The sequence below is a fragment of the Lissotriton helveticus genome, chromosome 3_1, assembly GCF_964261635.1.
Source record: "Lissotriton helveticus chromosome 3_1, aLisHel1.1, whole genome shotgun sequence".
In the NCBI taxonomy this organism is placed as follows: Eukaryota; Metazoa; Chordata; class Amphibia; order Caudata; family Salamandridae; genus Lissotriton; species Lissotriton helveticus.
In genome coordinates, this window is record NC_136061.1 from 400,747,176 (window position 1) to 401,035,533 (window position 288,358).

General features: G+C 45.6%; 1 protein-coding gene across 1 annotated transcript; it reads left to right on the plus strand.

Moving 5' to 3' along the window:
• The first annotated feature begins 13,222 nt into the window (after positions 1–13,222).
• On the plus strand, positions 13,223–201,529 carry PITPNA (phosphatidylinositol transfer protein alpha). The gene is made up of 12 exons (XM_078680168.1): positions 13,223–13,898; positions 36,914–36,944; positions 76,305–76,450; positions 77,619–77,710; positions 98,446–98,453; positions 99,777–99,851; positions 102,104–102,187; positions 124,948–125,025; positions 166,613–166,723; positions 167,329–167,451; positions 168,090–168,156; positions 198,033–201,529. The coding sequence occupies exons 1-11, from the start codon at positions 13,879–13,881 to the stop codon at positions 168,135–168,137; spliced, it is 816 nt and encodes a 271-aa protein (XP_078536294.1). The 5' UTR covers positions 13,223–13,878; the 3' UTR covers positions 168,138–168,156; positions 198,033–201,529.
• The last annotated feature ends 86,829 nt before the right edge of the window (positions 201,530–288,358 follow it).

Genomic DNA, 288,358 nt, shown 5'->3' on the forward strand with positions numbered 1-288,358 from the left:
CTGGGGTCACCAGGTGACAACGGACGGCCGTCACACTGGCCCCGGTGTCACGCAGGGCTTCGGCCTTACGCCCATTTATGTTCACCCACTGACTGTATTTCCTGGTGTTGGCTGGTAGGGGAGCCCGCGGGATCAGGTCTCTTCCCCCTAGGCAGGCCAGGGTCATGGCGGCGGGTTCCCACTCGGGCTGCTCCTGCTCGTACTCGTCAGGCTCTTCGGAGACTTGCTCTTCCCCTAGGGCGGCGGCAGCCATCTGGCGGGGCCCGGGGGTCTGGTTCTTTGGGCAGGTCGGGTCACTGGCATAGTGGCCGACTCGTTGGCATCGGTGACACGTAACGTTGGCTCGGAACCCCGGGCGCATCGGGGGGTTGCCCCGGCCGGCCGGGGGCGGGGCGTTGTTTGCGGGAGCGGCCGGGACGGCGTCTCTGCCCCGGCCCTGTCCTCCTCCTCCTTCTCGGGGACGATGATGACCTTGGTTGGTTCTGTTCTGCTCGTTTGGCCCACTCCGGGTCACTCGGGTGCTCTCCCATCGGTCAGCCTCGGCGGCGAGCTGCCGTGGGTCAGTCAATTTGCTGTAGAGGAGGTGCTGCCTGAGCTCGACGAAGCAGTTGTTGGAGAGGTGCTCCCACACAATGAGGTTGAAGAGCTGCTCGTAGGTTGTTACATTGCTACCCTTGATCCATCCCTCGAAGGCTCGGCTGAAATAGTTCACATATTCTATCCAGGTTGTACCCGGGATCCGGGTGCAGTTGCGGAACCTCTGGCGGTACATCTCGGGCGTTAGCCCATATCGACTGAGGAGGGCGGCCTTCATGTGGTCATAGGACGTCATTTGATGGTCCGGAAGCTGCAGCAGGGCATCCCGGCCTTCATTGACGAATCTCCCCCATAGACCGGCTCCCCAGTCACTTCGAGCGATCCGGTGGGCAGTCATGGCGATCTCGTAGGCCTTGAACCACTGCTGTATGTCGTCGTTCCGATAATATTCACGGACCACATCTTTGGGGATGTGGACCTTCTGTTCGGTAGTCCCTGGGGGGCGCGGTTGCTCGGGCACCCCTAGGTCTTTGTTCTGTTTGCGCATTTCTATTTCCGCCAGCTTGCACTCGTGTTCGTATGCCAGTCTTTTTTCTTCGAGTTCTCTCTGTCTCTGCTTTTCCTCTCGCTCTTCTTGGAGCCGTAAGTGTTCTAAGTTCATCTTTTGTTCTGCCAGTTTCAATTCTCCGTCTAATTTGAGCCGTGCCAACTCTAACTCGTGTAGTCTATTTTTCTCTCGTTCTCGGATCTCTTCCCGGGAGAGATCCGTTCTCCTTTCTTCCGTCAGAGTGGTGTTTGTCTCCGGGGCTTCGGGGTCCCGGGGTCCGGCGATATTTGTCTCTGCCCAGGATTCTAGGGCGTGTTTGAAGTCCTCTTTCGTGCTCAGACCGGTGGTGGCAATGCCTAGTTCTATGCAAAATTGTTTTAGCTCTCGGTGGTTGTACTCTTCCAGTTTTTCCATCTGGAATTTCTCTGCAGATCCGCTCTCTCTGGTCGTCATTGTGGATTAGTCGTAGGGTGAGTTACTCTCTGTACGGTTACGCGTTGGTTCGGATCGCGCCACTGGCCACCAATGTTAGACGGGGACCTGGAGGGTCGGCCGAGCACAAGGGGAGAGGCCTCCGGTGAGGGCCGTCTCCAGCGATCGTACAGACAAGTAACTTCCCCCCCACAGATGGACACCACACGAAGATCAGATTAACACCTTTTATAGGCAGTTCTGGAAGTAAGGTAGTACGATACAAGGAGGTCAGGACACGATGATCCTCTCAATTCTAGTCTCTAGTAGGGAAAGGGGGTAGCGGGACAGTCTTGGTACCGACTGGTACTGAGGTGAAACGGCGGTAGCTCACAATCCTCGAGCTCGGTGTTCGGACGGGTCGGACCGCGGCAGCGCCAGCAGGTCCCGAAGAGGTCGTAGATGGCAACGGGCCGCGGCAGCGCCAGCAGGTCCCAACGAGGATGACGGTTACAACGGGCCGCGGCAGCGCCAGCAGGTCCCACGAGGATGAAGGTTGCAGAAGGCCGCGGCAGCGCCAGCAGGCAGGGCGATAGTTCACAAGGCAGGGCTGCGGCAGCGCCAGCAGTCCGTCAAGGATGAGTTCTTCTCGGTGTCTCTCGACTCCAGGATACAACTGCCCTCCTGCTCTGGGGCTGCCTCAGTTATAGGTCTGGCGCCCTTTGATGTCCGGACCCTCGCACTGGGAGGTCGGGAGGTCCGGAATGAGGGAGTCCAGACACCCAGCAGGGGGGTGGAGCCAGCACCCGGGGAGGCTGGGGGCGATCGGCACCTGGCGGGGGGAGAGCCATCGACACTTCTTTCTCCCATTAGCCTGCCAAGTGGTCCGTTCACCTCCTGGGTGGATGGTGGTGCCGGGATGGCGGGGCCTGGCCAGGTCCAGGGTTGGGGTCGAGCTGAGGCCACGCGGCCGCGTGGTGCAGTGTCCAAGATGGCGGCTGGGCCGGGCAATGGGGCTGACGGGGGCCCGGGCCCGTGACACAGAGACATCCGGGAGCAGGCGTCCCGGAGGGGACGGGTTGCGGGTTGCTTCTGCGGGTAGCCCCCGGAGAGCCGGTGTCTGGGCCCTGTCATGCGGGGAGGGAGCGAGCCCTTCGTGGGGCCTGTCCAACATGCGTCCCCCCCAGCTGAAGGCGGGGAGAGTCACCCATCCTCTTGGGGACTCTCCTCGTCGAGGCGGAAAAAGCGGGACAGGCCATCCGCGTTGGCGTGGTCTTGGCCAGGGCGATGCTCCACAGTGAAGTCCATCCCCTGCAGGGAGATGGACCATCGCAATAGTTTGGGGTTCTCCCCCCGCATTTGCATTAGCCATTGCAGGGGCCGATGATCTGTTTGTACCCGGAAGTGGGTTCCGAAGAGGTAAGGCCGGAGCTTCTTGAGGGCCCATACTACCGCGAAGGCCTCTCGCTCAATGGTGCTCCAGCGCTGTTCTCGGGGCAGTAGGCGTCTGCTGATGAAGGCCACTGGTTGGTCGACTCCCTCGGGGTTCAGTTGGGAGAGGACGGCCCCGATGCCATGGTCTGATGCATCAGTCTGGACGATGAACTCACGGCTGTAGTCGGGGGCCTGGAGCACAGGAGCGGTGCACATGGCGGCCTTCAGCCTCTCGAAGGCCGCTTGACAGGCGGGAGTCCAGTTGACGGTTCTTGGGTTGGTCTTGGATGTGAGTTCCGTGAGGGGCCTCACAATGCTGCCATAGTCCTTTACGAACCGCCGATAGTACCCGGTGAGCCCCAGGAAGGCTCGGACCTCGGTTTGGGTTACGGGGGGGCGCCAGGATTGGATGGCAGCGATCTTGAGCTGGAGGGGGGCCACCAGACCGCTCCCCACTTGGTGTCCGAGGTAGGTCACGGACCCCTGGCCGATTTGGCACTTGCTGGCCTTGATGGTGAGGCCGGCCCGTTGGAGGGCCTGCAGGACCCCTCGGAGGTGGCGGAGGTGGTCTGACCAGTGGCGGCTATACACCGCGATGTCCTCCAGGTATGCGGCGCTGAACTCTTCGAGGCCCGCCAATACCTGGTTCACAAGTCGGTGAAACGTGGCTGGAGCGTTTTTCATGCCGAATGGCATCACTCTGAAATGGTAGTGTCCATCCGGGGTGGAGAAAGCGGATCGTTCTTGTGCCCTGGGGGTGAGGCCGATCTGCCAGTAGCCCGCCGTCAGGTCGAAGATGCTTAGGTAGCGGGCCGCCCCCATGCGGTCAACTAGTTCGTCGGCTCGGGGGATGGGGTGAGCGTCGGTGCGGGTGACAGCGTTCAGACCCCGATAGTCGACGCAGAACCGGAGCTCGGGTGTGGTGCCCGGGGCCGCACCTTTGGGGACCAGTACAACCGGGCTGGCCCAGGGGCTGTCCGAGGGTTCGATGACTCCGAGTGCGAGCATCCTGGAGACTTCTTCTTGGATGCAGGTGCGTACCCGATCTGGTACTCGGTACGGCCGGTGTCGGATAGGAGGACTGTCGCCAGTGTCCACGTCGTGCAGGCACCAGGGGGTGACCCCGGGTGTGAGGGAGAATAGGTTTGCAAATGGCAGCAGGAGGGCCCGACAGTCTTGGCGCTGCTCCGGGGTCAGAGCCTCGGAGAGTTGGACCCCGTCCACCGAACCATCTTTTTCCCCGGTCCCCATTAGGTCAGGGAGGGGCTCGGAGTCCTCTTCCGCCCCACTGTCTGTAGCCATCAGCAGGCTGAGCTCCGAGCGCACAAAGTGGGGTTTGAGTCTGTTGGCGTGGAGGACCCGGAGGGGGTTCCGGGGGGATTCCATGTCGATGAGGTAGGTGACGGGGCTCTTACGCTCGATCACCTTGAAGGGCCCCGTCCACTTGTCCTTTAAGGCACAAGGTTCGATGGGGGACATCACCCATACCTGCTGGCCAGGCTCGAATTCGATGGAGGAGGCATGTTGATCGTACCACGTCTTCATGTCCTCCTGACTGGCTTCAAGATTGGCTTTGGCGATCTCTCTGAATCGCCGGGTCTGATTACGGAGGGTCAGGAGGTACTTGTAGACGTCTGGAGGGGTCTTCAGGGGGGCCATTTCCCACTCCTCTTTAACTAGGCTGAGAGGCCCGCGAACAGGGTGTCCGTACAGGAGTTCGAACGGGCTGAAGCCGAGGGACTTCTGGGGGACTTCTCGGTAGGCGAAGAGGAGGCACGGTAGTAGCACGTCCCACTGGCGGCGTAGGGGTTCTTCCAGCCCCATGATCATCCCCTTGAGAGTGCGGTTGAATCGCTCGACCAGTCCGTTTCCTTGCGGGTGATAGGGGGTTGTGAATCGGTAGGTGACTCCGCACTGTTGCCATAAGGATTTCATATATTTTGAAATAAAGTTCGTGCCCCTGTCGCTGACGACTTCCCTGGGGAAGCCCACCCGAGAGAAGATTCCCATTAAGGCTCGACCCACCACTGGTGCGCTTACAGTTCGAAGGGGAACCGCCTCCGGATAGCGGGTGGCGTGGTCCACCAGGACCAGGATGAATCGATGCCCTTGTGCTGTTCGGGGGTCCAGGGGCCCCACAATGTCTATTCCCACCCTTTCGAACGGGGTGGTCACAACGGGGAATGGTTGCAGGGGTGCCTTGAGTTTGCGGCCGCTCTTCCCGCTGGCCTGGCAGGTCGGGCAGGACCGGCAGTGGTTGGAGACGTCATTTCTCATTTTCGGCCAGTAAAAGTGAGTCACCGGGCGGTTGTATGTTTTGTCTTGCCCCAAGTGTCCAGCCAGGGGGACATCATGGGCCAAGTTCAAAAGGAAGTCTCTGAAGCAGAGGGGCACCACCAGCACTCGACTGGCCCCCAGCTCCGCTATTCTTTGTTCGCTGTACAGTAAGTCATTGTCCCAATAGATCCAGTGGGCTCCTGCGGTGTCTCCTGCGCTCTGGGCGAGCGCTTGCTGTCGCAGTCCCTCGAGGGAGGAACATGTCTTTTGCTCTTGCCGGAATTGTTCTTGGGTGGGCCCCCCTTCCTGACGCCACTGAGCCAGGTCGGGAAGGTCTTGGGGCTGAGCGGCTTCTCCTTGGGTTTGTTCCGGGGGGTCGGTAGGGATGGAGCTTCCCTCTGGAGCGTTCGGGGGAGGCGGTGCTGGCCATTCGGGTTCTTCAGATCCAGGGATGGTGTCGACGGCCATGGACCGGGTTGTTACACACGCCCAGCCCGGGAGGCCCAACATCCCCAGGTGCTCTCTTCTTTCAACGGCTGCCCACGGGGAACTCTCGAGATCGTTCCCCAGGAGGCAGTCCACGGGGGCATCGTCGCGGACAGTCACTCTTAGCATACCTGACACTCCTCCCCATTCGAAGGGGACGCAGGCCATCCGACACAGGCTCTCCGAATTGTCGGCCGATCGGACGGGGCAAAGAACGTTTGGCAGGATTTGTTCTGGGGTCACCAGGTGACAACGGACGGCCGTCACACTGGCCCCGGTGTCACGCAGGGCTTCGGCCTTACGCCCATTTATGTTCACCCACTGACTGTATTTCCTGGTGTTGGCTGGTAGGGGAGCCCGCGGGATCAGGTCTCTTCTCCCTAGGCAGGCCAGGGTCATGGCGGCGGGTTCCCACTCGGGCTGCTCCTGCTCGTACTCGTCAGGCTCTTCGGAGACTTGCTCTTCCCCTAGGGCGGCGGCAGCCATCTGGCGGGGCCCGGGGGTCTGGTTCTTTGGGCAGGTCGGGTCACTGGCATAGTGGCCGACTCGTTGGCATCGGTGACACGTAACGTTGGCTCGGAACCCCGGGCGCATCGGGGGGTTGCCCCGGCCGGCCGGGGGCGGGGCGTTGTTTGCGGGAGCGGCCGGGACGGCGTCTCTGCCCCGGCCCTGTCCTCCTCCTCCTCCTCGGGGACGATGATGACCTTGGTTGGTTCTGTTCTGCTCGTTTGGCCCACTCCGGGTCACTCGGGTGCTCTCCCATCGGTCAGCCTCGGCGGCGAGCTGCCGTGGGTCAGTCAATTTGCTGTAGAGGAGGTGCTGCCTGAGCTCGACGAAGCAGTTGTTGGAGAGGTGCTCCCACACAATGAGGTTGAAGAGCTGCTCGTAGGTTGTTACATTGCTACCCTTGATCCATCCCTCGAAGGCTCGGCTGAAATAGTTCACATATTCTATCCAGGTTGTACCCGGGATCCGGGTGCAGTTGCGGAACCTCTGGCGGTACATCTCGGGCGTTAGCCCATATCGACTGAGGAGGGCGGCCTTCATGTGGTCATAGGACGTCATTTGATGGTCCGGAAGCTGCAGCAGGGCATCCCGGCCTTCATTGACGAATCTCCCCCATAGACCGGCTCCCCAGTCACTTCGAGCGATCCGGTGGGCAGTCATGGCGATCTCGTAGGCCTTGAACCACTGCTGTATGTCGTCGTTCCGATAATATTCACGGACCACATCTTTGGGGATGTGGACCTTCTGTTCGGTAGTCCCTGGGGGGCGCGGTTGCTCGGGCACCCCTAGGTCTTTGTTCTGTTTGCGCATTTCTATTTCCGCCAGCTTGCACTCGTGTTCGTATGCCAGTCTTTTTTCTTCGAGTTCTCTCTGTCTCTGCTTTTCCTCTCGCTCTTCTTGGAGCCGTAAGTGTTCTAAGTTCATCTTTTGTTCTGCCAGTTTCAATTCTCCGTCTAATTTGAGCCGTGCCAACTCTAACTCGTGTAGTCTATTTTTCTCTCGTTCTCGGATCTCTTCCCGGGAGAGATCCGTTCTCCTTTCTTCCGTCAGAGTGGTGTTTGTCTCCGGGGCTTCGGGGTCCCGGGGTCCGGCGATATTTGTCTCTGCCCAGGATTCTAGGGCGTGTTTGAAGTCCTCTTTCGTGCTCAGACCGGTGGTGGCAATGCCTAGTTCTATGCAAAATTGTTTTAGCTCTCGGTGGTTGTACTCTTCCAGTTTTTCCATCTGGAATTTCTCTGCAGATCCGCTCTCTCTGGTCGTCATTGTGGATTAGTCGTAGGGTGAGTTACTCTCTGTACGGTTACGCGTTGGTTCGGATCGCGCTGCTGGCCACCAATGTTAGACGGGGACCTGGAGGGTCGGCCGAGCACAAGGGGAGAGGCCTCCGGTGAGGGCCGTCTCCAGCGATCGTACAGACAAGTAACTTCCCCCCCCACAGATGGACACCACACGAAGATCAGATTAACACCTTTTATAGGCAGTTCTGGAAGTAAGGTAGTACGATACAAGGAGGTCAGGACACGATGATCCTCTCAATTCTAGTCTCTAGTAGGGAAAGGGGGTAGCGGGACAGTCTTGGTACCGACTGGTACTGAGGTGAAACGGCGGTAGCTCACAATCCTCGAGCTCGGTGTTCGGACGGGTCGGACCGCGGCAGCGCCAGCAGGTCCCAAAGAGGTCGTAGATGGCAACGGGCCGCGGCAGCGCCAGCAGGTCCCAACGAGGATGACGGTTACAACGGGCCGCGGCAGCGCCAGCAGGTCCCACGAGGATGAAGGTTGCAGAAGGCCGCGGCAGCGCCAGCAGGCAGGGCGATAGTTCACAAGGCAGGGCTGCGGCAGCGCCAGCAGTCCGTCAAGGATGAGTTCTTCTCGGTGTCTCTCGACTCCAGGATACAACTGCCCTCCTGCTCTGGGGCTGCCTCAGTTATAGGTCTGGCGCCCTTTGATGTCCGGACCCTCGCACTGGGAGGTCGGGAGGTCCGGGATGAGGGAGTCCAGACACCCAGCAGGGGGGTGGAGCCAGCACCCGGGGAGGCTGGGGGCGATCGGCACCTGGCGGGGGGAGAGCCATCGACACATCTTTCTCCCATTAGCCTGCCAAGTGGTCCGTTCACCTCCTGGGTGGATGGTGGTGCCGGGATGGCGGGGCCTGGCCAGGTCCAGGGTTGGGGTCGAGCTGAGGCCACGCGGCCGCGTGGTGCAGTGTCCAAGATGGCGGCTGGGCCGGGCAATGGGGCTGACGGGGGCCCGGGCCCGTGACACAGAGACATCCGGGAGCAGGCGTCCCGGAGGGGACGGGTTGCGGGTTGCTTCTGCGGGTAGCCCCCGGAGAGCCGGTGTCTGGGCCCTATCATGCGGGGAGGGAGCGAGCCCTTCGTGGGGCCTGTCCAACAGATTAGGAGTGTGGAAGAACATCGGGGGCTAAATCTGCCCAAATCCAACTGTACCCTTATGTGGAAAATATAAGGAAAAGGGGCAAGGAAATTGAGTGAGGAATGGCTCATGGGAGGCTGTAGGAAAGCTAAGAGGGGTAAGCGAAGCACAGGTCTGGGGAGCCAAAGTGCTGGAGTAGCTTCCGTAGAAGTTTTGTAGTAAATTCACGTTCCAAGTAAGGGCAGAAGTAAATCCCTGGTAAGTGAACAAGGTATCTGATGCCAGAGGCACCATAATCCAACCCATACATGTGCAGATGCGTCAGGTGCTATTAATCCAGCCGATATCTAGCGCCAAGAGTCTGGAGAGGATCTTCATGTGGAATGGAATTTAAAGATAAAGTGTGGCAGCAATCATGATGATCATAATAAAGAATTACAAGGGCAACATCCGTGAAGCGGGCGCTTTGCCATGGTGCTGGGCGTGGCCTAATGCACCTGATAGAAACAGGAGACCCTTGGCAGTCTGGCGTTTCAAACAGAGCTTCCGACTTTGGGCCCGGGGAACCCGGTTAGAATCTCGGCAAGGACTGCACTAAAAATATGCCAATGGTAAAAAATAAATGTAGTCATAATAAATATAATTAAACAATGTATGAATATTTACAATTACACGATCATTGAACAAACCATGAAGTCGCTAAAGAGAAAAAGCGGGAGAGGGAAGTGCAAGGAACAGGTGCCCTCGGAAAGCATCTGAGACGCAAATGCTCTGTGTGTTTGTTAGCTGGAGAGCCAATGCACGAGGGGGAAGTGCACGGAAGAGGCGCCTTCAGAAGCCTCTGATAAGTCCGGGTCAAGGAAGTGCTAGCTGTCATTGCTGCGACAAAAAAAGTCATTAACAAAAAGATGATTTGAAATTGTAAATAAAATGTACAGAGTAAGGTCACAAGTAACTCCTCATAGGAGGTTACAACAGTAGAAAAGAAGGGACTAAAGAGGGACTACTAAAGACGTTAACCAAAGAAAAAGAAGCATTTCCAAAAGACAATCAAAGGAGCCAATTAAAAACATGGGTGGAACTTAAAGCCCATGTTCTGAATAGTGCATGTCTCGGAGAGACGGCTCAAGTGTTGCTTGGGCGAGACCTATAAAAGAGATCTACTACTAGGTAAGAGGCTCCCTTAGTGCACCATGAAAGTACTTGAATATTTCATGAATGCTGGATAAGGATCTGCGGCGTTTTAGCAAATCTGACCCCAAAATTTCCCCAGGGAGAAGTCTACTCTCCTTAAATCATCTACAAGAAATCTGTTAACTTGTTTTGCTTGTTGGAATTTAGGGGTAGTATCACACCCCACCACTTCCATAGATCTTTCTCATCATACAATGGCTATGAGGTTAGCTCTGACCCCATTTCTGGAAATGGCTGTCCTTCCCCGTTGCTGGAAGCAGGACTGGCTTTAGGGCAGTGCGACTGGTGTCTCTGTACACGATGTTTGTTTATTTATTTATTTAATGCATTTTTATAAAGCGCAGACTTTATCCGAAGGTGTCAGAGCGCTGTACAATAGAACCAGTTACGTTACATGAGAGAAATGGTACAAAATAGAACGTCACAAAAATCAACAGGAGAGGTAGAGTAAAACCATATAGGCAATCACAAAATATCAGACACAGCAATCAAGGGTGGGGAATAAATAAGATGATGTTACAAATTTACAATAGTGAACAAACTTTCTGGAGAGGTCTGAAAATGAGGGTATTAGTTCTGAAAGTGTCTTCGAAAGAGAAGAGATTTGAGGTAAGCTTTGAAAATCTGGATGGAGGTGGTGGCACGGAGCAATGGAAGAAGCGAGTTCCAGATTCTCACTGCACTACCTGAGAACGATTGAGCCATCGATCTTTCTTTTTTGAAGGAGGGGGCTCAAACAGATATTTTTCAGCATTCCGAGAGGGTCTCGAACCTCCTGACATTTTCAGTTTATTTGCCAGGTAACGAGGGGAGGAAGTGTGCAAGGCTTTATGGGGGTATACACCTGTTACAACGCATTTTTTACTCCGCACTACCATTACAACGTGACTTTTACTCCGCATACCATTACAACGCATTGCGCTGGGGGGCGCTGTAGGATAGGGAATAAGTTTAATTTTCTATCCAACACCTTCCCTAGTGTCCACGGGGACTGGTGTTGGAATAGAAAATTAAACTTACCACTATCCAGCGCCCCAAGGCGCTATGCGTTGTAACAGTATGCGGAGTAAAAGTCGCGTTGTAATGGTATGCGGAGTAATAGTATGCGTTATAACGTCATACATCCCTTTATGGGTGATGCAGGCAGTTTTATAAATGGATCGTGCCTCGATGGGAAGCCATCGAAGAGAAGACAGGATAGGAGTAATGTGGTCACTTCATTTGGATCCTGAAATAAAGCGAGCTGCTGAGTGGGGGGGAGGTGAGATTTGGGTAAGCCAGTCAAAAGAGAATTACAGTAATCCAGTCTAGAGAGAATAGCGATTGGACCAATGTTTTTAGGTCTTTCTCCGGGAAGAACGGACGGATCCCCCACAGAAGGTGCAGCTGGTAACGTGCGTTCTTAGCAATGGAGTTGATGTGGGAGATTAGGTTGAGCTTTTTGTCAAGTATGACACCTAGGGATTTAGCGCCGTCGACAATTATGAGTTTATTGTTCAGTAAATTCAGCTGATCCATCCAGGATTGAACCGGAGTAGGGGAGAGAGAGGTAGATAGGAGGAGGAATTCAGCTTTGGTGGGATTGAGAATGAGTTGGTGAACTAACATCCAGTTGAGAGTAGAGTTGAGTAGTGAAAGATCGAGTGCAGCAGACACCTTAAGGTAGATTTGGGTGTCATCCGCATAGAAATGGTAGTGGATCCCGAATTTACATAGGAGGTTCTCCAATGGTTCCAGATGGAGATTAAACAAAGTGGGTGCAAGGATAGAACCTTGAGGGATGCCTTGACCTACCGCCAATGGAGATGAAAGACTGTTCGCTATCTTGATCATTTGGGATCTGTCAGAGAGGAATGAGGCAAACCATTTAAGCACTGTGCCTTCCACGCCCATTCTCTGTTGAAGACTGTTAAGGAGGGTGTTGTGATTAACAGTGTCAAAAGCTGCAGAAAGGTCAAGAAGAATCAGAAGGCACGATTCCCCAGAATCGAGTATATGCAGCCCATCATCAATCATTTGCAGCAGAGCTGTTTCAGTACAGCAATTTTGGATGAAGCCAGACTGGAACACGTCAAGGAGATTATGGTCCATAATATGTAGGGAAAGTTGTTTCGCAACACATTTTTCTGTGATTTTAGAAAGAAAAGGAAGGTTGGTGATGGGCCAGAAGTTGTTGAGGTCAGACACACACACACAGACACATACAAAACACCTATCTGTACCATGGCACAAAGTTTGTGCATGGCGTGAGGAAGCCTCTCCAGCCCCTTTACTACTCTCTCACCCTTGTGAACTACAGCACAGCACCCTTGGTTACTGCGCTGCTCTAGAAACATATCAATGCGCCCCCTAGGGTGCATGCCGGGCCTGCACTGCCTTGGCATGCGCACTCTCAGGGAGCTGGGAGCAATTACACAGAAAAATAATCTTTCTGTGTCCTTTCACTCCCCACACCTGACCTCTTCTACCTCAACCCCTTTCCTTAACCTCTCCATCTCTACGTCTCTATGTAACGTCATCCTCTCTCTTCATCTCAGCTCTCGCTACCTCCCCTCTCAAGTATACCCATAATTGTAAAGCGCTCAGATATCCTTCGGGATCTAGTCCGCGCTATATAAAACTTTATAAATTAAATTAAATTCACATCTGCTGAGGTTTTTAGAAGAGGGGCAACTCCTGTTTTGAGGGCAGCAGGGCGGGAGCCTTGACTGAGGAAGAGGTTAACTAGCCTGGACCAGTAAGAGAGAGTATTGGTGTAGAAATCAATGGCGATGCCATTGACATTGGTGGGGGGAGGGGAGTCGTTTTTGCCTTGTGACAGTTTTGACTCATCCTAACGTAGTGTGCTGGATTAATGTTCCTGCTGCATAGAATCTCGTAGATCACAGAACTGTGTGCGAGTGATCTATGAGTAGCAGTAAAACCAAAAATTACATGTGCATCAGAAAAAAGGCTATGGAAAGATGAGGTGCACCTAAAAATTGTTGTAAAAGTCGCCACCAGTGCTCGAGCCAGCCCTAGCTGGGAGTCGTACCTTCCCCACCGATCCTAAGTTCGGGCCCCTGATCCAGGACTTACTGCGAATATTTTGGGTTCCGATAAAAAAGATGTAGGGGGAGGCTTTAACCTCTCCATCAACTTGCAATGACGTGCCGGAAGTTTTAAGCATCAAGGAAGCTAAAATAAAATTTTATTTTAGCTTACAATTCGTAAACCTAACGCACAAATCTAGAGTACGGCGCGCATAGCAACGTTTACTAACAATTTGCATCAAACTATCTGGTTACAGAAACAAGAAACACTGCGCTTATTTCCGGGTAGGGGTTCTTATGCGAGAAACAGCAGAAGTAGGCGGGGCTGACGTGTTCCGAGCGTGTGACATCAGATCGCAAGATGACCGGACGTGGCGACGCTAGAGGTGCGCGTGACGTTCCTGTTGCTGCAGTAACGCTCCGCCCCCGCGCCGAGTGGACCAGGAAGCGCCAGTAACCTTCATTGCCGAGTTGGGGGGGGAGCAATAGTGGGCAGCGGGAAACAAGAGACCGGGGAAGGTAGAGCAGGTGCAGAACCGGGATTGGAGAATAAAAATAAGCCCCAGATCAGCAGAGAACGAAATTGGGGGCTGGCAGTTGGGACGTAGCATAGAAAGACCGAGAGGCTCCGGGAAGCCTAGGACCTTCATTAAGAAGGCAGAGGAGAGCAGCTCATGTCCAAGGGAACAGAGGACCTGGAGCCGGGAAAGAGCTAGACGGACTGGGAGGCGAAGTAAGGGACCAAAGAGACTGGGGCATAGGGCCCTGGGGCGGAGAGGTGCTAATGAAAGAGCGGCACTTGGGACTAGATGGAGAAGCACTGAGCAGGGCAGTCGTGGGACCCAGGTGACAGAGACAGGAAAGGGCAGGGAACTTGTAGACCAGTCGTAGAGTCAAACGCTGGTGGGGCTGAAAGACTTAAGGTCACTTTGGGTAAAATAGAAAACAACGATATTGAGCGACTAGTGGAGGAGAACGTAAGGGAGGTCCCGGGCAACGGATACCCAGGCTTGGAGTGACACGGGGTCCAGAGGAGTGGAATCGCCTCTGCCCTCCAGGAAGAGCCGGCGGAGGCACCATGGTTCTCATCAAGGAGTTGTGAGTACTCAGGCGGGGCGGGTGTGGGCGATCTGAGCTGCATGGCACACCACGCGTGGGGGCAGCACACACAGGATCTGGTGACGTTCCGCTGCTATAGTCTGAGCAGAGTTGTGGCTCTTGTACTGCGGACTGTTTATATCTTGGAGGTTAGTGGTGTCGTCAGTGTATTTGTAAATTACTTGGTCCTATGGCCAGTTTATAATTGGGGATCTAGCTCTGATATTTATTTTATAATTTAGTGCTCTGAAGTTTCCATTAGTGTATAGTAGGAGGTCTAATATCATTGAGTGTTTAATTGAATGGTTTGGTGCTGGCCTCTTTTATTATATATAGCTGAGACGTATGATCATGTGGGGGTACAGTTAGGTGTAGCTGATGGAAAGATATTGTGATCTGAAGACAACTGGGGCTCCTGATGCACTGGCCGGTATGTAGATGCTGATATGCTGTTGTGGGAAGTTTATGGCTGTCAGGTCCGATGTTCTGCAGTTAATTGTCAGTTGTCATCGCCGTTTTCTCACTGATATCTGGTGTCTGTGCTCAGTGAAGAATTACTGATGGCTGTTGGGCTATGGATAGGCTATAGCTGAGGGACCGGCTTCTGTGTTCACTTTGGTCAATATAGCTGATGTTTTCGAGCTGTGATCAGTGTATAGATAATGAGTATGGTGATTCCATTTCGATTATGGTGGAGGTACTATTCCTATCGCTTATTTGGTGGCCAGATTATAGCAGAGGGCCTAGTGCTGCGTTGCCGGTGTATGAGATTCGTCTGGTACAGAGAAATGTTTTCTGCCGAGAGTATAGGGTTGCCTGTTTCAAATATGAGTGGCTTAGTCTTATGGCACATTCATTTATTAATTGAGTTTATAACACACAGTGCAAACTAAATTATCTATAGGCGCTGTGCAACAGCAGATAAGACAACACATGAGAAGGGCATTACCTAGGGGATGTTTTTCACGGTTTCACGAAATGCTGTAGAATGAGGAGTGCTCTCGTGTCAAGAGATAACTATTTCCCTCTCTCGGAGCCTGGGTGACAATGCTTTTATCTTCCGAGTTAGCACGTTCTTAAGTAAGGGGTAGAGCTGAGGCTTGGCAAGTAAAAAGCGGATCCATTCCATAGACGTTTACAAATGAGGCAAAGTTGTTTAAAAGTGGTTAAGCTTTGCCAAGAGAACCACCGGACATTTATCAGAAAAGGGGTAATGTGGGTAGGTTTCTTTATGCCATCGGTCAGTCAAGTTGACTCATTCTGGACTACCTTCAGGCAGACGCTCTGACAATCGCACATCAAACAGAGTTTATAGGGTGTTTGATTACCTACCATGCACTTTCTACTGCTCATCCAAAATCTGTCAGCAGGTTTTCCCTTACTCCTTGTGTTGGTTGTCCACTGATAACTTTTGAGCCTCTTTTACTGTTGCTGTGGTTCCCCCCCAATAGTTATTGCTATCTCTTCTCTTGCATCTCTCCATCCATTAATGTTCAGACTTCTAGGCTCGAGTTAGGACAAGAGTGAGGACATTTAAAGTTATTCCTGTTGTGTTTCTTTTTTCCAGCATTATACGTTGTTGGTCACTTTGCCTTTTTTGTATCTGTTTCTTTCAGGGTCCCTTTTAGGGTACTCTGTTTCAAGGTTTTATGTGCAAATTGATGGCAGGTGAGAACTGCAACGATGTGCCTTAGGATATACAACTTGAGTGTTAAAAGTAAGCAATAGCTTAGTTTATTATAGTGCTTTATACTCCTAGTAGAGTTACTCTTAAACAGTCAGTGTTTTTTTTGTTACAGGTAGGAGAATTTAGGCACATCATGTACCCCGTAGAGCACTGGAGATAGCTTCACCCCAGCCTGCCTGTAAGGGCCCGGTCCCACACATTACTGAACCATACGCTGTACAGCTCAGCTTCCCACCCCTTCAGCCTGGAAATAATAAACGGGCTGTGGAGAGACTGTAGCTGTTACAGGTTTGTTAAGGCTGTAACAGCGAGAGTCTGTGTACTGTGTGAACAACACGAACAAACTCTCAACAGGACATACTGGAGAAAATACCGCACACAAATCCAGCGCTGGGCAGATATGCTACATTGTTGGGTATGTGGCTATCACAGTGCTAACAGCAGCACACATCTGTCACAACACACCATTCAACAATACACTTTAAAAAGTACATTATATTGTAGTTCCATTTATGTAGCGCTTTATACATTGTGGCGTTGCACAACTATACAAAAGTAGACATGCCCTATATTTGTCTCACTGTGCTTGCATCTGCACTCCCTACCAAGATATACCATACTCTATAGTACTGTCGTACAATAGAAAACAGTAAGAGAACTCTTAACATGCATTTGATACAGCCCTAATATGCCATTAATTGACTAGTATGTTACCCATTATAAGTCGCTGCCAACCATTAACCACACAAATACTTCTCTTGGGCAGTGGTCACACCTACCATCTTAAAAGATACAAAAAAATTATGGTTGAAATGCTTTAATAATCTCAGCCACTGGTAATTACCATTTACTTGAGGCCGCATTCCAATCAATTGTTATTTGCACACCATGCCATTTCGGTTTAGACACAGCCATATGTAAATCAACTTTCTGTAAATAACTGGATGTGGTCAAGGTTATGTGGTGTTGGCACCTGTGGAACTTGGAGCGACCCACTGGATCCACAGTGCCAATTGGAGCTAGAGTTTATTCTACACCTTTAAATCATTCTATACCCAAGGCATGTGGCATTGAGAAGGGATTCTGACAGTTCCGGAATAATGGCACCACTAAGATAATACTTGGGTAGGGTGACCAGAATTTTAAAACAAAAAACCGGGACAGTTCACAAAAATAGAAAAGGACTACAATTTTACTTCACGCGATGAGAGCGCTCCTCAGCAGAGAATTACAGAACAGGCAGTAAGAACATACATACAATGTAATTTTTAAACGCAGTAGTTATCCTGTTAATTAAATTGCTTTCTTGAAACAACTGCTAACTTTCCCTGCTTTGTAATACATAAAAAACACTTCCCACCGTTTTCAGTCGACCCTCTCGAAAAAACCGGGACATGAGCTAAATTTCTTGAAATTTGCTGGGACAGCTGGTTAAAAACGGGGACCGTCCTGTGAAAACGGGGACGCCTGGTCACCCTAGACTTGGGGGAAATGGAAACACATTTGCTACCCTCTTGGGTGAGAACAGGGTGAAGTGATGATGCATGCTCCCACAAATTCAGGGAAGGGTTCAGGACAAATGCAGTCTCACCAACTGGTACAGTCCTCTGACAGTTCAAACATGTCTTTCAAACTTAGATGCTAAAGGTTAGTTTCATTTGCTTGAGTTGTTCTCCACGCACATCATATATCACAGCCTTCCTCTTGCTTGTAGGCCAATCACTCCTCTGTAGGGTAGTGCAACTCTAATCCTCCAAATCAGATACATCAGCTGGACTCATTTGTTGACTATGACTATGATTGGAATTTTCTAGGAAGCATTAAAGTAAGAGCAAAAATTACCCTTGCTGGTCAAATGTGTCTCCAAGCTGCTGGTGTATAGCTTCTTTCGAAGTTCGAAGAATGACAAGAATATGGTCCTTGTGGGTCCATTCTTATTGAGTACAGAGGTTACTGGTAGGAAGCTATGGCCAGTCGAAAAGCATACTATGTTCAAAATCAATAAATCAGACAGAGATTTGCCTTGTGCAAAGTTTGGCCACAGATTCCTCCAAGGATGTGTCTAAGAAGACTAAGTAGACAACCATGCCTAGCAGAAATGGCCTTACTTCTGGGCAGCAGTCCATCCCAAGGTACATTAAAGCACTGTGTAGATTAATGTAATTATTGTGCTGTGATTACTGTGTCTTTGAGAAGGAGACCATCCAGACTGCATACTTAGGCCCTGTTATTTAAGATGAAAAAACATCAAGCAGAAAACGCATCCCATGGGTTCCAGCTCGTCATATGCTCGTGGGGGGAATGTGGTATGAAGTGCCCCCGTTATTAGTAGACTAAAATAATTTTACACAAAGTTGGTTGGTAGATTCTGTTCCTTGGTATCCCCGTAAAAATGCCTTTGCTCATCATCAGAACCTCAGTTATGACCAACTGCCCACCACCATGCAGCCTGGTGGGGAGGCAATGCACACCGTCTACTGTAGGTGGGATAATCTTTGCATGTAACCACAGCCAAGAGAACTTTGAATTCTGCTGAAGGGGCAACATAAAAACACATGCAGTAACTCCAGTTGTCAAATTCACAGGAAAGAAACACTGTTTCTGCCCGAAAGTCGAATGAATAGCAGGATGGTACAGCTATTTGGACGGTGAAAGGACCTTTGTTCATTTAGATGTTGGGCGTTTGGATTGGCGGCTTCAAGTGGATTACATATATCATTAAAGTTTAGAAGTTGGTAATAACATTGATATAGATTCACGTGATAAGCAGCATTTCAGTGCTGCACATTTAAATCTTTTAATATCTTTCCTAACTCACTTGGCTACCTAACCTTTTGAAATAGTGCGATATTTAGAGTAGCACTCAAGCAGTGCTAGATGGAAAGTATTGTATTGGTATAGAATCGTGCCTAGCCCCATTTCTTCATTCTACAAGAATGCTTCCACCGGAGTGTGAAGCAGGTCGCAGTCCACATCTTTGCATGGTTCACAGCTGCTTCTTTATCTAAAACATGCATTCTGCAGAGGCACACCTTTGTTGGGTAGCAGGTGGGCACAAGGTGATGTATGATTGATCCGAAAGTTGCCTGCAGTCAAGAACTAGTAGATCATACATGTCTGGTTTTTTCCCCCTTACATTATGCTACTCGTTGTATTTCCGGATCCTAAATGCAGGACTACAAGTGAGGGAATTTAAAGAAAAATATCAGAACTGCGTAACCTTTTAGCACGTGATGTTTTTGAAGGTAAAAAGGGAATTTCAGCTTCTCTTTACATTTAAGTGGTATGTTGAGAGGGTGGGGCTAATACCTTGCTTAAAATAGTCAGTTTTGTACAGCCACCCATCTACATATTTAACACAAGGGGATACATTGTTTAATGCACACTTCTAACGTGCATAGCTGAAATAATCCTTGTTCAGTGGTGACACGTTAAGCCAGTCCTTTTTTCTTAATGGAGAAGCGTTTTAATTCTCTCTCTCTGTTTTAATGCAAAAGCTAAACTTCAATTCCAAGAATGCAATATTCTGTGGCAGAAAAGCTAGAACTAGATGAAGGTGTCACATGACGTGGGCAACTTAACTGTTAAACACTTAAACGATGGCTGGAAAGGGAGCATTTCCCTTTTTATGGTGTTTAAAATGTTCTCTGCTTTTTTGGGTTCCTAGTTTTGAATAAAAAGTGTCTTAAGTAATATTTTATTTTCATTTCTTTCTATTTGCCCTCTTCTTCTGAATCCTTTCATTTTTTTCCTAAAACGTTTAATGTGTGTTTATGCTCGTCATACTGCTTTAAAGTATTGCAGAGGTATGTGCAAAAGGCACGAGAGACTCGTTGGACCTTTGTCAAGCCCCTGCACTACGTGATTTGAATGATTCAAGCAGATTATGAATTTCTGTCTTATAGTGCACAAAGCAAGACATTGGACGCTGTAGAATTGATATCTTGCAGAAGCAATTCTCTATTCCTGAAGTATGACTGATATCTCAGATAACTGCAAAGTCAGCAATTCACTTCATGCGTCACTGGCTCTCTTGGCATGAGTACAGCTTTGCTGTAATCTTACAGCTTAGCCTAAGGAGCAGTGACAAAACCAATAGTTTTGTTGTGCCTGGGGCATGCACACAGGGCATGCAGACAGTTTCACTCCTACAGACATTAGTGCTAAAGTCCAATAAGTATAAAGGTACGCAAACATACAGACCAACAAGAATGCGTTCATCGATTCACACAGACCAACAGTCACATATATGAAACACACAAAAGGTGTTGGGAGGAATGCTTGCATTTTGTCTAGCCACTGGCGATCACTTGGGGTAGCATCCTAACCCATTATTATTTTGCTCATAACTTGGGCAAAACCAGCCCTGGGTTGCTTGTGTTCGGGTTCAGGGAGTACCTGGCCTAGCAATTCGGACTGGACTGTTCCCATGAGGAGCACGGTTAAGACTGATTCGTATATGGCTGGGTTCAGGCTGAGATGGCATGGTGACCAAAAGAACAGTGGGTTGGGAAGCTACTCCAAGCGACTGGCAGTGGTTTGACAAATTGTAGCATACCTTCCATCACCTTTTGTGTAGTTTATGGTACTGCCCTAAGTTGCATGGGTATGCCCAAGTGTGGGTCCCATGCTCAATGTGTCACTAGAACCAAGCTGTACCTGGCTGATGATCCCATAACTAGGGCAAAACCAGTCCTGGGTTATTTGTGTTCTGGTAGGACCTGGCCTGTCAGTTAGGGCTCGATTGGTGCCATGAGGAGCAGGGTCAAGACTGGTTCATGTAAAATGACTTGTACGTCAACGTGCCTCGTGTCAAATCTGACCCTTTCAACCAGTCTTGCAATTTTTATCCAGCAGCATTTTGCACCCTAGATTTTTTAAAACGGTGCCTCTATAGGTAACAGTAAAACTACAACCATTGATTGGGTATGAGCATATGGATTGCAAATTAAGAGAAAGGTTTCTTGAGTTTGACTTATTTTTTTGCTGCTCTAAAGTTTGTCATGATTTATCATTCTCCATATTCCAAACGGAAATGAACTATGTAAATAGCATTTTTGGGGCTTTTCATTTACTGTACTCCTTTAAAAATGAATTCAGACCTTTTTGTTTTTCTAATTGAGACACCAGAAGTGCAAAAGATAAGACATGGGTCCCATTCTCACTGTGACATGCGACTCAAGCTGCACCTAGCCGATGAGGCCCAACAGGTTGGACTGTTATATTGGCGTTGGACTAGCCCATGTCTGGTAAGCATATGACTGGACTTTGTATGAATTTGCATTAGGGGCAAAAACAATGGACTGGAATGCAGCACAGAGTATCGCAAAGCCGTATTTGTACTAATCCTTAATAATGCCATTAAACTTTGGAATACAAATGTTGAAAGCACCACTTATGAAGACTGTTCTGAAAATGAAAGCAGGAAAGCACAAGATCCATAACTTAAAGTAAGCAGAGAGTTTCATACTATGCTTCTGCTCACTATCGGAGGAAACGGAAGGGCGATTCAGTATCTACGCCAGTATGATATTATAAAACTTTTTTTCCATTTTAATTTCAAATCTCTTTTATTGAAAATATATTTAAGGATTGAGGGTGATTACCTAAAACTAGCATGTTAAAACAACCATGAACTCCTTTTCTGGCTATGCAGTTTAATTTCTCGCATCTCTTCTTGGGAGGTAGGATTCCTCCTTTTAAAAAAAAAAGAGAACATTCCTATTTCTGAACTTATCTCTGCCTTCCCTTCCTTAAGCATCTCCTGACCCAATTCAGGTGAATGGCCAAGCAACATGATCCCCTTTCTTCTTCAAAATCTCTCCTGTATTTACAGTGCAGCTGCACAGCTCTGAGCTCCAGGTGTATGCATATCTCTGTTGTGGATTCATGTCTGGATAGTTAAGTACTCAAGATATGTGTCCTTACAGCTCAAGGTGTACAGAATGCCAGCACCGCTCTTAACCCTGGCTGTGTCTCAGGTTTTAGCTCTTGATTGTCCATTCAGCTTAGGGTGTACAGTTTGACTGCTCAGCTCGAAGAGTATGTTAGCAGAGTTCACGCATTGGGTGTATTTCAACACAGTTCCGGTTGTATAATTCGCTTGCAACGCTCTCCACTCTGGGTGTTCACCTTCAGGGTTTGGATTACACAATGTCTGTAACCTCCACCCTCTGAAGGTAGGTCTGAAAGAGTCTGCACTCTCCTGGCTTTATCTCAGCATTTTATTGTAAGACAAATTGGTGTTCCCTGTAGGATAGCCCTTGTTTTGTTGCTATAGAAATAAACACCAGACATTAACTTATTTATTGAGACAGTATCGAAGAAGTAGTAGAATTTGAACGCCCCTTGCTCCTATAATGATTTTTGCCTGCTGCTAGTTATGGTAAGGTGGTACCAGTAAGGAATAACGTAGAGCCCAGTTCCTTTTTAAAGTGACAGATTTTGAGCCAAATGATGAAATGCTCTTTGTTTTTCGACTGATGTTTGGGTGGTGTAGAATACCGTATTGGAATGAGATAGTGCTCATATTTCATAACTAGGAGAGGAGCCCCATTCTATCCGAACAGAAGTGTTGTCTTCAAGGAGACCCTCCCTTCCTAATCTATAGATCTGAAAATTGTGTTGCGTACCCTCACAATATTGGTGCTATGCTTTTTGAGCTGGCAAGAAGCTTCTCCTTTTAGATTGCCGTAGAAATCACAATTTGATTTATTAACGTGACCAGAAGTAGCCACTCTGCAAATGTTGTGTACTGAGTAGATCAGCTTGAGGGTTGACATGACTGGGTGCTGGTCTGGGGTGCCTGTGGCAAGAGTCGAGGTCACATATATCTTACATGGATAGACCAATTCATGAACTTGTGTTGCAGTAGCTGAACTGAAAAGTTACATTTCTAAATTCTTAGTAATTTGCATGCTTACCAACATGCCCATTGTTATGAGAGTCCCCTTGAACCAGTCCAGGCTAACTACATTTTCATGCTTGTATTGCATTTTTCTTATGTCCTTTTAGTGCTATTGGGCTACAAGTTGCAACATACAGACCAATGTTAGCTAAAAGAGCCAGGTGTCTGCTTGTGAAGCATTTCTTTTCACGTCGTGGGGCAGTTCTTGGCTGCTGGACAATATCCTTGGTGGGTAATGTGTTTCCCAGTGTTGTCCCAAATCTGCCACTAACATTGGATAAATACGTTTTTCCCTTTCGGCATGTAACTGTGGTGTAGGTAACCACTCAAGGCTGACACTAGCAGTGATTAGAGTTTAGTAATTTGGATAAAACGTGACATTAAAAAGAAGCCAATAAATTGAATGATAAGTCAATGCTGTCATTTCTGAGATGAACATGAATTTGAAGGTCTGTATTTAAAGTTTGTCAAAACAGGTCAAGTAAAACTATGACACAAGGGACAAGTTACAGCGAGACACAACATCGTACAATAAGCTAACCTACCAGCAAATCCATGAGCGATGATGTATAATCCTACCTGGCGGAACGGAACCCAAATGTTGAAGATGAACTATGTTTGTAGATATTATGTAACCTTTCTTCGTGTGTAATAACTGACATATGATCGATATGATGCCCCACATGGGAATCTGAAATGTAAAACCTTAATAAAAAGATTTAAACGAAAAAAGTAAAACTATGACACAACAAAAATATGCTAGCTCCTTCTAGGGCCTGGATAGGACTTCTCCCTTCTCCAATGCATTTCTGATAGATGCTTCTACCTTCAGATTCCTCACCTGTAAAATTATCCCAGGTATCCGACTGCATCTGGAAACTTCAAAACGCTCACATAGTCTATGAGGGGTGCCAACTTTGTCTATACGCCAAGAGTGGCGTAACATGACTCAATCAAAGCCATATAACACCCACCCCGGTGCAGCAGCATCAGTTTCCTTTTTCTTGCGCCTACAACGCTGGTCCAGAGTTTGCTCTCTTCTGAGGGATGTGAGTTTCTTTCTCACAAAAATCTAAGCGCTGGTCTATGTCTCAGCCCAAGCGATCTGATTGTATGCATTGTATGCACTGTAGGGACTGCGAGGGGCATCATCACTGCCCCGTTCCATCTGTCTGTGGTGCCTGGATTCTGATCATAATACCTGTTGTGCTGCTTCAGCATTAATAGAAAGACCATTAGGGAGAGCAAGGCCAAGCTTTTTGTGGCCTGGACCCACAATGATCAGAAGGGTCTTCACTATCATTCAAGATCCTGGCCAAGATCGTCGTCGGCTTCTTATTCTTCTTTGAAAACTAAGAAGAAGCACACAAGCTGTTCTGGGAGCTGTGAGTCTCCTAATCACACCTGGTCTCCCAAAGAAATTTCCTTTCCTCCTCTGAGCCGAAGTTGGTCAACACAGGGCCTACTGACCCTGCTAAGCTCTGTGCCTTCATTTCTGCCAGACCTGACCTTCACTGTTGCACTGACAGGGATGCCTCTCTTCCCAACTCCACCGACACCCTTCTGGCTGGATCCTTCGAGCAGCATCTACCAGAGTTCCCTGGGCTGGGTACGGAACTAGCAGTGTTTTTAAATGTGAAGATTGACATTTTCAGGCTCTGTCTCAATATGGCCTCCCCATGTTTATGCCTATAACGCAGGCCCAGGAGCCCCAGTGCCATCTACATCCTTAAAGCCAGCAGCCAACTACACTGTTCTGGCATCATATGTCACTGCCTCCAGTGGATCCGCACCTGGTGCCATTGGTGCCTCCTCCACCTCCTACTGAGCCCCCATCTCATTAGGGATCTTGAAGGGTAGCTCAGCAGCTGATTGATGAAGAGAACTACAGGCAAAGAATCCACAATATCTTGGTCCGGATTATGAACCTCTGTCCCGATGTTGATGAGGAGCCTAAAAAACGGTATGAAATTATTGTCCTGTCTTCTGCCAGTTGCCTAGATACTTCACCAGAGATGGACATGAAGTTTCCTGCTGCGCCACAAACTCCAGATGTCATCTTCCTTTATTTGTTGGTTAAAAAGGTTGCATACTTGCAGCTGCCAACAGCTGATATTAAAATGAACGTCCTCACTGAGGGTCTTCTCGTCATGTAGCCAACCTCCGAACTGTTATTGCTTTTCAATGAGGCCTTTCTGGACCCTGTACTTGCATCATTGGAGAAACTATAATCTGTAATATGTTCTGGTGGTCAACCGGCTAGTGACCGTATACCACTGTCCCAGTCCTTGGAACCCTTCCTTTCTTTCTACTCGCCTTTCACCTTAGAGCCTAGTGATCCAGGCTTTATGTCCCTCAGTCACAAAGCACATTTAGTACGGCCTCATCGGACAGGGAATCTAAGCAGCTAGAAGCATGGGCTGGCAAGGGTTTATCAGCAGCAGCATGGCCCTGAAGTTATTGAATGCAAGTTGCCTTCTGGCACATTATAACAACGTCCTATGGGGTCTGGGCCAAATGATTGTAGTGCATGTTCCAGAAGAATTGCCAGACTATTTCCAGGAGGTTATTAGTGATGGGCTAATTGCTTCTAGGCCAATCATAAAGTTGTGGCATGACACGGCTAACTCAGTGTCCAGGGCCAGTCTTCACTGGACACCTTACCTGACTCAGGAATTCTGAAATCAGCTGCAGGTGCAACAGCCCCAAAACTACCTGGTCCGTCAATACAAGGACCATGGTAACGGCTGTGAATCTACCTAGCAACCTGTCTCCTCCTTCTTCCCTTGCTCTCCCACCCACACTTCCAGGAAAGCTGTTTTAGTTCTCTATACCTAACAAACTCAGAGCCTGTGGTATGGCAAGTGCCCTTTCTCCCGGCCTGGAAGGCCATTACTTCTAACCAATGGGTCCTTCAAATTGTAGAAAGAGGTTACATTCATCCCTTCCTTCAGGCTCCCTGTGTTCCCCTGCCCTCTCCTTCATCCCCTGTTATGTTCTAAAATGTATAGACCGAGTTGCTGCTCCAGCAATGGGGTCTCCCAGTGCTAGTCCAAAATAGAAATTAACTGCGACAGACGGCCTAAGGAAGAAAATGCTTCAAACAAAATCTTAAGAAGAAAAAATCCAGGCCTTCAGAATTTTCCTGTAGGACAAGTGGTTCTGGACATTCCTGATAGAAGGAGGAAGTGCTTTCAAGAGAGCTGGAGCCTTTGCACCAAAAGAGCGGCCTCCAACTCTTACAATACCAGGTACTGTAGCCTGATTAAGATCAGCAGAACGCAGGGGACATGAGGGGCAATAAGGGGATAACAGATTAGACAAATGAGGCCCCCTGGGAGAATAAGATCGTATGGGCAGTACACTGGGTCTTGAAGTGTGCACGCTTATCTACAGGGAGGCAGTGCAATTTATGACGAAGGTCGGAAGCAGGGCAACATTTTGACAAAATCCCCTACTCTGAAACACCTGTCCATTCTTCAGAAGGAAGTGGCAAAAAAGAGGGGTGGAACTAGCACAGTAACAAGGCGAGGTTGCTACTTCCTCGGTTTCCTTGTGACAAAAAAATGACGTAATCTGCACTCAATCATGGTCTTCAGGGAGTTGCACTTCTTTCTCAAGAAGGAAAAGTTCAAAATGCTGACCTTAGCGTAGGCTTTGGAAGTTGGAGACTGGATGGTGTCACTGGACCTGCAGGACGTGTACTTTCACATCCCAATCCTGAGGTCTCACCAGAAGTATTTGTGGTTTGTAGTGGGTTCTATACACTACCAGTTTGCAGTGCTCCCTTTTGAATTGACATTGGCACCTTGAGTCTTCAAGAAGGTGATGTCAGTAGTTGTGGCCCACCTCAGTAGGTTGGGTATCCCATTCTTTTGTACCTGGATGACTGGCTAACCCAAGTCAGCTCGCCAGATGTGGTGTTACGCCATCTGAAGTAGAACAGCATCACTGCTGTTAAACCTGGGCTTTTCCATCAGCGAGTTCAAATCACACCTGAGACCCTCCTAACGACTCCCATCAGTCCTTGGGGTCAGTCCTGGACACCACCTTTTTCCTCGCCTTTCCTCCTCCTCAGTGGCTTATGGAGGTGCAAGAAATTGTCCCATTCTTCCAGCAAGGCATGCAAGCTTCAGTCCTAAATACCCTAAGAATTTTTTAGGTCTGCTTGTTTCTTGCATTCTCCAAGTCATACCTGCATGTTGGTACTTGAGGGCCCTATAGTGGTGCCTCTATAGCCAGAGGCTCCAGTACGAGGGAGACCTGTTGGACTTCATCTTGATTTTTCCAGGGCTGCAGCGGAAGTGGTATGTTTGGTGTAATGAGGCGAACCTTACCTGCAGGAAGGACTTCACTCCACCTGCAACCATGACTGTGTAGGTGATGGATGCCTCCATCTATTGGTGGAGAGCTCACCAGGAGGATCTAGAGATGAGGGGCCTCTGGTTTTCAGGAGAGCATGTCCTTCATTTCAACCCAGTGGAACTCCTGGCAGTTCGGCTGGCGCTCAAGGCCGCCCTCCCCTCCATCTAGCGTTAGTTTGTCTATATCTTAATGAACAATACAACAATGATGTGGTGTGCCAACAAGCATCTGGGGGGGGGGGGAGTAGAGTCTCATCCTCTTTACTTAGAAGTGTTCAGACTGTGGCCTTGGGCACATTGCCAGAGGAGCAGGCTCATTGAACGGAGCCAGCCGTCTGAGCCTGTGTTATCTTGCCAGTCACAAGTGGCATCTTCTAACGGAGGTAGTCCAGAATATCTTCACTCAATGGAGCACACCTCAGATGGACTTGTTTGCCTCGTCTGAGAGTGCTCAGTACCAGCAATTTTGTGTCCTCCATTTCTTTTGAGTGGAGCATTGGGGGACTTGTTTCAGGAACTTTCAGCTGCTCTACACATTCTTCTCCCCCCCACCCCTTCCCGTCCTTCATTACTTGGTTCTGATGAGGATTTACCAAACCAGCCCTAAGACATTCTCATGTCCCAGAAGGGTGTGGTACTCAGACCTTTGCCGCTTTTGTCTTTGTCCCCGCTCAAGCTGGCATTCAGCCTGGATCTCCCCTCTCAATTGGAAAGGATTGTGCTACATCCCTAGCTCCAGAGTGTCCACCTACATGCCTGAGGTTGAGCAGGGACATTTAACCTCTTTTGAGCTGCTACTCGAAGTGATGCATGTAAATGTAAATGTAGACGTACTTGTAAAGCGCACTGATACTCCTGAGTGTCCTGGCGCTGTACTCATACCGCTAGGGAACCCGTCCTGGTTTTTCCCCGTGAAATGTCCACTCCTGGGCATCCCCAGGGTGGAACCAGGCATCCCTCGCACTGTAGGGGTCCGTTGTGGAGACTAAGCAAGCTATTGCCCAGAGTTGCAGCGTGGGCCCATGCTTGGAGTAGGCACCGAGGCGAGAAATCAGGTCCGAGGAATTATGAGCCTAAGATCCGCCGAGACCAGCCAAGGCAGGAATTGAACCCTGGTCCCGGGCCAGACCTCTGCATCAGGGTCTGCCGATCTAACCATTGAGCCACACTTCTCCATGTCATCCTTACAGCATGTCATCTCTTCACCCAGTCGGTCTACTCTGGTAGATGGGGCATGATGAGCAGACAATGGAATTGACCCCCTTGCAGCTAAAGTTGTCTCAGGTTCTTCAATTTGCACTATCCCTTTCTCAGTGGGGTTGGTATTGCCACTGTCAAAGAATATTTAGCGGCGTCTCCGTTCCTCTGTTTTCCAGACTAGCCATTCCTTTTTACGTCTCCAGTCGTGTGGTTTTTAAAGAGGTTGACAAAGCTGCATCCACTTTGTGGTTCCCCAGTGGACCCTAATCTAGTGTTAAACTTTGTTGCGGGGACTCCATTTGAACCCCTTTGTTGGTGTCCTTTATGGATGTTGATGTTGAATGTGGCCTTTTTATTAGCAATTACTTCAGCCAGAAGGGTAGGTGAGCTGTAAGCTCTGCCTTTTTTGTTCTCTCTTCACTACATTTTCCTGTATGAGTTAGTGATCTGAACCATGGCTGATTTCCGTACCAAAGGTGGTCACTCTCTTCTACCTGGACCTATCACCCTCCCAACCTATTACCGCCCGCCGCATCCCATGAACGAAGAGGAGTGTTTGATAAGTTGGATCCTGGATGGGCTGTCAACTACTACCGAGACCTTGCAAAGAACATATGATGGCCAGCTCTTCGTGGTATATTTTGGTGCCAAGAAGGGCAAAGTCATACATAAGCAGGCCGATCCTTTCTGGGTAGATCTTTCTCTGCATCAAACCTGCTATGGTTTGGAAAAGAAGGAACCTCCAGAAAGGATCAGAGCCCATTCCACTAAGGCTAAATTCATCACATCTGCACTTTCAAGAAAGGTTCCAATTGCAGACATATGCAAAGCAGTTACATGGTCATTGCTGCACACCTTTGCCAAACATTGCTACCAGGATTCTGAGACGCATAGAGACGACAACTTTCCCAGATCGGTCTTGCAGGATTTTATAATATAACTATCCATCAACCCCCGTTGATGGAACTGCTGTGCCACCTATTCTAAAGGTGAGGAACCTGCAGATAGGAGTATCCATCAGGAGTAAAAATTACCTGCTTGCGATAATGGATCTTTCTGATGAATTCTCTGTCTACCTGGAGATTCCTCTTTGACCTGTTTGCCTCCCCTTAATGCATTGTTATAGTGCAGGTTAATAGATTCCCGGTTTGTCCTTCTGTCTTGAAAGCTTGGAAACAAGCATTTACAATGCAATAGATCTCGCAGCATTAAAGTTTGAGTTATTGGCATTGTGTATGACAATGCGTTGCATAACATTTTTAGCAAACTTTGAATTGATGAGCAGTGAGAGTGTGTGCAAGAGTATGTTGTTCTTGAAAGCAGTGTGGTAGAGAGTGCAGGAATTTGGGTGACCTGAGCAATGTGGATGATGCACCTCACGCACGGAGCTGACGCAGTTACTATTCACACAGCTCTGATGATGCACCTTAGGCACGGGCTCACAGTTGCTATTCATACAGCTCTGATGATGCACCTCAGGCACGGGCTCACAGCTGTTATTATTCACACCGCTCTGATGATGCACCTTAGGGACGGGCTCACAGCTGTTATTATTCACACAGATCTGATGATGCACCTTAGGCACGGGCTCACAGCTGTTATTATTCACACAGCTCTGATGATGCACCTCACGCACGGGGCTGACGCAGTTATTATTTACACAGCTCTGATGCACCTTAGGCACAGGCTCACAGCTGTTATCATTCACACAGCTCTGATGATGCACCTCCGGCACGGGCTCACAGCTGTTATTATTCACACAGCTGCGATGATGCACCTCACGCATGGGGCTGACGCAGTTATTATTCACACAGCTCTGATGATGCACCTTAGGCACGGGCTGATGCAGTTATTATTCACACAGCTCTGATGATGCACTTCACGTACGGGGCTGACGCAGTTATTATTTACACAGCTCTGATGATGCACCTCACGCACGGTCCTGACGCAGTTATTATTCACACAGCTCTGATGATGCACCTTAGGCACGGGCTCACAGCTGTTATTATTCACACAGCTCTGATGATGCACCTCACGCACGGGCTCACAGTTGTTATTCATACAGCTCTGATGATGCACCTCACGCACGGGGCTGACGCAGTTATTATTTACACAGCTCTGATGATGCACCTCATGCACGGGCTCACAGCTGTTATTATTCACACAGCTCTGATGATGCACCTTAGGCACGGGCTCACAGCTGTTATTATTCACACAGATCTGATGATGCACCTTAGGCATGGGCTCACAGCTGTTATTATTCACACAGCTCTAATGATGCACCTCACGCATGGGGCTGACGCAGTTATTATTCACACAGCTCTGATGATGCACCTTAGGCACGGGCTGATGCAGTTATTATTCACACAGCTCTGATGATGCACCTCACGCACGGGGCTGACGCAGTTATTATTTACACAGCTCTGATGCACCTTAGGCACGGGCTCACAGCTGTTATCATTCACACAGCTCTGATGATGCACCTCCGGCACGGCCTCATAGCTGTTATTATTCACACAGCTCTGATGATGCACCTCACGCATGGGGCTGACACAGTTATTATTCACACAGCTCTGATGATGCACCTTAGGCGCGGGCTGATGCAGTTATTATTCACACAGCTCTGATGATGCACCTCACGTACGGGGCTGACGCAGTTATTATTTACACAGCTCTGATGATGCACCTTAGGCACGGGCTCACAGCTGTTATTATTCACACAGCTCTGATGATGCACCTCACGCACGGGCTCACAGCTGTTATTATTCACACAGCTCTGATGATGCACCTCACGCACGGGCTCACAGCTGTTACAGTGCTTCCTTCTTTTTACTGGGGGCAACCTGGCTGGATAAATGCAGCGAAGTTTCTCAATGTAAAGACTTTGCTGCCTCAGCTGCACGTTTACTTCGTTTCACTGTCTCAGAAATGTCCCTTTAAGTGGTTAAAAGGCTACCTAAACAAGAGCAAAGAAAATACACCCCCCAAAAAAACTGAAGCCCCTGGTGCTGTGGTGCGCGTGACGAAAACTACCGTGGGGCGGGACTTCCGTTTCCTGCTGGAAGCTCGCGCCCACGGAGTGGCTGGCCAGGACAGGAGAGGAGCAGTCAGGAGAGGAGCAGTGGTGACGGGGGGTTCCCATGCCCGAGGGAGAGCCCCGCCGTGGCGGCTGAAGTCCGGAGTTTCGCCGATGAGGTGAGTGGGGCTTAGTTGTAGTGGGGGGTGGGGGGTGGGGTGTCTGTGTGCGCTCGTGTGTGTGTGCGCGCGCTATTGTGTGTGTGTGCGCGGCGGGGTGTTGGTGTGTGTCTCTGTATGTGTGCGCTCGTGTGTATGCGTGTGTGTATGTGCGTGTCTCTGTGTGGGTGTGTGTGTGACTAGCCTGCCGGAATCGGAGCGCGTGGTTGTGCGCGCCACCCGCTCCGATCCCTCTCGACGATGCGTGCAGCCAGGTCTTGTCTCCTGGAAAGCGAAGTTAACGTCACAAGACCTAAAAACGCTAGGCCGTAAATATTAAAGCACGTGAATGTGGAGCATTTTACATAAAATAATCGCCTGACACGCTGTACGAAAAAAAAAAAAAACGCTACGTTGTAAATATTAAAGCACGTAAATGTGGAGCATTTACAACAATCATGCCCTTGCCCGCCTGGCACGTAGTACGAAATAAAATAATCGCCTGACACGCTGTACACACAAAAAAAAACGTTATTACTTGACTGACGTATTAAAGCATTGTAAAAAGCCGTAAAATTTTAGCATTCACTTTAAGACATAAATATCAAAGCACGTCAATATGGAGCATTTACAACAATCATGCCCATGGCCGCCTGGCACGCAGTACGAAATAAAATTATCGCCTGACACGCTGTACAAAAAAAACGCTATTACAATGCTGCTGCTCAAACCTTACAAAGCCACAGAGGCAGCTGTCCCGCCATGTACACAAAAGCATACCCTCACACGGTGTTAAACTGCCACATCACAGCACCCTGAAAAGTCATGAATATTGACATTTACTACCGCCAGCAAGGCGCCACTTGATTTTAAGCAGACGCTGCTTTTACAACCCAGCGATACAAAAGTAAGCAAAACCTAATTGTAGCCTGCTTAATGGAGCGCATGTTCATGTGCATGTGCACGAGGGAGTCACAAAGCCAGCTCGACATAAGTAAGAACAAAACTGAAAGTAAAGGAAACTGATAGTTGGAAAGGGGAAAAAACCGATGATGTTCAAAGTTCACTGTGTCTGTAAGCGCGCATTGCAAGGGAATTGTGGCCTGCTCAATGGAGCGCGCGTTCTCGTGCGCGTGGCCCGTTCAAATCGCTTTCTTGGAGAGGAGATGCGCGCGGCCAGGTCCTGTCTCCTGGAAAGCTGAGTCGCTGACAATAGGTCTCTGGCGAGACAGCACTTCGCGCTGTAAACGCCACGAGACCTAAAAATGGATGAAAACTGACATCGCTGAACCAGAGTGGTTGCCATATGGTTTTGGTAACATCATGTGATGCCAATTCCAATGTTTACAGCCGGGGTCTCCAACCGGTCGATCGCGAGCTACCGGTAGCTTGCGGAGACCCCGGGAGTAGCTTGTGTAGCCCTTCATGGGCTATTAGCTTTTCCGGCTCCATTTGCCCGCCCTCACCCAAACCAGCCGCTCGGATTGGAGCTAAGCTGGGGGTGGGGGCGGGCGAAGAGGATGACGCTACTCTCCTGGAGCTGCAGACTCTTCTCTTGAGAGTCTGACTCCTGTGACTCCTGTGGCGTCATCGTTACCTGAAAACGCGCTGGCATCGCACTGTCTGCCATTGTGCGACGGGTGCCAGCGCGGAGCAGTACGGAGCAGAGACGTGACTTCGACTGCAGGTAAGCTCAATGGACGAGCAGATAGATAGTTTAGTGACGTTGGATTCTGTTTTTTTAATGAATGTGATGTTGAATAATGTTGAATTATTCCCGGTGCTACACTGACACGCCAGGCACAGGCACAAAAAACAAGTGGAAAACGAGTGAAACAGAGGGCAGCAAGGCACAAAAAACAAGGGGAAAACAAGTGGAACAGAGGGCAGAAAGGCACAAAAAACGAGTGGCACAGAGGGCAGAAGGGCACAAAAAACAAAGCAAAAACGAGTGGAACAGAGGGCAGAAAGGCACAAAAACGAGGGGAAAACGAGTGAAACAGAGGGCAGAAGGGCACAAAAAACAAGAGGAAAACGAGTGAAAAAGAGGGCAGAAAGGCACAAAAAACGAGGGGAAAACGAGTGACATGGCAGAAAGGCACAAAAAACAAGTGGAACAGAGGACAGAAAGGCACAAAAAACAAGGGGAAAACGAGTGAAACAGAGGGCAGAAAGGCACAAAAAACGAGTGGCACAGAGGGCAGAAGGGCACAAAAAACGAAGCAAAAACGAGTGGAACAGAGGGCAGAAAGGCACAAAAATGAGGGGAAAAAGAGTGGCACAGAGGGCAGAAGGGCACAAAAAACAAGGGGAAAACGAGTGAAACATAGGGCAGAAAGGCACAAAAAACGAGGGGAAAACGAGTGAAACTGAGGGCAGAAAGGCACAAAAAACGAGTGGAACAGAGGGCAGAAAGGCACAAAAACGAGTGGAACAGAGGGTAGAAAGGCACAAAAACGAGGGGAAAACGAGTCTAACAGAGGACAGAAGGGCACAAAAAACAAGGGGAAAACGAGTGAAACAGAGGGCAGAAAGGCACAAAAAACGAGTGGCACAAAAGGCAGAAGGGCACAAAAAACGAAGCAAAAACGAGTGGAACTGAGGGCAGAAAGGCACAAAAAACGAGGGGAAAATGAGTGAAACAGAGGGCAGAAAGGCACAGTATGGGCTCTGATGAAATTAGGCTTAAAGTCAATGAAACTGGGCGTGGGGGGTCTCTCGGAAAAATGCGCGAGTTGCTTCGGGTTCAGTAGCTCGACGATTTTCACTGGCTAGAAGTAGTTCTGACTATACAAAAGGTTGGAGACCCCTGTTTTAGAGGTAGTCGACGCCCCCTACTGGCGATGTGAAAGCTTTAAACTTTCTGATCTATTCTGATGCCTGGGGTAATGCTGCAGGAGATAAATCGACAGCTAGGTAGAGTATCAACCAGAAAGATGTTTACCACAGGTAAGTAACTTTTTCTCATCGTGTTTTCTTGCTAGGTGCCAGATTTCCTTAATATTGAGCCATACATCCTGTAAGCGTTCCCAGAACCCTTCATGTCTTGTGACGTCATACTAATGTTTTCTTTTTTTGCGTGATTTTTTTAACAATTAGTATAGCAGAGTTGCCCGGCCTAGAAACACAATGTATCTTGTTAGAAATTACATGTCTAACCTTGTTGCGAGGCTCCGCCCCTAGTGGGTTGAGGACTTTATGGCTGAGTTCACAGCAAGAGCGTTCTAGGAAATCAAGCAGGCCCCATTCCCAAACTAAAATATATGCTCCACCCAAGTTATTGTTCATGTGATTCTGCCAAAATAGCATGTCTCATGTTTTAGGTTAACTCTGCATACTAGATATTCAGTGGGGCACTGTTCTTATGTGAAAACAGTTAAGATCCATTGTGCCTCTTCTCATTTTTGAAGTTGAAATGTGATGGAGTGTAGCTAGAACTCACAACAGGGTCTCTTACAGAAGTATCCAACTTCAGAACTCCTTATCTTGAAAAGGGGCTTTTCTGTTATGAGGGTTACCCATGCATGGCACATCAGGCATCTACTGGACTTATTGGTGTGACCAGTTTTCCCTGGAAGCTGGTGTTTAGGATCCAGGTCCAAATGCACCTTCAAACTGTCAATGTAAGACCTAGAGAGATGGTTCAATCATTTTCAGAATTCACTCGACCGCTGCAGGCAGTAGGACTGAATCACCAGACCTTAGGTAAACCTTTGTGCCCTTAGATGATGGGGCTGTGTAGCTGTAATCAGTTAACACCACGTATGCACTCCACACTGACAGCATTTCTTTTCCAAGCCGTCCGGGATTTCAGTCCCTACACGACTGTAAACTGCCCAAGGATAAGAGTTAATCCTTTGCAACCAGACTCCTAATATCTTTTGTGTCGGCATTGTACTAGTATAAACAAAACTCCTTGTCCGAGTTCATGCAAGCTTGCACATATACATATATAAATATATACATATATATATATATATATATATATATATATATATATATATATATATATATATATATATATATATTGTGTTACTGTATCCTTTTGTAGTTTGTTGTTATGCTGTTTCAGCAGCTGCCACCCCTTGACTTGTTCTTTCAAAGTAGTGCCATTGGAGTCTCTGGAAAATACTGTTCAAGTATGTGAGGCCTAGTATGTCTCCAAATAAGACTGTCTCTGTTAAATGGGTCCTAGGAGAAAGAGGGGAAGGTATTGTGTAGGACTGTCTCGAAGAGTGGAATGAGTGTTGGGGGAAGATTGGTCTCAGTGGATGATGTTGAAATAGAGTGGAAGCAAGAGAGGTATTAGATCGGGAATTATTGGTAGAGTTATTGGACTGCCTTTCTCCCAGGGTAAGAGCAATGCAGCTTGGACCTTGGTCCTCTGTCACAGATTTCCCCCCAGATATCTCGAACTGCACGGTTCCATGGCTTAGCACAGGAGCCCAGCCTTGGCAGACACCTATTCAGATTCATCATCCCCTCACTCATATTCCCAGCCCATTCACACATTGTTTCATGTAGAGTTCTAGATCGCCCCAGCTCAGTTGCATTAGTTGTTCTGATGACTTCCCTTGTCAGTGTTGGAGACTGAGGCACAAGAGACTTTAGTTGTTTTTGTGGCATTGACATATTCTACACTGAACTCCTTTCATCAGTTTAGCCCCTGGAAGTGCTTGGTATTTGGTGGCTCTCTCTTTCCTTTAGCAGGATCACACACAGAAATGGATGGAGAAGAAATTATTCATAGTAGTTAACCTGAAGCACTCCCTTCTTCTATATTCTTTTTAATCCTTTTGTTGTTTTCTCAAATTTGGCGTGCATTCTCTAAAAAAAAAAACGCTCCGTCCCGAGTGCGCTTATTAATACACCAAGAAAATATGACGCGCGATTTACGAGTCATGAAAGAGTTTTACAGCCTTTTGCACATTTGTGATCCAAGTATTACACGTAATCAATGCTGTATTTAAAGTTCATCCAATTTATTCCAGTAATTTAAACAGTCTTTTCCATCACGTCAAAGGCCAAGGGGGGTGTACATCAAGCTCCCTAGCTTGCCTTCACGGTTGTGCAAGGAAGAAGCTGGAGGCAGTACCTAGAGCTCCTCCATCACACAAGGGAATTGCATTGAAGCATAAGCTGAAACCTCTTCGTCCAGTAATTTACCATACGTCCTTGCCCCAGTAACTGCCACAAGACTTTCTCCTTGTAGGCCACCGTACTCTAGTCCCAAAGAGGGCGGTGTATCTCACAGCGTCCCAGTTCTGTTTGGACCCACTGAGCATTAAGGGCGCTAGTTTGAAATAAATACTAGGTTTTATGACCTGTATGAGCAGGCTCTTCACTAGATGCACTGGAAGGCTGCTTCCCGTGGCCTTTCAGTGACTAGAGTACATAGCTATTGTAGTGGACGTTTCAGTGATACTCCCGGAGCACTGCTTGCCCCCCTGTCCTATTCGTGATGTTTGTGTTGGGAAGTTTACGAGTTTCAGTGTTGGCAGCACTAACCTTTTAGAGCAGCCCTCGGTGTAGCGAGTGCTAAAGTGGGAAAGTCCTGACGTTTGAATTCTTCTTTAGTGATGTGCTGATGTGGAATCCTAGGGTTTTCTATTTGTGGGAATGGTTGTGTTGTGTTGTGTGATTCCTGGACTGTTCTCACCCATGTTAATTTCTTTTTTTTCAGCCGAGTTCTCCTGCCGCTGAGTGTCGAAGAGGTAAGAATATTAGTCTTTTTTTTCTCACAGTTAATAAGTTTTGCTGACGTACTTCGTTTGCGCAGGGAGTTCCCGCTCAAGCCGCCTCAGCCCCAGACTTGGGTGGGGCCTGCTGATCCTCGAGCCTGGAGTTACTCACAGTGCTCCGTGACTCACCGATTTTTTCTGGCCTTCCAGGGGGCCCAGCTGAATAATTCTCCTTTCGTTGGTAAACTCCGGCGATATAATCCTCTTTCTTCCAACCGCCAGCGCAAATGGGATGAATCTCTCGGTTGCTTTTTTTGGTATTTTCGTATATATGTGACGTGTTTGTGTGAGTGTTCTCCGTAAACTGGGGAAAGGAAGTGTCAGCACAGAGCGAGGTCCTCTTGCTAGGATTGCGGTTGAAGTAGGATGGGTGTTTTAAATCTGTTTAGGGTATTGTGGTCGTGGGGTGGGGCAGTTATGGCGATGAGGTAGTTCTTGAAACCCTTCAATCATGACTTGGTAAATGAATCTTCCAAGGCACGAGCCATGGAGAAGTGAAACCGTGAGAGGGGAAATGAAATCACGGTTGGAGGGGGAGGAAGTAACTCTGTTTCGTTTAGAGGGGTGAAGATGTTATGGGGAGATAGGGCTGAATCTAAAGTGAGGGGGGTGAGTGGGGAAGACTCCGGTACAGGCTGCAAGATTAAAGAGTGGGGTACAAAAGGTGGGAGCTGGCATTTTACTTAATGCAGGCGTTCAGCTGTTTCAAAGCACTTTGAAGCACTTGACCCTACAAGGGTGCAAATAAAACAATAAGTGGATTCACAAAACGAGGAGCAGTTGCAGAAAGATCCATGCAATAAGAATACATAATATTTTCTCAGAAGTGGGTATATTCTGTGGGTACCCCGCTTATTGTTTTACTTAACTTGGCATTCAAGATGGAGAATACGAATCTTGGGTACAAAGAGGGAAAATAATTTCAAACTGTTAGACAAGGAGTGTGAAGAGTCCCTTGTTGTGCTGGTAAATATTACCTACCGTTACGGTAACCATGCATTTTCACAATACTTTCTAGGACTTAGTCAGACGCACCCAAAAGGAAGCGAAGTGTTAGCGTTGCACCCACGCTGAACCAGAAATACCTGTCAAGCGTTGTTGTTCTAACACTGTATTTAACAACTGACTGGAATGCATGTACCTCCCTCCCTCAGTCTTGGATGATTGACGGAAGAGGTCACAAGAACACCAGCAGTCCTGAGCACAGTCCTACTTGGAGACAGACTTTGAGATACAAACTTGCATGGCCTGATGTGCTCAGTCCTTGCTGTAGACTTCTTTCACCTTTTAAGTGCATATGTGGGGCTTGGCCACTTTCCTCAGCGGCTGCTTTTTGCAGTGGGTGCCTCTGGATTAAATGGTCTGGCTGTCACCTTTTTTCACAACAAGTAATGTTGAGTTTGTGAGGTCGACAAGATATTATTTTCTTTCATAATTGGTCTGTGTGGTATGGTCTTTTTTGCACTACGGAAGGGGCTTGTACTAGGGGTTTGGGGATATAGTTTAGCTAGCATGTTACATGGCTGAACTCGCTATTGTGTTAGGGCTGGGGAGTGAACTGCACACCCTTTGAGGTTTACCTGCTTCCCTGTAGAGCGGATCGGATTGCTCCCTTCGATGTTTACCCGCTTCCCTGTGGAGGGACGGACTACCTAACTTCAATGCATCCGTCCTCTTTACCGGTCTCTGATTTTCCTCTGTTGGGCAGCAGAGTACAGGGACTGTCCCACAGACGAGTGTGGCTGAAAGCTTTCCTGCTGGTTGACTCAGTCCCCTCTTATGTAGCTACCCAGATCATTGCCTTCCCTTGTTAAAGGCGCCCCTGTATGGACAGACACTCCAACCATCACCCTGTAAACAAATGGGAAACCGAATTGAGGCTGTGGTGTGAGTGTCCTTCTGAATGGGAAAAACGGTCTCCGATATTCATATTGCAGTTTGGGTGGCAATGAATGCGTCAGAAGTGAGTATGCACATTTTTTTTAGAGTACACTTCACGAAGTTACTCCACCGTAGAACTGACATTCGGTGTGTCATTTAGTATCGGAAAGTGGTGTTTAGTGGAAAATAGAGTAAAGAGGTGTCTGGCCCTTTCTTGTGAGGCCAGCAGCGGAGATTAGGAGTTTACTCCAAATCGTACCTTGATCCATCCGATGCAGGGAACAGTAGATCCATTTAAATAAGCAGTAGAATGCTTCCCTTGTTTGTGAAAGAAATGTTCTTATCGCTAAGCATGCTTAATCTGTAGGATGAGGCAGCCTCCTGTAACCTTTGGACACGTTTTCTCCCAATCCCCGTTTAAAGTACCTGCTTGTTTGTGGCACTGCTTAGTTTGAGTGCTTATCTATCTAATATGGTAATTGGGAGACCACAATGTCGGGGTCTGTGAGGCATATTGTCTTCTAGAAGTGCAATAGCAGATAATTGGTGCACAAGCTCTGTCACTGTTGAAAGTTTTGAATCAAGTGGAATCTATGTGTTAACTTGTTATGCAGCGCTTAATTACTCGGCTTTACCATTTCAAAGCACAGTAATCAAAATATGTAACTATTGCCTAGATTAAAGGTGCCCTGTTTATTCACCCTGACAGGATAAAAGGCTGAGTTGGCCTTGTCAGGAGTCATACTCATGACCCCCTAATCTGATTTCAGCGAAGAGGATATCTTGCCTATTTTATATAGGGCATAGTGCGTTCATTCTAGCTTATTGTGATGGCCTGGTTTGGTTTGTGATAACTATGATTTTTGTTAAGGCCTAGTGTGTTTTGTGATATCTGTCTCGTCTGAGGATTCCTATAGGGAAGTTCTTGCATATCTATATTAAAGATTCCCATAATGAAGGCTTAAATGTTTATTTGAAGCGCTCTTTTCTGGAGAATTCCAAATACTAGGCCTTTATGTATACGGTTTGCGTACAGGAAAAAAGTTGGTTTCTGCTTATCACGCTGCCTGCCATAAACCTTTATTACTCTGCCAAGCAATTCCTCTTTCCACCATAGAGCATTTCCAGCCGTTCATGCTGTCTACTTATCTTGACTTTTTGCATTGTCCATCAGTGCTGACTCTTCATGCTGCGCTCGTATGTAAATCAAACCTGCTCCGGAGGATGATGCAGTTTAGTTTAAATTCCTTGATTAGCCACTTCTTCACTTCCACTAAGACGACAGCTACTGGGAGGATTCCGAAAATATTTTTATGGAACAAGTTACCTTTCTGCTTTTTTGCTTTCTTGTTCTCCCTTCTTTAAATAACATCCTGCTCCCCCTGTGTATAACTATCCCACCCTTTCTGTATATAACATTTTCTCCACTCCACTTATATGCTCATCCTTTTGCTCCTTTTTCCATGTTTTTCTCTCCTTGATCTTCCCTCTACTCCTGTCCACCGTCCAGCCACACTCTTGTACTCACTCTTGTTTTTCTCCAATCAAATAATCAATCAATAAAGATTTATAAAGCATGGCTAATCATCTGATAGAGTATCCAGGCGCTGCCAGGACAGGAGGCTCATTCGAACAGCCATGTCTTGAGGGCCCTTCGGAGTTCCAGAAGTGAGGTGATGGTCTAGAGTTGCATGGGGAGGCTGTTCTAGGTCTTTGCTGTTATTGGAAGATGGAACGACCTCCACTTCTACTTCAGTAGATGGTGGAGTATGGACAAGTTATAGGGAGGCAGAGCAAAGTGTTCGCATCGGTTGGTGGAACTTCAGATGGTGGTTGATAGAGGCAGGTCCTTGGTTGCATAGAGCTTTGTGTGCGTAGGTCAGCAGCTTGAATTGTCATCTCTTCTGTATGGTGAGCCAGTGGAGTTGTCTGAGGTGGAGTGTGATGCGGGTTCGTCAGCGAAGATTGAGGATGAGCCAGGCTGTGGCGTTCTGTATGGTCTGGAGTCTCTGAAGGAGGTGTACCGCGATTCTTTCCTGTTTTTCGTCTTTTCTTTCATTTTTGTTTGTCTTTTCTCTCCATCTTCTCTTCCCCTGCAACAGAAACTTTCCTGAGCAAAGCTTCCAAGTCAGTGGGCAGTCTGGGCCGCTGGTTACAAATCAGAATGACGGCGCTAGAATTAAATGGTCTGTGGGCTTTAAGAAAGGCATTGTTAACTAAACAACAACTTACTATGCAAGACCGAGATATTGGCTTTGTAAATTCTTGTTTGTTATTTATGTAGTTGCTCATTGATTACAGATTATTTTATATTAGCCCCGTTATGTTTTGTGAGGGTTTTATTTGACCAACGCCTCTAAATTTAGCTCTGCTTGTTAACTGTTTTTGGGAGAGTGGGTTTGTAATGGTTTCACCTTCACGTAAATTGCTTTGTGAGGTCAAAATAAGGAATGGTGACTTATGGAAAGGGCTTCAGAATAGTAAGGTGGCACAGTGCACAACAGTTTAGTGTCACTAATAGAAAGGACACACTTTAGGTGCACTTTTTAGGTCGAGCCTTCGTGAGCAGGCACTCTTGCTTGCAAGTCTCGCGTTCAGTAATGGGCTTGGAACCCACTCATTGCTTGCCATTCTTTGACATCATTGTCGCTCTTCTTTGCCACCTTGTAATTTTGGCAGCTCTTGCCATGCGTCTCTTCCTTTTCTTTCTGGGGCGCACAGAGCAAACACAGATTAATTGTTGTGTTTTGTTAGTGTCCTTCCTCTGGCCATCCGCTCCTCACACCGCCTATCACATGCACTTTGTCACATATATAATTGCTTTCAAACATTGGCGAAACCTCCCGAGCGCAGGATGGTGATGGCCAAATGAGCTATATCCCTCCTCCCTTCTTATTGCTTGTCTACATCCTCTTACTAGTTTTGAGCGGTGCCTGCACGGGGTTTAAAACAGTTAGATGTTTTACATTTTGTTTCCTATTCTTTTTCCCTCTCTTTTCTGTAGGACATGGTATCCTAGACCATTTGACTCCCCCATGACAAGTCGTACATTGTATACTGGTACACCTTAAAATAAACTGTTGTCAATCTTGGGCTGTAATGTCAGTTGAGAATTTTGTGAAATTAATGTGTACGTAATTGTTGCTTGGGTGTTGGTCTTTAGCTTATAGTCTTCATGTTCGTTGAGCCCATGCAAGGCCTCAACTGCGGCTGCCTTATTACATGCTCACTCGCCACCCTCGGGTGATGTCTTATTTAAATGGCAATAGAAATGTTAAAAAAAATATTGCTTTCAAACGCATTTAAATGGCATACATCATCATACAAACTCTTTTTCACACAGACATTCACACGCATACCACCACTTACTTTCTTGGACTCCTTAATTTTCTCAATCACTCACACACCCCATCCGTGATTGATCTCCCCCACCCACATCCCATTGCTGTTTCTTCTCCTCCTTCCTCACCAGCCCCCCATCCTGTTTCTTCTCCCCTACCACCCGCCCTCCCAGTTTCTTCTCCCTACAACTCCCTGTTTCTTCTCCCTACAACTCCCTATTTCTTCTCCGTCACTGTTAGACCTGGCATCATTGGCATGAGTCTCTCCTCCATTTTTTCTGTTGCCTCCTCTGTTTACGATGTTTTTGCTGGTAAATGCTTTGGGCACTGTGCCACTGCTGATCAGTGCCACAGTGCAAGTGCTCCCTATGTGAAATTGCTGTATTGATTGAATTCCATGTTTGGCTTATTTGGTTTACTGTCAGTCCCTAGTAGAGTGCACCAGGAGTGCCAGGGCTTGTAAATACAAATGCTGCTAGTGGGCCTGCAGCACGTGTTGTGCCACCCACAAAAGCGGCCTAGTAAAAGTATGTCTGAAGGTCTACCATTGCTAGACCACGTGCAGTCTGGTACTGTCACGCAGACTGCGCAAGTACACCTACTTGCCAGTCCCTAAAACCTTCCCTTAACTTCATGTTAGTCACCCCTATGGTAGGCCCAAGGGCAGGGTGCATTGTAAGCATAAGGTAGGACAAGCCTGACAAGGTTGGCATGTCCTAATAGTGAATTACAGCCATATTCGTTTTTCACTATTGTAAGGTAACCTGCTCTCTCTCAGTTAGAATGGGCTGCCAGGATTATTAATGCTATAATCCTAGCGGGCTCGGGGAACATGGTGCAATGTCGAGTTTGGTATCCCTGAACTCAGGGTTTGATAACGCATCCGTTTGTGTGGTTGGTTTTTGGACTCTGTGTTTGAAAATAGCACTTTTAGAAAGTAGCTATTTTCTTGTCTAACTGTCTACCGGTCTCTGCTGGTTCTGGTGTGCGTGTGACAGGAGCTGGGTGGCTCCAGAGGTCTGAATGAGTCAGTGTGGGATGAGTGGGACATTTGCATTGAGAGTAGGGGAAGAGTAGCTCCTGATAGCCTGCCCTGCCTGATACAATGCTGGCTCCGCCCCCCTGCCGGGCGGCTGATGCCTCTGTGCCTGCCTGGGACTTTCCTGGCCCACCTCCTGCCGGGCAACTGATGGCCCTGCCCCTGCCAGTTACAATGCTGGCTCCGCTCCTGCTGGGCGGCTGAAGACTCTGCCCTGCACAGTGAATAGGCCAGGTGCTTCGGCCTGGCAACACCCACAACAAACCCAAGATGGGGGGAAATTCCCCTGCATGGACAAAGGGATCAAAGCCAAAAAGGGGTATAAGAGAAGGAACCCTGAACCAAGAATTTAGATCACTTTTGACAAGGAAACCTGAACCAAGGACAAGAAGCCTGCTGATCTAAGGACTGCCTACCCCCCTTCTGCCAGAGTGCTGTTTGTTGGGGGAATCCTGCATTGCTTCTTTATTTTTGCCAAGGAACCAGGAGAGAGGAACTGTGTGTGTACTCTCAATCTTTGCTAAGAAAATCTCCAAGGGCTGGAAGAGTGCCAGTCTCCTGTTGAAGTCACAGGGCTAAAGGACTTCATCTGCTTAAAGTGCTGTTTGCTGGAACTTGTGAATCCAGCACCTCTGAAAGAATCCAGCAATCTCGACGCCGACGGACGCCGCCGAATCCAGCTCGACATCGTGAGTAACGGCTCCAGTGTCCCGCTTCCTCGACGCCGGACGCCGGGCCCGATCGACGCCAGCAACAACGCCCGTGAGTAGTGAGTTCGGCTCCAGCTCCAAGAGACCTCGTGTCTGCACCGCTGCTGATCGCATCGACTTCGAGCCCTCTCGACGCCGTGAGCGCTGCTCACTCTTGTAACATCGACATCGACGACACCGTATCCTGCTTCACCTCGTGAGCGCTGCTCCTGCCTGACTTCGGTCGACGCCGCTGCAGATCGCCCCGACTCCGAGGCCCGATCGACGCCGAAGACGCGACGCCGCTGATCATCGAGTGCTTCACTTTTCCAAGGTACTGTGTTGTGGGGGTCTGTGCGACTCCGGGCTCGACGTAGCGCTCCTCGCGGTCGTCGCCGAACCTTTGGACTAACTTTGCCTCGACGTCGTGTGACTCCCGTGTGGGTTACATTGTTGCCAAGAACTGTGTTTTAGAGAAGAAGAGTTGCTTTTGATACTAAAGACTTTGTGCTAAGAAGAAACTACGCTTGAACTATTATTTTTCCTTCCAAGAGTATTTATTAAGACTGTGGTATATTTTGTCGTTATTTGGTCTTGTGCTAAGCCTTATATAAAAATCCTTATTTTTATAATACTACTGTGTCGTGTCCATTTGTAGTGTATTCACTTTATTACTGTATGTGGTTATAAATGCTTAACACACTGCCTCTGAGATAAGCCTGTCTGCTTTGCCAAGCTACCAAGGGGGTGAGCAGGGGTTATCTAAGTGTGTGATCCCCTTGCCCTGACTAGAAAAGGTGTGTCCCTATTTGTCAGAAGTGTATACCTCTGCCAACTAGAGACAGCCGCTTCTAACAGTCACCCACCCGGTCTCTGCTCATTCCACCCCTCCCCCACCCGGCAGAAGGAAAGAAAAGCACTATGAAGCGGCCAGCGCTGGCTGCTTCATAGCCTTTTTAGGTCTCGGCTGGCGAAAGTAGCACGCATGCGCTGCTCTGGGCATTCAAGAGCTTCTTGAAATCGATACAGATTCCGAAGCCAACTCTCCGCTCCGCCTGCAAATTTGATTGGCATGCGTCATTTGTTGTCACTTATTATTCCGATCCGACTTTGCTGATTGTCCCAGATGGGTTGTATCACCTCCTGGTTGCCACCCTGTCCTTTTTAGGCCACCCCCGCGGGATTGGGTCTTTTACTGGCGGCGTGACACTTTGGGCATAATAATAACTTGCTGCACTTTTTTTTAATTTAAACTATTGCATGCGTTTCTGTGTGGAATGCTTTGCATGCTTTTACGCTACTATGGAGCGAAAGTGAGGTCCCGGGTAAGTAGTCTACAGAGAGACCGCATCTTTGTGTTCCTTTGGTCTCAAACACCCGTTTTAAATGCAAAGTGTACCCCGCACTCTTTAGCGGCCGCTTTTCCATGCGAGCTGTTTTAGTTGGGTAGTCTCCATTTTTTTTTTATTCTGGATATTATACACTGTTATTGTTGTGAATTGATCCTGCTCCCCCACTCTCAATTCTGTCCCCAACATATACGCAATTCTGGTATCGATAATGTATAGCGCTTACTACTCTGGACGAGGAGGTGAAGCGCTTTTGCGACATGCTGCAGAAGCATGCCATCAGGCTTTTTGGGGCGCCCAGCACACCTCACCCCACCAGAGGGTTTCGCTCATTTCCAAACAATGTATCGGGTTGTGTTTGATAATATATAGCGCTTACTACCCTGGACGAGGAGGTGAAGCTCTTTTCCAAACACTATCGGGTTGTGTCTGGGTGATACTGAGTGTGCTGAGGTGGCGCAGGTGTGTGTGGAGGTTGGCAGGTTGCAGGGCAGGGTTAAAGCGACCAAGAAGGGATCTAATCATACAACCTATTTAGGAGAACCCGCCAGTCAGCTCTGTGGGGATGAGAGTGTGTGTGTCGTGGGCGGGGGTGGGGGGGTTGTTTGGACAAGGGTCCCTGTCCTTGTCACTAATCCATAGAAAGGGGGGGGGGTATGTACACCTAGAAAGACACATAACTTGGTTGGGCACGCTCGTTCTGTGGAGGATTCTTCGCACAAAGAGGAAGAGGTCCTCCCAGGACCCCTCTGCATGACACTGACTGTGGACAGTTCCTATTATAGAAAGTAAGAGGTCGCACCAGGAACCTCTCGTAAGGGTCTCCCAGTGGATGGTTCCTGGTGCAGAGAGCAGTAGTCACCTCAGGGCCACCCTGTATGGAGCGAACAGTGGGATGTCCCTGCTTCAGGTCGCAAGGCTATCTCAGTTGGCCGTTCGTAGAAAAGAGATTATGGTGGTCACACTAGGGCCTCCCCCGTCTGGTGCTGACAGTGGGTGGTCCCTGCTAGCATACTATGGACCGCTTATCTAGTGTGCTAGGGGCCGTCCACTGTCAGCTGAAAACGGGGGGAGGGCCTAGTGTGACCCGCATAATCTCTTATCCAGTAAGGCTCCCGCAGGGAATAATTCTTAGAATAGAGTAAGATTCACCCCAGGGCCACCCTGTATGGAGTTGAGGGTGAATGGTCCCTACTATAAGTTGCTCCGGCAACATCACGGAACTCTGTCTCAGTGGACTGTTCCTAGATAAGAGACTATGGGGGTCACACTAGAACCTCCCCTCGTTTGGAGAGGACAGTGGACGTTTTCTCACACACTAGGTAAGATGTCACACCAGGGACATCTCCTAAAACTCTCTCTTTGGCGGTTCCTAGAACAGAGAGTAAGGGGTCACCCCGTGATCCCCCAATAGGCAACCGGCAGTTTAATGAGAGTAGTTTCCTATTGTCTAGAAATGGCACTCTTACAGACCTCCTTGGGCAGCAGAAGCAGTGCTTCCCTTGGCACAGTTTACAGACAGACGTAGCTGAATCCAGCTTCAGGGCGCTGCTGCTGCCGCAACCATTTACTTCAGATAACGCAACGTTTGTAGTCCCAGTCAAGTGGAATTCCTCCAGGGAGCAGTGTAGGGGGTCCACAGCCTGCAGGCAAAAGAAATGTGCAGCTTTGTACTACCTATCGGGGGTTAACCATTTTTTACACATAATATTTTTAATATTAATGTCATTGTCAATATGTAGCGCTTACTACTCCTGACGAGGTGTTGCATCACACTCAGTCACTACTCCAGAACCTAAAGTTACACGTGTGTAGATAGTAGGTTAGTAATATGGGATTCCCTTTCCTTGTATGTTTAGTTTGTAAAGTTTAAGTTCATGCTCGTGCGATCTCATACATGTACGCTTGAGTCTTTAATAGGGACAGATTAATTGAGGTGCCTTAATAAAGGGAAGATGTGAGATGTTATTAGGAGTAGTGAACATGTGTGCCTGTTATTGGGTTGAACTTATTGACATGTTAGGCGTACAAACTCCCTCTTTAACTTCCGTAGCCGCTATACACTTTTTATTTCCCCCTGTATTTCAGATCCCTTTTATTACTCGGTGAATACTGCTTTCACTATACTGTGGATGCTGTTCTGCATTTAAAGTGCTTACTTTTTTTACTTTCTTTTTCCTCCCAAATTGCCTTAGTTTCAACTAAACTTGAACTCACTGATTTTCCGCAAGCTACCCCTTCGTTCGCACGCACTGTATGATACGTGTCACATGGCAATACACCTGCATTATAGGCGCAGCATCCTGCACACTAGGAGCTGCTTGGAGGGGCATTACATCTACTAGTATTCCATACATTTCGATACACTCCTTTATATGCTAACCTTGTTAATCATTTGGAAGAAACCAAGGCCTACATATATATGTGTAACTATAAAGAAATTGCCCACATTAAGAACTGATGCATTCTTCTCATGACTGAAGCAAACCAGCATTAAAAATGCAATAGGTCTCGCCTTTCATTAAGTTAACGCCATTTGCTCTGCTATACAATACCATTAGTAAAGCGAATGGCTTTAACTTAATCAAAGGCGAGACCTATTGCATTTTCAATGCCTGTTTAGGTTTTGCCTGCACAGCGCATGCGCTGTGCTTGAGAATTCTATTGTTTTTAATAAAAACTTAATAGGGACTTGCATCCTGTCTCCTCTCTTTCCTGGCTTCTCATTGGTTCCTGTGTGTGCCACTTACCTTTCCTCCATTTCTATTGGCTGTTGCATATTTTCCTGCATTTACCAATGCTTGTTCAGCCTCTGCTTCTCTTATCAGTTTCCCGCCGCTGAAATACTGTTAACATCCGCTTTGGTGGAACCATATTTTCATAGTTTTGCCTTTTACTATTGCAGCATATTTTTTTTTTTTTGTAAAACAATTTTTATTGCAGAGATAATGTCAATCATACAGTTTGCACACCACATGATCTCCGGTACAAATGCAGTCATTGTCCAATTATCGTTTGTGTACACAGCCTCATGACCCACATCCCGGAGGCTGGGTGGCGGTCGATCACGTAGCATGGTGCAGTCGGTACAGGTAGAAATATCTCACTTATACAGTAATCTCCGCTTTTATTTGGTCTACGCCTATTGAGCCCGCTCACTCTACAGTTGTGCATAAACTCACGTCATCAAAGTGAACAGTGCAACTTTTCTCCCTCCCCATCCTCCCCATCCCCCTGGTGTCTGAGCCTACGTGTCCTGTGTATAATCTCGGGCAAAGCAGTGTGTTTAGGATTGTGGAAGCAATACTTAGGTGCGTGTGTCAGGTGTCAGTGTAGGGTCTAGTACCTCCTCCCTCGGGGCCCCCTGTAGCGCTACACCCTCCTCCTCATCACTCAACGCTGCACCATCCCTGAGCGCCTGGACTAGGGTTTCCCATGCTAGCGCCGCTTCCTGAGCCTGCTCATTTGCTGTCCGCCGGGCCAGTTGGTATCTGAGTGTGCTTTCTGCCGCCGCCCATTTCAGAAATTCGTTCAACCATTTTTGGTGCGTTGGAGCTGTCTTTGATTTCCAACCCCTGGTGAGCTCCCTCTTTGCAATTATAAGGCCCATGTCAATAAATTTACTCGACAGCTTCGTTTTGCGCGTGTGTGGGAACCAGTGTAGGAGGACAACCGCGCTATCATAGTGCAGCACTCTATCCGTGACCTCATTTAGGGCGTCTCCAACTCCCTCCCAGTACTCCTGGATGCGCGGGCAGTCCCTAAGCATGTGTTGCAAGTCAGCGCCAACTAGCGCGCATCTGGGGCATGCTGCATCAACTACGCCAAAATACCTTGCTATCTTTTTCGGAGTGAGGTAGGCCCTGTGTAGGATGTAGAGGTGTATTAATTGGAAACGGGCATTCCTGGTGCTTTTCTTTGCTCGCTGAAGCAGTTGGGACCATGTTGGGTCTGGGATGTCCCTCTGCAAGTCCTCCTCCCATTGTGTTTTGAGACGTGTTAGGGGTGGTATGTTTTCTGTATGCATTCTGGAGTAAAGACAGGTAACCGCTTTCCTCGTACCTGCTGACATCATCGTATATTGGCATGCCAATGACGTCGTAGGTTCCATCAGTCCCTCTCCCCAATGTGCCTGAAGCGCCCGCACCACCGCTGCATGCACCAAGTAGTCACCCCGTGGGAGATCATAGCGGTCCTGCAGAGTACGGAAGTCCATCAGCACCCCGTCCGAGTATAAGTCCCCTAGCATCTGAAGTCCCGCCTCTTCCCACAGTTGGAGGTTCGACCAGTCCCCCCCATGCGGCAATGCCGTCAGCATCCCCAACGGTATCTCTGGGGCATATGGGTGACCAGGGCCTGCCCGCTTTTGCATACGATTCCAACACAGCCTCAGTGTTTTTTCCTCCTGGGTCAGCCCACTCAGTAATAATTTCTGCTGGAGGGCTACGTAAGCCAGCACATGGCGGGGGGTGCCCGCGTCCCTCTCATGGTCCGGTCCCCGGTACACTCTTGCTACTTCCTGCGTAAAGAATTGTAGCTGCGCCGCCAGATAATAGAGCTCAAAGTCCGGGACCGCTAACCCTCCCTGGTCCTTGGGGCGCATGAGAGTAGTCAGTGCTATGCGCCGCCTGCCGCCTCCCCATAGAAACGCTATTATGCTGGACTTCAGGCGCCTGAACACCTCTCCCGGTATCCATACCGGCAAGGTCCTGAAAAAGTACAACAGTCGCGGTAGGGCGACCATTTTGAGGAGGGACACCCGCCCCGTCATAGACAGGGGGAGGGTAGCCCAGAAAGCCATGTTGCCCCTCAATCCTCGGATACATCGCCCGATGTTCCCGTCCAACAAGGTGGTGGGATCGTGGTATGTGTAGGTCCCAAGATAGTGCAGGCAATCAGGTTCCCAGCGTATGCTGATGCTGGTCGACGGGCATTGCCCCCCTTTCCGGAGCGGGAATAAGCATGTCTTCTCCCAATTCACTCTTAAGCCTGAGAGCGCCCCGAATCTCTGTAGAAGATTCTCCGCCCCCCTAACCGCCTCATCCGCGTTATCTAAGAACAGCAAAAGGTCGTCCGCATACAACGATATATGGTGGTAGGTCCCTCGCACTTCCAGTCCGAGGAACGCATCCCCCTTTCTAGCCAGCATTGCAAACGGTTCCATGGCCAGTGCAAATAACAGTGGAGAGAGCGCGCAACCCTGCCTCGTCCCCCGGTTCACATCGTAGCGGTCCGATATCAAAGCTCCCACTCTCACCCTCGCTCCCGCCCGTGCATATAGCACTGTGGTCCATTTTATATAACCTTCCCCGAGACCGAATCTCCGCATCACCGCATATAGATAGTTCCACTCCAGTCTATCGAAAGCTTTTTCAATGTCAACTGACAATACCATGGGGGCCGATGCCGTTTGTGGGGGGTCCGCCAGTAGCCTGAGCAACCGCCGAATGTTGTGGGCCGTGTTCCTGGTTGGGATAAAGCCCGACTGGTCCCTATGAATCAAACCCGTCATATGAGCAATCAATCTCCCGGCCAGTATCGTGCTCAAAATTTTGTAGTCCGTCGTCAGCATCGACAATGGTCGGTATGACGCCGGGTTCGCGCTATCCCTGCGCGGTTTAAGCAATGGGATCATGATCGCCTCGCGCATCGATTGGGGCAACTCACCCTTCTCCCTGGCTTCATTATACACCGTTCTGAGTCTCGGGGCCAGTAGTTCCATATATTTCACATAAAACTCAATGGGGAGACCATCCATCCCCGGCGTTTTGTTTCGCGCCATCTTCTTGATGGCCCCTCTAATTTCTTCTAGGCCAATCGGGTCCCCGAGAGCCTTAGCGTCTTCCGGGTCTAATTGGGGCAATTGGGTCTCTGCCAATAGGGCTTCCGTCGCCTCGGGTCGGGCCTCTACCCCCTTCCTGTATAAAGTGCCGTAATAATCTTGGAAGCACCGCACTATGTCCGGTTGCGTGTAATAGGTTACCCCGTCCGCCCCCGTCAGGGATAGTATTGGGGTGGATCCTCTGTGAGGGTTGGCCAGCCAGGCTAGGAGTGTCCCCGTCTTATCTCCCTCAGCGAGCGTCTTGGTCACATAAGCCTTATAATCGAAGCAGCGTAGGCGCTCTACTTCAAGCGCCACCGCCTCCCTCGCCGTGCAGACCCTATCCTGCAACTCGGGGTGGCCGGGTCGCAATCGCTCAGCTTCTCGCAGCGTCCGTTCCGCCTTGTCCAAGTCCTCTACTAGCGTCCGCCTGGTCCCCGCAAATTTCCCTATACTGTGCCCCCTGACTACCACCTTGAATGCGTTCCATTCAGCGGCCCTGGAGGAGGTGGTCCCCTCGTTCTCTGCAAAATATTGGGTGATTCTGAGTTCCAAGTCCGTCCTAAACGGCGGGTCATCCAACGTGTCCGGCCGGAGCCGCCACGTCGGAATCGGTGTAGACCCGTTCATCCAGGCCAGGGTGAGCAGCAGGGGATTGTGATCCGAGATCGTACGCGTGAGGTATTCTGTGCGGGCCACTGCCGGGAGAACCTGGTGTGAGCATAAGAATGCGTCAATGCGGACATGTAGGTCGTGCATGCTGGAATAGAAGGAATAGTCCCGCTCAGCCGGGTGTTGTGCGCGCCATATGTCAGTGAGACCCCACTGCCCTTGCCAATGCATCCTATGTTTCGCTAGTCTGTGCACCGGGGAAGCCTGGAGCGGTGGGTGTGACCTATCCAATGTAGTGTCCGCTATAGAGTTAAAGTCTCCCCCCAGCAATATTGGACCTGCGAGGTAGGTTGCTAAGCGCATGGAGAGTTTAGTGAAGTAAGGCGCTTGTTCAGTGTTGGGCGCATAAACGCTGCATAGCGCTATAGTACGGCCCCTGAGTAAACCCTCAACTACTACGAAACGACCCTCCGGGTCCACAGTATCCCTAGTGACTTGGAAGGGGATCCCAGCCCGAATCCATAGCAGCACCCCCCTGGCAAACGCTGAATATGTGGTGTAAAACAGGTGACCCCGCCACCTCCTTTGGAGCGCTACCCCCTCTTGTCTGGTCAGATGTGTTTCTTGTAGGAAGGCGATGTGAACCCCTCTGCGGACTAGGTAAGAGTGAACTTTGTGCCTTTTAGTCATTGAGTTCAGACCCCGCACGTTCCACGACACACATTTTAACGATCCCACACTATCCATAATCTCGACATTGAAGGCTAAGAGCCCTGTTCCACAGTGGCCAGACACCAGTAAAGGCCCCCCCCCCGTCCCCCTTCCCCAACCCATTGGTTCCCCACCCCCTTCGCTCTGCAACCCTCCCCAACTCCGCTAACTTCCCACTACCCCCCTCCCCGTCCTGAGTGACCCCAACATCTCCAGACATCCACCCCCCCTAGAACAGGACCTAACTGCAGAAGAGTTACCCCCGTCCAAACAAATGAGCAAAGTGCTCTCAAAACTTTCTAGCCCGCAGTCTGTACTGCGGCGGCCTTAGGGGCCTCTGGGCGCGTGTACTAGCTGCCTCAGCAACAATAACGTCCCTCATCCCACTCACCCCTCAATGTACACCCAAACTCACGATTGACCAGTCTCACGTCAGCCTGCTCCAGCGGCCAGGTTCGCCGTTCTCTCCAGGTCGACGCTGCTAGCCCCCTCATCCCCCAGTTCAACACTCAGCTGCCGAAGATCTCCTCCGCTGTTTGTGGCGTTACCGTCGGGCCCTTCGCGCTATCCACCTCCGACAGTTCAGTTTCCGACCCCGTTTGCTTGCCCTCCGAGATCGATCTCGTGTCCCCCTCCTGCTGTGACACCCCCGCTCCCGATACCTCTTTCACCGCTTGAAGTGCCGCTTTCCTTTCCACTGTCGTCTGCGACTCCGTCAGTCTCTTCTGATGTTGGCCCCTCTTCCGGAGCCGTCTCGAGCGCCTGACCGAGCCCCGCCGGAACTCCTCCGCGGCCGCCCTTTGGCGAGCCCCGTCCGTTCCAGCCTTGTAGGAGTCCCACCAGTCCCAGGCATCCGCTGATGAGTTGAAGAACAGAGCCTTCCCATCCACCGAAACTCGGAGTCTCGCCGGGAACAGCAGTGAATATTGCAGCCCTTCCGTTCGCAGTTCCTTTTTAATGGAGAGGAATGAAGCTCGTTGCTTTTGGGTTTCAAAGGTGTAGTCCGGAAACAACGTGACTGCGCTATTGTCAACCTGGAACGGGCCCGCTTCCCTTGCTCGTTGCAGAAGCCAATCCCTGTCCCTGTAGTGGAGGACTTTGATCACCACCGGTCTCGGGGGGGAGCCCCGGCTTGGGGGGGCGGGCAGGTACTCGATGAGCCCTCTCCAGCGTGAAGAAGGGGGAGAGGCCTTCCGGTGCCACCACTGTCCGTAGCCAGTTGTCCACATAGCCCAGCATGTCCGTCCCCTCACTTTTCTCCGGAAGGCCCACCAGGCGTACATTGTTCCGCCGGCTTCGGTTTTCCGCATCTTCCGCTCTCCTTTCCAGCGTCTGGATACGCTCCAGGGCGTCCGTAAGTGTCCCTTCCAAGGCTTTCTGTCCCGGCACCACTTCCTTCAGGATTATTTCTGTGTCTTTGACCCTGTCGGCCAGTTTCCCGTGGTCTGCCCGCAGGAGCCCCAGGCCCGTCGACACTTGAGCGATGTCTTGTTGCAAGGCGGTCCTTGTGGCCGCTATAGCTTCCAGGATTCTGTCCTGCATCGTCAGCAAGTCCGACTGGGTATGTGGCATGGTGTCCGGAGCCTCTGTGGCCGTTCCTGCGTCCCCTTTAGGTCCTTTCGGCTTCCCCATGCCTCCTCTGGGCTAACCGCCTGGCAAACGCGGAGGTGGTCAAGACTGACAGGTCACTTAGCCGGTTGGCCGATCGCTTCGTCGACGTAGAGCCGCCACCGACCAGACAGGTGCAGTCCGCGGTCCGTGAGGCCAGGGGCACTCACCCGGAGTAGGTCCGCCGTTAACCGCTCCCCGCCACGGGCCAGGTCAAACCCCTGTGCCGCACACAGGCGCTTTCTTCTCGCACCCCCGAGGCCTCCACTGTCGTGCAGGGTGACCGCGTTCAAGGGATCTTCACTGCTGTCCGTGCAAGTTTCCTAGTGGCGGTCCCGGTCGTCGTCCCAGAAGTGGGGTCGCCAGTCACCAGGCAGTCGCCTCACCTCAGTCGTCTGTGAGTGTCACAGCACCCCGCCGGGCCCCAAGCCATCCACCACTCCGATATCCTCACTCACTAGCTCACCTCGCTGAGGTTGGGTAGTCCCGCTGGTCAGCGCCACGCTGAATGCCCCCTCAGGCCGTCGCAGGGTGCTGTTTACTTCGGCCGGCTCCTCCCTGGTGGGAGACAACAAGTGGGGCAGCTGTGCGAGGGGGGGGGGGTCACGACCCTCGGGACAGGGCGCCCTGCCCGGTGTCTCAGTGCCGTGCTGGAGCCCGCTGGGCCCCCACCCCGGTACTGCAAAATGGGGCTGCTGGGTCTTCAGTCCAGGCCCGGTCTCCGCCCCACCGGTGTTGAGCCTCTTCTCACGCAGCCTCCCGCTTCCCTGGTCCGAGTCTGCCAGGCGCCTCTGAATGCCCGTGGAGGTGCTCCGCTTGTGCTCTGGGCTCGGCGGTATCCTCGCTGCGTGTCTCTGGGTCCCTCACGTTAGGGCAGGATCGGGCGCCGCTGCACCTCCGCCAGAGCCGTCCAGGCCCAGAAGCCAGGACCTCAATTTTAGAGTCCCCCAGGGGTACGGAGCTCACCCTCCTCCACAGCACCTCCGCTGGGTCCGCCAAGACCGCCGCTGGTTCCGCCCAGACCTCCGCGCTCACACAGCCATTCCGGGACCGCTCTCTCCCTGCACTGTCGGCAGCATCCGATCACCGGGCTCCAGGTCACCCAGGGTGCAGTCCGGCGGTTCCCGGAGTCTCACGCCGCCATTTTAGGTCCTCGTCCCGTCCGGGACCGACGGGGGGCCGCAGCACCGGATTCGGGCAGCGCACACGCTCGGCGCGCTCCCCGGGCAGGCTCCGATGTCTGGAGCGGACTCGACCCAGTTTTCACGGGGAGTCCGCGCTGTTTAAGGGATAATATTAGGATTTATTGGGGCTTGGGACGAGAGCCTCGTTAGGCTGCGTCTGCTAGCATCGGCCGCTAGCCACGCCCCCTACTATTGCAGCATATTTGTATAACAATTTATCACCCAGAGAGATTAAGTGATTTGCATAGAATCGCAGGAGGTTGCGCAGCGCCTCCGAGACTCGAACCGGGATCCTCAGCTCTCGAGCCATCCGCTCTGGTCGCGGTGCCACGTCCTATCCACTCCTGTGTTATCTGTCAGGGAGCTCTTTCCTTCTCTCAGACATTGATTGAAAACAGTTTTTTCATTACATTGGCGAAACCGATGCATTACCAGTTGTTTGCTTGAACCGTCCAGTTATCTATTCCCCCTGCCCTCTTACCCACCCCCACCCGATTGTCAAAGCCAATAGATCTCCCATATGCGAGACCAATTGGCTTTGCAGGTGCTTGATTATCATTTAAGCATAGTCTGAATGGTTATTGGCCTGCCCATAGTTTGCACAGATTTCTTAATCTGCATACCATGCTTAGATTATTTTCAGGAGCACTTTGAATCCGTTTTATAGTGCTAAATCGTGAACATTTTGTATGCGAGTGTATACCTTGCTTAAACGATTGGAGTATTCTGAAATCCTTCTGTGTCAGTATTTCAGTATTTTGTATTTGAATTCATGCCTCTCTTAAATTTTCCATGGAGTACTCTGATACAATATTGCGATAATAACTCTCTAGCATTTTGAAAGCCAGTGTATACTTTGTGTGCCTTTCCCTCGTGAGTTTGGCAACATATATTGTACTTGTATAAAGAATGCTTGTGGAAATCCTGCTTTTCATGCTAAACCTTGTTCACTTAGAACTTCACAACTCTCTCCTCTTTTTGGTAGTTGGTGAGGGAAATATAGAAAGAAAACCAGAAAAAAAAATACTTCCAGCATCCCTATTTAAGAACTTATTTCCTAAACTATTTTTCCACTTTCAACTTTTCAAAAAGGTACTCCCTTGGAGTAAACTGCTTATAGACACTAATTTCAATTGCTGGTCAATAAATAGATCTAGTGGTTCGCAAGTGTGGTCTATGGAAGTTGTGAAAGGAAAATTTCCTTTAAAAAAACATGGCCATCCCAGTACTATTTAACATTTTGTCCTGTGATTTTTTTCCCCCTTATTCCCCCAACCCAAGTTTGTGAACTTCACATGGGATCAGTAATTCCAATCGTGGAATGTCATCACTAATGGATGACTAAATAACGCAGGAGAGTGGGACCAAATTATTGGTGCAGGATGGGAGGCTCTTGCGTGAAAAGACACGTAGTTGCAGCCTCCTCCTTTCTTCCATGGGAAGTGATGAACACAGATATAATGTAGCGCTCGCGTCCTACTGACATAATGGCAGTAAACCTTCAGGCAACTTTTCCAAGTCTCCCATTTACCAGGAAAGAGTGGATAGTGCTTTAAATGGCACTCTCCCAGTTGTCAGTGTTACTTGCTCATGTTGGTCATTGAAATTTGGACCTTACTCTAATCCCAGCTATGAGGAACTGCTATTAATCTTTTTGGGAAGACTGACTCCCAGCGTTGTTGTTATCAGGTTTGGTGTGGTTGTGAGCAGGACCACATGTTTATTGTAACTAAACCAGTGTGCAGCCTCGGCAGAGGATTGATCGGTACTCTTTTCAGTAACTGTACACCCTTCACAGGTGAATTAAAGTGATCCTTTGTGATCTCCTGGCTGTCGAGGACCAGTTATTAGAGCTCCTTCTCTTGGATTTGGATTAGAGGTGTTAAGAAATACCTGCGAGGATTAAAAAGGGAGACGGTAATACGGGTGCCCTGGCTAATCCTCTTTATTGCTGACCTCTGACCTTTCAATCCATGGCTAACCCACAGGCCACCACTGACATTGCTCCACAGGAGAAGGGTGTTTAGTACTGTCTGCAGGCTGGGCAGCTTTTGCATACAAGCATTACAAGGAAGCACTTTACTTTCTAATGTAGAACCGGTATACTAACAAGACTTCAGCGAGTTAAGCTGTCACTGTTGAGATGCGTGTGTGATATGCATACTGACCATTTGAATTTCCATCAGGGATGACTCAGACTTTCATTCTTCTGAACTCCGGCATAAAACAATACTAGATTTCAAATGGGTCATACTAATTACATGTACAAGTATTCTCTATAAAGTGCTTGGTAAAAAGGTACTGTATCACTAACTTTACTATGAACCAGAGTCCAAGAACTCTCTGTCAGCCAAATGATGCCCATTGTGCTACCCTGCTCATAGAAACAGCCACACCTTATGCCAGGCTCCTTGGTGTTAAGCCCACAGGTAGGCCTCGCCTCAGCAGGCAACTATGAAAACCTAGGTTGAGTTCTAGAGCATTGAAAGCCTGATTCCAGCCAGTTATAGCTAAGCAAGGTTTGGGGCCTTGTGTAGACAGAGGCCTCATTAAAGGTCTGACTGAATACACTGCTGGGAGAATGAAACCAGTTACGGTCTTTCATGCGTTCTCTAGCTCTTTCATCTCTCGGCCCCATGTTGAAGCTAGAGGGCAGAGTCTTCATACAAGCCTGGATCAATGCTTGTAATAGGCAAGTTCTTTATTTCATGCTGGGTCCTTTGGATACAGCAACAGCAGGTAGGCCATGTCAGAGCTGAATCCTCCCTCAAACTGCCTGACTTCTAGCTTCCTATTATTTTAGACACCAGTGGTCCCTAGATTACAATTGAATGAAGCAACGGATAAATATAGACTCCGTCGGTACTATATTAGTTGGACTTGTCCAGCCGGACAGAGGTCTAATATTTACTTTTCAAACAATTTAAAAAGAATGTTTGAACACAAAATACATAAAGTGGGACAGAAGCCTGTATCCTACTAGACCAACGAAAATACAAAACACAGAAAGGGGCTCAGGCAAAGGTCATAGTTTGTTGCAGAAGTATCACAGTTTTTAAACATATCACAACGTACACCTTTAAATTTTTCAAAATAAGGGATTAGGACGTATAAGGTGTTTCAAAGTGTCGACGGTGTTTCGATCCATGTGGTAAATGCGTGGATCATCATCAGGACAATGAATGAAATGCCTTAATTTACCGGTTCGCCTCCTTTAAAGTTGAAGAGCCACAGGTGTGTGCTTTTAACAGCTCGATGGCCGTCTCGATTTAGCAACTGAGCTGTAAATTAGGGCTTCTAGTTCCGGCGATACATCATTCACTCTTCGCATTCCAGACACCAGCTCAGGGAGGATGCTACCCCCCTCTTCACCCCAACTCCTACCTCCCTGGACATACAAGTGCTTTGGGGAAGCCTTCTCCATCCACAAGATTCCTCCCTCATCCCATGTGTCCTGCCCTCACTGTTCGTCTCTCATTGATCATCTTTTCCATCTGGCTGTCCTCCAGGCTTTGAGAGTGGCGGGTCAGTGCAGAGTCCGGTGGCCTCTTCTCTCGGAGCAGCCATATGTCGTATGAGCTGCGCCATGGTTCAATGCTCCTTGCCACCTCGTTTTGGGGTTTGCTTTTCTGACTGTGCCACCAATCAAGTGATGGCCAGTGCTTTAAATTGTAATATAAGACTCAATATCCCAGAGTGCCAGTTTGCTACTCATAAGTTCTGATACTCCCAACAGAAGTAATGCACCTCCGCTGTCAAGTGCAGGTTCTCCCTTTCAAATGTAGTAAGTGCAGGCACTCGCCTGCTGACAGTTGCCCATTTAAAGCACTTCTATGCAAGCACGCTGGCCGTAGGCCAGTAATGTCCACGTGTGCAGTCCTCCGTTTTACAGACGGTAGACGGATAACGATCCGCGTTGCTAACTTTTTACTTTACAATGTGCTATTGTTGTACGAGGGAGATAATGATTACCGTGGCTGACACTCTTATTTGCGTTGTCATGCCACTGAGCACCTGTGATGATTGGTGCCTCGAGCAGTCTCGGCGCCTCATCCCGTTTCCTCGGGAAGTACTGTCAAGCGCCGCGCTAGGGCCTACACGCTTTGGGAGTGTTTGAAATAGAGAGAAAAAGGCATTGGTGTGGTCGAAGTGAGGGGGAAGAGAAGTGGGCTGTGGAGCAACTCTTAAAACTTGTACAAACACTATTCTTTTACGAGATGTGTGTTTTTTGCAATATTGGCTTCTCTGTGGCGCATGCTCATTAATAAAAACCCGACTGTCCCCTCCAGGGCTCTGGTAGTTCAAAGTGCGTTTAACCGCAGACCAATGCAAATTGCTGACTAGGAAGCTGCAAAACGTGTTTATAATTTATATACAACTAGTTTTGGCAGGCGAAGAGAGCCGTCTTTAGAGATGACCTTTACTTAGGAGCATAATCTCTCCACCTGTCCGTTTCTCTAGGCAACAATAGCCGTTTGTGAAAACATGAAATTCAGAAACGTTTCTCCGAAGTCCTCCTCTCCAAATTACTACTCTGTAAAGTAAAGTTAATCCTATTTTATCTCAACAGTTTATACAATTTTCACACGGAGAAGCTTTTTTCTTGGTGTGACCTGAGAATGGACTGTACTACTTGAAGGCACTGAAAATAAAAAATAAAGTTGAGCTAGGGGGCTTAAAAAATTGCAAAGTGTGCAGTGCAGTCTCAGCCTTCCAACTCCCCTGTCCCGATACAACACACATTAGTCTAACTTCTGTCATAATTTCAGATTTTCTCATTATATAGAGTATGTAAAACTGCCCCAGCTTGCTTTGGTTCGGCTGCATCTTTGGTTCCTTCCGACGAAGAACTTGAAAGATTTGCAAATCCACAGATCTGAGGTCTTTTCTTTGGGACAAGGGGCAGTCAGACATTATTACAAGGCACCACTATATGTGACAAATATTGTTGGTCGCCACTGTCACATGGCCAACATACTGTCAAGTCACCTCTTATGCAGGAGTAGGAGGGCCTTAGAAACACAAAATATAGCATTATGTAGCATATCACACTTCATAACTTCAATGTCCAGCAAGTGCTTTATTAACTGGTAAGTACCATAGTATAATTGAAAATATTATGCACCCAGTGGGCAAACATTTTTATAGTGCCCTCTCACTAAGTGCTGCTGTTCTATTTAAGATTGAGCTGTATGGCCAATGTTACCATGTAGATTTCTGCTGGTGGACTGTGCAATGTTCAGGAAGACTTTGGTCTCTTAAAATAGTCCAGAATTGTCTTAACAAATGCCTGCAACCCACTATTTATATAGAATAACCCATTCGGAATCCAGGACAACTTAATTGTCAAGATGGGTAGGCAGCTGGCCAATAGTGACCTGTGATCGTGGGACGATGGCGGGCCGGAATATCAGGCACGGAGGGCGTATGTAGTGTGCAATAGCGTATCTTTTATTGTGCAAGAGATCAGTGATAGTACAAAGCTGGAAAGACGCAGTACAAAAGCGAAGGTCGTGGAGAGGACGCCTCGATCGTCTTCTGCGGGGTCTTCGGATTCGGATGGTCCCTCGGGGAGGTCGGATGCTGGGGAGTTCCTCGGAGGTAAAGGGACAAAACAAAGGAGCGGTTAGTCCAGCTGTTCTTTCTATGGTTTGACCCGTAACCAGCGCCCGGGGGTTAGTGAAGGGGTCGACGGAAACGACGGTGAGGGAAGGGGGGAAGGGATGGACTCGGGAGGAAAGGGAAAAGAGAAAAGAGTGCTTGGTGGGGGGCGTGAGGGGTGTCCTATACACTACGTGCTGTACAAGTGGTGACGTGCTATACAAGTATTCAACAGTGATGGCCAGGCCTGGTGTGACTAAGAGAGGTCAATATTTACAAGGCACCTAGTGTGCTTACAGAGGTGGATTGTTGGTACTCACACGCTCCGCCGCAACTCCCTGGTGAGTTGCGGCAACTCTTCAGCCTCCTCCTCTGGACTCCACCAGTCCTCGCTCCACTCTTCGTCCTCTTCCTTCGTCTGGTCTGCGCCTTCTCCGGTCCGAGCCTCCTGCCACGAGTTTGCTGCTCCGACGGCGTCTCTGTCCCGGCTTCTCCTTTTTCCGTGTTCCGGCTCGGTCGTTGAGGAGGGACTTCCGGGGTCATGGGGGTGTGGTTCCGGTCCGTGCCCGCTCCTGATAGGTTCCTGCAAGGAAAAGAGGGGAGGGGTGCGGGTTGTCATGGTGATGTCCACGGACGCCTCAGGCTCGCTGTCCGAGAAGGGGGTGTGTCCGAGAACAGGCGGTCCGGGAGGGGTCCGGGACCGCCCCGCATCACATCCCCTTTCCCTAGCTGTCCTTCTTGTACTGGTTGGGGTGATGGGATATCTGGAGAGGAAGTCGGCATTCCCTTGTTCCGATCCCTTCCGATGGAAGGTTTTGAAGCGGTATGGTTGTAATGACAAGAACCAGCGAAGGATTCGGTCATTGTGCCCCTTGTTCCGGGCCATCCATTCTAACGGGGCATGGTCGGTGTATATGAGGAATTCCCGACCTTCCAGATAATAACGGAGACTCTCGACAGCCCATTTTATTGCGAGAGCCTCCTTTTCAACGACCGTGTAGTTCATTTCACGTGGAAACAGTTTTCTGCTCAAAAATAGGATGGGTCTCTCGTTCCCTTTCTCATCCGTCTGGGAGAGAACGGCTCCTAGACCCTGGTCAGAGGTGTCGGTTTGCAATATGAAAGGGCGGTTGTAGTCTGGACTGACCAATACAGGCTTAGTGGTCAAAGACCGCTTCAGTTCATGAAAGGCCTGTAGGAGTGTGGGTGTAGGGTTTCTTAGGGTGACATCGGTCTTGGCTGTTTTTTTGAGCAGATCCGTGAGGGGGGCTGCCCTTTGTGAAAAGTTGGGAACAAATCTCCGGTAATAACCCAGGAGGCCCAGGAAGGCTCGGAGATCTTTTCGTGTCGTGGGAAACGGTAGGGCTTGGATGGCGTCTACTTTGTTCTGTTGGGGCCTGATAACCCCTTCACCTAAAAGGAACCCCAGGTATTTGACCGTTTGGGCCGCTAGAGTGGTTTTGGCAGGGTTGATGGTAAACCCATTGGTTCCCAGGGCGGTGACAACGCGACATAGATGAATCAGATGTTGTTCCCAGCTATCGCTTAAGATGACGATATCGTCAAGATACGCACCCGCGTATAGGGAATGGGGTCTCAAGAGTAGGTTCATGGCTCTTTGGAAGGTGGCAGGCGCGCCATGAAGGCCAAAGGGCAAAACCGTGAATTGGTATAGTCCTGCCGGGGTGGAGAAGGCAGTCTTTTTCTTGTCCTGTTCCCTAAGGGGGATCTACCAATACCCCTTGCAGAGGTCGAGTGTGGAGATGTATTTAGCTTTCCCTATCCGTTCGACCATTTCGTCAACCCGAGGTAAGGGATATGTGTCAAAGGCGGACACCTTGTTCATCTCGCGGAAGTCTATACAAAAACGTATCGACCCATCGGGCTTGGATACCAATACGATAGGGGAATTCCAGTCGCTTATGGAGGGTTCAATGATCCCCATTCGTAACATCTGATCAACTTCCTATTGTATAGTGTTCCTACGGGCCTCGGGGACCCGGTAGGGTCTCAACCGGACTACCTTCCCTGGTTCTGTATGTATGGCATGTTCTGTAAGTGTGGTGTGCCCTGGGGAGGAAGAAAACACCCGGTGGGAGGGCAGGAGCGCCTCTCTGAGGGACTGTTTTTGTTTCTCGGTCAGCTCGGGGTCAAAACAAGGATCAAAAGGAAGAGCCATGTGGGGGATATCAGAGGACAAGACGGGCCATGGTCCCTCTCATTTCTTAAGGAGGTTGATATGGTATATCTGTGTCGTGCCCCGAGCGGAGTCAAGCTCCAGCTCAAACGTCACAGGGGTCACTTGTCGGAGAACCGCATAGGGGCCTTGCCACTGACCTAACAATTTCTGATCCGAGGATGGCATCATCAAGAGGACCAGATCTCCGACAGAAAAGGTACGGTCTTTGGTGCCTCGGTCGTATTGTCTTTTCTGGGCATTCTGGGCATGTTCCATGTTTTGACGTACTATGTCCCGGACAACAGCTAGGTGAGTTTTTAGGTTTTCGACATACTCAGGGAGGGGTCGTGTACGGTCAGGTTCGGCTTCCCATGCCTCTTGGGCCATATCCAAAAGGGTACGGGGAGGCCGACCATACAGGAGCTCAAAGGGCGAATACCCAGTACTACTCTGGGGTTTACATCGGATGGCAAACAGGGCCAAGGGCAACATCTCTTCCCATCTTTTGGCTTCCAGGGCCAACAGTTTCTTGAGGGTTTGTTTTAGTGTTGCGTTATAACGCTCGACCAACCCATCCGTTTGGGGATGGTATGCTGAGGTTCGGATCTGTTTTATCCCAAGGTGAGAACATACTTGTCGCATGAGGCTGGAAACAAAAGGGGTGCCTTGATCGGTCAGTATCTCCCGGGGAAACCCTACCCTGGAAAAGACAGCTATTAGGGCTTTCGCTATGCTTTGAGTGGTGGGATGACGCAAGGGAACAGCTTCGGGGAAGCGGGTGGCGTAATCAACGAGAACCAGGGCGTAGCGACACCCGCTTCGGGAGGGTATGAGTGGCCCTATGATATCCATTCCGACTCGACTGAATGGTACGTCAATGAGGGGGAGCGGGAGTAAGGGCACTTTGGGTGGCCGGTATCTGCTATTTTTCTGGCAAACTGGGCATTCTCGACAGTAGGTTTTCACCTGTTGATGGACACCTGGCCAATAGAACTTCTCGAGAATGGACAGGCTTGTTTTTTCGTCGCCAAAGTGGCCCCCCAGGAGATGGCTGTGGGCGAGGAACAACACCTTGTCACGAAAGGGACCGGGGATTAACAATTGGGGAGGTTGTTGTGGTCCACCCTTTCTGTATAATAGTCCTGCTTTCTTAAAGAAATAGGGACCTACTTGTAAGGGGTGTTCGTTGTCTACAGCCCTTGCCCACGCTTCTTGTAGGAGGGGGTCCTCCCTCTGTGCAGCTCTGAAGTCCCTGTCTGTCTGCCAGTGGTGTTCAACTGGGATCACGGGGAATGCACTGGAGTAGCTTTTCTTCTCTTGTCGTCTCTGCGTCCGTGTCTTCTTGGGTCGGGACGTCGTGTCCCTTATCGGCTGTTCCTGAGAAAAGGGGTCTTCTTTCCACCATCGAGCAAAGGAGTCAGTGGTATCCTGTAGGACAGTGATTCCCAAACTGTGGTCCGTGGACCCCCAGGGGTCCGTGACACATTCCCAGGGGGTCCGTAGGCAACAGTTTTAAAAGCACAGAAATGTTCCTTGTATAATTAGCAGCCTTCCAGCAACAATAAAAGTGTCAAGAGAATGCCAGTGATTAATGTACCTGCTGGAGCTGAGGAGAGTTTTGTTCAGTGGCAGCTTTGATTGAACTAATGTAGCACAGAGGGTTAATGTGCCTACTGCAAAGAACGTGTATCATGCATCTTAAAAAGCAGTATTTTATGTGCATAGGTTCGTAGTTACTGCTTTTGTCACAGAAATTCTTTTGTTACTGTGCACTTCATAAATGACAATCGTAATCTAGCAGAGGGACCTATACACTGTCAAAGAGCTGCTTGCAAACTGCATGGTACCAGTTATTAACTTATATTTTTTTCCCAGTTATTCATTATGCTGATGCTGCTAAAACGATTTATTTGGGTGGAAAAGCATTTTTAATGATAAAGTCAGTGCTAGCCACTGTATTATGTTCTGAATCCTGAGTTTGTGCTTTTCCAGACCAAGCACTCTTTAAACATTTTATATACACACTGATTTACATGTATGATTCAATGTCTCTATATGTTATGTAAAGTGCTCTGACATCCTACAATGGTATGAGAGATTCTATAAAACAGATAAAATACATGTGACAGAGGGGCTATTACTTCAATATTAAATACTATGGGGCATATTTATGAGTTCTGGCGCATCTCTGCAAATCAGCAGGGATGCGCCAGAACAAATGCGTCACGCAAAACTACCCTTGCGTCACGGCGGATGCGCCGCATTTACAATGCGGCGCGCAGTGGCGCAAGGGTAGGCAGATGCGTGATGCATCTCGTTGCGTAAGGGCGGCGCATCGCTGTAGTCGCGTCGCAAGCGCGACGCGACTCCAGCAATGCTCGGGTGTGCCCTATACTTAACGTGCTGTGTCAGTCCTTACGCCTGCTTCAAGCAGGCATAAGGAATTGACGTAGCAGCGTCGCACAAGTGCCTGCGTGAAATCTTGTAGATTTAACGCAGGCACTTTTGCGAGGCGCACCTGCCCCGGAACGCCCACCCTGCGCCGGAACGCCCACATTAGGCGCAGGGCTTTACAACGTGATGCATCTGCCTAGATGCGTCACGTTGTAAATGGGTCATAGGGATGCACCACGTTTACGCCGCCGTTGCGTGACGCAACTGCGACGTAAACGTGGCGTAAGTGCCTTGTAAATCTGCCTCTAAGTGCCAGGTGTACGGTCTGTTTTTATATGCGCGAACGGGTTTCGCAACCCCGTTTATGAATGCAAAAACCTATTGAGCCATGTACATAGCCTATTTCGCGAGTCGCAATTTGTTTGCGACTCGCTAAATAGGTTTTGCAACTTGCTATTTGGAAGGGGCATTCCCTTCCAAATAGGGAGTCTCAAAACCATGTACAAATGTTTTGCGGTCACAAAACAGTCGCAATTACCACCTACTTCAAGTAGATGGTAATGCATTCGCAAATGGTAAGGGGTCCCCAGGGGACCCCTACCCCTTTGCAAATGCATGCAAGATTATTTTCTAAGGGCAGGCAGTGGTCCCAGGGACCTCTGCCTGCCCTTAGAAAATGAAAAAGAAAACGTTTCATTTTCTTTTTTATTTTAAATGCATGGTAAATAGGCTGCATTTTTTTTAAACTGCTTTATTTAAAAGCAGTCCGAGACATGGTGGCCTGCAGAGCCCAGCAGGCCACCATCCCTGGGAGGGCTGGCATTCCCAATGGGCTCGCAAATTACGAGAGGTTCATTAATATTAATGAACCTCGCAATTTGCGACCCCATTGGGAATCCCAAACAGTGTTAAACACACTGTTGTACATTTCATTTAGCGACTCGCAATTTGCCACTCGCAATGTGTCGCCAATTGCGAGGCGCTAAATGAAATGGTCGTACATCTGGCCCCAAAATCCTTAGTACTTTGAGTATTTGTTTTGTGTGCACACGTGTGTATTTTTTTCGAATTACTGTTTTAATTTTGAAATTTAACTCATACAATTTGCTTGGGGGTCCCCGGCTTCCAGTGGTGACTCAATGGGGGTCCTCAGGAGTCAAAAGTTTGGGAACCACTGCTGTAGGAGACTCGGAAGGCCTGAATAATCACTCCCCAGAATAGCTTGTTCTGGGAGGTTCGGTACCAGTCCGACGGTGAGGTCGGTTCCAGGATCTGCGGGGTGTTGCACTCGAATCCGGGCCGTAGGGTACCTTTTGGTGTCACCATGGACGCATTGTATGTCGACCATCCCGGTAGGAGGTCCAACAGGAGTCAACATGTCTTGTGGTCTGAGGACGCTTTGCCGACACCCCGTATCAGCAAGGGCAAGAACAGGGTGACCATCGATGTGCACGGGACAGTGAAAAGGGGGAGGAGCGGTTACCGGGGCGACACACACATAGTTCCTGACAAGACCAACGTCCATGGGTTCGTCCTTTTGGGGACACATGCGGGCGATATGGCCATACCCTCCGCAGTTGTAACATTGTGGTCCCGGGTTAGGAGGTCGGTACAGGACGGTGGGTGGCATGAAGGGTGGCGGGTCGGGTCTTCGTGGAAGCAAGGGTCGGTGTGGACGACCACTTGTAGAAGGGTGTTGTCTGTTAGGGTGCTCATCTCTGCCCCGTTGTAGTTCTTGTGCTCTGCTATAAGCCACCGCTATTTCTACAGCTGTCTCGAAGGTGAGACGGGCATGTTGTCTGACCCATCGCTGGGTGGCTGGGTGAAGGGAAGCCAAGAATTGCTCTAAGAAGATTGTCCCTAGAATATCTTCCTTTGTGGCCGTGTCAGGTCTCAGCCACCGGTTAGCCAGGTCTTTAACGCGAAAGGAGAGGGCTCTGGGGTTCTCTTGAGGCCCTTCCTTGGCCTGCCGCAGTTTCACCCTGTATGTCTCATCGATACCCAAACGCCCAAGGATACATTTCTTTATGTCCTCGTAGGGTGTGTTCCCCTGGATGTTGGCTTGCTGGTAGGCGGCCTGTAGGTCGCCGGTCAAAAGGGGGCCCACGTATTGGCCCCAGCGGTCGGCGGGCCATGGGGCGGCCTGGGCAAGTCTCTCGAAATTTGTGAAAAAATAGTCCGGGTCGTCTCCTGGTACATATTTTTGCAGGACAATCGAAGTGAGGGAGGCAACCGGTCTTTGCTGTCCCAGGGCGTCGCTGAGCTTTCCCATGGCCTGATCGTGTGCTGCTCCCTGGCCTTTGAGGACGTCATGTAACTGGCCTCTGTCGTCCTCTGCGGTCTTCAGGAACCGCTCCATGAGGGCTCCCCACTGCTCCTGGGTTTCCGCCATTTTCTGTACGACGGCCTCCATGCTTCCAGCTGATCCCACTTCTGACACCACCTGTGATCGTGGGACGATGGCGGGCTGGAATATCAGGCATGGAGGGCGTATGTAGTGTGCAATAGCGTATCTTTTATTGTGCAAGAGATCAGTGATAGTACAAAGCTGGAAAGACGCAGTACAAAAGCGAAGGTCGTGGAGAGGACGCCTCGATCGTCTTCTGCGGGGTCTTCGGATTCGGATGGTCCCTCGGGGAGGTCGGATGCTGGGGAGTTCCTCGGAGGTAAAGGGACAAAACAAAGGAGCGGTTAGTCCAGCTGTTCTTTCTATGGTTTGACCCGTAACCAGCACCCGGGGGTTAGTGAAGGGGTCGACGGAAACGACGGTGAGGGAAGGGGGGAAGGGATGGACTCGGGAGGAAAGGGAAAAGAGAAAAGAGTGCTTGGTGGGGGGCGTGAGGGGTGTCCTATACACTACGTGCTGTACAAGTGGTGACGTGCTATACAAGTATTCAACAGTGATGGCCAGGCCTGGTGTGACTAAGAGAGGTCAATATTTACAAGGCACCTAGTGTGCTTACAGAGGTGGATTGTTGGTACTCACACGCTCAGCCGCAACTCCCTGGTGAGTTGCGGCCGCTCTTCAGCCTCCTCCTCTGGACTCCACCAGTCCTCGCTCCACTCTTCGTCCTCTTCCTTCGTCTGGTCTGCCCCTTCTCCGGTCTGAGCCTCCTGCCACGAGTTTGCTGCTCCGACGGCGTCTGTCCCGGCTTCTCCTTTTTCCGTGTTCCGGCTCAGTCGTTGAGGAGAGACTTCCGGGGTCATGGGGGTGTGGTTCTGGTCCGTGCCCGCTCCTGATAGGTTCCTGCAAGGAAAAGAGGGGAGGGGTGCGGGTTGTCATGGTGATGTCCACGGACGCCTCAGGCTCGCTGTCCGAGAAGGGGGTGTGTCCGAGAACAGGCGGTCCGGGAGGGGTCCGGGACCGCCCCGCATCACATCCCCTTTCCCTAGCTGTCCTTCTTGTACTGGTTGGGGTGATGGGATATCTGGAGAGGAAGTCGGCATTCCCTTGTTCCGATCCCTTCCGATGGAAGGTTTTGAAGCGGTATGGTTGTAATGACAAGAACCAGCGAAGGATTCGGTCATTGTGCCCCTTGTTCCAGGCCATCCATTCTAACGGGGCATGGTCGGTGTATATGAGGAATTCCCGACCTTCCAGATAATAACGGAGACTCTCGACAGCCCATTTTATGGCGAGAGCCTCCTTTTCAACGACCGTGTAGTTCATTTCACATGGAAACAGTTTTCTGCTCAAAAATAGGATGGGTCTCTCGTTCCCTTTCTCATCCGTCTGGGAGAGAACGGCTCCTAGACCCTGGTCAGAGGTGTCGGTTTGCAATATGAAAGGGCGGTTGTAGTCTGGACTGACCAATACAGGCTTAGTGGTCAAAGACCGCTTCAGTTCATGAAAGGCCTGTAGGAGTGTGGGTGTAGGGTTTCTTAGGGTGACATCGGTCTTGGCTGTTTTCTTGAGCAGATCCGTGAGGCGCGCCATGAAGGCCAAAGGGCAAAACCGTGAATTGGTATAGTCCTGCCGGGGTGGAGAAGGCAGTCTTTTTCTTGTCCTGTTCCCTAAGGGGGATCTGCCAATACCCCTTGCAGAGGTCGAGTGTGGAGATGTATTTAGCTTTCCCTATCCGTTCGACCATTTCGTCAACCCGAGGTAAGGGATATGTGTCAAAGGCGGACACCTTGTTCACCTCGCGGAAGTCTATACAAAAACGTATCGACCCATCGGGCTTGGATACCAATACGATAGGGGAATTCCAGTCGCTTATGGAGGGTTCAATGATCCCCATTCGTAACATCTGATCAACTTCCTGTTGTATAGTGTTCCTACGGGCCTCGGGGACCCGGTAGGGTCTCAACCGGACTACCTTCCCTGGTTCTGTATGTATGGCATGTTCTGTAAGTGTGGTGTGCCCTGGGGAGGAAGAAAACACCCGGTGGGAGGGCAGGAGCGCCTCTCTGAGGGACTGTTTTTGTTTCTCCGGTCAGCTCGGGGTCAAAACAAGGATCAAAAGGAAGAGCCATGTGGGGGATATCAGAGGACAAGACGGGCCGTGGTCCCTCTCATTTCTTAAGGAGGTTGATATGGTATATCTGTGTCGTGCCCCGAGCGGAGTCAAGCTCCAGCTCAAACGTCACAGGGGTCACTTGTCGGAGAACCGCGTAAGGGCCTTGCCACTGACCTAACAATTTCTGATCCGAGGATGGCATCATCAAGAGGACCAGATCTCCGACAGAAAAGGTACGGTCTTTGGTGCCTCGGTCGTATTGTCTTTTCTGGGCATGTTCCATGTTTTGACGGACTATGTTCCGTACAACAGCTAGGTGAGTTTTTAGGTTTTCGACATACTCAGGGAGGGGTCGTGTACGGTCAGGTTCGGCTTCCCATGCCTCTTGGGCCATATCCAAAAGGGTACGGGGAGGCCGACCATACAGGAGCTCAAAGGGCGAATACCCAGTACTACTCTGGGGTTTACATCGGATGGCAAACAGGGCCAAGGGCAACATCTCTTCCCATCTTTTGGCTTCCAGGGCCAACAGTTTCTTGAGGGTTTGTTTTAGTGTTGCGTTATAACGCTCGACCAACCCATCCGTTTGGGGATGGTATGCTGAGGTTCGGATCTGTTTTATCCCAAGGTGAGAACATACTTGTCGCATGAGGCTGGAAACAAAAGGGGTGCCTTGATCGGTCAGTATCTCCCGGGGAAACCCTACCCTGGAAAAGACAGCTATTAGGGCTTTAGCTATGCTTTGAGTGGTGGGATGACGCAAGGGAACAGCTTCGGGGAAGCGGGTGGCGTAATCAACGAGAACCAGGGCGTAGCGACACCCGCTTCGGGAGGGTATGAGTGGCCCTATGATATCCATTCCGACTCGACTGAATGGTACGTCAATGAGGGGGAGCGGGAGTAAGGGCACTTTGGGTGGCCGGTATCTGCTATTTTTCTGGCAAACTGGGCATTCTCGACAGTAGGTTTTCACCTGTTGATGGACACCTGGCCAATAGAACTTCTCGAGAATGGACAGGCTTGTTTTTTCGTCGCCAAAGTGGCCCCCCAGGAGATGGCTGTGGGCGAGGAACAACACCTTGTCACGAAAGGGGCCGGGGATTAACAATTGGGGAGGTTGTTGTGGTCCACCCTTTCTGTATAATAGTCCTGCTTTCTTAAAGAAATAGGGACCTACTTGTAAGGGGTCTTCGTTGTCTACAGCCCTTGCCCACGCTTCTTGTAGGAGGGGGTCCTCCCTCTGTGCAGCTCTGAAGTCCCTGTCTGTCTGCCAGTGGTGTTCAACTGGGATCACGGGGAATGCACTGGAGTAGCTTTTCTTCTCTTGTCGTCTCTGCGTCCGTGTCTTCTTGGGTCGGGACGTCGTGTCCCTGTATCGGCTGTTCCTGAGAAAAGGGGTCTTCTTTCCACCATCGAGCAAAGGAGTCAGTGGTATCCTGTAGGAGACTCGGAAGGCCTGAATAATCACTCCCCAGAATAGCTTGTTCTGGGAGGTTCGGTACCAGTCCGACGGTGAGGTCGGTTCCAGGATCTGCGGGGTGTTGCACTCGAATCCGGGCCGTAGGGTACCTTTTGGTGTCACCATGGACGCATTGTATGTCGACCATCCCGGTAGGAGGTCCAACAGGAGTCAACATGTCTTGTGGTCTGAGGACGCTTTGCCGACACCCCGTATCAGCAAGGGCAAGAACAGGGTGACCATCGATGTGCACGGGACAGTGAAAAGGGGGAGGAGCGGTTACCGGGGCACACACACATAGTTCCTGACAAGACCAACGTCCATGGGTTCGTCCTTTTGGGGACACATGCGGGCGATATGGCCATACCCTCCGCAGTTGTAACATTGTGGTCCCGGGTTAGGAGGTCGGTACAGGACGGTGGGTGGCATTAAGGGTGGCGGGTCGGGTCTTCGTGGAAGCAAGGGTCGGTGTGGACGACCACTTGTAGAAGGGTGTTGTCTGTTAGGGTGCTCATCTCTGCCCCGTTGTAGTTCTTGTGCTCTGTTATAAGCCACCGCTATTTCTACAGCTGTCTCGAAGGTGAGACGGGCATGTTGTCTGACCCATCGCTGGGTGGCTGGGTGAAGGGAAGCCAAGAATTGCTCTAAGAAGATTTTCCCTAGAATGTCTTCCTTTGTGGCCGTGTCAGGTCTCAGCCACTGGTTAGCCAGGTCTTTAACGCAAAAGGAGAGGGCTCTGGGGTTCTCTTGAGGCCCTTCCTTGGCCTGCCGCAGTTTCACCCTGTATGTCTCATCGATACCCAAACGCTCAAGGATACATTTCTTTATGTCCTCGTAGGGTGTGTTCCCCTGGATGTTGGCTTGCTGGTAGGCAGCCTGTAGGTCGCCGGTCAAAAGGGGGCCCAGGTATTGGCCCCAGCGGTCGGCGGGCCATGAGGCGGCCTGGGCAAGTCTCTCGAAATTTGTGAAAAAATAGTCCGGGTCGTCTCCTGGTACATATTTTTGCAGGACAATCGAAGTGAGGGAGGCAACCGGTCTTTGCTGTCCCAGGGCGTCGCTGAGCTTTCCCATGGCCTGATCGTGTGCTGCTCCCTGGCCTTTGAGGACGTCATGTAACTGGCCTCTGTCGTCCTCTGCGGTCTTCAGGAACCGCTCCATGAGGGCTCCCCACTGCTCCTGGGTTTCCGCCATTTTCTGTACGACGGCCTCCATGCTTCCAGCTGATCCCACTTCTGACACCACCTGTTATCGTGGGACGATGGCGGGCTGGAATATCAGGCAATGAGGGCGTATGTAGTGTGCAATAGCGTATCTTTTATTGTGCAAGAGATCAGTGATAGTACAAAGCTGGAAAGACGCAGTACAAAAGCGAAGGTCGTGGAGAGGACGCCTCGATCGTCTTCTGCGGGGTCTTCGGATTCGGATGGTCCCTCGGGGAGGTCGGATGCTGGGGAGGTCCTTGGAGGTAAAGGGACAAAACAAAGGAGCGGTTAGTCCAACTGTTCTTTCTATGGTTTGACCCGTAACCAGCACCCGGGGGTTAGTGAAGGGGTCGACAGAAACGACGGTGAGGGAAGGGGGGAAGGGATGGACTCGGGAGGAAAGGGAAAAGAGAAAAGAGTGCTTGGTAGGGGGCGTGAGGGGTGTCCTATACACTACGTGCTGTACAAGTGGTGACGTGCTATACAAGTATTCAACAGTGATGGCCAGGCCTGGTGTGAATAAGAGAGGTCAATATTTACAAGGCACCTAGTGTGCTTACAGAGGTGGATTGTTCGTACTCACACGCTCCGCCGCAACTCCCTGGTGAGTTGCGGCCGCTCTTCAGCCTCCTCCTCTGGACTCCACCAGTCCTCGCTCCACTCTTCGTCCTCTTCCTTCGTCTGGTCTGCGCCTTCTCCGGTCCGAGCCTCCTGCCACGAGTTCGCTGCTCCGACGGCGTCTCTGTCCCGGCTTCTCCTTTTTCCGTGTTCCGGCTCGGTCGTTGAGGAGGGACTTCCGGGGTCATGGGGGTGTGGTTCCGGTCCGTGCCCGCTCCTGATAGGTTCCTGCAAGGAAAAGAGGGGAGGGGTGCGGGTTGTCATAATGATGTCCACGGACGCCTCAGGCTCGCTGTCCGAGAAGGGGGTGTGAATACCTGTAACCGATCCTGTGTAACGCTTCGTTGGTCCAGCTGGATTGAAAGTGGCGTGGAGGAGGAGAATATATATATATATATATATATATATATATATATATATATATATATTCTCCACGCCACTTTCAATCCAGCTGGACCAACGAAGCGTTACACAGGATCGGTTACAGGTATTCTTTATTCTGCAAATACAGCTGGGAAAAGGTGCATAACGCGTTTCGGGCTGTGCAAGCCCTTGCTCACATGCAACAATTGTTTGTAATTTTTATAGTGCTTGGTGACTGCGCAAACCCAGCCCTCTGATCCAGTCATGTGACCATAGACATAGACAACATATCAATTATTATGGGTCATTACTGTGCAAAATACGCGAAAAAGAAATTAAAATTAACATTTCTTTATAAGCTTATTCCTTGGAATCTTCAGTTATTACAGTATAAATCCTAGAAGATGTTTGGAAAACACTGTGTAAACCAAGAATTCTTATATATATAACCTTGCGTACATCACATATTGTCAAGGAGGACTTGTGTAGGAAAGTGCATTTTAAAGTGAATAATGTAGTGCAAAACAATGCATGTCTAAAGTGCAGAACAGGAAAAAGTGCCATGTGTCAACATTGGAGTATAAAGTGCTACAGTCAAAGATAAAACTACCTGTATAAATATATCTAAATAAATTAGATGCAATTAATACTATTTTTAGAATATAAACATATTTTAATATGTATTAAAGCATAACCTAAAACATTTCATAATAAATACAGAGTTTATCATAAATAACTGTTTAAAACACCCAGTGGATAAGAACAGTATTAAAAAGTAAATAGAGGATTGTAGGGAAAACAGGATATTTAATATATTTACACATGTTGAAAATGCAGAAGGACTAAGAGTATATCCTTTTTGGCTAACAGGGAACCTGACTAGCCAGCAGAAAAAATCAAGAACGTATCTATCCACATTGAAGCAAAATTGGGGATATAGCAATCCATTCATGTATCCCCAGGAAACAGGAAACCTGACTACCTGGGGTAGATATACTGTGCTTCAAAGAATTATATACAGAATTTCACAAATTATGTAAGAGTTACCATCATTTTATAAGAACGTGTGTAGATCCTCAGTGTTATTTAGCCCATTGGGCCATTTGCTATCGTACTCAAGGATCATACTGGATTCCAATTGCCGTAATTTTAGTTCTCTATGGCCTCCCCTTCGGGATTTAGGGACAGCTGCCACTACATAATATTTCAAGCAATTAATATCTTTATTATGCTTAAGTTCGAAGTGGCGGGCCACAGGGTAGGTGGTGTCGCTGTGTAAAATAGCTCTTAAATGTTGTAAGATCCTGACGTGCACCTGTTGTTTGGTACTTCCGATGTAATTGAGGCCACAGGTGCACGTCAGGACATATACAGCGAATTCTGATTTGCAGGTATGGTTACCTACTATTGGAATTTCCTCAGAACTAAAGGGAGTACAATAATGGGTTTTGTTAACTCCGAACTTACAGGCACGACAGCTCGAGCATTTGCGAAATCCTGTTGCCGGAGCCAGCCAATTGGGTTTCTGCTTTAATTCAGGACTAGGTTGGTCAAGAATTGTTCCCATATTGCGAGCTCTACGGAAAGTGACAGTAGGTTTAGATGGCAAAATAGCTCCTAATATATTGTCTGTAAGGACAATTGGCCAATTTTTATTAATGATCTTTCTGATGGTCTTTTCTTGATCACTAAAAGCTGTGATGAACCTTGGACATGTATTTATATTGGCTGACTGTTCTGAGTCTTTAAAGTTAGTGTTGTCTAATGGGTCAGGAAAGAGACTCTGCCGGGATCTCATATTAGCTTTAGCCAAAGCCTGATCAAATATAGTGTATGAGTATCCTCGGTCTTTTAATCGATCTCGCAGTTCCATGACACACTTATCAAATTCGTCAGCGGAACTACAAATTCTTTTAAGGCGCAGAATTTCACCAAAAGGAATACTATTTATGGTGTGTCTGGGGTGAAGGCTGGAGGCGTGAAGAGTGGTGTTACCTGCGGTGGGTTTTCTAAACAATGTGGTTTGAAGTTTATTGAAATCATCAATATAAATTTTGACATCTAGGAACTCAACCTGTGATGCACTAATGTGCGATGTAAACCTTAAATTCAGGGAGTTGTTGTTGATTTCTCTAATAAAAGCGTCCGCTTCTGCTTCGTCTCCTTGCCACACAATGAAAATATCATCAATATACCTCAGATATTTGATAACTTTCTCATTCATCCACGTTTTATGTGCAATGTTAAGGACCTGCTCCTCCCACCAGCCCACGTGCAAGCACGCGTAGCTGGGGGAGAAGCAGGCCCCCATTGCTACACCCCTCAACTGTCTCCAAACATCTTTACCAAATGTAAAATAGTTGTTGTTCAGGCACCATTCCATTAGACTTAGAATCACCTTGTTATGCTCATAATATTCAATCGATCTCTGACTCAAGAAGTGACTTACAGCATAACCCATTGGTATGCGCTATACTGGTGTTAAGAGATTCGACATCCAAGGTTATTAAAAGCATGTCCTCTTGCCACTCAATTACGTCTATTTTCTGTAAGAAGTCACTTGTATCACGAATATAACTTGGCAAATTATATATATGTATGTGATTTTGTCAATATCTTTTAAGGCACTATTGATGTATGCCAAAATATATATTTATTGGGCCTATTTATGTATATTTTCCCATATTGTACTTTCAAATAAATATAATTGTTTACCTTGCAAAAGTATTTGAGACAGTGGTCAACACTTTGTGCCCCATGATTTAATGCCTTTCTATAACCTATTTCGAAATTAAAATGTTCTTCCTAATGAAACATTTCAGTATCAAGTGGGTCAGTTGTACTCCGTAGCCGAAGCCAGCAAAAATGAGACCGGTGGTGGTGAAGGAGTCGAAGTGCTCAAGAATGAACCGTACGAAAAGGATGGAGAACGAGGACAGTATACTCATAAGATCTACCATCTGCACAGGTAAAGAACCCTGGGCATCATTCACACTGGATCATCTTAGTTCTCGTGTTCTTTGACTTGAAAGACAAGTTTCTCTATATGTGGTTCTCAGTATAGCATGCTTCCGTTTGTCTGTGCCTTTCCATGCCATGGTATGTCTGTGGCCCTGTGCCCCTTTGTGGCGTTATCTGTGACTCAATGCTATGCCGACTACAGTGGGGACCATGTTTGCAATGTTACCCTCTGCTAGGCCTCATGTGCAATGCGTCCTAGCTTTTACTTAATCTGTAGTCCCATATGCCTTGCTTCACTAAGTCGGTGGCCTTGTATACCATGTTTCCTTGAGTCTTTGACATTATATTAAATGCTTCTCTGCACCTCTTTGTATGCTGTGGTCCCATATCTATGGCACTGTATTTCATGGCCCTGTATCAGTGACTCTCTGCAATGCACCCTGTATGCCAATGTGCTGCCCACTACTTGGTCTCATAGGTAGTGCTTATTGTATCTATTACCCTATGTATTGTTCCTATGTCTGTGGTTCTGTATGCAATGCTCTCCTGTATATGTGGCTTCATTTGCTTTGCTCCTTTGTAGCTGTGATTTTGTGCGCTGTACTGTCCTGTATCTGTGCACCTTGCTGGCCTTTATCTTTGGCTCCATCCTTTGCTGCATTTTACTTGTAGACCAGACACCTGCGATTCACGATGTCATGCTCCCCTGTATACCTTTCTCTGTATATCCTGCTGCCATGTAGCTATGGTCCGGGAAGCTTTATTCCAGATTGCGCTGGTTCACTATGCCATGCTGTCACTCATGTCACTACACACTTACGGGGTTTGTTCACTAGGAGCACCTATTACTAATCTTGTGTGTAAATTCATCTTTACTGTGTCCATATTGTATGCTAGTCCAATCACTAAGTTTTTTGTTTTTGTTTTATTGCTAGAAGGGTTTCATATTAGCTCTCACTGAGGCTCCCCAAGATAGTATTGCTCCTGAAGTGAATCCGTAGGAGTATGTTTCCTGTTGACTTTGAGGCTAAAGTACATCATACCATGTTACATTATAAATATGGCTCTCTATACCATGCAGTCATGTAGTTGTAATTCAGATTGTATTTATTTATTTATCTAGATGACTAACTGTTTAATGTGCTAACATTTGCTTTATTCTCACATTTTTGAAGCAAAGTCCCACCATATGTGAGGATGTTGGCTCCTGAAGGAGCTCTGACCGTGCATGAAAAAGCCTGGAATGCTTACCCATACTGCAGGACCAGTGAGTATCAGTGTTTCATGTGAGAGGGGCGTGGAATGTGGAACAAGGGAGTGATCGTCCATCATTTGGGGGATAGAGATCAACAGTGCACGCTGTTCTACTATGATTTTGTCAATATAACAAATGGGGGTAGTCTTGTTCACAGCCTCTGTTTAAGTTCCCTTAGACAACATGACTTCCCATCCACAACGTTTAAGGATGGTGTTGTGCAGGTCATCTTTTTGTGGTTGTGGACACCTATTTGACTAGTCCCTGAGTTTCTTTTCCCTGGTGGCGTCAGTGGACGGTTCCTACCAATCTTTGTGGACGACTGTGTATTTCCTGGTTGCATTGGGGATAGCTCTCACTAAACCAAGCAGTGCTAAATAAGGCTCCATTCGAATGCTAAAGTTAATCTTCGTGGTTATTTTCTCAATCACCTTGTCAGTATATGTAAGTCCCATGGCAAGACCAAGCTAAGTGCAGAAAAAACTGTATTTGATTTCCTACAATATCTACATGTCTAGTCTTCCTTAATGCTTTGTTTCCACGTTCCCAGAGGGTATAAGTTCTGTGGATACATTTTGCAACATTTGAAGTTTCCAATTTGGGAACGCGATCCTATTTGCGCACAGCAGAACTCCCACTCTGCTTTTGTTAATTTGTTTTCATTTATCTCTGGAGGATGGAATTATAACTGTAGCCTCTTCCTGCATGGAAGAGTACAGTGTTGTAATCAAATCCCTAGTGGCCTTGGCAATTAGTAACACTTTAAAATACTGAAGCGTTTTAATGGAAGGAGGTTCCATGGGAAAAGTGGGAAACCCACCTTTGTACATCAACCTTAACCAGTAGAAAAGTAATATATCTAGGGTTGTGTGATTTGGTTTTTCCTTATATATACAGGTATGAATGAAGTGCCCCTCCTGAAACGGCACGCACTTGTATGGGCATGGGATAGACTGCTTATCAGAGGCAGGTAAAATCTGACAAGTAGTCCATCCCATGCCCATACAGTGCACACTGTTGTATCTATGAATGATCTGTTGCGTGGGATTTGTTACCAGATAGTTTGAAGAGGAATAGGGGATGCAGATCTGTTCTGTAGGTGGCTGTGCTGTAATTCTCCTGTGCGATCTTGTTTATTTTGTGAAAATATATACCCCCCCAAGGTACCGAACTGACTCTTGTGAGAGGAAATTCAAGCAGAAATATTTTTGTGTTTGGAGTGAGTGAAAATATTAGCAACTTGTACTTTTTTATTGTAAGACCTGAAAGACTCAATGCTATATATTCACATATAATTGGACATAGACCCCGGGACTCTTTTAATGAAGACTGTCATGTCTGCATAAATTGATATAATAAGGTGGCACAAGGTAAATTAAAGTACATTCTCCAGTTAGAGCTGTCTAATCTTAGTGGCCAGTACTTCTTTCACCAAGGTAAATAGAATCGGGGACAAGAGACAGCCTTGTGAGAAGCGATTAGCGGGATAATAGGCCATTAACACACAGCCGCACCAAACATTGTGAGTGAAGCAACAAGATCCAGTCCAAACAGAGTCGAAATCTACCCATTCACAAAAGTAACTAACAAGGGTATGAGGGCAAATATGGTGTGAAGGTGAGCGATTACTCTATTGGCAATCAGTTTAGCAAATATCTTAGGGTCTGTTCTATATGTTGATGCAGAGAGAACTTTGTCACAGTGGTGAAAGATGTGCCTCCCCACCAACACAGTGGTTCACCTGCCTGATTTAAATGTGGGCGGACATTAGTTTAGCCACGGTGGTGATTATTCTGTGTCTGCCATGTGCAGACTTCTCTGACTACCGACTCAGAAGAACAGACAATAAAAAAAGGCTACATGTTCATCCGCCCAATTAGGTTGGTTGGACATATAGCCTTTTTTGTACTGTCTAACACCACCCGGCAAACCCTGGCAGTAAAGGACAATATAAAAAATAAATAACGTCCACTTTGCCATTTGAAAGGACTCCTATGGCGAGGAGGCTATTGCCTTTTTAATTTTCAAAAGAAATATCTTGCTTCTGGATTTTGAAAATGAAAAATTCTTTGGTGAAGGACTCATCATGTTGGCAGAGCCTTGCACGAATCTGCAAAAATCATTGACTCGAACCACCTGCATGACTGTTTCTGTCAATGTTTTATAAACTACTATCAACTTTGCTGTCATTCATAAATCTGGCGGGCGGTATCTCCAGGGCGACAGAGTAATTTACTTCATAGCCTTAGTGGTACAACGGGCTATCCAGCAGGATGAGAATGGAGCCCTTAGTGTCTAGGTTTATGAATGGGAGTGGTCTGTAGGATTTGCTCTTATCTGAAGGCTTCTTAGGATTTAGTAAGGTGATAAGGAGAGCCTCACATTGATGTGGAGAGCACTTGTTTTATGTATACTCCCTTGAACAGAATAAGCAGATGTGGAGCTAATATGTCTGCAAGTTCTTTATTAAATTTGGACCGGAGGTCATCGATGCTTGGCACTTTCCTTCCAGAAAAGCATGATGGGAATTCTCCCAGAGAACCTCAAAAGGGAAGTGGGATCTTCTGCCACGCCTCATTTTCGCTTCCAGAGAATTTTCTTATCAAGAAGTTGGGTTCAGTCCCTTCGAACTTCTGTTTTGGGACCCACTCACCTTAGTCAGAGAAGGTTATTTCAAGTCACTCCAGAATCATGTGGCTGAGCCACTGGTTGGCCTCAGGAAACCACAGAGTCTGCCACATCACTCTTGGGTCGAGCGAAGAAAAATCATCAGGATATTCAAGAGCTGATGAAGGATTGTTATGACCAGAAAATGATGCTGACTGGGGTCAGGAGGTATCAGTGCTGAAGCCCATTTGTCCCAGCGTTTAGGAGGATAAGTTGTGTGGGCCATGCAAGGAAGTGCAGAACGTATCTGACATGAACTACTTGCTAGATATAGATACCATACTGGAACCAAAAAAGGTGTGCTATATGTCATACCGTCGTAGAGATTTTACTGTGAACATCTTAGCAATGACAGAAGAGGTTGAAAAGCACAGTGAATCACTCCCCGTCTTATTGCACAGTGACGAGGATGGGTTTGACTGGGTACAGCTTGCCCCTGAACTGACTCCTAAGCAGCAAGAAGAATTTAGAGAGGTGCCTAGTCAATTTGGGAAGATTTACTTATCTCTTCTTGCTGACACCAGGGTTAACATCCATCTTTAGGCTTGATATAGACCCAGGTGCTTGTTTTTCACTGACAAGCAAGTTCTGTAGTATTTCAGCTAGGGTCCAAGAGAGCATCATCACAGAGGATGCCTAGATGTTGGACCTGGGAATTAGGTGTTCTCGTAGTCCTTGGACCAGTTTAGTATTGTTGGTGCCCAAGTAAGGATTCCCAGACCTGTACTTTTGTGTAAAATACCCGACCCTCAATGAGTTGAACATGATTGATGCATACCCCATTCCCCAAGCTGATGAGCTAGTGGGCCGCTGGGTGCTCCTGCGTCTTGAGCACATTTGATCTAAACAGTGATTATTGGCGTATCACCTTGGTGCCAACTGCCAGAGATAAGACTATATTGTTCACACCAGAAGGCTTATACCAGTTTAGGGCCATGCCTCTTTGGCTTAAAAATGCACCTGCATCTTCTCAGTGCCAAGTAAACCATTGTCTGTCAGGGCTGGAGGAGTTCTGTATGGCCTACCTTAACGACACCGCTATCTTTAGCAATTGGTAGGAGGACCACTTGAGGCACCTAAAACTGGAGTTGGTCAAGAAACGAGGAGAGAAACTAATCATCAAGGAAACCAAATTCCAGATGTGGCAGTCCTCTGTAGTTTCCTTTGGCCATCAGGTGGGCAGCGAGAAGTTCCACCTGCTAGATGATAAGATCCAGTTTTTGTTAACCGTAGGAGGTAGCTACTCCCCAGACCTTTCTAGAAATCGCTGAATATTACAGGCCAACTATGGGTACATAGTTGCAACCTTGACACACAAGAAACAATCTAAGAAAGTGAGTATGTAAGGAAACAGGCTTTTTGCACCCTCACCCCACATTTTCTCTCAAATGCTGATGGTTTTAACTATGAAAGTGCACTTTAGCCACCTAACCAGGCCGCAGTGCCAGTGCTCTCTCCCTAAAATATAATGCATGTTAGTTGGTAACCCCAATTGGCAAGGGGTATAACCCCCGTATAAGTCCCTGGTAAGTGGTATTAGTGGTACCCTGGGCTTTGAAGTTTAAGGAGTCACCAGGGCCTGACACACTGATTGTGCCACCTTGAGGATACTCTATATGCCCATATAGTAGCCCCCTTCCATTAGGGGCTTCTATAAGTGTTCAGGGGCCATAGGATAACATGAGCTAGCACCTAAGCAACCCTAGGTTGCAAGCTCCATTATGATCCCACTGAAAAATGGCATGTATGGTATCAAACAGCTTGTCTCATCAAACCCAATGTTTTCCCAAAGTCGAATTTAATGTGAAATGCATCCAGATGGCTACCTTAGAGGTTGCCCCCCCCCCCCTGGTTGCCCCAGCCTTACCTGTTGCCCGGCTGTCAGCCTACAGCTGCTGCCACTGAGACACAAATCTAACCCCCAGCCAGGAGGTGTGAATGCTCCCAGGAGATGGAAACAAAGGCCTACCTAAGCTGGAGACGTTGCCTCCCTCCCGGACAGGATGGCTAGTGAAATGGCATATCAGAGTGATGAGCTTCAAAGCTCCCACCGCCTCAGATATGTAAGTAGGCTTCCTCCCAAAGGAAAAAAAAAACCCTGCCCCAGGCACATTTGTAATCCAGGCAGATGTGAAAAGTAGGTAGTCAGGAGGCATACACCCCCAGAAGGCTAACCACACCCCTGATATTTTTAAAAGTGGCAGGACAGAGGCTTCTGTGAAGGAAAAGGTGACCCCCCCCCCCGATGTGGGGCCCATTGACTATCTGTCACACCCCTAAAACCTCTAATTTGTAGGATTTAAGGGTCTCCCCTGGCACTAGAACCTCAGATCTGATCGACTTGCCACTAAAGGACAAAGAAGAGTCCAGAGTCTGAGACCTCCGGACCGGCATGAAGAAAATACGCCAAAGACTGCACCTGTAGCCAGCACACTGCAACTGCACGGCTATGACACGTCCTGGGCCAGGGACTGGTTCCAAAGGAAAAAGGGACCCCCTTGCAACCCAAAGGCAACTTGCGAACTTCCTTGGACTAGGAGTACAAGTCGCCTGTAGGCAAGAAATCGCATTCTGATCCAAAGAATCACTGGCCATCTGGCCCGCCCAGAGAATAGCCCAAAAGTAAATGGTCTTAGTGCATTGTGGTAAACGTAGCCCTGACCTCCAAGATTCAGGCAGCTACTGTTTTCCCTCAGACTCCAGGATATCGAAGTGACCAAAGGCTGAGCTTGTCGCTGCCAAAGCTTGTTGGTGGCCAGTCCGGCTACCGGCACCTTTGTACGACGCTGTGCGTCAAGGCAATCCTGCAGCACCTTCAACCCGATACCTCTGGGGCCCAGCTGTCGAGAGTTTGCATCCCCATCCCACCCAGCTCTATCTAAGCGGCAAAGTCCGCAATCGTGGTTCCTGTTCTTCAGCACCAGAGACAGCCAGGACTACTCTGCACCCGGGCTCTAAGAGCCAGGTAAAATTCAACTGACTGTCCAACCTCAGTCCTGGGACCCGCCTCTCCTTACCACCCAGTGGTTTCCACTGAACCGATTGACACTAGTCCATTTTCCCATTGACCGTAACGGTAAAGTTTTGGAGGAGTGAAATGCACGGATTTGTTTTTTATTTTGGTGTCTAAATTTATATGCAAATCTGCTTTATTTTGATAAATTGGTGTCATATTACTTTCAAGTCGTTTCAATTCAAGTCAAGTCAAAAAGACTTTATTTCGATAAAAGTTATCATAAAAGCTTCACAGTAAAAATGCATAAATTCATTTGATTTAAAAAAGAAAAGAAAAATACAAGAATTTAGTCGGTTTTAAAAAATATTGATTTTCATATAAAAGAAGCATTTCATAGGTGATTAATTAAAAGGGAATTAAACAATTGCTTTAAGCCTTTTACTTCTAATACACCAGGCCCATGATAAAAATTTAGAGAGAGTACAAACATACAGCGGGCGAGAGTCTGACATTAATATGCGTAGAGCCTCCACATGGTGCCTGGTCCCCAACAGGCGGCACAGATGTTTAAGCCATTATTTTCTTGGTAGGGCATACTCCCGGCACTCAAACATAAAGTGCGCCACTGACTCTTGTCTAGATATGCACATTGGGCAGAACTCTGTGGTTTGTGCTGGCGGTTTCCACCGAGATGTGAAAGCATACAGAGGAAGAGTTCCAGTTCTAAATTTAAAATAAAGGGCCCTATCAAATGGTTTCTCAATAATGTCTAAATAGAGTTCCCGAATATGTAGGTCCTTGAATTTCAAAAAATCCTCAGTGAGTCTACCCAATGTGCAGTTGGTACTCCGTTGGGTCAGAATCCAATTCCAATAGAGACTCTTGAGCGTTGCCTTTGGGGGAGAAGATCTATTTGCCCAGGCTTCACTTAGGCCCAAATTGCGCAAGAGGGATTTCATATCTCTTAGCCATTTGATTCTGTGCCACCCTAGTGATGACATAATTTCTGAGAACCCTTGCGTGTATTTAGCAAGCTCCGGGACTCGCCACAGCCTGGCCCATAACAGTAGGGGCCGGAACTTAGCTAGATCTCCAATAGGTCGACATCCTAGATCAAGCATTAGTGGGGCCATAGGAGTGCCTTGGGGAAGTGACATGATGGCCCTACAGAACTTCCTCTCAGATCTTGGCAGTTCGTTGGTAATACATGAGCCCCATAGTTCTGCCCCGTAAAGAGCAGAGCTAACCCCCTTTGCTGTGTAGATTTCAATGACAGGGGCTATAGGTCTAGTAGCACAACAGCGCTGTTCCTTCAGGAGGGCCCCTGTCACCCTCTTGTGGGCTAGCAGCATTTTGTCTAAGTGAGGGGCCCACTGCATATTATGCGACAAGCGAATGTCTAGGTAATCAAATACTTCTACCCTCCCCAAAGGTACAGCATTCAACTTCGGGGGACATACAGGTTTTTTGGGGGGATTCATCACAAAATATTTCGTTTTATCGGTATTGATTACCAGGCCCCGTTCTGTACAAAAGGACTGAAAGTAGTTCAGAAGTTTTTGAAGACCCATTGGGGATTTAGATAGCAAGAGCGTATCATTGGCAAAGAGAAGAGTAGGTATACGCTCCCCTGCCAGGGATGGTTCATCTGAAGGATCTTTCAGCAGGTGTTTCAAGTCGTTTCAATTACTTAAAGTCCGTGTTGGTACTTTGAAATGATTAAAACATGTCCTCTAGTAAAACCTGGCTGCTCTGTGCCACACTACCAGGACTGAGCTAGGGATTTATTAGTGGGAATCCGAAGGACCTATTCAGGGTAACATGAGAGTATTGTAATGTAAAGCCTAACCAGCCTTACTGCATAATACTTTCTTTCCTACTGATTTGGACTGCAAAGTTTCGGAAGGCATTTGAGAACCTGAAAGTAGCATTTTGCAATGTTCCTGTGTTGAAAGCACCTGACTACGGTCAGTCCATCATTTGTACAGATTAACAATTTAGGCAGAGTTGAATCTGGGGCTTGGTCAACTTGATGACCAAGTTAGAGGGCATTCATGAGGCACGGACTGCTTCCTATGGAAGAGAACTGGGCTGCCATTGAAATAAAATGCTTTTCTATAGCGTAGGCCCTGAAGAGGCTCTGGTCTTACTCATTTAGTACCAACATGGGTGTACGGATATCACAGATCATTCAAGTTGTTGATGACAACAAAAGTGTGAGAATCCCAAGTTGTTATGATAGTTATTACCTTACAAGTCCTAGATTTCACTGTAGAACACAATGTCTGAATGTAAATTGATATTCGCAGCAGTTTTGTCAATCTGACGACTGGGATTCTCAAACTGTGGAGTATGGTCCTGGGTAGCCTGATCGAGAGAGAGAGCGGTCGAGAGCGTGAGAGGTCAGGAGCGAGAGAGGTCGAAAGCGAGAGAGGTCGAGGTAGAGAGAGAGGTCGAGGTAGAGAGAGAGGTCGAGGTAGAGAGAGAGAGGTCGAGGTAGAGAGAGAGAGGTCGAGGTAGGGAGAGAGGTCGAGGTAGGGAGAGAGGTCGAGGTAGGGAGAGAGGTCGAGGTAGGGAGAGAGGTCGAGGTAGAGCGAGAGGTCGAGGTAGAGCGAGAGGTCGAGGTAGAGCGAGAGGTCGAGGTAGAGCGAGAGGTCGAGGTAGAGCGAGAGGTCGAGGTAGAGCGAGAGGTCGAGGTAGAGCGAGAGGTCGAGGTAGAGCGAGAGGTCGAGGTAGAGCGAGAGAGGTCGAGGTAGAGCGAGAGAGGTCGAGGTAGAGCGAGAGAGGTCGAGGTAGAGCGAGAGAGGTCGAGGTAGAGCGAGAGAGGTCGAGGTAGAGCGAGAGAGGTCGAGGTAGAGCGAGAGAGGTCGAGGTAGAGCGAGAGAGGTCGAGGTAGAGCGAGAGAGGTCGAGGTAGAGCGAGAGAGAGAGAGGTCGAGGTAGAGAGAGAGGTCGAGGTAGAGCGAGAGAGAGAGAGGTCGAGGTAGAGAGAGAGAGAGGTCGAGGTAGAGAGAGAGAGAGGTCGAGGTAGAGAGAGAGAGAGAGGTCGAGGTAGAGAGAGAGAGAGAGGTCGAGGTAGAGAGAGAGAGAGAGGTCGAGGTAGAGAGAGAGAGAGAGGTCGAGGTAGAGAGAGAGAGAGGTCGAGGTAGAGAGAGAGAGAGGTCGAGGTAGAGAGAGAGAGAGGTCGAGGTAGAGAGAGAGAGAGAGGTCGAGAGAAGTCGAGGTAGAGAGAGAGAGAGGTCGAGGTCGAGAGAGAAAGGTCGAGGTCGAGAGAGAGAGGTCGAGAGAGAGAGAGAGGTCGAGAGAGAGAGAGAGAGGTCGAGAGAGAGAGAGGTCGAGAGAGAGAGAGAGAGAGAGAGAGAGGTCGAGGTAGAGAGAGAGAGAGAGAGGTCGAGGTAGAGAGAGAGAGAGAGGTCGAGGTAGAGAGAGAGAGAGAGAGAGGTCGAGGTAGAGAGAGAGAGAGAGAGAGGTCGAGGTAGAGAGAGAGAGAGGTCGAGGTAGAGAGAGAGAGAGGTCGAGAGAGAGAGGTCGAGAGAGAGAGGTCGAGAGAGAGAGGTCGAGAGAGAGAGAGAGAGAGGTCGAGAGAGAGAGAGAGAGAGGTCGAGGTAGAGAGAGAGAGAGGTCGTGGTAGAGAGAGAGAGAGAGCGAGAGGTCGAGGTAGAGAGAGAGCGAGAGGTCGAGGTAGAGAGAGAGAGAGCGAGAGGTCGAGGTAGAGAGAGGTCGAGGTAGAGAGAGGTCGAGAGCAGTCGAGAGGGAGAACGGTCGAGAGGGAGAACGGTCGAGAGGGAGAACGGTCGAGTGAGAAAGAGTTAAAAAAAAAAAAAAGAGAGAGAAAATAAAGCTATGGTCCAGAACGTGTTCTGGAGACACATGTGTACCATCTGTAACAACATGGGACTAGTATTCATGTCCTAAGTTGTTGACATAGCCCACGTCCCAATTTCCAGTGCCAAAGGACCAGGCTATGTGACTCAGAAGGGTGCAGTTGGACCACAGTAACACAGAGCTGCACTCCACCCAGAGAGGTAACACAAGGCTGTGTTTGAAAGACAGAGACTGTGTCTTGCCCCAAAACAGCATACTGAAGTCGGGCATGAGTGCCTCCACAAACTCTTTAGGAAGGTATAATTTGAGCTGACTAATGGGTCCCCTGCATTAAGCGATCATTTGCATAACCAAATAAAATACTTATACTTTAGCCTATTCTTATTCTAGTGTCTCCGCGGTAGCAAATACCCTTATATGTGTAGATGCTAGAGAGTTGGAGCTTTAGGACTGGAGGCATAGTCCTGGAAACACCCTGTAACTGAACCCAATTTCTGTGTGTAGTATTACATGTTGTCTTGGTATTAAAGTACTTTTCTGTGTGTACAAGAAAGGCTGTAGTCTGGGCATCACATTATCGTGTCTGTTGCTTTACTGTTTTGTTCAGAGATCTTGCCTTCCACACTACCTTCCTAAGAAGCCTTTCTCTGCTCGACCTAACTACCCTGAGAGACCAGTGTGGTCCGGTGTAGTTGGCCCAGTTTGCAGAGTTAGTGGGACGGACACTAGAAGCAAACAACCACAACAACGTTAGTTATGCTTCAGCAGCCTGTATGTGCCATGTGGCCCCCTTGTATGTGAGATGAGTGGTTTTACTTTTGGCACTGCCCCTCGACCGTTCTGCCCATGTATGCATGTGGCTTCATCATACGTCTGGCAGAATTTGACAGAGCCAGACTCTGCATATGAGTAGTTGTGCTAGTGCTGGCATCGGTAGAAGTTATGGACTCTGCAAGTGGCTTAGCTGTGCTGTTCTCAGTGAACCATGTTTAGCCATGTACGTAAGTTGCGTTACGTGGGTGGTGGCAATGGACAGTCCTCTTGTAAGATGATCACAGATTGCATCCCACGACCCATGCATTCTGTACAGCAGCCCAACGCTCTCTAAGTAGGTTTACACTTTGCAAATACCATTGCATACATGTGCATAAATGGTATTGAATGTGAAATGACTGGGTTTGCTGCTTTGCTGTTTACAGAATACAGGTATGTTCCAAAATGAGTGTTGCTTTTATCTTCCAGAGGATCTATGCCTGTGACAGTGTACAGTTCTTGACTTGTATGTGGGTGGTTTTGATATGCTGGTGCTAGTGAACAATTTCTACCCTTTTGAGTGGCTCTGATCTGCTGCTTTCGTGCCTTTTATGCAAGTGTCCACACTCTGCTGTTGGCAGTGTGCAGGTCCTGGCTCTATATGTTAGTTCCTTTGACTTTGTTCTGCTGTTAGCAGTGATCGAGATAGATGCGGTTGTTGACCACAGATGTATGTAGCTTTGCTCTCCTGGTGGTAGTTGTCAGTCCCCTACCTTTGTATGTGTGGTTTGTTAATTTAGGGTGTTAGACCAAATTTAGTCTTGTTTTTGATGCGGGTACCTTTGCTATCTATGCTGGTGACATGGGAGCCTGTTTCACGTTTTTCTCTCCATGGTAAATAATTTAGTATGCTTCTTCAGGCTTCATGTTTCTCGTGCCTGGAATGATACAATGTGAGAGGTGAATGGCGGCACACTTGGCAACTTCGGGTCTTTATTCCCTGCTACTAAATAGAGTGCTTGTTCCTTCCCAGATGATCTTTAAGTGCAGTTTCATCTCCGATTGGTGGAAAACAGCTGGTGGCTGACAGTCTGATCTCCCTGTGAAGCCTGGTTTGGGCTAAAGAGCAACAATAGCAGGCAGTTTCACAAGAAAAGTGTATTTCTATTAGGACCGCTACATAAAGTGAGCAAGAGTGAAATAAACATGATGGAATATGGATATAGGAGTTTTTAGAAAGAGGAAGGAACAGAGTATGGTAGTTTGCTATTCACTTGTCTTTGAGTGGTCTGAGATTAGAGGGTTGTCATCCATTGCCTGATGATGTCATGGGGGCAGGTTTTGCCAGGTTGCAGGCAAAGTCTGATAATGCCAATTGACATGCAGCTGGTCAAACATTTCCAGTTAGCAGGAAGATAGCGATTGATAGTGCCAAATTCTGAATGGGTTGGGTATTGCTAGTAGAAGGTGTGTGGGAGGATGCTGCATATTGTTGGGTTATCGTCGAGGGACAAACATTTCCAGATGGTGTGTGAGTTTGAATGTGGCTCGGATGTGGATTTTACGTTTTTGGGGCAGTATGGGCATACTTGTGGTGATAGCTGTTTTCAGGCTGTTATAGAGTTGGCAATCGCTAAGTAGCAGGACTGAGGCTTAAGGGAATGTATCTCAAACCTTTTAAGTTGCTCAAATTGCTGGGCGAAAAGAATTCCCTCCTTGGTCGTCACCTACCCAGTCGGTCTTTAGACAGACTTCCTTTCGTCTCTCCTGTTGTCTCTTCCCTTATCCTCCCTTTCTCACCTCCCCTTCCCCCCTCCACTAATTTTCTCTCTCCTTTCTCTCCTCTCCTAATGTAGTGCCTATTTTTTGATGTAATGTGTAACTGTTAATCTTTTTCTGTTACATTGTTGAATCTCATATAAAGCGCTCCGATACCTTCGGGTCTAGCCAGCGCTATATAAAACTCTTTAAATAAAAAAATTTTAAAAATACATTTGGGCAGGGGTCTTTTAAGACGTACTTGTGTTAATTTTGTCCGGAATGGAGAGTTGCAGGTGGTATCACCATTTCACTGGGTTGTCATGGTTTGGAGAGCACAGAATTGGACATGGTCAGATGTTGTGTGGTTGTCTCGATCACATAACAAAGTCTTATGGATTCATTAAAGAATATATCTTTGTGGTGAGCTGTCCTTGAGTCATTTTGTCTGTTTCCGATGAGCTGCTGAAATCAGATGACAGGGATTTATCAGAGACACATTGTGGGATAGGATCGAAGAGTACAGTCTTGCACTTCTTGAAAAGTGCGGGGTGGGAGAATGCGTGGATGGTGGAGGTTTAAGAGTGCAGGATGGTCCTTCGTGGTGAGAACTGAGTAATAGGGTGGAAGATCGCAGCGTGAAGGGAGTGTCAGAATGTGAGGAGCCGCGGGATAGGGGACGGAAAGTCTGAAAGAGAAGGGTAACCCTGTGTGGAGAGTATTTGGCGACTAGGTCAGAGTGCAGGGTAACACAGGAGTCATAACATGCAGGTTTGTGGTGATCTAGTCTATATAGCAATGGCCAGGTAGTGCAGATTGCTGGGAGCCTAAAATATCACCGGTTTATGTGTATTAGAAATAATGGTAACTTTAGTAACCTTTCATGGCAAACTTGTTGCAACAAATACAGGGCCTCACTACAGTCAAGCTCCTTTTCGTTAGCGTCACTGTTGTGCTATGTTTCACTCTTCCTTAGGGCTTGCTCCAGTTGTTTCTTCTTTGCTGCCAAAAAACATTTTCTACCTGCCACCTCTGAGGTTTCTGATAGCTACCCTGTGCAGTGTTGTGCCATGAAGAGAAGGCCATAGTAAGACACGGTTTCCTCCACTAACTCCTCTTCCCCTGCCTGCAGCTTGGTCCTGTCCAGCACCCACTGTAGCATTCTGAAGCAGTAGACTAGAAGACATGTTTGGCTGCTGCAGTAATAGCAAAGCAGGGTTTCAGACACTGGCAATCAGAGGAAACTGGGCCATACTGTAGCTATACCTCACCCTCCTCCCTATTCCCAAGAACCAGACAATGTAGGGTTGCGCAGTTTACTTTTTACAAAGCAAAATACTAGGCATTAGTTCAGATATTGCACTGCGGAGAGATGGTGGAGTTGCAGGTCCAGCTTAGGACAGACTTTCTCTGATACTACATTTGATTGACCTTTCCCAAAAACATTTCCTTCCATTTCATAACTAATTACGATTGATGAAAATGAGAACTGTTCGTTTTGGGCACTTGCTTTCAAGAAACAATCAAGTAAAGGCTTACTCTAAGAGAACAGGACTTTATAAATCACCTTAAATGTTTTTATAGCAAATAGGCACTAGCGTTTTCAATACTGTTTAGCTATTTGGGCAGTGTTATCTTATGAGAGAGTGTTCTGTTGATTCGTGAAGCAATTATTGGATTTTACGACAGTATTTATACCTAAAGGTAGTCAATGGTATAGCGAAAATCTAAACAAGGTATAAGTGATCATATATACCAAAGATCACTGTAAATTTCCTTTACAATACCATCTCTTTCAGTGTAGTTCTCATTCATTTCCCCTCAGTCTTGCTCATTTGTGAACCTCTTTCGGCCTACAACTTTCACCTCCCTACTGAGGTCACAGATGTGATTATCTTTTGGATTCCCGCATAACCAATTAACTTCATTACTTCAACAGGTTTTGAGAATTTTGAAGGAGACTTACCACCCATAGGCACATTCACACACCAAATCTCCCACACACACACCTTGGTTATCTTTTTTTTTTCTTCAAACTTTATTCACAGCTGTATCATCAGAGGCATGACATTACATTTACCATCTATATTACATCAGCCGGTGTTTTTGATTCCCCCCCCCCCCACCATAACTTCCCACATTTGCAGTTGTATTCTCACACATGTAACCAGCGGTAGTTCAGTTATTTCTTCATAGTCTACGTCGCATCTCATTTACATGCCTGTTTGTATAATCAGTAACTGCGTGGGATTAAACAATAAGGCTGTCTCTTCTCCCCTCCCCCCCCCCCCCACTGCCTCCCTCCCTCGTACTAACTCTACCCTCCCTGTCTCCTGGTGGTTCAGGAAGTTCGCATTTCTAACCTCGGTCTTCTCTGGCTCTCATGTGCTAACAGGTGTATCGTAGTGCAGTGTACGACCTTCGGGAACTCTCAAATTCAATCAAGTTAGTCTCTGCCCCCTCAGTCCTAGCCCTGCGACCCGTGTCCCAGTGTCTGAGTTAGGTCTATATCTTCAAGCGTTAAGAGCATACCCTCCCAATCTTGGGAAATAGAGTACTTTCTATGGCCCCGTGCTTCCTCCCTCCCAAGTGCTGCACCTTCTGCCCGTCCCCATTTCAGCACCTCTGCCTGCCAAAGGTGTGTTCCCGGAGACCTAGGGGATTTCCACCTCATCGTTATCGCCCTAATGGCTAATAGGATAGCCAGATCTAACCATTTCAATTGGGCTTTTAGTGTCTTAGGTCGTCTACGCAGCCCCAATGAACAGGATGCAGCTTCTAGCGGGACCGGCAGGTTCGTGACTGACCGTAACGTCTGACACACCTCGACCAATACCCACGAAGTCGTATGCAAGTCCAGGTCATATGAAGGAAACCAGCCTCATCCTCTCACAACGTGGACAGCTATGGGGGTAATCCGGAAACATTTTATGTAGCCGTTTGGTGGTCAGATATGCTCTGTGCAATATTATCAAATGTATAAATCTGAACCTGACGTTGCGTGATACCCGTCGGGGGTGTTCCAGAATCGTATGCCATTCCTTCTCCGTCAGTATCCTATCTGTGTCCTGGTCCCAAGTGTGTTTAAGTGTTGTGATCGGAATTGCAGCGTGCGCCCTGATGCCCGTATATAGCCAACGTACTAGGTGTCCTCCTGCTCCCATGTAGTATAGCTAGTGGACCAATTCGTGTTGTGGGGGCTGGAGTCGTTGCGGTGCCCATCTGAGTTGTGTGTAATGTGTGACAGTGGCATGAAGCAAGTACAGCCGTGGGGGAGCTCCGGTGGCCTGCAAGAAGGCGTCATGGTCAAGTAGGTTGCCGTCGCCGAAGAAGGCGCCTACTCCCATTATTCCGGCCGTTTGCAAGGGGTGCAACGCTCTATCTGTAAGTCTACCATGTGGCGTTGGGATTCCCAGCAGAGGGATATTCGCTGCGTACGCCACCGCCGAAGCTGTATATGTTAGGGCTTTCCGCCAGCAAATCAGAGCTGTGCGGAGGAGCGGGTGGCAGTCTGTGGGGACGCGGCTCTGCGGGAGTAGTAAGGTGTGTAGTTCTCCCCGACTCAGTCTCTCTGGCGTGTAATCTATTTCATAAAGGTTCCGTCCTGCCGTCCAGTAGCAGAGCCACTGGAGCTGACTAGCAAAGTAATAGCCTTTGAAGTCTGGGGCCCACAGCCCTCCCTCTCTAGTCCTCAGCTGCAACTTACGGAGGCCTATCCGGCGTCTCCCGACCCCCCATATCAAAGTAACTAAGAGTGTATTAAGCGTATCAAAAATGGACTGAGGCAGAATTACAGGGAGGTTAACAAAAAGTATAATATGCGGGGAAGCATCACCATTTTGGAAATCGCAATCCTGCCCATGACAGATAAAGGCAGCGTCGTCCAGAATCTCACAGAATTGCGGAGACGCGTGATAGCTCGTTTGATGTTCCCATCTATCTGGTCTTCCTGTTTTCTATATACCTGGAACCCCAGGTATTTAAACGTAGTCGGATAAGTTGGGCTCCAAAGGGAATAAAACCTGGGCATGGGACGTCCCGGAAGTAGAAGCCGTTTGACTTGTCCGGGTTTATGGCCAGGCCTGAGACGCCAGCAAAGCGGTAAAAAATCTCGTAGATGGCAGTGTGATCTGCCTCCAGATCTTGGAGGTATAATAAAATATCGTACGCATAGATCGATATCAAGTTGTGTGTGCCTCTGCTTGGTATGCCTCTCTGTTCTTCCTTAGTTCGTAGGGCTATGGCCAAGGGTTCCAGGGCGAGGACGAATAACAACGGGGACAGGGGGCAGCCCTGTCTGGTGCCGCGGTACACTGTGTATTTATCTGACACATGCCGCCCCGTGCGTGCCCTTGCTGAAGGTGCAGTGTATAGCAGTCTGATCCATGCTAGTAGGGAGGCTGGAAGCCCAAACCTCTCCAAGGTTCGAAACATGAATGCCCAAGACAGTGAATCGAAGGCTTGTCTAAGATCTAACGCTATACAGCCTGCTCTGGGGAGATCCCGTGGGGTGGTTGCCATGAGGGCGTGTAATCGTCGTGTGTTCATGGAGGTGCTCCTTCCCGGGAGGAATCCACATTGGTCCCTGTGGATCAGGGTAGGGAGGTACGGCTGAAGTCTTTGAGCTATCGCTTTACTAAGTATTTTATATTTTGTAGAAAGCATCGATAGAGGCCTATAGTTCGACATATCTAAGTGATCCCTACCAGGCTTTGGTAGCGAGACAACCAGTGCCTGCATAGTGGATTCAGGTAAGTGGCCCTCCTCTAGAGCCGTCCGGTAAATCTTTTCTAGTACAGGTACCAGGATATCCGAGTAGGTCGCGTAAAACTCCACCGGGAGCCCATCCATGCCCGGAGTTTTGTTGCGGTTAAGGGACTTGATGGCAACACGTATTTCATGTTGTGTGATGGGTCCCTCAAGGTCTTTCTGGGCATCTACGGTCAGCGTTGGAAATGGAAGGTCGCCCAAAAAGTCGGATATACGATCTGGGTCTTCCTGCACTGGTCGGGCATACAATGTAGTTAGGTGGTCACAGAACGCCTGATTGATCTCAGTTTGTGTGCTAACCAAATCTCCTTCATTTGTTCGGATCTGGGTTATCACCGGGAGATCCGGGTGGTCTCGTACTAAACGGGCTAATAGTGCACCCGACCTATCCGCCTCCGTATGTTGTCGGCGGCGATATTCTTTGTGGTCTATGACACGCAGTGTTTCTAGGGTATCTGCATGTACAATATTCTCCTTCTGCAGATCTTTTTTCTTTTCAGGGTCAGTCCCTGCTTCCTGTTCTAGTATTTTTAATCTATCCTCTAAACCGCAAAGCTTCTTGTGTATTTCCTGTAGGGCCCCTACCAGCTGTCCTATCGCTGCGCCGCGCACCACCACCTTCATAGCGTCCCAAACCACCAAATTGGTGGAGGCTGAGCCCCAGTTTTCTGTGAAGTATTTGTCCAGGGTCTCGGACAAGGATGTCCTGAAGGGACCGTCTTCCAGCAGGAGAGGGTTTAGGCGCCAAGTAGGGACTGGAGTCGGAACCCTGCCCCATAGGAGACGAAACGTCAGGGGCCTATGGTCAGAAAAGGTTTTTGACAGATATTCTGGGTTCTCTACCTTCGCAACTATTGATTCTGAGCATAGGAACCTGTCTATCCTAGTGTGGAGCATATGTGAATAGTGAGAGTATTCCTTAAAGTGCACGCCATATGTCCCTCAGGCCCATCCTGTCGCCCATGTCTGGAATAGTCTTGTCAGTCTGGACACCCCGGCCATCTGTAAGGGAGGATGTGACCTGTCTCGATCCACATCCAGGATCATGTTCCAGTGCCCTCCCAAGACCCAGGGGATGCCTGCCCAGCCGGCCAACGCCAGACTTACCCTCCCCAGAAATTTGTCCTGGTCAAAGTTCGGTGCATAAATACAGCCGAGCACTATCAGTGTACCATCCAATGTACCCTTCACCAATATGTATCTACCCTGCTCATCTACTCTTCTCTCCAACTCTGAAAAAGGCGTACCGTGTCTGACCCAGATTGTCGCCCCCCCTGGAGAAGGCGGAGTAAGTTGTAGAAAATATCGTGCCTCTCCACTTTTTCCTCTCTTTAGTGGCCTCTGAAGCAGTAAGGTGGGATTCCTGAATGAAGGCAATCTGCGTGTGGTGTCTGAGCAGGAAGGAGTGTATTCTATGTCTCTTCTGCACCGCTCCCAGGCCCCGTACATTCCAGGTTGTAATTCTATACGATCCAGTCACATCAGCCATAGTCTTTCGTGTGCTTGTACTGTAGCTGCCAGAGCCCTCTGACCTGATCCCTATGTACTAACCACCAGGAGACATCCCACCCCCAACCCCACCCACAAAACTGAACAGTAACGGCGCAGCATAAACACAAAGCTGGACCCAACAATAGAACAAGTCTCAAAAAGTTTGGAAGTCCGGTGCATTTGCCTTCGGGGGGTGGCCTAGCACCATGTCAGTCTTCGCTTTCACCTGTCGGGCTCCGCTGGCTCAACGGCAAGCTGTCTCTAGGGGCAATATTACCAATGTACCTTGGTTATCTTCACAACTTTTGTACTGTTGTGCTATTCTTTCCTCGCTTTAACCAACCTCTTTTCCTGTGCTCTTCACTCACCAGTAGAAGCTGTATTCTCCTCTGTAAATTTCCTTTGTTGTACGAAGGGACGTGTGTGATAGCTGGCTATCATTCATTCATATACCGACTGCTTAAGTAATGAGTAGTCTTGTTAAACCAGCCAGCTAACTTCACTTTTGGGTAAGAAAGCCCTACGTAGAGGGAGAAGCAGGCTCTTGCTCCCTTTCTGCCCTAGTTGTAGCAGACTTGTTGGAATTCTACTGTTTAGTTAGGTAGGGAAACATTCACTCAAAGTTCCCTCCTTATTTGGTGCAATTGCCAAGGCTTCTATCACTGAACTATAATGCACTACTGCCACCCTCAATCCCTCAAATTCTGATTAAAAAAATGGCAGTAACCACTCTCGCTTTGGTTGGGTTATTGTCCTTGGGAATCTCTCCTTTCAGCGGAATTAGGATGTGCTATTGAGGCCCTCCAACACTGTGGTTTGTGATGATGACAAATTGTGGTTTACAACTTTGGCATGAGTTAGACCACTATGCCTACTTGCTGCCTAAGCGTATCTTGGAAGAGCATAGGTTTGCAAAGAGGTAGCAGAGCATAAAATGCTAATGCAAGAGACCACATCAACACCACTGTATGGTCCATGAACACCAGCTCCATGCTGTGCGGCACCTGGTTGAAGGAGGCTTAGGACAAACTTGCTTTTCGATGTGATAAACGTGTTTGATCCTTTCACAAAAAAGAGGGATCAAATAGAAACATAACTTTTGCAGTTAATGTCTGATTTTCATGAATCACTTTGTCTACAGACCAGACTAGTGACTCCCTCTTCTGCCCCAACTTAACAAAGGTCAGGCAATGTGAGAAACATCTCGCCTGCCCCTACAGACCACAAAAGAGGTTTAAAACTCTACTGACTTGACCCAGCAACCCGGTCACTCTATCTATGGGGATGCATGCTCCTCCGTTATGGAGACAATGTTCCCTACCATCAACGATTGCTTCTTGTGTCACCGGTGGGGGGGAAAAATGAAGGTCTCTGGGAAGTACGATATTTGTATGTTCTAAACTAGACTCTTCATTCCAAAAGAATGTGATGCTGACACTGGTGTATGTATTAATAACAGTTCCGTTTAACAGTTGCTTATGTTCTTTGGATTTTCAGGATGCACATTTCTTGGTGAGGTCTGTAAAGAAAACCAGCAATTCCTCAGGTTGGGGAGGGTGAAAAATTAGCCATTGGCTTGAATGCTGCTCTGCAATGACTACACAAAACTAGTGTCTTTGATGGCAGCCTTTTAGCAATTGGCACATGTTCTTTGCTATGCTTCCCAGGAAAATTAGCGATGCAAGAATGCTTTGAAAGCTGTTTTATTCAAATTGGCCCTGGTTCTCCATATCCTTTTCTAGCTCTTGTTCGCAGTGAAAGCACTGACATTACTGGTGTGATTAATAGTAATAATAATGATAATAATAAAGATTCAGTTCAGAGGAGGCACTCTTAGCAAGGGACAATTGAGTGCTCTCGGCTTCCGCTAAATTGAATTTCATTCTTTGAAAAGGCAGTGTATAGATGGTCTGTATCTTCTTCTTATTGCCCAGCCGAGTATTCCAGTCAAGAGATACTGAAGAGGAGAAATGGAGGATAACAATGTGACAAACTACTTTGACAGTTCACCCATCGGATAATATTGGCTATATTTGTTTTTTTGTACCTAGTGCTTAAACTCTTTCAATACATTTTAGATCCATATCTCGGCCACAGGAACTGCCAGCACAATCTAGTTTACTGCCTTTTTTTTAATACTATTAATAGTTGTGTTACTCTTATTTGTAATGTATAGCAGCAGCTGGACATTCAGTTTCTTCAGTGTTACTTACATTGTATTTTTAAATGGTAATGTACTAAGCACTTGGGAGTATGTGGAAATGTACCTGGGTCCAGGACCACCGACATTCAAGAAATGATGAATGTGAAACTCTGTCACCTGTTCCCATAAAGAATAGTTTCTAATATGATTGGGTGTATACCCCAGTTGTGAGTCGGCTGTCATATGATTGTTTAGGTTTAGCTTTTAGTTGATTGTGGGTATTTCAGATTCTGAAAAGATGTTGTGTATGTTGGAATTGTGCACTGATATTTCTGCTTTTAATGTGTTTTTTTTCTTTTTTTCCATGTTTCCCTGTTTCTCTCAGTTATTACGGTGAGTGTGTTACCTTTTTTCCGTTATCAACTGGATATTCTCTACTCATTCCACCTTATGTACGTACATGGTCTCAAAGAACTCTTCAGCTGTGATACTAATGGGAGCAAACCTTCTGCATAGTCCCATTGACAGCGTTGTCACATTTTGGCTTTCTTGATACAATTTATCTCTCTCCTTTTAGTTATCAGTGGTTCAAAGTTGAAACGTGCATACAGTATGTATTGCCTTCTCTCCTGCCTCTGATATATTGTGGAACAAACACATTGGTAGAATGAATGAACACGTTTTATTGCATAATACTAATTGAAATCCACAGAAGAACGCCTGGATGCTGCTAGATGGCTCCCTTACCAGGAAAATCAGACTGCATAGACTGGGTTGGTGTTAATTAGAACTCTACTGTCAACATCCTTCCTGTGTTTCATGCGCATTGACTTTTTTCTCCTTTGCCCTAGAAGATGATGGGAAGGGAAAACAGTAAAAAGAGATTTGAAAAAGTTCAGGACTTGTACTTCTGAGCACCCATTTGGAAAAGGGGGCTTCCTGCGGCTTTGAAGGCTCAACTGAGAACCTCTTAATTTTTATAGGTAACCCTGAACCCATGATTAACCCCACTCTTAATGTGTGGCTTTGAAGGCCATAATCAGCCGACTCCCTTCTATTTGTGTCTCAGGGGTTCTAATACGCCTCTCCGCCCTCTTTTGCATGTGGTTTATTAGAGGCTACAATTGGCCCTTAGCCTCCTCATAGGTGACTAAAGTTAAGAGGTAGTCCCCCTGCCACACCACCCCCAGATGGTCTGATGACGTTGGCCAACCAATCTGTGAACTAATTATGATCCCCTACCTTCTTGTGTGACTCCGAACCATCCAAAGGAATGGTCCCCACAACCTTTTTTTTTTTTTTGTCACCTACAAAGTATACAAGGCCCTTCTTCACTTGAGCTCTGCCCCTATTCATGACGAGATCTTTCCTTATGTATGACTCTGAAGGTCCGGTGGAACGACTTCCAACTTCGATGAATTTGTCTCAGTCATGATTATCACAGCCACATCATATGTGACCCTAGCGGTGTAATAACTAGAACTTCCTGCCTTTCTCCTACTTCATAAGTGGTTCTGTGATTCCAACATTGCTATGTCTGTAGGAAAGATAATCCATCTCCTCACTCCACATCAAATATGAATTGGGGCCAATCTATACTTCCATGCCACAGACAAATTGTGCAGGAAGTCTCCGCTTTGCCGGAATAAAAGTGAACGTCTTTGAGTAAGTAACAGCTGAGGGGTAAACACGCTACCATTTCTCTTCCAATTACAGAACGAATACATGAAAGATGATTTCCTCATTAAAATTGAAACTTGGCACAAACCGGATCTGGGAACACAGGAGAATGTAAGTACAGAATATAAAAGCAAATCTAATCTCTGTTTACCCCCATACCTACATAATGGTGAGGCACTCCTCTTTCATAGTGTGTGTTCTGACATGTCTGCCTTTTATTGTGCTGGGCAGCGGTTATGTTCTGTAGATGTGTAATGTGTGGCACGAGTCCACCCTCATCAAGCACCAGACGTAATGGAATTCCCCCCCACCCCCCACCCGAGTGCTTAGGGGAGGATGGTATGGCTTAAAGCTTGGAGCTGTAATCTTAGGTAATTTTATGCTTTCAGACTATTAGAATATAATCTCGGACCTTCTTTATTTTTTCCATGTTTGAGACCTATCAAATAGCTCTCTTCCAGTGGTACTGCTCAAAGTAATGTTTTATTCCCTTGAGATGTCCTAATTAAAGCCTGTCGTGGTCACTAAAGAATTCTTTATCAGTGCCTTCACTTTGGATAGCTGCATGTTACTCCTTGGTCAATGCGATGTTTATTGTGGTCCTGGAAATAGAACAGCCTTTTCTAGTACACTCCAGAGTAGTCCATTCCTATCCAGGGTAAACTGCTTTTGGTGATTAGCACAGTCACAAGTAGATGTACATTATCCACCCTTGTAACCTGAAAATCTCCACAATTAGTGAATTTAAATAGTTAAGTATTTATTATAGAACAGAAAAGGATGTTGGATTTATGTGACAAAGCTAGAACAGAAAAGGATGTTGGATTTATGTGACAAAGCTTAAAAATATGGGGATATCCTTTAAGTGAGTGGTATAAATAGTCTATGGGTAAAGGTTTCATTACCCATTTAAAGTCTGGTCCTCACCCTGACTGTTCTGCTTGAGGGCTACTTCCAAACCGCTATCCCCTTCTTCCTGCTATACCTGGCATTATAGTCTTATGAAGCCATTGTGAAATTATACCATCCTGATGAAAAAAGTCACTATTCCTGTTTGTTGTAGAGGGTCGCACTTACCCCCGTTCCCTTGTTCGGAACAAAGGCAGCATGTGAATTAACTTTCTGTAGATGGCGTTCTGTGTTTGATATGTGCTATGTAAACTGTTAAAGGGCATTTCAAAATTACAAACAGGTAGTGACCATCTAATAATTAGCTTCCTTTTAGTGTACGAAAGCCCAAACTTTAAATGCTTTCTGGTGTTTTTTGTGTCTTTTGTTCCTATTCTTTTTTCACTTGCTCCCTTCCTATTCCCAGCATTGACAAGCAACCATGATTAAGTGTATAAAACATCTCATTACATGAAGTGAGGTGTTAATCTCTCCTTTTTTATGCTGCAAACCTTAAGAACTAGTTTTGACTCTCTGGAATTTGCAGTTGTGTTCTGGCAGTTGAGGTAGCTGAGCAAAGTTAAATTAAAGTGAAAATATAAAAATGTAATTCTTGCAAGGGCAAAGAGACTAACAGCCTGATTCATCAAGGGGCCGTTTTGCGAGCCCCTAATAGCGAATCATAGCGATTCGCTATTGAGGACTCGCAAAACGGTATTCATGTAGGAATTGCTAAATAAATAGCGATTCCTACATGTTCTCTATTTGCGAGTAGCAATTTGCTACTCGCAAAAAAAGGAATACCTCCCCATTCATTCCTATGGGCCAAAAGGCCCATAGGAATGAATGGGGAGTATCCCTTATTTGCGAGTAGCAATTTGCTACTCGCAAATCAGATAGCGATTTTAAGGGTGCCAGGGGTGTCCAAAGGACACCCTGTAGCACCCCTAAAATGCACATTTGAACAGGTGTTGCGCACACACATGTCCAAAGGACATGTGTGTGTGTAACATGCAAAAGAAAAAAATGCACTAAAGTGCTTTTTACACTATTTACGCAATTTACCACCAAGTCAGACCTGGTGGTAAATTGAGACCAAATATTGCGATTTCGCTATTTCTATTTGGTTGATGAATTGCATTTAAGGAATCTCTATTAGAGATTCCTCAAATCCAATTCCTCGCAAATATGCGATTTCGGTAATAGAGATTTTTGCATTTGGGATGATGAATCCCAAATGCAAAAATCGCACTCGCAAAGGGCCAGATTCTCAGAATCTGGCCCTTTGCGAGCGCAAATCAGCTTGATGAATCAGGCTGAAAGTATTTTTCTTTCTCCAGACATCCTTGTGTTAAAAAAATATTTTAACACAAACCTCCTTCAACAGTCTCCGTGTACCGTTTGTCTCTTTGCGGATCTCTCATTCACTGTTAATTGCTAGTTACTAACAATGTAGGATTTCTTGCCTTTTACAGGTGCACAAGCTGGAGCCTGAAGTATGGAAGAATGTGGAGGTAGTTCATATTGACATTGCTGACAGGCACCAGGTTTTAACGAAGGTGTGTTTTGCTCCTGTGTCGTTTTGTTATTGTACTACCATAGACCTGACTTCTGTGTATACTTTATATCTTTACCCCAGTCATCTTTCCTGTCATCCCACAAGATTTTTAATGCCCCACGTTTCACTGTCTGTTGTTGTACAGAACTGTTATTGATGCATTGTTCGGGACTGACATTATGATGTCTTATAGGCCTGTACAAGCGGCATGGTAGCGGGGTGCATTATTTGGCATGTGCTAGCAATATGCTTTGCCTTGCTTTTGTGTAAGAGATATGACTACCCATTGCAGGATGCTAGCAGCAAGCTTTACCTGGCTAGCAGTATGCCTCTCCGGGTTGGTGTACCAATGGTATGCCTCCATTAGGCAGTGTTCTAGAAGAAAAAGGTACTTACCTGCGGTAACGATCTTTCTCATGGAAACTCTACCTAAGGTGAAACTGGAAAAGTTGTGTGAACTCCATGATTCAATGAAAGCCCTGGAGGAGAAGGTAGAGGCACTGAAAAAGAAAGGAAGAGGTAGAGAAACCAGATCAGGAGTACAAGAGTGTTCACCAAAAGGCCTTGGAAGGTGAGTAGTCAGTGGGAAGACATGTTGGGGGTTGCAGGATTCAACATACCTTAGGTGCTGCCCATGCTTGACTTCTGAACTCCCCTGACCTTGAGACCCTTTACTTCTTTTCATGGCCCAAATTTGTACGTTAACGGATAAAGCGCCTGCTGCAAACAAATGTCTGCTTCAAGCTACTGTTCACTTATTAACATCCCAGATAGATAGGTTTTGCCCTTAATCCTTCTTGGATCCATCAACTGGGATCCATTGAGTTGGACAGTATTTGCACCTTTTGGTTTCTTGATTTTTAGTCTCTGATATCCTATTCAAAGGCAAGGCCTGCCATAGGAACAGAGCAATATGAGCAGAATAGGCTTAACCGTAGAAGCCTCTGTGACGGACTGCAGCTTTTGTTCTTAATTAACTCCTGCACTCCAGTTTTCATTTCTCAGCATATGCAATCGGTGGCGCTAGGTTTTCCTGTAGTGCTAAAGATGCTTATATTTTTTAAAACAGGACACAAATTTGCAGATTCTGCTGGACAGTTGTTGAGAGAGAGTCCTGATTTCTTTTTTGGGAGATAAAGGATGCAATTATTCTACAATAACTCTTGTTGCCTTTTATTTACACTGCACATTTATAGGACATCACAATTCCCCCAATCCCACTATTCTGGACAGGAAGTTGCAAAAGCAAAAGGACACCATCCACTGTAAATAGGAGCAGCCCACCTTGAATTCCCCTTTCTTGATGGTTTAGAGTCTGTTGTCCAGGGAATAAATGAAATGAAAAAATATAAAGAGCAGCAAAAAACATAAGGAACAGCCAAAGGACCTATTCTTTTCTGTTGAAACGTGTCTAAAGGCTTGCTCATGTTGGTTGTCTAATTGAAATTGGCACTAGAATAATGAAGACAAAATGTTACCACAGGGTTGGGGTGGGTTCCAGATAACGTGTTGGGTGATATTTGCCCTCTTTGTCTTTGAAAGGATCGGGATTACCCTTCGTCAACTTTCTAGGATATTCTGCAGTGTAGCATGGTGCATAGGTTTACAATAAAATGATTTAAATGTAGATACTCTTAACCTATGGACCTAAGAATGTTTTTCAACCTTGCTCCAGCCTAAAAAGCCTTAGATGCCATTACCCCTCTTGCAGATTGCACCCCAAAAAAACGTTATTTGCCACTGGCATGACCCCCGCCCTTTAACCCATCTGCAAAGGGTAGTAGAAGATACTGCAGTAAATGGTTTACTCAGAGCTATCAAAAACCTTAGAGGAGATGTTCAGGTTTCAGTTACTTGTATGTACTGCTTGAGTCATCTCACTACACATAATTGAGGGTGGAAAAGGAAAGTTGGAAAATATTTTTTACATATCGTTTGATATTTTTGAATAATATCTGATGATATTTAACTACACCAGATGCTATATAAAAAATAAATGTGACCTTGAAAAAGCCCCAGACCTGCATGCCAACTAGGGGGTGAAACCCTTGTTGGCTAGTTTGTTTGCAACACTGATCTTCTAAGAACGTATTGATTTTTAATACATGGTATTATCACTAACACGATTGACTGGAAGCTCTCCCAAAAAAGCATTCCCATATCTTCAGATTCTGTTTGAAACTGTCTACTTGAATCCATTATTTCGGTTACCAAAGTGACCATTGTGGATTGCCAGTGAATCAGAGATATTTATGTTGGTATCATGACAAAAGGAAAAGTGCTAAGATTTTCACCAGACTAGTCCTGAAGAAAAGCATCTGTTGTTGGTGTCTTAACATCTGGTCTCCGGCTGAATTATTTCCTTAACTGAGCTGTCTGTCCTGAAACAAAAAAATCTCTGTCGAAAGGACCTCAAACCTTGTTTAGGGTGGTGAATATTTGACGGTTCTGACAAACTCGCTATTCTCTTACAGAGCCATCCAATAAGTGTCCGCTACCATATTGCATGGAGCCAGAGGGTTTTCTGCTACAAGAGAAGTCAACTAACAAAGGCAAAACTCCCAGATCGATCCAGCCAGTCCTGCAAACAGCCTTGATCTCGTTCCCCCTGTCTGTTTATAACCCTGACTGCAGTGCGGTTGTCCATCTGAAGGAGGACCACATACTTTTCCCTGTGTGTGTTTTTGTTTTTTTCCAGGCTTCAAATTGCGAAGGAGCCTGCAAGAAGAGAAATCTACTGCTGAGCCAATGTCACCCTCTGTTGCCTCTTGATTAGACTTAGCTTTGATCCTAGTAACAACAATATCTCCTCCTCTGAACCCACCAGAAACTCCCAAAATTCCATCCTTCTTGAGGGAATCTATTCTGATTTCTCTTTGTTGATAATAAAACCAACAGATTAGATCAACTGTATTGCCATCTGAACTTACATGGCTAGTCTGTCCTAGGAATATCTTATCTTACCACCATCCTCACCCCTAAGGCTGTAAGGGTTGTTGTCAGAGGTTTTAATAGCTTTGCGAAGCACCAAGGAGTGCAGGATACCCTGAATGCTAGAGACTTGAATCTGAATGCCTGGTCTTGGCTCAAGAATTGCAGATATTTCCTGTGCTGCCAACATATTGCTACTGTTAAATAAGCATGGGTTATATCCAGTTGGATCATCCTATATCCTGACAATAGAATATCCCTGAGACATATGATCGTCTCCATCTTGAAATAGTGGTAAAATACGAAGTGGTTTAAATCTCTCAAGCTTACCACCAGACAATTATTATTATTTCTTTTTTGTTCTTTTTTTAAGCCAAAAATATATTGCTGACAAAGCTGTGGTGTGTAGGAAACACAGTTTAAGTGATCTCTTCTGCAACAATTCCTGTGTCTCTATGGTAACTAGTTCCCACCACTGTTTGGAAAACTGTATTAGTGCAGGCCATCTGGTTGAACTGGGAATGTATAAAAACCTATTGAAAACCCCGAAGTGTTTACAATACCCAAGGGTTATTTTGATATTAAACCCCACTGTTGAACAGTGAGGGCCTAATTGTCCCCAGGGGAGAAGACTCGCTGCTTATCTTAAGGTACTCCTTCCCATGCTAGGTCTCTCCTGATGAGAGAATGTCCTCCCCTTCTCTGTCGGAATAAAATTGGACTGAAATATGCATATTGCTGGCAGTAATAGGGGCCTCTTGTTTGTGCTTATTTAAATGTTTCCTTCAAGTAGGGGGCTGCATGTGCATCTATTGTGTTAAAGGAATTTGGTTGGTCAAGGTCCTCTGCAGGAATTGATCAAGCAAGTGAAAAGCAAGAAAAGGTGTTTCCATTCAATTACATTCCAATAATTTAGATAAAAACATATCCATAAAAGGACAAACCACATTTCAGCATACAAAATCGAATACATTAAAACATTATTCATAAAGTGCACATCGTATTGCGGGCTTGCACAGCAGTTTTCAAAAAAAGCACCTACTCGGAAGACCAATTCATCATCTTCCAGGAGGAGGATAGATCTATATGTAATTTCGTGGTGAAAAGGTGATTTATTAAAAAAAAAGGTATTAAAAGCTATTTAGCATATTTTGTAAAAAACCTACAAAAGAATAAAAAATGTAATGTAGTTTGCCCGCTCTGGCCATCACACGGGCAAGGCAAAAGATCAAGATTAGCATGAAAACCGAGGGGAAAACAAAGTAAAGATTTCACAGTGCCTGCTCTTAAGCAAAAAAGGAGTCCCCTCTCCTACCGACCTATAGGTTTTGTAAGGTAGCTAGCCAACTGTTAAGAAGTATTCTCGATTGACATAAAAGCAACTACAGTTGGTTTCTTGGACTCCCTGTCTAGTCTTGCCTTACTGTAAAACCTATAGACTGCCGTTCAAACTTCTTTTTTGCTAACAGTATCCGTCTCATTTGGGCTTGCAAAAATGTGTTCGTAGTTAACCCTGCCTAGACTTGAACACACCTCTGCTAGCCACGGAATGTCCATTCCCTTTTCACATTTAAGGCAATCTCCTATAATCTCTCGTGTGAGGTTAGCCGCATGGTTTTTCCAAATGGCTAGCCAGAATAGGGCGGGATGTGCCTGTATGTAGTCTTCCAAGTAGTCTAAATTCAATTAGCTGTGGCAAGCATATTGGGACGTGGAGTTGGGGTCACCTAAAAGTTTCTGGCAGAACCTATTTTCTTCTTGCTGGATACTGCAGCTCCTTGAGAAGTCCCAGACCTCCGCGCCATAGATTGCCGTGGGAGTGCACTGGAGTTTAAATTTTTTTAAAAGAGCTAAGACAGCCCCGTCATCCTAGATGGTGGTAGGCTAAGAACCGAGTTATTAGCTTTGGAGTACTTGTTCCTACAGTATGCCATGTGGTCAGACCAGGAACCATTAGCAGCAAAAACCAGCCCAGATAGGGGAAAGGGCTAGTGCATTGTAAACGTTGATTGCCCACGGAGATAGAGTTTAAAGGGCACTTCTTCGGTCCACAAACCATTATAAAAGATTTTTTAAAAGGTGAGTGTGGGTGAGCTCCACTAGCCCGTTTCGCAAAACGTCCCGCGCTGAGGGAGCACTCAGGAGCTTTTATGGCACCGGGAGGACTGGCCACGCCCCATGGGCTGGTGCCGCTAACAACCACCACCAGGAACACTGGGGGACCGAGTGCCACCCCAGCAGCCAGAAGAAAAGAGGAAGGTGAGTGCAGGCGGGCTCCACTAGCCAGTTTCGAAAAGCGTCCCGCGCTGCAGGAGCACCCAGTAGTCTTTATGGTGCCGGGAAGACTGGCCACGCCTCCTGTGCTGCCAACAGCCACCACCAGGAACACTGGGGGACTGAGTCCCACCCCAGCAGCCAGAAGCCAAGAGGAAGGTGAGTGTGGGCGAGCTTACAAGCCCGTTTCTTGATTTCGTTCAGGTGGCGTATACAAGATGATGCTTTGTAAAATAAAGTAAATACATAGTCTTAGTTTGCGCGCCAATACCCAGGCCCCTAATCCTCCATAGACCTATGTCTTCGCTTTAGGCTTTGCGCTGTATTTATAAATACTGCCTTGTTTTGGGCTGTCCTTCATACTTATTAGTGCATTTACAAACAGGAGATTGGGTAATATGTACATTAGTTAGTTCTCTTCACAGGGCCAGCCTGCTTCTTCACACACACGCTAGCCACAGGCAGTCGGAGCTCTTACAAGAGGTTTTTTTTCATGGGGACTCTCAGAGCCCTTCTTTATCCTAGGACTCTTAACTGTTTATTACTTGATTGTCAGTAGAAGAGCAGGGCAATAACTGCCCAAAATTTGAAATATGTAAAACTCAAGTGTCCAGGTCAGTTGACATTGCCTATGGGTACCTCTTTGCTGAGTTCCCATGAATTGGGCTGATACATAATTTTTCGTTAGAAACCTTAATATTTCAGTCCCTTCACTCACTGGACGGCGATCCTGCTACCTATTGGTTGCATTTTACTTTAGCGCAGTGCTAAAATAAATCTTTGTGCAAGCTCCACCCAAAGTCGAATTGCCTGCTGTTCCAGCAGGTTGATGTGAAGCATCTGCTCTTCTGGAGTCCAGAGGCACCTAATTTCTAGATGAGCTCCACATTCTATAGTGGAGGCATGCCTCACTACTGTAGTCCTGGCCGGCAGGGGGTAGGGGAGAGTGAAAGCCATCCTGTGAGTTAAGTTTGTCTCTTTCCCCCACCAAGCCACTTTAGCCACAGCGCTAGGGGAGATCAAAGTAGAATCTGACTGGTCTCCCTGTACTGGAGCCACTGCCTGTGGAGGCACCACTGCAGGGCCCTCATATGCCAACATGCATGCGTGACTTGCAGGAAGCCAGATCATCTAGAAAATGCAAGACTTTCAGGACTGGGACTCTTGTGTCGTGTTGGAGAGAAGGTACCATCTCCTGGATGTCTATGATTCTCTGGGACTGGGGAAAGGGGTGAAGAACGGTGGTGTCCAGTATCAATCATATGACCTTGAGTTGTTGAGAGGGACACAGGTGAGATTTGGGCTTGATTGAAACAGCCTAGTTGAACAGCAGAGATGCTGTTGTGTGCAAATGGCACAACACCATCTCTGGCGAGCTGGCTTTGAGGAGCCAGTCGTCCAGGTATGAAAAAATGGGGATGCCGGATCGTCTGAGGTGGGCCGCTACCACTGCCATCACCTTCGTGAAGACTCAAGGTGCTGATATCAAACCAATGATTAGCACCTCAAATTGGTAGTGCGTAGAACTCGCCACACATCGCAAGTCTTCAGATGAGACCGCAGGACACGAATGTGGAAGTACGCATCCTGCATGTCAGAGGACAACATCCAGTCACCAAGCTCCGATTGCCGTAGCATTTTAGCTAAGGTCAGTATCCTGAACTACTCCTTTTTGATAAAGAACTTCAGCCTCCTAGGAGCTAGAATTGGATGCATTCCCATCTCCTTCTTGGGCACCAGGCAGTAACAATTGTAACAACCCTGGCCCTTTTTCTTCTCTGCACTAACTCACCGCTCCTTTGAAGAGCAGAGCTGCCACCTCCTATTGCGGAGTGGCCAAATTATTGGGAGGTGGGGAGTAAGGGTGGGATGGGGGGGTCAGAACCTGAAGGAAGGGAAGGGTGTAGCCACATTCTATAATTTGGAGGACCCACTGGTCCGAAGTAATGGGTTTTCAGCCGGAAAAAAGTGCTACACTGTCCTTCCACAGGCCGTATTTGAGATTTGGGAAGCAAACTAGGCCTGCTTTCTTGATGTTGTGGGAAAAGGAAAAGGAAGTGGCGAATGGCTGCAGTGCGGATCTGCGGCTCTTTCCCTTACTTCTGCCCCTGTATTGACAAAGGATCGGGTTAAGCTGTTGCTGAAGCACCTGTTGATACTTCCAGGCCCGAAAGGAAGAACCTCTATCGAAGCCACGAAAGTCATGAAATACCAGTAGGCTTTGGGCAGCTGCAGCAGCAGAAGCTGAAGGTCTAGGGATCTGGCTGTGGCTTTTCAAGCTTTGAACTGCTCCAGCACTGAGTCGGGCTTGCTGCCAAAGTGGTGTACCCCGTCAAAAGGGAGGTCCAGAAGGTTGACTTGGACTTCTGATGAGAAGTTAGACATTCTGAGCCAAGCATGACGTTGCACTGTAATGGAGGAACACATGTCTCGAACAACAGAGTCTGCAGTATCCAGCCCAGACTTAATTATGTGTCGAGGGGCATTCTATCCATCTGGAATAAGCTCCTGCAAATGGCAGCAGGCACTTGTGGTAGAATCATTTGGGCATGATTGTAGCGGACGAGAAGGTGGTTGGCATTCAGGGACTTTAAGGGCCATACTCCCTGCAGAAAAGGCCCCCATCTTCGTGCCATTTGGATTCCTTGTCATAGGCATCTGCAGGAAAAGCACCACCAGATTGAGCCCCAGAAAAAGAAGCTTAAGGTGACTAGACTCTCCGGTAAAGGATGGGTGGAGAGGGAGGCTGGATCACCATGGGCCAATCAATAATAGCTGGCCACAAGTCTGTTGACTGCCGGCGTAGAGGAGGGCTTCTTACGTGCTGCCATGACTGGTTCTAGCAGCGCCTCATTGAAGGGGAGAATAAGTTCAGAGGAACACGACGAGTGTATGAGAACCTCAGTGAGGACATTAGTCTTTGTCTCAGCTGATGATTGCTGCAAGTCCAAAAAAAACTCCGCTTTTAACATGACCTTATGCAGTGTCAGGTGTTGGTGGTCCATTGAGGCATTCCATAGCCAGCTAAGGAGAAGTATCCAAACCACTTGCGAAGACAGGCTTGAAAAACAAGAGGATCCTAGGCCGGATCATCACAGGGAAGTTACTCCAAAGGGTCAGAATTTGTCCCAAATATTTCATGGAAGCATGCTCTATAAGCCTCCTCTTCTAGCAATCTCTAGGCATCTCTGCGGGAATGGAACTGGTGTTTGGCGTTGGTCTGCAGCGCTATATCTGAAGGCGGAGGCAGCGGTGGTGGTGATGGTAGTGGAGGCGTGGGGGTGGCCTACACTTGCCTCCCAGGATGCATGGCGTACTTCTGAAACCTATGAACATAGACCTTGTAGCAAGTTGCCTTTAAAAAGAACTTTGTAGATGATAGAGGTCATTGGTACTCCCTCAGTTTAAGGGCCTGGATAGAGCTAAAGATACCTAGTTTCACCTGTTGGGTCAGGTCCATCAGGAAAGACATCTGCCAGGCTTTTGTTTGTCCTCGCTCCCCTATCAAAGAGTCCTACTCTGCTGAAGTGGTTGAAGTTCAGATGAGATGAATTCAGCCAACAAAGTATAAAAAACCAGGACTGTATGCTATCCACCTGTAGGCCACAGCAACCATGGCTGTCACAATTTCATATGCAGGACAGAAAAATGAGCTGCGTCTGTTTTTGCGCTATTTCCTTAATTTGAATATCAATTACAGGCCAGTTCTGCAGATCAAGGCCTAATTTCTAAAGAAGGTCACAACTCCTTTTTCTAAAGGCTATCCTAAGCCTCGACTGAACTGTAACTTTTGCTAACATTACGTTGGAAAATCAAGTCACTTCTGTGAAGGTCGGTTCCATGGTTCAGGCACTCATCTTAGCGCACATCGATGGAGACCCCCATTACTTGCTAATCTCCCAGAGTCCTCATTTACACCCATAAGAGCAGTGTTTCATGCGGCTGCTCAGGTAATCAACCAAAGTTCGAGCACACTCCTCCCCTACCTTGAAAATAATAAATTGGCTTCCTCTCAGAATATACTTCAAAAATTGTGTGAACTGTACAACACTCTATTTGAGTAAACTGGACAATCTTTCCTCTAAACCTGGTGGCACGTGTGGTTATGAGCACGTTCTTGGCTACTACCAAATCCAAAAGACTTTGAAGCATGCGTTCGCCAACAGGTTTTTTTCTATATATGGACCAAGACTCTAGAACACCATCACTTTGCACATCAAACTCTCTCCTTGGTTGCGGCAATTTGGGAAAGGCCTCAAAACTGACCTCACCATTTTCCTTATGTCGTGGACTTTAGCCCTTCCCTGCTAATCGCACTTTAACACTGTTTTCTTCATTATTTGTATGTGTCCATCTGAATTCTTATTGTAAACCTTCTTAATGTGTCTATTTTCATAACTTGCTGTAGTCTGTTGCTCTGTACAGCATTTCGCTGCCCTCTGAGGCTGTCGGGATAGCATAAACCTCGATCCTGAGCCATAATTGCACACTTGTTTTGTTACTTAGTGTTTGAATAGCCTCCTATCTGCCATTCTTATAGTTCCACTGTGATTTTGGGTGGTCTTTGGCAACACATTTTGAATGCTTCTATCTCAGAATGCAATCTTATTCATTTGTGTGTATATCTGTGGTCTGCATGATGGATATTTCAGTTTTATTGAGTTGTAGAATTTTTTTGGGGGCGAGACTGAACAGTTGTGGCAAACTGCTTATGTATTTCGTCAGGTGGTATGGAGGGCCATTGACAGTATGTATTGCTGTTGTAAGTAGCTGATGGTAGTTAAAGCTGTTGGATGCCTTGATATGTAATTTATTGCAAATACAGGCTGAGTTAGGTATATGCTCGGAGTTCTGTTCTGATGTGTAAAATAATATGTACAGTGTTGTGCGTGGACAGTGCTTTTGTGAGTGCATTGACACCCACATACATGACATATCTGTGCTGGGTGTGTGTCAGATGTTCTGTTGAATATGTGCTGTTAAATTTTATTGTTGTGAGTATTCAGGTACTATTAGATGTGCATGCTATTGGCATATTGGTATTATATGACATAACTGAACAGATTTCAGCGTATGTGCAGAGTTTATTTATTATTTGTTGTCTTATAAAGCACAAACTGCACCCAACCGGGTTTTAGATCGCTGCACAGAGGAAAGGTGTGAGAATATTAGAAATAATAAACCAATTGTGACTGCTAGCATATTAAAACAGATTGTTTACAATACAACATTTGTCAGTTGTTGGAGTAGAAAAGAAAACATCGAATGTATAGATATTTAAGAATGAAGCCTTAGTAATGGTTTCAAACAAACTTACAAACAAGTTTGGCATCTTAAAGCATACATAGCAATACAATCAGCTGTGTACTCTATTATATATTTAGGTACAGGCAGCTGGGAGTTGAGGAACTTTCAGCAGAAGGAGCATGGCTCAATTGGTAGAATACCAGAATCAGTAGAATAGGGTACATCATTATACCTGAATTACAAAGGTGGAGGTTGTTGTAATGAACAGAAAGTATGCATGGCAATTATTTTCAATTATTTACCATTGATCACAAGTGCAGGCAACCCGGATGAGTATTAACGTACTATATATTAGAAGCAAGATGTATGCATGTTGTTTGGCAATAGAAGAATGACCTGCATTCGGTGATGTTAAATAATTAGTTGCCGAGGTTCCACAAGGAGCAGGTTTTGAGGGATTTGAAGCTTTGAAAGGAGGAAGAATTTCTGAGGGAAGGATCTGCAAAGCAGGTCCTATGAACATTTGGGAAGGCAGTTCTCCTAGTGCTGCAAACTTCGATGGAGAGCCATTTGAGGTAGGTAACTGCAAGGGTAATAAGTTTAGTTTTTTGCATTTATTAAGAACCTTACCTTGGCAGGTAGCACTGCCCTTAGTGGGGCTCGTCTATTTTTAGCAAGCCAGTGAGAAGGAACGAGCCATAGATAGGGGGTGTGATTACCAAGGCCCAAACTGCCTATTTCAGATCCGGGAAGTGGAACATTTTCTTGAGCTTCCCTTAGTTTGTGGGGGTGGAATCTGGCCAATGTAGCCATGACGTGGATGTGGCTGGTTTGGGTGTTAGAAGGTGAAAAATTAGTCTTTATCGCATTGCATTAGAGGTACTTTTGCTCTGTTCAACCGTGGATGCTCAGCAGTGAGTATTTTAGTTTGGAGATAGTTAGGGTAGTGCATTTTTAAATAGACCTGGTTTTATTTGTTTATTGGGAGAAGGAGATGCCAAGATTTTAAAGAGTTCATGCAGTGGTTCAGCTTGGATATTAAAAAGAATGGGCGGAATAGGGTGGAGATCCATGGGCGCTGCACAATATGGGGTAGTGGTCAGAGGAATTATTGCTAATTTTGACCATTTGAGAGCATGCTGAAAGATAAGAGTGCAACAACTAAAAGTTCCTCTAAGGCCTATCCTGTTTTTTTAGAGTGTCAAGCTGAATTTGATGGTGAACTATACCATGTCAAGCTGAATTTGATGGTGAACTATAACGAAAAGCCATGGTCCCCCCCCCCCCCCTCTCTTGTACCGCTTTGGCAGCCATAAGTGTGGCAGGGTATGCTCAGACGTGAGACCTTTGCTCACTTTGCCACTGGATTCAAGCAAGCCGGGCTGAAGACGGCTGTAATGCCAGAAACCGGTCCTCGGAAGCTTGTTTCCGGTCCAGGGAAGGCATGGCTTGGCAGTTCGGGCTGGACTGTTCCCATGAGGCACAGGGTCAGACTGATTTGCATATAGCCATGTCTGAACTGGGGTGGCAGAGTGGGCTAAAGAACGGAAACCCAGATCTTTTGACTGGGTGTGAGTGTTTGATTGGTTCAGATGCTCCGTCCATCACCACCCCCTTTTGTACCAATCTAAAAGGAGGCAAGTGTGACCTTTATTGAAAGTGCAGTGGATATCATTGATTGACAGAGGTGTTGCAGATTTGGTAGTGTACCCTGCCGTGTAACCAGATTGAAACACATCCAGCAAGTCATTTTCTTCAATATGTTTTCATCAGCTGCCAGTATCAATCAATCAATCAATCAGGGGTTTATAAAGTGAGCTACTCACCTGTGGGGGTCTCAAGGCGCTGGGGAGGGGGGGGGGGGCAGCGGCTCCGGGTCAGTCGAAGAGCCAGGTCTTGAGGTCTCTCCTGAACGTGTGCAGGGTCGGGGAGCATCTGATGTTCACAGGGAGCTCGTTCCAGGTTTTTGCTGCGATGTAGGAGAAAACTCTCCCGCCGGTTCTGTTTCTGCGGATGCGGGGGACCTCGGCCAGGGCGAGGTCGGCGGAGCGGAGGTTCCTCTTGGGTACCTGGAAGGATAATCTCTCGTTGAGGTATTTGGATCCGACGTTGTTGAGGGATTTGTAGGCGCGGGTGAGGAGTTTGAACGGGGAGCCAGTGGAGGCCTCGTAGGTGCAGGGTCATGAGCTCGTGGCGCGGTGTGCCGAGGACAAGTCTGGCTGCGGCATTCTGGATGGTTTGAAGTTTGTGTTGAAGAGTTTTGTTGATTCTGGCGTAGAGGCGTTTCCGTAGTCCAGTCTGCTGGTTATGAGTGCGTGGGTGATTGTCCTTCTGCAGTCGGGGGGGGTCCATTTGAAGGTCTTGCGGAGGATGCGAAAGCAGTTGAAGCTAGTGGAGGCGACGGCGTTGATCAGGCGGTTCATGTAGAGGGAGGAATCAAGGATGATGCTGTGGTTCAGAGTGTGGTCAGTAGGGGTGGGTGGGCTCCCGAGGGCGCATGGCCACCAGGTGTTGTCCCAGGCGGAGGTGCAGGGTCCTGAGGATGAGGACCACGGTTTTCTCGGAGTTTAGTTTCAGACAGCTGTCCTTCATCCAGGCTGCCACGTTCTTCATTCCTTCCCGAAAGCAGAAGCTGGAGTCTTCGAAATTTTTTGTGAGCGAGAGGATGAGCTGAGTGTCGTCCGCGTAGGATATAATGCTGAGGCCATGCTGTCTGACTATGGCGGCGAGGGGCCATGTAGATGTTGAAGAGCGTGGGGCTGAGTGATGATCCCTGGGGGACTCCACAATACAGGGGTAGAGGTCATCTCTTTCGCAGAGGGTCTTCACTTGTGCATTTATTAGACCCCTGGGTGCAGCATTTTAGAGAGCTAAACTCGTGGGGGCTAGCCATTAAAGGAACACGGTCTTTGGCAGCTGCTGGATATATTGGGTGACTAGAGTAAGAGGAGGATGTGGTATCACACACAAAGAATAGGGTTTCTTTTAAGCTGAGGGAGAACAGATTCTAGGCACAGATTGCTTTAGTGGTAGGATGGAATGTGGTTGGAAGGTTCTGTCCTGATTGAGGAAGTATTATTGCAAATATCAGATTTCTGCCTGATAGTATTTTCTTGGTTTTTTTTTTGCTGTAGAATGAAGATAATTTGTTGCATCAAGACATCAGGATGTGGAGGCATTGGTTTGAGGTTGAATCATTTTAAACAATTTCTTGTGTCTATTCTTGGAAGCAGGGTCGTAGCTATGGGGGTGGGGGTATTTGAGGGCTGGGCCAGCCCATGTGTTTCTTTTGCCTCCCCAAATGACAGAGGCAGTTGGTACAGCAATTAAAGATGCATCAGTTCTAAAAGTGAATGAGCAATAAACATTTTTTGTTTACTTTTCTTACTTAAACTGCAAAGTGAGAGGACATTGTAAAGTGAGCTATGTGACAATCTCACTAGGGTACAGAAAGGGCAACTGGAATAATGCAACAAGGGAGGCCTACATTTTGCAGCAATGTTGAGGAAATTATGCGGCAAGAAAACACAAAGTATGCCGCTTAATGTGGAGCATTATGTGATAGTATTGCTTAATTATTTTATCATTTTTACACGTTAGTGCGGTCACGGCACGGCCAAGGTTTCACTCCATTGGTACCAGCTCCGCATCCAAATACAGCTATAAATAAATGCGGTCACGGCACGGCCAAGGTTTCACTCCATTGGTACCAGCTACGCATCCAAATCCAGCAATAAACTGAAAGGTGACCAGTCAACTGCTGTGAAGGACATTTCAATGTGTGACAGCACGTGTTGCAGCGTTTCCAGTATATTTATCTATTTAAGCTAGGAACACATTTGTTATGGTTAAAATCTGTCTATTATGGAGCAGATGATAGATTATGTGGCATATGCAGCAAATTCATAACTATGCAGAAAACGCAGCTGCCGTGAAATCACTTGATTCCAGAGGCCTTGCGCAAACGGAGCACGAAAAGACATACAGTAGGATGTCAATTTGTTTCGAATTCTGAATTTTTTTTTAAAACTGTAAATGAACTATACAGATATTTCAGCATATATCAGCATTTGTAAAACCACAAATTAAGCACATTTTGTTTTATAATTCTGAAGTCTGATACATTTTTTTTTTTAATAAGATCAAAACAAATCTTGGTGATGCACAAATGATAAATATTGTATTGTAATGCGAGTATGGAGAGCACTTACAACCCCTATGTTTGGCACTGCAGCACTCACCTACATGGTCAGCAAGCTATGCCATACAGGGTGGTGTGTGGTTGGAATGGTGTTGTCTTTGTTTTGTGACCCTATTTGGGAAGTCTTTCCATATTGTGCATGATGACCACGGATGTGTGATTATCATGTTTCTAGGTGCATTGTGTAGCAGTATGGTGGAACGATGAGCTGAGGGAGACACAGATGCGAAGTTTGTGGTTTATTAGTACGCCAGCAGCTTTGAACAGCTCTTCAGGTGCCTTGATGGTGTTTTTGACGATGTAGTCTGCTTTGCTAGTTACTGCACTGGGTTGTCCAATCAGACATTTTTGGTAAAGGCCGGGGGCAGAAGCGGCATTGCTGGAGGGAGAGAGAAGTGGGGAGATCTGCTGGGATGCACAGTGTTACTATCTTTTCATATCCAAAAGCCATTGTGAAATGTAAAGTAGCTGCCGTAGTGCGTATATATTTGGGACCTGCAGTCATGGACCAGATTAATGTCCTCTGATTGAACAGTAGTGTGTACAGAGCTTTTCAGTTAGTCCGTACCTGTTCATTTGGTTATGGCTGGTTTATTGACTGCACAGTACTGGTGATGGACAACCCTCGTAACAGATATGTCCTTTGTGAATGTAAGATGTGTAAGTTACAGTTGGCTGCTAACCGCGGAGTATTATGGTATTGGTATTAGTGTGAGCCAGAAATGTTATCTTTGAACTTGCATAACGGCATAATACCACAGTGAAGCACAAGTCAGCCCTTCTTACCAGCTTATTGTAAGTAGTTTGCTGGTTGGGTTGTTTTCATTCTGTGAATTGTAAGCTAAAGGCTGTGCTTGAGGATGCAACTGTCCTTCCAGGATGTGTGGTGCTTTAGTTGTCTTGGAAATAGCCTGTTTCCAACTGTTTTATGAAGTTTATATGCTTCTGGATACTTTGAATGCTGGCTGGTAGGGAGTTCCATAGCTTAGCAGTTTGTGCTGAGAAAGCAGCGCCTGGTATGGATTTCTTTTGGTAAGGTAGTATGATGACTAGTGGTTCAAGCCTGGAACACAGTGTTCTCATTCGTTGGTATTGCTTGAATTTTGCTTGTAAGTATAGCAGCCCTTCTCTTTAGAGACTCTGTGAGCAATGCAGAGTGCCTTGAACATTACTCTTCTGGCTATAGGTAGCCGTGGAGTGATGGCAAGACTTGAGTCATGTGTTCTCTTTGGTGAAGGAAGAGAGAGTCATCCCCTCAGCATTTTGGATAATTTGTATTTTGTGTATGATTAATGCAGGTGAGTCAAAGTGTAGGCTGTTGGTATAGTCAAACTTGGAGATTATCCAAGGTATGGGAGGATGCAATGTAGTGTTGATGGCACTCCGTTTTACTTCGTGAACATTTGGTATAAAAAATAAATCTGAATTCATGGTTCCCCCTAGGTTTCTGACTTCTCTTGATATTGTTGGTGATAGGCTGGCTTTTTTGTCATTTTCCGCAGGCCATAAGCTCTGTCTTTGCAATATATAACTTTAGATAGTTATTCATCATCCATGTGTTTTTGACCTGAAGGCAGTAAAGTTTTAAATTGTAGAAGTCTTCCAGACAATCTATTTTCAAACATGATTTGGGTGTCAACTGAATAGTTGTAACAAGTGGGGTTGAATGATGTAATCCTGTTTTGTAAGGGGGTTAGGTAGATGTTGAATAATAGAAGTGATATGATGGACCCCTGTGGGAAACCGCAGTATTGTGTTTGAGATGCTATATGAAAGTTGGTAACAACACTAGGTTGCTGTCACAGCTTAAATTCCATGAATTCAGTGTGCATTAGCTGAACTCCCTTTACACCTTTTGTTTGAAATATCATAATTGTTTAGGAATTTAATCCACCTTGGATCATCTTTCTTAATACTAGCCAACAAAAAGGGTTCAGAAGACAGGAGGTTGAAGGCAAAAAATGTGGGAATGGCCCTACAGAAAGAGCCAGGTTTAATACATTTTGTATATGGTAGGCCTGGGCGGTAAATTCCGTTCCGCTCGCGGAATTTGGTTAATTTCTCGTTCTGCTGAGAATGCGGAATTACCTAAAATTCCGCGATCCGCCGTTTTTTTTGTTTTTTTTGTGCTTGTTCTCGCTTTCAAAAATGCCTGTTCGCGAGATATTTCTCCCTTAGCACGCAAACAGCGTTCGCGAACAGGAAAAAAGCATCGCGAACGGGCGGAACAAGCAATTCCACATGTTTGTTGAACGTTTGCGTGCTCGCTGATATTTTTAACCGTTTCGCAGAGCTTTGCATAGCACGACTACGCAAATTCCGCCCACCCTTAGTATATGGTATGTCAAGAAAAGAATTAGCTGTGTGAAAAGATTGTAGTACTGTACAGGGCACCGAGTCATGCTCTTCTTAAGCCAGCAACTTTCATGACTTTTCCTGTTCAGGATGCATACATGGTTGTCACTACCTATACTTAACAGTCATTCAGAAGCAATGTCCAATCATGAAACTCAAGATTCCAATATGGCACAGTGTTTTTATCAACATATTATGCTGGGGCAGAGTCATCGCAAGTCAGGTACATATTACATTTAATGGACATTGCTTCAGGCTAAACTGGCCAGCTGTAAAATATAGCCTGGTTAGATAACTGCTGCTCTACAGATCTATATTTTGTTTCCAGGAGCCAGATATTTTGTTAGATTGATCTGCTTGCTACAAATGGCTGCAAATATCCCAACCAGCAGCACTGTCAATCTGAAAGTATCCAATATAGTCTGCCATGTCACAGAGAGCTGCTATGACCAAATGTATCTTTCAAAAATGGCTTATTATCTACATAACCCTTTACAGGGTATACACGCTCAGGATCCATTCCCTTGGACCAATTATTGTGAAACCATAACCACGCTCTCTAGTTTTCACCATCACTGCAACCGTAAAATGTTTAAAACACTCAGTTTGCCACTAATTTCCCAAAATGTTCTTGACGGAGATGCTCTAAGTTTATTTTAAATTAGAGATGGGTTAAATTGAAACGTCTCTCTCCAAGTTGATTGGAATTAGGAAACTCCACACTTTTCAAAGGAGATGAAGGGACATCTTTACAATGAACTGGTGTTGGGTTGTGCCGCAAGTAATTTTGCTTTGCTGCTGTACACCAATTCGAAAGGACTTAAATGCACCATACTCACAAGATACAGTGTGTTTCTGTCCTTTCAGCTAGCGCTGGCATACAAATTGCAGCCATGCGCTAATACAGGCACCCTTTCACCATGGTGCAAGGGTGTCTGTGTTGTTGGCATCATTGTTTTTGTGCAGGAAGAGGCTCTGCCCCAAAACAATCGGGAGAGGCATTTTTCTCATTCTGTGTGTGCTGTACAATGCAGCACAAGTAGAAAGAGGAAAAACAAGGAGAAATGTAAACATTTGCCCTTGTTACGCCTACTCTGAGGAGGTGTACGTTTTTGGCGCTGACCCAGATTCACACTATGCTGTAAATCTGGGGCAGTGTCAAAATCTATGGCTGTTGTGGGGAAACACCCACAGCAACACCCATGGCACGCCTCCCTTCCGCAATGAAAAGCAACGCTGCAACTTGTGCTGTGTGGTCTTGCGTCTTATTTACTAGGCCATCAAAAACCGTTCAAGATGGCTTTGTTAGGCCTTGTAAATACGGGCCTGCACTGTGCGCATAGGAGCATCAAAAAAAGTGGCACAAGGGGCTTGTGAATATGCATTACGGTTTCCTAAATTTACTTGAGATAAGGTTTATCCTTTTGGGCCTTTAAGGTGTGATGATTTCCTGATGCTGAATGCCCGAGGTAGGACATTCTCCACCAAAGAAATTTGAGTGTGGTGGCACCACTTGCATCACTTGAGTCAAGAGATGTAGGAAGGATGGCTCTGAGCTGAAGCCAGCTGATTTTTAAAATTAAATAACTTAATAAATTTTGCTTAGGACAAAGCTTGAATAGTTTAAGAAAATACACAAAGTTGCAAGTCAGACATTACACCCTTCTACTTTAAATCCCATATAATTGATAGGATTTGAAGTTGGATTGTGGAAAGTTGATTGAGCTCGCTTTAATATGTACGTATTCCTTCACTTAGAATCGCATTGGTGTGGACCAGAATATCGATGACACGATATACTGAGGACAGAATATTGTATCCAAAATATCGAAAAGTAAATATGTATAGATTTTCTACACCTCACTTCACATATATGTACCTAAAGGATAATTTACTTACCTGTAATCCTAGTTCTCGTCCAGGGGTATCCTCATCATAAACATAAGCTTGAATATTCCCGCCAATGCGCTGGGACCCTGGAAAATATATAAGAATTATATATGAAAACATATATATATACAGCTCTATATATTCACTCCAGTTCCAATTCCCCCGATGAAGATCGAACGCCAACCCTGAGATACGACTCATATGAATTTTGTTTTTGCGCTTTATTAATCTGCTATAACGTGTTTCGTCATTACTGCCTTGGTCACTTTCAATAAGGTGCACTTGGCTGCCATTACAGCCTACAGAATGGCTCTAAATTAACCTTCTTTCTTCCAGCTCCAGGTGGTTAAGGATTTTCTTCCGGGTTTAAAAAATGTTTTCCCTCCTGTCAGGCCTCCTTTCCCCCTTGGGAGTTGAACCTGGTTCTTTCCAAGCAGTAGCCCCCCCCCCCCCTTTCAAACCTATTCATAAGACGACTCTTCAGCATCTCACACGGAAAAACTCTATTTTGGGGGCGATTACTTCAGCTCGCAGAGTAAGTGAAATTCAGGCGCTCTGTTCCAAAGAACCAAACACGGTTTCTCATCACAGCAGAGTGGTTTTAAGGACCCACCCCTCCTTCCTTCCGAAGGTGGTGTCAGATTTCCATGTCAATCAAACAATCTCACTACCTGCTTTTTCCCCACTCCATCTACAACAGCAGAAAAATCTCTTAATTCCCTTGATCTTAAGAGAGTTCTGAAATTCTACTTAGATAAATCCAAGACCATTAGAAAGTCTGATCAGTTATTTCTAAACTATGGTGCCATCAGAAGAGGTTTCCCAGCCTCCGCTAAAATTCTACATGATACATATTCAATACATCAATAATTAAGAGCCCCTCCCTTCAGCAGGTTACTTCATGAGGCCATAGAAAGAGTGACATCATGGGCAACCTATGTTCACCCAATACCCCATGTTGCTCAAAGTCTGACCACGGCCCTTAGAAGATTTACAGTACAAAACCGAGTCAAAGCATCGGAGGACAATTTTAAAAATAACAGGGCCACCCTTGCATGTTTAAATCTAGCTTTCTTTAAAATTCTCTTCAAAAAGAGGCTCCTAGGTTGTGAATAAAAGGGACATAGTAAAACAAAGTGAAGGGTATCCTGTGGAGACCGTTGGTCCCAGCCACACGGACTGTTCATCTCTATAGAGATGTATATCCTGCTGGGTCAGCTAGTATGTGATGCAGAAGATTTAGCCTGAACAGTGTCATTAAAAATCTATCATTGGCATTATGAAAGTAAGACAAATAAGGTTCAATGCCCTCAGATGTTTTGGTTAGAAGATGTTCTCTCACTGACGATTTAAACGGCTCCCTATCTTCCCTGAGTGTTGTAACATGCTTAAAAAACGGCCCTTAACCATGGCCTTATCCTGCACAGATATTTTCGAAGGGTTAGTTAAAAGATCTGCACATCCTATTCCCTCAAGGGTCTCCTTCATGTACTTTAGCCATGGGATATTAAGCCCCCGGTTGCGGACGAGGCAGTCTATGACCGGCCTCCTGAATGTTTCTATGCTATTGAAGTTACAATGCAGCCTATGGGCAAACAATGCCTGCTTTTCTCTTTGCAGGACTACTTTGCTGTTGTTCATTAAAAGCAGTTCAAGTGTCTTTTGGTCTTCCTAGTTTATTTGTGTATGTGCAAAGACAAGATTTCACAGCCTGTTGGTATCTTCTGTAAAGCTGCATTGTTTGTTTTTGGAAAAAATGATATATATCTATGAGAGGGAGAGCTGTATACATGTTTTCATATATAATTTGTATATACTTTCGGGGGTCCCCGCCCATGGAAGGGTATATTCCAGTTCTTATGACTATTGATGAGGATCCCCTCTAAGAGAACACTCTATATATCTTGAGGGTGTGGAGTTAGGAATATTAAATCTATATGCCCTATATATGCACTTACCTTTCAATATTCTGTCCTCTATAGTCTTTGACCGCGATCTTTTAAGGGTCAATATTTAGTAAGACGACCAGTATTTAAGAAATAATGCAACTATAGAGCACAGCTTTAATGTGTGATCATAGCTGAGGGCCATCGCCCCCTAAAAATATACTTCTGGCTACGGGCCTGCTTGAAAGTGCAGCTTTAGCTCAGTGAATGGAGAATTTGTAGCATTTCCTTTTGACTTTGAGCGTGTTAAATGACACTGGTGTTTTTGTGACTCTCCACAGTCCTTCAGCTCTGTAGACCAAGTATCTCTTGACTCTAAGGCTAGAAAAAAAGAAACATTTTGAGTCTTGTATTTGTACAGGTTTCTCCTGCAGAGTAGGAGTAATACAGTTGACTGTAAAGTATATCAACCTAAAATGTGAAGCAATACTTTGTAGACTGCAGTGGAATTCTGTCCAGTACTTCCTGATGAGAGGGAGGCGATCACCTGTTTAGCAAAGCTTGTTACTGGTCTGTTTAAGGGCTCAGTTATAACAGCAGCTCAAGGAGAGAGTAAAACAGGTTCACGTTTCTATTCCTTAGAAGTGCAAAACCTTCAGTGCTGGTGTATTTCCCAAGGCAATAACTATGGTTGTTATGTTACTTGATTTTCCGCCTCCGTTGTTAGTAGTTGTCAGTCGTCATTAATTAGAGTCTGAGTTTTCAGTGGTCATCTGCCTGCCTGATCCATATCTGTCATTATCTGGCATTAACGTTTTTCTCTACACATGGTTCACTGCCTACGCATCTTTTGGTCCCCTTATTTTCTCCTTCAAACGTTCAATTAGTAGTGTGGTTCTATATTAATGTGGATTAATGAGCCATACAATGGTCTGGGTAGGGGAGGATTGTTCTGTAGAATGTAAAATTCTATTTTGACAGCAGTGCTATTTAGAAGTGCTTCTAAAAAAGCACCCCTTCACTCTAACTTTTCTTGCCCTCCCCCACTTCATTTGTTTCCTGAATGCACCCGGTCACCCCTTTACAAAGTTGACTTCTTTCATGAAATGTTTAATTTGCTTTCATTTTGATAATCAGTCTAGAGGGATTGGTTAGGGGACCCCAGACACTTTTCTTTGTCATTGCTTATTAAACAATAGGAGGGTCTACCATCAGTTCTATAAAATGTAACTACCCTTCTCGGCAACATGTGGTTTTCTTTTTTTTCCTTTTCAAGAATGAGAATTTACCGCAAGGTTTTGTTGTACATGCAGCAGCCAAAGAAAAATGCCCCCCACGGCACCCCACCATATGTACAAAAACAATGTATGCTAAAAGCACTGTTTTTACGTTTGAAAGTTTCATGCTTTTGTTGGTTTCAAGTGTTTCATAATAATGCCAGTTGAAGTGGAGAAAACTCCATTTGGTTTTGATCATGTTGGTAACCATTTGGCAATTATGTCTCAAATTCAAGGCTTGCTTGTTGACAGCTTTGTACTCTACATTGATATAGGGTCTATGGTGTGGCATGCTCGCACTGTATTTTAGTGTGAAAAAATTAAGTAATATTGGCCTGTTCCCTCATTAGGCTACATGCTTCCATCTTTGATAGCTTAATGAGTTTTTATAATCTGCTTTGGTTGGTTTTGTGCTTGCACTGTTTGTTACTTAATTGTGTGCATGGGATGCACACTGGTAAATGACATTTACATTGGTCTTTGCTTAATAATTTTGCTGTACTGCACATGGGAAAGTGGTATGTTTGCAGAATACATTACTCAATGCATCGTATTCTGCTTTGCAGTGTGTGTTGATTAAAGACGTTCTAGCACTGTGCATTGCTTGAGGATCTATAAAGAATGTCCCTCATAAATACAAGTTGTGCTGATTCCAGGTCGACTCTTTCTTGTTGTAATTCTTTTGTTCATTATTCTGTAGGATTATAAACCAGATGAAGACCCATCAAAATTCAAATCTGTGAAGACTGGCCGTGGTCCTCTGGGCCCTGATTGGAAGGTACAGATAACATGATGTGTGACATTGATTTGCACTTGAAAAAGCATCCTGTCATGATTTACAGGATCCAGTTTGTTATTATTGAATCATGAGATTGTTCGATCCAGTCAAATGTTGGGAAGGCAGCAAGGTTTTGAAATAGGTTGAATATTGATGGAAGGGGCATGTGATAGCTCTAGAAGCCCGTGGTTAATTACTCCCCTAACAATATGATTAATGGCTTTGCTGCTAAATGTAAAATACTAGCTGAATGGTTTTATTTCACAGCGTACTTCTGTATTTTATACTTACAATGGCACCCCCTCAAAAGCAATGAACAATCTACCAACTTTGACTCAAAATAATAGTGCACAAATTAGCATGTACTTCAGTTCTCAGTAATGCTCAGGGCTGTTGGCTATCAGTCAAATTTCGCCGATATCGAAAAGGTGCCTTTAAAGTCAGTAAGTATTTGTAGCCAAATCTGAAACTACTCAAGAGGAGCAGCGGCCTGGACCACTGCCAGGGCATTGCCACAAGAATCAAGGAATGCATGTAAAATGAAGATAGAATGCCAGGCCTTTCATTTATGTAGTGAACATCCTAAATTCATGTCACATAATTCAGTGGGGTGATTCCCATAATAGCACTTTAGTATATAACATGGTGAGTCCAAAATCTCAGCAAAAGCACTCTGAAAAATAGGACAGGATACAAGTATGTTGTAAAGTGTTCCTGTAATGGTTAAGGGTTAAAGGAATGGTTTAATGTAGAACGAAGGTGGAATCGGTTAAGTTAAAAGAGGAGGGAATACAGAAGGGTCTCCCAGTGTTTTATCACCAAATAAAAGCAGCTCCACCTGGAGCCCAAGACCCGAGAGGGGTGGAGAGTGATGCCGGCGGAGCACACTAACGAAAAAACCAACAGCAAACGGAATAAATGATCACTCGGGACACATCCAATGAAATAATGTTTTTTACTGCTAAAAACTGAGTTTTTGAGCAGTAAAGAAAACTTCACTTGACCTAAAATGCTTATTACGCGTTCCTACAGTAAAGCCTGACTGCTCTTTGCCACTCTACCTGGACTGAGCTAAGGATTTATTATCATGAATCCAAGGACAATCTTTGGGGTATTGTGAGAGTATTGCATGGTGAAGCCTAACCACCACCACATAATACTCTACCTTCCTATATTGGTGTAACAGCGGTGGAATCCTCAACTTGTGGTTCGCAGTAGCACCAAGTCCTAACTGATTTTTGCATGAGAAATACACTATTGACTTATGGCTCAAATATTTTTTTAGATTTTACTTTAATTTTTAATTGGAATCTTCGGGCCCTGTGTAGACTCCCATTCCAACAGTACAACAAAAGACATAAAAAGTTAGGAACCAGTTTTTTAATATGTTTTTAAAAGGTCCAACTTTCAGGTAAAAGGTTAGGCACAATGGAGGCTGGTAAGAATCTCGACCTGTCCGTCATCCCAGCACTGAAGATCAGTGAAGCTAGGTTCATTAGCTATAGAGTTACAGCTAAAAAGGAGGGACTCCGCTCCAATGAGAAAGATGAACTAGAAAGAGAGGGCCATTCCTCAGTGGAGGACCTTGAAGAAGGTGAGGCTTATGCCCTAACCCAAATTGAAGATTCTGGGGAAGAAGGTGAACGCCAAAGCTCTCCACCCTTTACCAGACCCCCTTCATGAGGGAGAAGTGACAGGAATCACTCTAGGAGACCTCCTACTGGTAAGGTGGTAGGTAGCCTTGAGGAAAAGCTACATCTCCTATTAGAGGAGAAAATAATTGAACTAGAGGAAAGGAGACAGGCCGTTGAAGAATGAATGGCCAAGATTTGCTTAAGCCCGAAGATAATGGCGGCATGGCAGCAGCAACTTTAATAATAATAATAATAATAATAATCCACATTTGTAAAGCGCACAATCACCCGTAAGGGTCTCTAGGCGCTGGGGGCCGTCGGGAAGATTAAGCGAGCTATTGCCCAGAGTCACATGGTGCTGGGCTAACCTGCCGCCGGAGCCGGGAATCGAACCCTGATCCCCAGATTCCAGCGTCAGTCGCCCTGGCCGCGGCTCCACACCTCTCCCACTTAATATAGGAAGGGATTGTCCCCAAGTTTAGTGATGGTGATGACTAGAAAAAGGGTGGTCAGACTTCCCAGCAGGTGAACGCGGTGAGCAACAACAAGAATAAAAAGAAAGGGTTCTCTAAAGGCCCCAAAGTTCTTCTCAAGAGGATGGGTCCGAAACTTCTCCCAGACCACAGGCAAGGGTGATAAGGGCAAGAACTGGGACCTAGCAAAGGCTTCTGGGTTCTGTCATGACTGTCATCAGCCAGGACATATGAAAAGAGATGTAGCATTCTCCAAAATGTTCCCCAGTGGTGGAGAATCCAAATGATTGGCTAGCCTGAGAGTGGCGATGGAAGTGTACTCAGGAGAGGCCAGAGGATACACTGAGGCTACTTTAATTTCCCTTAGTGGGGTGGTTATTGAAGCCCTGGCTATCTTACCTCCAGGCCAGGAGAAGTATAGACAAAAGGCCTAAAATCAGTGGGACTGAGGAAGAGGCTCTGAGGGATACAGGTGCCAGTGACACAATGGAGACTGTTAGACTGGTTTCTCCAGACCAAATGATGCCTGGTGTTAGTCAACAGGTTACCAGTGAGGTCAACAATACTAAGATCCACCCAATGGCTTTGGTAAGCTTAGAATGGGGAGGGGTTACTATACCAAAGAAGGTGGTTGTGTACACTGCCATCCCCGTGGAGTGTCTGTAGGGAAATTATCTGGAGACTTCTGCTTGGGCAGAAGTTGAAAGGAAGGCTCATGCAAAAATGCTAGGTATCCCTGAGTAGGTGTGTGTGTTGCCACAACCAGCGATTCAGGGACGTCATGGGAGCCCGATTCCTGAAATAGTGGACCAAGACATCCAAAACAAGAGAAAGGACAAGAATTCTACTGACAGCTTCATAGCGGTCACAGTGGGAGTGAGGTGGGGGGGGGGGGAGTTCTCCTGAGAGTGAAGCCCTGGAGCCTGAGAAGGGAATTGCAGCTTAATAATAATAATAATAATAAATTTTATAGAGCGCATGGTTACACTGGGAGCAGTGTGTCCCCGCGCTTAAGGAGTCTGTCCTGACCTAGCAGATTTCCTAAGTGCAAGGAACCCCTTCAGAGAGGACCCATTCCAAGGGCAAAGGACATGCCCAACTCTTATAGGCCTTAGGCAGCAAGCTGCTTAAGGCTAGCAAGCTTCAAGGCAAAAAGAGGTAGAGGTCAACGGCAGAGCCTACTGGGAAGAAAGGCTTCTGTACACTAAGGCCAGGCACCCCAAACCAAGGGCAGGCACAAGAGTGGTGGTCCCCCAAGTGTACACAGCGCTTATTCTGATCTGAGCACATAACATCCCCCTGGCTGGACATCTGGGACAAACCAAAACCTGGGGCCCCAAATGTCTCAAAAAGTAAAGGAGTTTTGTTGCTCCTTTGTCACCTGTCAAGCCAGTGGCAAGACAAGGCCACAACCAAAAGCTCCTTAATTCCACTCCATTTGAGATGGTAGGTATTGACATTGTTGACCTCCTTGACTCTCAACCTGCATCTGGTAATATATTCATTGTAGTAGACCAATCCACTGGGTACCCAGAGATAGCAAAGGCCCTCCTTGGTAACTGCAACAGGGGAGGGTTTCCTAAAGAGGTCGTCTCTGATAGAGGGACACATTTCATACCTGCATACATAAGCGCTGTGTGGGATGAGTGTGGCGTGAGCTACAAATTCCCCACCCAGTATCACTCTCAGACAAATGCTTTAGTTGAAGGGTTCAACAAAACCATGAAAGGCATGATTTGGGCCTACCCTAAAAACTCGAAAGGAGGTAGGATGTCCAGTTACCTTGTCTTTTGTTTGCATACAAAGAGGTGCCACAAATGTGAGTTGGATTCAGCTCTTTTGAGCTTTTCTTTGGCCATCCCGTAAAGATCCTCTAAGTCTAGTGAGGAAAGGATGGGAGAAACCTCTCATAGAGCCCACAGAGGACATAGTGGACTATGTACTGGGCCTGCGTTCACGTATGGCTGAGTACATGAAGAGAGCAAACAAACATTTGTAGGCCAGCCCGTAGCTGATAAAGCACTGGTATGACCAGAGTCAGCACTGGCTGAGTACCAACCAGGTCAGTTTGTGTCAGTGTTGGAGCATTTGGCTCAAAGGCTCCCAGGGCCTTCCAAGATGAGTGGACTGGGCCCTATCCCATTTTGGAGAAGAAAGGGGAAGTCACCTACTTGGTAGACTTAAGCACCCCCAGGAGTCCTTATAGAGTTCTCCATGTAAATCACCTAAAGCCACACCAGGGACAGAGCTGACATGACCATGCTCATGGACACTAATGGAGGCTAGGAGGAGGAGGAGGAAAGTGAACCCCTCCCTGACATACTGTCAACCCACAAGATGGTTCCGTAGAGAGTATTGTTTTATCAGACAGTCTGACTGTGCAACAGCAGTCTGACTTCAGGCAAGTCATAGGCCAGTTTGATGAGCTCTTTTCTTTGACCCCTGGTCAGACAACATTGTGTACCCATGATGTGAACGCTGGTGACCGCCTCCCTGCCAAAAAATAAAAAATATACAGACTGTCTGACTACTTCAAAGTTGAAGTAAGCAAAATGCTAGAGCTAGGGGGATGAAGCAATCTGACAGTGCCTCGGCAAGCTCAGTCAGACCCTCCAGGATATCGCGATTTCGCGGTTTGCCGCGAAATCGGCACTTTCGTAAAAATGCCGCGATTTTTACAAAAGTGCCCGCAAAATCGGCACTTTTGTTGAAATCGCGGCATTTTTACCAAAGCCGCTATATCCTGGGGGGGTCTGACTGATTATCCTTCTTGCCCCTCTCGGTGCACCATGATTTGTTTTCTGCTCCTGCGCAGCCCTCATGGCTTGCTGTGTACACCTGGCTCGAGGAAGCCGGAAATGGAGATCCTTGCCCACCTTCAGCAGCCACTGACGCCTGTTATTGTCTCTGAAGATGGCTTCTCCTCCACAGTTCAAGGTGCTAGCCCCACGCCCCGGAATGTTTTTGTCTAGTTGCGTCCCTGACTAACCCTAAGGGTCCCCGCAGCTCAACAGTGGACACCGTGTACGCTCGAACCAGCAGGATAGATGCAACGTCACTGCACATCCACGTTGAACTCTCCCGATGTCAGCTGTGAAGCTCCAGTTGAAGCAGTTTCTTCGAGCATGCGTCCCTTCATTTAGTACCGTGCTTAAACCCAGCTGCTACTTAACGAACTAGCCCTTAACCGACCTGTCAACCGTTAGAAATCCCTTGCCTCGACTGCTAGCATCCAACTGTAACCTTTAAGGGAGGCGGACTTGCGGTCCATCAGGTTTGGCTGGATGGCATTTAAGGCTCTCCTTGGATGAAAGCATCATCAGTAGTGACACTGTGGGCGGGATTTAAACATTGTAGGTATTGTGTTTATCCTACCACTTTTCCTCGAGCTAAAGCAGTATTCTAACCAGAATGCAGCCAAAACTCCTAAGACTCTATGTAGGATCGACAGTTGACCGTGCCAAAATCGCAGTATTGATTTTATTAGTGACACATGATATCTGTCTTGCAGTTGCCTGGATATGCCAGACCCCAAGCTAAAACTGTGAATTAACGTTGTGTGCTATGAGTGAGATTTCTTTGTCTCGCTATCAGCACGAGGTCATTACTTAATAGTGAACTGCTTAGACTGACGACTTGCACAGCATCTCCCACACTGATCAGACACACTGTTGCTTTAAATGAAGCACGTTTCTCATAGTGCCTATCAGCGGGGCATACAGTTGTGAAGGCCACATTCACAACCAGTCCTTGACCTCTGCAGAGCAAGCACGGAGCAGTAGTTTCATATCTGTCAGTTGTAATTGTTGGTAAGTGTGTCAGCGAGTTCCACAGCTGTCAAAATATATACAGTGCCAACAAATGAAAGTGCAATGCTTGTAGATGAGTGGGTGAGTTTATGCTTGTGGGAATGATGGGAGTGGCGATAAAAGGAAGTAGAGAAAGCATGAGAAAGTGAAGATGGTGCTTTATGACATGAGATTTGCAGATGGAGGAATTCAGAAAAGTGTGGAAAGAAATAGGTGTCTAACAGTGAGATATTGCAGAGGAAAATGGGGGGAAGTGAGAATGGGAGTGTCTGAGACCCTCCAGAGGTGACTTTTTCTTCCACAGACCATAATAATTAATTCACTGTGTCTACATTGTAAATAAATCAAATATACATAGCTTCATGTTGTTAAATAACTAAAAAAACTAAGATATCTGTGTTTGTTGTAGGAAGAATGGGCAAATAAAATGCCTCAAAATTGCCGCTAAATTTCCATATTTGTGCCGCTAAATTTCCATTTTTGTGCCGCTAAATTTGCTAATCCATGCCGCTATATCCTGGGGGGTCTGCTCAGTGGTACTGGTCACCAAACCTCACTAAAAAGGTAAAAAATGAGAGATGAGGTTTTGTGTGGATTACATGGGTTTAAATGCAGTCACTAAAACTGATGCACACCCCATTCCAAGAGCAGATGAGCTCATTGAAAAGCTGGGTAGAGCCAAATTCCTGAGTACCTTTGATTTAATATCAGGGTGTACTGGCAGATTGGACTCACCCAGGGAGCAAAGTAGAGGTCTTCATTTTCAACCCCAGAAGGGCACTTTCAATTTAAGGTGATGACTTTTGGTCTAAAAAATGCACTTGCCAATTTTCAAAGGTTGTTGAATCGAGTTCTTTCAGACCTGGACAACTTCAGTGCAGCATAGCTATATGATCTAGCTGTATTAGTTCTACCTGGGAGGGTCACCTGGTCCAACTGAGGGACATTTTACAGCCCTGCAGCAGGCAGGCCTAATTATCAAGGCTAGTAAGTGCCAGATAGGACAGAGTTCTGTTGTGTACTTGGGCCACCTTGTAGGTGGACACCAACTCCAACCTCTGCAACCCAAGATCCATACCATTCTGAAGTGGGAGGTTCCCAAAAACCAGACCCAAATCTGAGCATTTCTTGGCTTGACTGTGTTCTACAGGAGGTTTGTGAAAGGGTATGGAACCCTTGTGACCCCACTCACTAAACCTACCTCCAATAGGCAGCCTAAGTAGGTCATCTGGATCAGGAAGCCAAAAGGCCTTTGACACCCTAAAGGATGCTATGTGCACAGCACCTGTCCTGAAGGCACCAGACTATGGAAAGGAGTTGATTGTCTAAACAGACACTTCTGAACATGAGATTTGGACAGTGTTGTCACAAACAATTGATGAGGGCCAGGATCGACCAGTTGCCTATATCAACAGGCAACTCCTCCCTAGAGATCTGCTTTGAAGTGCCATTCAGAGGGAAGCCTTTGCTGTGGTTTGGTACCTGAAAAAGCTGAGACCATACTTGTTTGGGACTCACTTAAAGGTTTAAACCAACCACAGGCCTCTCCGATGGCTGATGCAGATGAGAAGAGAACTCCAAATTGTTGAGGCGGTCCTTATCCATACAGGATATGGCATTTTCATTAGAACACAGACTAGGGACTGACCATGCCAATGCAGATGGCCTTTCCAGGTTTTCCCACTTAGACTATGATAACTACAAGGGGATAGGTTAGCTACTAATCACCTTTTGTCTGAGGGAAGGTGGGGAAATGTCATGTAGGTAAGTACCCTTTTTTGTATTCTGCCTCAACCCCAGCCCCCTCCCCACCCCCTCCACCCTTCACCTTTTGCTCTAATGCTGATGGTTATGACCAGGCCCTGGAGCCAGTGCTCTCTCCCGTTAACTGATATATATGAATTGGCAGCCCTAATTGGCAAGGGCTTTAACCCTCTTATAAGTACCTAGTATATGGTGCCAGTGGTACCCAGGGCATGGGTGTTAAAGGGGTCATCAGGGCCTGAAGCACTGTTTGTGCCACCGTGAGTAACCCAAGTAAACTACTGACAGCAGGCCTGCCGTTGCAGACTGCAGAAGCAGTGCAAACGTCTCAAACTCGACTTGGCCCTCACCATGTGTGGCAAAGTCAATGCAATATTTTTAATATATTCCCGTCACCCCATTGGAGGGCTTTCTGAGCCCAGGAGGCAGGGTGCATTATATTAAAGGTGTGGACATGTATGTGTAAGCTTATATGTTCCTATAGTGACCTTGAGCATTAAATGATAGGCGGTTAATAGGATTGAATGGGTTGACACCCTGCCCAACTTGAGGTCGCCAGCTCCATTATGGTACCACCCAAATATGTCATGATTGGCATCAAACAATGTACCTCATCACCCCTGACACAAATCTTGTGCCGAGGACAATGTGGCATGCACAGAGGTGGCTACCTTAGAGGTTGTCTTACTGGTTACCCCAGCCTTTCTTGTGCTCTGGCTACCAACCCGCAGCTGTTGCTGCCGCTGCTGCCAAGACAGTAATCTGACTCCATGCCAGGAGGTGTGACCTTCTCAAGGAGTCAGAAACAATTGCTTGGGCAGGAAGGAGGTCACTGCTCCCTCCCTGACAGGATGGCTAGTGAAGTGGCATATCAAGACAGTGAGCTTCAAATCCTACACAGCTTCTGCTAGGCAACCAGGCTGCCTCCCAAAGGCGGAACCAGCCATCCTCTGCCCCCAGGCACATTTAAACCCAGGCTGGCGGGAAAAATTTGATTTCCGGGAGCAGGTGTACACCCCCAAAAGGCTAGCTTAACCTTTTAGGGTTGGCAACGTGGTCTATACAGCTGAGGAAGATTTCTGCCATTTTTAAAAGTGGCAGAATAGAGGTTTCTGGGAAGAAAAGGTGACATGCCCCCGCATGATCAAGACTGCTGGTCGGCCGAAACAATCAGATTTGTGAAGAAATAAATCTGCTTGTGCATCTACCATTCTCGCTTGGGAATATGAATATATATATATATATATATATATATATATATATATATATATATATATATATATTAAGACACGAAATGCCCAAAGCATCGAGAAGGCACACAATTGCGCCCCCGCACTCTGGCGTGTAGATGCAGCTCGCTCCATTTTCCCATTTAGTTATCCATGCCGACGCGTTTCGAAGCATTGCGCTTCCTCATCATGGGCTGCCAAACAAGAATTGGGAATGCTCGCAAACTTGGTTTTTAAGACTTCATTTATTAACACAACCCCTCCCATGGGCGTATGCTCAATTCATTGTCCATAGTGCATTGTGGGGCTGGTAGTCATCGTTGCGATTGTCTTTAAGCCTTTAAGTAAGTTCCCAATTGTTGTTTGTGAATAATTGCATTTTTCTACCTTGAGTAGGCTGGGTTGCCTTGGTGTGAGCTCTTTTTGCATGTGGGTTGCAATGCCTCTCGGAAATGAAGTGTTCCGTTCCCGAAGCCTCTCCGTTTCGGATGGTGCTCTTCTCCTCGGCAGGGCGGCCGAGTAAGTAATTAAGACACGAAATGCCCAAAGCATCGAGAAGGCACACAATTGCGCCCCCGCACTCTGGCGTGTAGATGCAGCTCGCTCCATTTTCCCATTTAGTTATCCATGCCGACGCGTTTCGAAGCATTGCGCTTCCTCATCATGGGCTGCCAAACAAGAATTGGGAATGCTCGCAAACTTGGTTTTTAAGACTTCATTTATTAACACAACCCCTCCCATGGGCGTATGCTCAATTCATTGTCCATAGTGCATTGTGGGGCTGGTAGTCATCGTTGCGATTGTCTTTAAGCCTTTAAGTAAGTTCCCAATTGTTGTTTGTGAATAATTGCATTTTTCTACCTTGAGTAGGCTGGGTTGCCTTGGTGTGAGCTCTTTTTGCATGTGGGTTGCAATGCCTCTCGGAAATGAAGTGTTCCGTTCCCGAAGCCTCTCCGTTTCGGATGGTGCTCTTCTCCTCGGCAGGGCGGCCGAGTAAGTAATTAAGACACGAAATGCCCAAAGCATCGAGAAGGCACACAATTGCGCCCCCGCACTCTGGCGTGTAGATGCAGCACGCTCCATTTTCCCATTTAGTTATCCATGCCGACGCGTTTCGAAGCATTGCGCTTCCTCATCATGGGCTGCCAAACAAGAATTGGGAATGCTCGCAAACTTGGTTTTTAAGACTTCATTTATTAACACAACCCCTCCCATGGGCGTATGCTCAATTCATTGTCCATAGTGCATTGTGGGGCTGGTAGTCATCGTTGCGATTGTCTTTAAGCCTTTAAGTAAGTTCCCAATTGTTGTTTGTGAATAATTGCATTTTTCTACCTTGAGTAGGCTGGGTTGCCTTGGTGTGTGCTCTTTTTGCATGTGGGTTGCAATGCCTCTCGGAAATGAAGTGTTCCGTTCCCGAAGCCTCTCCGTTTCGGATGGTGCTCTTCTCCTCGGCAGGGCGGCCGAGTAAGTAATTAAGACACGAAATGCCCAAAGCATCGAGAAGGCACACAATTGCGCCCCCGCACTCTGGCGTGTAGATGCAGCTCGCTCCATTTTCCCATTTAGTTATCCATGCCGACGCGTTTCGAAGCATTGCGCTTCCTCATCATGGGCTGCCAAACAAGAATTGGGAATGCTCGCAAACTTGGTTTTTAAGACTTCATTTATTAACACAACCCCTCCCATGGGCGTATGCTCAATTCATTGTCCATAGTGCATTGTGGGGCTGGTAGTCATCGTTGCGATTGTCTTTAAGCCTTTAAGTAAGTTCCCAATTGTTGTTTGTGAATAATTGCATTTTTCTACCTTGAGTAGGCTGGGTTGCCTTGGTGTGAGCTCTTTTTGCATGTGGGTTGCAATGCCTCTCGGAAATGAAGTGTTCCGTTCCCGAAGCCTCTCCGTTTCGGATGGTGCTCTTCTCCTCGGCAGGGCGGCCGAGTAAGTAATTAAGACACGAAATGCCCAAAGCATCGAGAAGGCACACAATTGCGCCCCCGCACTCTGGCGTGTAGATGCAGCTCGCTCCATTTTCCCATTTAGTTATCCATGCCGACGCGTTTCGAAGCATTGCGCTTCCTCATCATGGGCTGCCAAACAAGAATTGGGAATGCTCGCAAACTTGGTTTTTAAGACTTCATTTATTAACACAACCCCTCCCATGGGCGTATGCTCAATTCATTGTCCATAGTGCATTGTGGGGCTGGTAGTCATCGTTGCGATTGTCTTTAAGCCTTTAAGTAAGTTCCCAATTGTTGTTTGTGAATAATTGCATTTTTCTACCTTGAGTAGGCTGGGTTGCCTTGGTGTGAGCTCTTTTTGCATGTGGGTTGCAATGCCTCTCGGAAATGAAGTGTTCCGTTCCCGAAGCCTCTCCGTTTCGGATGGTGCTCTTCTCCTCGGCAGGGCGGCCGAGTAAGTAATTAAGACACGAAATGCCCAAAGCATCGAGAAGGCACACAATTGCGCCCCCGCACTCTGGCGTGTAGATGCAGCTCGCTCCATTTTCCCATTTAGTTATCCATGCCGACGCGTTTCGAAGCATTGCGCTTCCTCATCATGGGCTGCCAAACAAGAATTGGGAATGCTCGCAAACTTGGTTTTTAAGACTTCATTTATTAACACAACCCCTCCCATGGGCGTATGCTCAATTCATTGTCCATAGTGCATTGTGGGGCTGGTAGTCATCGTTGCGATTGTCTTTAAGCCTTTAAGTAAGTTCCCAATTGTTGTTTGTGAATAATTGCATTTTTCTACCTTGAGTAGGCTGGGTTGCCTTGGTGTGAGCTCTTTTTGCATGTGGGTTGCAATGCCTCTCGGAAATGAAGTGTTCCGTTCCCGAAGCCTCTCCGTTTCGGATGGTGCTCTTCTCCTCGGCAGGGCGGCCGAGTAAGTAATTAAGACACGAAATGCCCAAAGCATCGAGAAGGCACACAATTGCGCCCCCGCACTCTGGCGTGTAGATGCAGCTCGCTCCATTTTCCCATTTAGTTATCCATGCCGACGCGTTTCGAAGCATTGCGCTTCCTCATCATGGGCTGCCAAACAAGAATTGGGAATGCTCGCAAACTTGGTTTTTAAGACTTCATTTATTAACACAACCCCTCCCATGGGCGTATGCTCAATTCATTGTCCATAGTGCATTGTGGGGCTGGTAGTCATCGTTATATATATATATATAGCATATGAGCTGCAGATTACACACTATGCATATTTGGCCACCTAATGTTGTGCCCGGATGTTTGCAGTTTGTTTTCTTGTAGAAAAGTCTTTGGAAGTCACGGGATAGATGACTCCTCCTTTGGATGATACTGCGCATGGGCATCGGCTCCATCCCCAGATATTTTTTTTCCGCCACAGGGCTCGGCTGTGTTTCCAGCGCTCCGTGTTGGAACCGATTTTCCTTCGGCGCGCAATCCTCACCAACTTACAGAACTTAAGTTTCGAACGCTTTTCCAGTCGACGCTACCCTTCAACACTGAAAACTTCGATTCCGGTCGTCGTCGACGGCCTTCGGGCCTAACTAGGCCCCGACTCCAGCTCATGGAAAGGATTCCATTTAAAAAAGTGTCCTCAATGTGGGTCGAAGTTTCCCCACACCAACCTTCATGCCGTGTGTAACCTGTGCCTCTCCCCGGAACACGAGGCCAAAGACTGTTCCGCTTGTGCCTCTTTCTGCTCCAAGAAGACTATCCGAGACCGAAGAGCGAGGCGAGCAATGGCTCGATCTTCTGCTTCGATTCCGGACGACATCTTCGATGAAGGTGTCAACGTTCCAGAACAATACTACGTCGACAGCAATTCCGAGGCAGAAGACTCTGAAGTCGGGGACATCACTCCGGCACAACGGGTCCGACCCTTCCTCGACACACCCAAAGAAGGTCACACACTAGCCCTCGGGCTCGGGTGCACACCGACACACTGCTTCTACTGCCCCACCTTGGGGTAGTAGAAGCTAATGAAGCCTTTAGGCGACTCGGGCACGAGTCGGCCTTCGCACACTGCCAGCGCACACTTACCGGCACCGAAAAAGACAACTTCACCGGCCACGCCGGCATCCAAACCATCGGTGCCGAAGCATACCACTACTCCTTCGGCACCGAAACCCAGGTCGGAACCAAGCAATCCTGCTTCGGATTCGAAAAAAACACCGGAACCAAAAAAAACATTGGATCCAAAAAACATACCGGAGCCGAAAAAATCCTCGGAGCCGAAAAAGACTCCTGCTTCTCCGGTTAAAGACGTTGCCAAAAAAACAAAACAAACCGCTTCGGTGCCAAAACCTTCTTCCGCACCAAAAGATCGGCCTCCTGCAGAGGACTTACTTTATCCAGACCCTGCTCAAAAGACTCTAGTTAAAGATCCAATCACTGGACAGCTGATTCTGGCTTCAAAAAAGCGACCACTGGACACACCAGCTCTGCATTCCAAGAAGAAGGACATGGCTACCTCCCCCTTAAGACTGCCTTCCCCTTTCTCTTTCACCTGTACCATCACCACATCCTCCCATACCACAACATTCCCCAGCATCCTCTATCATACCAGACAATGACAACAGGGATGATAGCTCTGATGACATGGGGGTGGGGGGGTAACATGCCTGATCCAGCTACTCCTACAGGATCACCTCGCCCATGGGATGATTATAACTCCCAAGATGTCCCAAATATCCCTCAGGATGACATATACCCCTCAAGGCCTTCCCCACCAGAAGACACAATGGGTTTCAATCAATTAATTCGCGGGGCTGCGCAATATCATGGGGTAGACATGCACACAGACCCTGTAGATGAAGACTTCTTAATGGATACCTTTGATAGCGCACAAAGGTCCTCATCCATTCTACCAATGCTTAAAGGAGTAATTAGAAGAAACCAAAAATTTGCCTATGCCTCCAAACAATGCAATAATGCAAACACTGAATGATTAGAGATAAACCATAAATTTATTAGTTTATCTCGACAAAACTTTTGTCATTGAATCAATACGTAAGTTACAAAATTCACTTATTTTAGGAGCAGACAAAGAGAGAACCATCGACTTCCTTTCTAGCCATATGGAGATCAATCGAACAATGTGTAAGTATCTACAGTGAACAATTATAAAGCAAAAACATTGCGCTAAATCGTACATACATGGACATTAATGAATCAAAAAGAAACTTTTCAAGAAACAGGTAAACGATCACAGTTTGAAAATCATAAATACAACAACATGTGAGAGCAAGGGTGAATCTTTCAAATACAACAACCCCTAACTCATGAAGTGAATTCGTTTGTGTAAAAAATCACAGTAAGCCCATTTTGAATATGTGACTATCAAAAGCCATTGGTGTGAAGACAAATGTATGAGTTCAAATGTCAAAAATGCCTAAAGTCAAATGCCGACGCGTTTCCAATCCTGCCAGTAGTTTACAGGATTTTCATCAGGGCGGGGAACGAGTCCATGGGAACTTGAAGGTAGTGGCCTGTGTGGCTTCAATTTTGGGAATAGCGCTTTGGCTCTTTTGGTCAGGCGGGTCTGGGCTTGAGTCTTTACAACATTAAGTCAAGGCAGCCGGTGGCAGGGTTATTTTTCAATTATTTGATTTTTAAAAGTTGAACACGGGCGGAGGGATCGGACCGGTGTTAACAATGGAACGCTGTCCGTTCAAACAACGCCACGGGGGGCTCTGCTAGACTGCATCCTTGCTTCTACCGCACTCTCCGTCGTTGCCTCGGGTTAGAATCTGAGCCGAGGCAACGACGGAGAGTGCGTGGCCTCCTTTACCCTGAGCAGTTGCCAGGTGAGGTGAGGTTCTTCCTCCCTTCAACTAGGGAGAAGATACACCAATTTTCTTTTGAAAATTGGAGAGTGGGTGTAGATTACCTATCACATCACATTGAGTAAGTGTTGCAGTAGTACATCATAGGTCCTGACGAAAGCCGGTAAAGGCTGAAACATGTTGACCAAAAAACACACATGGTGAATAGCAATTCCTTGCATGCTATTATCACACTGCTTTTAATTATACCACATTGATGGACAGACCTAATAAAGTTTTTCTTATGACATCATAGTAGGTATTTTTAAATCACTTGGATCATTTTTCCTCTTTCTTTTCTATTTTGAGCACTGCAACTTTTGCCCCTTCCGCTCACACACTGTCATCTGTTTTGGTTGAATGCTCAACCATTGGGTCCAAAATTAGGTAGCCTCAGATTCTTCCTGAGGAGGAGCCTACAGGACACCATTTTCCAACGCAAATAACCCAGATGACGAAATTCCACTTTTGAGTGGGCTGATGGGTACTTTTTCTAGTTTTCAGACTTTGTATCTTCTCTTTCTCACTGTTCCTGGTATAACAATGTTACCTCTCTGGACTAACTTCGTGGTTTCAGTTTAGTTGTGGGACACTATTAGGTTCCATTAGATCTATTTAATTTAGACTGTTGGTACCTTCCATGTGTTTAATTGTTTAGTTGGGGGACTAGGTACCATTTGGTCTATAAAAACATTTTCCCCTTGGACCCTCTACCACTCTTTTTGTCTTTTTAATACGTATATGAGGGTTCAAACCTCAAGTACAAAGTGCCATTCTTAATCAACTCTTTGATGAGCAACACATATTCGGACCTAATGTAGATGTATCACTTGAAAAAATGAAAAAGGATACAGATACCGCCAAATCTATGGGAGCCCTGCAGTCGCAGGCTCCCAGATGTTCATTTCGTCGCTCATCCTATCGAGGTGCCACTAGGGGATACTCTTTGGACACAGCTTCTACCTTGTACAAAGCCCCTACACAGTCCACTTACAGCAAGGGCTACCAAAGGGGCGGTTACAGGGGTAACAATAACAAAGGCAGAGGTAAAAATAACAACTCCCGCTCAGCTTCTACCCCTGCCCAATGACTCCCTTCCCCGTCCCCTTCCCCTGCCCCATTCCACTCCTGTCGGGGGAAGGCTTCAACAATACCTGCCAGCTTGGGAAAACATCACATCAGACAGGTGCGTGCTCCTAATAATTCAGTCATGTTTAGAACTAACATCCACCCCCCCAAACATACCACCCAAGCAACGTCCAATGTCACAAGAACATTTAACACTACTCAGACAGGAGGTAATATCCCTCCTGAAGAAAAATGCAATAGAAATAGTTCCAGAGCATCAGAAAAACAAAGGAGTATACTCACTATATTTCCTAATACCAAAGAAGGACGGCTCTTTAAGACCCATCCTAGACCTCAGGCCTCTAAACATTTACATACAGTCGGACCATTTTCACATGGTCACACTCCAACAAGTCCTTCCACTTCTGGTACTAAACAACTTCCTGGTCACCCTAGATCTCAAGTATGCCTACTTCCATATTCCCATCCACACAGCGCACAGAAAATATTTCAGATTTGTGCTAGACGGGCAGCACTACCAGTTCAAAGTGCTCCCATTCGGAGTCACAACAGCGCCAAGGGTGTTTACCAAATGCCTAGTAGTAGTAGCAGCACACTTAAGAAGACAACCTATTCATGTCTTCTCATATCTAGACGACTGGCTCATAAAAGCCAGCTCATACAGCCAGTGTGTACAACACACTCGCGCTACTATTCAACTGCTTCACGACTTGGGATTCACAGTAAATCACACCAAATCGCATTTGCAACCCTCGCACATACAACAGTATCTCGGCGCTACAATAAACACCCAACTAACACTAGCTTATCCCTTTCCAGCCAGGATAACAAGTTTACAAACTCTCCTAACAAAATTCAAACCGCAACACTCGCTACCAGCTCGAGTGTTCATGCAGCTCATAGGAATGATGGCATCTTGCATATTCATAGTACCTCACGCAAGACTGCAAATGCGTCCACTTCAAGAGTGCCTAGCACGCCAATGGAACCAGGCTCAAGGTCAACTAACAGACCTAGTGTTGGTAGACGGTCGGACTCATCGTTCTCTGCAATGGTGGAACACCAAAAACCTTTCCAAAGGACGACCGTTTCTAGAGCCAGTTCCTCAAATAGTCATGACAGCGGACGCATCGCTCTCCGGCTGGGGAGCTCACCTACTGCATCACACCATGCAAGGCAGGGGGACACCGCAACAGAAGTTACTCCACATCAATCATTAGGAGTTGCTAGCTGTGTTTCTAGCCCTAAAAGCATTTCAGGCAAAGCTGTCTTAGTCCGCACAGACAATATGACAGCGATGTACTACATAAACAACCAAGGGGAACACACTCTGCAGCTCTCTGTTAGCATAGCAGATATGGAGATGGGCTATACCACTAAAGATCTTCCTCTTAGCCCAACAAGTCCCAGGAGTACAAAACACTATGGCAGATCTGCTAAGTCGACAAACACAGCAGATCCACGAGTGGGAACTTCATCCGCAAGTTCATCATCCGTTCTTTCAATTGTGGGGACAACCTCAAAAAGACATCTCTGCCACCAATGAAAACGCAAAATGCCCAAGCTTTGCCGCCAGATACCCACACCCATTGTCCAAAGGCAATGCGATATGGATGAACTGGTCAAAACTATTTGCATACGCTTTTCCTCCTCTCCCACTACTTCTGTTAGTGGTACGCAAACTACAACAACATTCCCTGACGCTCATTCTAGTCGCTCCAACTTGGGCCAGACAACCGTGGTACACCAGTCTGTTGCAGATGTCTGTAGTACCCCACCAAAAACTAAACCTAGCTCCACGCCTATTAACAAAGAACCATGGAGAGATCAGACACCCGGACCCAGCTCAGCTCAACCTAGCGATCTGGCTCCTGAGGTCATAGAGTTTGGTTACCTCAACCTTCCTCCAGAATGTATGAACATTATTAAAGAAGCTAGACGAAAACGCTTTGTAATATACTGCCAAAACAACCAAATAAATCCCTTAGACGTGTCTATTCAACACATCATAGGATATCTATTACACCTGCAAAAGTGTAATTTAGCCTATACGTCTATCAGACTACACCTTGCTGCCATTGCAGCATACTTACAAAATGGACAACATATGTCTCTTTTTAGAGTACCAGCTATAAAAGCTTTCATGGAAGGACTCAAAAGAATAATTCCTCCCAGAACGCCAACAGCACCAGTGTGGAACTTAAACATTGTTCTTACAAGATTAATGGGTCCTCCCTTTGAACCATTACTTAAATGTGAATTGCAATTCCTAACCTGGAAAGTAGCTTTCCTAGTAGCAATTACTTCTCTCAGAAGGGTTAGTGAACTACAAGCATTTACCATTCAAGAACCTTTTTTGCAAATGCATCATAACAAAGTGGTTCTTCGTACTAATCCTAAATTCCTTCCTAAAGTCATTTCACCATTCCATCTAAATCAATCAGTTGAGCTGCCTGTATTTTTCTCGCAGCCTCAAACAGTCGCAGAAAGAGCTCTACACACCTAAGATGTCAAAAGAGCATGACTGTACTATATTAAAAGGACACAAACGTTTCGTAAAACAAAACAACTTTTTGTGTCTTTTTCACCACCACACAAAGGCAACCCCATATCAAAATCAGGGAGTGCCAGATGGATTGTTAAATGCATACAAATATGTTACCAGAAGGCCAAACATACGTTAACAACTCCTCCAAAAGCCCATTCAACAAGAAAGATAGGGGCTTCAATGGCATTCTTGGGGAACATTCCCCTAGATGATATATGCAGAGCAGCTACATGGCTTACACCACACATATTCACAAAGCATTACTGTGTAGATGTGCAAACTAAACAACAAGCCACTGTGGGCCAGGCTGTACTAAAAACACTGTTTCAAACAACTGCAACAGATACTGGTGGTCGTCGCTAGGTTTGGTACTGCTATACAATCTATGCTTGGTGTGTAATCTGCAGCTCATATGCCTCGAACGGAAAATGCTACTTACCAGTATGCATCTGTTCTTGGCATGTAGAGCTGCAGAGTTACACACGCCCACCCGCCTCCCCGGCTACCTTTATCTGTTCCAGTATTATCTTAATTAGATACAAATCAGATGGACATCACTACCTCTTGTACAGCTCCATCACTTCCCTAATGGCGAAAAACAATCTGGGGATGGAGCCGATGCCCATGCGCAGTATCATCCAAAGGAGGAGTCGCCTATCCCGTGACTTCCAAAGACTTTTCTACAACAAAACAAACTGCAGACATCCGGGCCCAACACTAGGTGGCCATCTATGCATAGTGTGTAACTCTGCAGCTCTACATGCCAAGAACAGATGCATACTGGTAAGTAGCATTTTCCATATATATATATATATATATATATATATATGTATATGTGCATGTATGTATGTGTGTATGTATGTATATGTATATATATGTATCTGTATATATATATATATATATATATATATATGTATGTATATATATATATATATATATATTTATATATATATATATATATATATATATATATATTACCTACTGGCGGTCGCCAGTAGGTAGATATAGTTAGGATCGTTTTCCATAGGAAATCCGCAACATTCTATTGGGAATAACTTTGGCGCCGAATGAGGGATCTGCCTGTAATTTTCCTTAACTTTGCCTCGCTGCGCTCCGCTTCTTCCCTGAAAGTTTCGGGGGGATCCGTCAAGCGGGGCCGAGATAAAAGGGGGGTCCCAATACGTGTTTTTCCCATGTTAATTTCCATAGGGCGGTTGGACTCACTTTTAGCCCGAACGGCTGAATGGATTTCCATCAAACTTGGCAAAATTGTAGGGACTGGTACCCTGATGTGCCTTTGCTATGTCTCAAGATATATGCTCCAGTGGTTTTTACGAAAATTAACTTCGAAAAAATATATATTGGGCTATATATATGTTAGAGCCCAAATGTAGCCCAATGTAGCCCAAAGATGGCCACCAGAGACAAAAAAAAACAAATGTAGCCCAAATATCAGCCAGATGTAGCCCAACTATAGCACAATGACAGAATGTCCCAGGGAGTTCCAAAGAACAGCTAGAGCGCTAACAGTCTTACTTATGACAAAAGTATGGCACACCTGAAGTCATCTTGATTGGAATAAAGTGTTAACACTTAAAACATTTAATTTGCAAAGGAACAAAATGAGGGGGTTCATTTTGCCATAGAAATTATGATTAGTGCTGAAGAAAGAAAAATTAGGGCACATTTTGAGTGACTTCTCAAATCCTCTTATATTTCATTAAAAAAATTCTGATATGCAGACTCCCAAGATGGCCACCAGAGACAAAAGAGCCCAAATGTAGCCCAAATATCAGCCAGATGTGGCCCAACTATAGCCCAATGACAGAATGTCCCAGAGTGTTCTAAAGAACAACTAGAACGCTAACAGTCTTACTTATGACAAAAGTATGGCACACCTGAAGTCATCTTGATTGGAATAAAGTGGTAACGCTTAATACATTTAATTTGAAAAGGAACAAAATGAGGGGTTTCATTTTGCCATAGAAATGTTATATATATTACCTACTGGCGGTCGCCAGTAGGTAGTTATAGTTAGGATCATTTTCCATAGGAAATCTGCAACATTCTATTGGGAATAACTTTGGCGCCGAATGAGGGATCTGCCTGTAATTTTCCTTAACTTTGCCTCGCTGCGCTCCGCTCCTTCCCTGAAAGTTTCGGGGGGATCCGTCAAGCGGGGGCCGAGATAAAAGGGGGGTCCCAAAACGTGTTTTCCCCATGTTAATTTCCATAGGGCGGTTGGACTCACTTTTAGCCCGAACGGCTGAATGGATTTCCACCAAACTTGGCAAAATTGTAGGGACTGGTACCCCAATGTGCCTTTGCTATGTCTCAAGATATATGCTCCAGTGGTTTTTACGAAAATTAACTTTGAAAAAATAAATATTGGGCTACATTGGGCTATATATATGTTAGAGCCCAAATGTAGCCCAATGTAGCCCAGAGATGGCCACCAGAGACAAAAAAAAAACAAATGTAGCCCAAATATCAGCCAGATGTAGCCCAACTATAGCCCAATGACAGAATGTCCCAGAGTGTTCTAAAGAACAACTAGAGCGCTAACAGTCTTACTTATGACAAAAGTATGGCACACCTGAAGTCATCTTGATTGGAATAAAGTGGTAACAATTGATACATTTAATTTGAAAAGGAACAAAATGAGGGGTTTCATTTTGCCATAGAAATTTTATATATATATATATATATATATATATATATATTTATTTATTTATTTTTCACTGAAAAAACCATAGGTTTCACACCAGTTATAGTTAGGAATTAGCATTTAAAAAACCTATTAAATTCACTGAAAAAACCATAGGTTTCACACCAGTTATAGTTAGGTGGAAATTTTACTCGCATAAAACCATTGAAATTCCCACGTTATAGTTAGTTAGCAATGCACTGCTGATGACGTCACATATTACATCACTCATGACATGGTCAGTGACATCACTCATGACATCACTGATGACATCTCAAATGACATCACTGATGACATCACTGATGACATCATCCAGTGAATGTGTATCTTTCTGAAAAATAAATATTTTTTATATATGTATATCTAAAGGTTGATGGAAGAATAAAAGGGTAAATAAATGTCTAAATGGATGTTTTTTTGTGTAAAATTGATTGGTTAACTGACTTATTAAATGTATCTTAGTGAATACATATATTAGCGAGTAATGTTTAAATATTTAAATATCTGTATCTGTGTCTCACTTTGTGTATAAGTGGCTGCATGGGTTGGTGAGTAGCTACATGAGTGTGTATATGGGTTATTAGTTGTTTTTTTTAGTATCAGTATCAGTGTCTGTATGGTTTGGTGGGGGATATTACTTAGAGCGCAGATGCATGAATGAGTGACTCACTATTTGTATGTATTTTGAAGACAGCATGTGTGCAAGACTGTATGGGTGGATGATTGTGTGTATGGGTGGGTTAGTGAGTATGTGTTTTTATAATTGATTGTTTAAGAGAGTAAATATGTTTCCGTTTCTGTAGAAGTATGTGTAGTGGTGTGTATATAGCAGTATAATCAAGTAAATGTTTTTTGGATAGTTTATTTGCATGTGTGAATTTGTGTGCGAGTAACTATATGCATGAGTATTAGTGTGTAACAGGATGTATAGGTGTATGAGTACATATGATGAGTAAGTACATGCATGAGTGACTATATAGAACTGTTGGTGAATGAGTGGATGTGTATGTAGATGTTGGAATTACCTAATAAGTTGTTGTAATTGGTATTGGTTTCTCCTTTTTTAAGAAAATGTTAGTTTCTATTTTTGAATGTGTGTGTCAAAGGTTATTTTATGCTGATAGGAGGTCTGCCACTTTGTCACAAGGATGTTGTCATCAGTGATGTCATTTGAGATGTCATCAGTGATGTCATGAGTGATGTCACTGACCATGTCATGAGTGATGTAATATGTGACGTCATCAGCAGTGCATTGCACGCGCAAGTTATAGTGAGTCCAACTAACTATAACGTGGGAATTTCAATGGTTTTATGCGAGTAAAATTTCCACCTAACTATAACTTGTGTGAAACCTATGGTTTTTTCAGTGAATATATATATATATATATATATATATATATATATATATATATATATATAATGTGTTTGTCGGGGGAGATCCCCACAACCCTGACCTCAACTTAAATGGGTGGAAAAAGCATGCATTGTAAAGGCATAAACGTAGTAAAAACGTGTGGTAAAAATGCGAAGTAAAGGCACAACATAGTAAAAACATCGGTGTAAAGGCAGTTTCCCTTATGGATCATATGATGCATGCCCCTCCATTGTGAAATTTGTCATGTTATTTCTGTCTTCAGATGCACACTGCCATGCTTTTGTAGTTGGCAGATTTATACTTTTATTACATTCGATCCCACTCCATCAACGGATGCTCAAAGTTATTACTAATTCTCCAAGGGATTCTCTCTGATATTCATAAAATTTCTCACAAATATGGAAGATCATGCAACACAGCTTTTGACAAATTTGATGATTTGTAAATTACCCAAAGGAGTAGAAATTATGCCTGACAGGGCAACATTTACTATCTTTTTTTTTGTAACAGTCTTTTTTTTTTTGTGTTGAAATTTTTTATTAAGAACATTTTAGATAAAGCACAAATGCAGATACATATGCAGAGGATAAAATGAAACAAAGTATAATTTGAGGAAATAGTCTTTTGATGTCATTCATTTTTTGCTGTGTTACCTGAAGAAGAAGGTTCTCCCTTTTTATTTGTATGACGTCTGAAGATGTCATCCTGGCTCTTTTTGACTGACAAATGTGGAGCCTGTGGGGAAAAGATGTCGGGGAGGGTGTGTGTGTCTCTCACTCCATCAAGGACTTTGATATTTGCAAAGAATGTAATTCTAGCGCGTATAACAGGTGAAATCAGAAGATAACCTCCTTTATCATCTATTTCTGCCTTGAGAAATGGGCCCACTATCCCCCTCTCTTCATATTATACTGCTTCTGCCACTGAAGGAGATTTGTTGTCTGCATCTCATAATCAACTGCACTCCTTTTCCAAAGAGAGTCCCAACCATGGTGAAGAGGAAGTTACTTACTTGTAATCCTAGTTCTTCACCATGTGTACTCTTTCAGAATTCATAAAAGTCACTTCTAATTCCCAGTGTTTGGTTCCACAGTTAGGGCACAAAGTCATTCAAGGTTTATTTTATTTTTGCTTCAGAAATCAAACGTTCCCCCTCGGTATGATGGGCTAGTGAGGCCATCAAAAATTCGTATAAGAGCAAGTGAATTTGCACTGGTTATAATACTATTAGTTACTGCACCATTCCTGCTTTTATGTTTCTGAAAGGTTGATTTTACAGTGGTGTTTCAAGACACATTTTTTTCTGTTATCTGTGCAGTTTAGTTGATTTGTTAAATGTTACTGTTTTGTATTGGGAATCATTACATTTGATAAAAGTTGTGTTCCAGGACTGGCAGATTTGCAGAAATGTTCTAAGCTTCATGAATTGAAAAACTGAGACTAGAAGAAAGTAACTTCTCCTTGTTTCGAATATACCCTCTCAATGCTTAGCATTTAATTGGTTCTGTAAACGTATCCCTTTAAAAAATAAGTGTGATGTCCCCCACTTTCTTCTTGAAAAAGTCAGAATAATTCCACATGTTATATTTTTACCTTGTTTGCATGAGTCTCCTTCTGCCACCTCCTTCAAGTACCTCTGCCTGTCATTTTATGTAGAACTCTGACGTACACTAGAACATGACACACTTCAATCGGTGATTTTTCACTGCCACAGTATGGCCAGAAAAAATGCATCCTCAACTGCCTTGCTTCACAAAGAAATTCTAAAATCTGATCCAAGAATACTCCCGGAAAGGTGCAACAGCGGGAGAATTCTGAGAGTATTCAAATTGTAAACAAATACAATGTTACTCATGATCATAAAGAGTTACAAATGGGTAAGTGTACAATTGCTCAATCGCACATGTGAAAATGCTTACCGAAAGTGCATTCACCTTCTACAGTCTATCCAATTTTGGGAGTTTTCCTTAAACTCCCCTCTCTAAAAATGCATTTAATCTTGCCCTTTGCAGATGTAAATCTGTAAACTTTTAAAGTATGCACAAACTTCACAGGGCATCCTTCCCCTGGAAATGTCAGTCCACGCCCAAGGGTGCAGATTTACTCCCACCTCATATTACACCGTACTGAGGTGTATCAGTTTTTAGGAACGAGATTTGCAAATGCAAATTCTCATTTTGTGTATCAAGTTCTTTGCCTGTGTAAGATGAACTCCCATGTGCATATAGCTTTCTGAATCTTTCATGTAGGGAGATCTATGATCTTAGTGGAGTGATGTTGTGATGTCAGTTTGCATCCTGTAATTTATTACAGGTCATTCTATGCAACTTATTTCTTAGAAGCATTTTCTGACTTCATTATTGGGTCAAAATAGCAACTGAGAATGAAGAGGACTGGATATAGATAATTACCAATGGAAATTAAGAGGGACTGGGTCTAGCCAATGACATTAAATGGATAATAGACAATAGTCACGGGGCGCAGGGCAGGATTCATAGACACCCAGTTAGTTGTAGAATGCTATATATTAATTGGTATGGGTAAAAAACGGCTGGTGTTGGCAGTTGTTGGGGAGGCTAAAGGGTTTGCATGCTGGCAGTAAAAATCAAATGGTCCAAATAGCAACCAGACATGTTTGAATACATGAACAAAAAAAAGAGGCAGACCTTAAAACAGGCTGGCTGTTAAGTCGATTACCTGTCTGCAATAATGTTGGTAATGCGCAGTGGACACACTAACTTCTGATGGTCAGGAGTGTGTGCGAGGGGAGTATTCACACAGTATGTATACTGGTATAGCATAGCAGTAGCTGGAGCATCACCATATAAAGGATTCAGAGGTTGACTACAGTGTCATGAAGCGAAGAGAAAGCCAGATTACTGCAAAATTTAGGGACTTGTTGCAAAGATAACCATGCTTTCCACAGTTCGTGTCCATGCTAATAGAGTTGACCACATGTGAAAGCATGCATGAAGACTCCTTCTATTGCAGTTCACACCATAGCTCTTACAGGCTGCACAATGACACTAAAAAATTGATGTTTGGGAGTGATGCTTTATGTGCCACTGCCACCAGGCATTAAGCAGCACATAAAGACCAAGGAATAATCTGCTAAAGTGTTGGAACTCATGTTTCTTACAAACTCCCTTTGCTCAGCCATGAGACTGAGTCTGCTGCATAGGCCTTTGTGCAAGGTACATTGTGCCTGATGTACTGCCCTCAGTGTTTGACTCGCAATTAGCATTTTTTTGTGACTCGCAAATTGCGATTTGCAAACACTGTGTACATCAGTGTCTGGAGCACTATTTGCAATTCCCAATTGGGTCACAAATGACCTACCTCATTCATATTCATGAGGCAGGTCGCATTTTGCGACCCATTGGGAATGGCTGGCACTCACAGGGGTGGTGGCCTGCTGGGGTCAGCAGACCGCCAAATCTGTGATTGCTTTTTCAATAAAGCAGTGTTTTTTTTTTTTTTTAAATGCCGCACGTTTTCCTTAAAGGAAAACGGGATGCATTTAAAAAATCAAAATCAAACGTTTCAGCTTCATTAGGTCGGGCCTAGAACAGCGCATGTGCTGTTGCTCGACTTTTAGTAAGGGGATTTTCAAAGTGCTGCCAGACGCTGGCCTCAAGCCTGTGTGCATGTCCGCGTGAACGCGCGCAGCCGCCATCTGTCTTTTCTCCGTCACGGGTAACCCAAATGCTGCATGCATTGCAATTTACCTCCTAATTTCCCGGCGCAAATTTTGGCAGGCTGCAATCAGTGCTGGTCTTACTCTGTTGTAGCGAGAAATTGCTGCTGCCTGCTCTGACTGAGACGTCCTTCAACCCACTTGAACCGATGTTATCTGATAAATTGCACTGACTCCAGGACACCCTGTGAGGTTCCGGCGAAATATGATTGATGCACGCTCTCTGGTTTGGGGAACAATGCCAGACACCTTTAAATTCAACATAACATTACATGAGCAGGGAGAAGCAAAAATAGGAAAAGATGACAAGAAGAAAAGAAGATGGACTAAAGAACGACTGGATTGGACAGCTGTGGGCACGTTCCTCTATGCTGTTCTTTTTATTTCTTAAATGTGTCCGTTTACACACTTTCTTTCCTAATGTGCTCTAAGTGGCGGCCACATCGAGTCACTCCCCACTGGGCCCAATTGAAACTGGATTGCTTCTTCAACCTATCCTGATGTTGTAACGAACCCACGTGGGCGCTTCGCTGTGGCGTTTTAGAGGAAGCTCTAGGAACTCCCCGGCCACCGTGAAAGCAGTGCAAGTAACCAATTAGGTTACCGGCTGCTAGAATAGGGTGACCAGCGTCCCGGATTTGCCCAGATGGTCCGGGAATTTCACCAGCTGTCCGGGCAGATTTCAGGAAATTTAGCTCCTGTCCCAGTTTTTAGAGAGAGTCCGCTAAAAACGGCGGGAGGTGTTTTTTATGTTGTACAAAGCAGGGTTAGTGAGCAGTTATTTTTAGAAAGCAAGTTAATTAACTGTGCAGCTTCTGGGTTTAAAAACTGCATTTTATGTATGGTCTAACTACCTGTTCTGTAAGTCCGTGCTGAGGAGCGCTGTCATTCTGTGCGATCGCTTGAAGTAAAACTGAAGTCCTTCTATTTCCATGAAATGTCCCGGTTTTTGGGTTCACAATTCTGGTCACCCTATGCTCGAAGGAACTTGGGTGCCTGGCCATGCAATCCTCCTCTGATGGGAACCGGACACTTTCACCTTTCTGAGGCCTATCAACTATAGGCGGGTGAGTGTTTACCTGTGTTTCTGTGCTACACGCCACCAGATACTTAACATGGAAGCAGGCGTGTGGTTCTACCCGTCAATCCGTTACAGTATTAAACCAGGCTGCAGGGACTGTAAACGAATTCCTCACTTGCATCAGAGAACCGCAAAGCGCGCCCACAATTCTGTTGTGCACTAGAGAATTTAATTTCCTTTATGATTAGACCCAGCGGATTTTATTATAATTACTTCGGTGCATACTTCATTATGGATTAATATCACAAAACTTAGTACAGGCAGGTTGAAGTTTGCTTCTTTGGGGGCTGTTGGAGATATAAATCCTGCATGCAGAAACCCTAACAGCAGTCTCCCCGAGGTTGTACTGAAGGAGTTTGTATAATACGATGCCACACCTGATCCACTCACAACAATAATAACAAGAGCATACAAAAGGACCCAGCACCAGATGATATCAGTACAAAGTGAACAAAGAAATTATTTATATTATAGTAACAAATACAATGTCACAGGAATGGCTTCTCAAAAGTAAGCAATTTCAAAGACTTGATTGTAGATTGGTACGTTCTTTATTTTTCAAAATTCATTCAAACAAGACATGATTGCTTGTCGCCAACGAGTTTCATCTCACCAGGGACTTCTTCAGGGCTGAGTTGTAATGTTGCAACAAAAATTAGTGAGCGTTGATCTTCTAATATTCTTGTGGTACTCATATAAATAAATATTGTAAGAAACAAAAACAGGAAATAATATTTCAAATAATCACAAGTTGGTTCTTTATCTCATAAATCGCTGAGTTTGTCTTCCTGTTTGTCGCAATATAGAGTATTTATCCAACCATGGTATGGTCCGTACGTAGAATTCTCGAAGTATGCTGCCCGTCGAATGCAAGGCTATCTTCCGGTCGCGCAACATTTTGTATGCTGTTGGTAAAAGTGATCTTTGATCGCTGAATTCGGGGATGTTTAAGTGTCAAATCCCAGACGCCATGCACAGATAAATAGCTAGGAATAATAAGGCTACATTTAGTAGTGATTTGTAGTGCCGGTCTAGTATAGCTCTGACCCTTGTTCCAATTTGTTGTAAACAATAATAACAAGCATTGGCATAGCCAATAGGTCTCGCATTTGAGACCTTATCAGTGTTTAGCCATGCAACAGTTGATGTTGTTGTACCAAGGATATTGTGCTGGATAACCAAATACTTATAAGGTCCCAAAGGCGAGACCTATTGGCTATGCCAATGCTTGTTTTTTAAGAGCAGGCAGTGGTCAAAAGGACCACTGCCTGCCCTTAAATCTTTTTTTTTTTTTTTTTTTTGCTGCCAATCACAAGGGGGAACGGGTCCCGTGGAGACCCTGTCCCATTTGTGACTGGCTTACCACCAATTTGAAATTGGTGGTAAATGTGGTTGCAAAACAATATTACCCTGTGACTCGCTATTAGGAGAGGTCACTCAATAGCGGTAGCTCTAAAATCTCTCAAACTTAAAACTGCTGGGCCAAGCTTCAACCCTCTACTACAGGTTCTACAAGCAAAATTAACTCCAGCTATCACTTACGGGAGCGAGTGCCTCAAGGGAAAAAATGAGGATACTTTGGAGCAAACAGTGTAGAGATCAGCAAGAATAATCTTCAGCCTGCCAAATTATGTATCTCCTGCACAAATCAGGCTGGAGTTTGGTCTACAATCGCAAAAAATAGCTCAAAACGCCGCCTATGTGAAATGGTGGTTTAGCATCAGAAGCTCCAATCAAAACTCTCTGAATTTCCACCTATGGGAAGAGATAAACTCAAGCAAAGCCCGCACAGCAAGAGACTACCTGACAGCATCCATAAATCGCCTAGGCCTGAAAGAGCTCTGGGCAACCTCGGGAGCACTGAACAGCTTCAAGTCTTATCTGTGTGCTGGCTTCAGCAGGAGATTAAAAGAGAAATATCTCCGGTTTCGAATGGAAATTCTTCCCGTCCTGCCACACCTTCCACCATGGAAGCGATTCACAGAAATAACTAAGTGCCTTCTTTGCTGGAAAGCAGAGGAGAGCATCACGCACCTACTATTCACCTGCCGCAGACTCGATCCTGAACGACGTTTGTTTTTTAAATGTTCAACATCAAGAGGATAAGAACCTGCAGACAAGCAGTGAAGGCTTGCTTAGGAGGAGGAGACCTACAGCTGGCATGCCGGTTCGTATAATTTATGGGGGCGGGAGAGGAGAAAATGAAGAGATCCGGCACACCATAAACCACTTCGAACACGGGCTCACCACCCTCGGAATTGGCACTCTTTTACTGGGAAAACGACTGACACAAAAAGCTTTCCTTTTAATACATCGAAAATAATCTTTTGTTAACTACTGGGCATTTGACACGCTACGGACCTGTAGCATCCACATTATAAAATCTGACTACAAGGCTGCTATACAATGCTACTAATCTTGTTTTTTTAGATATACATGTAACCCATAGGCTCTATTTTATTCATGTTTTATGTTACATGTTTGGGACTAAGGACTGCCCAAAGCTCATCAGATGAATAGATACTCCTGTCAGAGCACGGCTTAAGCCAGCTGAACAGGAAACGCTGGGTTAATCTAAACTGCCCCATAGCTCTTTTTATTGTTGGTCTGCATAAATTATGAAATTGTTTTATTTTGAAGAATTTTCCCCTTGAGCGATTCTTTTTGTAAAGGTTTTTATTAACTTATACAATAAATTTACTTTGTTACTTACTGCATTTCTATGATGTCCAATTTAATATCCTGTACCATGCTTATTTGACTCCAGTCAAACTACATCACATATACCCAACCTCCTCTCCGAATCTTCTCCAGTGTGGAAAGCCCAGCGCAGATTTATTCCACACGCTATGGGAGTGCTTCATAGTGCATCACTTCTGGGAGGAGATTTGTGTAACACTTCATAGAACCACAGGAAGTCCGGACATGTGTAGGCCAGAGTTCTGCCTCCTTGGTCTCCATGGCCGTTGACAGATGCGGGGATCTGTGTCGAGCTTCATTGACCTGTCGCTCCCATTGGCCAAATGCACACTCAAGATATAGTGGAAGAATCGCTTCCTGGGTCAACCCCACGGAAGGGGCAGTGCTGCAGTGGTCCACGGCAGAGTCAGCACCATTACACAGGGAGAAGTTACACGGCCTTAGTCGACGTCCCATGGCCGCTGATTGGGACAACCTAGTATAAACTTTTCAGAATTATACTGACTGATTCAGGTTAGTAGTAACCACCGCCGAGCATATTGGAACATTCCAACTATGGGTGTAGAACCGTGTCCATTCTGAGGTGGTCGTACACCTAACCATTCACACAACGAAGATACTACAACAGTTGTTTAGCAGTAAGCCTTATGTTATTTTTTGGTTTAATGTTTTCCATATTTGATATTCCATATTCCTGATGATGCTTTGCGATGGATCTAATGTTTTCTATTTTGTATGGAGGACATCTGCCCAACTGTACTGATGTTTGCACCGTCATTCTTGTTTGTTGCTCGGAGCGTCTGAAGCTGTATTGTCTACAAAACTCAATAAAGATATGCACATTTTTTTTTGAAGGTCTTTGATTTGTACCCACTCGCGATTTTGGCATGTTTGCCACTGGCATTAAGGGAATTAACTAGTTTATGGTCTTCCCAACAGAAACAAATAGACAGACAGACAGACAGACAGACAGACAGAATATCTTTATTCGACTTATTCAAAGTCATACAAAGAAAAACAATAAAAACATTTCATACAAAGTGTTTTTCTTAGGAACAATAATATAAATATACAGTTTTAAAAAAAGTATTATACACCATTAAAAAATGTTACGTTCATAAAATGATCATACATGATGAAACATTTACTTTAAGGCGAAATTTGGCAGATAGCTTTCACCCTTGAGGCGGCTACCAGAAAATTAGCTATGCAAAAAGTAATGTGGGGATTAGGCAGTAATTGTAGAAAAAGCAGGGCCGGTCTCACTTGGGTGAAGCCGGCCTCTTTCAAGATAGGGAACAAATATTTTTTCCTCTGCTCTATGTACAACCCACAAAACATAACAAAATGCATTGTATCCTGCACAGAAAACTGGTCACAGCTACAGGGAGGGGCTAAATCCGGCTTCTGCCAAGTTTTAAAAGAACCTAGATGAAAATGTAACAAATTAAATCTAAACTTGGTTAATAAAAACCTGTGAAAGGGGATTGTGACGAAACTAAGGTAAGATGCAAGTGAGGATGAGCTGACCAGGAGGCAATGTTCCCTTACTGCTGGTTTCACCAGATCACGTTCCTCACGGCGTGCTTCCTTCCTTTCCCTGAATGACTTTTTTATAAAGTCAATGTCTTGTACCTTAATTTTCTCTGGGGAGGAAAAAAGCTCCGAACGTCCCAAATCTGCGAATGTTTTAGCTAAATAGGCCAGCCATGGGATCTTGTTAAATTTGTCCAGAGACAAAACATTGTGCAAAATTTTATGGTTCAGGGGAAGTTCTTCGTTCATCCACATTTTCAGCCAAAAAATCAGAGGTGACATGCTCAATGTATCTGACAAATAAGGTAGGCCTACTTCTTTGTGGATTGAGTAAGTTGGGGTTGACTGTGGTACAGAAAGCAGGGTTCTGATAAATCTATTCTCTGCTCTCTGTATTAGATCTAAGTTTACATACCCCCACAAAGCGGAACCATATAACGCAATGGCCACAGATTTACACTTATAGATTTTTAAGAGGGCTTCCATAGGCCTAGCCCCTAACTTGCCAGCAAAGCCCAGGAGAGCTGATGACGATCTAATTACAGCTAGCCTCTTTGCTCTTATCTGTGGCCCCCAGGACCCTTTCTGGTCAAACAGTACACCTAAGTAGGGGAATGTAGATACCTTAGAGACAATGTCCCCCCTGCAAGAAAATGTTTTAGGACTTCTCTTGTTGCACTCACGCCCCATTACCATTGTATGTGACTTAGTTACGTTTACCTTAAGGTCCAGACGCTCCATAAATGAGCCGAAAGCATCCAAAAGGTACTGAAGGCCGACACCCGTGCGGGCGATTAGCACGGCGTCATCCGCATACAGAAGTGCCGGAATTTGGGCGTCTCCTGCATGCGGGACGTCGGCTTCCTGCCCCCGCAGATGTGCGCCCAGGCCATTGATGTAGATGGTGAAGAGCAAGGGGGCTAGTATACAACCTTGCCGTACCCCCTTTAAAGATTTAAAAAGGGGGGTACGTCTACCATCATTAGTTACACGTACAGCTGCAAAGAGCTCCTGGTGCAAAGTGGCCATGAACGCGACCAAGGCTTCATCAATGCCCATCTCCAACAGAATCAACCACAGCTTTGACCTATTGACCAAGTCAAAAGCCGAGTAGAGGTCCATGAATGCAAGATACACGGACCCCTCCTTGGCCACAGTATATTTGGAGATAAGCAAATACAAATTAACGCACTGTTCAATGGTCCCTTTTCTTTCTCTAAAGCCATATTGTAGCTCCGACAACCCGCCGCAGCTCTCGACATTCTCCCTCAATCTAGATAGAAGGACTCGGCCTAAGATTTTTACAGTAGAGTCCAAGAGGGATATAGGCCTATAACAGGCGGGATCATCCCGCTGGCCTTTATTTTTAAAGATAGGAACGATAGTAGATGAAGCCCATGAGGCTGGAACTGGGTTACCATTAACTGCATTAAACACATTTGTCAAAACCTCTGCCCACAGTTTTGGTGAATACATAAAAAAGTCGGCAGGGACACCATCAGGGCCGGGTGCCTTATGCTTTGTGGTAGCCAAGATAGCTTTTTCCACTTCTTGGGGGTTAAAAAGGATAGGGCGGACGGCTACAGTGACCAACGGGACATCTTTAGTTTCTTCGTCCTCATCTCCGTAAACATTTTTAAAATGAGACAGCCATATTCCATCGGGGATAAGGCAGTCCATGAGTTCATTGTTATCATCTGAAAATAAAGGCTGTTTAATAATCTCCCAAAATGTCCTGCTGTCCTTCAGCACTGCCGCTGAAAGGAGATTTTCCCATGCTTCGCTTTTGATGGTGTCCTTTCGTTTCTTTATAGCTAACTTGTAGATTTTCCTTAATCTGGTAATGTCATCTTTTACCCTAGGAGTATTTTTTAGGGCTACCAGCAGAGATCTGTGGGCAGTTGAACATGCTGAGTCAAACCAGCGCATAGTTCCCGGGGTTCCTTTTTTTGGCTTTGCTAAAAGGTCCTGTGACACCTGGCCACATATTAGCTCAAATGCCTCTACTATTTCTTTACCCTGCGCGCAATGTTTTTTACAGATCTCGACCTTGTCCTTGATTTTAGGAAAAAATTTTGCATAAAATTTTTCTGGGATCACCTTAGCCCATTTCACTCGCCTATCTTGATCAGTAGTCCTCAAGGGGTGGTCGAGTTTTGCTGTTATTGGGGATACTCCCATCTGGGCTCCCCATGCCACTTCGAGTACTACCGGGTTATGATCGCTAAAATGTATTTGTACTGTGCGATAATCCATAGTCCGGTTTAGAATGCCTTGTGGAACAAAGATGTAATCTATTATTGTGCCTTGCTGGGCGCCAATAAAAGTTGGCAGTCTCGAACCGCCATCAGGTTCATACAGGTCAAAGTTAGCAAGCAATTCTTCTAGCTCCTCCCCCTCTGTAGAGTGTTCAAAGTGGGGTCCCTGTGGTCCCTCATCCCCATCGTCACTGCTTCCCCTACAGGCTAGGTTACACAAATTAATATTAAAATCGCCTAATAAAATAAACTCTAAAACGTATTTGATATTCTGGTTTACTGTTTTTAAAATGCTATCTAAATTAGCAACATTGCAACCTCTGTAGTCACTATTCCCTGAGTTGTAAAAGTTTATGTATATAGTCCTGCTGGTATTGTTTTTTTTTATTTTTTTTTTTTTTTTTTTTTATATATTTTTTTGAAAACCTTTATTCGAAAAAACACAAAGAGATACATGCGCAGGCCCACAACCATCATGGCCGGCCGCAAAACAGTCGATCATAAACAGGAGGAAGGCATACAATCGGCAAACAGGATACGTGAAAAGACACCAAATCCGGTCGTGGGGCGGAAAACAAAGGATATTAGGTTTTCATTTTTAAATTACAAAGGAGAGTAGGGGCTGTCACAACAAGGATATTGCACCTCACGTAAAAAGGAGAAAAACCAAAAGACATGGGGGACATACCCGGATAACAAACTGAGGCAGGCAATGACTATAACTACCAAACAAGCTAAACAACCGAGATGGTAATATCAATTAGCAGGTCACCATACAATAAACAACATTCCCCGAGATCACCCCAGAAGTCCCACCCCAGTAAGAGAAAGACAGGGGCTTAAGAAGACGCCCGAGAAAGAAAGAAGGCACAAAACCAAGGGACAGCCAGCCCTACAAAGGGGAAAGAACCCTCCCAAGCTAGAAAAGAGCGAAAGGGACCATAGAACAAAAAAAACTAAAATAACAAACCCCCCCCCACACCCGCCACCCTGCACCCCTGTGATGGCTACGGCCCAGCCCATAAACAGCGTGCCTGTCGCCCCGGAACTGCCCCAAAGAAGGGAAAAAGTACAACAAGTACAAAGAATGGAGGAGGAGAGAATGAGACAACGAAGGTGGTAAGGATCAACAGAAGAAGAAGAAGACCACCAACAAATATGTACCCGGCCACGAGTTACAGGCTCTCACATAAGACAGGATACCAACGGCCGGTGTAATCAATGTCCCGCTCACGCAATACAGTCCCAGCAACGGAATGAATAGCGACCCAAAAAAAAAAACTGTCTTAACCTTGCCCCTTGCGATCATGTTGGTTGATGGAGTCCAGCCGTCCGGCCAGCGCCGCGGAGAAGAAACAATCCCGGAACAGCCAGCAGAGGATGGGAGGTCGCCCACAAAAGCCCACGCCAAACACAGTCACATGTCCGGGAGTGGTGCAAACAGAAACAGGGCAGTGAAACTGGAAGTCGGAAGCAGCCGGCCAGAGCGACAACAGCAGTCCCAGGAATGGATGTAGAGTCACGCCACCAGCACACAAAGGAGATGACAAAAATGGCGCCCAGGGAGGACATCCCAGCCAGCGTACGAAACCATAAATTCCAGATCTCCTCCGGAGCATCGTGGTCAGCACCTCAGCAGAGTCAGATCCATAATCCTCCAACCTCTCAATAGGCACCCCGGCATGGAGATCAATAGGAATCGGCTCAGGGTGTGGCGCAGTGTGCCGCACGGGGGGGCAACCACGGCCCACAGGAGAAATAGCATCGAGCCTGCACCCCAGATCTCGTGCAAGGACACGAAGAGCAGCCCCAACCGCCTCCAGAGCACACAGGACATCACCGGTCCCCAGCGGCTTCGCAGGCAGAGAGAGAAGAGCAGCTTCAACCACACCAGGCTCACTAATGAAAGGCAGCCCGGGAAGCCGAGCGCCATCGTAACTCGCCGCCCACTGTACACTGCGCCGACTTTTCGCCAGCGGCCACCGGGCCAGAGATATGGGCGCGACTGTGGGCATCGCGGTACAGGCTCAGTCGTGTTCAGGCAACCTCCGGACCCCCAAATGAGCTCCGAGCACTCCACTGTCAAAAGCCGAGGGGCTGAGCAGAAAATGGCGTCCACTACCAGCCGAGGAAACAAAGAAACTGTTCCGACAGCTCCCAAGCCAGGCAATTGCAGAGATACAATGTATCCAGGCGCACAGGACAACCCAGCGGGACGAGGCGCTGCAGCGACAAGAACAACTCGGCAGCCTCCCAACCGCTGACCGGCTCCTCCTCCTCCGTGCTGACCGCCACCGCTGCGGCCGAGGCCGGCCGGACCAACGAACAAAGCCCCGGTCCCCCAGCTGCGCCGGGCCGGGAAAGGAGCAAGGGCGGATCACCACCAATACGACTCGGGTTTCGCCGGGAGACACACCGGCGTAGGCAGGAGAGTATCACCGTTGCAGTCGCTGGGCAGAAGGACAGGATAAAGAACAGGATAATGAAGAAAAGCGCAAGGGTCGGCGGAGCCGATGTCCTAGGCGGCCATCTCCGTCGCAGGCTAGGCTCCTCCTCCCTGCTGGTATTGTTAATCACCCTTTCAACCACTAGGATATTGTGGGAATCGGTGCTTATCTGCCTATAACTTCCCTTCAAGTTTAAAGAGAACAAAATCACTAGGCCTCCCTTGGCTCTCCCCATACGACTGGGGACAGCTGGTTTAGTAAAACTAATGAACCCATCCCACCAGAGATTAGCGGATGTATCCCAGGTTTCCTGGAGTGCAATGATATGGTGGCTTAAGACGAAACTTGACCATGCCTTATCCTGTCTTTTGGCACTTAGCCCTGCTATGTTCCAGCTTATGATCTTGCAGGAGTCTGTGGGTTTCTTAGACTCTTGATACTCCGCCGGGGCCCCTTCAGCTATTCGTGGCGGTTTTGTCCCCTCATTAATTCCCACTTGCAAAAGACTCTGTAGGTTATCGCTGACAAGGCTCTGGTTTGCACAGTGCTCCAGCTGATTTAGTGTAAGAAGGTGATCACGATTTAATATGACTTGACCCTCTAACACTGGGGGGTGGGCTCGCTGGAGTCTTGGCCATTGGTGTGTTGACTTCTCTTGGGTGGTGGCATATTCAGAACATCAATTGCCAAATCAATTCCATCTATGAGTCAATCACAATCATTTAGGTTCGATAAAGGTCCATACCTGTTCCCCATACCAAATCCCCAATCAAAAGGGGTAGCTACCTGGCTCCATCCACTAGCTGTTGTATTCCACATGGGACGTGGGGTACTTGGGCGCATCAAAGACTGATCGTTTCCCATCCGTGATATAAACCCATTACCCTGAGCTCTATGGTCGTAACCCAGAAATCCAGGACCCCAACCATTTGTAGTGGGTCCATGTGACATTACTGATCTGGCGATTGGCTCGATTGGGTAGTTATATTTTCCTGTCTCATGATTGATCATGGGCTGAAAACGGTCATTGTTATATCGGGGTCTGGTATCCCCTCCCCACCTAGTGGTATTTATGTATCTCCTAGGTCTAGGGATATTGGGGAAGGTAGCAAACTGGATCTCACTATAAAAGAATTTCAGGGTGAGGGGAATTATAGAGCCACTTCGTCGTTGGGGTGGGAAAATGTTAGACAGGATATTTGGGAGTACCTCTGCGTTAGCAAAATTTAATATTACGCAGTCCCCCTTAAACTTTTTTGGCTTGTTCCCAATCCATTGTACCCTCCTTGTCATAACAATATCCCCTGCTAATTGATCAAACCCTTGATATGCCATATGCATATTGTTAGTGAGCCAGTGTAACGCATTATCTTTTAGACCCTGGTTAGATTCGGTTTTGTCTTGTGATAGAGCAGGGACATTTGCCAATACGAGTACTACTGGTGAGGCTTCCATAATGAATTGGGCTGAGTCATACTCTTGTTGCAGTCGTGCTGATACAACCGATGGTACTGTGGAGGCATCTCCTATTAGTTCCTGGCTAGGCACAGGTAATGATGGAGATGCTGGTGGCTGCCCTTGCGGGATAGTCTGTGTTTGGCTTTCCAACGGGATATCCTCCGTGTCCGTGGCCATCAGTTTTGTAACGAAAGTAGATAGATTCTCCACCTCTTCAATCAGCTTACTTTGTGACCCGCCCAACTTTTTAACCTCAGAAGATAATTTATCCAATTTCCCGATCATGGGCTTAATAATTGTCCTGATTTTCATGTCTATCATATCTTTAATCCTATTGAATAGATCATCGTCAATGGTGTGTCTTGATTCCTCGTCAACATCAAGCTCCACAGTTTTCCCTTCCCGTCTTGGTGGTGTGGCCAGCTTTTTCCTGCCTTGCTGTCTCCCCCCACGCTTTGCCTGGAATTTCCTGCAGGTTCTCACAGCCCGTACTACAGGCAGCTGGGGTGATAGAACTTCATCCACCGTGTCTATCTGGTGATTGGAATCAGAGACTACGTTTGTTGACAAATCTGCTAGTGGGTCTGAGTCACCGTCCTCCATACCAGTATCTTGAAGGTTAGAGTCTGGTATGTATATGGGAGGGTTTTCTACAGATATATCGGGCATTAATGCACTGGAGGGAGGGCTTTCTGGGAGCAGAGTTGGCGATTGGCTCAAACCTAGGGATTGCCTTCTTTCATTGTTGATCTTGCTGACAACTTGTACTAGGTAAGAGTCTAAGGTATTGAGTGGCTCAGTTGCAGCAGGTACCAATTTTTTTACCATATTTACGATAGGTTTGTAATAGCTATCAGGAAACTAAACGGTGCTCAAGGGATTAGCTCCAAATAATTTGCCCAATGTTAGCAGGGCAACAGGATGTGGATATCATGCAACAGTGTACACTTTCTTCATCAACTCAAGTCATGAACCAGATGCGTACTTAACTAGTGATCAAACGGGTACAGTACCTTTGCAGCTCAGTGCAGGAACAAATAGAAAAGGCTCCTCTAACAAAAAGGTGTAGTGGATGGTGTCACTGCAATGTATTTGTTTAACTGCTTCTTGAATAAGATGCACATGACTGAAGTGTTAGTGGGAGTGCCTCCAAAATGTTCAAAGTGATAGTAAGCTAAGATCATAACACCAAAGAACAAGGCATGCTGTTGAAATGTGACAGTTGTGGATTCTCTGCATGCATGTGAGTCGCATACGTACTGGGGGGGAGGCTAATTATTCTGTAAATGAGTTCACACGTAGAGGGGACAATGGGCCCAGGGGAAAGAGTACACGTCATAGACTCTACTAATCATCTTTGCATCCAGATACTATGAGGGATAAGGGTGCAGGTGATACCATAAGTGATAGAAAAGCTATAATGGACCTGAATAAGTGGTCATCAAATGATACAAACAAAAAACTGATCTGAAAATGTAACCTTTAACAACGAACATCTTTTTTAAAGTCCTTGCATGTCTGCAAAAGGTATGCCATCTCACATTGTTCAACATTTTTCTGATCTCCCTTTTGTTTTTCTGGGGGCCTGGAGAGACTCCATATTATAAATATCCTCGTAGACTAGGGGACATTTCCGTCTCTTCCTTATTAAATCTGACCGTCTCACATACTTGCCCCCCCCTTCGTTTATGGTGTGTTGTGTCTTTGGTGTGTGTGCAGAGATGTTGACCTCCGTGTTTCGGTGGCGCATAATTGACTTTTCAATCTGCATGTCGTTTATCCTCAGTCAGGCACCAAAACTCTAGTGTCTTGTGGTCTGCGGAAAATATACATCTTCGTGCCAGCTAGTTTCTTCCCACTCTGTACTTGCCTTCTTTTATTCCTTTTCTGGGTGGCACCTAGCAACCAGGGGACCCTAGTTCACTACAAATGTGTTAATCCACGTTTTTCAGTAACCAGCTGATCCAGTCCTCTACATTTGCAGATGCAATCAATCCGTTTTGGAGGATTGATTATATTTTCAAAAAAAGCTTGTGCTGCGACATTAGCATCCCTCAAGTACCCCAATAAGAATAAGTACTGCTTACACACACCAGCTCAGACCAGTAACTTGAAATGCATCAACCTCTAGAAGAACATGCAACAGTCCAGAGAAGATGATTGCTACTATTCCTGATACTTATACAAAATAATTATTTTTGCAAATTTGTTGCATCCATTTTCTAGCTTTCTGAATGGAAAAAATGCAAGGAGTGATATTATGTATACATCATTGTAATTTTTGGTACATATGAACAGCACTATACACTTGTCATGCAAATTTAATATGAAGTGGTGAGAATAAACATTCACAGGGACACAAGAGTTTACCAAAAATAGGAGTACACAGAAAATGTACTTTTATGAATACAAATTATTGCTGGCATCTTTGTTGTCCAAAAAAGGAGTAGTGAAGCCATTTTCCTGATGACAACTGAAACACAGCATTAAATCATTTTAAAGTGGAAGCTGTGCATGGGGCGTTGTATGCTTTAAAATTGCATTCTGTTAAAGCATACTGAAGATGGAGAGTAACTGCCCTGCCTTCTGCTTTGGCAGTGTGGAGTGCGGGGAAGTATTGTTTGAGGGTGTCTTTTTGATCACCTGATGTATTTGTTTCCTCCTCCATTAGAAATTGTGTTCTGCTCATATTGACTAAACACCAAAATTGATTCTTTTGGAACCAATCACATGTAACTTCTTACCTTAACAGCATTTTGCCATGCACAGTTGGCAAATTAGAATTTCCCAGTTTCGAACCTGTATATGATAGTCCACTAGCACACCCTATTATTTAGGACCAGACTTCAATGTACATTAGCACTCGTGAGAACCAGGATTTCTGCTGCAGTACCTCCGCCTTGGGCGCTGGCTTCCAGTTTAGAAGAGACCTAAACTCTGCAGTTTTTACCTATCAGGAGTCGAGGGGTACCCTGTACATGGAGACGTCTTGTGCATCCATTGTACACAGATAGACTTAATTATCTTGAAATGCTACCCCATCAGTGGGGGCTCCGTTCGTGAAGGTGTGCGTGATTGCTTCTTTCATGCCAGGGCATCCACCTTTGTAGTGATACTCCCTTAATGTAAGCATGTGGTTAGCCCAGGTGGCTTCTGTTAAGCACTAGTCACTAGACATTTACCTCAAGGCACACTCTGTCTTAGGCAAGCATCCCTGAAATGCATGCTTGCCTGATTCACACTCCTACTCAATGATGCCTTCACTCCATTACATTTGAACAAAAGGCTGCTTGGGAATGAATGAATGAATGGATGGGTGAGATGAATAATGTATTTACCCACTTCATGTATCAATTATGTGCACTTTGTTCTAAGGTGTGTATCATCACCTTGAGTAACCCTTCGTTCTCCACAGCCCTAGAAAATAATTTGAGGCGTGGTCCAATGGCCAGTACACCTCGTGGAAGAGAAGAGGGTATATACATGTGGCAAATAAAGATCAGAAGATACATTGGAGTAGATCACATTACTTTTACGCCTCATTAGGCTCTATTGCTTAAGAACATATTGCAGAACCAGCTCCTAACACATTGTGACTCGAAGAGGGCTAGGGCTAAAGGACAGCGGTTACTCAAAGGTAGTCCACCTATTTGCAGTAATGGATTTTTTGACTTTTCTTAAATGTCTGTGTTTCTTGGAAAAAATACTACTTCTACAGCAGCTGTATAATTGGATTTCCTGTTACATTGATTGCAAATTTTGGACACCAAGAAGCCCTCAAAGGTTTAAACACACTGACAATCTCCAGAGACATGACATGATGCTCATAGAGGTCAAGAATCCGCACATTTGGGGGATCACACAGTAGTTTCTAGCCTTCACAAAGCCCATCCACTGTTCATACTTTCATTGTGTGTTGCCGCCCACATCACTGTGATTTTGTTATATTTATTTTGATTATTTATTCGTTTTTTTGCAGAAGGTGCTGGGGCAGCAGATGGACTGTCCTCACATGTGTGCGTATAAACTAGTCACTGTAAAGTTCAAGTGGTGGGGCCTGCAGAACAAAGTGGAGAACTTCATTCATAAGGTGAATAGGGTTTGTGTCTACTCATCTGAGTGGGGTGATGGTGGTTGTGTGTAGAGCAATTCACAGGTTTGTAGATGCCAAGTGGCTGTGTCAGAGTGGAGGGGTTATTACATTGTATGAGGCAGGGCAAGTATAGGTGTGGTTGGGTGTAGGTTGTTATTATTAAAGGCTTAAGGATGATTGTATGTGCAGCCTAGGAGATGTAGACATGTGGGGGTTTCTGGAGTATGGGGATTTAAGTGACAATAGAGGAAACAGTTGGGTCTTTAGTATTTGGCATATGGATCAGAGTACCTGCATCACTATCCTACTGTTAATGAAAAGAGCCTAGGTGATAACCACATTCTGGTAGCGAAACAACATTTCGGTGAAGGTTCCTAAACCGATCTTGAGTATGAAGCCAGCTACAGGAGCTGAATGTAAAGTTGTTGTTTCCATTGCCCATTTGTATGTTTGAGGGCATTGGGCCTAAATCCCAGTTTTGTGAAAGTGTAGTAACAGTGGTCTTAAACACTGGAGTTAAATATAGTATCCTTGCACGCAATCTGTGTGCATGTCCTTTTTGCTACTGACATTCATTGTAAAGTATCTCTTCTTTTTTGTAGCAAGAACGCCGTCTTTTTACCAACTTCCACCGGCAGCTCTTCTGCTGGTTAGACCGATGGGTGGAGCTGACAATGGAGGACATCCGCAGGATGGAGGATGAGACCAAGAGGCAGCTGGATGAGGTGAGAGCAAAGATGGGCATCGAGACGAAGGAGCTTAGGCAACTTGTGGGAGGTTCCAGTGATGGTAGAAGAGTCCTGTGCCTAATTGGCCAAGGAAGGGTATAGGAGCAGGTGAGTGAGAGCTGCCAGAAGAGGCTGGGGGTCAAAATGGACAATGAGGCCCAAGGGTTCCAGAGTTGCTATGTCTGGTTATAGAGGTCTGCGAGAAATTATCCAGATTAGATGGGCAAATTAAGAACTGGTGAGTAAAATAGACCAATGTTGTGCAAGAGGCCTCCTGGAGGATGGTTGCTTGGAGGTGTCTAGGTGGGATAATTCTGGTGACGATAGGAGGAGCCAGTGCATGAATAGAGGAGATACAGTGGCAGGAAATTCTGCTACAAGTTTTAATTGTTTGAACAACTAAGGCCTCTGCTTTCAGGTAGGCAAAAAGGGATGGTCATGGTTTGGATCTGCAAAATTGGAGAGGCTTTGAGAAAAAAAGAGGTCCCTCTACTGTTCATTTGTGAAATTGGAGAGGTCTGTTCTTCGATCAGTGGAATGGGGAAGTTGCTGCTGTTCACCTTCCAGAAGATAGAAGATCTCTGCTGAATGTTTTTTGCACGGAGCTTATGAGAGATGTTTTCTTTCATTTTTAGATGCGAAAGAAGGACCCAGCGAAGGGAATGACGGCTTCAGACGATTAGCTTTGTGTCCTCCTGCACTGTAAGCATCAGACCATACAATTAATGTGTTTGTTTGTCTGTGTAGTCAAATTGGGCTTCTTTTCTGGAAGACAAGCTTGTCCTCAGTCAGGCTGGGCCTCTGAAGAAGGAATGTGTTCAGTAGTTCGATAACGCCTGAACCCTGTGTTTTGAAGGATCCTTTTAGACATTTCAGTAAAGGCTTTAACAGCATGAGGGAGGCTCCCACTTTTAATCTTAATTTAGGCTGTAATGTAGGAAGAATGTTATCAAAACCATTTGTATATAATTAAAGTAAAGTTTGTGGATTGTGGCATTGCAGATTTATGAACGTTTTCCATTGGCAGTTAGGGGGGGGGGGCAAATTGGGTGTTGCTTCAAAACAGAGGGATGACTTATAAGGAACTCCGGGCTAGAGATGTTGCCGAATACCCCAAAACAGACTCCCCAGACGATTCTATTCACTATTACACAAGAGGAACAAAGACCAATTTTCTATAATTTCACAGGATGATCCGTGGTACTCTTACGATGCGGATCCACCAGCAAATACAGACCCAGTTCTGTATCCAGCTAAACCCTCCTCCTCAGACGACACTACCACCTACCGTGACCACCTAGGCAGGGTTGCCACCTTCCACAAGGTTACATCACACACTGAGCTGAGGGTGATTTTGTGTTTAAAACCCTCTCCTCAGCATTCAGCACAATATCTGCCAATGCTGAAAGGCATGCTCAGACACATCTGATATTTTAAACGACCCTGTCAGGTCCTGAGTCATCACACCCAAGGTTAACAAAATATTCAAGGCACCACCCAACGACCCCACATACATTAAAGGAAAACTCCCACCTGACTAGTTAGTGGTGGCCACAAACCTAAGAGGGTTAGCTTTCAAGCACCTGGCGAGGCGCCTCCACCAGATCAAGATATTAAGAAGATAGATGCCGCGGGGAAAGGGTGGCTACACAATCTACCAACCATTGGAAAATTGCCAACTCCATTGGCCTCTTATCTCGCTGCGACAGGGCACATTGCGACAAAATGGAGGACAATCTCCAACATCTTCCTGAGGAAAACAAAGAAGCGTGTATTAAATGGCCTCTGAGGGATAGTTAATTTCATACACCACGATGTACTGTGCCCTCGATGTAGCTGACACCACAGCTAGAGACATAAAAGTGTTGTCCTTCAAAGACATGCTTGGCTCAGAGTCTCAGGTTTTAAACCTGAGGTTCATCAAAACATGTTGACCCTTCCCTTTTATTGAGGGCATTGTTTTGGGCTTCAAGTGAACTAGAAAAGATAAAGAAGGATAATGAGACGGCTGAAGCCATGGGGGCATTGCAAACACCATTTCAACGTGGCTCCTTTCACTGCTCCTCTTATCGTGGAGGATCCAAAACTACCTCCAATGAAACCCCCACCTCTTAGCATAAAACCCACACCCAAACATGCTCGTCAATGGGAAATTACAGGGGCAATAATTCTAGGGGTTAAGGTAAAGGCAGTTTACCATACCTGCTGCCACCACCACCAAACTTTGACTTACCAACCATCCCCCCAATCACACAACACCTGTTGGGGGTTGACTGCAACGGTTATTTTCCACCTGATGAAACATTACCTCTGACCAGTGGGTTTTGGATATTATCCAACATGGTTCTTTTTTGGAGCTCACTTCCACACCTTTAAACATTCCACCTCGCAAACGCAAACGTTCAACAGTTTGTCACAGAAGAAGTTCAAGAAGTGTAAAAAAAAATGAAGGAGCCATAGAACCTGTGCCATTACACCAGCAAGGCCCAGACTTTTAATCACTCTGCTTCTTTATTCCCCAAAAAAGATGGTTCCTTAAGGCCAAGTTTGGACCTCAAACCTCTAAACAGATACATTATCTCAGATCACTTCCACATGGTAACTCTTCAAGATGTCATACCGCTACTACCACAAGGTGACTTCATGGCTGGACTAAGACCTAAACGACGCCTACTTCTACATTCCAATTCACCCTGCACAGTCCCAATACCTCAGATTTGTATTGAATGGCCAACACTTCCAATTCAATGGGCTCTCATTCGGGGTCAGCCCCCAGGGTTTTCAGCAAATGTCTAGCAGTAGTAGCTGCCCACCTACGCAGGCAAAACATACATGTTTTCCCATACTTTGACTACTAGCTCATGAAGAGCAGCACTCAACAAAAGTGTTTTTACACAAGCCACCATAAACCTACTTCACTAAGTGGGTTTCACCATCATCAATGCACTCAAAGCCCACATCCAACCCCTTCAAATACAGTCTCACCTAAAAGCCATGCTCAATTCACAGCAGGGTATAAATTACCTTAATGCCACCCGGATTCAATCTTTCACGTACTCATTCCCAGTTTCAGCCTTATGAGCGAATAACAAGGACAGTTATGTGTCTCCTCGGCACCATAGCTTCATGCATAGCTTTAGTACGTTATGACAGACTCAATATGCGTCGGTTGCAAGAGTGTTTTGCACATCAGTGGACTTAAGCGGCGAGTCGATTGGAAGATCTAGTGTTGGTGAACCGTCAAGCTTCAACAAACAAAAGGATGGAGAGATGGTCCGGGGGAATATTTACCGACCTCAGCACAGTTATGACCCCCCTGGGAAACTATGAAAAACAGAGAAAATAACTGTGGGTCTAGAATGATAAGAAAGCTATGTGTGTTGAGATGGCTATATGTAAGCTTCTAAGTATAAGCAGACTACTGGACAATCACCATATGTGAATAAGTGTCCATCAGTTACTCTTCCTATACCGCCCAGTTCATCATGTGGTCTACTTCACAGTAGGTAGTCCAGATAGACCAACTCCAAAGTTGTTATTAGGAGATGGTTGGTAATCATGGAGTAATGTATAGGGTGATAGGTGGATGCTGTTAGTAACTGAAAGCAGTGCAAATGTGATATGTGATTAGTGATAAGGGAATGTGATAATAAAATTGGATAGTGAACGCAATATAACTTTATTCTGGAGTCGTGCACTTCCAACTATAAAAACAAATGGAGTGCAAAAAAGTCAGAAGATTTCAACAAATAAATACTGACTGGGTTATCTGGTCGACATGTTTCTGCGGACATTTAAAGGTCCACGTTGGTACCTGCCGCTTCCTCAGGACCCAAAAACTTTATTGCTACTGCTCTAGTGAGAGATTAAAAAACATTAGTGAACAAAACTGGTAAATGTCACCTGTTCACTTCTGGATTTCCTCCTTAAATGTAAGGGGAAAGTGTTGCTCCTCACCTGGCAAGCAGCTCAGGACAATGGAGCACCGCTCTCTCCGTCGGTACTCCCAGCAGCCTTCTGGGCTGTTGGGGAGGTCAAGCTTACCACTCTCTGCAGTAGTAGAATATCAACAATCTCCTAAAAGAACGGCCTTTCCCAGACCCAGTTCCGCAGAGAACCATAACTATGAATGGCTCCCTCACGGGTAAGGGGGCGTATTCACAGGATCTAACTGTTCAAGGACACTGGACAATCAGTCAAACACATCTCAACATCAATCATCTGGAGTTGCTAGCTGTTCATGTAGTGCTCAAAAGCCTTCATTCCCCACCTTGTTGGCAAGGTAATCTGGTATTCTTGAACAGACAACATGACTGCCATGTATTATCTGAAAACAAAACTTCAGCGACGTCTAACCTTGGATAGTAAAAAAAAAAAACACATAGGTGAAAATATATTATGTTTGCATTATCGCCAGAGTCTGCATTCCAAAGTTGTGCTATGTTTCGAGGCCAAGGTGGTGCAGATTGCATACACTTCGGAAGATTAATGTCTAGTTATACTTTCATTATACATTTAACCGAGGATAGGAGAGAGGAGAGGGCTAAAATCTACATTAAAAATAAATCTTCACTCTAAACATCCTGCCCTGGGTTTATCTGATAACGGTTTGGCTAATTGTATTAGTAACCTATTTAGGCTTCATTATGGCATCCGTTTCAGCTGATTTATCTTGCGTCATATTAGGTACAGTAAACCTCCCAAATGTGCATTCTTACATATCCACAGATGTTTCGCATTCAACACTGTGCAGTTTTTTCATATTGCTAAGCAAACTTAAAAAAGAAATCCTGATTAGTTGTTAAGAGCCTTAATTTCTCCCAATTATTGGCCGTATTTTTATTTCGTTTTTATGATGTCCAAAATGGACGCATCATATATAAAGGGTCACTTTTTAAGACAGTATGTTCAAAATTATTGGTTCACATCCATTCTCGCTCCCTGGATGCTTCCCTTCATGGAGAGAATTGAATGAATTTTCATAATTATACTTTTTTGCCTTCCATGCTCTGTCCTTATATGTTGAGAAAGGTGTTTGTGACCCTTTAGTGTAGCTTTGAATGTGTGGCACAGAATAAATTAATCCTTTACTAATCCATTGCGTAAAAATATAAAGATAAAAATATAAAACTGTCTCAAGCTATATAACTTAAAATCCCTATTTTGCAACACCAAGGTATTGAATCGCCATTACTTCCACACCATTCTAGTCTCCACCAAAATCACACAAGATACCATCTGCACGATCATATGATGTATTTTCTTCAAAATGTGTGTCAGTAATTTCTTCTAAAAGACGTTTAGATAACAGAAAAAAATCTCTTCTTGAATGTTTAACAAAATGTTAAACAAAGTTTATTCAAAAAGCTTAATCACATCCTTCCCGATGGATTATTCTTCTAACAGGTTTTGTACTGACAATCAACTTTTTAACTGTGATGTTATGTTGATATTTAGCTTTACCTGTCCAAATTGATTATGTAATGCCAGACTGAACTCTCCTTCCTGGAGCACCTACTTTCCTCTAAATTTATATACTGAATGATGCAGGGGTTTGTAGAAAGTTTTGGAATTACCATTTGGTGCATTGATATTGACCAGAATTATTGGACTATTCTCACTAACATTAACACCAATAATTGTTCTCCCCTTATTATCATTGACAAATAGTTTAAGTGCATTTCTTATAACTTTGCTGAAAACAATAGAGGCATCATCTGGCTCTGAATTAAGAGTTCAACTCTACTCTTCTTGCAAAATAATTTTACTTAGTTTAAATAATACATTTTCTTTCCAACGGGTGAGTCTCCTATAAGAAATATATCTATATCTATATAACCTACTGTTAGTCACCAATAGGTAGTTATAGTTGGGACCTAGTTTCCATAGCAAAAGCATTTTTTGACTTGGCTATTACTTTGGCATCATCTGACCTATCTTCATGAAATGTTCTAAAAAACAAAAAGTGACAGGTTGGGTTCTGTGTGTCTTGGAATGTTTGGGGTTGATCCGTGCAATGGGGCACAAAATAATGATAATTCCCATAGGAAACTTCAGCTGCAGTCCGAACCGCTGAACAGACTTACACCAAGTTTGGCAGGGAGGTAGATGTTGGTTCAAGGAAGTGCCTTTTGCTTATTTGGTGTAAATCTGTTCAGTAGGTGTTGAGAAATGTAAGTTTAAAATTATAGTGAAATCTCTGGTCGCAAAGTTTTCGCGAACAAAGACAAGCTTGTGCAGGGAAAAGCTCTGCTCTGATTGGCTGACATCACTACAATCAGGAAGTGTTGGCAGCCATCTTGGGACTCTACTTCACAGAGTTCCCCCCAAAAAGTGACAATAAAGAAAAGGGATCAAAACAGGCTTGGGTCTATATACTACCTGGCCTAGACCACTCTAATTTTAAACAACAAAGAAGATGGCCAGCTAGTTTATTCAAATATACTCACACCACACTTAACCAAAGAGTCTTAAGCGGGCCCACTTGTCATTTAGTGATTTTTACTTTTTTTGCATAATTTTTGAAGAACATTTGCATATGTCCAAATATCAAGATACTCAAATAGCAAAATTCACATAAAACACCATCTTACGCAAAAAACATTTTACAAACATAAATGCAAGACATAAATGAAAAACATGCATCGGAGCACCATTTACAAACAAGGGAAGGAGAAGATGCCTCTAAACATTCAATTCATGGGGCACCAGTCCTGATAACATAAAGACAGACAAGCGACCATTAGCTTCTTTTCTTGCTGGCCTGCTTGTTTGACTGTGCTGGAAACTTTTTTGTTTACAAGGGTCCAAAAACAGGTGGACTATGTCCTCAATTGTTATCCTGAAATACCCTTCCTAGATCCTGTTCCAGCACAGGGTCAACGCGTTTCGAACCCGAGTGCTTTTTTTGGGGGTTCTCCTCAGGACATGGACTGAAGTGGCCTGTACTGTGGGACATACAAATAAATACATGATTGGTGTTGGAACGTTGAACAAAATTGTACTCATTCTGATTGAAACCTTATACCTCTTAATGTGTATACCTGTTACTCATGCAGTATCCCCAAGGCGACTGTGTCGGCTCTTGTTGAAACAACGATATTCTGCAAGAATAAAATTGCAAGGGACCTCCTTAGTAGTGTCAATGAGGTCTCGACTGGCATGTCTGTTTACATACATGTAGTTGTCTAATTCCTACCTCACGGTAATGTGCGTAGCTTCACCGTGGTGCGCTGTGGCTTGTGTGGTACCCGGTCCTGTGAACAACAGTTCATAATGGATATAATCAGGCTTTCCTTATGCACATAGCCGGGTTCAGCTGTATCGTGACGCAGGAGTTTTTATTTGTCATCACATACCTGTGGGCTTCTTAATGGAATCGTATCCCAATTCGCTCGTACTTTTTCAACTGAATGGCACTTCGTGTTGTTTAATCCGGGTCTGGGAGTTAACAAAAGGATAGCATTTAGAGCGGTTGTCTTCCTTAAAACAGAACTCGAGTCTTTTGAACGGGCCTCTTTGTGCTTACTTGGGTTCTGTCTGTATTCGCTAAGTTCAGCGGCCGGCTGGTTGCTTCCGCATAGAACGTCAGCGCACGTCTCGATGGTCTATACAGCTCTGCGAATATTTAAAGGGACCTTGACTCGCGACGAGGCTCCGGGGCACTTGGTGCTTGTAGTGCACTCCACGGGCCTGGGGGGGGGGGTGGGGGGGGGGGCTCAAATGCCGTCAAATGTATATTTTGCACTCCGGAGATATCGAGCCCTGGTTTTTTTGTAGACATATTCAGACTTTGATTTCAGACCTAAGACATCGACTACCTCAGATTACTTAATTCAGAGATCTCATTCAATCCGTTTAATGCTGTATTGAATTTCATAATTAAAAAGGCCTCCTTCTGGGACAACTGTAAATCATCGCCTTGGGGATACTGCACGAGTAACAGGTATACACATTAAGAGGTATAAAGTTTCAATCCGAATGAGTACAATTTTGTTCAGCGTTCCAACACCAATCATGTATTTATTTGTATGTCCCACAGTACAGGCCACTTTCCAGTCCATGTCCTGAGGAGAACCCCCAAAAAAGCACTCGGGTTCGAAACGCGTTGACCCTGTGCTGGAACAGGATCTAGGAAGGGTATTTCAGGATAACAATTGAGGACATTGAACACCTGTTTTTGGACCCTTGTAAAGAAAAAAGTTTCCAGCACAGTCAAACAAGCAGGCCAGCAAGAAAAGAAGCTAATGGTCGCTTGTCTGTCTTTATGTTATCAGGACTGGTGCCCCATGAATTGAATGTTTAGAGGCATCTTCTCCTTCCCTTGTTTGTATATGGTGTTCCCATGCATGTTTTTCATTTATGTCTTGCATTTATGTTTGTAAAATGTTTTTTGCGTAAGATGGTGTTTTATGTGAATTTTGCTATTTGAGTATCTTGATATTTGGACATATGCAAATGTTCTTCAAAAATTTTGCAAAAAAAGTAAAAATCACTAAATGACAAGTGGGCCTGCTTAAGACTCTTTCGTTAAGTGTGGTGTGAGTATATTTGAATAAACTAGCTGGCCATCTTCTTTGTTGTTTAAAATACAGAAAAGGGGGCAGGGTAGGAATACCATGACCCCCAAGCTATGGTCCTGGTGTCCCCTTGAAACCCCGCCGCGGAATACAAGCATAAAAAAAAAAGAATTGCATTGAATTTGCGATATTCGCAGCAATTTTTAAAAAAGTGCTTGCTTTAAAATAACTCCTGGGTGTGCCACGTCCCGGGGGCATATAATATATATCTATGTATATATATATATGAGGGGGGACGCACGGGGTCCCCCTCCTAGAGCTTATTAAAACCCCTGGGACCGCCACCTCCCCGGGCTAATATTATTAATATAAATAATGCAGGCGGGCCCACTGGACCCGCCCGCTGCCCCGGGTTTGCCACCTCCCTGGGGCTATTGCGTCTTATTTGGCAGGGAGGGGGCTCCTGGACCCCCCTGCCAGGGGACCACAACCTCTCCAGGGATAATTGGAACAACATGGAATGGCCTCACTGACCCCCCCCCCTTAGGGACCGCTACCTCTCTGGGGCTTATGAAGGAGAAGAGGAGTAATAACAACTCTATTATATATAGGGATTGTGTGATATTGGCAGCCTTTGATGTCTTGAAAAGGTTTTGCCAAAATTTGTCCCATTGAGTAATAGATAGTGTTTGGTATAGATCCTGTTCCCATTCTAACTCAATATTAGATTTACTCCGTATGCAAGTAGATACAGATAGATTTTTATATATAAAGGAAGCACTTGGAACTGTGTCAGTAGAAACTTGGTACAGGGGTGTGTCAGGTGTGAATGAAACTGGTACTGGATTAGATATGAAGTTTTGTAAACCGGTCTGGAGAGCTGGAATCAGGCAGACTAAATTTCTCTTGCAAGTGATGAAAGGGCACACTCACATTGTTAACAATCAGTTGATTAACATAAAAGGCCTTTTTCTCTCCAGTGTTTGTAGTAAAATGATTTGTGACGAAATTTGATGTATTTATTAAACCATATTGAAGAGGCAAGGAAAGATTGATATTTGTCAAAATCCTTAAAGAAAAGTGTATGTAAAAGGTATTGAGAATATTTCAAAATTGGGTATTTAGAGATAAGAGTACAATTGGTCATAAATAAAACATCCTGTATAGAAAAATCATTTAACAATGAACATTCAACAGTAACTCAAGATGGTCTAGGTAAATCTTGATAATCTTTAGACATAGCGTAGAATTGACGAATTAAAAAAGCATTACGATATAATCTAAAATCAGGAAATCAAACACCGCCTTCGGTTTTAGGATGAATTAATTAAGATAAGGCAATTCGTGCACGCCTATTATTCCATAGGAATTTAGTACATATAGAATTAATCTGTGTAAAATAATAATTGGGGATTTTGAATGGTAACATTGAAAGTGTGAATAATATCTGAGGAACAATCATCATTTTAATCGTATTAAGTCTGCCCCACCAAGACAAAAATAATGGGGACCAAGAGGACAATAAATGAGTAAGTTTAAGTTTTAGAGCAGTAAAATTGTGGGATAATGTTCATGAATTTTAGAGGAGGACCTTGTTCCTAAATATTTAATTTTTTGAGGGCACCATGTAAAATTGGTTGAATCAAACATATGTTGATAACATAATGAATTGAAGGATAAAATCTCAGTCTTGGAGAAATTTAGTTTATAACCTGAGACTTTAGAGAATAATGAAATTTCCTGTAAAAAGGGAGGTAATGAGGAGATAGGATTGGACATACAGATAAGGATATCGTCTGCATATGCAGAAAGTTTAATTTGATTAGATTTCAGTTTAAAACCAGTAATGAGGGGGTTATTTCTAATACGTTCAAGGAAGGGTTCTAAGCATAGCAGAAAAAGTCGAGGGGGAAGGGGGCACCCCTGGCATGTACCCCTTTGCAGACGAAAATATGGGGAGAAGAGACCGTTAACAAAAACGCGTGCTTTTGGTGCAGTATATAATAATTTGACATATGAAATAAACTTTGGGCCAAAACCAAACCATTGTAAAGCATGTATCATGAATTCCCAATTTATTCGGTCAAAAGCTTTTTCAGCATCCAAAGATAGGGCGGCTAAGGGAAAGGGATATTTTCCTCCAAGGGTTAGGATATTGGAAAACATTCTGGCATTATCAGAAGCCAATCGTCCTTTGACAAAACCAGCCTGATCTGGGTTAATGAGGAGAGGAATAACTTTCTTAAAACGTGATGCTAAAATCTTTGCAAAAATTTTACAATCATAATTGATTAGAGATATGGGGTGAAAATCTTTGCAAAAAGAGGAGTCATTGTCAGGTTTGGGGATAACAATAATAAGGGCTTCTAAAAAAGAACCACAGGCTTTAGAGTTGGTTAAGATTGAATTCCAAAGTTCTAATAATTTAGGGGCAAAAATTGAGGAAAAGGTTACAAATAATTCAACTGAAAAGCCATTAGGGCTTGGAACCTTAGCTTTTTTTCAGGTATTTGAAAGCTTCAGATATTTCTTGAAGATAAATATCCTCTTCCAGTGGTAAAAAGATATCAGAGAGAGATTTAGGTTTAGGAATATCTTGGAAGAAAGATTTAAAGTCTTCTTCAGCGGGATTAGTATTTTCTGTATATAAGAGATTGTAATATGATTGAAATGTGTCTATGATGTCAGAGTCAGATGAAAGGAGTCTGTTGATCGTTTCTGAATGGATAGGGCCGATATTCTTACGTTCTGATTTAATTTTTAAATAATTAGCTAACATTTTCCCTGCTTTGTTTTGGCCTCCGTGAAATTTTGATTTAATCCTTAGAATGATGTTACAGGCATCCACGGTGGCAATTTTGTTCATGGTAGATTTCGCTTTAATCAGCTCGTGTAGTGATGAGGAGGATTTGTACGAAAAATATTTATGTTCCAGAGTTTTAATTTGGAGTAGGGTATCTTTATATTAAGCATTTAATCGTTTTTTTTTTCTTGGCAGAGTAGGCAATAGTGAAGCTCTAAAAGATGCTTTAAATGCATCCCAATTATTGTATAAGGAGGTATCTAAAGAAATGTTAAGCACAGAATATTCATTTATGAAAGAGGTCGCTTCTGATGTAAAGGAGCGATCTGATAAGAGGTGATTGTTAAATCGCCAACGACCTTGTTTGGATTTAGTGAGGGACATATCAATAGAGGTAGAAACTGGAGCATGGTCGGAAATAAAAATAGAACCAATTTCAGATGATTGGAGGCAAGGTAGTGTGGTATATAAATAAATAATACCGGATCTATTTTTGTCTAGGCATAGCAATAACAGATAGCTCAATAAATAAGAGTCAAGATTCGAGGTAGTAGGAGTTTGCAGGTTTATTACAGCATAAAGGACAGGAACAGGACAACCTGCACAGGAATAGGATGGCAGCGCTGCCGGGGGCAGGGTCGGAATCGGCGTGCTCACTTTAATAACAGTACACAAGTATATATATTAAAACAGTTGCATTACAATACATATGATAGGCGGAGCAGTGGGTGTGGTCAATAGCAGTCGCGAAAGATAAGGGTGAAAGTAGGTGTAACAGAGGCGTATACATAGACATGTGATGCAAACGTAACAGACTATGTCATAAATGGGGCGGGCTACCTAAGGAGCCGGGACCTCTGACCTAATGGTGCGCGCAAACTGGCAATGACGTGTTACTAGGAGAAGCTGGGGGCTTCGAACTCTGTGCTAGGAGCAGAGACTGAAGTCTGGAGAGTCAGGGCGACATGTACCTAAGCAGTATCTAGTATCTGATGTTTAGAGAACATGTTGATAGAATCCAAAAGTTATCGGGGTAAAGGCGAACAGACTCTAAGACTAGAGCATGCATTATTCTACATGTAGTGCGTGATGAAGAATATTAAATGACCATTAAATGCAGTATTTCTCTAACGTGGAGACGTAAAGGCTAGACAATGACGGAAACTATTGATGCGGTTCAGTAGCTTAGGAATGCAGAGAAGGAGGACTGAACTGATAACTGGAATCATAACATACTCTTGGCAGACTTAGAGGCAGAGCCAGGCTGAGCCGGGCACTGCGAGGCAGGAAGTAAGTGAAGGGTCGAGGATACAGGTGGGGGCTGTATCGCTCCTCAGCGAGGCTTCAGGAGACAGGAGCTGAATCTGGTGTCCAGGCCCTTTTGAGGCCTAGAAACGGGAACTTTACAATGAAATAACGTGCACACTGAGAAACGTGGCAACGTAGCTTTACATAGGCCTGATATTCGTAGTATTCACGAGAACTGGAAATTGGCATACTAGAGGTGGACACAACTGTAATTGCGTCATTAATCGAACATAGGGAATACATAGGCATATTAATCATGCACAGATAACATATGATGGATGACACGTAGGGACACAGAACATGGCAAAATTTACTTTTCCACATTCCCTCCTTGTCACTACGTTTCCATCAGGAAACATCAATATTCATGATACCATCTATCATTTCATACAGTATCATTTGCTCGTCTCGAATTTTCTGGGAACGGGTTTTAGAACGGGGCTTGGGACTAGGAATACAAGAGGTAGCACAAATGCCGCAAATCGCAGGGCCACATTGTATACAGAGGCAGCAGCTGAATATGATCGCTACTGCAATACCTAGAAAGGACAAGACTTTCCATCCCCAAGCGGAAATTATATTCCAGAACCAACCGGACCATGTCCCGGTGCCTGGATCTTGGTGTAACAGATGGGCAATTTTATGGAGTCTGGTTATAGCTGAATAAACAGACGGTGCGTTCTTTGGAATGAAAATGCAGCAACTAGATCCGATGACTCTACAGGCCCCGCCCCTATCCGCCAATATAACGTCAAGGACGAGACGATTCTGTAAAACGACAAGTCTCATAGCAGATTGCTCTTCGGTTAAGTTACCTAGAGCAGAGGCAGTCTCATTGACTACTACTTCAAGGGTTCTGGTTAATCTACGAATTAGCTTACTATTCTGGATAGGTCCTATAAAGAAAAAGAAACCTCTGTTGAAATCTGTATACTGTTCTAGGGCAGTTTCAGTATAATCGACAATGGGGGACTCCCTTCTATGTCTAATGTGTACTAGATGTGTGTTTCTATGATAATCAGATGGGGCTAGGAAAACAGGTGGCAGTAGGAAGGCAATGTAACAGGTTCCCTCCCAATCGAGGGGCAGACGAACATATGCAGTTTGACCACAAATAAAATAAGAATGACGTGAAGCTTTGAAAATAGATTTCCCACTGTCACTATATTTGACAATAATAGTACAATCGCTATGTCCTACATGTACGGAACCATTATTTCTAACACATAATTCGCCTTTGACTGGTAGTACTGAAATAGCAGGTAAGTCTGGAGTGGAATCAGACTGAACATTCAGGACCATGAAATTCGAAGAATAATTACCTAAATTGTAAACTTCGTTTTCTAGATCTAACCCTGTTCTGTGGGGAAGACCTTGCTTGTCTGGAAAACATGTACTGTTAAGAAAAGACATATCTGTTGAGGATGACGTTAACGTGGACCATGCTCCACACGAACCATTATGTGAAAATGGATAAGGAAAGAGTGGCAGAACTCCCTTCGGTGTCTGGAAAGGGGGGAGTCGACCACACACCCAACAATTAGTGGCATTGCTGGTCTGGTGTGAATAATGTAACATGCGGATGAAAGAATTGTTACGCATAGCGAGGCGGTAAGAGAGTTCATGAGGAGGCAGATCACTAAACGTGTGCTCTACTGTAGCATTAGAAGACTTATTTACATGAGAAACTGGAAAATACAGGTAAAATGCATAACTGGTGCAGGAAATCATAATACTGAGAAATAATATGAAACATAGGAAAACGATACATCGGATTGAGTTTTGACTAACTCTCTCACTATTGGGGTCTATTTTATACATGTCAGAAACCGGTCTAACCGTTTCACCTAGGGGAGGACTTAGACAATCAAACTGGCTGACTTATTTTACTAGACCTTAACTTGAGTTTATACTCCTGTTGCGGAGTTTTCTCTAACAGGGAGGGTGCAGTATCATTGTCTTTTGCGGGACAGTCCTTAAGAATAGTACTTTGGCAGTCCTTTGAATCCTGGGAAATGTTCTTTGAGACTGGCTTCAATCCATAAAATTTCTTAATATGCGAAAGATGCACCCAGCCTTTGCGTCCCTCCAACTTCACGGCTGTACGGGTGGCGAGGAGGACCTGTCGGGGCTCCTTCCAGCGAGGCTCCAGCGGACTTGAGCGATCGAAATTTCGCACTAGGACCATGCATCCTGGAACGATTTCATGCGGTGCCACCTCGGTATTGTCTGGAAATGCGGCGGCAACCTGTGAACGACAAGAGTTGAGGGCAGACATCAAGGAAGCTAGGTAATCTGTCAGCATATTACTTGAAACATCGGTAATACTTCGGGGTCTAGGTGTACCCCACATGTTAGGGGGGCGGCCGAATACGACCTCATACGGGGACAGACCTGATCTGGAATGTGCGACCATGCGCATATAGAACAGGGCGACTGGCAGAGCTATTAGCCAGTCCACACCTTTCTCTTGACAAACTTTTGCAATACGGATTTTCAAAGTCTGGTTATGTCTCTCTACGAGACCGGCTGCTTCAGGATGGCGTACACAATGGAACTTCCACTGGTACCCTAACAGAAGGGACACGTGTTTCATGAGTTCAGATGAGAATGGCTGGCCGTTGTCAGAATATACGACCCTAGGGAGTCCGTAACGGGGGAAGAACTCAGGAACCAACTGCTTGGCAGTGGTCGCGGCTGTGTAATCTGGGACTGGATATGCCTCCGTCCACCTGGACAAAGCGCATACAACTACAAGGACATACTTGAAACCTCGACATCGCTCCATCTGAATGTAATCCATTTGGAGGACTTCAAAAGGGTGGTCAGGGGGCTGGAATCCACCTTGTTCCACCGGGACACTTTTACCTGGATTAAACTGGCAACATATCATACAGGTACGGACTTTCTGCTTGGCTGCAGCTCGTAAATGCTTGTTGAACCAAATATTCTGGATACTGTCTAACATAGCTTTTTCTCCTAAATGTGCTGGACTATGTACGGTATTAATAATGACTTGAACCATAGAGTCGGGGAGAAACCATGTGGCTCTACCCTTTGTTAACCATCCTTGATCTGTCTGGACCCCTCCTTGTTCGGACCATTTCTTGATTTCATCGGGAGTAGCATGTAACTGGATATCTATGACATCTTGAGTAGGGTCCTTAACTGTCATACATGTAGTTGGATCTGGAGTGTATGTCGGTGTCTTATTTACTGGAATGTCTGGTGTCTGAGCTGTAAGCTTGGCTGTGCGATCTGCTAGATCATTACCCTGGGAAATAATGTCAGTAACTTTCGTAGGTGCTTTGCACTTCATGATAGCAATGGATGTCGGTAAATGTATGGCATCTAACAGAGCTTGAATAAGGAGACCATGCTGAATCTTGGTTCCATGAGAAGTCATGAAACCTCTCTCTTGCCAGAGCACTCCGAAGTCGTGTACGACTCCAAATGCGTAACGTGAATCTGTGTAAACATTAACTTTCAGGTTCTTGGCGTGAATGCAGGCTTGTGTCAGAGCAACTAGCTCTGCTGCTTGAGCAGACAGGGTGTCAATACGGTGTGTCTCTATAACGTCGGTGTCGGTAGTCACTGCATACGCGGCGACTAGTTCTCCTGTACTTGTTCTCATACATGAACCATCCACATAAAGTGTCAGGTCGGGGTCTGGTAATGGAATATCTGTCAGATCTTGTCTTGGCTTGGTCATGATGTTAACTACTTCCACACAGTCGTGTGTGGCAGGATTCGAAGTAACTGATGGTAACAATGTAGCAGGATTTAAAACGTTGCAGCGTCTGATTTCTATGTGTGGCTGGAACAGTGTCAATTCATAACCTGTTAAACGTGCAATTGTCAAGTGCTGAGTTTGTGTTCGGTTTAAAAGAACTTCCACGGAGTGTGGAACTTGTACTGTCAAGGAGTGTCCTAATACTATGGAATCACTTTGTCTGATAGCTAGTGCTGTGGCTGCAACTGACTTGAGGCACGCAGGCAGAGCCTGGGCTACAGGATCTAATGTGCTCGAAAAATAAGCACAGGGCTTGTATTGTCCTGCTTGATCTTGTGTGAGGACAGATAATGCTGTACCTTCGCGTTCTGTGACGAAAAGTGTAAAAGGCTTACTGTAGTTCGGTGTTGCTAGAACTGGAGCTTGACATAGGGCTTTCTTTAACTCATTGAAACTGAGTGTATGTTCAGATGTCCAAGGGAGAACAGTCGATACGGCTGCCTCCTGTGTCGTTAACTGTATCAGTGGCTTGGCTAGAAATGCATACTGAGGAATCCATTGTCTGCAATAAGAAGTAAGGCCAATAAAAGCACGTACCTCCTTCTGGGTCTTGGGCTGAGGAAGACTCGCTATTAACTGGATACGGTCTGGTGTCAACTGCCTACCCCTCTTGGACAGTAAGTGTCCTAAGTAGACCACTTGCTGGACACAGAATTGAAGCTTCGAAGGGGACACCTTGTGTCCCATCTCGGCTAGGAAATACAAGACTGTAAGGGATGCTCGCTCGCAAGCACGTTCAGAACGGGCTGTGATCAGGAGATCATCGACATACTGGAGCAGGGCAGTGTCAGTTGGCATGTGAATGTTGTCTAGTTGTCTCTTGAGTGCTTGACTATAAATACTAGGACTTTCTGTGAAACCTTGAGGAGCGCGTGTGAACATATAGCTCCTTCCATTTAAACAAAATCCGAAAAGGAACTGGCTGTCTGGATGAATGGGGACACTGAAAAATGCGTTCTTGGGATCTATGACTGTAAAAAATGAGGCTTCGGAATCAATGGCTGTCAATAGGGAAGAGATATCTGGGACAACTGGATACTGGGGAATAATACATTTATTAAGTTCTCGGAGGTCAATCACTAATCGATATACTGGGGGTGCATTTGGATCAGTACGTTTCATGACTGGAATGATCGGAGAATTACATACATTGGAGTCAGTTTCTACAACTACTCCTTGAGCCATGAGCTCGTCAATAATTTTGGATAAGGCTGCTACAGCCTCAGGTGGCAATCTGTACTGTCTGATTCGTGGTAACACTACACCTGGCTTGAGAGTCACACGATGGGGTGTGATTTGCATAAAACCAACATCAGTTGGACCTTGCGCCCATAGATGCTGCGGAACATTGGACAATCTGGGATCAAAATCTCGTAATACATAGTGACCCTTGAAGTCACGTAGGAACAATCGTATTCCCTCTGGGGAACAGCATATAACTGCACCTAACTCTTTCAGTGTTTTAATGCCTAACAGATTTTCTGGACATGACTTAGTAAGTAACAGATCAGTAGTGCGGGACAATGGACCTACTTCTAGAGTAACTGGCTTTGATATTTCATTTACAATAGGTTTTCCTGAAAATCCAAGGGAAACATTTCTAGAGCCTGAGAGCGGAGCCCCTGGAACTTCGGCGTGACTGATGGTGGTCCTACTTGCCCCTGTATCAATCAAAAACTTTCTGTCTTTCCCTAGTACTTGACTGTGAACATAGGGACCTTCTTGATCTACAGGTATCTCGATGAGAGGCAAGCCTACCTCCCTCTCTAGGCTGTTTCATGAATATGGCTGATACTCTGGATACTCAGACTGTGCATACTGGTACATCTGCTGTGTAACATGCTGTGTTGCAGCGATAGGCTGCGGTGCTGTAACTGTCTGTGGTGCATTCTGTGACTGAGGAGTCTGTGTAACTTGTTCTTGTCTCGGCGGACGTGGTCTTTCTTTAGTCTTACCGGTAGCTATGTTGTGTTTCAGAACTGCACACTCGTTTATAAAATGACCTGGCTGTTTACAATAATTGCAGTTCCCTTTAACGGGAGCTGCAGGATGACTGGCTTGATTTGGACCCCTCTTCTGACTGTCTTGAGGAACAGATTGTGCAACTAGTACTTTCATTTTCGTGTCTTTCATACGTTTCCTCTCGTGATCTTGCTCTTCTCTGATTCTATTCTGGTGATATTGGAGCATCTGTAACATCTGGGACGGGGTATTAGCTTGCCAGGTACTTTCGACTTTCAAAACTCGGTTTTTAATTTGTGGACTTGAATTCTCGACTAATTTAGTAACAAAAAGATGAGGGTATGATTCGCTACTGGTCTTGAGGCCACTGTTGATGCTAAAACATTTCTCAAATCTGGAATAATAATCACTAATATCTTCGTCTTGTTTCTGTTTACAGGCTGAGATTGCATCCCAGTCTTCCTTTCTAGTTGTCAATAATCTGGGTAAAACTTGTATTAATAATTCTGGTAGTTCTTTACATTTATCTCCAAGACCGGTACCTGGTACTCGTGCCTTATCTTCGGCTTCTAGAACTGCCCAATCGATCTTTTTCTCTCCCACCTCCCATTCTTTTTCTTTGAGTTTCTCATATACCCCTGCGGGCAACAGGACTTTTAACATTTTAATAATATCTGGATACGTGTATTCTCCCATACGGAGCATGTCTTTTAATTCTCGGTGGAACCCTGCTGGATCTTTATCATGACAGGGAATTAACTTTTTCATCTCTAAGAGTTCCATCTTTGTGATAGGGGTGTAAACAAACACTCGTTGCATTTCACCACCGTCTGTCTTAACTGGATGCACTTCTCGTAACGGATTCTGTCTGTCTATGTAAAAGGGTTTACTTTCTGGGGGTGAGACATGAACAAAATGCGGGTTCAAAAACGTTCTGTATTTGTGGCGCTGTTCTAGAATGACACTAATCAAATCAGTACCTAAACCTTTCCATTTGTACTGGAGTAACTCGTTCAGGACATCGTGTAACGGACCTGGATCAGAATGTTGACCCTCATACAATGTAATGAGGTGCTGGATCATATACATACCCGCCAGTCGTTGCTCGGCTGGGGGCAATTTCAGAAACATTTGTGCCACTATTTCGTCTGGAAAAGTGGTAGAATCAGTAATCCATCGGACTGCTGATCGGACTAGTTCTTGTTCATGCATGGTACTTAACTCGCTATAACCGATTCGTGACTTCAGAATGTGATCGGTAGCTTGGAATACTTGTTCTAGAGAACCTTGTTCTGGTGCTGGATGGTGAAAAACTGGCTTGTGTTCTAGACGTAAATGGCGATCTGGAAATCTAGATTTTCCTACATACGCTATTCTGTCGGGATTCTCGTCCTCTACCTCTTCAGTATCAGAGTTACTTTCTTTCTCGCTTACTTGTGCTGCTTTACGTTGTTCGTGTAACTTTATTATTTCTTTACGGATTTTCTTGTACATACTCTCTATACTACTGATAGTCTTGTGTTTACCCTCGGCTATATTATCACTCCACCTTGTCAGGACTTTCATTTCGGCTCGATCTTTGGTCGGATAATCTTGTTCCCTTATTAGACAATTAATCAGAAACTTTAATATCATGAGCTGGACTTCAACTTTTCTTTGGCACATGACGTCACTAATACTTTCTGGATCATTCCCTGTACGGATGAAACGATATATTCTGTCTAGATCTTCTTTCATATCTGGTAGGGTGACTAGATACTCGGTCACCTTTCTCACGCGTAATGAATACAAAACCATACTATCCTCGCCTGGGACTGGATCATAGCCACATTCGGTAAGGGCTTTTCTTATTTCTGCAACAGACTGATACCTGGGCGTACGCTGTGACGCTTGTGCATGTAATTCGGCTAACGTTAAACGCTTGTGTGGCGGCGGGGTTTGAGGAGGACCTCCCCCTGCGGCCCCTAAACTAGAGTCGTCTACTGATGCTCTTCGTCCTGGCAGAGTGGGAAATGGAAATGTAGGCTGGACTTGTATGGCGGGCTGGACCGGGGGTACCGTAACAGGTACTCCGGTGTCTGGAGGAGCGGGAAGTGCCTGATTTACAGGGACTGGCGGAGTAGGAACAGGATTTGCGTATTCTGGGACTGTGTCGTCCAAATAGGACGAAATGAAAATATCAGCTGCGGTCGGTTTGTGACGTAGCTTGGTCGGAACTAGTGGTGGCGGGAAATTACTGGATGCCTCTGGGGTCGCTTTTGGCAAGCCCTCGGCAAGAAGAGGGTACATACCCTTAATGAGGGCATTCCTCTGTCTGTCTGTCTGTCTGTTCGGTTTTGACTCGTTCACCAATCTCGATTAATTCCCTTTCCTGGGCTCGTTCCAAGGATTCTCTACTTAATTCAGACTTTCTGATTTCTTTTTCAGTTCTTTTATGAGATTCTTTGCGCCATAACTCAATGGCATCTTTCTGTGACTGTCTGGCTTTCTTTTTCCATAATGCTTCTTCTACTCTCATGATGCACTCGGCATCCCATGTGCCCGATACGGGCCATCTATACTTTTCCTCTAACTGTTTGGTATACTCTACCCATAAATCTAGATACAATATGGCGCTTATGCCATGCTTCTGATACATAAAATGACCTGGACTGTCCCTAGGCGGAACAGGAACTGCTGCTTCTAGCAGACCTTTTCTGGATTTTAACTGACGCAGTTTTGAAAATAGCGGCATGACTGAACTATAATCTGGACACAATACAATACACAATAAACACGAGAATCACTTCGCACTCATACCACGACATTAAAATACATGAAGAACATTATGAATAACAGTTTGAACAGAATACCACCTGGAATACGGAAAACAGAATACATGAATTTTCTCAAGAACAGAACTGACTAGAACAGAAACTAGATGCACTGCTGAAACAGTACGAAACTTACCGGTCTCATACAGAGACACGTCAGGACCCGCATCCACCGAAGTGGACACTTCGTTTGTGGGTCTGTGTACCACCAACCCACGGACCAGAGTCAATTAGATTGACCCTGTCTAGATACTACCCCAGCAACGGTACTCACCGGGCAGCAAGAACGGAAGGCCTCGGACTGGACTGGACTGCTTCGACGCCGGACGGACGAACTTCGGACTTCTGTTACGGGTGGGCCTCCGGATACCTCGGACCTTGGACTCTCGGCTTGGGCTCTGGTCGGGACTCGCCGCGTTCCTCCACCGTCTCGTCTGGATGCTGGACCGCCTCCTCCGTCTCCTCCGTGGGCCTGAGGGATACTTGAAGCAGAAATATCTGCCGGTGCGCAGAAGAGTTCCGTCACGACTGCAGAGGGTCAGGGGGTCGGCGTGGCTTCACCGACGCGTGGGGAAAGGGCAAGTCCCTGTTCGGGCGCCATTATGTGGTATATAAATAAATAATACCGGATCTATTTTTGTCTAGGCATAGCAATAACAGATAGCTCAATAAATAAGAGTCAAGATTCGAGGTAGTAGGAGTTTGCAGGTTTATTACAGCATAAAGGACAGGAACAGGACAACCTGCACAGGAATAGGATGGCAGCGCTGCCGGGGGCAGGGTCGGAATCGGCGTGCTCACTTTAATAACAGTACACAAGTATATATATTAAAACAGTTGCATTACAATACATATGATAGGCGGAGCAGTGGGTGTGGTCAATAGCAGTCGCGAAAGATAAGGGTGAAAGTAGGTGTAACAGAGGCGTATACATAGACATGTGATGCAAACGTAACAGACTATGTCATAAATGGGGCGGGCTACCTAAGGAGCCGGGACCTCTGACCTAATGGTGCGCGCAAACTGGCAATGACGTGTTACTAGGAGAAGCTGGGGGCTTCGAACTCTGTGCTAGGAGCAGAGACTGAAGTCTGGAGAGTCAGGGCGACATGTACCTAAGCAGTATCTAGTATCTGATGTTTAGAGAACATGTTGATAGAATCCAAAAGTTATCGGGGTAAAGGCGAACAGACTCTAAGACTAGAGAATGCATTATTCTACATGTAGTGCGTGATGAAGAATATTAAATGACCATTAAATGCAGTATTTCTCTAACGTGGAGACGTAAAGGCTAGACAATGACGGAAACTATTGATGCGGTTCATTAGCTTAGGAATGCAGAGAAGGAGGACTGAACTGATAACTGGAATCATAACATACTCTTGGCAGACTTAGAGGCAGAGCCAGGCTGAGCCGGGCACTGCGAGGCAGGAAGTAAGTGAAGGGTCGAGGATACAGGTGGGGGCTGTATCGCTCCTCAGCGAGGCTTCAGGAGACAGGAGCTGAATCTGGTGTCCAGGCCCTTTTGAGGCCTAGAAACGGGAACTTTACAATGAAATAACGTGCACACTGAGAAACGTGGCAACGTAGCTTTACATAGGCCTGATATTCGTAGTATTCACGAGAACTGGAAATTGGCATACTAGAGGTGGACACAACTGTAATTGCGTCATTAATCGAACATAGGGAATACATAGGCATATTAATCATGCACAGATAACATATGATGGATGACACGTAGGGACACAGAACATGGCAAAATTTACTTTTCCACAGTAGTAAAGATTTAGAGATTAAAATATAATCAATACGGGACATTGTATGGTGTACAGGAGAAAAAAAAGTAAATTCAGAGGCATCAGGATTACATGTTTTCCATATAACAAATAAAGATCAAGATGGAAAGGCAGACTGAAATGATTTGTGGGTTTTATCTGATTTAAATTTAGATTTTCTGTCAGAAAAAGGGTCCAACCAGTTATTAAAATCACCACCAACCACTATATTGGAATTGGATATAGATAATAATTTCAATTTTATAGAATGACAAAATTCAGGATCTGATTTAACCGGCCCGTAAATATTGAAAAAGGTTATTTGCATTTTGTTGATGATAGCGTCCACCAGTACCCAACGACCATTGGAATCGCATTCTGATGATAATATTTGGGCATTAATAGATTTGTGAAATAGTATAGCAACCCCACCATGACGATCAGTAGCAGAAGAAAAAACAATTTGATTGACCCATTGGCGTTTGAGTTTAAGGGATTCTACGTCATTGCAATGGGTTTCCTGCAAAAAAGCAACTTGGGCGTTGAGTTTAGCTAAATGAGACAATACCTTTTGACCCTTGACAGGATGACCTAGTCCACGAACATTCCACGAGACAACGTTAATCATGGTGTTGGATTAGGGAGTACATGAGGAAACAGGAACATGAAACTGTAGGACCAACGTAATGAAAAAGAATGACACCGTTTATTATGTGATGAAGAAAAAATATTACTAGAAATAAAACATTTAACATACAGCAAAACCAAAAAAGAGAAGAAACAATAGGTACAAAAGGAAAAAAGACAGAGAAAAGGAGGAAGAAACGGAAGGAAGAAAAAAGTAGACAGATCAAGGATTAAAATCCAGATCTGTAAAGAAAAGAATGTTCGACATGATAGAAGCATAGTGACGTCAAAGGACACGGACACCAATGATAGAAAAGAACAGAGAAAATGAGAACCTCATGAAGATGAAGATAACCAACAATTAAAGAATATTAATTAAGCAAACTTTTGGAAACATATTAGCGATCCTGAAATATAAGAAAAGTCAAGCATTAGTATCCATGACACAAGAGGAAATGTTGTTAGGAAAGAGTCTAAGTTTATCAGGATCATCAAAGGACCGTGACCATCCATCCTGTGTGATTTTACAGAGGCACGGGTGAAGAATTCCATACTGGATGTTGAGATGCCTCATTTGAGGGCGTAAAGCAAGAAACTCTTGGCGCCGAGCATTTGTTGGATTGGAAACATCTTGAGAGATAAAGATATTATGGCCCGACCAGATAAGACGACGTTTAAGCCTTACAGCCCTCAAGACGTGCATAAGTTCGGTAAATTCCAGGAAAAGCATTATAATTCCACGTGGTTTGTTTGAAGTAGACGGCCCAGATGATGTGCTCTCTGTATATTTTGGGAAGATGGCGATGACTGAAGATCTAAAAGTTCTGGAGGGAGTTTCTGTAGAAATGCTATCATGTCAGGACCTTCAATATTCTCCGGAAGACCATAAAGGCGTAGATTATTTCTGCGATTACGATTTTCAAGGTCCTCAGTGTGGATTTTTAACTTGTGGATTTCTTGCTCAAGTGGTGCAATCATTGAAGAAACATCTTGTATGTCGCTTACCCATTCAAGTTCCAGTACCTTACCCTCGATAACAATCCATCTTTCCTCAATCTGTTTTAATTTTTCATTGGTAGTGGACATAAAAGGTTGAAGGCCACGTACCTCATCTAATATAGAGTCCAAAACTGGATTCTGTGAAGAGATGATAGGAGAAGGCCGGTCGTTTTTCTGCCTATTCGGTTTTGTACCAGATGAAGAGGATCTAGCAAGATGTAGTTTGTTAGCCAAAGGATCAATTTATATTATGCAGCAGCTAACAAGTACACCTGAAAAATGTAGAGGAAAATAAATTACTTCTTATGTTGAGGGAAAGATTATACAATCATATTCTTCAGTATGTATCAGGTAATTAAGGCTACAAAAGTGAGCAATAGCGACAAATGCACATCAGTATGAGGTTATCAAATCTTCAAGCAGAGAGTCACTGAGAGGAAAAACTGTTCCATTGCCACAAAAGAATATCAAAAATGGTTTTAAAGTGGCATTTTTGTGAGATATTCAATGCACAGAGATTATTCCAAGTGAAGGAATTATGAATAATATCATTGTAGTCCACCGTAGCTCAAAAACAGTAAAAAAGAAATAACGCGAGCGCCGTGATACAAAATGGCGGGCGCCCGCGTCTCTCTGAGGTATAAATTACCGCCGCGGCGTACTGGCTCAAAATTGAAGAGAATCGCTCCAAAAGCAACACGGGGACTCACCGCACCTTCATGAAGCCACGACCGCCACCTGTTGCAGAAAAAACGGTCAAATGAGGCTCAAATAATGCAACTGAGTCCCGCGTCGGAGCGGTGCTCACATCGGGTCTGCCATGACACTTCGGGGGTCAAGCCATGCCCCCCAAGATATCCACATTTGTTTATAAACTATATCAGTGCATGTTGTGAGATACAAGTGTAGGGGAACATTATCACTAAAGAAAGAGGAATACATGATTGTTTTTGCAATGAGTAAACCTAATAAAACATGCACCACTTCCTAAGTGGCCACTGCAGGAATAGTTATCAAACCAGTGGTCTCAGACACTACAGCTCTGGGAGAGTTTAATGGTTATCATATGCAAAGTGCAAAGCAAATTAAAGTGTTGGTTGCACAAAAACAAGACAAAAGGCAGACTGTTGGCACAGCCAGACCTTCACTGTGGCAGTACCAACTAAAGCATCACACACACGATGGGGTGTTTTTCTAGGCCAGCTGTAAGCAGAAAGCTGCTGGGCATCACGCCTAAATAAGTCTATAAATGTCTTAAAATGAAGGACACTGTTTTTAGCACTAAAATGTTGTTCGAATTAGATACCAGAAATACAGATTGACAGTACCACAGCTATGATTTATATAAACAAGCAAGGTGGAACACAATTATACACTCTCAAAATTGGGTCTACACATCTGGCACTGCTTAATAAAACACTGTATTACATTGGTGAATGCTAATTGCACAGGTCAAAATATAAAGGCAGATACTCTGAGTAGATAGCCATTGCTCACTAAAGTGAAATATTTCAGAGTTGTCAAAGATATGGACAAACATTGGCAACATGAAAGGTAAATCTGTTTGCTTCAAACGAAAACCCAGAGTGCCTAAAAGGTGTTTCAAGTTATCTGCACTTATAATCTCTGAAGAATGCGCCATCACTAAACTGGTATGGCATTTTTTCCTGTGCATTTCCACTAATACAAGTGATGCCTCTGGTAGGCATCAGGATACCATTAGCGCTACAGTGGTCTTGGCAGATATTAAATTATTTCTAAAGACTTGTTGTTCATAGGGCACCTTAAAAGCATGGAGGCCAGGGACACAACAGTTTCAAGGTGCTGCAGAATTTTTCTAAAATGTGATAGATGCCAGAGATCCAAACAAATTGTTCCAGAGCTCTGGACCGAAAATTCTGTAGGATTTACTGTCTTCTCTGGCATAGTTAAAACATGTAACCACAAGAAACCATTGGTCTTTTCAGTGGTGGAGTTCTCAAGAATATAATGAGTTATCACATGTGAGAGGAAATGAAGTCTCATCTAGTAGCAGGCCTGGTGCATGATGCTGAGTTTTAAACTGAATAAGCAGCTTAACTGGCAGTCATTGTAGTGCTTAACGAGATGTGGTCTTTGCACCTGAGACCACATGATAGACGTGGTGTTCATACCTTTTGTGGCACAAAAAAACTATGCAGCGACTGCCTGTTTTTCCACACTTGCTTAGAATGAGTGAAGGAAAGATTTATCACCTAGAGATCTAGAGCTCAAGGGTTTAAAATTGGCAGCATGACTCTGGAAGTGCATCGAATCTATCATACATGAAGATGTTAAAAGGGAAGAAAATTTGCAACACAGAAGTGTATTGCAACAAAGTGAAAAATATTATGTTTTTGGGTATTAACTCATTGGGCTACTTGAATAAATGAAACATATTTTGTTCCATGACTGATGTGTCTACTTGGCTGTAACTTACTTATGCATCATTATGTGTACAAATTGCAGCACACACGAGCTGTCAGCGAAAAAGTACTGTTTATCAATTTTGTTATTAACAGGTCACTGGCGGGAGCTAAGATAATGTTCTCTGTCGATTTCAACGCCATCTTGAAATTAACATATATTATCGGGTCACATGAAGCCTCCATTTGAACCACTGCATGTAACATGACACTGAAACAACATTTCAAATTCCATTAATACATGCATATATCGCAATTTTCTATAAACCGCCATCTTATACATAAACGTGCTCGTAAAGAATATATTAAAACATAATTTTTCTTGAAATATGTGGGAACCAATTATAAATCATCAATTTGAATTAATTTGCTCAGCAGCAACCTGGTCACCTATAAAACAATATTAAGTAGATTTTATGAAGGGTCAAATTGTTTTAAAACACTTGCTCGACACTACTCATGCTTCAGACCCTCCTCCACAAAGGAGGAATACCAGTATGTAATCTATGGACACCATGTGAATCTAGAATGGGCTAATGCTAAAAAAGAAACCTGTTTACCTGTAACAATAGTTTTACAGCATGAAACACTTTTATGTGCAGACCTCCCACCACCCAGTGAAGTAGGGTGAGGAAAGTTTACTAAAGTAATAATAAACATAAATCCTGAGTACGCACACTCCATGCAGAGGATCAAGAATATGAAGATGGCAGCTATTTTCTGGGGGATTGCGGGCTTACGTTTCACATCTTAGGGAGTCATACTGGCTCTGTCTATGGTCGAAACACAGAAATAAAACTTTGTCTAATTTTAAGAATATTTCTGGACCAAATCACTGGATGGCAAAATAAACACATAATGTGAATCTGGAAGAGTTTTAGGATTCACAACTATTGTTACAGGTAAATAGCGTCTTCTCATTCATGGGTATATTTATGAAATAAATACACAACCTGCTCACCTACCAATGAAGCCAGCAGAATAGAGTGGAGTGTGGGTCAGCGACTATTATCCTTCTTCCACAATGGTATCAAAATGAACTGAGGACTGCCTAATACTGCATTGTGCTATGGGTTTCCCTTTTGCCATACAGTGTCAGTGCCACATGATTCACTGAAGCTTCTGCTGACCTAACTTGTTATCGTGCGTTTTTCAGTATTAAAAAGACTACCTGGGCCAATTTGCTTCTCTATGATGATTTGTATTGTAATTGGAGTATAATTAAATTAGACGATAAATGCTGCCTGTAGATATGAATTATAATAAAAATGTGTTTGCATCTCAACAATTTACCTGCTAACTCCATGGGCACCACGATTCAACTGGCAATACCTTTTACAAACTGATCAAGGGGGTTGCTGATACCTAGGCATATATATCACACAAGACCATTGAAAGTGCTATAAATGGAACCTACAGGTGGCCATAGACTGGTTCAAATCTCTGGCAAAGTCTCCCCTTGTCGTTAATGGGGCAAACGGTAATGGACAAAAAGACAACTCTACCACTGTTCCTTTCTATACGCCAGATCATCCCATTTTCCGTTCCAAAGGGATTTGTCTCTTAAGTCCACGGGCTGTTGAGACCCCTATTCTGAGATGGAAAAATACCACAAGTATCACTTGCCAAACCATACGAAGGAGGGTGCTCCCCTGACAACTGCACATATTACTGGGCAGCACAGATGGTAACATTAAACAAATGGATCTTCACACCTCTCGAGGAACCCGTACAGTCTACACAGAAAATAATAGAACTGGGTATCCACCACTGATATATGTTGGAACCCTCCTTTATGGCCCGATCTCAGACATATGGTCAGATTAGCATGGCGACCAACTACACACATGATAGAATTGTCTGAGGTCATTACCAGGAGGACCTCCCTCCTAGAAGACTGTCACATTCTAAAGGAAGTGGTGGAACTCACTGCCATTAAGAAATAGAATGCAATAGGGATTTGCAAAATAGGAGCTCATTGAAAGGAAGATTTGATTAAACCATTAAAAAATATTTGAAAGAGGAATATTCAGTGTGTGATAACAAAACTTCAGGTATACCCAATAAAAATGTGCTCTGGGGAGATACTTGGATCAACTTAAAGAAATTCAGGATTTATACCCAATTGAAAACAGATTCCTGACTGAATTACTAAAGAAAAAAGACTTGCATACAGCAGATATGCAAAACTTTAACCAAAATCAGTACATCCGGTGAGTGATTTCTCAAAGAAAAATGGGAAAAGGACGTTGTCCAAACAGAAGCCCAAGAATGAGAAGAGGCATCTTGGTCCCCCTCTAAGTAGCTGTCAAGGCAGGGTTCTGATTACTACAATTGCAAATTTTGCATCACATGTACTCCACTATGGTGAAATGCAGGGCTAGGGGACGCACCCAATCCAACCTTTGTTGAAAGGAGTGCGTAATGATGGAACTTTTATTCACACATGGTAGGATGGTCTGTGAATCGGCAAATATTGGAGAACAAATGTCAGCCAACTGAATGACATCACTGATGTATTCATCTAAAGGAATGCCAGAATAATTTTATTAGGTATATGGGCAGAACAACTGCCACCCAAGCACAAACTGTTGCTATGTAATGTGGGACTAGTATTGGCCAGGAACATAGCACGGTCCTGGCATGGGAAAAAGGTACCAACATTTTGTGATTGTATTGTAGTTGCATTTATGTAGCGCTTACTATCCCTTGCAAGCCTTTGAAACGCTTTAAACTGGGCAGCACGCTGCTCCAGAACCCAAGGTTAGTCCAGTGTTATTGGTTAGTCAGATTAGACTTGTGCGTGCACCCAAACCATTCTATGCATCTGTTCCAGTTTCTTTGGGGTAGATTACATGAATAACAGGGTTGATTATTAGTGGAGGGGTATAGGAGGTCATATAGTTGGTTGGCGGGGTTAGCAGATGAGGTTGAGGAGATTAGGCAATGATAAGTTGCAGGGGAATTACTTTCAAAGATTGAGAGAACATATAATGAATGGCTTCTAGCTTTGGACTGATGTGGGGTGATTAAACAAGAAATATAATAGAGCAGGGGGTATCCCCAAAAATTCCAAAAGATTTGTAGACAATGGTGTGAGATACGAAATATGGACTAAATGTAATAACCAAATAACCATGTACTCCTGATAAAAGGTGATTGAGAGCTTGATGGTGACAAAGGGGATAATGAATCGAGATAAACATGTGAAAGACTGAATGAGGGAGGGATGGTGTAGATGCCATACTCCTAATGTTCCATAGGTGTCTTAACTACAGAATAAAGAGGAAATGTGATGGAAAGCCAAAATTCATGCAATTTCTTTGTGCTGATACCATAGTTTATGCGAAATTACATAGACATGAAGAAAGCAATAAAAAATGTTTTTAAAATAATATATTTTTGTAAAATGAATGTTCTTTGGACAAAATGTGATCTGGCAACCTGCACAAAGGTGTAGAATATCCTAGGTTACAAATTAAATCAAGAATTGGCTTTAGAATGTCTTTTATGTTCTGATCTCGTTTTTCCACAGAGTGCGAGACCAGCCGACAGGGAGGCTGAGTGGCTCTACCTTTGGAGTGATGCCCAACACTGGATCCAGCCTTCTCCCAGCGTTGGCAGACATTGGAAACCTCCTGTAGCTAATACTAGATGCCCTTTAATATTGTGAGCAGATGAGTCCAGTATTAATCCCAACAAATCCTGAGCTCTGGCAGGGCTGGTGCTCGCCCTGTGCAGCTCTGATGTTCTTGCTATATTCCCATTCACTCCTTTTATTTCTTCGTGTTCTGAGCAGTGTGCTCGTGCCTCACTTTGATTTCTCTGTCACCCTTTTAGCAAATCTATAATTTTGTAATTTTAAACGGATTATTTTGTTTTCTTTGAACCGGGATTCATTTATGCCTTGGTTCCTGCCCAATGCCCTATGGTGGGATTAATAGAGGGATGGGGAAGATCTAAAGGTATTGTAACCCGTGGAGTATCTGACTGTATAGTAAGGGTGATGATAGTAGAACCCTGCATGAGGTTAACTTCTACCTACAGGGTGCAGTTCACTGTAAATTGCTGCTTCCCATCCTTACTGGAATGTCTATTCAACTTCTGTGAGTAAACGTCCTACGCATACATTCCACTTGGCCCATACTAGCTAGCCTGCCCATACCTTGTTTCCTAGTCCTATATGACTCATCAAGGCTTTCTTGGTAGGTGACTGTCCATCAGCATTTTGTTGTTCCATGAATACAGTTGAATGATGACATACCTTAACAGCTCCTAGAAGAAGGTTTGTTCACTGTCTCCTGTACAACTAGGAGCATCTCAGAGAGCGACCTATAGCATCATACCAACTTTGTATCCAAACAATATGGCAGATGACGGTAATATTTGAAAGCATTCCTGAGGTGTTAGCAGACATTCCTAGTCCAAGAGCGCTTTTGTTCGTAAGAGTACACCCGTCCCCGACCCATGCATTCCCTCTATGTGCTTCACTCCTAAAACTGAATGGCAGCAATAGCGTGCCTGTAGAGGTCAGAATAACAAGGCATCTTCCTCTTCTCTGAGACTACTTGTTGTCCTTTTCTTCTGAAGGCTTTGGTTTGCTGGTCTGGAAGCAGGTTAGAGACACCAGAATACTGAGCCATCTCTTGAACACACATGGGCTACAATAAAACATGTAGTGGTCTTGGTGGTATGGAGGAGGGGCGTATAATGGGGTGGAGGGTCCCTTTCTTAGAGGTAACGTGCTCATTGTTTCTCATGCCAATCTTGATCCTTGCAATAGGAATTGTGACAATGGCTCTTTCTTCGTTAAGGGTCTATTAACTTGTCATATGACAGTTGAACGACAAAAGTAAATCCATCCTCTGTGTGATGCAATGTAATGTACCAATTATGACGACAAGCGTGTAAGGACTAAAGACTAATTCGGGATAGGATGTCCATTATATATATATAAATAAATGGATTGGAATTTGTAGAGCACAACTGATGCCCAAATCAGGGTGTCCAGGTGCAGTAAATGTATTGAAGCATCTGATTGAGAATCCCAGGTTTTGGATAATTAAATATTTAATCTACAAGTTACAGATTTATTGGGAATCCTGTTAGACGTAAGGATTTTCTAAGGAATAATGTCTCTGCTGAAGTCTCTTCCTCAGTAACAGTCTGGTTCCACGAATGACTATGACAGCAGACCAATCTGGTGCAATTAGGTTTTAAGGGGTTTCTAACAGGGATGAATACTGGCTTTGCAGGGGTCACGTTCTAAGGAGCATTTTAATTTCGGAACACTTTCTGAGGAGCTGTCTGGTTCTTTTAAGGTATTTTCTTGAGCAGCAGCCTAGTTCGGAAGGAATGTAGCTGTTTTATAGTACACAAATATCCCTTTTGGCAACCGTCAATTTCTAGGGGACTCTTTTCCTGGAAAAAGTCCTGTTGTATAGGACATCTTCCCCAGAATAGACCTGTTATGCGGAGTTCATTTTCTGAGGAGCATCCTGGTTCTGCAAAGGCCTCTTTTATCAAAGACTGGTCCAACAAGAGCATTTTCCTGGAAACCGGCAGATTCTGCATATGTCTCTTCTTGAAAGCTGGTTGACTGTTGAACTGCATTGCCTGTACACATAGGCCTCTGACATGAGGGTGATTAATTGATGATTAAAAAACATAAATAGCAAACTCAGCTCTTTTAAGATGTGTTCTTTCCACTTGGTTCCAAAATGGTTACCCAAACCAAATCATAGCCGAAGTTTATATATGCCGTATGCAAAACAATCATTTGCCTAATGCAGAATCCATGTTTTGAAGAATCAGTCCAGCTCCAAAAATCCAAACTTTATAACCCTATAGATGCCCATGATAAGCTGCTTATTGAGGAATGCTGTATATATCCACAGCAGAGCCCCATGCAATGAAATGCTAGATCTACCCACAGCCAAGCCTCACACAATTCAATGCTAGGGAAAGCCATGCCATTGAGTGCTTAGATGCACGTAATGCTGCGCGTCACACAGTGAAGTTTTGGAAATTCTCAGAGCTGAAAGTGGAATCCTTGGTGGTAGAGTCCGCACACAACAGCGGTCTAGCTTTTTAATTTTATTTTTGTGAGACAGAATATTCATTGGAAAAATTATTCTTTAGAAAAATCTTACACTGCTTCCATGAAGCAATGTTACCTGTGCAATTCCTTCTGCATATCTGCAAGATTGTTTTCAGATTAAAATTAGTCTCAAAATGTCTGCACTTAACTGTGTCCAATTTACAACTGGCAATAATGTGACTTCCCAATTGCCAAGCTATGTATTTAAAGAATCTATGCCATGCGAACTCTTGAGTGGTGTGTCGCTTTGGGAGTGCATGATGAACCTAAACTGTTTTTGGCTCGAGGCAAGTGATCTGTAGCACCATCTAAGAAATTGTGTGTGAAGACATGGGCTCTGCCTATGTGTTGTGGGGTAAACAGTACTTGCCTATATCACTTTCGGTTGCTGCCCTCAGTTCTCTTAAAGAATATACTTGAGACTTCCATGATTTTTGCCAGTGACTGAGTACCTGTTTTCCTGACCGAACCATTCTTGAGTCAGCCCCAGGACTTGAAATCATTTCATCGAGTTGAACCTGGGTGTCTGACATCCTAATTGAATCGAGCCTGTTTTTGTGACATAGTTCACACTTAGTCTGCCTCAGTAACTGATGTGGTTCTCATTGAGTGGCTCCTTGTTAATTCGTGCTTGGAATAGCCCATTATGAGCCAAGCCTGGTTATCTGATGCATCCCTCACGGAGTTGTCACAATTCCTGCCACTCTGCACAATGATGCAGGCATGGCTAATTCCAAATAGTTCCCTTCTAGTGGGGAAATCCTCTCAAACCCCGAGCAGGAAATTTTGAATGGATCTTAGTGCTGTCCAATGTACCCTTTGTAGAATTGACTAGATTTCGTTTTCTTTCATGTGAGTTTGTGCCTTTTTTGTCTCCTAATATTCCAATACAGGTATATTGGAAAAAAATCTAATAAAGAACCTTAAAAGGAGTCTTACGATTTGGTGTCATCCTCTGTATGTTCTAGACTTTAGTTGTGAGCAGGTGCTACTAGTGGAAAGTGAACGGTGGGTGAGTCTGTGCAAGCCTGTATGCTTGTAGAATTTGTTCACATGTACAAGTAAGTAATAGGGAGTGAGCATCGTAAGTGGGAGTTAAACAATATATGCACAGTATACATTTAAATACACACAATTTAAATATATGGTGAATTTATATGAATTGGTGCTAAAAATACAAAAGAAATTCAATGTCACACGTGGATACAATGGCTGTCCAGCATGTCTAACTATTATAGATTTTGCCTGTTGCTATTTTTTTCTTTATAACTTCTCCTGCATTGATTCTTTCATTCATTCCTTTTCTTAGATAAAATGGGGGAAATTAGATGTGGGCTCTTGAATGTTTTAATAGGTTTAATTTGACAGGTAAATAGATTTTTCTTCTATGCACTTGGAAACAAGCATTTGTTCCATAGAGTGGATGTCATTGCCATTTAGAATCTCACCTAATATTTCATATGCAGTTTGTCTATTATCATCTGTCCCATATTTCCCCCGAGTTAACTCTCTTGTTGATCAGTTTGGCAGTTAGCGAGATCAGGACAACTGCACTTTGTGAACTAGGGAGACCGTCTTTAAAACATGTGTCTACTGTTTCCATTGCTGTGGTTAGCGTTGGGTCTGAACTGCAGCAGTAAAGGAAAAGTTACTTACCTCAAATATCTGTCCGTCACATGGGTATCTAAATTAAATTCATAAACACTGAATGTTGACCTATTTACATGGTTGGCAAGACGGCTGTGATGAGCATATCCATGAACAAGAGGAGAGTAATGTATTTGTGCTTTCAAACTTTTTGTGTGAGCATTGTGATACTGCTATAGATATGCAAAAACAACAATTGATGGACAGAATGCAGAACAATGTCATACATTCACCCCAGTACAGAGATCTGGGCCTAAATCCATCGTTTTTTGCACTCCACACCACCCCATCAGACATGGCCATATGCAATTCAGCCTTGACCCTGTGCCTCATGGGAACAGTACAGCCTGAACTGCCAAGCCATGTCTTTCCTGGACTGGAATCAAGCATCCTAGGTCCGGTTTCTGGCTATCGGCAGTCTTCAGCCAGGATAGCTTGACTCCAGTGGTGTGGAGAGCATGGGACTCACGTCTGAGCATACCCATCCTACTCGGGGTGACAAATGCAAAAACAACAATTGATGGACAGAATGCAGAACAATGTCACCCCAGTACAGAGATCTGGGCCTAAATCCATCGTTCTTTTGCACTCCACTCCACCCCAGTTCAGACATGGCCATATGCAAATCAGCCTTGACCCTTGGATGCAAAAAGAGACCGATCCATGAACCTGTTCACCATTTATCTGGTGAGCAGCGGCGTGGATGTGAATTCCATGCAAGTGCACAGACCGCAGGGGGAAAGGGATGACCAGTGCAGGTGACGCTTTTCCTTTTTAAAGTAATTCCTGCTGGCGTCATAGCCCAGGGTGTGCTGTCTGTGCACTTGTATGGAATACACTTCCATACAAGTGCACAGACAGCCTACCCTGGACTATGACGCCAGCAGAAATTACTTTACAAAGGAAAAGCATCAACTGCACGGGCCATCCCTTTTCCCCTGCTGTGCACATCTTCCCACTCCCACCCCATGCTCACAACACATGAAGTGCTTAAGTGAAATCCCTGCCTTCAGACAAGGATATCACCTCGGTGACACCAGGCTAAGAGAAATCCAGAGGTTCCCTGAAACCGTTCAGAGGCTGGCTGGCTTGGGTTGCTGGGCCTCTCCGAAGGAGTCCTAAAAATCACATTCTCTGATGCTTACTATTCATCCGATGCACAGCCTTTTTTATTATTTCTGTGCGTGTGATCTTAGTCCGGGCTGTCCTGTCCTGTAAACAGCCCCCCCACCCCCCTTAGGTGGAGTTACCCGAGCGGGGGGCCTGACTGCTTGGGGCACAGACGACGGCATTGACGGTGCATGAGATGGTCCGCAGAGACCCCAAACATAGGCAACTTCAGTTTGGTGAACCAAAAGGCCGTGGACCCCGGTGTGAGGATGGCCGAGGGCGGTGGCACGGCGGGCCAAATCAAAACGGAACCGGCCGGAGCGGTCGCCCTAATGGTAGAGCTCAGGGCTGGCTTCAGAGCCTTAGATGGACACTTCAACACCCTGGATAAATGGCTGGACAAAATGGGGGCCCGTATAGACACCCAAGACAAAAAACTAGACACTGTTGAAGTTAGAGTGTCTGACCTTGGTGACAGCGCTGCACATTCGACCAAACAACTAGATCGCATGAAAAAACTCCTCAAAACAGTTGCAATGAAAAAAGAAGATGTAAAGCGAAGAGCAGGCGCATTAATATACGTACCCTGAGGGTTCTGGAAAACTACAAATACTGGCCGCCTGAACCACTTTGTGGAAACGCTCCTGTCGGATCTATTTGGCAAGGAACCATTCACAACCTCCTTTCTAGTGGAAAGAGCCCACCGCACTCTGGGCCCCCGCCCTAACCCGGGATGCCGCCCAAGGCTGCTAATTGCCCAACTTCTCAACTACCAGGACAGAGACACCGCATTGAGGCTGGTAAGGGAGAAGGGCCCGCTGACCTGGCAGGGCTCGTTGGTCTCCCTGTATCCTGATTTTACGGCCATGGCACAGCAGTCCTGACGTAAAAACACAGGAGTCAAGGCCACACTACGGAATCTGGGTCTCAAATATTGCATTATCTACCCTGCCCGACTCTATGTGGTGGTGGAGGGCAGAACACGACTCTTTGATACTCCTGCGGACTCCCCGCCAAAGAGTGTCTCCGGGGTGCGCAGATCTCTTCTCCTCGGAATACCTGTTGCCCACACGTATGACCTCCAGTGACACATGTATAATGAGCGGGCTGAATTATGACACAAAGGTTTGAGATTGTCTCTAGTGCCCTATAACTAGAAATATGGCAAAAATAATGTCTTGTTTTAGGGGGGAAGTAGGAGGTAGGGGCTACAGAATTAAGCAGGAAGTTTGTGTTGGTTGCTTGTTATGGTTTCCAATTTCCACACACTTCGACACTAGACATACACACCCGACCTTACTAAGTGCCCCACATTACCATGTAGGGTAGGCTAGCCGATTTTTCGGAGCAAACACTAGTTACCTGGAAAATCAGGGGTTTAAATAATGCACAAAAAAGATAAACTGGTTATGCACTACCTGCAAAAACACAAGGCAGACATAGTCTTTCTGCAGGAAATGCACATCCCGCAGGCAATAACACCTGGATAGCATCCTGATGCGGGGGGGGGGTTTACCGATACTACCCATACTACAGCACATATGTCAAGGAGACCGCCATTTTAATACACAAGCGTGTACCCTTTCAACCCTCGATGATCCACTCTGATTCCGAAGGACGCTATACCATGGTGGTAGGCCACCTTATGAGGCACAGCATGGCTTTTATTTGTGTGTATGCACCCAACACAGATAGCCCATATTTCAAAATTTGCATGGCAAGCCTGAGCAGGTTGATGCGGATTACATCTGCATGGGGGGGCAACTTCGATTTACTGCTAGACCCTAAACATGACAGCACCGCAGACACTCCCAACTCTAGACCCAAGGAACGCCAGGCGCTGACAGAACGCTGTGAAACACACAACTTAGTAGACGTTTGGCGCCACTATCACCCATCTCTGCCAGCCTACACTCATTATGCTGCACAATATTACACTTGGATGCTCCTGCTTTATTGGATGTGGTCCCCCAATATGGTACGTGATTATCTCTCCTACTCAATCAAATAATCTCACCGGTCCAGTCAGGTTTTGTCCCGCATAAGTCAACGTCCTTGAATCTATGCGCTTTATTTGCAGTACTGCATAAAATGCGGCCTGACGTCCCGGTGGTAGCCACACTGTTAGATGCCCAAAAGGGCATTTGATTCCCTAGAATGGCCGTTCCTACTAGCCACGCTGTGTAAGATGGGCATGCCAAAGGGTTTTATTGAGCTAATTTCACTACTCTACACACCACCCACGGCCCAACTTCGAATAAACTGCACCCTGTCCTTCACATTTTCATGCGGCATAAGACAGGGCTGTCCACTATCTCCCCTACTTTTCATTATCGCACTCGATCCCCTAATTTGGCATTTACAAGAGCGCCACCTCCATAAGGGGTTGCAATTCAAAATGGATCCATCCCTAATAACGCTCTATGCAGACGACATTATACTTTACGTCCGTCATCCCCAGGGGAACCTGGTGCCAATAATCAGAGAAGTAATCCGGTTTGGGGGGTCTTTGGGATCCACATAAATTGTTGCAAGTCAGAAGCGTTTCCCTTAACGGTGAGCCTGGATTGCGCAATCCCCTTGACATGGTGCAAGACATCGGTTAAATATCTAGGAATACATATACATAGGGAGACTGAGCAGTTAGTATGTCTGAACTATGGCCTAACGCTAAGTACACTTAAATCACAAGTTAAAAGGTGGCTAACACTCCCTCTCTCACTGGCGGGACGTGTTGCTAGAATTAAAATGGTGGTGCAGCCCAAATTTCTGTACATGTTCCACAACATTCCCAATCAACTAACCAATACGTTTTTCCAAACACTATACACCACCCTCATCAGAATGGTCTGGGGGGGGCCAGTAGCGCAGGATCAGCTGGGACACAATGACCCTGCCATATGAACGGGGAGGGTTTGGGGTCCCTAATTTTCAAATTTACTATTTAGTGGCCCTGTGCGGTTTTGCACACCATTGGTATCATCCCGATGTCCGGATTCCATACTCAAAGCCTGAGGCGGACCCGACCCTGCTAGTGGCGATACTGCCGCTGGTCTTCCCTAGACCCTCAGGATATACAAATGGTATCTACGACTAGCTGGGCCTGGAAGAAGCTGGCCCTCTTGACAGGTGGGCGGTCGCTTTACTCCTCGGCTATCCCTCTGGCTAGTAACCCGTGGCTGCCCATCACTCAGTAGAGTTTGGTTCGGCGCACTGTCACTAAATACTCTCTCGACACAGTTGGGAACCTCTTCCCGGGGACACGTATACTCTGGTACGGAAGACGCCCGCTTTCGCGGGGCTCCATACATTGATCGATTTATACTAAACCGACTGTAGAGGGCTTTGCGAGCACAGATATCAATCTCCTTTGGAACCGGACGGCTGCCCTCCGCTAACACTAATAATGTAGCTCTCCCAACACCTCATATCTAAATTATACAGGGCCAGTATGACTCTCGTCCCCAGTAGGGGCACCAAGGTTCGCGAAGCATGGGAGTGGGATCTTGGGCACCCACTGCCAGACCGACAGTGGGAATATTGTTGCGCTCAAAAGCAGAGGGTATCCCTCATTGATAGACATAAATTAATTCATTTCAAATTCTTATGGAGTGCATATGTGACACGGGCAAAAATGCATAGAATTGACTCGTCTTGCACTCACACCCAAGTGTCATGCGCAGCACACAGATTATACCCATATGACCTGGAATTGCGACAGGGTTGGCGGCTTCTGGAGGGAAGTTTTCACAGCACTATCGCAGATGGTGCACTTTACCATTGAACCTCTACCAGGGGTTGCGCTGATGGGATATTTGCGTGAGATCGTGAAGCCTGCGCTTAGGTTTGTCGCAATAGCCCTGTTGTTGCCAAAAAGGGAGATCACGATTCACTGAGGCAGCAGATTCACTCCCACACAGAAAGCTTGGCTAAACCACTTGATCCACTGCAATACAAACTGTGAGTTATATGCTACGTTACAATTTGTCACATCTAAACTCCGCGACATCTGTCAACCACTGCAGCAATACCTCCTAGATATGAACATTCCCTCTAATTCCCAACTGCCAGAAAGGGACGATCCATCGGGGGATGGGCAGGTTTGCCCACTCGCGAACACACAAGGTGCTGATTCTAATGTGTTGGCATAAAGACGCAACGGTTAATGCAAGTATGCCTATTGGGGAGCACATGTAGAGAGATAATGTCTATTCAGAAAATGATCATGGTGTGTATAATAATGTTGAAACATTGTATGAGATGAATGGGAAATTAGCATTGCAACCTGTTTATTACTAAATAAAAAAAAGTTACATAACTATAGTCCTATTAATCAAAATTAATATCTATGGTTTGAAAATTCATCAAATAAATATACTTTTTTTTAGTTTTTTTTATTTCTACAATAGATTACCAATAACAATACACTATATTGCATTGCCACAATAAGTTAATCTGATATCTCAAGTTATCTTTGACCTGTTAGGGAAAAATAAAAACTGGGGAAATCAGTACAGGAAACCTAATGTTTGTTCAGTTAAAATCTGATGACTTTCTCAACTCAAAAAGAATGCACATTTAAGTAAAGAATCAAAGAAAAATGTGCACTTCGTTGTCTTTATTCACATCTCTTTTTACTGCTTATAAACAGTTAATCCACCCCCTTCTTCTTTATTGTGTAGGACTATCATACTATTATCCCCTGACGGGCCCACATCTGAATACTCCCGCCCCATGAGGTTAAATATGCTGTAAGCCAAGAAAATTTGTTTTTAATTTCATGGTCAGGAAAAAGTATGGCCATGGAAAACTATTGTTACTGATAGCACTTAAATGTTGCACCTTCTTCTGTGACTCATTTAGTGGCATCTACATATTGTTTTCAACATGCACAAGTTATCAAATAGATGCAATAACAGCATTGCATTTAATTAATTCATTTTATAACTGCAGCCTTCATTAGGGTTGTAAAAGGCTTTCATTTTATCTTGAGTATATGCGTAATAATTGCAATGTTCACATTTGTAAAACCCTTTGATGGTACTGGTAAGGGTGTCAGACCTGATATAGGATACAGAATATAGTGTCGCTTGGGCTCAGCCTATTCTTCAAGGTTCTGGCTTGCGTAAATGCATACAATATAAGAGACATTCTCCTTTCTGATAAACCTCGATATGTGCAAGATATACTTTCTTTTTATGCTCATTTTCCTTTTGAGCTTCTTCACCCTTGGGATACTAAGAATAATAATGACATACTAGTCATAATTTAATTTGTGCAGATAAAGAATGTCATTAAGACAACTAGTAGTTTTACTCAATTGTATTAAATAGCCATGTTATGAACTACTTCTGTGAATTAATATCTTAATTACAAAAATAGATATAATTTAATAATTTCATATGTATATGTCTTTTTTCAGATTCGTCACTGTATGAATATTGTCAGATGGCAGACAGGATAGTACACATTTTTTTTCTCTAGCAATAGCTCTCCAGTGTCATCAGGTGGTGCCACGAAACTTCAGTCGTGGCACCACCTAGCCAGGGCGTAGGTACATCGGCCTATCTACTGCAACTCCTGGCATCAGTTCCTCTGTTTCTACATCTTCTCTTCCAGGGGATCCTCATCAAAGTCATAAGCATTAGAATATTCCCGCCCATGTGCGGGACCCCGGAAACACTATATTATATGTGCCCCACATATATATACACTCATATATAACATATATATATATATATATATATATAAAAACATGCAATAGCAGCCAAATAAATAACAGAGCTGAAATATGCTGAAAAGAATTTCCACCATACATGAGTAATAAGCATTAGAAAACATGAGAAAAACAACACCAAGTTTGTTTTAGAAACTGTTTTAATGCTCAGAAAGCAGTAGAAATTCTCATAGCTCACTGGAAGCATAGAAAAGCTCCCAGGCTGCATTGCAAACACACAGTCTAAAAAGACTGAAAAGCTAACCTGTAGCTACATAGCAATAAACTGACACCGTGCCTTTAAGGCACCCATGACCCCCAGTATCCCATCATGCCTCAGGGGTGACAGTTAGGTCAGTTGTTCTTTCCGGCTCCTTCAGAGAAGGACCCTGGTTACACAGCTCCACTATTTTTTTCTGTTTTTGACAGAAAAATACTTCACTTTGACAATTTTTTGCTCTTACTTGACATTTTACATCTAGTTAAGTAGGATACTGCCTTTTTCAGTCATTTTTGTGAACATTTTCTCCTGAGAATGCCTTCACTATTTGACAAATGTCCTTCCTGTGGCAACAAGAAGGCCAAATCAGACAACCACGACGTCTGTATCCTGTGTCTGCCTGAGGATCATGATCCAGGCACCTGTCCTCATTGTGAACACCTGTCTGGAAGAACTCTGAAGGACAGGGAGAGGATTCGCATTTATGGCCTAGCTCATAGGTCATCCAGAGGAAGATCTCCGGTGAAGAAGGGCTGCAGGAAGACTCATACATCTTCCAGAAAGAAGTCTTCACACCCTTCACCTTCAGCGTCGGGCTCGGCGCTGAGAAAAGAACCACCGGTGGATCATTCAGCTTCTAAACTACCGTCGACGGCGGGCTCGCCGTCGAAGAGAAGACCAGGTACGTCGACGACGTCGAAGGATCCAGCTCAGTCGTCGAAATCCCCTCCGCCGGCGTCAACCGGGCGATGTCTGACGTCGAGGAAGGGAACTCCGCCGCCGCCAACCGGGCGACGGTCGGCGTCGAGATCCAAGACCCCTCCGCCGTCGTCAACCAGGCGACGACCGGCGTCGAGGGAGGTCACCCCTCCGCCGACGTCATCCAGACGACGACCGGCGTCGAGAAGTGTGACTCCTCTGCCGTCGTCAAAGAAATGGCGTTCGGCGTCGAGGACCAAGACCCCTCCGCCGTCGACAAGGGAAAGTCGCTCGGCGTCGAGGATGCAGTCTCCGTCGGTGTCTCGTCAGCTCTCGGCGTCGAGGGTGCCCAATACCCCTCCGCCGTCGTCGCATAGACATTCGACGTCGAGGCAGAAAACTCCGTCGACGGCTGGACATCACCGTTCGACGTCGAGAGAAAGACCTCCGTCGACGACTGGACATCGTCACTCAACGTCGAGGCAGAGAGCTTCGTCGACGATTGGACATCGTCGTTCGACGTCGAGAGAAAGACTTCCGTCGACGACTGGGCATCGTCATTCGACGTCGAGAGAGGGGGCTCCGTCGACGGCCGGTACTCACCGTTCGACGTCGAGACAGGGAACTCCGTCGGCGGCAGCTCTTCGCCGCTCGACGTCGAGAGACCATTCCTCCTCGCATAGACAATCAAAGACAAGATTGTTTGATCCGCCGACTCCCCGAAAGCACTCGACGACGAGGGAAGATCGCTCGACGTCGAGGTGTTCAGATGTAGTTATGGTAACGGAGTCAGCTTCCCGTCATTCCACTTCAAGGTCCTCTGGCTCCTCGACTGCATCTTCTAAGTCCAGGAGTCCTGTGCGCAAATCTCCTGAGCGTCGGACAGACCCGTGGGCGGATAAAGTCAGACTGTCACCTAGATGGTACAGATCTCTTGAACATTGGAGAGATTCTGGGGCTGCAAAACGTATGCAGGACTATGCCAGCTCGCAGCACAGGTCTCCCCTTCAGGATCTAGTAGAGGAAATGGACAAGCATAGTCCTCCCAGGCACAAATCTCCTGTGAGACCAACACCAAGATCTCCCAGAACGCCCCGATCTCCCAGAAACAAACCAGAGGACCGAGTCAGGTCTCGCTCTCCTAGACGGGAAGAGCGTTCGAAAAGATCAAAAGAGAGGGGGCACAGTGTTCACCGTAGACGTCGACGCACGCCATCTACTTCATCTACCTCCTCTACTAAGTCTTCCAAGAGGGACTACTCCCCTACGTTGACGGACAGTCCTACGTCCAGGTCCTCCTCAGTGGATGACATTGGCACGTATCTGGATGACTTACAAAGAGGAGCTCAGAAGCTGAGCATTGAAATGTCTGTCCCTCAAGTTACAACGACAGTCATTTCTGAGACTTTACACAAGAAAGCGATCTCACGTCCTCTATTTCCATTAGTCCCGGGGATTATGGTTCCTGTCAATGAGGTATTCCTAACTCCGGCGGCTATTAGAGCGGTGCCAGCCCGCATTCAGAAGAAATACAAACCGGCCTCTTCTGACCCGGTTTTTGTACGATCTGACCCTCCAGCAGACTCTGTAATTGTGGCAGCAGCGAGGAAGACATACGCAGTTGCCGGCTCCTCTTCAGTCCCGCCAGACAAAGACAGCAAGACTCAAGACTCCTGGGGTCGGAAAGTTTGCACCTCAGCTGCTCGACTCTTAAGGTTTCTAGTGCGGCTGCGCTTCTGGGTCGATACGATAGGGCCTTATGGGACTCTATGGAAAGGTTCAAAACCAAGCTGCCAAAAGAAGATCAGCAGGATTTTGAAGAGACTGTGACTGAGGGATGTCTGGTGGCGAATCAGATGATAAGTACGGCTGCGGATGGTGCTGTCCTTGCGGCGCATTCCTATTCACATGGGGTTTGTGCCAGGAGGTCGGCATGGTTGCGCCTTACAGGCCTGAAGCCGGATGCTCAGCATCGCATCCTTAATCTCCCCTTTTCGGGTTCCGCTCTCTTCGGGGAACATGCTGACGAGGAAATGACCCGAATGAAGACGGAACTGGACACAGTGAAAGCGGTGGGCTTGGAGAAAAAGAAGGAATTCAAGCGCCGCTTCAAGACCAACAGGGGGAGAGGGGCTCAACAAAGGGTTCAAACCCCTCAGTGGTCCCAAAATAAGAACCAAGGGAAACCCCAGTTTCGAGGTAAACCTGGCAGAGGTAGAGGAGGTCATCAACAATCCTCTAACACCACCAGAGGAGGAAAAGCCTGAGCAGTGGCTTCCTCTGGCGCCGTTGCCCACTCCAGTGGGAGGAAGTGCTTCACAACACCTGGCAGAGTGGGTCAGCATCACAAAGGATCAGTGGGTGCTGAATATACTGCGCAATGGATACAAACTACGTTTCCTTGCTCCTCCAAAGAACATACCTCCAAAGAGCGCTTCCCCTCACCAACTAAGCTTGCTCCGAAGAGAGGTAAAAGTCCTACTACAAAAGCGAGCGATAGAGGAGGTTCCTCTCGCTCAAAGAGGAAAGGGAGTTTACTCCAGGTACTTTCTTGTCCCCAAAAAAGATCAGGAGGACAAGTTCAGACCAATACTCGATCTACAACTTCTAAACAAGACCATCATCAGAGAAAAGTTCCGCATGCTGGCTCTTCACCAAATATGCCCACATCTTCAAGTCTGAGATTGGATGTGTTCGGTGGACCTGCAAGATGCGTACTTTCACATCCCAATTGCTCAACAACATCGCAAGTACTTGAGGTTTGTCGTAGGGAACAAACACTATCAGTACGCAGTGCTACCCTTCGGTCTCAAGTTCGCACCACGAGTCTTCACCAAATGCATGGCAGTGGTGGCGGCTTTTCTGCACAAGAAGGGACTCTTCCTATACCCATACTTGGACGACTGGCTCCTAAAAGGTCCATCTCCAGTGCGGGTAGAACACGATCTACATCTGTGTCTTCTCCAATTGCACAGGCTCGGTCTCCATGTGAATCTGGAGAAGTCAGTCCAGCGGCCTACACAGTCAATTCACTATCTGGACACAAAAGTGGGAAAAGCGTTTCCTTCGGAGGAGAGACTTTTTTCCCTGAACCAGAAATGTGGAATTCTGCTAGAATCTCGGCTTCCAACAGCCCGACAAGTAGCATCCCTGCTGGGTTTCATGGCATCCTGCATCTTTCTCATCCCAAACGCCAGGCTGAGAATGCGTCCTCTACAGCAGGCCCTGGAGGATCAATGGGACCAGGCGACAGGTCTTTGGGAGGATTGCATCAAGCTCTCCCAAGCGACGAAAGATTCCATCAAATGGTGGACACGGAGAAAGAATTTGCTGGTGGGAATTCGTTTTCACCAGCCTCTTCCAACCCAATCGATAGTGACGGATGCCTCTCTACAAGGTTGGGGAGCGCACATGGGTCCGCTTCAAATTCAAGGCCAGTGGTCTGCGCAGGAGCAGACGTACCACATCAATATGCTGGAACTCAGAGCGGTATTCCTGGCTCTCAAAGCTTTTTTCCCAGCGATAGAGTCCAGCTCAGTCCTAGTTCAGACGGACAATACGACCACCATGTTCTATCTGAACAAGCAGGGAGGCACAAGGTCTCGCCCTCTGTCTCGAGAGGCTCAGGCAATCTGGCTTTGGCTCCTCTCTCGAGGCCTCACGGTAGTGGCAGTGCACCTTCCAGGCGAGTTGAACTTAAAAGCAGACGTACTCAGCAGACACTTCGAAGATCAGCCAGAATGGGTGCTACACGACGAAGTCGTGGAAGAGCTTTTTCGTTGCTGGGGTCGTCCAACCATAGATTTGTTTGCAGACGACGAAAACTCCAAATGCCATGCCTTCGCGTCCAGGTTCCACCGGCCAGGGACTCAGGGGAATGCTCTACTGATGGATTGGTCAGGGACATTCGCTTACGCGTTTCCTCCCCTGGCTCTGATTCCGAGAGTAGTTTCCAAGCTCTGCAGGTCGAACATGGACATGATCCTGATAGCTCCGGATTGGCCGCGGCAGTGGTGGTACCCGGATCTTCTACATCTGTCTGTGTGTCCACACAGACGACTCCCTTGCAGGCCGGACCTGTTGAGCAAGATGAACGGGAGAATAATGCATCCCAACCTCCCTTCACTGAACCTAACAGCATGGCTCCTGAGGTCCTGCAATACGGACATTTGAACTTGCCTCCTGAGTGCATGAACATTTTAAAGGAGGCTAAGAGACCTTCCACGAGAGCGTCCTATGCGTTCAAGTGGAAGAGGTTTTTCTTATGGTGTAGGGATCATCACCTTGATCCGACTACAGGACAGGAGGATGTCATCTTGCCATACCTCCTTTCCCTAGCAACTGCTGGTTTAAAATACGCTTCTATTAGGGTGCATTTGTCAGCCATAGTAGCATACAGAAAATCACCTGATCAGGTTTCTTTCTTTCAGGTTCCAGTGGTTAAGGACTTCCTCCAGGGGTTGAAAAAAGTGTATCCCCCTGTGCGAAAGCCTTCTCCTCCATGGGAATTGAACCTGGTTCTACCCAGGTTAATGTCACCGCCTTTTGAGCCCATCCACAAGGCCTCTTTACAACATCTCTCTTGGAAGGCAACCTTTTTGGTGGCTATCACCTCTGCTCGCAGAGTCAGCGAGATTCAAGCCCTCTGTGCGAAAGAACCATACACTGTCTTTCATCATAATAGGGTAGTCCTAAGGGCTCATCCGACTTTCTTGCCTAAAGTCATTTCTGATTTTCATATAAATCAGTCCATTTCACTCCCTTCGTTTTTTCCAAATCCTACGACCCCAGCCGAGCGGTCACTTCACTCCTTAGATCTTAAGAGAGTGCTGAAGTTTTATTTGGAAATGACCAAAGGGATTAGGAAAACGGATCAACTGTTTGTGAACTATGGTTCGATGCGAACAGGTTTTCCAGCGGCCAAGAGGTCCATCGCGAGATGGATTGTCTCTTGCATAAAATTGGCTTATCAGCTTGCAGGCAAGCCTTTGTTGCAGTCACCCAAAGCGCATTTCACTAGAGGGAAGGCCGCTACAGTAGCCTTCTTGCACGACATCCCAATGTCGGAGATTTGCAAGGCTGCGACTTGGAAATCAGTTCATACCTTCACGAGACACTACTGTCTCGAGTCTGATTCCAGGGCCGATACTCAAGTAGGACAAGCCTCTTTGAGGAATCTATTTGGGTAGCCTACGGCCTGTACGAGCTTAGTAGTTACTAGGCTTAATATGGTTATTACTGTATTATTATTCCTTTGCCCGCAGGGAGATGAGGTGAGGCTCGCTATTCTATTCTAATGCTTATGACTATTGATGAGGATCCCCTGGAAGAGAAGGATTAGTTACTTACCTGTAATCCTAGTTCTCTTCCAGGGGTATCCTCATCAAAGTCATAAGCAACCCTCCCGCCTCCCCGGGCAAAGGACGTTCTTTAATAAGGAGATATTGTTAACCTATCTGTTACTGGGTTTATTTTCAGTCTCCGAAAAGAACAACTGACCTAACTGTCACCCCTGAGGCATGATGGGATACTGGGGGTCATGGGTGCCTTAAAGGCACGGTGTCAGTTTATTGCTATGTAGCTACAGGTTAGCTTTTCAGTCTTTTTAGACTGTGTGTTTGCAATGCAGCCTGGGAGCTTTTCTATGCTTCCAGTGAGTTATGAGAATTTCTACTGCTTTCTGAGCATTAAAACAGTTTCTAAAACAAACTTGGTGTTGTTTTTCTCATGTTTTCTAATGCTTATTACTCATGTATGGTGGAAATTCTTTTCAGCATATTTCAGCTCTGTTATTTATTTGGCTGCTATTGCATGTTTTTATATATATATATATATATATATATATATATATATGTATATATATTATATATGAGTGTATATATATATATGTGGGGCACATATAATATAGTGTTTCCGGGGTCCCGCACATGGGCGGGAATATTCTAATGCTTATGACTTTGATGAGGATACCCCTGGAAGAGAACTAGGATTACAGGTAAGTAACTAATCCTTACTGACCTAGGTCTGGAACTCTTCTTTGGTTTTCGACTTCCTCAAAGGTTCTAACATTGCATATTCAGCAGATTAGTATTGAGAACAAACAAGGGTATGCCTGTAATGTTTGAGAACCTGGGGTAATACAATAGATATAGGCAACAATGGTTCGCTGTGGAATCAATCCCAGAATACTTGTCTCTATATACTATATAGAGAACAAAACAGGTTACGTTTGAGTGTATGGCAACCAAAAAATGGTACCCCCAAAACATACATTTCAAACATGTAAGGAAAAGGCAAATTATCCCGTATAACATTTTATTTCCATGGTACAAATTAGTGTTTTATATAGTTTTCTCAGTATTTTTATAAATTTTTTAAGAGATCCTGTGCTTACACATGTGAAGAAAATGTGCAGTGACAAGTGAAAGAACAATGCATCAAAGAGAAAAATAAAAAGACGTATGACTCCTAATTCCTTACATTATTTTTGAAGTTGAAGGAGTTGGGTTATGAAGGTCGATAGACATAAGTTGGCTCGGCAGGGTTCTGGCACAGATGATTCGACCCTCTTATGGCAGGGCATACATCACAGAGTTGCGCACTTCCGATACTCAGACGCTCACCTCCACTACAGAGATTCGTAATGCGTTCTTAGACTATTTCTCAGCCCTATACACTACAAAAATAGGGAGTGATTCCTCTGCCCAGGAAGCATATATATATATATATATATATATATATATATTTTATTTTTTAAAATCTTTTTATTATAATAACCAGCTCCATAACATCGCACATCAGTCAGCATTGGAAGTTCATTGGCAATTGCAAACACAGTCAATCATAGAATCATTTTAAACAATATGACCTATATACAGAGATCAAGCCCCTGAATAGACATCTATGTAATGGCAAAGGCGCCCCGAATGCCACAGAAATAAAACAGGCCAACTTCAAATCACCATCCACAGTTCGCTCCCCCCTATCCCTCCAAATCCATACTGTGTCCATCGTGATCAACAGTAGCAGTCCGTTTGACTCAGAGGAGGCAGGGTGACTCATAACATCACCATGAACAGAGCATTCAAGAAATAAAGATCCGTATACATGCATCTCATTAATCAAGTGCAGACACAGACTGGGTATCCATCAATTCTCCCCTGTACCGCCTCCTAGCCCCCCATATTTTCTCCCACTTCTTGGGGCAACCTCGGCTTTTATAGATTACTTTCTTAGCCCGTTGGCACCAGTCCAGGTCCCGCTCCCATTCTTCCACCGTTGGCAAAAGATCACTTCCCCATAACCTTGCTATATTTCTCTTGGCTACCATACTCGCCAGCCATATCTTGTCCCATTTCGGCCAAGTGATATCGCTCGTCACACCCAAAATATGCCATCTGGCTACCAGCGGGACCTCTGCGCCCACCACTTACAACTTTATGCCTGCCAGCCTGGACCAGTATGCCCGGACTCTGGTGCAATCCCACAAAATGTGGAAGAAGGTGCCCTCCTCTCCACACCCCCTTATGCAAAACCGTGAATCTACATATCCTATCCTGTACTGTACCATGCGCGGGGTGTATGACCGGTGTAAAATACGTAACTGAACTAGTCTGAACCGGGCGCAAATCGCCACCTCCCGGGGACACTGTAAGGCCTCACCCCAGTCGTCGTCCTCTAGCAGCCCAATATCCGATTCCCACTTTTCTTGCAGAGGTCCCAGTGGGTCCGTGAGGTTATTGATGAGCTTCTTATAAGTGAGGGAGATAGCTTTGTCAATCATGGGGTCCATCAGTAGCCTGTCTTTCAGCGGGGCATACACAGGTAATTGTTCCCCCTAGCTCAGGTGTTGGTGTAGGGCATGCCTAAGCTGCTGGTAATGTAAAAACTCCCCTCTCCCCATTTGGAATTCTGTCTGCACGGTCGCAAAGCCCACCATACCCCCCCTTTTCCAGATATCCCCCAGCACATCAATACCAATTAGGCTCCATTGACGAAGACCCTGTAATTTCGCAACCTCTGGGAGGAAGTTCCTAGCCCATAATGGGGTTTGTACCGTGAGTTTCGCCTCCCATCCCAGTAGTTTCGTCGCCCGCTTCCACACCCCTACCACCACCGCCGTTTGGGGTGGCAAGGCCCGACCGCGCCTGCCCCTAGTATAGAGAGCTGCTAAGTAAGTACCACTGCCGAGGACCATGCGATCCACCCTGTATGCTGGCTCCTACAGCGGGGCAAACACCCACCCATTGATATTAACCAGTAGCATCGCCCAGTAATAAAGGCGGATATCCGGGACGGCTAGTCCTCCCTCATATGGCCCCCGCTGTAGCTTCCTAAGAGCTATTCTCGGGCAACCCCCACTCCATAGTAAGGAACGCTGCTCCAATTCGAGCATTCTAAAAATCTGTCCTGGGACCGGAAAGGGCGTGCTTTGCAGAACATACATCAGCCGGGGCAGGGCCATCATTTTAAATAAAACAGCGCGCCCTATCAAGGAGAGCGGAAGGGTTTTCCAATGCTCTACATCCCCGTATAGCCGCTCCAGTTGTGCTGATACGTTCAGGCGTAGGAACTGCCCAGGAAGCATATTTATCCGAAATTGCCCTGGTGCATCTTGAAAAGTACATGCAGGACTTCCTAGCCAAACCCATTTCGGAGGCCGATGTCCTGGATGCTAGTTATGTCCTCCGCGCTCTTCGGCCTCTGTGCTGGACGGCTTCACTGGAGATTTTTATAAGGCTTACAAAGGCTTACTGGTGCCACAACTCATAGAAGTGTATGCAGAAGCACTAGAGAAGCAGATTCTCCCCCCAACGCTCCATGAGGCAGTCACTATTTTGTGGCTCATATAGACCTTTGTCGCTGCTTAATAAAATACTGGCTAAAATTATTGCAAACCGCCTTTCCAAGTTGATGGAATAAATCATTTCACCGGCACAATCAGGCTTCAACCCCCATCGCTTTACTTAATTAAACCTCAGAACGCTCTTTTCCATTCTCCATAGAATCAATCCTAACGTTCCAGGTGCAGCAATCCTTCTTGACGCAGAGAAGGCCTTCGGTTCTCTGGAATGGCCATTCTTCATCTTGGTTATGCAGCGCATGGGCATGCCAACAGGCTTTATAGCCACCACTGCATTACTGTACAGCAAACCCACCGCAAGGCTTTGCCTAAACAGCACGCTATCCCGGCCCTTGGTGCTATCTTGCAGCACTCGGCAGTGGTGTCCATTGTCCCCCCTTATTTATATTGGCCTTGGACCCTTTGATTCGTCACTTCCAGGAACGGCATCAGCACAGAAGCCTACAGTTCAATACAGGTCCCATACTGGTCTCACTATACGCAGACACCACGATTCTCTATGTTCTAGATCCACAGAACAACTTAGAACCACTGATTAGAGAAATACTCCGGTTCGGCCGTTTTTCTGGACTGGGCATCAATTGGCATAAGTCTGTGATATTTCCCTTGACAAGCTGCACGGTTCAATGGGATTGTGGGTTCCCTCTCGAGTCGTGTACAGAATCTGTGAAATATTTAGGTAGTCACATACACCTTGATACAGACCAGATTCTAAGTTTGCACTATGGGCGTGCTATATGCGCCCTGGAATCTCAAGTCGAAAGATGGCTGAAACTGCCGCTGTCCATTGCTGGCAGAGTTGCCATACTTAACCCCTTCGCTGCTAGGCCTTTTCCCCTCCTGTGCTAAGCCTTTTTTTGGCGATTTGGGGTAGTGCGCGCTTAGGCCCCTGTAACTTTTTGACCACATAAGGTATCCACGCCAAATTTGCGTCCTTTTCTTCCAACATCATGTGGATTCTAAAGGTGCCCAGGGTTTGTGGATTCCCTTGGAGGGGTCCCAGAAATTAAGCAAAATACAGTGAAATTTTAGTTTTTTCAGAAAAATGGGAAAAACCGGCTGCAAATGAAAGCCTCTGGGTTTTTCCCTGCAAATGTTATCAAAAAAGGGTTTGTGGGGCTGAAATCTCCATTTTCTCAGCTTTTAGGGAATGACAGTCTTTTGTCAGAGAACCAACATTTTTCACACAGTTTTGGCATTTTTCTGGGACATTGCCTATTTTTGCTATTTTTAGAGCTTTCAACCTCCTTCCAGTTAATGGTAGAAATGAGTTTGAAAGCAATAATGGATCCTGGATAGCTATACATTTCCGAAAAGTAGACAAAATTCTGAATTCAGAAAGGGGTCATTTGTCTAAATCCATGAAGGTTTCTTTATAGAAACTAACATTTAAATATTGGAATAATTGAAAATTAGTTAAAAAAAACAGCCTTTTGTCTCAACGTTTTCACCTATAACTTCTTGTAATTTTGACAGCTCTTTGAAAGCAATATACCATTACATCCGTGTGACCTTCCTGGTTGTGGGGATATATAGGACTTCTAGTTTCACCAAGAACCCGACGAACCCAGAGCCAAAAACTGAGCAGCAACTTTCAATGGTATTTTATTATTTACTGGGTATAGAGCACTTATTCTTGGAAAATGTATACATGGAAAAATTGGTATGAAAGACACCTATGTATTTCTGAATTGGTTACAAATTATAGAGTTTAGAAACAGTATATATATGTGTACATTTTCAAAATTGGCAAGACTCATACTAGCATTTGAATTATTGGTCATTTTTCAAAAAGATGTTTTTTTTACACAGTCTTTCATTGGGAAGGGGGAAATGCATGAAAACTCAATAGCTAATAACAGTTGATTTACACATCTGAATTACCCTAAGTCTCCCGATAAAAACGGTACCTCACTTGTGTGGGTGGGCCTTGTGCCTGCGACAGGAAACGCCGCAAAATGCAACATGGTCACACCTCAATTTTGCAGTTAAAATTGGCCCCTTTTTTGTCAAAGTGCCTAGCTGTAGTTTTTGCACCCTAGCTCTGCCGGCACCTAGGGAAACCTAGCAAACCTATACATTTTTGAAAAGTAGACACCCAGGGAAATTCAGGATGGGGTGACTCGACTGCCTCCCACCAGGTGCTGTTACACAGAATCCCTTGTAAAGTTAAAAAATTGGCCAAAAAACACATTTTCCTCACATTTCTGTGGTGGAAAGTTCTGGAATCTGTGTGGATCAACAAATTTTCACCCACCCAGCGTTCCCCCAGGTCTCCCGAGAAAAATGGTACCTCACTTTCCTGGGTCTGCCTAGTGCCTTCGACAGGAAACGGCGCAAAACGCAACGTGGTCGCACCTCAATTTCGCAGTCAATACTGGCCCTTTTTTGGCTAAGTGTCTACCTGTAGTTTTTGAACCCTAGCTCTGCTGGCACCTAGGGAAACCTAGCAAACCTATACATTTTTGAAAAGTAGACACCCAGGGGAGTTCAGGATAGGGTGACTCAACTGCCTCCCACCAGGTTCTGTTACCCAGAATCCCTTGCAAAGCTAAAAAATTGACAAAAAACGCATTTTCCTCACATTTCTGTGGTGTAAAGTTGTGGAATCTGCGTGGATCAACAAATTTCCACCCACCCCGCGTTCCCCCAGGTCTCCCGAAAAAAATGGTACCTCACTTGCCTGGGTCTGCCTAGTGCCTGTGACAGGAAACTGCGCAAAACGCAACGTGTTCGCACCGCAATTTCGCAGTGAAAACGGGCCCTTTTTTGGCAAAGTGCCTACCTTTCGTTTTTGAACCCTAGCTCGGCCGGCACCTAGTGAAACCTAGCAAGCTTCTACATTTTTTAAAACTAGACACCCAGGGGAATTCAGGATGGGGTGACTCAACTGCCTCCCACCAGGTTCTGTTACCCAGAATCCCTTGCAAACCTAAAAAATTGACAAACTAAACGAATTTTCCTCACATTTCTGTGGTGGAAATTTCTGGAATCTGCGTGGATCAACAAATTTCCACCCACGCCGCGTTCCCCCAGGTCTCCCGAAAAAAATGGTACCTCACTTGCGTGGGTAGGCATAGTGGCTGCAACAGGAAAAGGCCCAAATCGTACGGTGGAGAATTTAAAATAACCTATAGCAAAACTACCTTCTTTTTTTGGGTGGGGCACCTGAGTTTTTGGCCCGGGGCTCGGCGGCAAACTTGTGAAACTACCAAACCCAAACAGTTCTGAAAACTAGACGCCCGGGGGAGTCCAGGGAGGTATGGCATGCGTGGGTCCCCCAATGTTTTCCTACCCAGAATTCCTTGCAAACCTTAAATTCAGGGGAAAAAAATCACTTTTCCAAACTTTTTTGCGTGGGATCTCCGTGCCGGCACAACTGTGGTTGTGACATAGGCAATTTGCCTATGTGAAAACCACCAGCTTTTGCAAGGGGGGTTACTTGGGTTTTTGGCCCCGTGCTAGACGGCCATCTAGGTAAACCTACCAAATCCACACATTTCTGAAAAGCAGACACCCGGGGTCTTCCAAGGAGGTATGGCTTGCGTGGATCCTCCAACGTTCCTTTACCCAGAATCCCTTGCAAACCTCAATTTTAGCTGAAAAAATCAGTTTTTTCACACTTTTGTGCGTGGGAAAGCGTGGCATCACTGGGCTCACACAAATTTCCTCCCACCCAGCGTTCCTCCAGGTCTCCCGATAAAAATGGTGCCTCACTTGCGTGGGTAGGCAAAGTGGCTCTAACAGGAAAAGGCCCAATTCGTACGGTGGAGACTTAAAAATTACCTTTAGCAAAACTACCTTATTTTTTGGGGGGGTCACCTGAGCTTTTGGCCCGGGGCTCGGCGGGCATCTTTGGAAACTACCAAACCCAAACAGTTCTGAAAACTAGACACCCGGGGGAGTCCAGGGAGGTATGGCATGCGTGGGTCCCCCAATGTTTTCCGACCAAGAAATCCCTGCAAACCTTAAATTTAGGTTAAAAAAACACTTTTCCATAAATTTTTGCGTGGGATCTCCGTGCTGGCACAAATGTCCTACCACCCAGCGTTCCCCTTGATCTCCCGAGTAAAATGATACCTCACTTGTGTGGGTGGGCCAAAGGCCTGTGACTAGGATGACCCCAAAACAGTTGAATTCTCTTTGCTTAATTTGTCAATCCTGAATGCTACAATTTCTTAAAAATAAATTTTTGGCCTGTTCTGCTTTGGCCCACCCACACAAGTGAGGTATCATTTTATTCAGGAGAACAAGGGGATCACTGGGTGGTAGGACATTTGTGCCGGCACGGAGATCCCACGCAAACAAGTTTGGAAAAGTGATTTTTTTACCTAAATTTAAGGTTTGCAAGGAATTCTGGGTAGGAAAACATTGGGGGACCCACGCATGCCATTCCTCCCTGGACTCCCCCGGGTGTCTAGTTTTCAGAACTGTTTGGGTTTGGTAGTTTCACAAGTTTGCCGGCGAGCCCCAGGCCAAAAACTCAGGTGCCCCCCCAAAAAAGAAGGTAATTTTACTATAGGTTATTTTAAATTCTCCACCGTACGATTTGGGCCTTTTCCTGTTGCAGCCACTATGCCTACCCACGCAAGTGAGGTACCATTTTTTTCCGGAGACCTGGGGGAACGCGGGGTGGGTGGAAATTTGATGGTCCACGCAGTTTCCACAACTTTCCACCACAGAAATGTGATGAAAATGCTTTTTTTTGGTCAATTATTTAGCTTTGCAAGGGATTCTGGGTAACAGAACCTGGTGGGAAGCAGTTGAGTCACCCCATCCTGAATTCCCCTGGGTGTCTAGTTTTAAAAAATGTATAGGTTTGCTAGGTTTCTCTAGGTGCCGGCAGAGCTAGGGTTAAAAAATGAAAGGTAGGCACTTTGCCACAAAAGGGCCCGTTTTCACTGCGAAAATTCCGGTGCGTCCACGTTGCGTTTTGCGCTATTTCCTGTCGCAGGCACTAGGCAGACCCAGGCAAGTGAGTTACCAGTTTTTTTCAGGAGACCTGGGGGAACGCGGAGTGGGTGAAAATTTGTGTGAGCCCAGTGATGCCACACTTTTAAACACAGAAATGTTTGAAAAAAATAAATTATTTCAGCTACATTTAAAGTTTGCTAGGGATTCTGAGAAAAGGAACGTTGGAAGATCCATGCAAGCCATACCCCCTTGAAAGCCCCTGGAAGTCTACTTTCCAAAAATGTGTGGGTATGCTAGGTTTCCCTAGATGGCAACCGAGAAAGGAGTGAAAAACCCATGTAACCCCCCTAGCTAAACCAATTAGTTTTGACAAAATTAGTTGTTTACTTGTGCAGCGTGACAATTTGGGCGCAATATTGCAAGGAAAATATGACGAACATTGTGAGTTTTGCAGGATATTGGGAATATAATTAATTGTTAGATTTCACCAGAGAGACATCACCATGTAGTCCCATGGGTTTTCAAGAATATCTACAATTGGCAGGTTATTCGTAAGCGGAATGTACACCTTGGCACAGAGACTAAGAAAAACAAGATCCCTACACAGCCATCTATTCCTCAAACACACACACATACTGGTTGGATTTGGCACGAGGGCGAGTGATGATTCAGTATATTTAATTTTATTAACAAGAGATTTCACAAAAATGAAATGCACTGTCAATTACATGGACAAAAAAACTGAACCAATGACTCGCGGCTCGTGAGCTGTAAAGCCACTTCAAGGCACCAACCGCTTTACAGGCCATTCACACACCTTTCATACCTGACACACAGAAGCCCATTCACACCACCAGGCACAAAAGCAACACATCACAACATTTACTAAAAAAGTGACAAGGTGTGTCCTGCTTCAAAAAAACCCCACAGACAACAGGTTTTCAAACACACACATACTGGTTGGATTTGGCACGAGGGTGAGTGATGGTTCAGTATATACCATTGTATTAGCAAGTGATTTCACAAAAAATGAAATACACTGTTAATAATGGAAAGGACAAGAAACTGAACCATTGACTCACAGCTCGTGAGCTGTAAAGCCACAACAAGGCACCAACCGCTTTACAGGCCATTCATACACCTCTCATACATGTGACACATACAAAACATTCACACCGCCAGCCGTGGACCCATCACATTACTAGACTTCCACCATCAGACAACGCCAATCAAGGGCCCATCACTTTCACACGCCAACATTCCTGACACAGCAACAACACAAACTCATGGATTACATGGAGTGGCGCTCAACTAGCACTGTGTGTAGTACCGAGCTTTAAATCACTTCCCACACACCACCAGCAAAGCACCAGTCCACGTACACCACCAGCCAAGCACCAGACCACACACACCGCCAGTCAAGCACCAGACGACGCACACCGCCAGCCAAGTACCAGTCCACACACACACACCGCCAGGAAAGCACCAGTCCACAGACACCGCCAGCCTAGCACCAGTCCAGGCACACCACCAGCCAAGCACCAATCCAAACACAACACCAGGCAAGCGCAAGAGCACGCACACCGCCAACCAAACACCAGTCCACACACACTGCCAGGACAGCACCACTCCACACACACAGCCAGCCAAGCACCAGTCCAGGCACACCACCAGCCAAGCACCAAGCCAAACACACCAACAGGCAAGCGCACGACCATGCACACCGCCAACCAAACACCAGACGACCCACACCACCAGCCAAACACCAGTCCACACACACCACCAGGCAAGCGCCACTCCACAAACACCGCCAGCCAAGCTCCAGCCCAGGCACACCACCAGCCAAGCACCAATCCCAACACACCACCAGGCAACCACAAGACCACGCACACCGCCAACCAAACAACAGACCACGCACACCGCCAGCCAAGCACCAGTCCACAGACACCGCCAGACAAGCACCAGTCCACAGACACCGCCAGCCAAGCGCCAAACCATGCACACCGTCAGACAATGGACACTACACGCAAACCAACATCATACTTTTTTTTTTTCAAAAAAAATAAGCAAATTGATACAAATCTACTAACACAACAACTAAATCTAAAAACACTACACAAATGCCAACTTTGAAACTGAACAATAAGTTTTAAAGATTAAAGACCAACCAGTTCACTTTAACACTCATGGATGCTCCCAAACATTCTTTTGCGTGTGGTACAATCTAAAACAAGCAGGTAGACACAGCCCAGGGTTTGAAGGGCAGTCGGGGCAGTACATACGAACCTCCTTCCGCAAACCTCTTCGCCAACAGACTCTACATCTCCGACTGGGAAAGTCTTTTGAGGTTGTAGGAGGAATTTGATCAGGAAAGTGGCGATCTTTCAATCTGGCAACATCCTCCACCACTCCAACTCTAGGAACACTTGCCTGTTCCACTAAAACAAGGCTGCTTCTTACAGATGAAGGGGGGAGGGAGTTGTGGAGCCAAAGAATTCTCCGCTCGTACGAAATTTGCCCCCAGCGTACAGTGGCCCCCAGGTTTGTAAGGACAGCTTGCAGGGGAGTCTGTGACAGCCACCCTCTTGTGTAACAGGGATGTCCTGTGTGCTGGATAGGAGTAGAAGGGGGGAGTACAGCAGAGCGCATTGTGTAAGGTTCGCTAAATCTTGCCATGCGCTGGTGGTGCATTGTACAGTGGTGGAGGCAATGCGCCTCGGGACTGCAGTGGTGCTCAAGTAGGCAGTGCATGGGATCGGAGTCCTGTATCCGTCTTCAATTGCAAGATGTGGCATGTAGAGGTGGGGTTTATCCAATATGATGCAAAGTGAGCTTGGGCACAGCTAAAGTTTTGCTCCAGGTCCGGTATTTCGAATCCGCCATCACAGAAGGGACGTGTGAGAGTGTCCCAGCGTAACCTGGCTTGTTTTCCTCCCCAAGTGAGTCTTATGAGTTGACTCTTAATGGCCGAGAAAAAGTGTCGGCTGGGAGTGTAGGGGATGTTGACGAACAAGTATAATAGTTTGGGCAATATTACCAGTTTTTATAAGGGCAGCCATAGACAGTGGTAGTGCAATCCACCGTGTGATTTTTTTCAGTTAGTGAATCCAATGCGCATCCATAATTGCCCTCATTAGTTCCTCACGTTTGCGGGAGATGACTATGCCGAGGTAGGTGAGTTTGTCATCGCACCATTTTAGGGGATAATCCGGTTCAAATCTGGGAGTGGAATCGGTGAGGGGGTAGATTTGGGATTTTCCCCAATTGATATTGACTCCAGAGAGCCGTTCGAAGAGGATGAAAAGTCTGAGAATGGGATTCAAGCTTTCATCCGGATTCCGTAAATAAAGGGTGAGGTCATCTGCATATGGAGAAATTAATATTTGGCTTTCTGGGTAGATGATGGCATGATCGCAGAAGTGTTGGCGGACCTTGGCGGCGAGGGGTTCGATGGCCAGGGCAAACAAGAGGGGGGATAGGGGGCACCCCTGTGATGCCTCGGGCTATTGTGAAGGAGGATGATCGCATTCCATTGATCAACACTGTAGCTTTCAGGCCCATGTATAATAGATTTATCCAGGCTAGGAATGGCAGAGGGAATCCCATGCGATAAAATACAAAGGCTAGATAGTCCCATTCCAGGGAGTCAAACGCCTTGGTGGCGTCTAGAAAGATGGTGGCAGCGTTTATGTCGGGGTCGGTATCCTGAAGGATCGTAAAAAAGATTTCGCAAATTATGGGAAGTGCCCCTGGTCGGCACAAAACCCGACTGGTTGGGGAGTACCAATACAGGCATAAGGAGACTGATGCGATTTGCGATTAATTTCGCTATAATCTTGGCGTTGACGTTAATGAGGGACAGGGGCCTATACGAGTCCACTTGTGTAGTCAGCTTCCCCGGTTTAAGTAGGGAGATAATTAGTGCTTTGCGCATTGATTGAGGCAGGCTGCCCGACTCTCGTGCTTCTTCAAAGACATGGCGCAGTACAGGAATGAGTAGATGACAAAATGTTTTGTAAAATTCGCCGGAAGGCCATCCAGCCCCGGGGCCCTGCCACATTGTAATTGCATTATAGCGGAGATAATCTCCTCATCTTCATGATGTGCAAAAAGTAATTGTCTCTGACTATCCCCCAACCAAGTGATAGCAGTGTCCTCAATGAATGGGGTAAAATCTACTGATTGCTTTCTGTGCGTTTTGTATAGTTGTTTATAGAATCTTTTGAAAGTGTGAACTATGTCGGAGGTGTTTCTGTGTGTCTGGCCATCTTAGTCTTCTATCTTTAGTATAGTATTGGCAAAACAGGGGGGGGCGGATCACAGGGGCTAGTGCCCTGCCCGGTCTCTCTCCCTCACCATACCGGCGCGCCTGATGGTATTTCCCTCTAAATTTACACTCTCTTTCAGCTGTTTCTTGGTAATCAGTGAGGAGGTCGCGTAGGTGCGCTGTCCATTCGGCGGTGGGTGAAGTTTGAAGAGATAGCTCTGCTTGTTTGATGTCTAGTTCTAACTTCCGTAGCGTAGTCTTTTAAGACCCCCCACTTTTGTGTATGCAGATACCGAGTATGGTAACCTTGAAGGCCTCCCATACCGTAAAATAATGCGGAACAGAGTTATCGTTTCGGTGGAAGAAATCTGATATTTCTTGCTCGAGTTAATCTTTGAAAACGGGATCTAGTAATGATTGTGGGTTGAGACGCCAAGAGAGGTGGGTCTTCATAAGGTGATGTGAGAGTAAGGAGTACGGGAGAATGGTCCGAATATGTGCGGGAGAGGTGAGACGCCTGCGTCATCCATTTGTCTATTAGCAAGCTGTCTATGCGAGACCAAGAGGAATGAGCAGTGGAATAGCAAGACCCCTCTCGGGTACGTCGGTGAAGAGTTCTCCAAGCGTCTATAAGGTCATGTTCATCCACAATGCTTTTGAGGGCAGTCTGCGCAATAGAGTAATGGTGAGTCTGTGGATGCGACCTATCTAAAGGCGGGTTTATGGTGACATTGAAGTATCCCCCCCCATATCAGGTGCATAGAGCCTATGTTCATTATTTTGCCCCATAGGATCCGGAATAATTCCGTGTTGTCGGGGTTGGGCCCATAGCAGTAGACAAGTGTGATGGATTGTGTGGATATCCTTCCCCAGAGAATGCTGTAGCGGCCCTGTGGGTCTCCATAATATCCAGTGGGGGTATAGGGAAGCATGCGTTTCACCAAGATAACGGTTCCCCGGGCATATGAAGAATAGGACGAGAAACCTCTGCTGGTCGCCCAGCGTGCTGCGAATGTGGGGGATGTGGTGGGAGCGAGATGCGTTTCTTGAAGCATGGCACAGTGAATGTTGTGGCGGTCTAAGTAGAAGAGGATATGGCGATGTTTGCAGGGATTCCCTAACCCTCGTACATTCCTTGTCAAAAAGTTATATTGAAGTGAGACGGGCCGTGACTCCATTGCATGCGTACAAGCTATGCGGATGGAGAGTATTTAGTGTGTAGTCAGGATTTTCGGCGTCGGCATACATGTGCGAAGTGGTACAATAAAGTGACGTAAAAACATTCCCCAACTCGCCGTGACCCATCCCTCCCCCCTCCCAATAAGTCCTGATTTCCACTGTCCCAACAGGGGACAGTGGGATCAACATTTTAACCATTTATGATATACAGTGCTTAGGGTTCACCTGTTGGGTGGCATCTAGAGGGCGACCAGTCTCTCCTCGTCAAAGCAAGGGTGCTCTGGTGGTATTGTGTAGTTTCATCTCGTCACTGTGTCAGTTTCGGTTCTTTATTTGAAAGATTTTGACTGGCGAGGTACTGCGGAGCCTGCATGGTGTTACAGGCAGTCAGGTTCAACTTCAGGATAGTTGGTCTTAAAGCCACTACGGAGGTCAGGTAGTGGTCTGCTGCCAGCGTCGGGCATAGCTGAAAGGTAGCGGGAGTGTCTTGTAGGAGGGCAACTGTGACACTAGTCAGGGAGCAAGTTTTGATTTGTCTCCGTGTATGTAGTCAATCCTGACCTCTCAGACTTTTCTGGGAAGTGTGCGTTTTCCAGTCTGTATAATATGGACGGAGTTGCGTGGGCCAGTTCGATATCCGCCTTATGACTAGGGAAATAAGCGTGTTTCCAGGGGCTTAATGCATATCTTTACAGTTTCGGGATTAGTCCTCCTGTGGTTTACTCGACATCTGATGTGTCGCCATTTCCTTCAGGGCGATGTGCAGGGGATGATTGGCCTGTGGGTAGTTTTGGCAGGGTCTTGAGGAAGTCCTGGGCGTGTTGCGGGTTCGTAAAGAAATTTTGTTTTCCTTGGTGTGAGGCGGGCAGGGAACAGCATAGCATTGGGCATGTTTAGTTGTTGCAGTTTTTTCTTTACCTGGAGGAACTTTTGTCTTTGGTCTTGGACAGCCGTGGTGAAATCGGGATATATCGATATCTCTGTCCCCTCGTGCTTAAGTTGTCCTTTTTCTCTAGAGAGGTGGAGGGCAGTGTCCCTATCCCGATAATTAAGTAGTTTGGCTATTATGGGCCTGGGAGGGGCCCCGGGAGCTGGTCGGTTTGCTAATGAATGGTGTGCTCGTTCGACGACGAGGACTGGTGTAAAAACCTCTCTGCCAAATAGTGTTATGAGTAGACATTCTACATAGTCTTCCATCTTGCCGGTGGATGTCGATTCTGGCACTCCAAGTATCCGGAGGTTGTTTCTTCTCGAGCGAGATTCTACATCCTCGTTTTTCGCAGCTATTACCTTCAGGGTCCTCTCCATCTCGAGTCAATCAATCAATCAGGTCATTTGTAGAGCGCACTACTCACCCGTAGGGTCTCAAGTGTGCAGCTTGTGGTGGCGCTGGATGCATCCTCCAGGTAAGATATTCGTCGTTCCACCTCAGTTAGGCGATCGTCATGCTTCTCCACTCTGTGCGTGAAGCCATCCAGACTAGCGTTCATAGAGTCCATTTTTTATTCAATGGATCACAGGCTCGACTGCATCACCAGCAATAGGTCCTTTAGATCTGCAGTAGAAGTAGTCGGTGCATCGTGTTGTTCTTCTTCAGGCTCCGGTGGGGATTGGGCCGACTTGCGGGTGTCGAATTTGAGTTTTGGTTGCCGCTCGTTTGGTTTCCCCATGGCTACAGAGCGGGGAGGGCGGTGGCGCGGTTGTATTTGGAGAAGGTCCATTGTGCGACCTTATTATTTGCGTCCCGTGTACCGTGGTGAGGATCGCAAGCTCGACACATGGGGAGCCGGTGGCAACGGGGGCTGGTGATGCTCTGGATATACTCCCTTTAGATGGTTTCAGTGGTTGTGGTTCTGTAATGGTGGCATCAGAGCACTACAGCTTTTCGCATGAGTCTCAATTCTAGTCTGTTCTTCCCAAGCTTCGGGGGGGGTGCCGAAGGGAGGTGCTGATTGTGGGAGTGAAGTGGTTGGTTCTGAGGCCAATCAGGGCAAATCCGCCAGCAAGAATGCAATCCTGTGTGCTGGTATGGGGTCCTGAAAAGGCAGCGCTGAGATGTTCTTGCCCCGTATACAATCAGGGTGTAGAGCTATAGGCTGCCTTGCGCTAGGTGTCAGTCTGCTATGCGCGGCGACGGTCGATGAACAGGATGGCGCAACCAGGGTTCCAGCAGACTCGGTGAGACCATAAGGTGCTTATGTGCCGTCCAGCTCGGTCCCAGGTGCTCAGAGGAGGGGGGGCCAAGTCCCGGCGAAAAGCAAATTGGCTTTGCACTATTTTTTCGAGGTGTAGTGCGTCTGCAGTGTGGATTTTGGAATGAGGGTTTGGCGCCCCCCTGCGCGGTATCAGCCGATCATTCCCTATCCCCAGGCACAGCAGAGGGGGAGATCGCGGGGATCGGGTGCGGCTGAACTGCGACAGTCGGCCGCATCCAGCAGCAGCTGGGGCGTTATTGTGGTTATCGCCTACCTCGTAGTTGGTATCGAGGACGCCGCGGCCGATGATCGCAGCCGCAACGGCCGCCCAGTATGGCCCACCAGGCTGCAGTTGTTCGCATCCGGGAGGGTGGTGCATCGCAGTCTCCGCAAGGCCAGAGCAGGTAGGCCAGGCCTCGTAGCGGTGCGGGTATCTCCGTGGCTGCGGGAGCACCAGCAAAGCATCGCTGCTCACTCACCGCCCGTGCTTGTCTCCATCTCTTCCGGCTGCATCAGCGTCTCGTTGGCCGCCCAGGTCCCGCCCCTTCAGTCAGGTGCGGTGGTTCCCAGAGCCCTGGCAGAAGTTGTCAGGCCCAGCCTCCGCGGGAGATGATGGCGGCTCTCTTAGTCAGTGGTAGCACAAACCCGGCAGGGGCGTCTGCAGTGTAAGGTCGGCGATGGGGGTCAACGGCCACTGTGATTTTGGGAGCGGTGATTCTACACCGTGAGGCTCGGCAGCGTCCCAGCTCGATCACCGGGAAGGCACGGCCGCCATATAGCCAGCTCCGTCGGGTGGGAGAGAAGTTTGCATTTCTCCAGTTCCGAGCAGGGGTGCGAGCGGCAAGGCAGTGCAGCGGGTACCCCGAGGCTGTAACGGTCAGATGGGGAGCCATTCATTTGCATGTTATGCGGGAGATGAAAAGGATAGGCTCCCGAGCAGCAAGAGCCTCACGTAAGTGCGGCCATCTTGATTGGTGCCCTCTATCGCCCCGGAAAAAGAATGTTTAAAAGAAGAAAAAAAAAAGGTCGATAGTCAACAGCATTTCGACCTCAGATCAGTATGAGGTCATCATCAGGACATGGCAGTGAGCACCCAGTATCCAAAGATAGAAATCATAATTATGGTTCGGGAGAGAACTAATTAGAAGCCCGTCTAAGGAAAAGCAATAGAAAATATTAGGGACTTGCCTGGGTAGGTCGCATAGCAGAACGTGAGTGAATCCCTTAGGGCCCTACAGGAAGAGAGATATGTATCTGAATGAACCCCATAAATTCATAAAATTAAGCAAAGAAAGTATAGATTAGGTAGAAACTGTTACCCCATAGCGAATTCAAGGACTCCTAGCCCAAAAGGGCTCCTAATGATTTCTAAGGTATATTTCTTGTAGAGAAGCAGCCCTGTAATTAATAAGGAGACCAAATTAAATCATAACATATGCCTGAATTAGAAGCAAGAGTCTGGGCAGCTCTAAAAGTAGAAATATCCTACCCTTTTGTGTAGCTCTGCAGGATTCTGAGGCTCCGAAAGCTAATAACGGGCAGTATCCACAGAAAAATGGAGCCCCACTGGAAATATACCTTACAAAACATTAAAAGCCTCTCCCCAGTGCAGATGTGAGTTGAGGTCTCAGTGCCAGGGGTGCCACGTTTATGCCCACAACTTTCCTTCTGGGGGATGTGATGACTACTAGCCAATGTGCTCCCAGGTTCCCTTTCCGCCTTTCTGCAAAGTGTAGCATCTAGCTATCCCAGAGTACATTATTCTGCCCACTTGCAAGATGGCAGAGTATTTCTCTCTGTGTGTGGAGCTTGGTAGCACACCCTAGAGGTGTGGTTACCGGAGGGCTCAAGTTTATTTATTATTATTTGGGACTCCGAAGAGTTCCACATAAAATAGAAAATATACATCCAAAATCAGCATGACCTCCCCTATAAAGGAGGAATGTTCTAAATTTTTACGGTACTAAATTAATCATATCATATAAAAACAGAGAAAAAGCACATGCACAGAAACCGTTCCAGGGACCTTTCAAGTGCCAAGTAAATTGATCCAAAACAAATCAGATTGCCATCATTGAATACTTAGTGGACTTTGGTTAAACTTTTACAAAGATTACAGACCTGTATATATCCAATACTACAGTGAGAACTTTAAGGATTAAGAACATATAGTAAAAGCGGGGATTTGACAATTAAAAATGCAGTACACAATCACCAGCAGCGTAATGAAAGTATAAGAATGTTTAAAAAAACTTAGTAATGAAAACAGGGTTGTACAATTCAAGGTGAAATACACCATAGCTAGCAGTGTAATAAAAAGTGCGTAAAAATAAAAACTCATAGTAAAACAAGAATATACAATTTCAGCATACAGTACTCGATAACTAGCAGCATATTGAGTAGAAGAAGTGCAAGTGCTCGGAAACATACAACCAATACTGTTCTAAAATATATTTAAAAATTGTTTAAAAAAGCTAAAAAAATTAAAACAGACTAGTTCAGAAGGAGGTGCCAGCAGACAGTTACGGGCCTCTTCTGCTGTGGTGATATTGTACTTTAGAAAATAATTTCTGAGGTATCTACTACATTAAGGTTGTAATGTGGGACAAATGAATAGGACACGATTTAAGTCTTGTACACAGAAATTACAAACGTAACAGTCTTTCCTGTCTAGCAAGGCACTCCCAAGCTCCTGTTACAATTCCTAAAGGGAGTAAATTCAGCCTAAGCAACAGCATGGCTCTACGTACTCCATATTGGAGATTCTGTAAAATATAAGGTTGGGGTTTTTGGTAGATACTACTGCCTGCAATAGTCATTTTTACTTTTCTCTGCGCACAATAAAATATCTCTTTTGCGAGATACCCTGTAGATTTCTTTTTTTTATTCTGATTTTCAGAGCCTGTTTACAAAGCACTGCCACACTGTCCATCTGGAGGGCGAACAATTTTATGGCTTTTTGATGATTCTTAAAAAGAGCACTTTTTCATTTCATAATGACAAAAATGTCCTCACACAATGCTACCCGTAGGGCATTCTCAGTGCTGTTTGCTAATTTGTTGCTCCATCTTTATCCCACTCTTGTGCATCTACTGTTTCACAGGCATAGCTCAATGCTAGCGGTATCTTTATTTTATAAACTGCTAAAATTTGTGTGAAGTGTCTTTTCCCACAGTGTGTATAAAATCGATTAATTCCAGAGGCCTGTGAAATTGCCTTGCCTTTGCATTGATCCATATGATTGCTACTGGAACACCTGTTTGTAAAGATTTTTCCTAAATATGGGTAAAACTTTACTTCGTCCAGTTTGTCATTCCCCAAGACCCAGTGTATGTTCTTTCTGACTACATCCCCGATATATAAAAACCATACCTTTTGCTCTTTAAAATATTTATTTTTAAGTAGTATTCTTCTGTATACCTAGTCAACTCAGCAAGTCGTCTTTGAAGTCCAACTGGGGTTAGATCCATTAACATGGTGTCATCTGCATATAACAGGCAGCTCAATTTTAGATTTCCTAATTTAGGGGACTCCCCTTTGCTAAGCCCCACTCTACTTGGCAAATCATTAACATAAAGAGAAAAAAGAAGAGGGGCCAGAAGGCACCCTTGCTTCAACCCATTATGAGTCTCTATTTTTCTTGACAAGCCCTGTGTTTCCCCCTAATAAAACATGCATCCAAGTGAAGGAATGCAGTGCAATAATCAGTCGTAGTAAATTCCCTGGTATCCCCATGGTAACCAATTTCCTCCATAATGTCCCCCGATCTACCAGGTCCAAGGCCGTAGAGAAATCCATAAAAGCCGCATATAACGGCATTCCCTGGCTCACTGAATATTTTTCAATGAAACTTTGCAAGGCGGTGATGTTAACAAGGGTACCACTATTTTTGCGAAATCCTGTTTGCTCTATGGCAATGAAACCGTTTCCGAAAGCCCAATCGTGAAGATGGTAAGAATGCTCTTCGCAAACAATACCAGTTGCAACCAGAAGAGAGATCTGGCAGGGGAAGGTTTGGGACCCTTTTTGTATTATGGAACAACTATACTTCCCTTCCAGGATCGTGGAATGTCGCCATGAGTATAACAGTGAACAAACAGTGGATGTAAAAATCCTGCCCATGCTTCGCCATCCTGTTTAATTATAGCTATTGGTACATCATCCGGACCCGTTGCACTAGAGTATCTTGCCCCTTTAATATAACCCTCTATTTCATTGCACGAGGGGGCTCCATAATCACTCCCCAGGGAAAAGGCAGAGCCAATTTCAGGATTCCATCTGACTGAAGAATTTAAAGCATACAGCTGGGAAATATATGTAGACCATTCTTCATCTGATATCAGAATGGGATTTTCCTTATCTCTCCCATCACAACATTTTGCTATCAGCGCCCAGTATTTCCTGGTGTCACCGGATTGAGCTAAACTTCTCTTAGTTTAACCCAGTTTGCGTCTTCCTCCCTACTTTGTTCAGATACTATTTGCCTTTCCGTACCTGTTTTAGTCTATTAATTTCCCTTCGCCTGGGTATTGAGGACAGCCTGAATTGTTCTCTGAATAAGGCATTAATTCCCCGATTTCGTTTTTTTATTTCCCATGATTTAACCACTGGCGATGCAGAACTTTCAACTTGCTTTTTACTTACACATGATCTAATTACAGCCAGGATTCTCTCGAACCTGGCAATGGGGGATTCTTTTGTATGTGAATAAAGGCCACATTTTCAAACACTCATTTAAAACTTGGGAGCAAATTATTTGACCAAAAAGTACGCCCGTTACTGCGATTAAATGAAATATTTTCATCCCTATGATTCCAGAGTTCAGGCTTCTCAAATTCCATGTCAACATCCACAGGCAAAACTCCATGATCACTCATGCTTGTTGGTAGTATGTTAAATTGTGTACATACACCAAAAAATTGATAAGATACCACCATGTAATCAATTAATGAATGACCAATTGTGCCCCGGCCCCCAAGTAAGTATAAGAGGCAGGGGAATCCTCTGGAAATCTGCCATCTAACATTACAAGGTCAAACATTCTCAGATTATGCAAGAGTGACAAGCCTCGTTTATCTGATCTTAAATGGTCGGGCAGTAAAGAATCTGGAATGGACCATACTTCCTCCAACTCAAGGTTTGAAAAAGGCCTTACAGAACCATTGGAAATTTTAGCATTGAAATCCCCCACCATCATAAACCGCGAGCACTCTTCAGTCCTACTTATCCTTTGCGCATAGGAAAACATGGAATCAACCAGTGAGTTGGTTGCTCTCCCTAGGGGAATATACACATTTACCAAAAAAGGGGAAACAGTTTGCCCTGATTTATCTTTACCTATCCTCAACTTCACTCCCATACATCACTTAGAGAGATGAATGTAAATCACAGGATCCCATTTTATAGTGCAGCTAAGTAAAATAGCTGAACCACTGCTAGTGTGCCCTTTTAAGGAGGGTTTTGCTGCACAAAAATATGCAAAAAATTCTCAAAATGAAAATCCCCACAGTTCCAGGTTTTCTGGAGGCAAATTATTTTAGGGTCGTGTTCTAATAACGATTCAAGCTTACAATTCGTTTTTCCTACCCCCGCTAGATTCCAGGATAAAATTCCTCCCATGTGGCTACCTCCACAACATGGGAAGTTTTGTAATTTCTTTTGAGCCATTCACGGAACCGGCTACCCAGCTCCACTGGGCCATCTCATCCTCCACAATGGGACGACTGGGCCTTTGAGCTTGGGGGCCTATAATGTTAATTTCACTATTTCCTAGACTTTTCCCTAATGATATTTTAATGTCTTTAGGATTTATAATGCCCATAGGAGTAGGAAACACGCTACCTAGTTCCTGATGGGTCTTCCTAGAGCATTCAAACGGGACAATCCGAGAATTCTCACAAGAGAGCACATCTATTCTTCTTTTCCTAAAGGAATCTACATTGTCCAGTACTAGCATTGAAACTACCCCTGACGTAAATGTGACTTTAGTGTTTGGGGAGCCACTCCTAAGGTCTAAATAAACCAACTTAATGTCTTTGCTAGTTACCAGTCACAAGTCCTCTATTTCTGATAACAACTGCAAAAGGGCACTGCTATTCAGTAGCTTCGAATCTGTATCGACCAGGGAGACAAAAAACAAGGTATTGTTCACTTGTCCGATACCCGGACCTGTGTGCCTCTTACCAATAGACCCGAGGTCCGATCCCCTCACCTACCTAAACCTATTACTGCTACAAGCTGCGATTGAGTCCCCCACCCCAACCCTCCCCTGGCCGGGATCAAACCGTACTGGGAAAGTATCCCGTCCGGAAGGGGACAGAGGGGCGCCTCCGCTAGCTGGACCCTGTTCTAACACAGTAGCATATGTATTTTATCCGTATATTTCTTGGTGTGAAGGTCTCTACTGATTCCTTGATAAGCTGGAGCAGTAATGCAGGGAACACTCTGAATCTCTGCGTCACCCATAGAGACTTTGGGTGACCCTCTATCTTCCTGACCTTCTTGGCTCCACAGCTTATGCGGTGAGGGGTCCAAGAAGGTCGGCTGATTTCAATGAACCGGCCCTGAGTTAAGGCCAACATTCAATATTGATTGCCCCTAGGGCCCAGGGACCTTTCTACTTGATGGCGGATTTGAGCTATTTGGTTCCTTGAGTACTGTAGGGAACCGCAGTTTTTTCTGTTTCCGTTTAGGGATACGCCGAATCCTGTTCTTCCCTCTCCGACTTTGTGGGTCGTTGCTTTCTCTCAAGGGGGGAACTTCCCCAAGGGGCGTAGTGACTAGAGTATTAGCATACTTTTCAATAAAATGGGGATTAATCGAGGGACATGCCATGCTAGAAGTATTTAAGTTGCATTTTTTTTAAAATAGGGTATACCGCAATGGGGACTTAACTGGTGTTACATTTAAATGTAAATTGCCCCCAAGACTGGTGGACTGGGTACTCTCTGTACATTGTTTAACTGGAGCTGAGCTTACCAGGGGACTACCTCAAGCCGGTACAGCTATAGAGGCCTGCTTACCTTTCTGATCCTCTTACTTAGTTCGCTGTATAGACACCCCATTACACGTCTGGCATGAACGGCAATCTATATCAAGGGCCTTTACTAACTTGTTTGTTACTTGGTTAACCGAGTGGAGTTTCTGGATCCCCATTAAAATAGGAGAGGGAACCTCCAATATATGATCAGAATTGACCATGATTTTCTCTAGCAAAGATGAAATTGATGAGAGAATTCTCTCCAATGTATACATTATTTTGAAGATGCCCCCGTACCTTCTCTACTGAGTTCAAAATGTCATGTACTCCCTTGTCTTGAAATGTGACTGATGCCCCACGTCGGACAAGTCTAATAAATGGATATTAGAAAAAATAGTGGGGGTACTACTGTACAGGGCGGGCATGTGAGGGCAACCAGCTGATAAAACCGGAGACCGTCTCAATTCCAGATCCACGGTGATTGGTTTTCTTAAATGGGCCTCCAAATCTTTGTTTTTTTACAATGGTATAGCAATATCCGGAAGGGTGTAATCCTCTGTTTTCACCATTACAGGGCTACGGTTTGTAGACTGTGGCACCTGCTCACACAAATTCGGTGGGAAAGGACCAGAATTACATTCAGTAAATCTTCGAGTGGTGGATTTGGGTTTATCAAACATGGATACCAGACCTGCCAATGGTGACAGTAGTATATCCAAAAAGGGGCACGTGTCTACGCACCCTTCTGTCGCACTGCGAAATACAGGAATGTATCCCCATGTTGAACCACTTCATCATAGTAATCTGCTTTTTCAAAGTCAACCAATCTGTAATCAATATCTTTAATCAGCATTATATCCATACTTCCTTAATCACCACGGAGACAGCGAATTCTGGCATGATTCATTTATTGAACATTTCAAATTTTCAAATCTCGACTGCCTGCCCTCCGGGCTTTGATCAGCAACATGTTTACATTGGATCATGACGTTAAATAGGCTCATAAGTCTTCACCCAATGCATTTCTGGCCGTAAAGGCCCTTCGTCAGGGGTCACTGAAAAGGATGAATAAAAGATATCTCGGCCAACTCTACAAGACTGGCGCTATACTTACAGATAATAATAAACATAATAAAACTTCCCCACATCGTGCAACCCTCTGCTGCCCTTTCCTTAACAAAACAATACTAAGTGCTAATACCCTCCCACCTACCAGTTGTTTCCAACACAAACTGCAACATTAAAATAAAAATAAACCAAGCATTGAATACAAACGCCCCCAAAGAATATATACATACCCAATCGTAAATTATTCTGAAAGCTTCCCCAAAAAACTACAGTGTCAATTCCAGCCCACTACTTCAAATATAACGCTGTGTGTAAGCCAGTAAAGTTACCTTTTAAAAGCCACAAGTGGCATTTCAGTAATGCGTGCTCAGCCGTTAAACGCTACTTCAGGTCTGCTTAAACAACGGCCTTTCAAAACACTCTTAAAAAGACTGCCCCGCGTGTACACGAAGAAACAGGTGTGATTCAAGTGCGTAATCTTGGCACACTTAAGCTTCAAAAAGTTTTAAAGGGATATGTGCCTGTACTCTGTATTTAAAACGCAAAAAGTCCTCCTACAATAACAACCTGTGCTCTAAACTAGCCCAGCACCTCCCTTGTCCCAATACAAAAGCCTACATAAACAGAAAACCCCGAAACTCATGTATAGCAATAACCACATAAATATTAAATAAAAAAAACATGACGTTGGTGCACGGACAAATAATATATTTCAACTTAAAACAATCTGCCAGTATTAATAGAATTGAAGCATCCCGGACTTTAGATGATGTTTTTTTCGTCCGTGTTAATTCATCATGACAGCATGAGCTCCATGTAGATATTATCTGCCTCCGGAGTGATAAGAATGGTGCCAGTGTTGACATTTCCTTTCCGTCATGATTCTCAGCAGGAAATGCCTCTCCTCTGCCCTCATTTAGGTCCATTTCCATCTCTCTATCTTCCACTCCTGCCCGTGAAGCATTTCCCCGAGGAAGCTGTTTTAATGAAGACGACCAGGGGCGTAGGAGACACTAAAATTCTGGGGGGGACAGGGACAACCTTGTGGACTTTCAAGTGACCCTATACAAATCACCGCCCGTTAAACAAATACAATCGCATATATATGAAGTGAAATATTGAGATAAGCAGGCATGAAGTCACAGTTTGCATGTATGCTTTATTGTTATTTACATTCACATAGTAATCAGACCAAATGTTAAGAAAACATGTATATGAATCTTCCATCTTCATGCACCAAGCCAACAAAGGTTCCGACTTCGGGTGAGGGCGTCATGTTTGTAAGTGCATTATGGTTTGAAAAGTTCCTGCTGCTGCATTTCTGGTCACCAGCAAATTTCAGGAAACAATAAAAATGTGAAGATAACTTCGGTGATTAATGTTCCTTTATTGAGAGAGATCAGAGGTTTGGCTAGTGGAAGTTTTGACTCATGGTAAGGTAGCCACCGTGTGTTAATAAGCCTGCTGCAAAGAACGTGTACCATGCAGATCACAAAATGCTTATAATGTAAATAGGTCAGTGAGTTACTGCTTTTGTCTGAGAGGTTCTTTTGCTATTTGCAGTTTATCAGTTAAAATCCTAACATTGAACAGTGAGCTATTACGTCACCAAAGAGCAGCATGAAAAATGCAAGGTATAGATTAGAACATTATGCTTTTTCCCCAGTATTTCATTATCCTAATGTTGGAAATTGGGTTCATTAGGATGGAAATCAATTCTGATTATTAGAGAACCCCCAATCATGGTGTTATGTTTTAAATTCTGAGTTTTTGCTTCTCTAGTGTTGCAAAGCCATCCTGTGTCCTGGGCACTCCCCAACCTTTTGTTGACCTGTACTGGTGGTACCTGACTCTGACTGACCCTGGGCTCTGCCTAACCAGGGCCAGGGCCAGGGCCAGTGCTATGCTGACAGAGACACTTACAAATACAGTGAAAACACCTACATACGCTAGGGTGCGCCATGGGTTAGGTTACCCCTATGATTGGCATGACCTATCCTACAAGGCCCTAGTACATAATAGGGCATGGGGATTGAAACTACCTTTAAGTCCCTAGTATATATTAGGGCTTGGCAATGTAGAGGCCAGCAGCCCTTCCTGCACTTGCATGTGTGCACTGCTGAAGCCTGTGGTCAGTTTAAAAACAGGCCTGTGTTGCAGGACTGCTTTTAAAATGCAAATTGTGCCCAAACTTGACTTCTGGGTGTGGGGCACTTACAAATTGATAAACTACAATGTTGGGGCATATTAGGTAACCCCAGAGTTTCCCCCAGGTGTTCCAGGGGTGGGGGTCGGGTATCTACAAGGAGGACCCGTATAAAATGAGTTTTATATGCCCTGGGTTTAGTGAAATTGCACATTTCACTGCCTACATTGTAGTAAAGTGCTTCCCAAAATTGACTTTTCTGCTAGGAGCACTGTGAAGTGAGGCTCTGCAATATTTTGATATAACTAGAACCCCTAAAGTCTTTCCTGGGTATTCCAGGCGTGGGGGGTTCTGTAGGTATAAGCAGGGTTCTTATATAGGCCCTGGTATTGGAGAAATTGGCCGGGTCATTTTTCCATTGCAGCTCTCCAGCCCATAGGTTAACATTGCAAGAGGTTATTAATTAATAACAGGAGAAAGGAAAGCCATAAAACTAGGATTAAAGGACTCAGAAGAATGTTAATTATAAATGCAACAATGTGGTATTGTTGAATTTATTCTAAAATGTACAGACAAGAAGTTATAAGACTTTCTTGTCTGTAAGCCACAATTCAGCCCTCTAGTGCTCTGCCTTGATTGGTCGGAGGTAAGTGGATTAAAATGGCTGTTTGAAGAGGTGATAAATGACCCCTAGAGTTAGGAAGCCTTTCTGGGAGGAGAGGTTGCTGGGCATGGGAATGCCAGAGCCAGGGGGAGGGGAAGTAAATAATACTCTGGGATGGAGGAGACAAGCTGGAGAAATCACTTTCATTTACACCTCTTCTCCCGGCCCCACAGCCGGATAGGGGGATTAAGGAGGAATTCCCAGATGTAAGGGGCGTGGACCTAGGTAGATGAAGCCATCCTGTAGGCTGGTTTAGTTAGTTCTGCTCCCTCTGCTGGAAAATCAGCCATGATAACATTTTGGAGAAATTGTGCTCTCTGTGAGAAAATAATGCCACACTTTAAAGGATGTGGTCATACCCTGGAGCGTTGCCCTGCACCTCATTGGACAGGAGTGACCTCCTTCTTGACCCAGAGAACTTGGAATAAGTATATTAGAGGGACAGAGCCTCTCAGATGATGCTGCTTCAAACTTGGGAGAAGAAGAGTCCCTGCTGAGGAGTTTGATTTGCACCAACCAGGCCCTGGACTCTGAAGATTGTACCTGTTGCACAATCTGGAATTACAGCCCTGTGGACTACCTTGCTTCAAAAGGATTAAAGAGTGGACTCCCTGCAAGTTGAAGGTTAACAGATCTCACCTGAACCACCACCACCAAGAATCCCCAGCCTGGAGAACTACAAGTGAATTTGTAAGAGTTTTGTCCAAGTGGATTGTGGGAATGGAAGTCCCTTTCAAGGACCATCTTGGAGATTCTAGACCCTTGGAGTAAGTTTTGGACACTCTGAGACCCTTTGGAAAACTTCAGGAAGAAGTTCCAGAGGTTTGGAGAAGTTTGGAGCAACTTTGGAAAAAAGCTCCATATGTGGACTGGCTCACCCTGGCCAGCCAAGCCGGCAACCATCAACCATGAGTTGGCCTGCCGTCCAGGTTCCTTCTGCTGAAAAGCTCCAGGGGTCTGACTTCCAGAGTTTGATCAAGCGTAGGCGGAAACCCAAGCTGGCGAACCCTCACCGAAACCAGCCTAGTGAAAAGCATTGAGGAACCCGCAAGAAAAAGCTCTGTAAAAGTTTCTAATTCCGAACGTAGGAAAGATGACCGGGAACAACCACAAGAGCCAAGCCACCCACCATCAACTGTGTGCCAGCCTGGATCCCTGGCTCATACCGCTGGAAAGCTTCGGAGGTTGGACTTCCATAAGTTTGACCGGGAGCTCGTCACAAGTCCAGCCGGCGAACCCTCACCGAATCAGGGCTGGGTGAGAGCTACATGGGACCCCGGGAAGGAAAGCTCCAGAAAAGTTTCTAATTCAGAAGGTAAAAACTTTGACCGAGACCTACCGCAAGGAGTAGCCCCGCAGGGCGTCATCGCGGTGAGCCTGAAACTTTGACTTTGAGCAGGTCTAGCGTGACCAGATGTACCAAAAGGGGCTATAAGTTTCTATGTGTTATATAGTGCTAAATCTTTAACACCTTCAATGCTACAGTGTATTTTTCTGCGGTGCTGGATCTTCATTTTTCCCATTGTTCATGACAAGGCCAGCTCGTCATAAGCAATCAATCAATCAATCAAAGCATTTATATAGTGCACTACTCACCCGGAGGGTCTCAAAGCGCTGGGGGGAGGGGGTCCGCTACTGCTCGAACAGCCAGGTCTTGAGCTGCTTCCTGAAGGCGAGGTGGTCTTGGGTCAGGCGGAGGTGGGTCGGAAGGGAGTTCCAAGTCTTGGCGGCCAGGTAGGAGAAGGACCTTCCTCCTGTGGTGGCTCTTCGGATGCGGGGGACGGCGGCGAGGGCGTGGCTGGTCGATCGAAGCTGGCGTTTGGGAGCGTAGAAGTTGAGGCGGCTGTTGAGGTATCCTGGGCCTTGGTTGTGTAGGGCTTTGTGTGCGTGGGTGAGGAGCCGGAAGGTGATTCTCTTGTTGACCGGGTGCCAGTGCAGGTCTCTCAGGTGTCCGGAGATGTGGCTGCGGCGGGGGATGTCCAGGATGAGTCGTGCTGAGGTGTTCTGGATCCGCTGGAGTCTCTTCTGGAGTTTGGCGGTGGTTCCGGCGTAGAGGGAGTTGCCGTAGTCCAGACGGCTGGTGACGAGGGCCTGGGTGACCGTCTTCCTGGTCTCGGTGGGGATCCATCGGAAGATCTTACGTAGCATGCGCAGGATGTTGAAGCACGACGAGGAGACGGCGTTGACTTGTCTGGTCATGGAGAGGGAGGAGTCCAGGATGACGCCCAGGTTGCGTGCGTGGTCTGTGGGTTTGGGTGCGCTGCCCAGGGCGGGGGGCCACCAGGAGTCATCCCAGGTGGAGGGTGAAGATCCCAGGATGAGGACTTCCGTCTTGTCCGAGTTCAGTTTCAGGCGACTGTTCATCATCCACTTGGCAACGTCTGTCATCCCTTCGTGTAGGTTGGCTCTGGCTGTGGCGGGGTCGTTGGTGAGGGAGAGGATCAGCTGGGTGTCGTCGGCGTAGGAGATGATGTTGAGGTTGTGCTGGCGTGCGATGGCTGCGAGGGGGCTCATGTAGACGTTGAAGAGTGTTAGGCTGAGCGAGGAGCCTTGAGGAACGCTGCAGATTACTTCGGTGGCCTCCGATCTGAACGGGGGGAGGCGGACTCTCTGTGTCCTTCCGGCGAGGAAGGAGATGATCCACTCCAGTGCCTTCTCCTGGATTCCGACATTGCTGAAGCGCTGTACTAGGGTACGGTGGCAGACAGTGTCGAAGGCCAGTGGTACTCCATGACGAGCTGGCCTTGTCATTAGCATGGAAGAGGTTAAAAAGTCACATCCCAGGTTCCCTACATTGGATTTTTTTCCTTTTAAAGAGAAAAATATTTCCTATTTTTATAAATTGGTGTTGGATTTTGATTGTGTGTTGTGTCTTAATTATTTACTGAATGTGTGTTTTCAAATGCTTTACATACCTGTCTTTGAAGTTAAGCCCGCCTACTCACAGCCAAGCAACCACGGGTTGAGCATGGGAATAATCTTCGAAGACAGGTACTGAGCCGAGGTAGTGGCCTTATTTCCGGGGACAGATATACATTTGCCCCTACTATTAACCCACTTTCCAACATCCAGACCAAACACTCAAACAATACTATCTACAAGTATGGATGACATGTGACTCCTACACCCTGTAGATTTATGTAACATTTCCTATACACAGATTTACACACCTATGATTGACTGCCTCTGTGCAGTGTGAGTGATGTAAAGTGCTGACACCCTGCACTGGTATGAGTGGCACTATATAACAAATTAAATGCATCTGAGAGAGTGGTTATGGAGACTTGAGCAGCACTATAAAAGAGTGGTAGCGAGGGAATCTGTGGCGGAGCTGGGTTGTTGAGTACCAAGGCTGTCTATTTGATTTCAGCTCCTGCCTCCTTCAGCCACCAACATACTCTCACTCCACATTATCTCACTCTTCCAGGTTCTTTCTTATCTTTGCTTTCTCCCTTTTCTCTGTTTTCCATATTTCCCTTCCTTCTTCTGCCCACAACTCTTGATGCCTTTCTCTCTCTTGTTTGGTTTTACAGTCTGATGGTTTGAATAATGTACCGGTCTCTAACAAAGAATGCAGTTGGGCCTCACCTGAATGAATGAATGAATGAATAAAGTATTTAATAAAGCGCACGGTGGCCGAACGGCTTCCTGGCGCTGGGGACCTGATCAGAGCTCAGCAGAGGGAACCCAAGGAGGTTTAGGAGGGGAATGCCTGAGAGAGAAGAAAAGTTTTAAGAGCTTTTCGGAAGTGAGTGTAGATGGGAATGGAACGGATAGAGCGAGGGAGACTGTTCCAGAACTGGGGGGCCAGGACTGAGAACCGAGTGCCCCCCGTTCTGGATTTACGGAAGCGAGGGATGTGGAGAAGAGAAAGAGAAGAAGAGCGGAGAGTGCGGACCGGGGCATGAAAAGAAACAAGAGAAGTGATGAACAGGGGCGCAGAACGGAAATGAGCCCGAAAAGCTAAACAGGCCAATTTGAAAAAGGATCTAAAGTGAACTGGAAGCCAATGAAGTGATTTGAGAACCGGGGTGATGTGAGAAGATTTGGGAAGGGAAAGGATAAGACGAGCAGCTTGATTTTGAATGGCCTGTAGGCGGCGGGATTCGTAAGCCGGTATGCCTACGTACAGGCCATTCCCATAGTCAAGGCGGGAGATGACCAAGGCCATGACTATGGATTTAAGTGCATCGGTAGAAAAAAAGCGTGAAATTTTCCGGATTAAACGAAGAGAGAGAAAGCAAGAAGACACAATGGAGCTGATCTGACTGTGCATGGATAAGTCATGGCTGACTTTAATACCAAGAGTGCGAACAGAAGAGGCGGGCACCGGGGGGGGTGGGGCCAAAAGAGAGGGGCCAATGTGCAGGGGACCAAGGGTTGGAGGGGCCACCCGTGAGAACAAGTTCCGTCTTGTCTGGATTGAGCTTCAGATGGTTAGCGCTCATCCAGTCAGAGATGAAAACTAGAATGGAGCAGAACTTGGGAAGAGAGTCAGGGGAAGAGGAAAGATCAAAGACGAGCTGGAGGTCATCTGCGTAGTTGTACACCGAGACCCCCAGCTCAAGGAGAGAGGTGATGAGGGGGTAAATGTAAATATTGAAAAGGAGGGGGGAGAGAGAGGAACCTTGGGGAACACCGCAAGTGACAGGGCGGGGGGGAGCAGAAAAACCGGGGAGATGGACTGCCTGGGACCTGTCCTGCAGACACCAACTTAAATTACGCTTCATTAGTTTGCAGCCCACAAAGGAAATGCCAGAGTGGCTAGTCTGGTCCTTTCTGCATTGTATATCCTTCCTGAAAAGCAGAGATAACCTTTTCTCTCCTTTCTGCAAGACACAAGGACCCAAGCCTTCTTCCTTCCCCATGACGTAGCACAGAAACATTACATATGACCAAAATAAGGGCCACATGGTCAACCTCATTTCAAAGTCCCTGCCCTCTTTCTACCTAAAACGTAGGGACTGATTACAATAGCAGTCGGACCTCAGTCCACCCGCCATCGAATTGGGGAATGGGACCGCTCGCCTACAAAACGGAGGCCTCACGATAGGCATTTCAATGCGACTGCCACTATGGCGATCGCAATGCCTATCTTTTACATTGGGGCAGGCGCTGCTGGCTGTATCACCCGTCGCAGTGTAAAAAATGGGACATCTTACGTATATCACTGCATTACGTGGCAGTGCCACATGGTGCAGTGATATGTAGAGGGGCACCATAGGTGCCCCTCAGGTCCCATGTCTGGGTGCCGGGGGTAAAGGGGTCTGCTACGGGCCCCCAATGTCCTTTTCCACCAGCTTTTCTATGGCGGGCGAACCACCGTGGATAGGCTGGTGGGTAAATCCCTACTGCGGTGCCTGGTAGGCACTACCATCATTGTAGGAACTACGAGCCCCTCTGCCACACAGGAGGGCTCAAGTAGCCCGTTCTGTGCGTGGTGATCCGTCGTGCCGACTGCCAGGAAACCACCTGCCATTGCACTATGGCGGGCGGTGATATAATCACTGATGGCGATGGGACCGTCACTGACGGGTGATGTAGCAGTTCCACCTCCATTATAATTACCCCCTAAGTCTGGTGTGCATGCAAATCCTACATTGCCAACCCCTGGTAAGTTGCACTACTAGTGCTGAAAAAGGCCAATGGAGGCACCAATGGGTAAGGTGGACTGGCCTAAAAGGTCTTGTGACTTCAGTGACAGTCATTGTCACTCTAGTGTGTGCTTCTTTGTATGCCTGCCCGCAAGACTGGAGGTGAGCTGCATGGATTGTGGTGGACAGGCCTTCAAGGTTAACTCACACTTGCCACCGTTAGGGTCCACCTGCTGGTGCTAAGACACCAGGGCTTCTAAGGTCTGTCGGGCCTTCTAAGGTGTAACATCGTAATGTACTCTGTCAGGACGGTGGTCTGGTGGACTGGTCATGAAGGCTGAACATGGTTCTCCATTTGGCAGCTCTGGCCAGAGTGCCACATCCTCTCCCACACTGAACACCATACTGCCCAACTGGGAGAAACTCGCACTGCCTTCAGCTACAACCCAATTGTGCTGCGACTCAATTCAATTTATGCACTAGACAAGAGTAAAATGCTGCCTGAAAAAAGTTATAACACCCTAAAAAAAGCAAAAACGCATAGCGAATGAAAGGATGAGCAAAGCATGTGAAATGTAAGCAGGAACAACATGGTTACCGTAACAGTTTTAAACTCACTATTCAGAAATCAGTAAGTGATTTTGCCTGATAAGTTCTGGACATGACTACAGAACCAGGAACGGACCTGTTTCAATGTCGATTGCTTATATCCTTACAAAATGTAAGAAGTTTGGATTAAAAAAGACCACATTTCTAAACACAGAGCAATATTAAACGCTTTCCACTCCACCCATCAACAAGGCATTGCAGTCCCTTTAGGAATGGTGCACTTCCCCACCCTGGGAAAACAATGTTAGTCAAAGAAAGAAGATAAAAAGAAAGTAGCGCTTCACTGGCAAACTATTTAACGTGGTGCTAATGTGTGTGGGTGCGAATAACACCAATCTGGCCTGTCTGTGAGCACTCTGTATTGCTTTATTTGGATATTTAATTATTTTTCATATTTTGATACTATTTTTCTCTCCGTCCCGAGGTTGTACTTTGCAGCAGAAAACGGTCAGAAAATGGGGACATTTCCAGGCAAAGTGTTCTTCTCGTTTTTGGATCCATTTAACAGGGAACAAATAAAGAAAAGGAGAGTCAAGAGAGAGTACGTGACAGCTGTCTCTTGAAATCAGCACTTAAGGAGGAGCTAGACAGAGACAGAAAGAGAAGGAGAGAGGGGACGAGACAGCTGCTAGAGGCAGCGCAGAAGCAGACACTGTTCTTGCCTTCTCTGGGCATGAAGGAAAAGAGACAAGAGTTTGTTTTCCTTCTCTGCCCCCCCCCCCCCACCATCCCCCCCCCCCCCCCTCCCAGGCCGGCCAAGTCTTCCTGCAGCATAACAAAGGACAAAGAGGGCGGATGGCCTCTTTGACTGCAGGCAGGTCACAAGTCAAGTACAGGGCCATTAGGTAGCGCTTTCGCGCGCTAATGGCCCTGTGATTAACAGAAGGGAGAGGTGAAATTCTTTTGTCACCTCGTCACCCCCATCCTTGTCCCCCGTGTCCCCCCCACTCCAAAATCTGGGGGGGATATATCCCCCGCGTCCCCCACACTTCCTACGCCCATGAAGACGACTGAAGTTTTTCGCCTGTGTTCTTACAGTAAATAATTGAGGTGGGAAAAGGAGGCACTTTAAAGTCTGGGAGAACGGGCTAAACGCGCTTCTCATTCTCCTGTGTTACACAGGTGGCCATCTCCTGGGCCCTGTCCTTTGCCCGGAGGGAACTCCTTACACCCTTCGTGAACATTGACATCACCAATGGATATGCTTTCAAATATGATTAGTGCCCCCTATTTTTCCATGGCCTGATCGTTTTTTGGAGCTTTAGGGGACTGGGCTGAGCTTGCTGGTGGCCCTGACAGTCCTGTGAATGAAACTAGTGGTGCGTTTGAGCGCAAGCACCTGGATGGCATCCCCACAGAATAATTTCGTTTTTGGAACCAGAGAGAACCTATCAAGCAAAGCAGCAAGGTGGTTGAAAAACAATGCTGATGGAGGGATAACTCAAAACGAGACGGAGGACCTGCGGCGAGCTCCAGCTCACTGCTCTTGCTCACTGTCTCTGTGTCTCGGCGTCGGAGCAGTCAGCTGTGCATAAAAATCAACTCGTTAGGCGAATGGCAGTTGGCAGAATGGCTGAATATGCCTTGTGCAAGTCCAACGAGCCCACACAAGGATCAATAAAATGGAGGCAGTCAGTCCCCCAAGCTGCCCCCGGCAATCCCCTCCGTGGCCCCTTATCTCCTCACCTCTCCGGGCACCACACTGCCTACGCTGCCAGGGAAGGAGAGATTGCGTCCCCCGCTCCCCAGCCGCAGCAAACACGGCAGCTCGGAAATGAAGATGGAGTGGAGCATAGGGAGTCAGGCTGAGTGTTCACTCATGTGCTTCTTTCTCTCTTCTAACCTTCGGTTTCTTGGCTCCCACACTTCCAGGGGTCAAACCGTCAACACCCCGTGCACCAGCTCATGGAGAGGACGTCAGAGAGAGTCACGGCTGACATCAATCCGCCGCCGTAGTCTGAAGCCCGGAGAAGGCGGCGAGCGGTGACCCCCCCGGCCGGCAAAACCTGAGCCGCTAAGTGCGCCAAACCGCAAGTGCAGGCACCGAAGGCCAAAATGTGGGTCAGCCTTCACCCTGCCCTCGCTCTGCTCTGCCTCGCCGACTTCCACAAGAAGTGCCCATAGAAAACCAGGTAATGTGGGCGCTATGGGCTACAAGGCTGCGAGGCTACGGGGGAGGAGGAGGCCGGTGACGGAGGCAGAGGTTTCGGCAGAGATTTGGCGACCTTCCTTCCTCTGCGTTGCGCTAGCTCCATTCGTGCAGAGGCATTGTGAGTAAAGACTCAGAAATCAGCTGCGCGGAATCGGTAACCTTTTGTTTCAGGGGGTTTGCAGCAGTTTCCTGAGGGCTATATGCCCATGGGAAAACTGATTTGGTAACTGTCCCCCTCCCCCCCCCCTCTGTCCCCAACACCAACCTATCTACCAAAACAAAAGAGCAGCCCCTCTCCTGTGTCTGCCATTTGCCCTGCAAAGGTGGCTTCTCCTTTGCAGTCCTTCTTTTGGACTCGCACCCTCTTTGGCTTCATGCTATAGAGAGGTAACACCCTTTCCTATGGCAGGCCTCTATTGTGTCCTTTCCTGGTAGTCGAACACTCCTCTCCCAAGGAGGGAAGAAGGCTGTGTTGTGACCAGTAACCGTAAATGGTCTCTAGGCAACTTCAGTAACAGAGTGGCAACTTTCTAAAGTTTCCTTTTACTCAAAAGTTACATTAAATTCGACTTGGGCATCAAGTCTAGTTTAGTGCAACAACTCTTTTTATACCTTAAAATGCTAACTTTAGTAGACCCATTCAGAAGTTAACACAGCTGAGTTGTCAGCGTGTAACCCTGTATTGGCCAATAAGGCTACTAGCCTTTCTACAGCAAAAACAACAATTTTTTTTATTGTTAGGACATATAAAATGCATATCCTGCTTTTTAATATACAGCTCCTTGCCTTACGGCTTGAGAGGCCTACCTTTGGGATGACACATGTAATAAAAGTAAGGTTTGGATTTTGTCATTAGTTAAATGGCAAAGTCGAGTTATCAGTTTAATCTGCTTAACCAGTCTGCAGTGGCTGGCTGGGAGACCGGTTTTACTTTGCCACACTCGTGGTGGCATAATAAGTGCTGCTGTCAACAAGGGACACTTTAACTTACAGGCCCTGGGTGCCCCTGCTACCATATACTATGGATGTATAAGTAAGTTAACTTATGCCAATTGGGTGTAAGCCAATTAAACATACACACTTAAGGGTCAGAGTACTGGTACTGAGGTCTTGTTAGTAGGCCTCCATGCACTCCTAGTCAAAATACCAGCAACGTCAGTCCAAAACTTTAGGGGGTGAACATACAAAAAGAGACAAATGAGCAACTAATACTACATGTAAACATGTGTTCTCTGCTTTCTCTGCACACACTGTATTTATACACACTTTTTTCTGCATTATATACACTGTACTTGTGCATTACCTGCATGCTGCACGAATATGGACTCTGTAACTTGTACATGTGTGTTTTGCACACACTGTGTATACATGTGTGTTCTCCGAACTCTAGACACCGTGTACTCTAGCAGGCCTAGAACAAACAAAAAAATATTACCAGACCTGCAAGTCTAGTGACTTGAATGATCTACTCAACCTAAATGTAATGTACTTGACCCGTAATTTGGTCTCAAATTGTGTGATCCTAGCAAACATTTTATTTTACAGAGATGCCTTTTTTCTTCATTATCACAAATGAGAGCACCTTCAAATATCTGCTGTACAAAAAACTATTTTGGTTGATTTAATAAACTAAACTTTTGCTCCATGTATAATAAGAATCATGCCCACATATAAGGTACACATAACCCCTGACATGTCTCTTAGTTCACTAAAGGCATTATCAGGCCGGGGGTAGAAGTGTTTCTCAGTTCATGTGTAAAAACTCACTTTTAAGAAATGTGTTACCAAAGCATGATTTGATAGTGCACTGTCACTTACAAACAGCATATTTTCCACTGACGTGGTTCAGCCCTGGCCTCAAAGCCAAGAAAGTGGAGGTGCGACAGGCTGAACAAGCCTGGAGGCTAGCATGCTGCCCGACCCACAGACAACACTATATTACCATCCTTAGTGAATACAAAAAAGACATCTTAGTAGCCAAGACAGAGTACTTCTCGGGGCGTATTCTAGCTACGGAAAGCCAGCCGCGTGAGATTTTTGCCACCGTCCACGAGCTGGCCTCATAGGATAGAACTCTGCCTAAGATCCCCCTTCTCAGGCCCTATGTGACTCACTCAATGAGTTTTTTATTGAGAAAGTAGTTCACATTAAGGCTAATATCCCTCCCCCCTCGCCCACCTACACTGATCCCCAACCGCCAGGCAATAACCTGTTTCTTACACACATCCCTGCACTGACTAGAGAATCCCTTCTCCCCCTACTTAAGCGTGTCAAGTCAGGTTCTCCAGCTGACATTTGCCCGGCCCGCATTCTCTGTCAGATTTTTTCAGACTGCTCATCTCCTGTCCTCACTCTCCTGAATGATTCCTTCACGTATGGCATTGTCCCTGTCCCTTTCAAAACCGCTACAATCATTCCCATATTAAAAAAACCCGGGGCGGACCCAGCCTCCCCGGCAAACTATCGCCCTATATCCCTTCTCCCGTTTCTGGGAAAGGTTGCTGAGTCCCATGTCACCCAGGTGCTCAGCTCTTTTATAGAAGATAGTAACTACCTTGCACCCTGCCAGGCGGGTTTCCGTCCTCGGCATTCCACCGAAAAGGTGCTCATTTTGGTCATGGATCAACTCAGGGAGGGGCTCGATACCAACACCCCCCAGGCCCTTGTCCTCCGGGACTTGTCCGCCGCCTTTGACACGGTTGACCATTCCATTCTCTTATCCCGTGTCGAGGCGGCGGGCATAGAAGGACCAATATTGGCCTGGCTCGGCTCCTTCCTGACTGACCGTACGCAAGCTGTCCATCTGGTCTAGTTCTCTGCCCCGCCTCGCAGGGTGAAATGCGGTGTCCCTCAGGGTTCCTCCCTCTCCCCTCTTTTGTTCAACCTTTATATTTTTCCCCTTATTTTTGCGCTGCAACAAATGGAGGTCACAGTGTATAACTACGCTGATGACCTCCAACTCATTTTTAATCTGTCCCCCCTTACATCAGGTATCACTAGCTTCCAGTCCATTATGCTGTTTATCCGGGATTGGATGAATGCGAACCACCTTAAACTCAAGCCGGATAAAACAGAGTTGGTTTTGACTGGTGGCAGTGGTAACCCTTGGTCCCCCTCGTTTTGGCCCCCTTCTCTAGGTTTACCCCCAACCCCATCACACTCAGTCAAAACCCTTGGCATTATACTCAATCATCATTTGACACTTCACTCCCACATTAGTTCTGTTGTCTCCTCCTGTTTCTTTACCCTGCGTACCATTAGGAAAATATCTCGTTTTTTTTCTCCCCTGCACTTAAACTGATCCTAATGGCTATGGTCCTATCTAAGATCGATTATGGAAATATCATTTATAATGGTGTCCCCGCTTACGCACTCCAACGCCTCCAACTGGTGCAGAACCAAGCAGCACGCCTGGTATACGGCCTATCCAAGTCCCACCATTCCTCTCCCTTGCTTATTGCTCTACACTGGCTCCCTATCAAACAACGGGCCCTGTTTAAACTGGGATGCCTTACTTTTCAGGCCCGTGCGGGCACGGCTCCCGCCTTTATAAATTCGGCCATTTCTATCTACTGCCCTCCTAGAGACCTGCGCTCGTCCACCAAATCTTTTTTGGTAATCCCTCGTTTTAAGAAATTAAGATCGGGAGGTCAGAAATCTTCGGTCCTTGCTCCTACCTTCTGGAACGCACTCCCGTCCCCTATTAGACTTTCATCCTCCTACATGGAGTTTCGCAAGGCCCTTAAAACTTTTTTGTTTCAGCAAGCGTTCAGCTCCTAGTCTACTGTGCCTTTCTTGCCCAGTAAAATAACCCCCAGCGCCAAGAAACTGCATAGTGTACGTGCGCTCTATAAATTCCTATAAATTCAAATTGAAATGGACATGAACTGTCCCACTATCATGCAATTTTAATGTTAAAACTAAATAGGGTATAAACCATCTGTAGAAATTGGGTGTCAGCAAAAATGTTTATCATTTGCACATCACCAATTAAAGTGTTCTAATGTTTTCATCCTATTAAAAAAAACTCTCCGCACACAGAATAGCGAAGAAAAGTGCTCTCATGACTACACGAGTATATTTTGAAGTGTTTGAACAGTTCATTCACTATTAAAATGTATGTTGGAATCAAAACTGACAACCTACAGCCTTTATTTTCACACTTTGTACAGCACAGTTGTCAGACAGGTTCACTTCACAAAATCCTCTAACTTTGCTGCTTATTTTATCCTGGAGGTTGTATTTATTTTTCTTTCTTTGACTGCAAATTGTAAGACATAAGCTGGCATTTGACCTCTCTCTCTGAACACAGAGCAAATGTGACCAGATAAAAATAAGTTTTAAAGGGATCTTTATTGCTCATTTGCTTTCTGAGAGAACAGAACACCTGTTCTTCTCAGCTGGCCAGAATCGGCTAGTAGGCTCTAAAAAAAAAAACCTCATCCCGATAAAATCTGACTCACCATAGCGAGTTGGCAAGTAGATTTCTTGTGACCTGACTTGTGAGATCTGCTAATTTTTATATGTAAACATGACTGTATCCTGCTTTCAACGAGGTGTGCATCACCTCTACCTGGCTCAAGGTTTATAAACATTATGTAAGGAAAAGCCTCTTTTTGCCTGACCACCGCCAAAGTTTTGGGCTGATGCTGCTGGTTTTGCTCTGACCCATAAAAGTATATGGTTGATTGGCTTCAACCCAATTAGAATAAGTTTCCTTGTAAGTCCCTCGTATATGGTACCAGGCATACCCAAGGCCTGTAAGTTAGTGTCCCTCATGACTGCAGTCTGGTAGAGCAGTTTTAGCCTGCCAGTTAAACTAGTGACAAACCCCAGACCTCCCATTTTAATATATAAATCAGTGCTTCAGCAGACCTATCGATTCCTAAGGCAGAATGGTGTAGATTAAGAAGTAGGATATATATTTTTTATATGTCCTAAAAGTAAAAAAATAAACTAATGAATGTTTTTTGCTGTGGAAAAGCTAGCGAGGACAAAGTGACAAGCTGACAACTCAGTTGTGCTAACTCCTGAATGGGAATACTAAAGTTGGTACTTGAAGGTATCATTACGTTAAACCCAACTTTATGCCCAAGTCTAATTTAATGTACCTTTTTAGTGAAAACCAACTTTAGAAAGTTGTCATTCTCTTGCCCACATTTTCCAGTGGCCATTTGCAGATGCTGGCCACAAGACAGACTTCTGTCCTACTAGGGAGAGGTGTGAAAGACTCCCAGGAAAACAGGCACAGTAGATACCTGCCATTGGAAGAGGTGCTACCTCTCCCTGGAAGAAAGCCAACCACGTGAGCTTCAAAGGAGAAGCTGCATTTGAAGGGCAAGTGGAGGACACACATGAAAGGGACTGCTCTTTTCTTCTGGTAGACAGGTTGGCGTTGGGGACATAGAGGAGAAACCGGTAGCCAAAAAGGTTTTCCTGCAGGCTTGTAGACCTCAGGTGTGGGCTACCAGGCTTCACACACCAAGAGAGGGTTTCTGCTATCTTGGAGTGGGCAGAATATTGAATTCAGGGAAATGTAGATGGCACATATTGCAGTAAGTCATCAACAGGGGGAAGGGACCTAGAAGCCTAATGGCTAGTTTGTACCACATTCCCGAGGGCACTTTCTAGACATAAATATGACACCCAAACCTCAGATCACATCTGCACTGGAAAGAGGACGGTATGAGGACTGCCCTGTTACCTGGGCCTGGCAAAGAGAGGCTGAATCAAAGACTGATCAGCATCTACTGCTGCTCCTGGACTAGCTTAGAGTGGAATGTGCGTTTGATGCATTGTTTGAGGAAAAGTTGTCCTCTAGCCAGAGAGATGAGGTGAACTCCAAGAGTCATTTGGTTGACTTCTTGTTACAGCTACAGGGCCACAAAAGCTGAAAAAGCCCTGCTTGGCTAGTCAGTAACCACAATCGTGTGTTCGCCACTGACCACCGACATGCAGCCCAGGAAACAGAGTACCGATGCTCAGAAGTTGCGCTCCATTCTGCTGGACCTGGGAAAGTTGTCAGAGTGTAGTTTGGTGGTCCAAGAAGGACGCTAGCCTCCAGCAAGGGAACAGCAGGTGTCGTTGTAACCAGTAGTACAGTGGTAACTGGACTTTTGCTGGACCCCCCAGGACTTTGAGGGACATTGACCCCTGTGGCCAAAGTTGCACTACCAAGACTGTAGACCGAGTAGTACCACCAGGAAGCCTCATCTACCACACAGTATCCTCAGCATCCTCCATCCCTTGTATCAGGACCACTCTATTGATGTCTTTGGCAGTTTGCCCATAGAGTCTAGTCCTATAAATAGGATGCGCGCAGACATTTGCAGCGGCTGAAATAATTAAATAAGTCTTGATGAGATGTTCGTTTCCCAGCATTAATTAGTACTACACCGCTCTGATTAAAAAAATAAAAAAAGCTGATTGTGTGCACTTTACTTTTTAAAACTTGTGTTTGCACTGATTTTTTTAACTGTGTGTTATCGCCTACACCTCATTCCACTGAGGGGCTGCCCCGTTTGTAGTGGAGGGTGCAGGCAAGATAGCTTTTCTTCTGTGGCTGTTGGGGGCTGAGCACCGTGACTAGCGCCCCGCTTGCAGCCTATATCTGCCACTTGACTTTCCTGTCGCGCAGCGGACACGCGCAGACATTTGCAGCGGATTAAATCATTAAATAGTCTCGGTGAGATGTTCGTTGCCCCGCATTAATTAGTACTACACCGCTCTCATTTGTAAAAAAAAAAAAGCTGATTGAGTACACTTTACTTTTTAAAACTTATGTTTGTACTAAATTTTTTACCTGTATATTATCGCCTACACCTCGTTCCCCCGCGGGGCTTCCCCGTTTGTAGTGGAGGGTGCAGTCGAGATAGCTTTTCTTCTGTGGCTGTTTGGGGCGGAGCACTGCGACTAGCGCCGCGCTTGCAGCCTAAATCTGCCACATATCTTTCCCGGCGCGCAGCGGACGCGCACAGTGGGCACGCCGCTGGCACGCCTAAGGCAAGCCTGTCTGCGGCCGGCCTGGGCCATGGGCCAGACACTATGCCCATTTTTTACGCTATTTGGTTTCCGAGCTAAAGTCGCTTCAGGGGAAGTGGGCTATTGACCATCACACTCTGAGCACCTTGGATAATCTCGGGATCCTGACCCTTAAAGAGGGTGACTGTAAACCCCCCATCAAACTACCTAGTCAGGAGCAACCAATAATAATTAATGACACACTCCCAAAAACCCCTATCCCTCCCGTACGCGTAGGACATGAGGAGCTGTCAATCTGTTACCTTTTTTGCAGAGTTTTATATAGTGCGAACTAGACCGAATCAAATCGGGTATCAGAGCGCTTTACATATCACCAGTTACGTTACATGAGGACACACATTCATTTTAGGCACGAGGAGATTAAGTGATTGGCCCAGAATCACAGGAGGTTTTGGCATCATTACCGAGACTCGAACCCTGATCCCCAGGTCCGAGGTCGAGCGCCCTCTTAGATACCGACAAACCAGATATTCTTCGCCTATCAGAAATTTGGCTGACGGCTGAGTCCAGCCCTGACATCTTAGCAGCAATCCCAGATAATTATTATATCCTCCAGACTAATAGGTCGGAGAACAAAGCTGGAGGTGGGTTTGCTGCTGTCATATCACAGACACACACATTTACTTCTCTAGCTTTATTAGCTATTCCATCAGTTGACAGCCTTCTTCTCAAGTTTGAATCCAATCACTCCCCTTTTATATGTGCACTATTCTATAGACCCCCTCCATATGCCCTCATTCTCACAATCATTGGGCACCACCATTGTGGAGTTGGTCATTAATCACGCCAGACCATCGTTTTTCGCCCACTCACCTTATGAAAAATAAGTCTTGGTCCTGCTCCAATAGGAAAAATCCAGCACAAACTGGCAGTCCTGGACCCCTCCAGATGGCAACACTGTGCCATTGGAACCAAGATATAACTGACAGGTGGGCCCTTATATGGGCAAAATCAGTCTTGGGTTGACTATGTTCCGATTCAGGGAGGACCTTTCCTGGAAGTTCAGGCTGGGGTGTGCCTACTGATGCAGGGTTGAGGCAGATTTGCATATGGCGGAGTCCAAACTGAAGTGGCATGTTGTTCAAAATAACGATCGACTGGGATGTCACTCAATTAATTACTAGTGGCTGAGATTAATTCAAGCATTCCATCCATCACTTTTTTGTATACTTCATTATTATTTGCGAGCAGTGAATGAGTGGTCATAACATTATCAACTTATATTGCAAAGTTGGAAGTAGCATTTGTTTCTCCTAAGGAGGTGAAATATAGAAGTATTCTAGCCAGAGATCGCAAATCTTATACTTGTTTGGGAAGTCCACGCCTGGGCTGTTGCCTTTCCAGTGGTAACACATCTATCTATTCCTGTTACCTATTCCAGTATCGAAGGAATCTGTCCGGTACCTTGGTCTTTGGCCATGCCCTTTGTTGACTAGTAGAAATCCCTGTCAGCATTTTTTCACCTTGAGAACAACCCATATCTTCAATTTTCTCCCATAAGATGAGTTTGGGAACCATGTCTGTCTGTCAGTGTAACACTGTCTCCCAGTATTTACAGATCTCCCTGCATTCACAGCTGAGATGACCGTAGTCTTCCCCTTCCTCATTATATCTGTAGCACCTTGGGCTAGGAGCTTACCCATGAGTCAGAGCCGTCATGAGGTATAGTATGCACTTTGAAAGAATTTGAATTGCATTAAGAGTAATTTCACTAATATAACCACTTCTTGGTGTGCCATGTTGGCCCATCATAATCTTGCAGCAGTCCCAAATCTCCTTCCCATTTCAATCATAGTTTGAAGAATTGGTCTGCAGTGTTGATTACCGGTGCATGGTAGATTCCAAGTTGCCTACGCATTCCACCCTAACTAGTTTGGCTTCTAGAGGGCTAAATTCTAGTGGGTCTATCAAGTTTAAGCTGTAGGTAGCTCATGTATGCCACACCTGCAAATAATTATATAATTGCGATTTATGTAGCTCAAATTATTTTCTTAATTGCACATAGATTTTCATATATCCATTGTTCCAAATGTCCCTCAGCCTAGAGATATTTATGTTATCTCATGACTGAATCTGAACAGTGTTGTAAGTTGTTCCAGCCATGTCCTGTACTATAGTGGGGATTCCAAAATTGGCTTATCCACCCACCCACTCTGATTAAATACCATGTCCCAACAGTACAGAGCTATTTGGGGTCTTGGGGGAGATACTCCGGTTTCAGGGAGTATCAGAAACCCCTGAAGGCAAACATTGTTAAGGAGATCGAATTCAATGAGTAAGACTGGGTCTTCTCTGTCACAAAACAGCCTTTGACCACTGTTAATTATGCTGATACATAATGTAAGCGCATATTTACCATGCCCGGGTTCTCTGTCACAGACTAATTGAATGCATTTATCAAGCACAATTTTCAGGGACTTATTTTCCCAAAGTAAGGAGCAAACCTCATCTAAGATAGCACTAAAGAACTGTCAGGTGATTTCAAAAGGCGACGTTTTGCAGGACCTTGCAATATTGCACCAGTGACGTAACTGATTTGTGGAAAGCAGTACTGTATGTAGCCCTGCAGATGTGCACACTAGAGGAGCAGCCAGTCCGTGAAGAAAGCCCTACACCTCTGCTTCGTAGATAGTGCCGCGGCTTCAGTGGCCCATCAGCAGACAACACATAGAAGAGGTCCCTGCCCCATGCTGCAGTGGGACCACATGACTATTATTGGCAGTCGGAGGGGGGAGCCACGAGAGCCAAAGTCCGAAGAGCGACGTACGAGGCTACTGCTGCTCAAGATCCCTCAATCTAGAGACATGGTGAGTGATAAAATAAGCGCATGCACCCCTGGGAAGCTGTCCCATCTGCCAGTTGCCTCCTATTGGGTGTATGGTCACGTCCCAGTCATAGCTGCACATGAGAAGACCTGCCCTACACCCGCTTTCCTCACAGCCTATGCGTGAAGAGAGGGGTGTGAGCAAAGCTCTGAATAAAGAAAAAAAAGCAACAAAACAGAACAGTAAACACACCTTGTCCAGAGAGAAGCCACAAGCGTAGCACCCGTGACACCAACAAGCAATCCGACAAAGCACGTGGTGTTACAAAGTCCACTATTTCTCCCTTCATCATTGAGGATACCCAATTGGTGCAGGTGTCTTGATGGAAAGACTGGATAGAGAGAGAGGAACTTTATTTTGAGGTGACTGAAGTTGACAATGCAAGGAAAAAAGTTGTGATTCTGTAACTGGGAGGCAAGGCCCTGCACCGAGTCTCCAAGACACTCCTTGAAGTGATGTCAAAGACCCACAGGACCCTCACTAACTGCTTCGCCGCGGTGCAAATTCTGCTGCAGTGCGGCGGAATTTATTACGTGCGCAGAACGGACGGCCCTCGCCCATCCAAAGCACATGCCCACCGTTGCGTCAGTCGGCCGGGGGCTGTCTGACTCATCAAAGAGGTTAGAGCACTCAACGTGCACTGTGAACCCATGGCTAACCAGGATTACGAGTGATTCATTTTCCGCCAAGTCAGACAACAAACTGAAGAGTCCATTGACATGTTCTATACCAGGCTAAAGGAACTAGCAAGCACATGTGGGTTCACCAATGAGGGTGTTGAAATTTGAGGTCAAATTATCCAAGGCTGTGCATCGGTGAAACTAAGAGAGCACTGTGAGAAGTTGGCCTGATATGCAGTGCTCACTATTCTAGTGATCACTATGTATCAGTCCAAACAACCCTTATTGATGATTGGTTGTAAGTCAACCTTATAGACCAGCTATCCTAGTAGCATGGATACGAGCAGTCTAAGGCTAAGACTCTAGAGGGCGTGTTAAGCCAGCTGTTTTACCATCACATTACCCCTTGAACACCAAGTGAAAGGACACCACACAAGTTGTTATGAAAATAAACAGATATTTATTTATAACAAGACTACCCTGAACCCTTTATGAGTCAGGGAGCTAAGCACATAACAAAACCCTTAAGAAAATACTTTAAGTCGCACAATTTACACAAATGCCCTAGGGGCACGAAAAACCCTATACACAGTAAGTGGAATGCGAACTTGCTAGCAGGTAAGTAATACTTTTCTAGAATCAGGAATCGCTAGGCCTACAATTCTAAACACTGGGATTAGATGCAGGAGGCCTGTGGACATCGTGTGCAGAGTGGGAACTCTCACGCGTAAGGCGGGAAAAAGTCTATGGAGGCTAGCAGTTGCAAAGTTACTGTTCTCGGGCGAACCCGACTAGGTGGGTCGAAAACAAGAGTGGATCCGAACACTTAGGGTGTTGGACTATGCTGGAGCACCGGAGTACTCAGGTTACCTAGCCCAGGGGCTGCGGCTGCATAGGGTTGAAGTTGCGTCGGAAACCCTCGTTGAAGATCCAGGAGCCTGAAGAAAGAGTTGCTGGCAGGCGGCCAGTGAAGAAAGTTCGGAGTGATCCAAGCCTGGATCAGGGAAGAAGAAACCTGTAAGCAGAGGGGACCAAGTTCTGAATCACTAGCCAGTGATTTGAGTGGGCACCAGGATGGCACCGGACGAAGTCACCTCAGCCAGGTGAGTGGGCGCTGCTGGGCTCTGCAGTCTCTCGGACCAGGAGGCGTTGTCGGCGACCAGGATGGAGGTGCGAGCTGTCCCACGAAGGTTCTTGCTGTCGACGTCGCTGGACCCAGGATTGGGCAACAAGTCTTGGCAAATGCAAGGCCCACGCGGTGGACCTAAAATGGCGTCTTGAGTGGACCAGGAGGGTCCAGGGTGCTCCTCTTTTGGAGGGGAGCAAGGGCTAGTCTGGAGCAACCAGACCAGCAGTGGTTGTCGTCGTGGAGCGTCGTGAGAGGGCCACTAGCCAACGGGCAAGCGACCTGGACAACGCGGTGAGCAGCAAAAAGCAGAAGGGCCCCACGCAGATCTCGTGGATGCAGGGGGGCTGAACTTCGGTGCTGGAGCGGCTCAGGGTCGGGGCTTCTCTTACCCCAAAGCACTCAGTCGAGGGTCACTCGGGAGTCGTGCTGGACAAGCGTCGTGCAGTTCTGAAGATGGCCGGTCCCTCGAGGTCTCGTCGCACCCACGGATCACAGCTGGGCTGATGATGTAGGTTGAGGTCAGAGGTGCCAGGGAAGCCGGTTCTCGTCGTGCTGGAGCAGTCTTGATCCGAAGGAGAGACTGGCAACAAACCGCGATACTTGGTTGGTGCCTGCTGCTGCAGGGTGACTACTCCTTAGTCACAAGGGAGAATCTTGGGAAGAAGTCTTGAGTTCCTTTCGTGGAAAGTAGTTTCAGGATTCAAAGATGATCTGATTTGGAAGGGGGCCAGGTCCTACCTTTATCCTGCAAAAGGGGGCTGGCACGTGACTAAGTCCTGCCCTATGGGTGGGACTAGGAGGGGGGTGGTTACACCCCTCTCCTTTGGCGGGCTTTCCCCAGGCCAGGGGCTGGAGTGCCCCTGGAACTGGTTTCAGCCGGCCTATGCACAGTGAGCACCGGGGTGCCACTTGCAGTCACCTTCCTCTAAAGCCCTGCCTACCTAGAATACACAAAATCCTGTCTGGGACGGTGCTGGCACCGCCCCTGGCAGGAAACCCTTTGTCCTTGCCTCCTGGGCTGGGAGGACTCCCAGCAGCAGGAGGGCAGACTTGTGTCTCGGTGGCAGCATCCATTTTGTGGAGCTAAGGCTCTGTCTAACTTTAACCGGGGTTACAGGTTTCATACATGTTGTGTCCCTCTAGAAGGGTGGAATGCTAACCCCGTCGCCAGAATTGGCGAGGGGTTAGTATTCCAATTCGTATGATACCTTACTCGACATGTTTTGATAAAGCGATACCAGAGTTGGCGTATAACCGCGAGGATTATAATGCACTTAAGAGTATATGGTATGCGATATCATGGAAACGGCTAAGGGATGGATCCCGAAAGCCGCAGACAGGCTCAGCTCATGCCAGAGCACTATCTCACACGATTCCAAGCACTCTGCCTTCAGGATTGTTAAGGCCTGCCATAGGAGTGACTGATAGGAGATCTGTGTGTCCATTTTTAGGGTTAGATATAGGTATACTATATCTAAAGCAAAGGGTGATTACACCACCTTGCCCCAGCTGTCGTGCAGCCAGTTGTGTCAGATCTGGATGGCCAACCAGGGGTGGCATAATACATGCTGCAGCCCCTGGTAGGCCCTGGGCACACCTATGCCCTGGGTACCTAAGGTACACTGTACAGGGACTGATAAGGTGACTCAGTATCCGATTAGATATGTACCTAAGGTACATGGAATCCATTTTACAGAGAGAGCAGTGGGCCTGGGGTCCTGTATAGCAGGGCCCCAGGTCAACTAAGTCAGAAAACCAGCAAAACACCAGGCAAAAAGTTGGGGGCAACCATAGTCAGGGATCTACCTTCCTACAAGCACAATCTAGAAGAATCCAGTAATTGCATTGCAGATATTCTGACAATGGGCAGAGCCACAAAACTATCTAGAGCTTGTGCTTCTCACATGGAAACTAGAATCCAAACAGTGGTCCAAGTACAACATTAAAGGTGAGAAGAAATTTGAAAACCAGAGAAAATAAATCCTCAAAACATTTTAAATAAAAGAAAAAGAAAAATAACCAAAAACTAGTGCTAACCAACTAATGAAACACTCTAAAACCCATGTACATACAATCACTTTGAGTTTATAAAATGTATTTTTAGGAAAAAAAATGTATGTATAAAACAGTGATGTGATCACAGAGTTACACAAACAATGTTACAATTATGGAAAATGACATGTCTAAACGAACAAAACGTGGCTGAGGGAAATACAAAAACATGGTTCAAAACAAAACAAACGCACAACAAAAATTGAATCCTCTTCATTTCGGGCCACATATTGGCGTAAATGGCGTTTCAACCCGAAGTTAATTAAATGGTCATCATCAGGACAAAACAGACATTAGAGCGTCCACTGGGTATCAATAAAATATCTGTATTGGCAAAATGAAATGCTTTAATAGAGAGGTGCATCAAACACGCAGCCTTTAAAACGGCGGTCCCGAGACAGAAAACTCTAAAGGAAATATCAGTGCCCCATAGGAAGTAATTAATACTGGTCCCCGAAGCTTTGAGTATCAAATTTAGAAAATGATATAGGGATCAAATGACAAATACAGGAAGTTCACCGATAATGCTGTTAATAGAAACCCAGTCAGTGTGCTCATAGAAGTAGCAATTTTTCTGCTTCGTGCTGCAAGCATATCGGTCCGGACATACGCCTCCACAGGAATTTCACATGGAAACGGCAAAAGACTGTCAAGTCTAAGCAGGTCAATACCATCACATCTACTTTGTTACCCAGGAAACCCAAAGCCAGAAGCTCTGCACCTAAACCCTGTGGGTATTGTGGCTGCCCCACCCCCTGCCTGAACAATTTCCCAGTGAGAGGAAAGAAGTGTGTGGTGTGCGGAAAATAAATAATTTTCCAAAAGTCTGTCGCTCCAGTAAAAGCCTGATGCCCTGAGCTACAGTCAGCGCCCTAACAGAAGCGCAGGAACTTAGCAGTGACATGGATGACGATGAGGACTATGAACACACTGTTCACTCTGTGTTCACAGTAGGGAAAGCGATGCAAGCTCACCGCCACCTCCCACAATGTCAGATACAAGTGGGGACTCATCCCGTGCTTGCCACTGAAGACACAGGTTCATCAATTAACTTGCTATCAGCTGTAGCCTATCAGCTGCTAAAACTCCTTCCACGTCTCAAACAAAATGATGATTAAAGTCGTTGCATATGGACAGAACAAACCCCTTGTCCTCAGAGGGAAGTACCGTACACCCATTACCCACGGGCACAGTCTCTTGACTCTCTCATGTACATCACTGAAGAGGGCCACGGCATGTCGCTCGGGTGTCGCATGGCGCTAGCCCTGGGGATCATTACTTTTGCCTTAGGAGTACACCAGGAAGGAGTATCACACACCTTGGAAGACTTTTCTGACGTATTTGGAGGCACATGGTGTCTCAAAGGAAGAGAAATCAAGATTCATATAAAACGATCAGTGCAGCCGTTTGCCTTGCGACACCGGAGGATAGCATTCCATCTGAAGCCCGAGTCGGAAAGGAGCTAGAGAAGATGGAAGCAGATATAATCATAGAACAGGTGTCGGGCCCACCCTGTAAGTGTCCCCCATTGTTCTGACTAGAAAACCAAAGCAACCAGGTGAAGTGTGCATATAGGTGGACATGAGGCTGCCCAGCGATCAAAAGAGATTGGCACCTCACCCCCACTGTTGACAACTTCTTGAGTGAGTTGAGTGGGGCATGTTGGTTTTCTAATCTCAACCTAAGATCTGGGTACCACCAACTCATGCTAGAAGGAGAATCCACGTATATCACAACTTTTTTAACTAATGTGGGTATGCGACGTTATTGTCGATTGAACTTTAGCATCTCCATGCTTCTGAAGTATTTAAAAATGTGATATGAGAAATACTGATTGATCTCCCTGGAGTACTAAATGTCAGCAATGACATCTTGGTAAATGCAAGACCCATACCCAAACACAATGATCAGCTGAGAAGTGTCCTACTGAGGAACAAGGAATCAAGACCCACCCTTCATAAAGATAAATGTGAGTTCTTGAACCAATAGTTAAGTTTCTTCAGATATACTTTCTCATCAGTAGGTGTGACCCCAAACCCCGACAAGGTCAAGGATATCAAGGAAGCAACACCACCAGCCACTGTATCCGGGGTCTGTAGTTTTTTGGGCATGCTCAATTATTGTGACAGGTTTATCCCAGATTTGAACACCCTGAAACAAGCCTTGCGAGCACTCGCCATTTCATCCACCCCATGGCACTCGGGAGAGGAACAGGCGCAAGCTTTCCAGGCTACCAAAGGAGCTATGTCGGCTGACACCACGCTGATGCACTTTGACCCGCAAAAGGAGACTATCATTACAGTGGACGCCAGTCTCACAGAACTAGGAACTGTCCTGATGCAATGACCCAAGAATGGGGAATGGACCCCCATAGCGTTTACGAGCGTGTCCCTCATGGAGACAGAGCAATGGTACTCACAGATTGAGAAGGCAGCAATTGCTATACACTCGGAGTGTCACCACTTCCAGTTGTATGTGTATTGTGAGCCGTTTGTTGTCACCACAGATCACAAACCCCTCATTCCACTATTCAGAGGAACGCTGTCAAAGCCCCCACCACGCATTGAAAAATGGATGCTTTAGCTCCAAGAACACAATTGCCAGGTGGAATGATGGCCAACTAAGACGAACCCGGTGGACTATCTATCAAGGCATCACCGAGCCACCCTGGGAGAAGAAGAAGCCTCAGAGAAGGAGGAATATGTGTGATACGTATCTGACCGGTCTTTGCCCCTGCCGATTTATATAGACGAGATTCGGAAGGCCACTGATCATGATGACTGTCTGCAACAAGCACTGCCAGCATTCAGACAATCGGTGGAATTGTTTCAAACAAAGGTGGGCTCAGCGAACACTTGAGGTCCAAAGCATACTTGAGAGTCTCTACAACGTTTTGCACAAGATTGTTCCTGACCTCGATGGATGTCTCCTGCGAGGGCAACGGCTGGTCATCCCTGCTAGGCTCACTGATCAAGTAGTGGACCTCGCTCATATTGGTCATCAGGGGATGGTCAAAACAAAGAACAGATAACGCACGAAGGTCTGGTTTCCGCTGATGGATAATCAGACCCTGGTAAGATCCTGTCAGTGATGTCAAGCCACTGGCAGAACCCCAGCTTTAGACTCAGTCATAACAGGAAGAGGGCCTCAACAGCTGTGGGAGTGCCAGCGTGGCTTTTGGAAGTCTACCAGATGAGAGGTATGACATGATGATCATTGATGATTACTCCAAATACCCTGAAGTGGTAATAATCACAACACAACGTACTCCCAAGGTGTTGCCTAAGCTAGAGAAGACTATGGCCACACACGAGTTGTTACCAGAGGTGCCAACTGACAACGGTCTGCCATTTCATGGTTAAGAGGTGACCGAGTACATCAAGTCTCTGAACATTGTCAACCGGAAAGTCACCCCACGCTGCCCACAGGCAAACGGAGAAGTGGAACGTTTTATAAGGACCTTAAACAAAGTAATTAGAATTGCACATGCCAATCAACAACCTTAGGAGTGGGCCATATATTCATTCCTCAGTGAGTACCACCAGATGTCTCATTCCACCACTGGGCAAGCCCATGGGCACCTGAATATGGGTTGAGTAGTGCAGGACTGCATACTGACTGGCTTCCGAGCTCGGTAGATAATCAACTTGTCCTGGCCAAACGCCAAAGTGTCAACGCTCGGGCCAGTCGACATTGTCAAGCCAAACAGTTTATCATTCAAGTAGGTGGTTTGGTCCCAGTGAAGACTGGTTTCCCGGCAGCAAGTTCAGGTTGCCCTTCAAGCAGTCTCCGTGGATAGTTACTCACATTCATGGCACAAAAGTGACTGCCAAGAGGGGCGCGGAACAAGTGCCTAAGAACATTTCGCATTTCAAAAGTTTCTATGCCCTTCTTGAGATGGAGGTAGATACCACAAACCAGGAGGATAGTGATGGAACCTCGGGGGCCTACGTACCGTCTGGTGACTCGTCAGAGACTGCGGCAGAGGAACTAGAGGTGGTCACCCAAGGCAACAGTGCTGCTGAGCGAGAAAGCGCTGTGTCGCCAGCTGCACCCGGAGGGCGTGACAACCGTACAAGATATCACTTGAATAGTAATCCTGCCCCCTCATCTCATCTGAAAAAAAACATGCTGTGTGAGGGTCCTGAAGGAAGAGACCCTCGGTCCAGGTAAATGCTTCCAGTAGATCCTTGCGGAACAGGAGACCCAGAGTGGTGGGTTTGTATTACCTGTGACAGTAAGCAACTGTGTCTGGAGTATCTGTTGATGTGTAGTTGTTACATTTATTTTGAAGCGCTCTGATATCCTTCAGGATCATGTTTGCGCTATTTATAAATAAATAAATAAATAAAATGTAATGGTTATTTCAAAATAAGGGAGGAGCGTAATGTTGCACCAGTGATGTAACGGATTCGTTGAAAGCGGTACTATATGTGGCCCTGCAGGGTGGGGTTTGTTTTCCCCTCCCCCCCTTTGATATTCCCCCCCACTCCTCCAGACGAGATGGCTATGCCATGAGTCACGTGGGATCAGAAAATAACAATTGTACTCATGGGTGCGGTTTTTTAGGCAGGACCTCTCCCCGAGCACGAGTGAGCAACGATACCACAGTGTGGCCTCCAGTTATTTCTAGGCCACACCACAAGTCCAGGGCGGGAACACAGGCTTCGCTACCCCGCCACACTACTGTCGTAGAGGAGTCTTACTATCATTTTAAATAATGCTACCGTGTCCATTAGAATAACCCGCATGGGGGGGCGTGACTTGCGAGCAGCCAAGATGGCCACACTCTTTTGAGCTCCGTCGCGTCGCCGGGAAGGTCACACATTTAAATATGTGACTGAGCCCGTCTTTCTTTACACAGAGGTCGAATTTTGGCAGCGGAAGACATAGAGAGTGTGGAGGGCTGTTTTTCACCAGCTGCTGTGTGCCCTAGACTTCATTCTCGTCGCCGCTGTGTTTCTCTCAGGAGCGTCCCTCAAAATGGTGACACAGACAGCATAAATGGAATGACGGTGTTTCCACGATAAGTACTGTCGTCTGTGCTGAGTTGCGGATATACTGTTCAGTCGCGGCTGATGTATTATTCTTCCTTTTGCGCTTCGACATGCCGTTTCTTCAGCACATTACTCAGGAATGCATATTTCTGCTTGAAGAGTTACTCCATTATTTTTTGCATTAGCCATATCTTTCTTCTGTAGTGGTTACCGCTTGGGCATGCACTCCCACTGTGTTTTTCCTTTTTGACACGCTTGTTTCCTTGCTGGCATTTCCTCAATAACGTTGCCAAGTAGTGGAGCTCACTATTATATATATATATATATATATATATATATATATATATATATATATATATATATATATATATATATATATATATGAAAAAACCATAGGTTTCAGGAGTTATATAGTTAGGAATTAGTTTTTAAAAAACCTTTGAAATTTACTCAAAAAACGATAAGTTTTAATGGTGTTATAGTTAGCTGGACATTTTACTCATACAAAACCAATGAAATTGCTCCTCTATAGTTAGTTGTACTAACTATATTTTGCGCACCCGCAATCCACTGCTGATGATGTCACATATTAGATCATTCATGACATGGTCAGTGACATCACTGATGACATCTCAAATGACATCACTGATGACATCACTGATGACATCATCCAGTGAATGTGGTTTGCTTCGTTATTTAAATATGCATTATATATATAGCAATTTACATTGAAGAATGAGTGGATATATATAAATAAATATTTGGATGGAGGATTTAGTAGCAGTGTAATTGACTGTTTACTTGACCAATTTATAATGTCTCACTAAATATAGTGGATAGTGACTAAACTGTGTGAATATCTGTATCACTTTGTCAGTTGTTGTGTAAACTGATTCTACAGTTATGTGAAAGTCTATATTAGTTATTGATTAGTTAACTGAGTATTTGTATGGGAGTGTGAAAGTGTGTGTGGTTCGGTGGGGGGTGTGTGACTGTCCAAAGATGTGTGAATAGTTGATTCAGTAGATATATGAAGTTAAAACTACATGTTCTAACAGTTTGGGTGAGGGAATCTCTTTATGGGTGTGGTGATGAGCAAATATATTTCTCAAAGGTACAGGTCCAACAAACTAGAAAAATAAAAGGCAGTGTATGTGTCAGTTGTTGTATATAAATAAGTATACATAAGACACAATGATTGTGTGAGTGACTGTATGGATAACTGTATACTTGTAATAATGATTTTATAATTCACTAAGTATGACTTACTATCTAAATGAATAGAAGAAGTGGTGTTTGTATAAGTGTTTTGCTAAGTAAATATGTAAGTATGATCCATTGTTTGCATAAGTGAGTAGGATGGCTTCATATGTGAATAGGATGCGTGCTGTTGTTTAATGTCGATATAGATGTATAAGTATTTTTGATAGTGTTCTATTGTTCATTGACAGCATGTATGAGTGAATCCATAGGTAAGTGATTAGATGTGTGTATACATCTATGAATCACTGAGTGGATTTTTAGATACTTGTATTGCCGTGACAATGGATTTAAATATGATACTCTGTATTTTACAAACAGTGATGAAACATTGTAATAGTGTATGAAAAGGTGTATGTGATTGTCACGTGGATGATGTCATCAGTGATGTCATCAACGATGTCATTTGAGATGTCATCAGTGATGTCACTGACCATGTCATGAATGATCTAATATGTGACATCATCAGCAGTGGATTGCGGGTGCGCGAAATATAGCTAGTACAACTAACTATATAGGAGCAATTTCATTGGTTTTGTATGAGTAAAATGTCCAGCTAACTATAACACCACTAAAACTTATAGTTTTTTGAGTGAATTTCAAAGGTTTTTTAAAAACAAATTCCTAACTATATAACTCCTGAAACCTATGGTTTTTTCATTGAATTTCAAAGGTTTTTTAAAATGCTAATTCCTAACTATATAAGGCCTGAAACCTATTATTAAGATTCCTTAACCGGCGCCAAAGTTATTCCCAATAGAATGTTGCGATTTCCCTATGGAAAACAATCCTAACTATATATACCTACTGGCTATCGCCAGTAGGTAATATATATATATATATAATTTTTTTTTTTTTTTTTTGTGGTCTGCTTGAAGAACTTGGTTTTTCTGCTGCTTTTCTAAGATACTATCTCTGGGTGCAGGTGTGTGCGCTGTATTTAGTTGGGTGTTGGAGGGCAATAATAGTCTTCCAAGTTACGCCCTGCGTTAGCCACACCGTGGTTCTTTGAGAGGCTGCCCTCTATCAGTGAGGTCTCTGGCGCTACTTCAGTGGTAGCTCATACAACCTGAGGGCTCCCCCTATTTGTCTACATTGCCTTTGTTTTTCTCATGGCAGACAATATGAGGCTTTCTCCCAAACCCAAGGACTCTAAGGGGAACCTTAAGAGATCCAAACAAACTTATCCTACTCCGGAGCTTGCACCGAAGGACTCTAGGTCTACCTTCGATACTATCCTCTCTCGTCTGAATGGCGTTCATGATATTGCGCAAAGTGCTAAAATGAACGCTGATTTACTTCAGGTTGAAGTTGCGGCAATCAGGATTGACTTTAAGAACTTAACACTTCGCGTTTCCAATGCGGAATCACGGATAAGTGTTGTGGAGGATTCATCACATCAACAGGTTAAATCCATGCAATCACATCAACAGGTTAAATCCATGCAGTCTATGGAGCGCTCCTTGGTTGCTTTGCAGAGAGATCTTATGGAGCAGGAGGACAGAAATCGTAGAAGCAATCTACGTATTTTTGGCTTACCCGAAGACGCAGAGAAAACAGCACCATCCATGATAGAATTTTTGCTCAATTGGATCCCTACTGTGCTGAATATTTCTTTTCAGAGAGAGTTTGAATTAGAGCGTGCACATAGGGTTCCCACATTTCGACCAAAGTCTTCACCACATCCTAGACCAGTGGTTTTTAAACCGTTGAGACATCAACATTCTGAGCAAATTTTGGCGTACATGAGGAAAATTAAAGCGATTAATTGGGAAGGCCACAGAATTGCTATATCCCAGGATTTTGCTAGAGATACTGTCATCAGGCGGAAAGGATTTCTTAATCTTCGAAGAAGACTTCTGGACATGAAAATTCCATTTTCTTTTGCTGGTCCTTCACGTTTTCGAATCACTTTCAGATGTCGCACTCAGATTTTTTATTAACCTTCTGAGCTGTCTACTTTTTTTTGTCTACTTTTTTGGACAATCAGTCCGAATCCCAGATGGAGTCTACTTCTTCTCCTGGTCCTTCTGGGTCTTAGTACTTCCTGTGAGATGTCTGGTTCTTGCCTTTAATTTTTTCTAGTATTTTTATGATAATGCTAGGATTTCCTTTGCTACTTTAGGAGCTGTGTTTGTTGATATTTACAGCTCTAAATATGTGCTAACCTTCTACTTGCAGGTTCTGGTTCTTTGGTACAACATGAGATTATTCATACCACTGTTTTTTTCTTTTTTGTCTCTGGCTCCAGCAATTCTAATTCTTTCATAATTCTTAGTCTACTGTGTTCTATAGAAATTTCTTTTTTTCCCTTTTTTTCCTTTTTCTCAACTTAGATAACCTAATATATATATACGTATATATATATTAGGCTATCTAAGTTGAGAAAAAGAAATATCTATAGAACACAGTAGACTAAGAATTATGAAAGAATTAGAATCTAGAGCAAGAAGAAACAGTAGCTCTCCAGCAAAATCTAACAACCAAAAGATGGGAGAGAATATTCTAAGAGAAAAGAGAAGAAGAGAGTAGAAAAAAACCTAAAGAAAACAGTAATAAAGAACATATATATATATATATATATATATATATATATATATATATATATATATATATATATATATATATATATATATATATATATATATATATATGAAGTAAACGCCTCCTCTCGAAGAAGGAAGCAGGAGCCTCAACGGGGATTTCAAAGGCGAAGCTCTTTAATTCAAATAGATGGCGGATGCATTTCGGCCGGTGTGGCCTCTTCAGCGCCTGCGGTGGTGAAAACGGAAGTCCTCACGCTCTGCAGTTAAAATGCACCCCACCGCACTGGATAGGTGCAAATGTCAGCTCCGCCCCTCAGCAGCGTAATCCTCAGGTGATGATGTGTAGGGTCCGAGGTGATCTACGGACTCCAATTCCCAGGATGCACAAGTGGCTCCCAGGTGAGTAGTGCTGGGGGACGGTATTGGAAAATCCAAAGAAATAGCTGTAGGGGAGGTGCTCTGCAGAACGTTCTTGATCCCGCAAAATGAAATAGAGAGTCTCGCCTTGGGTCCCCAAGACCCCATCAACCATTAATCCGAGCACAAGAATAGCGTGAGCAGGAGGTGCATACAACCCGCCCTGGCTGAGAAAATGTCTCGCTGTGTCGCTGCAGATGCTCGGACTGCCGGCGAGTCTGGAGATATTCAGTACACTGAAGAAACAAGCAATGCCGAGGCAGACTCCAGAATCTCCAGGCCACTTGTGATGGGGGGGCTTCTGAACCGTGCCTCTGGAAAGCGCGCAGTTAATATGAAGTAAACGCCTCCTCTCGAAGAAAGAAGCAGGAGCCTCAACGGGGATTTCAAAGGCGAAGCTCTTTAATTCAAATAGATGGCGGATGCATTTCGGCCGGTGTGGCCTCTTCAGCGCCTGCGGTGGTGAAAACGGAAGTCCTCACGCTCTGCAGTTAAAATGCACCCCACCGCACTGGATAGGTGCAAATGTCAGCTCCGCCCCTCAGCAGCGTAATCCTCAGGTGATGATGTGTAGGGTCCGAGGTGATCTACGGACTCCAATTCCCAGGATGCACAAGTGGCTCCCAGGTGAGTAGTGCTGGGGGACGGTATTGGAAAATCCAAAGAAATAGCTGTCGGGGAGGTTATATATGATATGATGAGGTTCTGTTCGTCGGCTAGATTATTTTATGTTTTCTTGCTCATATTTGATGGTGTGTTTGTGTACTTTTTGTCTGTTCTGCCTTTATATGTTTCTTTGTACGTGTATTCTGCAGTAATTTTCTATTCATTCTCAGATCATTCAGGTTAACGGTTCATATGTCAAATTTGTCTTTGTTGTTTCATTCTCTTATGTTTTGTATCACATTCCAATGCTCCCGTACTTTGTTATTAGATAGCCTGTTAATATTATGAACAAATTATTTATTTCTAGTTGTCTTTTACAAATGTGCTATATGAATTGATATATATGAATTCTCTTTTACCTATGTGATTATATATGAATTTATGTTCGTTACTTTTTGCATATTCTGTTCGATAGTATTATATTTATTGTGATGTACAATGTATTGAATAAGATGAATATGTTAGAAGCTTTTCTTCTTAACTGTTGCTTATAGTGTTTAATGGCTCCTTGTTAGATCAACTGTTTTTATCAATTCATAGAATGTTTTTATCGATCTATTTAGATTTGTCTTTTTGTGCTGCCTACTTGATTCCCTTTTGCTTTCTGTTTGATAGGCGGTTGAGGGTGTTTGCTGGCCTCCTTGGTTGCTCCTTCATGTTCTTCCCCTGTATAAATTTGGTCTCTTATAGACTTCCCCTGGTGGGGTTTCTTTTCTCTTCTCTTCTATATCTTGCTTTCTTTTTTCTCTTCGCCTTCGCTTTTTTTCTAATCTTCACTTATTCCTTCTTTTCTAGAGTCTCCTGCTGTTATTTATTCTTTGCGTCTACATTGGTTTTGTTTTGTTTTTGTTATACAGATCATGAGGTTATGGGATTACTTTTTCGCTATTATGCCAGGCTTGAATGTTTTATCTCTCAATGTGCGTGGGTTAAATCATGCTGTGAAGAGGGCAAAAATCTTGGGTTATTGTAAAAGCCTTTCTAGTGATTTAGTACTATTACAAGAAACCAAAATATCGTACAAGGAAGCTTTATTGTTGCAAAAGGAGTGGGTTCTTGATGTTGCTTGTTCTGATGCTTCTGGTAAGAAGAATGGAGTGGTGACTTTGATTTCCAAAAACTCTGGATTGTCTATTGTTACTGCGGAACAGGATTCTGAGGGCAAGTGGTTGCTGACTCGTTTTTCCAATGGTTCTTTAGATATTTATGTCATGAATATTTATGCACCTAATGGTGATGATCCATCCTTTTGGCGCTTTATTACTAAGAAGCTTTCAGAAGTTCCTCATAAGGGTAATCTGATTATTGGAGGAGATTTTAATCTCCCAATGGATCCCATTTTGGACAGACACTCTGCTTTTAGGTTTCGTCCATGTAGGGCTCACAAACAGATGACTAACATGTGTTCCTCCTCTAATCTGTCTGTTGTGTGGAGATTGCATATTTCCACCGGTAGTGATTTCACCTTTTTTTCTTCTCCCCACTCTAGCTTTACTCGTATTGATTATCTTTTAGTTCACTCAGTACTCCTCAAATATTCATCGAATCCTGTCATCCATCCTATCCTTGCCTCTGATCATGCAGCGATGTGCTTTACGCTTCTGAATTTTTCAGAAAATAAGGAACCACACACATGGTGTCTGAATACAGAGATCTTGTATGATCAGGATCAGATTGATTTGCTTAACACGGATATTGCAAATTTCTTCCTTGAGAATGAGTCATCGGTTAGTTCTCCTGTTGTTTTATGGGATGCTTTTAAGTGTACGATTAGGGGTCAGATCATCAAAAAAATGGCAAAAAGGAATTCAGATATTAATAAAGAACTTGCTGCTTTAGCGGATAATATTAAGAGGAAAGAATCCCTTCATAGGTCTTCTAAAGATAAAGCAATTTTGCAGGATATCAAGAATCTAAAATACTCTTGCAACTCTATTGTAACTAAGAGACCTCCCATTGGTGTCCAGGCGCAGAAGTCTAAACAGTTGCTCTTAAAAAATCGAGCAGGGAAAATATTGGCGGCTACATTAAAGTACCAGGATTCTAATATTAGATCAGCGCAGATTTCTTCTATAAATTACAGTTCTGGCGCTCGGAAATTCCATACTAAAGAGATTCTTGAGGTCTTTCGTGTATATTATAGTAAATTATATACTCCCCATAATCAATCCTCTCTTGAGCAATGCCAACAATTTCTGAATTCCTTTCCTACTTATACTATTTCTGATGCTGATGGAGCAAAGTTGGGGGGGCCGATTGGTTCTGAAGAAATTATATCTGCTATTAAGTCCACTCGCTCAGGGAAAGCTCCGGGCCCAGATGGGTTTCCTATTCTTTTTTATAAGACCTTTTTCTCATCTTTAGTATCTCGTCTTAAGGCTGTTTTTGATGAGTTTGTTTCGTCGGGTTCGGTCTCCGGTTCTGCGGCTGAAGCTACTATTGTTGTGATCCCTAAAGAGGGTAAAGACCATTTAGATCCTAAAAAATTCGCCCCATATCTCTCCTAAATATGGAAGTGAAAATTTTTGCCAAGATCTTGGCCAAACGTTTGGAACAAAATATATTCCTTCACTTATCCACCCATCGCAGACTGGATTTGTTAAGGGTAGGATTGCTAGATACAATATCCGTACTTTTTGTCATATTCTGGGAAAAGCTAAATTATCTACCCTTGCTGCGGCAGCCATTGCCCTCGATGCCGAAAAGGCTTTTGACAAGGTGTCATGGCCGTTTTTACATGCAGTGCTTCGATCTCATAATCTTGGAGATTCCTTTGTCAATATGGTGATGTCTTTATATGCACATCCGAGGGCGAATATCAGGGTTGATGGAGCTACCTCTTCTTTTTTTTAATCTGTGTCAGGGTACTAGACAAGGGTGCCCGTTATCACCTCTTTTGTTCTTGTTATCTATTGACCCTCTTATTAGATTACTTGATCTTAATCAAGATATTAAAGGGTTTCAATTTGGTCCAACTTGTAGCAAAACAGCTGCCTATGCAGATGATGTGCTCATTTTTTCTGATGATATAGTTAATGCAATTCCTGCTATTTCCGAAACTATTCATGTATTATCTGGTGTCTCAGGATATACTCTTAATAATGATAAAACGGAGATGTTTCCCCTCAACGCGTATTGTTTTCCTGCACACATGGGAAATGCTGGCTTTAAATGGCAATCAAAACACATGAAATATTTGGGGATTTGGGTTTTGCAGTACTTTGCAAAATACAGTATCGTATAATAAAACTCAAATTTTAGTCCAGGTTCGTCAACTACTGGATACTTGGTCACCTAAATATATTTTGTGGTGGGGACGTCTTCAAACTCTGAAGATAATGATAACTCGCATTATTAATTTTGTGTCCTCTATGCTCCTGTTAAGTTGCCTTCGTCTTTTTTTCATGAAATTGATTCCCTCACTTCTAATTTCCTCTGGAGTGATAAGAGAGCCAGAATCGCCTATAAACATTTGAGGAAACCCTATGACATGGGAGGTTGTCATTTTCCAGACTGGGATCAACATCAAGTGGCTTTTTTAGCTTCCCAAGGGGCGCTTTGGTTCTCTACAGATCCTCGACATACTCCGTCGTGGGTGTTTATTGAGCAAGATTTATCTTCTCCGCTACCTACCTCCTCTTTTTTAACTGTGTCTACATTATCTATTCCTTTTTCTCGTGATATTATTTTAGATACCATTGCTGCTATTAAAGCTATTGATAAAAAAGTATCTAAGCCAATCTATAAGTCTAGATGGTCTTCTTTGTGGCACAATCCTAAAATTAAGATTGATCTTGATTCGATATCGGTGGTATACTGGGCTAACAAGGGTATCACATTAGTTAAACATCTTTATGGTCCAAACCATGATCCATTGCCTTTTTCTTCCTTGGCTCGGCAGTTTTCTCTTACTAATCTAGATTTCTATACCTTCTTGAAAGTTAAAGGTGCCGTTGCTAAGGTTCATTTTGATCCAGATTCACATACAGTTTGTCTCCTATCTACGTGGCACAAATCAAGTCATGTGGGTTCTAAAATGTATCAATTTTTATCCTCCACACCGCCTTTATTGAATACCGTTACACAACAGAAATGGTTACATCATTTTGACCATGATCTTTTTAAACATATTTCCCTAGAAACTTGGCAGATTATTGGGAAACTTTCCCTACGTAATAAAATTGCGCCTTCTCCTATTCAGTCCAAATCTTTTTCTCTCAATCTGTTACATTGGACCCCGGTACGTTTGCATTCTCTCAAACTTAAGGAGAACGCTCTTTGTTGGAGTTGTAATTTAGCCACTGGTACACATCAACACATATTTTTTGAATGTTCTTTACTCCAACCTTTTTGGGAGCTGGTTCATAAGCATCTTGTGTTAATTTTTAACTTGCAGTTTCAGCTCTCGTTACCTTTAATTCTGTTGGGTCCATGGGCTACTTTAACACCATTGCCGTTGGATTCTTTAGATATGCAGTTATTAAACTGGTTAACAATTGCGGTGAAGATTATCCTTACGGAGTGGAAATCATTTGGGTCCATATCCTATCATACATGGTGGGCTTGGGTCCCTTTTCTTCATGGGGCTCATACCTCTGTGGAGGAGAATCATCTTTCCCCTTCTATTTCTAGTGGACTATGGAGATCTTTGGATAGATATGTGGACTTAGCTTCACAAGGCTTGGTAGAGCAATACCCCTTTGTGTCGTCTCCTTAATTTCTTTTTCCCCCACCTTATTGTAGCAGGAGACTCGCTCTCTTCTCTTTCTTTTTCTTCTTTTCTTCTTTCTTTCTTTCTCTTTTTTTCCTTTTTCCTTTCCCTTTCTCTTATGATTAATTATTTATCAAGTGATACACCTGACTTTTTTTAGTATCGTTCCTCTACGGTTTTCATTTTTGTAACATGCTAATTGAACTGTTCGGTAGGAGCTATATTTGACAGTATTGACACTGATATTTGTATTGCTCTTTGTCAGTTTATTACTTTTTATTGTATCTTAACTATTTATATGTCCTTTTTATTTTTAATAAAGTTATTTGAACAAAAAGCATAGCATAGCATTCCATCCCTGAAGATTCTTGTGTAACTCGGTTTGAGGTGTGATATTAAAGGTCCAGCACAGTGTGGGATAATCTGTGATGCATATGAATAGGTATTTAAAACTGTGATTGGGCCCGCATTTTGGACTGCTATGCTATCACCCAGTCCTTGCACCAGACCAGAACAATGGTAGATTTGTCCTAAATGACCATCAAGCTGCAGGGCTCCCTGCAGGCATCCACCTCTGTGTGGTCCATCCAACGAGGGTACTAAAGAAACAATACGTTTTCTGCGCACATGAACACATGGTTCTCAGTGAGTGAGAAGGCGTTGCCTTACCTGTTACCAGGGTTTTAAGTGGGCCGTGTCCTGCCAGGTCGGAGCACCGACAGTAATTAAAATGAGCACCGACAGTAATTAAAATGGGCAACGGAAATGGTTCCTTTTCAGGCTCTATATTTAGCACCATAATATAGCCAGTGGCAAAAAAACATACTGCAGCAGGTGAAACAAACACCGAAGTGAAATACCTATAGGAGGGAGAATGCCCGAGATGCTTTCTTTTCTGTTCTTGTGGAAGATAGGGATCATTTTTACCCAGGACTGCGCTCTCCTAAGGGACTCAAACCTTTGGGCCTTTGCATTGCACACAGGACCGTCTTCATTTGCTGCACGTATAATTTTCCGTGCGTACTGAAATAGTAAATAGTGAACCATGGAGCCTGCCTGCAGTTCAACTCATAGTATGAATTTATTTTTCCGCTGCAGTAGGCAGTTGTTCCTGTGTCTGTTTTTAGGGCCCGGTATTGTATGAAAAAGGAAATAATGTATTTGTGAAAGAAAGAACTCTGTCAGACCAGCAACTTTGGGCAGGTGTATAGTTTTCACTGCTGCAGCACATGCCGTGGCACGAGGGTTCAGAGGCCTGAGGAACCCACTGAACCATGATTATTGTATTTTGTAATTCAAATCACAGCCGACTGGCCCATTTCCTTCCTTGAACCGGGGGCCGTGACACACTGGATACACTTCTGTCAATGGGTCTGATAGAGAGATGCAAAAATAGAAATCAATGTTATTTTTCTTCTTATGATTTCCACATTCTGCAGGACTGTGGCCAAGTGTGAGAAATTGGGTCTGTAGTTGGCAGACGTTTGCACTCTGTCCAAGTAGGGACCACAACCTAAATTAACCTGTGCTTACTCTCTGGTAGCTTGGTACGAAGCAGTCAGGCTTAACTTAAGAGGCAATGTGTAAAGTATTTGTGCAACACTTAAAACACAGTAACAGAGTGAAAACACCACAAAAAGATCCCACACCAGTATAGAAAAATAAAGAATATTTGTATGAGTAAAACAAGACCAAAACGACTAAAATCCAATGAGTAGAACTTGAGATAAGAATTTCTAAACGTTAAACGGCAAAACAGTGCTCAAAAGCATAGAGCGCCAACCGGGCACATCTGGTCGTGCTTCACCGGGGTACATCCAAAAGTTCTAGCTGACTGCGATGTAGCGCAGGTTGGCTACAGGAGCCACACAGGGCCCGCTGCAAACAGTATCTTTCCGGAGGATGCGTCAATGACAAGAAGCAAAATGCGTTGGTTCCGAGTCATGCCATCGACACGTGCATCGATGATGAACCCCTTGTGAGGAAGGCAATGCATCATCGTCAAACCACGCAGTCAGGTGCAGCGTTGTCATCAAACCTCTCAGGACGATGGCGGTGCCTCGTCGTTGGGCCCTTCTGTGGTGTGCTCAAAGCGGCGCTGCGTCGACGGCAAAGGAGTTGCGTCCGTTCTGACGCAAAGTAGACGATGCATGGGTTTTCGGAGGAAACCGCTGAGAAACCCAATTCCAAGGCCCGGGACTGGATTGTCAAATCTTGGCAGGATAGGGCTCACAGTTGTAAGAGTCCAGTAGCTGTAGAAAGATAAAAGAAAGTGTTTGAAGTCCCTGAGACCTCAAATCAGGAGGCTAGCTAGCAAGCTCTTGGAGTCACTTACGTTGTTTGAGGATGTAGAGATTTTATGTTATGTTAATTTATTTTTCTAATGCGCAGAGCTACCCAACCAAGGGTTTCCCAGCGCAGGCCATAAAGAGACTCTAGAAGTCTAAAATTAGAATTGTTGAGTGAACAGCCTAGTTTTTAATTGCTTGCCGAAATTGGAATACAGCTTCTCCTTCCGCATCACATCAGATAGAGAATTCCACAACGTTGGCCCGAGAAAAGAAAAGGAGCGCCCTCCCATTCTTATTAATTTGATCCTGGGCACATCGAATTTCTCTTCTGAGGAGGAGCGAAGCAGGCGAGAAGGATGGTAAGGGCATACCAAATATTGTAGGTATTTCGGAGCTGAGCCAATCTTAATTCTGAACATATGACACTGGGCTTTAAATTTCGTAAGTTGTTCCACCCTGAGCCAGTGTAATTCTCTCAGGGCATTAGCTGTACTAGACATTCTAGGATGCAGGTCCACTCCTTCTCCCTCCCAGGAAAGAGGCAGCTGGCCAACACAGCAAAGCATTTCAGCAGAGTGGCAGTCCCTCCTACAAGCAGAGAATGGGTATACTAACCCAAAGTATTTCAAAACAGTGTTAACGAAGAGCAAAATTCTTTCAAGGAGAAACCAGCTGTGAGAGAAGCCCCGAAAATGATTGATGTAAGATCCCCTTTGACGTGCAGAGAAAAGCAGTTGCACAGCAGTGCACATTTTCTTGCATACAACAGTACCCGCACAGAGTATGCATCAGCAGGACAAGCATCTCTCGTGTACATACAATGGTACAGAAGCAGTGCAAGCTTTGTTTAATATCTGCGAGATTGCAAGTGTGTGTGTGTGTGTGTGTGTGTGTGTGAGAGCTTTAGGGTCTGGTGATGGTTTGTATGCGATATTGGGCCAGATGTACAAGTCTCTAAGTGTGATTTTTTGCAACTAGCTATTACAGTATTATTATTATTTATTTATTTGCTTGATTAATTAAAATCTTTGCAAATGCATAACAAAAAGATTCCCATTGTACACAAATTATTAAGCCTAAACACAACATTAAAAGGATCAACAATAAAATATTTCCAGTTTGTGCAATTGGCTGTTCTGTAAGACCATACACATAAATTCCTATACTGCAAATAGTGCCAGCTGGCAATAACTACCATTGATTTACATGCCACAAGACGCAGCATAACCAAGTCCATGTTCAAACTACTGAGCATTATTAAATGCTAGTGCAACTATAGGAAGGTACTAAGTTCATTTAACATATAAAAAGTGTTTTCTCAACCTTTAGGCAATAAATAAAAGTGCTGGTACAACTGTAAAGTGTTATTGTTCATTTTTGGCGACTCCCTTCTGATGCCCGTGTAGTCTTATTTTTGACATGCTTCAAATAACGACAAATTTTTGAGTTTCTTGGCTACCCTCTCAAAGAATTTTGTTAGCCGACAGGTAAGCTGAAAGTCAACAGGGTTGAAGCAAAGCTTAAATGCCTGCCTGCAGGACAGGGTACCATAATACCTGAAAAGGGGACGTAACAAGGAGCATCTTAAATCTTTTACGTTGGAACAGTTACAGATTACATGAATTAATGTCCTACTTCCCGCATCCGCATAGACGGCAAGTCGGTGTACCTCCTCACCTTTCCCATGGTGGGAGGTGGGGATTGATCGCAATTACCCCCAATCGCAGCTTTAGAAAATGTTTCTTTGTTCTTATTTTGACTCCTGCACTCATGTGGGATTGGGGTTTGAGTCTTGCTTAATCACGAGCACTATCCAGCCATGTGCCTTTTTAGTAAGAATTGCGTTGTCTTCTAAAACAGATAACATGTATGTTATCTTTTTCACTGCTTTTTTGAAGGAATGGTGATCTGTTGGTTTGGCCCAGAGTTCAGACAGACCCAGTAGCTCAATGGAGTCGTACAGGTAATTCCTGGCTGAGCATTTTCCTTGACGAAGTAAGGCGTTCCACAGGAGAGAGTTTAGGGATCCTGCCTCTGCACTTCGGATTTTATGCCAACTTTTTACATAAGCACTCCTTCTTTCCACCGTTTGTCTTTGGACCCCAAATTCCAGCCGTATTTGAGCAGAGGATACATATTTTGGAAGATAGAAAATTGCTACATAAGAATTGGCTATTACTAAGTCTGGGGCTGCCGCGCCTTTGCTTTTAAGAGCCTGACTCCCATATGTCAGTGTCGGCAGCAGTTTAGCCCGCAGAATCTTTCGGAAGCGATCAAGCGTAAGGTCGGAAGCCGTCTCTTCAATGACTTCAGTGCTAAATAAGTTGTAGTTTCCTTTCTTCACATGGACTCTAGCTGAGGTTTAAAGGAGCTTTTATGGTCCATTAGTATTCCCAGATATTTATAACTCGTTACCTGATCCAAACGTTGGCCATCTAGGAACCAGCTGGTATTCATCTTTTTGTGATAGTTAACTGCCATGAGGGCGTTCCGGTGTGAGAAACTACTTGTCGTGTTTAAAAGATGCTGAAGACCAATGGGAGTCCGAATGATCAAAACCAGATCATCAGCATATAGCAGGTTTGACAATAACTTGTTTCCCAGTTTTAGAGCATGGGATATGCAACTATCCAGTTCCCCTGAAAGATCAGCTAAAAAGAGGTTAAAAAGAAGCGGCGCAAGGACACACCTCTGCTTAAGGCCTTTCAAGGTCATGATTCGTTTTGAGATATGTATCCCTGCGCCTAATTTTATCCTGATCCAGGTTATCTGTGTGTAGCTGTTTGAGCCTATCCAAGACCCTGGCTTTCAAGTTTTCCCCAGAGTTTTGCTCGGTCAACATGATCAAAGGCTGCTGTATAGTCAATAAAACAAAGGAAGAGATTTTTTTTTATTCCTTAGCTGCATCCATTAACCGTGTTAGGGCCAAGATGTTAGATGTTGTTCCTTGGCCACTACAAAACCCAGTTTGATTGGTAGGAATGATGGAGTTATATGAGGCTCAAGAAGTTAACTCATCCAAGATTGTTCCTGCGTAGTATTTTGCAACTACATCAATAAGGGCGATTAGTCGATAGTTGTTTGGATCATTTCTATTGCCCTGTTTAAAAATAGGACTGATAATTGATCCGTTCCAAGATTCTGGGAGGGTGGCTGTAGAACTTATGTCCTTAAAGACTGGTAGTAAAGCATTGCTCCAGAAGTCGGCGTCATGTTTGTAGAACATTAGAGGGATGCCATTGGGGCCAGGGGCACCCATAGCTCTATCCTTGGCTATCAGACATGTTATCTTTTTTTCTGTGGGTGCATGCCTTTCCTCTTTAATGGGGGCTAATAAATATAAGTCGGCGGCCAGGCGGATCCCCTGTTGTATATGGGTATTAGAACTATCAGCCGATTGATCTTTGATAGTGCGGTTTTGTGTCACTTCTACCCTGTTGGGGGATTCACTATCCATTGTCGCAATACCTGTTTCCTTATTCGATTCCACTTCCTTTTGTCTAATGTTGGTAAAGTGGGTGGAGAGATAATCTACCCAAGCGGCCTCTGTTATATTGGGGCTTATTCCTGGATGGTTCGGTCACTCTATCTTGTGGCTCATTTGTCAAAACGTAGAATGTTTTTTTGCTTGGCATCTTGCAATAACTTGGCCCACAGTTAATCATTCGTTAATCTTATTTTCCTCCACTTCCTCCTTTTCAGTAAGGCCTTGACATGCCAAAGGGTTGACTGCAAGTCCAAGTTCACTGGTGTTTTTCGAAGTTGTCTCAGTGTTTGATTTATTGGGCTTTTTAGACTCTTTGATTCTGGGCTACATTTCACTTTTGTTAGACCATCTTCCAATTGTCTTGGCTTGGTCCCTATCCTCATCTCAAATTTCCCACTGAAGGTCGTAATAAAATGTTCCCATGCCTTTACCGTTGGGACTGCAGATTCTTTTTCTCTCTTGTGTAGGATTTTGACGGTGGCTGATAGTGCTTCAGTATTGTTAAAATTGCACCTTATATGCTTTAGGGTAGAGATCTCTTCAGTTCCAATGGGATTCCAAGCGTCTAGTGTAACAGCCAGTCTCGCATTCAACAGCACTTCCTGCGGTAGTTGATCACTGTGTGCATTGTCACCTATTCTAAAAGTTGCTATTTTGTTGAACATAGCTAATGTTGTAAACGTAAAATCTAGATAAGAGGACGTTTTTGAAGGGTGGAATGTGGCGGCTGGTGAATTGTCCTCCAAGAAGCAGCCGTTCAGTGCTCTTAAATTTAAGTGTTCTAATTCTAGTAGCAGATGTTTAGACCATCTACTTGGCTTAGTAGTTTTTGCTCTGTCCTGATTCAGTATCCCCATATTGCTGTGAGATCGTGTACATGGCTGTCGTCTTGGCCTGACCCCAAAAGTTGTAAATTGAAATCACCAGAAAGGATTATATGGCCGGTATCTTGCTCGTCCATAATCCTTTTTATTTCTTTTGTCAGCTCCTCTATAGCTTTTTGTTTTTGTTTGGGATGCACGTAGGTGTTAATTATTATAACTTCTTGGGGCATATTGTTGAACTTGAGCATTATCATTACTGCTTGAACCGCATTTGGTGGTGTGAGTTTCGCCTCTATGGACTGTGTTTTGTCTATTGTAGTTATTGAAACTAACATCATAACACCCCTTCCCCCGAACGACAACCAAAATGTAAGCCCTTTGTGGATGGAACAAAATAGGAGGTGTACCCCTGGAGTTCTAAAGCCCTATCTTCCCAGGTTTCCTTGAGAAGTATTGTGTCAAATGACTAAGTAGTCAACCACCTCATGCTCGTCAGTTTTGCCTGCCAGGCCATTAATGTTCCAGATACATAGTTTAATTTTCCCTTGCTCTGCAGTGGGTATCTTTAAGGTGCCGCTCTCTTGTCAATTTGTACGCTCTGTTATTATTGTGCGTGTTATTTGCGTCCGAGTCTGTGCTCCCGGTGTCAAGGTTGGAATTGATGGCCCAAAGCTTGTACTTGGATTGGAAACCTTTATGCAAGCTGTTAGTACAGCAGAAGTTATGCTTCTTGCACCTCTTAATACTGAGGTAGTTATTTTATCTGAGCATTTAGGAACGGAGTTGGATAGGGAGATTTCAATTCAGGTTCCAGCTTTATACCCCAGAGCTTAAGCTTGCTTTCTTCTTCCTTTAATTTTTCCGCAATTCCACTGGAACACCATCTTGTCCTGGTCACCTCAGGCCACAAACGTTTATTACTTGGAAGGAATTCTATGGAGAGTAGGTCCGATGAGCTTAGGTTTCGGATGGGATTTAAAAGTCTCAGTACATTCCCTCTGTTTAATATGTCAACTCTTACCCGGTATTCATATTCAGGGATGAAAATAATGCTGACGGTTACTCTCCTTCATTCTGCTAGTAGAAATTCCCTCCTGAGGTCTTGGTTGCAAAAGGTGTTCTGTTCCGCTTGTTGGTTGGCATCAGTGCGGGAGATTGGCAGGAGGACAGTTAGAGCCTTGGTTTTGCTAAGTGAACAACTTTGTTTTGCGGCGCCCCCCGCCGACTGTTGTGCTAGGTCTTCATTTTCAGACGGATGGACTTCATTGGAGGACAACCTTAAGGTTTGTTCTTCCTTAATGTTGTAAGGTGGTTCTTGCTTTGGAGTTACTGGCTCTTTTACTGATAGGGTTGACTCCTGTCTGTCGTCGATTTTCGAGATGTTCCGTCTTGATGATCTCAAGGGTGGCCCCAAAGTGGCAGCCGTGGTTGTGGTAGGCCCTGCGATGGAATGATCCAACCTGCCTGACAAGGTAGAGAAGGGGTCAGGCCCAATTTCTTCAACATCAGAGTGTGGTGCAGCTACAGTAGCAAATGGTTTGCTCGAAGCATTAAGAGCGAGGGCTGGTAACTTCTTGTTCCGTCCCTTCCTTTTTTGTTTGTGACAGGCTTTCCGAGGTGTGTTTTTTTTGTTGGTAGGACTCATTTGTGTCGGGGCCATTGTTGCCGTTGCATCGCTGCCTATAAGAGTATTTGATAACTTGATGTTGGATCCGTTTTTTGGGGGCTCAGATGGAGCTGACCCTGGCTGACGTATTCCATTTATGGAAATAGTGGATGTTGAAGCGCTGCCTTTTATGTTTGATAAGAGATTTCCTAACAGAGATGGTAATGTTATTAGCTTATCAATTATTGGGGTGCAGGTGCATTCAAGTGGGGGGTTTGGCTTCCGTGTACCGCTTCTTGTGCCCGCTTAATCAAGCTATTGCGCTCTGATAACTTTTTGTCAATCCATGATGTAAAGTCGGCCAAGGTCTGAAGGACCGTGAGCTGTAAATCCATTTTGTGCGATTGGTATTATAGGGCTGCAGTTGAATACTGCATTGTATTTAAGATTGCCACCCAAATAGATTCTGTGTGCATGGGATCGCTAAGGTTGCATCTTTCCAACAACGGTGTGTTAGTTGTTTCAGGGGGTGTATGATTTCGAACAGGTTTTAAATTATAAGAAGCAGCGAGCTCCTCCCATTCCTGTGAAGCCAGGAAAGACATGCCCAGGCTTGTTGCGTGAGAATCTTCGTAGGGAGACATCATACAGCGCTCAGATGGTTTGTGGTCCAGTAGGCTATTGAAAGCTGCCGGATCTGCCCGAGCACCTGTTTTTTATTCTTGCAGCTGTAGTGGGGGGCTATTTTTTGGTTGCAAATGAGGGGCCGTTCCCAAGTGTTCTACCAACTGGCTTGGGACCAAGGAGTCCCTCATGTCCATTTGTAAATCGATTTAAATTTTCGGATTCTCCAAAGCCTTGTTGGAGTTTCACAGGCCTTAGATAGTTTTTAAGACTGCCTAACTTATTGGCAGCTACTGCCTCGGTTGGCACTCTGTCATTCCTGTTGACTTTACACCTATGGTTTCTTTGAAATCTGACGATTTGTATTTTTTTTATGGAAAGTGGTCACCCACCGGAAGCATGGTGCTTTGACGGTTTTTAACATGGTGGTGGGATAGGGGTTCCGGGGACGCAATAAGAGGCTGATGAGTTGATCCAAACTTCTCTGGCTGTAAAGGCGTTTGCAGCCCTTTTACATTCTCACTTTTGGAGTAAATTACTGTTCCAGGATCTTTCAAAAAAGACAATTTTGTGTAGATTTTTGGTTGGAAAGTACAGGGGTTTTTCCTTTGGGGTGCCCCGTCAATACTTATAAGGTCTTTGT

Bases quoted from the DNA above. Each gene is read 5' to 3' on its own strand.
- PITPNA (XM_078680168.1), top strand. From the start codon at position 13,879: ATGGTTCTCATCAAGGAGTT. The intron at 99,852-102,103 runs GTAAGTACAGAA...TGCCTTTTACAG, and splicing joins ATCTGGGAACACAGGAGAAT to GTGCACAAGCTGGAGCCTGA. The intron at 167,452-168,089 runs GTGAGAGCAAAG...TTTCATTTTTAG, and splicing joins CCAAGAGGCAGCTGGATGAG to ATGCGAAAGAAGGACCCAGC.